Below are 288,358 nucleotides of genomic sequence, written 5' to 3' on the forward strand. Positions count from 1 at the left end.
GATCAGGCTTTGGGGGAAATTTCGCTCAGTGGGCAGGTCACGGAAAGGGAAATGCCAGAATAGGCTGAGCGTCAAGACAGACTCTTAGCTTCATTTTCTTTCTTTCTTTTTGTTTCCCCAGCCTGAGGACGCCTGGGCTTGTCTGTTTTTTGGAGCATGTGATGTGGGACGGAGAGGGGAGTGAATGGGAACATACGCAATTCCACCCGCCACCCCCGCCATCTCCCACCCCATTTTCTTCTGCCCTAGATAGAAGGGAGACTGGGGGAGGAGGGAAGAGGGGGGAAGATCCCAGAGACTGGCTGCATCAGTAGCCTGAGGGTGTTAATTCATCTCTCCTAGCAACGAGCATGGGGGGGGGGAGGGGAGGGAAGCCCCTCTTCCGGTAGGAGGGGAGGGGGAGGAGGGGGAGGAGCTGCGTGGGTGGAGAAGGGGACAGGTGGCTTGGGCATTTGGCTATTTCTGGAGGGAGACAGAGGCGCCATAGCAACAACACACACACACTCAAATTTAATGCACAAAATCCATACATGCAACCTCATATCCTCAGCTTTCTCATAGGACTTGGGTTATCACCCCCACCTCTTAGAATCATAGAATTGTAGAGTTGGAAGGGGAACCCCAACGGTCATCTAGTCCAACCCCTTGCAGTGTAGAAATCTCAACTAAAGCATCCATGACAGATGGCCATTGAACCTCTGCTGGAAAACCCCGAAGGAAGGAGAACCACACAGCTTCCGAGGGAGTCCTTGCCACTGACCAACAGCTCTGAATTCTTGTACCTTGAAGCCATGGGTTCGGATCCTACCCTCCAAAGCAGGAGAAAACAAGCTTACGTCATCCTCCGTGTGGCAGGCCTTGAAACATTTGATGATATCTTTTCTCAGTCTTCTCTTATACAGGATAATAATAATAATAATTATTATTATTATTATTATTATTATTATTATTATTATTATTATTATTATTATTATTATTTTATACCCCGCCCTCCCCAGCCAAGACCGGGCTCAGGGCGGCTAACACCAAGTATAAAAACAATTGATTAAAATACAACTTAAAAACAAGATTAAGATACAACATTAAAATTCAGCCTCATTTCAGCAGAAACTCAAATCAAAAACTTTTTGGGGGTGAAAACGTCCAATCTTCACCAAGGCCAACTATCCAGACTGGTCCTACGTGGGCCAGAAAAAAAGCCAGGTTGGTCCCCAAATAGGAGTTCCATCACAGAAGGAGAAAGGAGAAAGGAAAGACCCACTTCCCTCGACTATTCCTCCCAAGGCTTTGATCATCTTGGTCTCCCTCCTCTGCACTTGTTCCAGCTTGTCAATACACTTCTTAAATTGTGATGCCCAGAAATGGACATGGTATTCCAGGTGTGGTCTGATCAAGGCGGAATAGAGTGGTACCATTACTTCCTTTGAAGTAGACTTCTTTTGATGCAGCCTAGAATAGCATTCGCTTTTTTTGCTGCTGCGTCACACTGTGGACTCATGTCAAGCTTGTGGTCTACTAAGAGCTTTCTCACACGTACCTTGGACTCTAAGTACATTTCTGCCCTTAATCCTGCAAACCCGATTCCACCACAACCCCCCCCAATTGTGCTCACCTTCCTTCTACTAACCATTTCTTGCTGTTTGTTTTTTAAGTAAAGAGTGGATACTAATGCTTCTTGCTCCATAAAACAGTTAAGCAAAAATATTTGCCATATTGTGCATATGAGGAAGAAAATATGGACCCTGGGGTCTAAGATTGCAAACTGCTATTGGTTTATTGATATTCTAACATTAGGGACGCGGGTAGCGCTGTGGGTTAAAACAACAGAGCCTAGGGCTTGCTGATCTGAAGTTTGGCGGTTCAAATCCCTGCGATGGGGTGAGCTCCCATTGCTTGGTCCCTGCTCCTGCCAACCTAGTTCAAAAGAATGCCAAAAAGTGCAAGTAGATAAATAGGTACCACTCCAGTGGGAAGATAAACGGCGTTTCCGTGTGCTGCTCTGGTTCGCCAGAAGCGGCTTAGTGTATACATTTTATGAAATAAAATGAAATAAAAGTTGACCCAAAGATGAAAAACCAGATATGCCCTTGTGTCCTTGATGATATAGAAATCAGCTGGGGAAGCTCATCCCAACCCACCCCCAGCACAGGAGAGGTCAAGCATCTTCTGATGATATCGAACATGGGTAGGCAAACTAAGGCCCGCGGGCCGGATCTGGCCCAATCGCCTTCTAAATCCGGCTTGCGGACAGTCCGGGAATCAGCGTGTTTTTACGTGAGTAGAATGTGTGCTTTTATTTAAAATGCATCTCTGGGTTATTTGTGGGGCGTAGGAATTTGCTCATTCCCCCCCCAAAAAAAATAGTCCGGCCCCCCACAAGATCTGAGGGACAGTGGACCGGCCCCCTGCTGAAAAACTTTTCTGACCCCTGATACAGAATCATAGAGGGGAAAGGGAACTCCAGAGCACAGCTGTCAACTTTTCCCTTTTCTTGCGAGGAATCCTATTCGGAATAAGGGAATCTCCCTTAAAAAATGGGAAACATTGACAGCTATGCTCCCGAGGGTCATCTAGTCCAACCCCCTGCGATGCTGGAGTCTCAGCTAAAGCTTTCCTGACAGATGACCGTTGAAGGCACAGCTGCAGAGAGAGGCTGGCTGAAGGAGTTGCCAAACCCATCTAAGCGATGGGGAGACGATGCAAATGGAAGTCTAATTCTGAGTGCAAACTCTCCCTCCTCCTGTAAGGACACCATTAGATGGAGATATACCTCTTTCCCTTTCCTGCGAGGAAGCTCATAACTCCCGGGGCTCAACGTGCGGAAAGGGAGTGATTCCTAGTGGTTAGAGCACACAGAATATCCCCCCCCTCTCTCGCGAAGGAGCCTGGGCTTTTAGACCGAGACGCCCTTTCACCTTCCTCCCCGCCGTCTTTTCTCTGTCCTTCCCTACGCCTCTCTCTCTCCCCCCTCCCGGACAGCTGTCTCATCCGTTCCCGCACGTGTCCCGTCTTGTCCAGAGAGGAGGCTCCGGTTACATAAGCCTCATATCGGACGCCTCGCTTTTTCCATCTCATGCCAAGACCTGGGAGGGGGGGGGTTGGGGGCGGGGGGGGGGAGGAAGACGCAGACAGACAGGCAGCTGGTATATGGGGAAGAGGCGGGGAGGGGCACACAGCTCCGACCTCCCGCCCCCCCCGCCCCCACCTCCTCCTGCTTCATTGTAAGATATACCATTACATCCTCTGCAATTTTAAACCATGTATTAATTGGCATGGGGGGGACGGAGATCACGCGCTCGGGGTGTGGTTTGCCGGGGAGGGAGGGGGAACGCATTGTGTCCCCCCTACCTCCAGCATCTCCACCACTTAACATCTGGGGCTCTTGGGTGGTGTGACTTGTGAATACTGTTAGAAATTTTTTTGGGGGGGATACCCCCTAAACCCTAGGAATTAATAAGGAATCCACCTGCAGCCTGGTGCAAAAATATTACACGAGGGGGGAGGTTGCGGCTTTCCTTACCCCTCTGGGGACTTTTTCCGGGTCTACAGCCCAAGTTTCTAGCCCCCTTTGTCCTTCCCTCTTCCCCTCCCGAGTCAGGAGCTCTGCATAGGGACGTTCAAATCCTGTGATTCAGCTAAAAGTAGCATAAATGCTGACTCCGACTGATAGATAAATAGATCAGCCCCTTCGCAGCAGCTCCCAAGCGATCTCGGCCCTGGACCACCCCCCCCCCCCCCAGGATCCACCAGCACGTCTGGCGCCCGCACCCATGATCTCCACGTGTCGGGGTGCTCGGCATCGCCCCCAAAACCAGAACACTCCGAATTAGGACCGTTGCTCCTCCGATCCCGTTAGCACTACCTCTTTCTCTCCCCCATCCTTCCGCAACTCCTCCCTTTGTGTGGGGCGAGGGAAGGCGATCCTGCTGCCTCGGTTCCCGCAGCAGAACTACTTTCCTTCTGCCCCGTTTGGTTGCATGAGATGGAAACCCCGCGATGGAAGCGCAGGAAAAAGAGGGCGCGCGCTTCGACTCGAGGTTGCCCCCGCGTGTTCGCCGTGAGGATTGCGTCGGCTCCTTCAAAGAGAGTTGCGGTTTCGTTATGGGGTCGTCTCCACTCCCACGCCTCTAAGGGATTATTAAATACAATGTCCGGGGAAGCGCTTCTCCTTCTCCGCACTAGTGCCACAGGTGTACCTAGGCTCCCTTGAACCTTTGGCAAGGAGCTGTAGCGGCGCCCTCCCCCGCCCAATCCCTTGCACCCTTGCAGTGGCAAGGAGTTCCGTCGGCGCACCCAGAGGAAGATGCACGCCTCCGCCCAGCAGAGAAATGGCCCAGGAATGTGCGGAAGGGCAGACTGGGCTCCTAGCCATTCCGTGTCAGGGTGGAGAGATGTGATTTAGATCGGTTCTGGGAGAAAGGCGGGGCATTAATTAGTATTCATAATATTTTCCAGAGAGGGGTAGTTGTGTTCCTCTCTTGCAGCAAAAACAGCAAAGCACCCCCCCCCCCCACACACACACACATCACAGGAATGTCATTTAAAAGTGTCTGAACATCTGCAAATATCAAGGATTTACCCCAAAGTTAACATGACCAACGATTTCTAACCAGAAAGAAAGCACCACAGCACAAGCCCCGTCGTCCATGTCCCCTCAAAAGCCATAATCAGCATTACATCAACATTTTATGCCTTTTATAAGTCTCATTTGGATATCTATTTGGATCAGGGCCGGCCCAGCTACTAGACAAGGTAAGGTGGTCGCCTCAGGCAGCAGGATCCACAGGGGCAGCAGATCCCAACAGTGGCATAGCGTGAGTTGCCAGGGCCCGGGGCAAGACAACTATTGCACTCTCTAACCTGTCACGGCACCTGCATGGCAACCGCAGCCAGCCCACCTCCTTGATTGCTCCCCCCCCATTTCCTCCTTTCCACCTTCAGTTCAATGCAGATGACAGCCACCGGCAGAATATAAAATAAAAACAAATGATATAAACAGCCCAACAAAATATGTGCCTTTCACCCAGTGGAATAAGTGAAGGCTTTGGGAGGAGAATGAGAGCATGGGAGCGCAATTGTGGGACCCGAGTGGGTGGGATTTGCCTCTTGAGAGACGCCCTGACTGAGGAAGAGAGCGTGCTATTTATTTTCTTTGGAAATTTTGTGCCCCTGATAATTTTGTGCTGCTCCTGTGCCCCCACCACATTGCACCACTGGATCCCAATGCAAAATTTTATTCCCCACTTCCTCCTGATGAAGATTTCCCCTCACCTCTTCTTCCCTGGCGAGGGGGCGGGGGCAGGGATGCCATTTTTGCGGTTGACTGCAGGTGCCAATTTTTCTTGGGCTGGCCCTGATTTGGACAAATGAACTGCTTCTATTAATATATATAAGTCAGGACTGATGGATTTTAAAAATTGCTAATGTGAGCTGATGCTGTTCCTTTCTTTTGGTTGTATTTGCATTATGCAAACAGGACTGAAAAGAAAGCGGCCTTTTGAGATCGATCCTGAAATTCCTATAGCCATCAGAACATTTGAATGACAAAGTCACAAGAGGGGGGGGGACCCATGGCCAATGTTTATCAGTAATAACAACAATTAGGGAACCAACCTCGGATTTTTCCTGGGGGATAAAAAAATTAATAGGCATTGCCATTCAAATGGTCTGTGCGCACTGTGTCATGTGATCGACTATGCTGAACGGGGCTTACCTGCCCCCTTCCACCCCCAAAATGTTATTCAAGTTGGCATACCTGTATGAAACTCAACATGAACATTTCCCTCATTCTCTTAGAATGGCCATGGCGCCCACCTGATGGGTACCAGAACTGAGTTCTGGAGAGTTCCAGCTGGGGGAAAAGCCCTGGTTCAGCAGAAAGTGGAGATGATGGATGTCAGCATGTTTTAAATACCGTATTTTTCGCTCTATAAGACGCACCAGACCACAAGACGCACCTAGTTTTTGGAGGAGGAAAACAAGAAAAAAAATATTCTGAATCTCAGAAGCTAGAACAGCAAGAGGGATCACTGCGCGGTGAAAGCAGCAATCCCTCTTGCTGTTCTGGCTTCTGGGATAGCTGTGCAGCCTGCATTCGTTCCATAAGCCGCACACACATTTCCCCTTACTTTTTAGGAGGGAAAAAGTGAGTCTTATAGAGCAAAAAATATGGCAATTGTTTTTTTAATGTAACCGGCAGATGGGAAATTTATTTTCTTTTTGTATCTTTCTCTAATGTTTATTTTTCTTTTGTCTTTTTTATTTTTCTCTTTTCTCTGTTCTTATTGTCTCTTTCCTTCCACCCTCTTTCTTTGGTGTCCTACATCCAGGGCCTTTCTTAAGGTCCAGAGATTATATACTTATGAAGGTGGTTGATGGGTAAGAGCCAGAGGAACATCTGTCTCACAGGGTGAGAGGCTGAGAAATGAATAGAAAGATCTCAGGTGAGAGCAGGGGAGAGCTGCTGTCCTCTGTGGATGTGTTAAGGCAGAGGTCAGCAAACTTTTTCAGCAGGGGGCCGGTCCACTATCCCTCAGACCTTGTGGGGGGCCAGACTATATTTTGAAGGGGGGAAACAAATTCCCAGAGATGCATTTTAAATCAAAGCACACATTCTATACTCATGTAAAAACATGCTGATTCCTGGACCGTCTGTGAGCCGGATTTAGACGGTGATTGGGCCGGATCCAGCCCCTGGGCCTTAGCTTGCCTACCCATGCATTAAGGGCTAAGAATTACTTTTAAGAGAGGACTCCGTATTCTACTAGTTCGATTTGTATTTTTCTGCAGCTGCTATTTTGCTGTATTATGGGGGAGAATTGATAAAAATCTCATTTAAAAAAGAAGAAGGTTTGAACAATGATGTTTGCATTAGTCTGCACGCATATTAACATGATGGAAAATGCATGCCAGGAAAGGCTGGCCATAGCATGAGGCAGAATGAGTCAGCACCCGCTGAGGAGGCACAGAGAGGACAAGGCCATGTTTGCCACCATGTGGTCTAGCCTACCGGCTCCTGGGTACAATTTTTCGTCAAAATTAAAATTCAGTTGACAATCTGGCACGATTTAGTACACAGACTGGGGCCAGGGAAAGGCAGCACCTATATAAGCACCATGCAGTAAAAGTGCTTTTAAAAGCAGCACCGGCCCAGTCATTAGGCATGGTAAGGTCGCTGCCTCAGGTGGCAGAAGCCAACCGGCGACACCCTCACTGCCTGCCCCGTCACCTCCTCTGCTGGTGGAGAGGTGCCACCACCACCACCACCAGCGTCGATTTCAGGCAAAATCGCACGAGATCTCGCCGCGTAATCTCTGCCTGCCTGAAATGTGTGCCGCCCAGCGGCAGAGCATGGGGTGGCTGTGGGGGTATGAGCAGGAAAGTGGCGGCAGGTGCGGTGGCAGCAGCGGTAGTGGCAGGGCCACACGCAGCATTTCCCCTCAAGCAGCGGAAAAGGACACACCACTGAAGGGGTGAAGGTCAGGATGACCAATGGAGAGCCAGGCTAAGGACCTCTAAAGCCATTTAAGAACCTCTGACACCATTTTAGAGAGCAAACTAGAAGCTAAAAGCACAAAGCCATTTTAGAAAGCTAAAGACTATTTCTCTTTCTCCTGTTTGCCACCTTTTGCAGAGGCAGCTAGCTTGCAAGGATATGGTTAGGGTTTGCCAGTTGAGGTTAAGCCATTTCTGAGAAACGACCCCTGACAAAGGCAAGTAGCAGGATGTTTGCTGACCGCCAGGCTCCAGATATAACGCTTAGGTGTGAAGTTGCTAAACCACAAGGACATTTCTGGGAAGCAGGGGGTTCAGGGGTATTTCCTGGAATTAGTAAAGAGGTTAAGTAGTTTATAAGCCAGTAGCGCCACCTAGTGGAATGGGCAACTTGGAACCGAAAGGCCACCACCAAATGTATTCATTGGTTGAGCTTTAATGAATATGCATCAATGACCATAGGAAATTGTCAATCATTGGCTAAAGGGATGCCAAGGGGCTGAACTGTGCTTTGCAAAAAAGGTATATAAGTTAACTGCCCCAAGGAGAGGTGGGCATTTTCTCATTTTCCTAAATGCACCCACATTTGCTTTTGTCTGACAAAACCAAATAAAAAACTTTTTCTTTAAGAAACTTTGCTGCTTGGTTTTTACATTCCTGGTCTGTATTTCTGCAGTCCCTTTCATTTCTGGTGCCAAGGTGACTCGGATCAGAAGGACTTTAAGTGTCCTCAGAGACCAGGAGGCAGCTCCCTTGCCCTCTGGGCAGAGACGGCGGAGGGCCAACGGACCTCCTGGCTTCCAAGTGCACACCGAACCTTTTCTTCGGAGGGGGACAGAAGGCAACTTGACCCTCTTGCTGTATCCTGGGACAGAGGATAACGGATTTGAAGAGCCGAGGTTGGGAGGACAGGGCAGAGAACAGCCGGCTGGGGTGAGTACATGGCAACAAGCCCTGAGGGGATAGGAAATCCTCCTTTTAATTAAGGAGAAGGGAGATACTGATCACATCTCCAGCGTGGATAGTGGCATTAAGTAGAAGGGTTGACCCCTGACAACCACCCACGCTTTGGTATTAGGAAGGAGAGAAAGGGGGGGCACAGGGTGGTTAGCGTATGGTACAACGTCTGGCGAGAGAGGCATTTTGTGCATGTATGTGTGTTACCCCGGGGCATTCCCCTGGGGTCGTAGTAATAAGTACTCCTTGCGAAGTGAATGTGTGAGTGTTTGGTGTGGGGACGCTGTACAGGGCCATACTGAAAATGGGAGGGGGAGGCTCGAAAGCCTTGAAAGGTCCAGTAATTCCCCTTCAATGCATGTTAAACAACTTCAAGAAAGGATTCAGCGGAGACTATGGCATAGACCAGGGGGGACATTCTGACCAGATCCCCTATATAGACAGCTGACTGAAGGTGGTAGATGACACCCCCCCCCTGGCTGAAGAAATAGGGCAGGCAGGAAGATGTCTCAAGAAGCCCATTTATCAGGGACCCGAGGCAGAAGTCCTGGCCCCAGCCCCATATGTTTCACAGGCCGTGGTGGCCCCCCCTTGGGAGGACAGGGACAGCTCCCTCATGTCAGCTTTTGGCGTACAGTGTTTATGGAGAAGAGTGTACAGAACAGTAAGCAGTTATTACTGCATTAACAGAGGAAAATAAAAGAAAAGAGCATGAAACAGGATGCTGCTATAGAATTAATGTAACAGGATCTTGAACAGACAAATGAAGGACTTAATAGATTAAACACAAGTCATTTAGAAGAGAGGTCTCAACTAATTCAAGACCTCCAGAGGTATGGAAGAGAATTTGACAACCTCAGAGAGGTTTTAGTTGAGAAAGACAAAGAAATTTCTGCTATTATTTCAAATATAAATGTGTATTCTGAGCAGATTAATATTCTGAAATGTCAGATCAAGTGGAAAGAGAAGAAGTGTTGTCTAAGGCTGAAAGGGAAGTCCAGTTGCTGAAAGATGTACAAACCAAAGGTGTGAACAGTGGAGGCAGAAAGCTTTCAGAACTTTCTGAGCAGTTAAATGCAATAAAATCAGAACTGGCTGAGGGAAAAATTGAAAACGCTAGTAAAACAAAAGAGAATGAAATATTTGTTAGGCAAATCAAAGAGACTAGCCAAACAGTTAAAGATCTTCATTCTGCAATTAAGACTTGTGATGTTACTTACAACAACAAACTCATGGAGTGTGACTCACAAATTAAATTGCTTAAAGAACAAATAAGTAAATCAGCTAAAAATTGCAAGAAACAGAAATAGAATGTAAGGAGGAACAGACCATCTTAAATCCCAGGTCGATGAACATATCTCTGTAAAGGAGAAATTGAACAAGTTACTAAAATTAAAAGAAAAACAAAGAACAAAGTTTTGTGAATGAACTGAAATCAGTGAAAGATTCACACAACCAGCTCACTTTACAAAATGCAAAAAAAAAGATGAAGATTTAGCTAATTTATCCAGACAACTTGCTGAACATACTGACCATCTAGAAATTGTCAAAAGGTCACTGCAAGAAAAGGCAGAGATTGTGATATCCCTAAAAGACAAGTTTAAAGTTGTGGAGAATCGGAATCCCAGGCTTCAGTATTTTAGCAAAACCTCTAAATTAAGTTACCAGAGGAAGGGAAAGAGACCCCTTTGAGTGGGGACCGGCCCAACAAGAAGCCTTTGAGACTATCAAGCAATTAGATTCCACAGCGAAAGGCTGGCCACCCTGTCTGCGGGCTGTCACTGCCACCGTCACACTAGTGGAAGAAGCAGGCAAGTTCATGTTTGGCCAGGAAATGCATGTGAATGTGCCCCATTCGGTTCTCACCCTTATGGAATATAAGGGGTACACAGGCTGAAACAGGCTTTGCCCAACCCATTGAGAAGTCTGCAGGCGCAGTGGAAGCTTGTGAAGCAGACGTGCCTGATGCTCTAGAGAGACCAAAGGGTCCTAGCCATTTTAAGGGCCAGCCTTGATTCTTGGCTGTTGCCAATACTCCAAGGGAGGAAGCCCTGGGTCGCGTGGCAGGAACTGAAGACAGCATGTCAGGCCACAGTGGCAGCCAGACCAGAGGGGGCTGGGCTGTAGGACGCCCAGAAAGCCCAGAGGGGACTAGAGGATGCCCAGAAAAAGTACCAAGCCCAGAGGGGGCTGAGGCTGTTTTGAGAAGCTGTTTCTACGCTTCAATAAATCTGTATGATGGACTGTGGGCTGGAGAGAGGCTGAGAACTGGGAAGAGGAAGGCAGTTACAAGTTGTTCCTCAGGCAGCAGAGCACCCAGAAGTGGGGGTGCAAGCCAGGCAAGCCAGGCAGGCCGTTCCAAGAGCTCTAAGAAAGCCAAAGTCTCCAAGAGTTGTTTGTGCTCTGAGGCGAAGTCCAACAGCAAAAGGCATTGCCCTGCAATTGGCAGCTGGATGCAAGGCTAATGTCCAGAAGTTGAGACGTTACTGGAAGCAGTATGGGGTCCCGAAGAGATTGCCGTGATGCACTGCAAAGGCCATGGGAGAGGCCAGGACATGGTCACTAGGGGCAACCGGAAGGCAGACAACGCAGCTCGTGAAGCAGCTTTGAAACCTCCACCAGCACTCAACGCAGCCCTCATCCCACAACTCACTCCAGACGATGTGGAACCACGCTACACACCGGAGGAGCAACAGTGGGCACGCCAGGAAGGAGCAACACTCCAGGAGGGATGGTTCCGTCTACCAGAAAACCGTGTTTTTGTGCCCCAACATCTGGCTACCGTGATTGTGAAGAACTACCACGAGTCTACTCACATAGGAAGCCCAGCTGCTAAAGCACACCTTGGGAGAATACTCTACATCCCCAACCTATCCCAACTAATTGCTGCTATCTCCCAAAAGTGTGTCCTGTGCGCCAAGAGCAACCCTAGGCAAGGCCACCTCCCTCCACCGGGCGTACAACACGTGGGCTTCACCCCTATGGAGAGCCTGATTGTGGACTTCACTGAATTGCCTCCAGCTAGGGGTATCAAATACCTGCTTGTGTTTGTCTTCACGCTGACGGGCTGGACAGAGGCGTACCCCACTAGGATAGAGAAGGCTTGTGAGGTGGCCAAGAAACTGCTGAATGAAGTCATACCCAACTGGAGGCTACACGCAGCCTACAGACCCCAGAGTTCGGGAAAACCTGAGCGTATGAATCGCACCTTGAAGACCCACTTGGCCAAGCTGACCCAGGAGTCGGGACTACACTGGATAGATGTCCTGCCCATTGCCTTGTTTCGGATTCGGAGCGCTCCAACCAAGAGACTGAGACTATCACCCTTTGAACTTTTGTATGGCAGGCCACCCCTTTCGTCCGAGACATCCCCGCCAGTTTGGGGCGGGTGGGAGATCACATCACTCAGGAACAAGTGCAATTCCTGTCCCCGTGTGTGTTTGCTTCCCTTTCCAGGTACTACCTCGAGCCTACACCATGCAGTCTCGCTGAGCCGGTCCACCAGTTCCAGCCGGGTGACAGTGTGGAAGCGCAACCCCCTCATCCCTAAGTGGCGAGGCCCATATACCGTCCTCCTCTCCATCCCAACTGCGGTGAGAGTAGCCGACGTGATTCCCTGGGTGCATCACACGCGTCTGATCATCACCTTGTGTCTGACGCTACCGGAAACGCGTTGGGCCACGGGCAACGAGATCCTGCGACTGATCATCACAAGGACTTTCACAAGGACTTTCCCCTTTTCTCTATTATGTTCTGTATTGATTTGCTCTATGTCCTACTGCCCTTTTTGCTCTATGTCCTATTGCCCTGACCCCACCGAGCCATACCGACCCTATTGGCCTGCGGACCTCTGCTACGACTGGTTCGTCTTGCCAGTGGTAAGAAACGGCGTGCTCATTGGCTATTGGGAACAGGTCTTTGATGAGGTTGCCGTATTGAAACATCCCACTACCCCACTGTGGCTTCTCTTCCACACCACTGTCCAGCGCACATGGGTACTGCTCCTACGGGAAGTTGCAGAGACAGTCGAAATCTATCGAGTTCTGGACCGCTCTTGCTGTTGTGTGTGGGGGGGTAACCAACTGTCACTCGGGGGGTAGAGCACTGTACCAACCCCATCTGGTAGACCAGGTCCTAATCTTAATCCAGGTGTTGCATGGGACGGAGCCTATCTTAATGCAAATATTGCAGGGGAGGGAGCCTGAACCAGGTGCACATTGAAATTGCTGAACAAGTGCCAGTAAATCCTGCAGCCCCACCTGTGGTTGTCGTGGTGGCTCGAGCCTCCCAAAATCCCAGAATACTGCCTGAACTACTGGGCCTGGTAACTCCACACCTAATACCCTTGAATGTGGTAGGGTATTCTTGTGGCTGCATAAGGGTTGCCACCCCAGGCTTCAGCTTCCATAGGCCCTGGTCAGAGACCACGCAGGTGACCTCCACCCAGTAGGACCAGCCTTTGAACTTTACAGTGTCTATTGCCATCCCTATAGCTCCCGAGGCCTAACAGTGTATCAGTGCCAGGCGGCCACTTTTCCCTGTGTAGAGTGGGAACGTTTTGTGTGTAGACGCTGTTCACGCCTCAGTAGGGCCAGGAGTTAGAGGCCCACATGACCTGGCCTTCGTGGGCCCCCATCCCTTTGGCCTGCGGTATTACCCTTTTTGTGGTATTTCTGTGTTGGTGGTACAGTTCTTTGTTCTGGGGCACCAAACATTCCTCGAATCAGGATGTGGATCATACCCTGCCTCCGGATGGTTCTCACCTCTCAGATGGCCACCGGGTGGAGGGAGAACACCTTCCTGAACATGACCACGGCTGTGGCCAAGAGCCTGAACAGGTCTGAGTGCTGGGTATGCGTGCGAGGTCAAGATTCTGAACACCACCTACGTGGTTCCCCAGCACCATATTTGAAGACTTGACAGGGTCATAGAGGGAGGCCCGTGTATCCACAGGAGTGTACATTTCCTGGCTCTCTATGATATTGTACCTATAGGTCCATCAAGCGAAAATGGAGAACCGTGACCGGTCAGCATTTTCGTGATGGAAAGGGGGGAATGAAGGGGTGAAGGTCAGGATGACCAATGGAGAGCCAGGCTAAGGACCTCTAAAGCCATTTAAGAACCTCTGACACCATTTTAGAGAGCAAACTAGAAGCTAAAAGCACAAAGCCATTTTAGAAAGCTAAAGACTATTTCTCTTTCTCCTGTTTGCCACCTTTTGCAGAGGCAGCTAGCTTGCAAGGATATGGTTAGGGTTTGCCAGTTGAGGTTAAGCCATTTCTGAGAAACGACCCCTGACAAAGGCAAGTAGCAGGATGTTTGCTGACCGCCAGGCTCCAGATATAACGCTTAGGTGTGAAGTTGCTAAACCACAAGGACATTTCTGGGAAGCAGGGGGTTCAGGGGTATTTCCTGGAATTAGTAAAGAGGTTAAGTAGTTTATAAGCCAGTAGCGCCACCTAGTGGAATGGGCAACTTGGAACCGAAAGGCCACCACCAAATGTATTCATTGGTTGAGCTTTAATGAATATGCATCAATGACCATAGGAAATTGTCAATCATTGGCTAAAGGGATGCCAAGGGGCTGAACTGTGCTTTGCAAAAAAGGTATATAAGTTAACTGCCCCAAGGAGAGGTGGGCATTTTCTCATTTTCCTAAATGCACCCACATTTGCTTTTGTCTGACAAAACCAAATAAAAAACTTTTTCTTTAAGAAACTTTGCTGCTTGGTTTTTACATTCCTGGTCTGTATTTCTGCAGTCCCTTTCACCAATAATAATAATAATAATAATAATAATAATAATAATAATAATAATAATAATAATAATAATAATTTATTATTTATACCCCGCCCATCTGGCTGAGTTTCCCCAGCCACTCTGGGCGGCTCCCAATCAAGTGTTAAAAACAATACAGCATTAAATATTAAAAACTTCCCTGAACAGGGCTGCCTTCAGATGTCTTTTAAAGATAGGATAGCTGCTTATTTCCTTCACATCTGAAGGGAGGGCGTTCCACAGGGCTGGCACCACTGAGAAGGCCCTCTGCCTGGTTCCCTGTAACCTCACTTCTCGCAATGAGGGAACGCCAGAAGGCCCTTGGAGCTGGACCTCAGTGTCCGGGCAGAACAATGGGGGTGGCGATGCTCCTTCAGGTATACAGGACCGAGGCCCCATGTTTGAAGCACATTGTCGTCGCCCCCCCCCCAAACTGTAAATTAGTCTCTCTAACACAGGGCAAACCCTTTCCAGCATGTGCTACAGCTCTCGGGATCAAAGTCATGTGCTCCAAGCAGAGGCGTAGAAGGGGGTTGCAGGGGTGCAGTCCGCCCCGGGTGTCATCCTTGAGGGGGGAGACAAAATGACACACCACGGGGAGCAGCACTAACCGCAGGGCCTGGCCTGCAGCGTGCCCAAGCCACACGTCTCTCCTGGGAGTGACGCGGTGACTTGAGGCCCCACGCTGCCCGAAACGGCAGCGTGGGGCTTGCGTCCACCAGGCGGATTCCATGGGCGGCTCACCCCAACCCTGCCGCCCTGGGTGCCAGAGCAGCTAGCTACATGCCTGGCTCCAAATCTGCTTTAAATGCACGGTGTGTGGACACAGCCACCATCGTGCCCCCCTACAGGCAGCAAAGGGTGTGTGCAGAACATACATTTAAAGCGCTCCCCACTCCACAGAATCCTGGGAGTTGTAGCTCTGTGAACTACAACTCCCAGGATTTGCTGCAGGTGGAGATGTGCTTTAAACATGCGATGTGCACGCAGCCAAAATCTCTTGAGCCAGCCCTGATCACAAATATCATGGCCATCTGGGAACCTATGAACCAGATCCTCTCTGCAAAAGCAATTTTACCTGAACTGCAGGCAGTTATAAAACCACACAGGGCAATGCATGTTCCTTCTGTGTTTTGTATTTTGTATGCAATGTGTTCCTGCGCAGAGCCAGCTTCTGGCACGACTCCTGATCACTTGCTTTTCATACGGTTTACCTGTGAGACCGCATCACCTCATACATATGTCCATGCAACTGCTCCAGTCTGTGGAATTGGTTAAAGGGGCTATAGATTCCTCAAACCACTTCTGGTGCAATGGGACATCATGACAAGTGCCAGAGCACACGGAAACGCTGTTTACCTTCCCACTGCAGCGGTACCTATTTATCTACTTGCGCTGGTGTGATTTTGAACTGCTAGGTTGGCAGGAACTGGGAGAGAGCAACAGGAGCTCACCCCGACGCCGGGATTTGAACTGCTGACCTTACGATCAGCAAGTTCAAGAGGCTCAGCGGTTAGACCATAGCATCAAGCCATAACTAGATTAAAGAAGGGGATGCCACCTGGTGTTTAAAAGTGGGCACTGCAAGGCATTCCTCTAATGAAGGGTAATTACATGTCTGCTTGAGAAATTCCAGTGTGCAAAACATTGCAGAAATACAAGCAATGCTTTACCTTTTTTTTTTTTTTACAGTTTTCCTTTTTCTCTCCCCCCCTTCTTTCTCTTTGCTCCTGTTTCCTTTTAAGTTAGATTTTTTAAAAAATTCTTTTATTCTGGTGTATTAGAAAAATATATACTTTGTATTGGGTATACATGTTTATATAGCTTTTGAGAAGTATTGATAAAAATTCAAAATGTTAAAATAAAAATGCATTTTCCTTAAAAATAAATAACAGTAAGCTGCTGATATACCCCCACACTCAAGCATGCCTGAGAAGACAGAATGGATTATATGCAGTTTGGAACAATCTAGATTTTTAAAAGCTGAGGTCAACCATATAGCAGGGATTAGTTTTAGACCCCAGCCCAATTGTTAGGTTCCAAATACCATAAGACCTAGAGAAAGAGGGACCTAGCTTTAAAATTATTATTATTAATAATTCCCCACCCAACAGCCCCAAAGCCCAGGAAGAGACCTTGGGCCAGCTGTTATTTCTCAGTATAGTCCAACTGATCTCACAGGGTTGTTGTGATGCTAAAAGCTCACAGACCAGATCCAGGTGGTCTTGGAGGAAATAGATTTTCTGGATCCATTTCCACTGGGGTTTCGGTGCAGTTTTGGCGAGAGGTGAGGAAATGTGCCCCTGTTAATTCTCCTCGACCTCTCAACAGCTTTTGATACCATCGACCATGGTACCCTTCTGGAGCGGCTGTCCAAGTTAGGGGGGGGTGGCACCACTTTGCGGTGGTTCCGGTCCCACCTGGCTGGACATTTCCAGAGGTTAATGCTGGGGGGGGGGGCGTTGTTGGCCCTGTGGAGCCTTCAATGTGGGGTTCCTCAAAGTTCAATTTTATCCCCTATGCTGTGTAACATCTGCATGAAGCCGCTGAACGGGGTCATTTTGTGTGTTTTTTTAAAAAAATAATATTTATTAAATTTCCAACAAATTAAACACAACACTACAAAAAAGCCAAAAAAGAAAAAAAAACATACAATACAAAAAAGAAAAAAAACAAACATAATGAAAGAAACAAACAGGACAAAACAAAATAAAACAAAAACCATTTAAAGTTTCAATTTCAACATCTTATCTTTCTTTCCCTTATTTCCTCGACCTCCTCACACCTCCCTTTTTGTATTCCACTTCTGTTAATTGTTTCAGCAATTCCTTTCCATCTTCCTCTGTTTTCTATCCTATAATTGTCTTAACACATTCTAACCATATTTTTCCCTTTAAAGCTCAATTAATCTATTTATACTTAATTCCAATTCCTATCCATCTTCCCCCGTTTTCTATCCTATAGCTATCTTAACACATTTTAACCTTATTTTCCTTTAAAACTCTATTAATCTATTTATACTTAATTCCTTATAACATTTCTACTGAAGCCATATAACTTCATTCCAACGTTCTTCTAACATTCATTAATTTTACAATATTTCTATAAATAATCTTTAAACTTTTCCCAATCTTCTTCCACCGACTCTTCTCCCTGGTCTCGGATCTTGCCAGTCTTTTCGGCCAATTCTATCTAGTCCATCAACTTCATCTGCCATTATCCAACACTTCTGTGCTTCCAGGAGACAACCATTCTCTCAGCCAACAAAGAGCAGATGATTCACAACAAAGTTTAGGGGTCTGGCAGGGCAGGTCCACCTCCTTCTTTAGCATCCGTCAATATCTTAAGTTTTACTCGAGGCTTCCTGCCCTGCCAAACAACTCCAAAAACATCCCTCTGCCACCTCCTGATACAATCCATCCCATCCAAAACTTGCACTATTTGAAACAAAAGCAACATCCCCGGCATCACAGCAACCCTCATCCCCACCACAACGACTTGGCCCAACAATAGCAACTTCAGATTTGTCCATATTTCCCAATCCCCCTTCTCTTCAATCCAACGTCCTTCACAGTTACCCTTAAATAAATTCACATTTTTGGCGGTCATACTGGCCCCCAAAAGCCTCTCTTTCTCAACCAATGTTAGTCCAGTCTCCTCCTGAAGCTCTGTCAGGCTTTCCTTTCCCAATTCAGGTAGGGCTCTGGTCCTCAAATTCTTCTGTTTTCCTTTAAGTTCCATTATAACAGATGTCACATCAAATTGCCTTTGAATGGATGGGGCTCTTTCACACTCCAGTTGTATTGTTTTACATTCAGCAGCAAGGGATTTCTCCCTAACTTCATCCGCAGTTTGCCGTGTTCGACGTAAATTCCTGTATCGATCTCTGAATGGTTTCTGTGTTGGTGTTCACCTTTTGTCCCAGATTGTCTATTTTCCTGTGAAGCTGTTCCAACAAATCATTTATTTTCACTAAAGCGACCACTAAGGCCTCTTCTGTCAACATTTCACCCATTTTTTTCCTTTCCATTTACCATACAGTGGTGCCCCGCAAGACGAATGCCTCGCAAGACGGAAAACCTGCTAGACGAAAGGGTTTTCCGTTTTTCGATGCGCTTCGCAAGACGAATTTCCCTATGGGCTTGCTTCGCAAGACGAAAATGTCTTGCAAGTCTTGCAATTTTTTTCGCTTCCCCCCTTTTTCTAAGCCGCTAAGCCGCTAATAGCCTTTTAGCCGCTAATCCGCTAAGCCTTTAATAGCCGCTAATAGCCTTTTAGCCGCTAATCCGCTAAGCCTTTAATAGCCGCTAAGCCTTTAATAGCCGCTAAGCCTTTAATAGCCGCTAAACCGCTAATAGCGCTAATCCGCTAAGCCGCTAATAGGGTTGCTTCACAAGACGAAAAAACCGCTAGACGAAGAGACTCGTGGAACGGATTAATTTCGTCTTGCGAGGCACCACTGTAACACTTGAGAAATTCAAGGTCAATCTCAAAGTCTCACAGTTCTTATCTTGCAGCTGGAAGTCCCCCTAGCCCAGCTCTTATAAAGTAACCAATTTCAGAGATTTCCACTAGAGGGAAACAATGTCCTCTTTAAACACAACTCATACAATCCAAAGTTAATTTCAGATTTCAGTTACTTTTTACTCCTTTTTAGAAGCAGCCAGAGACAATAGAAACAATGTATTTCTCTTCCTTTGCTAGCTGTCAAGGGACGTTCTAAGTGCTGTCAATGAACTTTCCAAAACGTCAGTCCTCCTGGCAGCCCGTTTCCAGGGTCAGAGCGGCTTTATTTTAACTCCCTTCACTCTTTCCTGCAGGCATACTCAGTCCACAACTCCCCCCCCCTCTTCTCCTGCCTCCAAGGGGGGTTTTGTGCTCTTTACCGATGGAAATTTAGGCTTTTACAAAAGGCTTTCCAAGACTTCAGCCTACAGCCTCCTTGCCTCAGTCTGTTTACAAGTAGGGAAGGCGGACTTCCTGTTTTGAACCTCCCCATTTCGATGCCAAATTAAACTTTTAAAATCCGATTCTCCCGTCTCAGCTCTACTCACGGGTAATTACTTTGGAGTCAAATTGTCCACAGGAAAAAGTCAATGCTCTCCGGCAACAGCTATGCGGCTTCGCTCCGTGGAAGAAGCAGACGATTCGAAGCACCGCGCCGCTCACCCCACGTCGCTCCGGATCCCCGAAACCGAAAGTAGGGGAGGCGCAAAAGGTGCCCGCCGAATCCCACGTTCACAGGATTCTCCCGCCTGTGATTTTTACGGGTCTCCGCCTTCGCTGCGGCGGTACAGACCCAAATTCCCACGGGGCAAGTTCCTCCCGATCAGAGGAACTCCGCCATTGCCGGAGGCACCAACCCGGAAGTCCCCCCTGAACGGGGTCATTTTGGAGTACATTGTCATCAATATGCTGATGACACACAGTTCTACGTCTCCTTTACATCTGCAGCTGAGGCAGTGGATGCGGTGGACCATTGCCTTGCCTCGATAATGGGCTGGATTATAGCCAATAAACTGAAGCTCAATCCAGATAAGACTCAGGCACTGTTAGTGGCTAGTTCCCTAGACCTGATGGCTGGGAGGTTGCCTACTCTTGATAGGGTTACACATCCTCTGAAGGAGCAGGTTCATAGCTTGGGGTACCCTTGGATCCTTTGCTGCTGCTTGAGGCTCAGATGGCCTCAGTGGCCCAGATCGCCTTCCATCAGCTTCAGCTGGTAGCCCAGCTACGCCCCTATCTGGACAGGGAAAGCCTAACTACTGTTGTCTATGCTCTGGTAACCTCGAGGTTAGATCACTGCAATGCGTTATACGTAGGGCTGCCTCTGAAGTTGGTTCAGAAACGGCGGCAGGTGCAGAATTCAGCGTCCAGGTTGCTCACCGGGGCAAGACGGTTTGTGCATATGACACTGATCCTGGCTCTGGAAACTAAGCCTCCTGGCATTGTCTGAGAGAAAATGATTTCCCTAAGCTTTGTTGAGATGAAACCAAGCTGAGATCTAAAGCCAGTCTGCCAGCGCCACAGCTCAAGCCTTTCATACTAGCCTATGTGAATCCACAAGCCACTTCATGTTTACCTTTAAAGTGTGAGTTAAACCCTACATTTTGTGTACAAGGGAAGAAAACGAAGACACCACCAAATATTGCATCCTGCATACGTTTCCTCATGGAAAGAAATCATATATTTATTTACGTTCTCTCCAATGTAAGACAGGAGATTGTCTTGTGTAGAAGCCTTTTAAAACTGCAGAACAACATGGTTAATGGCTGTGCCAATCAATAATAAGTGTCAATCCATAAAAATGTCCCTCTCCGTTGTAAAAAGAAGAAAGAAATGGGAGCTGGCATGCTGACTAAAATCAATGGTTTGAAATGGAGGCTTTCGTCTTGTTGATTAAAATTACCTTGGACAGGATGTTTTGTTCGAAAGCCCTCCGAAATGCTGAGGTTTCCCTGTAATCAGATTTTGGACATTCTCCCATGACACAATCCTAAGCCACACAGATCATTTCATGGCAGACTGCGTATGTGTTGCATCGAGTCCTGGCTAGCAGCGAGGTTTTAACAGGCCGCTTTTATATCGTCCTGGACTTGCAGCAGTGAAGTCTCCGGACACCGACTAACTGAGCCCAAGCGCTGGCACTGAATATCCACAAACACTCCAGCTGCTCAAAGAACAAAGCTCTAGGAATGTTTTCCATTTCTGTGGGAGAAGGAAAAATATGTTTGGCAAGGTCCCTACTGACAAAAACAACTTCCTGAGGCTAGCCAAAGGCTAAGGAAAGAACCTTGGGAAGAGATGTGCGACAGAGTGGCCAGAGGAAAGATGTTGAGTAAGTCTGGAAATTAGGATTTTGAGGGATGGATGCCTGGAAGAAGAAGTGAACTGGAAGGAGGGGCAGGGAGGACAAGGAGCTGAGGCAAAGAGGAAATAACGGGAGGGGAATCTGTAGAAATATTCCTGTGCTAAAGGTCAGAGAAATTTATGTCACAGGGTTAAAGGGGGAAACAGGAGCGTGAAGGAACTGGGCAAATGGGTTCAAGAACAAGGGCTGATGAACAGAGTACTGAAGAAAGAAAAGACTGTAACTCCCATCAGCACCAGCTGGTTTGGCCTATGGTCAGGGATGATGGGAGTTGAAGTCCAAAATGTCTGGGAGTCACCATTCAGGGAAATGCTGGTATATTTTATGTTGAGCGTATCGTCCGGCCACTACACACAGAACAGAAGCTTGAAAATCACCACTATATTTGAATCTGTTTTGCCTTCATCAGAAAAACCAAAACATCATCAATTTATCTCAATACACTTTGTATGAGAACTTTCATCGTGTGTGTGTGTGTGTGTGTGTGTGTGTGTGTGTGTGTGTGTACTTACAGGTTTCCTGCACAGGGATGTAATTAGTATTACTCAAAGCTCAACCTTCTAATTATTTCTGGAATCTAATGTACGAATGGGGGTAAAAAAAAATACCCAGCAATGCATTAAAATTGAACATTTGCTGTCCTTTAGCGGTACCTTGAAATCAGCTGCCCGAGGTGGCATCCTTTCTCCGGCCTGCCTAACAGCAGGGCCGGCACCAACTGAAATGCCTGTAATGTGTTCGTACCGATTTCCTCTCCCTTTCTTCTTATTTTTAAACACATTTTGTTACAATTGTTCTATGGATCAGAGAAAAGGGGTACACTCTGCAGTTAATTTCTGTGAGTATGATGAAACGATTCAGATTTTCAGTGATTGTGCCCTAGGAAGATGTTTGAAACGCCTTTAAAAAATCCAAAAGGCCATTTTGTCAACAAGGTTTTGTGCATCCTTTGACTTTGCTTTCTTGGCTTCATTTCACAAGCTGCTGTTTCAAGCAAGCAGGGCTTAAAGGTAAAGGACCTCTGACAGTAAAGTCCAGTCGCAGACGACTCTGGGGTTGTGGCGCTCATCTTGCTTTAGAGGTCGAGGGAGCTGGCGTTTGTCCGCAGTTTTTCTGGGTCATGTGGCTAGCATGACTAAGCCGCTTCTGGCACAACGGAACACCGAAACCAGAGCAGCGCACGGAAACGCCATTTACCTTCCCACTGAAGCAGTACCTATTTATCTACTTGCACTTTTTGGCGTGCTTTCGAACTGCTAGGTTGGCAGGAGCTGGGACTGAGCAATGGGAGCTCACTCCGTCGCGGGGATTCGAACCGCATACCTTCTGATCGGCAAGCCCAAGAGGCTCAGTGGTTTAGACCACAGCACCACCCGCGTCCCAAGCAGGGCTTAGGGAAGGAAAAATGATGGATTATGTGTGCTGATGTTTGCAGGTGTCCACACATGGGGTTCCCCCGCCCCGCCACGGACGTGTACCAAGCTGCCCCCACCATTAGCACGAAGTAATAATTCTCTCCCATCACTCACATAAAAGAATCAAGTATTTTCACGTTTATTTGTCTTTTGGGGTTGCCACTAAAGTCTCCAGTTTTTGGCTTCTATAGAAATTTCTCCAAAAAGAAAAAGAAAAAACCTTTTCTTAAAGAATGAAACAAAAATTAAAAAAAGACAGACAAGACGTCATGGGGAGGGGCCCCCACAGACCAAATCCTCGCTCCCCACTCTCTTCTGCTTCCAGGGTCCTGTGCGGTTCACTTCCCCCCACCCCCACCCCAAAAGCTGGGTTGGTCCGTTACCTCTGTTGGGGTCTTTATCTTCCCACTTGCCCCCTTTTTTTAGTTCTTGGTCCTGTATTACTTCAGGTTGGTTTGTTAAAAGCGTGGGACCCGGCAGGCCCCACGACTCCTCAGAAGGCGGCTTAGTTGACCCTGAGTTCAGTCTCCATCGCCAGTGTACAGTTTGCTTGCACGCAACCCACCTCCTTGCCCACCTTGCGGCAGGTTTAGGTTTCTACGCCGCTAACTGGACCTTCCGGCCAGGGGTTCCGGCCTTCCCCCCACCCCCACCCCGAAAAAAGAAGGCGAACTGTCCCTTTGCCCCGCAAATAGCTGGAGGTATTCATTTCCCAGCAGGCACGTGGCGGGGGCAGTGTGGGATCCCCAACCCCTTTTGGCAACTCTGCTTAAGCAAACTCCCTCCACGGGGCGAAGGAATGGGGGGGACAGCACAAAAAGGGGGGCTGTGGTTGCAGCTGCACTGTGGAAGGGGTAGGAGGAGCTGGAGGGGGGCAAGGCCGACAGGGGTGGGGTGGGGTCTGTGTCTGCGGATATTGGTTTTCATATCCCTTTCCCTCATAGTAAGAGGCTCAGGAAACTGTCTTTCTGCAGCGTCAGAAACAAGCTGCCACAGATCTAATCACCACAATGGCGAGGTTCAACTGGGGCTGGGTGGGGGGCATGTATGTCTCTTTCCCACGAGAAGTGGGGATTAGAAAAGGACTCTCTCTCTCCCCCTTGGATTTCGAGAAGAGCTGTGGCCTTCTTTTTTGGCGGGGAGGCAGGAGGGCCGCAAAGATATCCACACACTACCCCTAGGGCAAGGGATTATGCGCCAGGGTGTGCGCGGGGAATTCCCCTCAGGCCTGGGTCCCCCAAATCAGGGCATACGCATAGCGTACATGTCTTAAGAGCAGGCGCCTCCGCACGAGAGCGAAGGCAGGGCCGAGGTGGGGCAGGGGGCCAGTAAGCACGTGGGGCGGGCGTCACTCCTGCCCGCTGAGTTCGCGGGGGGCTCCCCGGCGCGGAGTGCCCTCCTCAGAAGGCGGGGGCCCCCGAGGCGGCGGGGGAGCACCCCGAAGAGTCTGGATGCGCCGGCACTCGTGGCAGATGCGGACGTGGGTGCAAGGCCGGGGGGTCTCCTCCAGGAGGCGCTGTGGCCCCGGCTCAGACACCAGAGTCCCCGAGTAGAGCTTGCCGTTGCTGAGGCGCATCTCTCGGACGGAGCGCAGCGACAGGGCGCCTCGGGTGGTGTAGTGGCGCCGGCGCCGGCGGGAGCGGGTCGGCTTGCGGCAAGAAACAGCGTGGCGCAGCTCTCGCAGCATCTCCTGGCACACCGAGATCTGTCACGAAGGAAGGAGCAAGCAGTGAGGAGGTGGGCGCCACCCTAAGCATACCTTCCAACATTCCTCGTGTGAAAATAAGGACCCCTCCCATTTTTCTGCATGCCCTTGTTTCCCCGGCTATATATACTGGTGTGGTGGCAGTGGCCGAGACTGAGAAGCCATGTTAAACTTTGCACAATACCACAGAGAGCACCCAGTGTAATGTTGCTACATTAGGCGGCTTGGGGCATTGTGGGTAATTTAACACAGCGCGCAGCATTTCAGGACCAGCCCCTGCCCACTTGTGGGGCACCAATGGAGGAAGGCATGCTTCTTTGGCCCTTCTGGCGTCTCATTTCACGGCTTCCCTGCCCCTCTATTTGCACCCTGACCAGGGTTTCCAAGCAGCAAGTATTTTACTGATCCATCCCATCAGTAAACAGAGCCTAAAAAGTTGATAAACTTTGTATTTTGCCCTAGGAGATTCTACCTCAACCCTATTCCTCAGTTTTCAGATGCTTGCAGGTTCCGCTGCGACTTGACCGTGCTACGCTTACCCAGAAAAAACAGTATTTTTTGAAATGAAAGTGTTGCTGGCAAACCCAGCCTCCAAATCACTGAGGTACAATCCTCTTGGATTCTCACGACACAAACAAGAATATGAGCACAGACTACCTTAAAATCACAAGAGGTTTTTTTAATTTAAAAAGTCAATGCTCAAAGAGAGAAACAAGATCCACCTTTGCACTTAAAATGCCCCAGACAACTTACAGGGCATGGTATTGACCTCTGACCCCTGTGGGATCCTCCAGCATCTAGTAACCATAGATAGACTGCCTCTGAACACGGGGGTTTGTCTTTGAACTATGATGAATAGAGATGTGGGGAAATTTCAGCGGGAACAGAAATGGCCACAGTTCATTTACTTGTCTTGTGTTTAGAACGAAACTCAATCCATCAAATAGATCAGTATTCACTTGTTGCTGCTGCTTTCAGTCTGAAAATGATACCTAATTCATTGTCCACCGCCACTTCCTTTGCAGTGAAATGGGATGGAAAAATGAAGCGACAACATAATTTACGTAATTAATTACCCAAGTTATGTAGTTCCATCACAGCAGACAGAGAGACAAATAACATAGTTTTCAAAGTGAACTGCAGCGGAATGGATGCAGTGTTTATGCAAGGAACAGAGGGCAATACAGTGGTGCCCCGCAAGACGAATGCCTCGCAAGACGAAAAACCCGCTAGACGAAAGGGTTTTCCGTTTTTCGATGCGCTTTGCAAGACGAATTTCCCTATGGGCTTGCTTCGCAAGACGAAAACGTCTTGCAAGTCTTGCGATTTTTTTCGCTCCCCCCTTTTTCTAAGCCGCTAAGCCGCTAATAGCCTTTTAGCCGCTAAGCCTTTAATAGCCGCTAAACCGCTAATAGCGCTAATCCGCTAATAGGGTTGCTTCACAAGACGAAAAAACCGCTAAACGAAGAGACTCGCGGAACGGATTATTTTCGTCTTGCGAGGCACCACTGTACAGAAAATTATGCCTTCTTATTAATAACGTTTGATAGACCTAGTCTGGGTTCATTTAATCATTTGAAAATATAATTTCTTCAGAAACTGGGTAGTGTTTTCCCTAAGTACTGCTGCTTGAATAAATCCAACCTGTCCTGATGGAATAAATTCTTCTGAGCCTACTGCCAGTTGGTTTCAATGAAACATAATCACTTAGTGCCATTCCAGACATAGCAGCCATCTTGTGATGTTACAACACGGCAGCCATTTTGGAGATGGTCCTTACTTGGGCAAAATGTGGGGGAAATTCTCAAAAGGCGGAGCAACAGAGAAGTCTTTAAAACAAAACAAAAAATGCAGGCTAGCATACTAAATACTTCTGAAGGGTCCTCGCCTTCCCCTGTTGCTGACCCAGAGGGAAAAGAGGGATACAGAGGGAGGGAGTTTCTGTAAGAAAAGGCCTTGGTAGCTGAGGTTGGGGGGAGTTGGGTTTGCTTAGCCTGGATAAGAGGAGACTGAGAGGAGATATGATAACCATCTTCAAGTATCTGTCACACGGAAGATGGAGCAAGCTTGTTTTCTCCTCCTCCGGAGGGTAGGACTTGAGCCAATGGCTTCAAATTTCAAGACAGGAGATTCTGACTAAACATCAGGAAGAACTTTCTGACATTAAGAGCTGTTTGATAGTGGAAGAGACGCTCCCAGAAGTTGGCAGACTCTCTCCTTCTTGGGGAGTTTTTAGGTAGAGGTCGGGTGGCCATCTGCCATGGCTGCTTTAGCTCAGATTCCTGCATTGCAGGGGATTGGACTAGATGACCCTTGGGGTCCCTTCAGACTCTACAATTCTAGGAGTCAAGGACACTAGAGGACCTTGTTCCAGTCTGTCACACACACTCTCTGGGCCAAAACTACCCCACTGCCCTGAATGTCTTAGAAGATGAGCAATTAATAGAATTGATAATGATAACTGAATGATTAGTGGTGTATTTAAAGCAGAGTGGATTTGTGACCTTCCAGAAAGTCCTGGGCTGAAGCTCCCATCATTCCAGGTCATGCTGGCTGGAGCTGAAGGGAACTGAGCACTGACAATAATCAAGAGGACCACAGGTTTCCCCTCCCTAATTTAAGAAGTATTAGTATGGGGAAACAAGAATCAAGGACATGTAAGGTGAGAATAACCCTTCAGCTCTTGTTAGAAACAAGAGGGTTTCCCCCCCATGTATGGAAAAAAAAACTTCCAACAGCTGATGAACAAAATAATAAAACAATTCATTTTGAACAGTAGGGCAGCATCCTCTGTGATCTTCATTGTTTATGTGACTACAAAGCTTCCTGCGGCTGTTAGGGCGGTTGTTTTGTTCTGTTTTACGGCAGAATATATTTAAATTTATGTTCTAAATATGTTGCAAGTTGCTTGGAGACCTTTGGGTAGCAGGCAACAAACAAGTCAAAACAAACAAGCAAGCAAATAAATAATATGTGCTCGCAACCGATAAATTACCGCAAAATGAAGCCAATGTCAGCTCATGAACAATAGGGAAATTATGCTTTTCTGTTACAGGGCAACCTCAAACAGAAAGCCCCCAGAAGAGGATGTAGCTCAGCGGTAAAACGCCTGCTTTGCATGCAGAAGGTCCCTGGTTCAATGCCCGGCGTCCTCAGGTAAAGAGAGACACCCACCTTCCTGAAATCCAGGAGAACTGTTGCCAGGAGAACTGGGCAGCATTAATACTGAAGAAGGAGCAGGTAAGGCCCAGCCACCAGCCACAAACAAGCAGGACAATATCATCGCTCCTGCTCTGAAAACAACAGCAGATTTCTGCCCGCTCTCTGCACACACGCACACCGTACTTGTAAAGCAGTGTCACACCACTTTGAATAGTTGTTGCTTCACCCAAAGAATTATGGAAGCTGTAGTTCGATACGGATGCTGAGAGTTGTCAGGAGACCCCTCACATAGCTACAATTCCCAGAGGTCCCTGTGAAGAGGGATTGGTTCTTAAATCACTCTGAGAATTGCATCCCTGGGAGGGAAATGGGGCATCCGAACACAGCCAGTGTGGTGTAGTGGTTAAGAGCGGTGGACTCGTAATCTGGGGAACCAGGTTCGCATCTCCGCTCCTCCACATGCAGCTGCTGGGTGACCTTGGGCCAGTCACACTTCTTTGAAGTCGCTCAGCCCCACTCACCTCACAGAGTGTTTGTTGTGGGGGAGGAAGGGAAAGGAGATTGTTAGCTGCTTTGAGACACTTTCGGGTAGTGATAAAGCGGGATATCAAATCCAAACTCTTCTTCTTCTTCTTAACAGACTATAGTTCCCAGAATTCTTTGGGAAAGCCAGGACTGTCTAAAGTGGCATGGTACTTTAAAATGTATGGTGTAAACGTGAACTTCTCCTCTCTTCGACCCTCCCAGTGTCCCTATTTTCCAGGGACAGTCCCGGATTTACTGGGACTAATTTCTAGGTTTCTAATTTGATCCCAGAATGTCCCGCTTTTCCTTAGGAAAATATATGTTGTAAGCAGCCCAGAGTGGCTGGGGCAATACATAAAAAATTGGGGAGGGGTATAACTAATAAAATCAGATGGGCAGGGTATAATAAAATAAGAACAACAACAACAGAATAGGATGATCCTGTCTTTATTGGAGAAATGTTGGAGGGTCTGCACTGTCTGTCTGTCTCTCTCACAAACACACACACATCTGCAATTCTGCCTCTAGTCTGCACCCTCTGATTCACTCCTCAATCTTCTTGTGGCTCCTTGACCAGTTTAACGCCCTTCTTAAAACCACCCACTCATACTTCCTGAGGGGCTGGTGGCAACAGTCTTCCCTTTAGACCCAGCCACTGTCCTTCTTTCCTTCCTCCATGCAACCAGAGAACCAGCCCCACCCCACCTCACCTCTTCATGTTCAGCCGAGCGACGCGTGGCCCATACAAATTCCATGACAGCGACGAAGACTGCAATGATGAGCCCGCAGATGAGCACCACAAAGATGCCTCCAATGTTCTCCATGCCCAGCCCTGGGGGGGGGGGGGGGAGAGAGAGAGAGAGAGAGAGAGAGAGAGAGAGAGAGAGAGAGAGAGGAAGAAAAAATAATAATGGGAGCCAGCAAGGACAGAATGGACACAGCTTTAAGCTGCCTCACCCTGGCCACTTTCAGGAAGTCAGAGAGCATTCCTAACACCTTGGATTTCACATCTCTCTCATACACACACCTATAATGTTGTCTCCTTGCCCAGTGTGCCTAGAGCAGCTCTGAATGTTCACTTCCAAATATTTTCAGTGCAATTTTCAGCACTTTGGAAGATCCCCAAATCCCACCCAAGAAAAACTTTAATGTATGCTTTTGAAAGTTAGGGTGTTTGCAGACACCATGTTTCCCTTTCCCTGCTGTTCCCTCACTACTATTTTTCAGCTTTTCCTTCCCCAGAATCCAGCCAATCCGGAATCCCTTAGTAAATGGGCTGACACATTTCGCTGATTTTTCGATAAGTGGGATCTTTAAAAATCAATAGAACACAGGCTGAAAATGAACCCTTTGCGTCCAAACCAACAGAAGCTACTGGCTACTGTTAGTTGGACACAATACTGGATCTGTTTCTGCTATGGTGAGGCATGTATTCCTGCGTCTACAGCTGCAGCTCTTTGGATTTTCCTCCACCAACCCATCTTTTTCGACCGGCAGTCTTCTTTCTTGCCACCAGAGGTTGCTCTACACAGCCTATTAGCAATCTCCACAAAACTTACATCTGATTTCAGCAGGTGGGCATGCCTGTGAGCCACACATGAAATCTAAGTTACAAAAACTGACGTCAAAACAGCCCCAAAGACAGGGCCTCACAACCATATACTGTGGGCCTTCATTTAGGCAGAGAACCATGCTCAGTGCCAAGGTTTCACCTGGTGGCTTCTTCCTCCAGGTTTTATTCCCCCCCCCCCAGCTTGCCATATTTAATTGTTTGTATGGAAGAGAGGTCTGAGGAACATTGTGCCATACGTTCAAAGCACATTTCTTTCCACGGGGCCTATAAGACAGAGTTGTTCCGCTTGGCCTTTGGCTTGTATTCAACTTGATCCCCTTCCCCTCTTTCCTTTTTCCTTTCTCCTTCTGTGATGGAACTCCTATTTGGGGACCAACCTGGCTTTTTTCTGGGCCACATAGGACCAGTCCGGATAGTTTTGAAGATTTGATGTTTTCATCCCCCAAAAGTTTTTGATTTGCGTTTCTACTGAAATGAGTCTGTATTTTAATCTTGTTTTTAAGTTGTATTTTAATCCATTGTTTTTATACCAGGTGTTAGCCGCCCTGAGCCCGGGCTTGGCTGGGGAGGGCCGGTTATAAATAAAATTTATTATTATTATTACTATTTAGATCACATGCCTCCGTCCCCAATTAATCCTGAGAACTGCAGTTTGTTGGGAACTGGGAATCTGTGAAGGGTAAATGGCAGTTCCCAGAATCCTTTGGGGGAAGAAGTTATGTACAGTGGTACCTCTGGTTACGTACTTAATTCGTTCCGGAGGTCCGTTCTTAACCTGAAACTGTTCTTAACCTGAAGCACCACTTTAGCTAATGGGGCCTCCTGCTGCCGCTGCACCGCCAGAGCACGATTTCTGTTCTTATTCTGAAGCAAAGTTCTTAACCTGAAGCACTATTTCTGGGTTAGCAGAGTCTGTAACCTGAAGCGTATGTAACCTGAAGCGTATGTAACCTGAAGCGTATATAACCTGAGGTAACACTGTACTTGAAGTGCCTGGTGTAGGTTTAACCCATATTTATCAAAGACCTTGGGCTGAAATTCCAGTTGGGTTCTACTCAGTGTTTACCCAACCATGGCGTCCATTGGCAACCTCAGGTTGGCGGCGGCCATCATACGCACCCCTCTAACCCTCAGAACCTCACCTTTGGCCCGGTGGTCCTCTTCTTTGGGACACTTGCTTCCCTCCCACCACTTCCGTTTCAAGATCTCCAGGCGGTTGTTCTCCTGAAGCTGCAAGATGGCGAGGGTGATCTCATCCCGGAACGGGGAGCCTGCAGGATTGTCAAGGAGGCAGATATGACACAGGGCTGTCAACGATGATTAATCCACCCCTTCTCAGGCCATCACTCAGTCGAGCTTCAGAGCAGGGGCCGGCATGTCGGCTCCAGCATTATGAAAGTCGTCTAATATAGCTCCCTGCTGACTTTGAATCTTATTTACCAGTTGGCTTATTGGTCACACAAGGCTTGTCAGCGTTTAAGGTAAGTGGGGGGGAAAGGCAAGCGGAGCCCCAGCTGCCGCAATCAGCTGCAGCTCCTTGCAAGAGCAAGCCTATATCACTTTTTTGAAAATCTCCCTCAGTATTGATCTCTGGGTGATTGGCTGACCTTAATGCCGAAGTTCATCCAAAGTGAAAGGGGAATCTAAAAGATCCATGTTGATGACACCACTGTTTCGAACATCCCCAATGACAGGCTATACCTGCCTATGTAGGGGTGTGTGTGTGTGGGCACATGCGCGTGAAAAAGAGAAGGAAAAAGAGAAGGAGCTGGTACAGTGGTGCCTCGCAAGACGAAAATAATCCATTCCGTGAGTCTCTTCGTCTAGCGGTTTTTTCGTCTTGCGAAGCAACCCTATTAGCGGATTAGCGCTATTAGCGGTTTAGCGGCTATTAAAGGCGTAGCGGCTTTGCGGCTAAAAGGCTATTAGCGGCTTAGCGGCTTAGAAAAGGTGGGGAGCGAAAAAAATCGCAAGACTCGCAAGACGTTTTCGTCTTGCGAAGCACATCGAAAAACGGAAAACCCTTTCGTCTAGCGGGTTTTTCGTCTTGCGAGGCATTCATCTTGCGGGGCACCACTGTATAAGCAAGCACGTCTGCATGAGAAATCAATGTGTTTTTTTGAAAGGTTCATGCAAGGTGTTTTGTTGTTGTAGCGTTCACCAGTGCTTTTTTTTCTTTAAAAAAATGCTTAGGGGTACTCTCACTTTGACTCCATAAAATCACCCTTTTATAGTTCAAATCAGAGGGAATAAATACAGTAAATGGACAAAAGTACAAAGATTCACAAAATGTTTAGGGGTATGCGTACCCCTGCATCCCCCCAGAAACAAAAGCACTGGCGTTCACAAAATGTCATTGCCAGCAGAACACTAACCTGTATACCTCCCCCCCCCCCAAAGTTTATTCTGGATTTACCCTTTCCAAGGGATATTTTATGTAAAATAAAAAATAAAAAATTGTCAACAACCCATTTGCAATATCTCAAATTACGCCCTCTCCACAAAGCACACCTTCTACCTTTCTGGTAGAAAAAAAATTAAACGGTCAATTTTGGCCTTCGAAAAGAATTCCTTCTGATTAGTTCAGAGTGTCCTGAACTCCAAATGCATTTGACAACCTGCCACCTGGCGGAACCCCCAGTTATTTGCCTTTATCTGTTTCCAATACCCATTCCAACCTCAGGCTGAGCCAATTAACAGGCTGCCTGGCTCAACCTCACAAAGGTTTTCTGTGGTGGGACTTCTCCAAGAACCCCCACTGCACCCCCATGCTGACTACTTTGAGATTATAAATCTACAAAATAGGGCCTTGTCTTGATATTTTCGGACAATAAAGAGGCTCACGTATGTATAAACAGTATCTATTTCATACCAATATAGAAGATCAACAATACAGACATCACACAAACACATACAGAATCTTGAGGGCAGCCCTGTATAGGTGAGTTTTTAAAATTTGACGTTTTATAATGTTTTTCTATTTTGCTGGAAGCCGCTCAGAGTGGCTGGGGCAACCCAGTTAGATGGGAGGCCTCTAAATAATATATTATTATTAGCAGTAGTAGCAGTAGCAGTAGTATTAATTAAACAGTGTAGACTATGAACTACTAACAACGGATTGCTAGTAAAGAGTTGATGATTCATAGCATTCCTGGTTATTTAGGATTTTTTTATGTGCCTGTAAAATGTTTGTACTGTTGATCTTTCATGTTAATATAATATAGACACGATTCATAACTTCTTCTTTTTTTTTTTTGTGTGCAACATCTAGCACCAGGAATTCCTAGTGCCAGGTGCAGTACAGAAGAATCAAGGTAGGAGTCTTACAGCAACCTCCACAATAAGTAGAAGTGACTCAGGTATATATAAATAGCATCTATTATTATCAGCATTGTAATTATTATTCGGCCCACGCTTCTGTGTCCCTGTGCCTTTGATATTTTCCATTGTTCTGCTCTTGGCACCAATGCCAGCTGATGATTGGCTCCAGCTACTGCCACTCACCCAGTGGCATTCCAATGCCATAGCCCTTGGTATCCAACAGCCCCCCAATTTGCGTGAGGTTGCAGTTGAGCCTCCGGTGATACTCGTTCATCGTGCTCTCGAGCAAGAAGGCATACTTCGAATTCAGCACCCGGGCGATCCCCTCCTCTGTGCTCTTGACAAAGACACTAGGTTGCTTTGAATGCATGTAGTTCCACATCCGCTGGTACGTCTGGTACCGAGAATTCTGGTTGGAGAAAAAAATAGGGAGAGAATGAATGAGGGAGAGGGTGCTGAGACTTTGCAAGGCGATCATATACTCGTGGCTTGCTCTGAGAGGTTAGTTTCTTCCACAAATGAAATTTTATCGTGATAAGCATCGTCATAATGCGAAGGAAGGACCTGTATGTTGGTTTATTACATTTTTTATCCAAAAGATATCAGGGCAGCCTGCAAGTTTCTCTCACCCTCCCCATTTTATCTTCCCAACAACCCTGTTGGGTAGGCTAGGCTGAAAGATAGTGATTGACCCAAGGTCACTCAGAAAGCTTTGTGGCTGAGTGGGAATTTTAAGTTTAGGCCTCACTTGTATTAAGTTCAACATTCCAGCCACACAGTTCATTGACATGATGCAGAGCTTGTCTGAGGCCCAGGGTGGAAGTCTTGCTAGAATGAAATCATAAACTCAAACAAAAAAGCAGCCAGTCCCTGGTGGGGGCCCAACCCAGCTTATTTTATATATATATATATATATATATTCAAATTACTGCTTTCAGCAACAAGTAGTGGAACTGGGCTTGCTCTGTCCTCTCCCTGTGGCTGGTGGAAATAAAAAGACTAGGTTGTTCTCAGGCGACAAGCAGACAGAACCATGCGGTGTGGCGAGAGAGGGCGGGGCACATAAAAAAATAAATAAATCAGAAACTGCCCCGGCAATGCACTTGTGCAAGTCACAATTTTATGTTGAATTATTGGATGCTTTGCTTCCAAACTGATAACGCAGTGGGCTGCCCAAGTTTAGCACTAGAGAGGGAATTATCAGGGTAACCTGTCATTTTTGTGTTTTCTGTCTGTTGTTGTTATTATTGTTATTAATGATACAGCCCTTGCACACCTAGTAGATTATTGTGGTCAGGTTTCTCGTGAAAGTTGCAAAGATCTCAGAAGCCTCTTTTGCAGTAACTTAGAGAAGGGCTGTCCCTGTTCTGCGGAACAGCATTCCTGCCAAGATGATAGGCGGTCACTTATCTGCACTTTCTGGAAACAGTTGAAGACATTTTTGTTCTAACAGGCTCTCTTAGATGAATCAATGGGCCTTTGCCACGAGTGTGCACTTGTTAGGGTTTTAGCCTTGCTTTAAATGCGTTATTCTTTGTCGCCAGCTATCGCCAGTACAAATCGCCACGAGAGATGGTGTTTTTAGAAGGCGATTAACGAATCAACTTCAACTATAAGAAAAACCCGAGGTCTTAGAAACAGATGAAGGCAGAACTGGACTCCACACTAAAAACTATTTTGCCGGGCGATTGTGAAGTGGCAGGATGCAGTGAGCTGGTCCTCAGACCTGACAAGGGCAACACATCAGGAGGAGACAGCTTTGGGACTCAGGAAGGAAAGGAATTTGCAGGGCCCTGGCAGAAAGGGAAAACTGTAGGTTTTCCTTTCCGCCATCCGGCCTGCCACCTTGTTTGTTGATTGATTTCCCTTCATTAATGTCTCCCAGAGCAGAGACTGCTGTTACTGTGGAGACAGGTTGCCAGAGCAACCAAGAGAAGGATAGAATTAGACCCCCCCCCCAAAAAATGACAATAGACTGGTCACTGCCGCCTTGGCTACTGTTGCCATGGGAACCTCCAGCCTTGACCTTCTCTCTCTCCCCCTTCCAATACCCCAATACTATGATTAGTAGTGAGGGGGGCACTTGGACTGATATGTCAGATCTTGTGCCCCCACTGGCCCTGAGGGACATCAGCTTTGAATATATTTTCAGAGGGAACAGTTCTTCAGCCCAGCGCAATATCAGAGAAAAAGCTAGCCAGGGCTAGGACACTCCCCAAGTCCCAAGAGACAGAAGCCTCGGCTTGATGTGGGGCGTTTATATGTATGAGAACATTTGGGATAGTTAAAGAGACAGCTGAAGGTCGTCTCAGCTATCCACCCAGTAATTAAAGTGGTTTTGTGGAGATCTCTTCCACCCCACCACTCGGGAGAATTTCAAGAAGGTATTTTAAAAGGTACTCAGGAAGTCGGGAGAATGAAAAGAAATGAAGGCCACTCTTCACATAATGTTTTTCAGATGCGAGAGAGAACAGGGCCCTATATTGGTTCAGAAAGGGGTATTTTGAAAGGGAACAGCTTGTGTTGTGTTGCAAGGGGAAGCTGCACTAGTAGACAAAACAAAAAAAAAACATTTTACACAAATTTATCATTATTATTACTACTACTACTACTACTATTAATTACCCGCCCTTCACCAGAAGGTTTCAGGCTTGCAACAATTTGAAATTCAGAATTAAAAACAGTTTGCAGCCGCAGGAATAGGGGAGTCCTGAAAGGACCTGTTCTCCTTTGCCCCTTGTTATATTTGCAAAATATATGTATTTTGTGCTGTGAACAAAAGCTTCTGCCCTGGAAGCCCAACCCACAGAGCTTGTGCAGAGGTTGGAGCACTTTCCAGAACTGCACTCCTTTTGAGTACTGGTTCAGATTTACAGTGCAATCTTAATACATGTCTTTGTTTAACTGCTGAGTGAAATGGGAACTACACGCAAGGAATTGTCCATGGGAATTCTTTTTTTTCCTTTTCCTTTTGGACTGATTCCTATTAAGCCTGGAGAATGTCGTGTTAGGCCTGGATTCCACCATAAGCCGAAGGGAAAGCCAGCAGGATTCTATTATCCTGCTTCTAAGGATGCACAGATTGTCTCTCTGATTCACAGAAAAGGAGCATGTAATCCAACCAGGGCCAAGCAGGTCATCCCAAAAAGTTCACAGAGAGGTCATAGTGGGGATTGCCACCCTTGAAAACAGGCATTTAGGAGTTTTCCCGTCTCTGAATAAAGAGGTTCTGGGCTTTAACTATCAAGGCGAACAAGAGCAAAACTTGGGACAGAGTAGCTAAGCAGACACGATCAAAAGACAGCTACGCTATTTCCCCCAATTCAGATCAAAGACCCGTATCTGCCAACTTCAGGGCTGGGTGCCAATGCCTTTTGCAGCTAAAACAGCACCACCCACCCGTGAGAGGAAGGCAGCAGCAAGCTCAGGAAAACCCCCGCGGTTTACAGAAGCTGTGAGGGTTTGATTAGCTGCTTGTGCGTGAAAACGTGCTCCCTCAGAGTTTGTGCGCCCCCACAAACCTCCGTGTGTGACGGAGCTCCTCAGACATGTCTGCTCTAGTCACTAGTAGAGTCCGACAGTGGCTGTCTGCGGAAGCGTTTCCAACAAAGAAGTTCCTTAACGGAAACGCGTCTCCTGGACTCACGGCGTGACAGTTTCCTGCGAGGTATGGGTCTCCCTATGGGAGACTCCGATACCTCCCCACTGTTTTCGCTGGAAGCCTCCCTGAGCCCTCCCTCCTGCTCGCATTCCCTCAGAGACCCACTCCTCCCCCTGCTGGTCCCTGCTTCAGCAGTTGAGTCTCTTTCATCCTGCCTGAGTCCCTCCACCACCTGATGCTCTGATGGCAGTTCCCTGACATCCACCTCCCCTCCAGGGCCCCCCTCACCCCCTCCCAATTCCTCCCCCCTGGGAGGTGAAGGGCTAAAACCCCGAAACGAATCTTCCTCATCTTCTGACGTCTCGAACAATTCTCTCCATCGATCGTCGTCCTGGCCAGCTGAATCCTCCTCCTCTTCAGAATCTGGGAACCCCTCCAACTCCTCTTCCTCGTCGGTGGTGGCAAAGTATTCCCTTCGGAACCTCGCTACAGGCTGAGGTTTACGTGGGAACCTCTGATGAAAAGTCTCTATTAAAACCTCGTCATTGACATCCTCTGCCCTAACCCAGGTGTTTTCCGACTCCGGTTCCCCTTCCCACATTACCAAATACTCTACTTGATCTCCCTTCCACCTGGAATCGAGGATCTCCGCTACATGGTAGCTGTGTTCCTTCTCCTCCATTGCTGGTCCCCTAGTGACCCTCCCCTCACTGTCTCCTCTATACGGTGACAGCAACGACCTGTGAAAAACTGGGTGCAGCTTCATGTGGTTCGGTAACCGGAGCCTGAAAGCCACTGGATTGACCTGCTGTATGACTTCAAACGGACCCAGCCTTTTGGGTCTTAATTTCTTACAACCTCCTTTGAATGGCAACCCTTGGGTTGACAGCCACACCTGGTCCCCCACCCTGATGCTTTCACCTTCCCTTCTGTTTTTGTCTGCTTGCCTCTTATATTCCTCCTTAGCCCTGTTTAAGTTGAGTTGGAGCTGGCGATGGATCGCTTCCATTTCTTCCACGAACTGTTCTGCAGCTGGAACGCTCCAGTTCTCCCCCTCCCCCCCTGGGAAGGCTCTGGGATGGCACCCGTGATTAGCCAAAAAGGGGCTCATCCCCGTGGACACGTTCTCTGCATTGTTGTAGGCAAATTCTGCCAACGCCAGCTTCTCCACCCAATCATTCTCTCTGTCATTAACATAACACCTCAAATATTGTTGGAGAACCCCATTTGCTCTTTCCGCCTGCCCGTTGGTTTCAGGATGACGGGCCGTCGAGAAATTAACCTCTACATGCAGTAAGCTCATGAGCTTCCTCCAGAACCTGGAAGTAAATTGTTTCCCTCGGTCTGAAACCACCCTCAAGGGGGCGCCATGCAACCTAAACACATTATCTACAAACAATTTGGCGGTTTCTTCTGCTGTAACCGCATGTGAGCAGGCTATGAAGTGGGCCATTTTAGTTAACAGGTCTACTACAACCATGATGGCTGTTTTCCCTCTAGACCTTGGCAGATCAGTCATGAAATCTATTGCCACTGCTTCCCACGGTCTCTCAGGTGTGGGCAGTGGTTCTAATAAACCAGCCGGCGCCTGCCTCTCCCCCTTGGCTCTTTGGCATTGTTCACACCCTCTCACATACTCCCGCACATCTTCCCTGACCTTGGGCCACCAAAATTCCCTGGTAACCAGCCACATGGTTTTGTGTTGCCCAAAGTGCCCTGCTGTGGGGCTATCGTGCAGCTGCTTGAGTACTTTCTCCCTCAATTCCCCTTCAGGTATATATAACGCTCCCTTATAATACAATGCCCCATTTCTCTCCTCAAAACCACCGGGTTTGTCTTCCTCCCCTCTGAGATCCCTGAGTTTCCCCTGGGCGTATGCATCCTGCACCGTACCCTCTACCAATTCCCTTTGCCCCACCAAAGTCGCCCCACACACCCAGCGGTCCTCTGGAATGATATGGGTTTCTTCGGGTGCTCCCTCCCCCTCCAAATATTCAGGCTTGCGTGAGAGAGCGTCCGCCCTAACATTCTCTGGGCCTGGCACATAACAAATCTCAAAGTTAAATTTGGAGAACTCTTGGGCCCATCTCAACTGCCTTTGGTTGAGCACTCGCGCCGTTCTCCAGTACTCTAGATTTTTATGGTCCGTGCACACTTGCACTTTATGTTGTGCACCAACTAGCAGATGCCTCCATCTCCGGAACGCCTCATGAATAGCAAGCAGTTCTCGGTCGTACACCGTGTAGTTCCTCTCGGATTTGTTCAGCTTCCGCGAGAAGAAGGCACACGGACGCCACTCCGACTCCTCCTTCCCCGGCTGCAGAAGAAGCACCGCCCCTATGGCTCTGTCAGATGCGTCTGTTTCAACCCTTAGCTTCTTTCGTAAATCCACATGCAGAAGTTGTTCTTCAGAGGCGAAGGCCCTTTTCAGTTCCTCAAACGCTCGCCCCGCCTCCGCCGTCCATACAAACTTCTTCTTACTGCTGAGACAGTCAGTGATGGGCGCCGTCAGATGGGCGAAGTTGCGGATGAACTTACGATAAAAGTTTCCAAACCCTAGGAACCTCTGCACATCCTTCTTGGTTTTGGGTGTTTTCCATTCCAGCACTGCCTGTACCTTGCCGGGATCCATGGCCAATCCCTTGTCTGACAGGCGGTACCCCAGGAATTCCACCTCCTTGGTATGGAACCGACACTTCTCCAGTTTGACCCACAGCCTGTTGGCTTGCAGTCTGCTCAACACTTCTCTGACGTCTCTCACATGTTGCTCCTCATTCTCAGAATACACCAACACATCATCTAGAAAGGCAACGCAATTCTTGTAGAGCAAAGGGCCCAGCACGTGGTTCATAAAAAATTGAAAACACGCGGAGCCTGCTTGTAATCCAAATGGCATAACGAGGTATTCAAACGCCCCCAAAGGGGTAAACATGGTGGTTTTCCATTCATCCCCTTTCCTTATGCGTATCAGGTTGTACGCCCCCCTTAGATCCAGCTTTGTGAAAATCTTTCCCTTCCTCACCATGGTCAAAATATCATCAATTCTGGGCATAGGGAACGCCACCGGTTCAGTCACTGCATTCAGCCGCCTAAAATCACATACAAGTCTCGGCTTGTCCGCATTTTTTTTGTCCACAAAGAACACTGGGCTCCCCCCTGCTGCTTTGGACTCTCTGATGAAGCCTCTCTTCAGGTTCTTGTCAATGAACCCTCGCAACTCCTGCATTTCCCTGTCTGACATGGCATACAACTTGCCCACGGGAAGCTGTGCTCCAGGGAGTAAATTGATCTGACAATCAAAGGGTCTATGAGGTGGTAGTTGGTCAGCTTCCTTCTCGCTGAACACGTCGCTGAGATCTGCATACTGTGGTGGTACCTTCACCTTTCCCATTACTTCAGTCCCTGCTAGGGTGGCTTGGGCCCCTACTGAACCCTTCTCCCCTTTGCAGTGTTCTAGGCAATGTGCTGAACCAAAGGACACCACTCTTTGATGCCAGCCAACCAGCGGATCATGTAGAGCTAGCCAGCTCATTCCCAAAATAATGGGAGCGCCTCCCAGGGTGGCCACATTAAACGCTATCAGTTCTGTGTGCCTTGCCACCCTCATTATCATTGGGACAGTCTGCAAGCGGACTCCTCCTCCCAACAACTCCCTGCCATCAATCGTGGTCACCTGCAGGGGGTTGCTTAAAGGGATGGTCTGTATCTGGTGTTCAGCAACAAACTCCTTGCTCATAAAATTGCAGGAGCTGCCTGAGTCCAATAGCGCCTTTATTTTTAGGGGGTGCCCATTCTGCAGCTCTAGCGACACTTCAATCACTAGAGCAGGTCGAGGAGCTTCTGGCACGGGCACTTTCACTGCTCTTTGGCCTGGCTGCAGTGCCCCAATTGTGGCAACCAGGCGTTGGCTTTTACCTGCTCCGCTCCCCCTTCTTCTCCCCCCTCAACAGCTCCCACCATCCCTTGCCATTCCTTCCTCTGGGGGCAGACTCTGGCAAAGTGGCCTGGCTGTTGGCAGAGATAGCATTTCCGGGGGCCCTTTCCCTCCTTCTTAGCTCCCTCGCTGGTTTTTGAAAATGCGCGCGCGCGCGCTGTTCCGATTTCCATCGGCTCTGCCGGCGGGAAAGCTGGCTCAGGAATGTCTGGAATGCGGAACTCCTTCCAACGTTCCCCTCTCCCTTCCCGCCTCTCCAAGGCTCTTGCCTCCTGCCGCGCTCCTATGGTCAGCGCAGATTTGGTCAGCTGATCCATAGACTCCGCCCTGGGGCTCCGTGCCAGCTCGTCTTTCACCCCCGAAGAAAGACCTTCTTCAAATAGCATTTGAACGGGTGCCGCCGATAAATCCCAACTCAGTCTGTGAATCAGCATGGTAAACTCAGTCCAATATTCACGGACAGATCGACTCCCCTGCTTACAAGCCATTAGCTGTCTGCGCACCACCCCTTCCTCAATATCGCTGGAAAACATGATATCCATTGCACGAAAGAACTTCATTGTGTCCTTTAGTATGTCATTGTGCGTTGCCATTAGGGGTCGCACCCAGTCTCTAGCCCCTTTCTCAAGATGCCCAATTACAAAAGCAACTCGCGATTCCTCATCAGGGAACTCATCGAACTGCACATTAAGGGCATATTGCATCTCTGTCCTAAAAGCATGGTAGTCCTTGGGGTCCCCCCCAAATTTCTGCACCAATCCTGGTACCTTTCTGGGGAATTGAGTGGCTCTCCCCTTCTTGTCTGCATCCTGAGCCCTTCTCTCCTCCAGCCTCGCCGTCTGCAGGGCCAGTTGAACCTCCAACGCTCGGTATCTATCTTCCAAGCTTGGACCAGCTCCAGCCCCTGCTCCTCCGGTTCCGGTTGGTTCGCTCATGATGCCTTCTCTTGCACAGGCAGCGTACAAAGACTGTCGGACTGCTGTGAGGGTTTGATTAGCTGCTTGTGCGTGAAAACGTGCTCCCTCAGAGTTTGTGCGCCCCCACAAACCTCCGTGTGTGACGGAGCTCCTCAGACATGTCTGCTCTAGTCACTAGTAGAGTCCGACAGTGGCTGTCTGCGGAAGCGTTTCCAACAAAGAAGTTCCTTAACGGAAACGCGTCTCCTGGACTCACGGCGTGACAGTTTCCTGCGAGGTATGGGTCTCCCTATGGGAGACTCCGATACCTCCCCACTGTTTTCGCTGGAAGCCTCCCTGAGCCCTCCCTCCTGCTCGCATTCCCTCAGAGACCCACTCCTCCCCCTGCTGGTCCCTGCTTCAGCAGTTGAGTCTCTTTCATCCTGCCTGAGTCCCTCCACCACCTGATGCTCTGATGGCAGTTCCCTGACAGAAGCGCATAAACATTGTTAGAAGGGGGGGAACTTAAAAACAGCCCGAAGATGACTGAGCATGCTCGGTGACCGTGGACGGATGAATGACAGCTGCGGGAGGGAACTGGGTGTCAGCCCAGCCATAGAGTTGATGAGCGCATCTCTCTCACTTGGAAGAAGGTCATTGTGGAGCCCGCGTGGATGGTGCCATATTCAATGTTGGTCTGGTCAGCCAAGTCGTCCGCCGACTCAATGGGCACCTCCATCCTCTGCACGGTGAGGAAGGCAGCAAGGTTGGCCGTGTAAGAGGAGATGATGATCAAGGTGAATGCCCACCTGCAGCAACAAGAACAAAATTCACACACAATTTTCAGTACCCAAAAAAAAGCCATTTAAGGAGGGTAATGTATGCATTTCTATGCATTTAATTTATAGCTCATTTCCCCCCCCCCCCAAAAAAAACCAGCTTCTATTTTATCCTCACAACAGCCCTGTGGAGTAGGTTGGGCTAAGAGAAAGCCACTTCCGAGCTGGAGAGGAGGTCGGGTTGCGGGCTCACAGCCCCCGCGAGACTGAGGGAATCCTCGGCCGCATCATCTCCCTTGCCAGCCAATCGGCTGACCCGGGAGGCGTGGCCTGCGCTATTTAGGGCCGGCGCGGCAGAGGATTTTCCTCTTTCGTCGCTCCAGCTGCTCCAGTTTCCCAACCCTCCCACCCTTTAGGTTCGGCTCTCTGACATTGCTATGGACGTCGGTTGGTCGCCGTCAAGGGGCCTGGTAGGAATTTTTTCCACTTGGCAAATTGGCTCTAGCCATTTGGATTTTCACCTACCTTGTAGCAAATCATCACAACTTCTTCGGCATTGGGCATTCTTAGGCATTGGTAAGGGTATTGTTATGTAGATGGGGGGGGGGAGTGCCATCACCTTCCCCCATATTGAAGGGTAGTCCAGTAAAGGATTGGGGGGGGGCATAGCCCTGTCCAAAGCCTATGGAGGTGTGGGCCTAAGGCACGCCCCCGAGCGGTGACCCCGGGGGAGCTCCTAGTTGATGTGCATCAGTAGGACTCCCCCTACTGGCGGTTAACCCTTCCTGGACTTCAAGCAATCAGGCTGAAGCCGGATAGTCGGTAGGACCAATGCCTAAGCCAATCCAGTGGTGCCTCACAAGACGAAAAGAATCCGTTCTGTGATTCTCTTCGTCTAGCGGTTTTTTCATCTTGCGAAGCGAGCCCATTGACGGATTAGCGCTATTAGCGGCTTTTAGCGACTTATCGGCTGATCGGATCAGCTGATAAGCGGCTTAGCGGCTTAGGAAAGGGGGGGAGGGGAAAAAACCACAGGAACTCGCAAGACATTGTCGTCTTGCGAAGCAAGCCCATAGGAAATTCGTTTTGCGAAGCACCTCCAAAACGGAAAACTCTTTCGTCTAGCGAGTTTTCCGTCTTGCGAGGCATTCGTCTTGCGGGGCACCACTGTACCGCTCAATTCCTGTAACCAGAAAAGTTGTGGCCTATTTTCGCCCAGTAACCTAAAATGCTGGTGTCATGTGTCTTTATTTCCTATGGGGGAGACGGGAACTCGCCACGCAAAGTGAGAGGCCCAATGTCACCCAGTGAGCTTGGTGGCTGAGTGGATTAGAACCTTGCCCTCCCAGGTCATAGTGCTGCCATCGAACCACTACGCCACACTGGCTCTCAGGGAAGGGCATTCTGGGCATGCATAAAAGTGCCTCTCCACTTCTCCTGCAGAAGCAGAGGAAAACTTCCTAGCTAATGAGATCCCTTCGGGTTTCAAGATCTAATGCCGCGACGCTTCCAGGCTGCAGCTATTTTGGGATGGCATCTAATCACAGGCAAACTCAGGTTGCATATTTATGCAGCAGATTGGGAGGGCTTCCCTGAAAGATTGGACTTCTTTGGAATAAGGAAAGCGATAGGGTGTTGCTTTGGTGTAACATCGCCTAGCCTCCTTACCAGCAAATCAGAATTCACATTGCCACAATTTCTCAGTCGGAAGCTCACAGGTCCTAAATCCTTCTGAGGAGAGGGTGGTGGCAACCCTTTGAGATAGCAGTTAACTTTACAAATATCCAGGTTGAGAACAAAGGAGCAAGCAAACTCCCAAATGGGTAAAGCTACCCTTTAAAGGGAAAAAAAAGCCACTTCTTGCCTGCCAGACAGTTTTTTTTAAAAAAAACCTTGATCGTCTTTCTCCTTCTATGGCTGCATGCCAACTGCTAAAATATTTCTCCCCAGCCCTCAGCAAAGCAGATGGAAGTATCCCTAGTAGCTAGCAGATACCAGCCATTAAAATTCATCTACACTCACCTAAGCATTGATGCTTATTTAAGTCCTCAACAATACCCACTGAAGATATGCTGTTAGCCTTTAGCCTAGAGAGAAGGTTGTGTCCTCATTTGACACAAACCAACATTATCCTTCTTAATTTAACATGTCCTAGTCACATACACTTAGGTGAAGAGGTCTGTTCCATTACGTTGCTCAGATTAAGACTTACTAGTAAATTCTATTTTGTTATATTTGTAGAATAGGCTAAGCAACATTTGGGTAAGGTGCTGAAAAGGGTTGAGTGGGCCCAAACATTGATTTAGATTACAAATCCACGCTGCCAATTGGCTAAAGAATTTCTAGAATTCTAGAACCTGCTTTTTAAACCATTAATCAATGGATCAATTAACATTAGATATCACCCAAACTCTGATGTAAGACACTGAACAAAGTATGACAGCCTACAATTTGGTAAACACAAACGGCAGTTTCCCTTTCAGAAGAAATTGCCCTCTTTTTTTTTATTCTCTGTTGCAGTAACATGCAAAAACCAAATCAGCCTTCACAGATAAAGAGATGTGCCCTTCAAATGTTGTCGTCACCAAAAATACCCCCCCCCCGATTAATCAACTAAAACTTTAGTAGATTAATCAATACTTAACCACTATCCCATTTTTAAAAATCCAAATTCCTAGGAGCCACCACCAAATGTTTAAGAGGCACCTGGAAAAAAAATATTTAATATATTTCAGTTGTTTAAATGGAAGCAGAATGCTACTAGGCAGCTGAGGGATGAGGTGGTGTCTGGAATTTTCCAGATTTGAATATATCCCCATAGCTGGTCATCCCAACTCCACAGAGGCCCCTTTCTCCAAACCTGTCAGGCACATGCCCCACAGATGCTCACCAGACCCCACTGACACAGCGGGTAGAGAGGGCCCGAGGCATGATCTCTGACCCCTGTTGCATGAAGCCGCCAACTGGGAACCAGAGGCTGTTGCCAAGCGTGTACTGGTTTTCCAGTATGTTGTGCCGCTCGCGCAGGCAAGGATGGGGGTTGTACCATTCATATGGGCTCAGCCTGTGAAAAGAAAAGAAAATAAGAGAGAAAAGAAAAGAAAGAGAGGAGAGGAGAGGAGCTGCCTTACTTCTATGTAAACATATTTAGGCTCAGGGTCTTAGGGGGCAGTCTCCAAACCTTCACTAAACTACCAATTTAATTACAGGAAGGCATGAAAGATGAACCAGTTTCAAAGTGACATTTCAGATCTCGCCCTAAATGGCTGCAGCCACGAACATCCATCACAGGATTTGAGCAGTGACATTTCCCACAATCTGCTGCAGCAAAGAACACAAGAGCTGCCTTAAAGATGGCACACGACTTTTAGTCCGTTTAGCCCAGTGCAACCTGCTCTGGCTTGCAGCAGGCCTCTGGGCTAGAGATCTTTGACATCGTCAGCTACCTGATCCCTTTTTTGACCTGAAGTTGCTGCCAGGGACTGAACCTGGAGTCTACTGCATGCAGATTAGGCATTCTTCCACTGAACTATGGTCCTTTCCCCAAGTGTAACATGTGGAAGAAACCTAGGCTGGGATGGCTAACAGGCAGCCTCTGAATCAGATGCAGCACTCAAAGCAATTTCATCCGGTCCCTGGAAGCCCTCCCCAATTTTATCTGGAATATGGTGGAAGGAATGTTGTAAGAAACTGAAATATTACATACTTCAAGGTGACTCCTCTGCCTTGCCCCTTCTGTGCAATGTGTATGTGTGAATGTACATATCTGCACATACCATTATGTCTGAGTACCTACTGACAGGCGGTCGTGACTTTATGCAGAGCTCAGTTTTTCTGACTAAATCTACCTCCCCCGAGAAAGAATACAGACGCCTGACCACCTCTGCTTCAGGGTGCATTGCAACACACAATGCAGCAAGGACGTTTGGTTAGGTGCTTAAAAGATCTGGGGCACAAGCCCATAAGCAAAAATGGGCAGACGCTAATTTATATGTGTGGATGCAGTTTCAGAATTTTAATGCAACAGAATGCAAGCCGACTAATTTCCCAACCCAAACCCCACTTCCAAAAAATACTCAGTTAATTTGTACCACATCCCAGATCACCCAAAACTTCTTTCCCTCAGTTACCCCCGTTAATCTCCTGCTCCAACCCAATTCACTTTCCCTTCAGTTACACAATTCACCACCCCCAAACAGACTCTTTAGAAAGTAATTTCAAGTTGTTCTCTCAAATTAATATCCCAGTAACACGGAGAACACACAGAAGCACAGACTTCTGCTGGATTCATTACCCACCTAGAAACACTAGGGGCACTTAGAATTTTTTTTGTGGGGGAGGCCACAGCAGCGGAGCTGGGAGAGGGGGCACACTGGGCGCCACTCACCCAGGGGGTGGCACTTACCACAGGGCCTGCAACGTGCCCAAGCCATACACCTCTCCTTTTAGGGTGACGTGGGGCTCACGTCTGCCAGGTGCCCACCCCCCCTCAGTCCCCCTGCAGCTGAGGGGGAGGCAAAGGGTGGATTCCATGCAGGCTCCACCCAGAGTGACCTGCCCAGCTTGCCCCGCCCCCATGGATGGCTCAGCCCGGGCGCCCAAGCAGCCAGCTACACCACTGGGAGGCCATGCCCATAGGCCCATCCCTAGTAATGCCTCAGTATGGCTCCAGGGTAGGGGGCACTAACCTGGCAGCTAGGAAGAGGACGCAGCTGACAGCGAGGTAAGCCAGGAGCATGAAAAGCCAAACAGCCGGGGAGAAAGGATCCAGGAAGGAGAAATACCCTGGTTTGCGTCCCTGTAAAAAAAAGAAGTAGCAGGATCACTGAATCACCATTATTATTATTATTATTATTATTATTATTATTATTATTATTATTTAATTATTATTACAAATAAAATTATTATTAATATTAATAATTTATTTTATTTGTACCCCGCGCATCTGACTGGATTGCCCCAGCCCATGGGCAATTCTAGCCCAATCACCTTCTAAATCTGGCCTGCGGACGGTCCAGGAATCAGCATGTTTTTACATGAGTAAAATGTGTCTTTTTATTTAAAATGCATCTCTGGGTTATTTGTGGGGCCTGCCTGGTGTTTTTACATAAGTAGAATGTGTGCTTTTATTTAAAAGGCATCTCTGGGAATTTGTTCATTTTCCCCCTTCAAAATATAGTCTGGCCCCCCACAAGGTCTGAGGGACAAACTGAAAAAGTTTGCTGAGCCCTGCGGGCCTAGCCACTCTGAGTGGCTTCCAACAAATATTCCCTATATCACTCTTCAGCCCAGCCTAAACCTTGCCTATCCCCAGTGGCGGCTGGTGTGCATTGCGACTGATAGGGCAGAACACAGGGAGACCAACAGCAGGTGGCGCCAGAGCCAATGACAGAGCCATTTCTAGTTTTGTCCCCATCTTCCTCCCTGCTGCTGCTGCTGCTGTGTTCTACAGGGGCAATGCTGAGACTAAGGGGAAGGAAGCTGACAACCAGCACCATCTCTGACTGGTTGCAAGAAAAGAGGCAGGTAGGTCAGGGCTGGCTGGCTGGCTGGAGGCAGACGAAGGTTGCTGTGTCAATGTGCCCCAATGGACCAGCCTAAACATTGCCTATCCCTAAGGTAGGAAGACTGGGCTGTTTCACGTGGGCCAGCAAACTGCCGTGGTGCATTCCAATTAAAAGCTGCCTCCACGGAAGCAGAGCCAGCATTGCTTCTTGCAGTGCTCCTGAAAGCAGACTTAACGGGTCAACTCTGCTAACTGCAGAGATAACGGAGCTACGCAATTAGCTTTAATGCCGTTCTCTTCGCTCTAATGCGCCTTGAAGGAAACCGGCTTGTTGTTGTCATTATATCGGGGATTCTGGAGGCTGTTTCAGAGGTTGTTGTCTCAGGGCTGGTACCTTGGTTTCTGCTGATTCATGACAAACCCGGGGCAATTGCAGCTACGCTCCCTTGCTCCATTTAAAGGTCTTTCGCAAATAACAGGGTATTTGTTAGGATAATGTTCCTCTAATGAGCTCAAGGCAGAGGACGTGGCTTCGTTCCTCACTCCCCATTTTATTCTGACAACGGCCTTGTGAGGCCGAGAGATACTGACCAACCTGAAATCACTCAATGAATTTCGAGGCTGAAACGGGGGATTGGAACAAGGGTATCGTTGGTGCAATTCCAGCACTGTTGCTTATATTAGCCCCGCTGCACACTTTGCGATCCATCAAGCTGAATGCAGCCAAGGAGACCTTGTTTTGACAACCTTGCAATGTGATAAAAGTTGCTGTTTTTGCTGCCTTCCCAAACTGAAGACAGGAGAGAAGAGTCGTGGGATGGTGTGAACCCACAGCACAACTTTTCACCGTTATCAGAATGGAGGAGAAGATGGAGCGTTCCTTTAACCAGAGTTTCCCATGATAAAGAACTGCTTTAAGAAGGCTGAAGCACCCGCAGGGGTCACAACTCCCACATATTATTGTGAGGCTGTCTAAAGTCTCAGAATAGGTACAGTGGTACCTTGGTTCTCAAGCTTAATCCGTGTGGGAAGTCCATTCCAAAACCAAAGCGTTCTAAAACCAAGGCGTGCTTTCCCAGATAAAGTAATGCAAAACAGATAAATCTGTTCCAGACTTTTAAGCACAACCCCTAAAACAGCAATTTAACATGAATTTTACTCTCTAACGAGACCACTGATCCATAAAATGAAAGCAATAAACTATGTACTGCAGTCACACCATCAATCAATCAGTAGCTGAACTGAGTTCCGTAAAGTCACAAAAACAAAAACAAAAAGAGCTGCAGAAACAAAAACACAATATAAATAGCAAAAACAGACAGACCTAGCGTAACACTCTAACAGAAGCGTAACACTCAAAACAGAGCACATCCGACTTCCGAAAAATCTTTGCAAACCGGAACGCTTACTTCCAGGTTTGCAGTGTTTGGGTTCCAAGTTGTTTGAGTACCAAGGCGTTTGACAACCAAGGTACCACTGCACTGGGTTGTATGTGAAATGAGACTCAACAGCCACGCTGTTCTGCCCTTAGGTTTACCGGCCCATTTACCAACCTCTCAGCCGTGGCCCCCCTCTTCCCAGTCCCACAAGACAAAAGCGCACATACCATGTGAACCCGGTACAAGATGCTGATCCCCAGGGTCATAAAAGGCTTGGAGAAGTCGATGACCTTCTCCCGCTCAGCCGTGATGGTGAATGCAGCCACGGCCAGGTCAGCTTTCTGCGGAGCAAAGCACAGTGACCCCTGCCTGTCACTCGGGGAATCGCACGGCCCAACCCACCACCATGCGCCCTCTTCTGGGTGGGAGCAGGAGCGAAGGAGCGGTGCCTTCTCTTCCTCTTCCCCCTCCACCCGCCAGCCATTCTAACTGCTCAGAGCAAGGGAAAGATCACTTTGGCAACGACATTTTGCAAGCAGGAAAGGAGGTGACAGGGAAGAGGGTGTCAGAGATCCAGAAAAGCCAAGCTGGTGGTCAGGGAGGATGGGCAGAGAGAGGCACTGAATTTCACAGGCTGATTTGTGGCAGCAAGCTTCCAGCAACTTTATAGAGTTGCTTGCTCATGCAGCAGAAAATCAGGGTGATTTTGCACATTTATTGCATACCGAGGTTTCCAACCACGTGGTTAGAAAAAAAATTCCCACGCTGAATGCACATTTAATGTATAAATATGTCCCCCAGTAATTGGTTTCTCCAACATGGCGTTTTTGGACTACAGTCCCCATCATCCCTGACCACTGGTCCTGCTAGTTAGGGATGATGGGAATCGTGGTCCAAAAACAGCTACAGAGCCAAGTTTGGAGAAACACTGCCCTCGTATATGGGGGGCCAATGTGATGCTCTCTAAATGTTGCCAGACTACAACTCCCATCAGCCCAGACCTTCGACCATGCCGGCTGAAGCTGATGGGCCCTGGAGTCTAGCAACAACTGGGAGGACCCACATTAGCTATCCCTGCCCTTGTGGACTGGTGGTAGCAAACACTCAACTAGCAGCCAAAGGTCTCAGAATCACCCTCTGGTTGGAGACTCCAGAACCACAACTGATAGCAGTTCTTTCCATAGTGCATTATTGTCCATTTTAATCGCACTATCTTTTGTAGCCCCGGAAAAAGAATGAAGTACCCGTTGCTCATTCATTATCTCCACAAATAAGACTGTGCCTGTGCCTGGGGGCTTGTCCACACTTCTGCTTGTCATGTGCTTTGAAAGCACTGAGAGGTTCCTGCCACCCCCGTCTCACTCCTTTCCCAGGGATAAACCCGCTCTTTAGCTGTAAATCGGAACAAACGGCAATCCCCAGAAAACCCGGTTGCAGTTTGCTCCAATTCAGCGCTAAAGAGTGGTTTTCCCTGAAGGAAAGCTGTGGGAAAGCCCTTGGTCAACTCATGCAGCAAAGTGGGGTGACAGAGTGGTTTTACAACTTCAGACTTAAGTTGCAGGGATGTCATTCCTAAGCACTCTTCCGTGTAAACAAACAGAACAAAGCCTCCCTGCAAGAAAAAAGCTAGGAAAATATTTTAGCCGAGCCCAGTTCCTGTGATGCTAGCTTTCTACTTGCAGGGAGCAAGTACAAGAATGCAGGTGCATTAAAAAATCTGATCCCCTGTCACCTATCACATTTTGCTCTGTGTCTAGACAGGGCCTTCATCTGAGGGCAAAGAACCAAAAAGACAGTGATAGGGCAGTCATGGTGCCCTGCAGAAGAAGCATGCTGTACATGCTCACATGCGCTTGTCCTCTTTCACCAGCCCATACTTTTGTGCTTTTGGTTCTGACAGAAGATTCCCTGTCAGATGATATACTACCGAAAGATAAGGGGGTTGTGGGTCTTCAGGAAAAGGTCTGGGAGAAGGAGACCCCACTGGGTTCCACCCCAAGGAGACGTACCCTATTAATGAGCTCTCCCACCATGCCAGTCCAAGATCCATTTGGCTCGGGAGCTCCATAGAGCCCGTCTTCCACCAGCTTAATCTGGAAGCGAAATTTAAGGATGTCGGCAAGTTCGTGGAGCATGTCTACGCAGAAGCCCTCGTACTGCTCTGTGCCGGACAGCTCCTGGAAGTTTGCACGGCGCATCACGTAGGGGTTTTCCTGTAAGAGGGGACAGGGAGACAGTGAGTAACAGCCCCTTGTGTTAGGGAATAAGTTCTAGAAGAAAGTTTGCAAGGAAGTTTCACCAAGGCCTCGTTCCGTTTCATACCCTCCGACATTCCTCAGATGAAAATAAGGACATTTCTCACTCCTCGCAACTGACTCAACTGATGGCAGGCTGTGTCACCCAGGAGGGGGTGGAGGGCTGGGTGAGGGCAGACCGAGGTTGTGGGCAATGCCCCTTTTCGCCCTCCACTGTGGGCCACCAGCACATCTTGTGGCAGTGAATTCCTCAGGTTAATCATGTGGCGTATTCCGAAACTTTTGTCAGTCTACATCTACAGCTAAGTCAGAATAGCCCTCTACAGAGGAGAGAAATTTTGGCTTATTTCTTTTCAGGAGGAGGAGGGGGGGAAACTACCCAGGTTGGTGAATCAGTCGCCTTTCCCTGCCTTCTTCAAATGAAACAAAACAAAGCCCCACTCTCACATTCTCCACAAAGCACTTTATTCTCCTCCCACAAGGCACTGGGGCTGCACTACGTGTTGACCGCAGCCATAGCTCTGTCTCAGCGCCTTCTGTGAGGAGGAGAATGGCAGCCAGACACCCTGAGGAGCTCTACACAGCAAGGAAGCGCTTGTTAAAAAACGAAAAGAAAGACAGACAGAAGATAATAAAAGGGAGGCATTCACCTCCCCCACCCCACAAAAAAACCTCTACTCAGCACCAAACTGCACTAGTTCAGATCACACCAATCCTGAACCACTCAGCTTACGCTGAATTATTATGAGTTCTAGTGTAATAATGTTTTGATCATGTCTTCTCCTTTAGACCAAGGGCAGCCAATGCTGCTGGACTCCATCAGCCCTGACCACAGGCCATAGTGGCTGGGGCTGATGGGAGTTGTAGTCCAATGGCATCTGGAAGGTGCCCCATGGGCTCCTCTTGCCGGAGACCAGGTGTACAGGAGAACAGGTCCTTTAGACCTTTAATCCCAACCTTGCAAGAATTGGGACCAATCAAGCCAAAATGGTGCTCAACGGAGCTGGCCAATGCACAGTGCCTTCCCAGTCTTGCTGGACTACAACTCCCACCAGTTCCTGCTAGCATGCGGAATAGTCATGGATGATGGGAGCTGGAGTCCAGCAGAGGACCACACTGGCAGTGCACCATGAGCCGTGTACGGTAGCCCACAAGGGACTCCATACTCCTCCTGTTTTGCTTCCGGCTTGAGACTGCTGCACCGAAGGGGTGTATTATGTGTAAAAGGTAAAGGTAAAGGGACCCCTGACCATTAGGTCCAGTCATGGCCGACTCTGGGGTTGCGGCGCTCATCTCACTTTATTGGCCGAGGGAGCCGGCGTACAGCTTCCGGGTCATGTGGCCAGCATGACTAAGCCGCTTCTGGCGAACCAGAGCAGCGCACGGAAACGCCGTTTACCTTCCCGCCGGAGTGGTACCTATTTATCTACTTGCACTTTGACGTGCTTTTGAACTGCTAGGTTGGCAGGAGCAGGGACTGAGCAGCGGGAGCTCACCCCGCCGCGGGGATTCGAACCGCTGACCTTCTGATCGGCAAGTCCTAGGCTCTGTGGTTTAACCCACAGCGCCACCCGTGTCCCGTATTATGTGTGTGACTACAATATATGGCATGCAGGGTTGCTGGGATCAAAGCTGGAGCAGACCGACAGATCATTAGGCTCCCTGTCATCAGGCTGCTCTATGCTTTCTGATCAGTGAGCTGTGCCAGGGCAGCTATGATAGCCGTGCCAAAGTGGAAGAATCTCAGCAGGGGTTGCGCTCCTCCCCCTTGCGTGACAAAGCGAGTTTGCGAAAATTCACTCCCTGACACAAGTTGAGGAGCTCAGCACTCTGGATCTGGTCGCTTGCGGCCCACATACAAACTCACCGTCTGTCAAGCGCAGAAGACTCTCAACCTGAATTTGATATTAAAGGCCAAGGGAACCCACACTCCCCTCCCTTAACAAAGCCCAGCAAAGGCGGGCAGCGAGCTTACTAATATGGTGGTGACTGTCAGATTCTTGTTGGCAAGGCTCTCTGAGATGTTGATGTCCAGCGTTGTGGCGTTCATGGCAAGAGTCCTGTTGGAATACCACACCCCGATCTGCAAATAAGGAAAAGCGTGTTAGAGGGTCTCACTAGAAGAGGCAAGGGGAACCTTTTACAACTCAAGGCTGCATTCCCTTCTGTGCTGGGCCCGGGGGTAAACCCAAGTAACGTGGTCCGGGTCTGGTCCCAAATCCAAGGATTCCGCGAGGAGTCAGTCCAACATGGCCAAGGCAAGTCACAAGGCAGGAAACCTGGCTAGGTCAGGCACAGGGTCTCAGGCAGGCTCCAGCAGCAATGTTGGTCCCGCAACCTGGGGCGGGGTCCAACAGCCTTTTATCTCTGTCGGGGTAACGGCCGGTCCTGATACCCCAGTGACTCACCTCCCTGTCTCGCCCAAAGGCGAGCACTCCTCCTGCAAGTACTCAGGTCTCTCCTTCGCTCAGACCTGAGTCTCTGCAGCTCGGGAGATGTCGGTGGGTTACTAGACCCAGAGGCTGCCTCAGCCTCTCCTGACCCAACTGGTACTGGGGCAGCTGTAAGTGATTGCCCAGCAGAGGGTAACGAGGTAATCCCCGCATCTGGAGCCAGGGCAGGCTCAGGCCCCTGACTCGGCCCAGCTGGTGCTTGTTGCAGGGGAACCTGCGCAGACTGGGGCTCTTCAGAATCAGGCCCCAGACTCGGTTCAGATGCCGCCTGAGGCAGAGGATCCGGTGCGGACTGAGACTCCTCCGGTTCCGAGTCTGAGCCCAAGTCCCAGGCCATCACACCTTCAGGGAAACTTCCCAGAGATGCCAGGGTGGGCGAGGCTAGAAGGACAGGTGGGTGGAGCAATGAATGCACAGCCATACTTCCCTTGTCCTCAGTTCAGGTGCATAAGAAGCATTACCGGGGTTTCATCACACATTCCAGCCAGGCAAAAATCAACCAAGGAGGCTGTGGCCTGAGGAAAGGGGTGTCACCTGAGGAGTCAGACCAAGTGACCTGGAAGGCTGCATTTGGCCCCCAACCCATCCCTGAGCTGGACTGTTTTATCAGCAGTGTTTGAAATTAGCTAGGTGCCAGGCGCGTTTTGTGACTGGCACAAGTTTGATCGCAACCGTGTGGAGATCTCTGGGTGCTGGCTGGCGACTGGGAGAAGCAAAACGTCACTTTGAGAAGGATCTGAAATATCTCCCTTGAAGCTTGAATTAGTTTTATTCCAGATTGTTCTATTTGATGTTTTAATGTGTTGTGAACCGCTTTGAGGTTTGTTCTTTAAAGCATAGAGCAGTATAGAAACGGTGTCAGGGACTGGCTGGACACTGAGGAGCGGATACTGAGGAGTCGTCAGGGGGAGAAGCAGGGTTGGAGACAGACTTGGTAGAAGGGAAGCAGTGATCTGGAGGCGTCTGTGACAGCCAGGAGACAGAGTCAGAGGCATGAGAAGCTGCAGGACTGGAGAGTGAAGAACAGTTGCAGGAGGAGGAAGAGAAGAGGCCTTAGAATTCTGCACGTAGAAACTTGAGAAAAAACTGGGCTCCTATCTGGAAACCTGGCCCGATTCATTTCGCTTTCTTGCAAGATGAGCACACAGCGGACTTCAACCTGTAGCCCCTCAAGGCTACAGGAAATGACCAAACAGGAGTAGATGATTTGCAGTTGAGGAACTACAAATGCATATTCTGAACTGCATGATTCGGGTTGCCTTTGCTCAGAACCTGGACTCGGAAGGGAAGGCCAGTTTTAAGGATAACCCCCCACTTACCTCCCGGTGCCCATGGCGGGCTTTTTCCAGGATGCGCAAGGTATAATTGGTTCTCTGGCCCTTGCTGTTGAACTCTACACGCCCTGTCAGCCCGTCATACTCTACCTGGCCAGGGATGGAGAGACAGAAATGGGGGTTGGGAGGGAGAAAAGACAGAGAGGGAAACAGGAAAAGAAGGGAAGACAGTGAGATATGACCAGCCTGTGGTGAAGGTCACAACCAGCTTGAGTTAGCCAGCACCGGATTTTTACACCCCCCTAGATTCATCAATATATGTGAACTGTGGGTTCCTCTCTGCGCATCATTTTAAGGCAGTGTGTGCACATACGGAGGTTATCAAAGATGCAATGTGCAGATTTACTTTTTGAAATTAAATTACTTCCCCCCGTCCCAGGTGAAACTGAGCCTGCTCCAGATTGGCTGAGGAGGTGTGATGTAGGGAAACCTGGAGAATGAAGTTGCCAGAGCTCTGGCTTTCAATCGACTGAAATGTGCCCTTCCTCCCCATCCATTGGCCGGGGCTGCAGTGACATCATGGAATGTTTGTGAACATTCCAAATTGCTTGGGGGGGGGGATTTTGTAAAACAAAGGGCCTACTTACAGAAGGAAGTGTTTAATGATAGCAGGAATAGTTACAGGGAGGCAAGGCCTCGGAGATCTGACTGCTACGCACAGGTAGCAGAAAAGGAAGGAGGGCACAGAGTGATGGGAGGAGGAGATAAAAGCATGTGGTAGGCCATTTTGAGAGACCAGGCTATTAAACCTCAGCTACCCACCAAGGAGCAGTTTGGGAAGTTGAGCAGTATCTATCATTATCTCTGCAGCTGCATTATAATACCCAAGCATGCTCATCCAAGAATATTTATAAAAGGATGAATCCGACCCACCCCACTAAAGGGCCAGAAAACTCACTACCCTCCCAATTAACCATCAAACGCCTAGGTACCGTATTTTTCGCTCTATAAGACACACATTCCCGCTCCTAAAAAGTAAGGGGAAATGTGTGTGCGTCTTATGGAGCGAATGCAGGCTGCACAGCTTTCCCTGAAGCCAGGAGAGTAAGAGGGATTGGTGCGCACCGATCCCTCTTGCTCTCCTGGCTTCAGGGATAGCCACGCAAAGCCTCTTGAGCGCAGCCGGAGCGCTCCTGCCTCTTCGCTCAAGAGGCTTTGCATTGCTTTCTTGTTTCTTGTTTTCCTCCTCTAAAAACTAGGTGCGTCTTATGGTCGGGTGCGTCTTATGGAGCGAAAACTACGGTAAATGGAAATGTTTTACCCAGGCAATTAGAAGTAAACCATGTCGGCACCAGGCGTACTTCCCTGGGGAGAACATTTCGCAAACAAGGAGCCACCACCGAGAAGGCCCACTCTCGCACTGCCCTCTTTTGCACCCCCTCAGAGGAAGCAGACAAAGAAGCATCTCCGATGGCGAGCGCAGTGTCAAAGAAAAGAAAAGAATAAAGACAAGAAAAGAGGAGAAACCCACCACAGGGCCACAATTTCTGTCGGAAAACTTGGATCCCATTCTTATTTTTGGCTCAAACCTAGGCAAACGTTTGTGTCTGGGGCAAATATAATCTGCACAAGGCCTTAATCACAGTCAGGACCCTCCTTATACTGTGTAGGTGCCTCGATATTATAGGAAACACAGCCTGGACACTGCAAGCACAGCCACATCTCACCATGCGCAGGTAGTTCATGAGGCTGGTCCCATGCTGCCAGATGTTAGATGAGGTGCAGGCCAGGGGTTTGACCCCGATCTCCTGGCTGCGGTTCAGCTCTCGCACAGCACTCACCACCACGTGCACTGCATCGAACATCAGTGCCGCCGACAGCTGAAGGGGAACAAACAGTTCAGCCAGCGTTTAATTATCAAGCAGCTCGGAGGGTGAGGGTACCTGTTGTTATTATTAAAGGTAAAGGGGCCCCTGGCCATTAGGTCCAGTCGTGGCAGACTCTGGGGTTGCGGCGCTCATCTTGCTTTATTGGCTGAGGGAGCCGGCGTACAGCTTCTGGGTCATGTGGCCAGCATGACTAAGCCGCTTCTGGCGAACCAGAGCAGCGCACCGAAACGCCGTTTACCTTCCCGCCGGAGCGGTACCTATTTATCTATTTGCACTTTGACATGCTTTCGAACTGCTAGATTGGCAGGAGCAGGGACCGAGCAACGGGAGCTCACCCCGTCACGAGGATTCGAACTGCCAACCTTCTGACCGGCAAGTCCAAGGCTCTGTGGTTTAACCCACGGCGCCACCCACGTCCCATTATTATTATTAGTTTATTATTTAAAGCATTCCCCCCCCCCCACTCTTCAGGTGAAAAAACTTCAGTAAGATAATCCACACCCTCTAAAAGACATGGCACAAAAGGAAAAGGGGCTGATGAGGAGGAGGGGGAAAGCAAACTTAGACTCCGGTTCTCAGTTATGAAGTTCTTATATGTGTTCTTCCAAGCATGCCAGGGCAATGAAATCTCCTGCAATTGTTTCTTCCCTGGCTGACAGATGGGAGCCAGGTTGCGCTTCCAGCTGTCAAAACGTTCTTTCTGGGCCTCTAGCCTATCATCTCCGTTATACTCTTACTTCTGTAACTAGGCTCAAACATCTCTGCCTCTGCAAAGCTGGAGGTGGATGAAATGAGTCATAGTTACTGAGCAAGGCTGGAATTAATGTGTTTCTCAAATGGACAGCCATGTATCTTAACATCAGAATTTAACATTCTGCATTAGGGATGGGCAAAACCCCCACCAAGAAACCTAATTAACCTAAATTGAAATTATTTTCACTTTCTTAGAAATCACTCAGAAGTTTCGTCAGAGGAGGCATCTCCAAACTCTTCTCAGAGTTCACCTGAGGGGGAAAGCCTGTGAAAATGCAAACTAAATCTTTAAATGCAAACTAAAATCTTATTTCATGGGGGAGAAATTTTACTCACTCCACATTTAAAGCTGAATCTATCAAATCTGAAACAACAGGAGAACCGAAACCCAGCCATCCTTTGAAATTAGCACTGATTTGGATTTTGAGAGGCCGCCAACAGACGGACAATTATTTTAAAAAAATGCATTGGTTAGGTAAAAGTGAGCCTTTAAAAAATGAACATATCCATGAAAATAACATGCAGAAATGCATTATATCAGGAGAAGTTGCTTGCAAGAAAATGTGCAAAGGAGTCAAAACAGCATTCACAAATGTGTATTGCAGTAGGAGAAATTTGCACCAACGTTCTGAAGAATTTTCGTGAGGCTCTAAATAAATAAATGCGTCACAAATTAGCTGCAGAAACATGGAGAACCCAATTTAAGATTGGGAAAACGAAAAGCCAGAAGAAATGAAACTGACATGTTCTTCCATCCCTAGTGGCCGGTCATTCTAGTAGAGTCACTTCACAAAATTCGGTAGGATTTCTCCTATGCACAACATTACCCTTGTACTCTGAGTTGCCAGACTTACCGCAGGCCCCGGGTAAGGGCTGAGCTCACAGTTCTCCCGCCATGACATGTTCAGGCTGCGGACAAACTCCATGTAGAAAGGATGGCTGGTGTTAAACATGGAGAAGCCCAGGATGTTGGAGTGCTCATCCACAATCTCATCCAGGTGCAAGATTGGGAAATCCTGTAAGGAACAAGTCGGGAGGTGAAGAGAAGAAGAAGGAGGGGAGATGGTGAGCAGCAGTTTCACAAATCACCGTATTTTTCCATGTATAAGACTCCAAATTTGGGGGACTCCAAATTGGCGCTGTGGGTTAAACCACAGAGCCTAGGACTTGCCAATCAGAAGGTCGGCGGTTTGAATCCCTGTGACGGGGTGAGATCCCGTTGCTCGGTCTCTGCTCCTGCCAGCCTAGCAGTTCGAAAGCACGTCAAAGTGCAAGTAGATAAATAGGTACCGCTCCGGCGGGAAGGTAAACGGCGTTTCTGTGCGCTGCTCTGGTTCGCCAGAAGTGGCTCAGTCATGCTGGCCACATGACCCGGAAGCTGTACGCCGGCTCCCTCGGCCAGTAAAGTGAGATGAGTGTCGCAACCGCAGAGTCGTTCGTGACTGGACCTAATGGTCAGAGGTCCCTTTACCTTTACCAAATTAGGAAAGTGGGGGGAGATTGCCCAGAGTTATTGAGCTTTTTGGGGTGGCCTGCACTTGTTCAGCATTTTTTAGGGGGGACTGCCGGAAATCGCTCACCCGCCTGACCTACACTGCCACTCACACATGTCCCAAAAGAAGAAGACTTTGGATTTGATATCCCACTTTATCACTACCCGAAGGAGTCTCAAAGCGGCTAACATTCGCCTTTCCCTTCCTCCGCCACAACAAACATTCTGTGAGGTGAGTGGGGCTGAGAGACTTCAGAGAAGTGGGACTAGCCCAAGGTCACCCAGCAGCTGCATGTGGAGGAGCAGGGAATCGAACCCGGTTCACCAGATTACAAGTCCGCCGCTCTTAACCACTACACCACACTGGCTCTCTCTTGTCTGTCCCCTCACCGGCAGAAGCCACCAATCGCCCACGCGATTGCGACAGCGACAGCAAATCAACACCAGCCATTGCCACAGCCACCAATAACATGCCAAATAGCTGCTGACAATCTCCGGGTCATGGCAGCAACCAATCCCACGTCGCCCCTATGTAAGATGACCCCCAATTTCTAACATTTTTTTTTAAAAAAAACAAAACCTCGTCTTATGCACAGGAAAGTACCGCATGCAGTCAAGTGTCCTGTGTTTGGGGAAATTGCAGGGGGCAGGGTTTCAGCACACCTGGAGTGCAATGGACTAACCTCACATTGGAGAAACCTTCCTGATCAAGAGACAGGAAAAGCAACAATGGTCTTCCTCATGCCATTTTTATTGGATTTTAAGATTACTTTAATCAGGTTATAATATTCTGAATTACTATATTTGCAGACGATGCTCTTTTGTGATTTGCTCATCTAACCTCTAGTTTATAATCTACTGAGTTACAATTATTATTATTATTATTATTATTATTATTATTATTATTATTATTGCTGCCCAGTTGCTTTAATGAGACCACCGAGGGAAATCAAGAGCTGAAACGCATTTGGGTTTGGTTGCAGCTTGTTATTTTAATGGCTCGGTTTTACTGATTTTTTTTTTGTGTGCTCTGTGATACTTTATGAGCCATATGCATTCGGTTTTTAAACATCAGGTTTATTTATACTATTCCTGCTTGGAAATTATTACTATTATTAATATCATTTTGCTCTGGATACAAAGAGAAATTCACATTGTTCATTTTAATTGGTGCTATATTTCACGAAAACATTGCTTTGCGGTTTATGCATTACATTAGCTTGCGTGCGTGTCTGTGTGTCTCCCAGTTTTTTCCATCTGTCCCTCATGCCAGTTCAGCTAGGTCTAATTCTTCAACCTGAGAGGTTATTTCTGTATCTCCCCATCATACTTCTTTATATTTCCAACCCATTCGTATCCCATCCTTTAAAAAGCTCACATCACTATAAATGGATTTTTGTCATTTTAGCTTCACAACAACCCTGTGAGGTAGGATAAGCTGAGAGAGAGCAGGTTAGCCAAGGCTAATATCCAGTGAGCCCCATGGCAGAGAAAGGAATGAACCAAGGTCTTATTGGTTCAAATGCAACACACTATCCATTAAGCTCCCTAGATACCCAAGATCTTCTTATGCATACAAAGTGGGCACTCTCTTGCAGCCTCTGACTCCAGAGCCTTGGGGTTAAGACAATGGCTAAAAGAAAACATTCACCTTATCTGAGCTGATTTGGCAATGGAAAAGAGAACCAGAGTATTTGCCCAACACCAAGTCACACTACTTTGGGAGAAAATTATGACAAACCTAGACAGTGTCTTAAAAAGCAGAGACATCACTTTGCCGACAAAGGTCTGTATAAGTTAAAGCTTTGGTTTTCCCAGTAGTGATGTATGGAAGTGAGAGCTGGACCATAAAGAAGGCTGATCGCCGAAGAATTGATGCTTTTGAATTATGGTGCTGGAGGAGACTCTTGAGAGTCCCATGGACTGCAAGAAGATCAAACCTCTCCATTCTGAAGGAAATCAGCCCTGAGTCCTCACTGGAAGGATAGATCCTGAAGCTGAGGCTCCAATACTTTGGCCACCTCATGAGAAGAGAAGACTCCCTGGAAAAGACCCTGATATTGGGAAAGATGGAGGGCACAAGGAGAAGGGGACGACAGAGGACGAGATGGCTGGACAGTGTTCTCGAAGCTACCAGCATGAGTTTGACCAAACTGTGGGAGGCAGTGGAAGACAGGAGTGCCTGGCATGCTCTGGTCCATGGGGTCACAAAGAGTCGGACACGGCTAAACGACTAAACAACAACATTATTATTACAGTCACTGGCAGTGACTCTTGAATGCAGGTGGGGGTCTCTCTCCTACCCCCACCCAGTGACACCAGGATTTAACCTGGGACCTTCTGCACGAGAAGCATGTGCTCAGAGCCACCGTCTTCCATCAAGAGTTCTCAGGGATGTGCAGAGACGGAGCTAGCTGCTCTGGCACCCGGAGCAGCGAACATGCTGTGCAACCAGGGGAGGGCTAGCTGCCCGCGGGGGCGTGGCGAGTGTCCCGGGGGGCACCACCCACAGCAAGCGGCCGCACCCACCGTACCCCCCTTCCTCCATCAGTGGGGTTGTGTGGAACATGGTTGCAATGAAAATATGATCTAGTTGAGATTCTTGCAATAAAGGGGGTTGGACTAGATGACTCTTGGGGGTCCCTTTGAACTCTACGGTTCTATGACTCAGTGAAACACTTTGAAACAAACAAAAATACACCCATGTTACTTCAGTCACACACCCACACCCAATAAAATTCAATTGTTTTACGGTCGATCACTAATCAGTGCAGGCAAAACTGCACGGAGTCTATTTGCATATGTTTTGGGAATGTGTGAGAAAATTAAAATCTATTGATGCTCTCCATGTTATTGTAGTTTGAACAAGCCACGGGGTATGAATTCACAGATGGCGCTTTGAGGATTCCGTTAAAGGATTCGGAATGATCTTGATGTGCAGATAATGAGGTAGAAATGGTCATTAATCTGCTCACAGCTGCTAAAATACATTTATAGGGTGGGGAGAGACTCTCTCTCTCTCTCTTTCTCTGGTTTTATTTATTTATTTACTTTTCAAATCTGGGATGCAGCCACAGCAGTGAAACGTGCTTATCACATAGATGCCGCAGAAAATGAAATGTATAACGCTAACAACTTTGTAAAGACAATGGATGGTATTCATAATGTTCTGGAAGGCTACGCTTCCTGATTTTTGTGCAACCACATTTGTTGTTTGCTTTGCTCGAAAGATTAATTTGTATGGAGGCATTTCTCTCCCTCCTTTTTTCCCTTTGGAATGCTGCTGTTCGTTCAAATAACACTAACCTGATCTTCAATTACAACCCTATATCCACTCTGCTGGGAGGAAGCCCCACATAATTCAATGGGACTTGCTTCTGAGACAGAGTTATGCTGCTATATGTTAAAATAATTCTGGATTTCTTTTCCTTCTGTCACTGTTCTTGTGTTTGTGAGCTGTCGGTGGGCTTGTTACAAACTAGTGTGCGTCTATGACTATGGATAAATACGCCTGGGATATTTTAATGTTCTGATATAAATATTACTAATGCTACGGATGTTTTTTAATGAATCAGTTTAATGACTATTAAGAGGGAAAGAGATTGATAGGTATCCCAGGAGTATCTGCTTAGCTTAATGCATCATTGCACTTAGTTTAAAATTAACTTTGCAAATTCTTGCTGCCCAGTAATGCTGGATATTGTTGCCTGTGATCTCATAGAAATATTGAAAAAAAGAAAGAAACATGACATATTCAATCTCCTGTTTAGCTAGATATAGCTAACCTTTCACCCTATGTTCTTCACCTAGCTTCACCTCTTAGCTCTGTGTTTTCTAACCAGTTTTTGCCAACAAGATCGGATATTTCATCTGCTTTGCTCCTACTTCCAGGAGTGCAAAGGAAGATTTTTAAGAGGAAGCAATTTGGTTATAAGTACACACTGCTAATATTTCTTGCTAGCATGACAAGACAAACACAGAATGAAAATAGTTTTGGAACTTCAGCACTTAAGGCCAGCAGCATGACCTAAAACCATGTTTTGCTGTGAACCTTCGTAGAAATTCATTGTTTAATAAATTCTGGGATCGGTAGGTGAAACATCTATGTATATTTTTCTCCCATGCCCCGCACTGTTTGCAAATGTGATAATAAGCCTGCAAAAATAAGGTACAGTGGAGTTTTGGGGAGAGTACATACAGTATCAAGCTCCTGGAAAAAAATCCTTTTACACACACACACACACACACACACCCAAAAAAATTCACAACCGAATCTTCAGCGCAGAAAAGCAAAAAGTGTACGGACTGCCTCTGCCGCTTACAATTTTCCCCTTCCCTTCGAGAGAAACTGGAATACACCTTTTTGAATAAAAAAATTGGAGGAGTTACTGTACAGGGAGAGAGGGATCTGACTTTTGGGCCATTAACGCTTGGGCAGAATTGCTCATTTCCTAAAATCTGCTGGCAGATTGCTGTCAATTCAGGGCAAGGGGAGCTGGTGAAGGTCCATCGCTCGGTTTCTCAGCAAGCGTTCCAGCGATGCTCCTTCATCAGAACTCATCACAGCCAAGATCCGTAATGGCAGCGCTGTCTGCAGGGGAACAGCAGACTCAGCCAGTTGCTCACACCGAGCACGGCTGAGTTACGTTGGGAACATCTGGCGAGCCGTATGCCTCCGGCTGGGATCCCGTCAAGTCTGATACAGCAAACGCAGGGTCAGCCCCGGTCAGGACCGGAATGGGTGAACAAGTTAATCAGCGTTCTTCCCGGCAGCGGCTTTGAGCCACCACCAGGTGGGGCGATTCCAGCTAAACCACCATCACAAACACCACCACAACAGCTGGCAAAAGGACAGCTGTCCGTCATACTACGGGGCAGGTAGGGAGAAGTAGACACAGCCTAAAATGAGCTAGGTTTAGTTCCCCATAAGTTAGGAGAAAGCAGTAAGAAAGCAATACAAAGAACGGTATTGCATTTCTATGGTTTGCCCCAAAGTAGGAGAACATCCCAGCTCTTAACTTGCAATTCCATACACTCCTGCTCTGCAAAGGTAGGTGGTTTATCCAACCCATAGGAGGGCTAGATTTCTGTTCCATATTCCTGATCAGGTCCTATGGGTTGGCCCTAACACTAGGGACTGATTTTATTAAGCTTTTATTTATTTCATAAGATGTAGCCAAGGTTGCATGTAGCCCAAGTCTAGACCTTCCAGGTTCAGGATCAGAATTGTGTGCCCTGAGTAGCTCAGCTTTCATTTTCTGTTTGTTTGTTTTAAAAAAGCAGGTTTCTAGTCCTCAACGCTGTAAAGATAGGTTTGAAAGAATTAGGGCGATCACTACCAAAATCTCAGGAGCTGAGAAGAAGAGAGCCACTGGGCAAGGATTTTAAGCAGTCATGGAGTGAGGGGCTCAGTGCTCTACACACCTGTTTGCATCTCCCCTTTAATTTGAATGATGGCATCTAAGCAAAGTGGTGCACTTTTGCAAAAGTTGTGCATTTTGCAAAATTCAAGTGGGTTAGGCTGGACGCTACGGCAAAGTACATTATGAAGAGAGACTTTGTTTGTGTGGGCAGCCCTGTGTAGAGGACCTGTGCCGCTATTTATTGCAGTGCCCATTATATATAGACCCAAGAGACCAATTCATAAAACCCCTGTTTCCAAATGGAACTCACTTGAATAGGGTGGAAAGGGTGAAATGGCTGCTGAGCAATACCGATGACTTTGTAACTTATAAAGTAGCACTCTGTGCATTGGCAGCTAAGAAGATCAGGAGGAAAGAACTAGATAAAATAGCAGTCAACTGCATAGGGGATTCAGATATTTAATTTGGAACATTTTACTAGAGAATCTTCTGCTATTCTATTTTATGCAACAAAAAGTCTTAGTAGTTGTGACCATGGTTTATATTGTATGTGTGGTGCCTGATGATTTTTATGGTTATTGCTGTTTTTCTTTTTGTTATTTTCCTGAATGATGCCATGGCCTATGGCTACAGCAATAACAGTCGATGATGATGATGATGATGATGATGATGATGATGATGATGATGATAATAATAATAATAATAATAATAATAATAATAATAATAATAATAATATTTTTTTATTTATACCCCGCCCTCCCCAGCCAAGGCCGGGCTCAGAGCGGCTTACAAGCAATAATAAAAACAAGATGAATGATTACAACTTAAAAACAAAAATAAAATACATTAAAATAATGGAACATTAAAATATTAAAATGTAGCCTCATCGTAGGAGGAGATGGAAAAGAAAAAAGAAAGAGAGGGAGGGAGGGAATCAAATTGGCTCCAAGCCAAAGGCCAGGTGGAACAACTCTGTCTTACAGGTCCTGCAGAAAGAAATCAGATCCTGCAGGGCCCTGGTCTCATGAGGCAGAGCGTTCCACCAGGCCGGAGCCAGAGTTGAAAAGGCCCTGGCTCTGGTTGAAGCCAATCTAACTTCCTTAGGGCCTGGGACCACTAGGGTGTTGTTATTTATGGACCTTGAGGCTCTCCGTGGGGCATACGAGGAGAGGCGGTCCCATAGGTACGAGGGTCCTAGGACATGAAGGGCTTTAAAGGTCAAAAGCAGCACCTTAAATCTGACCCTGTACTCCACCGGGAGCCAGTGCAGCTTGAAAAGCACTGGGTGAATATGCTCCCATGGCAGAGACCCCGTGAGGAGCCTCGCTGCAGCATTCTGTACCCGCTGGAGTTTCTGGGACAGCTTCAAGGGCAGCACCGCGAAGAGTGAATTACAGTAGTCAAGCCTGGAGATGACCGTCGCATGGATCACTGTGGCCAGGTTGGGGCGGGAAAGGTAAGGGACCAACTGCTTGATGCGGCGAAGGTGGAAAAATGTCGCCTTGGCTGTTGCTGTAACTTGCGCCTCCATGGAAAGGGAGGCGTCAAGGATTACACCCAAACTCTTAACAGAAGGCAATGGCACTAATTGGGCCCCCGCAAGAGAAGGGAGTTGGTCCCTCATCCCCATGCCATCCCGACCTAGCCATAGGACCTCTGTCTTCGAAGGATTTAGTTTCAATCGGCTCCCACGAAACCATCCAGCCACAGCTTCCAAGCATCTGGTCAGTGTGTTTGGGGCCGAGTCGGTGTGGCCATCCATCAGCAGATAGAGCTGAGTGTCATCGGCATATTGGTGACAGCCCAGCCCAAAGCTCCAGATAATCTGGGCAAGGGGGCACATAAAGATGTTAAAAAGCATTGGGGAGAGAATTGCGCCCTGCGGCACTCCACACACCAAGGAGTGGCGCGACGACATTTCCCTCCCTAGTGCCAGCCTCTGTCCCCGACCAGAGATAAAAGAGCACAACCAGTTACGGGCTATCCCCACGTCTGCGAGGCGGTGGTCCAGAAGATCATGATCGACCATGTCAAAAGCTGCTGACAAATCTAAAAGGATCAGCAGTCCTGACCCGCCTCGATCCAGTTGTCTACGGAGATCATCTGTTAGGGCAACCAAGAGCCGTCTCCGTCCCAAAACCAGGACGGAAACCGGACTGAAATGGATCTAATGCCGATGATGATGATGATGAAGTGGGTTAGGCAGATAATTGGCATTACCTCGGTGAAAAATCTTGACCTTTCCCTCCTCTTTCTTCTTGTAGTATAAGCAACCACAAGCACATTTGTGCCCCCATCTTTGAAGGTCAGGTGGATGGCAGGAGGGGACAAGGCTTCACCCCCCTCTCAGAAATGCAGGGGCGACTCCTGCTTTCGAACATACCACGTGGTTTTGTTTTCCTGAGACTTTCCCAAGAGATAGCAGGATTGATTGTCATTTTTTTACTGCTTCTGGCTGTAGCTGTTTCATTTCTGCTGTTTTCAGGTTAATTGGCACTTTATGTTTCATGCTGATTCTTACTGTCATCGTGCATTTAACGCAGTAGCGTGGCTGGACCTCTACAAAGCACGAAGGGGTAGGTTCTTGCCCTGATGAGCTTGCAGCCTACCGTATGTTCCGGAGTACAAGATGACTTTTTATCCCTCGAAAATCACCCCAAAAGTCGGGGGTCGTCTTATACACCGGGTATACGCGTTGGGAAGGAAGAGAGGGAGACAGTGAGCAGAGGCGCCCTTTCTGCCGTCGCTCCTCCTCTCTCCCCACAGAAGGGGACACGGAAAGTCCTTCCAAGCACGCGCTTGCTCGCTCGCCAAACACCTCACCTCGGGCTGCTGCTGCGACAGCAGAGGCAGCAGAGGGGTGCGCGCTCTGCCCCTGGCGGTGCTCAAACTCTATAACTCTATAACTCTAAAACTCTAAAATTGAACAGCAAAAGTTGGGGGTCGTCTTATACGCCCAGTCGCCTAATACGCCAGAATCTACGGTACATTCCAACACAAGAGGGGCAACAGAGCTGGACTCGTTGAGAGCGCAGGACTCCCCGCAAGGAATCTTGGGAACTGCAGTTCCTCCCCCACAGAACTACCACTTCCAGCACCCTTAACGAACAACATTTCCCAAGATTCTTTAGGAGGTGAAGTCCTGTGGTTTAAGTATGTGGTGCATAAAGGTAAAGGGACCCCTGACCATTAGGTCCAGTCGTGGCTGACTCTGGGGTTGCGGCACTCATCTCGCTTTATTGGCCGAGGGAGCTGGCGTACAACTTCCGGGCCATGTGGCCAGCATGACTCTGGCAAACCAGAGCAGCACACGGAAATGCCGTTTACCTTCCCGCCGGAGCGGTACCTATTTATCTACTTGCACTTCGTGCTTTCGAACTGCTAGGTTGGCAGGAGCAGGGACCGAACAACGGGAGCTCACCCCGTCGCAGGGATTCGAACCACCGACCTTCTGATCGGCAAGTCCTAGGCTCTGTGGTTTAACCCACAGCGCCACCTGCGTCCCTGCGTATGTGGTGCATACCCAGCCCCAGATTTACATTTGGCAAAGGGGTTGACAGAAGCTGGCTTGCAAAATGATTCTGTCTGGATCATTGTACTGCCCCGCTCTAAATCTCCAATCTTTTCACCTTCCAACAAAAAAGGGACAAAAACCCAAAAAACTGAGACTGAGCATCCCTTCACTGTGAGAAGCAGCATATATATAAAAAAACACCAACATACCCTCCAGCTGAATTTCTGTGGCAGGGTCACCCTTCGTCAATGCTAAAACAATTGCTGAACCAGATCCAATGTTTCGCTACAGCAGGGGACAAGGACTCCCTTTTCTGAAGCAGGGGTCAGTTGAGGGAGGAATGAGATGCAAGCTGCAGCCCCAACACAGATTTGCAGCTGGAAAAAAGCTGCCCTCAGATCCAATTACCCCCTTCTCTTACGCAAACCCCACAAAAAATGTTCAATTTCTGAAATGAAGAGAGGAAACTGGGCACAGGAAGATGTACACACTCTAGGTGGGAGATAGAAGTAACTTGATAGATCTCCCCCCCCCCCCGTTTCTTACAGGAGGGTTAATTGGTGCGTTCCTAATGTATAGCTAGCGTGATTTACAGGTACGTTGTAATTTCGCTGTTTTATCTTGCTTTGATTGATTCATTGCACTGTGATTGTATATTTACTTTGCATTGTATTTTATAGTTGCTGCTTGGGGAGCCTTTGAGCCAAAAAGCGATAATTAAAATAAACCACGACCATAACGTTTTTGGCAGCATCACATCTATAGCTCTGCTCCTGCTCTCCTGTATTTTATACCAGACAGGTCTGGGTTTTATGGGGAGGGGAGAGGGGCTCTCTGCAAGTACTGACTGGACAAGAGGGTGCCTGCAAGCATGTGCAGAGGTGAAACAGGAAAGGTGGCCGAGAGGGTTGGGGCATGACGATCGCAAGCACTCTAGGATGAAACAAATGATCTTAACCCGTTTCAATCTGGGTTTAGATCTGTTTATAGGAATGAACCAGCTTTGGTCTTCCTGACGGATGACGACTTTTATTGGGAGAAGGACACAGGGAAAAATGTGAACCTATTGTTTTTATTTGAACTCTCAATGGCTTTTGATCCCATTGGCCAGTTAGAAAGCACGGGTCCGAGGGGTTTGCAGTTTGCCCCGGAAAACCTGCTCTTTAGCACTGAACGCGAGCAAATGTCCATCTGCACAAAACCTGATTCACAGTTGCTCCAATTCAGCGGTAAAAAACAGGGGTTGGAGGGTGAGAACAGGCAAGACAAGCAGAAGTTTGAATGAGCTATATGTGGAATGGGTATTGGAAGTAGAGTTTTACCATATTCCTTGGACTGATTTCTGTTCCGGACATGGAATGGGTGAGAGAATAGTGGCAATTTCCACCCCATTATCCTTTTCAGCAGAACTCTCTGACATCCCTACAAACCACCCAGGCTGAAAATATAGAATTGTAGAATTCTAGAGTTGGAAGGGAGACCCCCAAGGTTCATCTAGCCTAACCCCACACAGTGCAGGAATCTCAGCTGATGTGACACTGGTTTATGCTATTGTTCCACTGTCCAGCTCTGCGTTTTCTAAACTAGCAGGAAGCTCTTCCAGGGCGAGAGATCTGCGTCACAACACACGTTTAACTGCTGTCGAGCTACGGCTCCTCTCCAGTGCACAAACCAGGGTGGGATTTGAACATGCGCAAAGATACACAGACACACACAAGGGGCTCCATTGCCTGCATAGCATGGTCTCAGCACTAACCATAGTGGTCAGGATGTACTTGTAGAACGCGGTCGTCATCCCAAGCTCTGAAGCCTAGAAAAGGAGAAGGAGGAGAATCAGTTTCCAGGAAGGATCCTCGGGTCTCTGAGCTCCCCCACCAATAGCAGACCTTCCATATTCACCAGCTCTGGTTTCGCTGCAGCGCTGGATGAGGCCCCTCCTGTTGTTTCCAGCAGCTGGTATTCAGAAGCATCGCTGCCCCTGACCGTGGAGGCAGATCTCAGCCATCATGGCTAGTAGATTCCCAGAGCCTTATCTCCCATGAATTTTTCTAAACCCCCCTTTCTTTTATTAACGTAATTATTAGAAAATGTGAACCGGTTTACACAAACCATAAAACAGACACAGAGATTTTTCAGTAGGAGTCAAAAACAAGTTGCCCCCCCAAAAACCCCAAACTCAAGCATACATAAAATCAGTTCAAAATATACATTTGTTTTTAAAAGGAAAATTGCCCCTTAAAATGCATGTGCATCTTATTTTTAAAAATCTGTTTGGTTTTTTTTTAAAAAATTGTATACTGCTGCCTCTTTTTTGGTCAAACCCTCTAAGCAATTCTTACGGGTCCTAATAAAATCACAAACATTTGTCATGCTATTTAAGCGAAATCTCATTTCGTCATACTATACAGAGGAATCTCATTTTGTAGCAAAATCTCGTTTAAAGCAAAATCTCCTTTCAACCCCCTTTTAAAGACACCCAGGTGGGCGGACATGCCTGACTCCTCTGAGAGAACATTCTGTAGTTTAACTACGCTCTGCTAGAAGAAGCGCTTCCAACTTGCAACTAAAAGAACTACCCCCTTTCTCCAAATGCTGAACTACAACTCCCATCAACCCCAGCAAGCATGGCTGATGGCCAGGGATGGTGGGAGTTGTAGTCCAGTAACCTCTGAAGAGCCAAACATTCCCTGCACTTGCTCTAACCAGTGCTGGGCATCTTTTCCCTACAAGAAACGGGCTCTGTTGTGTTTAAACCTTCCTGTCATTAAACACCCCACTCCATGTCAATGTAACTGGAGTTTATATGATCCCAGCAATAGTTGTGTTTCCACTTCTGCCATTTTAATTTGGCTGTGGCTGCCTTGCATTCTTATTTCAAAATCTGGTGTTGCTTAAATCCTAACTAAGATGGCTGAACATCCCACCACCCCTTCTCCCGGTTCACCTTACAAACTACAAGCCTTACGGGCTTTTGCAAACCGCTTTAAAGGAATATTTTAAAAACTCGATCGTTTCCACCGCCACCGTCCACACTTCGAGGCAAAAAGCCACCCTGCTACAGGGGCTTCTCTTTACCTCAAGGGTCTCCCGCATGCGGCAGACTTTTGCCCATAGCAACCGTTTTCCCACGAGCAGCTCTTCAAAGCGGGGTGGGAAAAGGGGGGGCGCTGATCGGGACGGGGGTGTTTCGAGGATTCTTTTCAAGTATCTGCAAAAGCCCTCGAGCAACTTAGAGGCAACGCTTGCAAAAACCCGACAGAAGCTGAGGCGACCCGTGGGATGCTGAGTGGAGGCCTGCCGCTGCCTTCCGGTTTTGTGGCAGCCTCCTGAACCCCAGAGCCCACACCCATGCCTGCCGCTGCCTTTCCTCACCTTCTTGAGGATGAGATAAGAGATGGAAGCATTGGCGTCGATGATGATGGTGGAGATTTTGTCGTCCCGGATCTCCTTGAGCAGCGGCGTCGGGTCGTTGGTGTCATCGAGCATCCGGATCGACAGCGTCTCCTTGGAGATGAGGAACTGACGCACGAGCTCCTCCAATCGCAGCAGGCCTGGTGGATGCGAAAGGAACAAGGGGTTGCGCCAACATTTCGCCCAAGCCAGAGCCCAACCCAACCCGCCTGGCTTCAGAGCTTAGGACTTGGCCCGGGAACCATCCGATCAGGACATAAAAGCATTCAAACACCTCTGCTTTTATATATATATTCTTGTGCCCAGAACTGTAGTATAGGAAGCCCTGCTTTGCATACTAATTTCGAAGGAGGCTAGGGCTTCAGGTAATCCAAGCAGGGTCTTCTCTGTGGTGGTGCCAAAACTATGCAGTGGGATCCCTGACCAAGTCTGCCAGCATTCAGCTTTGAAGGAAGTGAAGGAGCTCCGTTTTCTTCACCTCTAGTCACTGGGGCCAAACTAGGCATGGCACTAAACAAGTACAGTGGTACCTCAGGTTACAAACGCTTCGGGTTACAAACTCCACTAACCCGGAAGTAGTACCTCGGGTTGAGAACTTTGCCCCAGGATGAGAACGGAAATCGCGCGCCGGTGGCGAAGTGGCAGCGGGAGGCCCCATTAGCAAAAGTGCGCCTCAGGTTAAGAACCATTTTGGGTTAAGAACGGACCTCCGGAACGAATTAAGTTTGTAACCCGAAGTACCACTTTTTAATTTAAAAACACTTATTTTTTAAAAAGATCCCCAATAAAGCCAGAGGTATGATGTTTGAGAACCACTTCCATCCCCACGGCTCACATCTCTGTGAAATCTGATTGGCCACCCACTGGCCCCGCCCCACAAGTACGGCATTTGGCCCCTCCCACTTCTCCCTCTCCGTTCCCCGCCAAAGAGCTCAGCCACAATTTCTCACACTCAGCCTTGGCGCAGATGAGGCTAGCCGAGGGGTAGTTGAAGGACTTGAGAATACGGGATACGGCCAGGCTGACGTCCTCATTGCTGGGGTAGAGGCTGACGGAGGCGAAGCGCAAGTACTGCAGCTTGGGGGTCTCCTCAGGACCCACCTTCACGTGGGGGATCTAGGGCAGAGAAAGAAACCGTTTGTTTACAGGGCTGACACAAGCCTCACCATGTCCTCCTCTGCAGCCGAGAAGTCAGCACAGAGGCTGTCCTCATCTAGATCAGCTTCTGCAGAACAGAAAACTCTTGTGACAAGTGTTACATGCAGCAAATTAATTACAGTTCCATAGACTGCTTAAAGCAATCAAAGCCTTTTGGGAAGTCTATTATATACTGGGTGGGCTACCAAACCAGATTTCCTCCCCTTTCTGTCACCGACTGCAGAAAGAGGTTGAGAAAAATTTAAAAAGCAGCCAGAGCTTCAAGTAGGAGTTAGGACAGAGATGAAGAGAAGGATGGGGTCTGTAATAAGAACCCCGAAAGTTTTAAGCAGGCTTTCCTAGGCAACCATTAATTCAGAACAGTTGAATTAATTTGAATTAATGAATTAATTCGTTTGCTGTAACCTGCCTTGGGAGCCGTCGGTGAAGGGCAGGTAATGATTTTAACAGTAATAATAATGTCATTAGAGTATATGTGATTGGTAGCTGAGCTGTGGACCAGGAACATTTCTTTGGCATAAGTTTACTAGGTGGCTGTAGGTAAGCCACTGCCTTTCAGCCTCCGAAGCTGCGATATAATAGTGACCAACCTTACAGGGTTGCTTTATGGCTCATGAAGGTGATGAAGATGATGGAGGTGACATTACCTCTTTCTCCCCGCAGATGTGGCTAACAATGGAAGCAGAAGCCGGACTGGAGGCTGGGCCCAGGACAGAAACTACGCCTTTGGGCAGGATCTGACACACTGTAGTGCAGGGGCAAAGAGAACAGGAGAAAGAGGTTATACAGATTTATTATTATTGTACTCTTCAGCTTGTTCTCACACTTGTGCCCAGACCACCTGAGCAAAGCCACATGGCCTTGCACACTTAACCTCAGGGAAATTGCCTTTTTGCTTCCTCCTGGTCACATGCACACAAACGTCCCCACCCGCTGGCTCTCACAGATGGCCATGTGGGTGATTAAGTTGCCTTGGCTGTAATTCTGTCCACCTACCCTGCTGCCCCAGACCTCTGACCAAACCATCTGCATCACCTTTCAAAGTCTGCAGCTCTTCCCACCTGGTCAGGGAATGGAAGAAGGTGCTGTCCCATCCCGTCCCCCACTCTGCTCTGTATTCACAACCTACATACAGCGCTGTTTCTGTTGGGCTGCAGTTCATCTTCTACCAAAAGCTATCCTCCCCTATGGTGAAATGTGACAGCATCTGGGATTTTCTAGTTTGGAGGAAAAGGAGACACAGGGCAAGTTTATAAAATGATTCGGGACGTAGAGGATGTGACTTAGAAAAAGCTATTCTCCCTTTTATCCAAACGCCAGAACTCGTGGATCTCCAGTGAAGCTGAATGGGCCAGACTGAAGAGAGTATTTCTTGGCACAGCACATAGTTAAACTATAGAACTTTCTCCCAGAGGAGGAAGTGACGGCCACTGACTTAGATGGCTTTAAAAGACAAGTTCATGGAGCAGAAAGCTATTGATGGCTACTAAACATGATGGCTATGCTCTTCCAGCCGGAGGGCCTTCTCGGTAGTGGCACCCTCCCTGTGGAACGCCCTCCCATCAGAGGTCAAGGAAATAAACAACTACAGTCATACGTCAGGTTACAGACACTTCAGGTTGGGTTTTTTCGGGTTGCGGACCGCCAAAACCCGGAAGTACCGGAACGGGTTACTTCCGGGTTTCGGTGGTCTCGCATGCGCAGAAGCACTAAATCGCGCTTTGCACATACGCAGACGTGCCGCTGCAGGTTGCAGACGCTGCGGGTTGCAAACGTGCATCCTGCACAGATCACGTTCACAACCCGAGCATCCACTGTATCTGACTTTTAAAAGACATCTGAAGGCAGCCTTGTTTAGGGAAGTTTTTAATGTTTGATGTTTTATCGGGTTTTTCATATTCTGTTGGGAGCCACCCAGAGTGGCTGGGGAAACCCAGCCAGATGGGCAGGGTATAAATAATAAATCATTTTTTATTATTATTATTATTATTATTATTATTATTATTATTATTATTATTATTATTCCTCCACAATTGGAGGCAGTAATGCTTCTGAATACTGGAAACCACAGTAGGGGAGAGTTATGAAGGAGGGAGAAACACTTTTCTCTGTCCACTTATCTCATGCCATACATAAGTGGACAAACTTCTATCATGGCCCCTCTTACTAGCCTTTTCTCTAAACTAAAAACTCCCAAACGCTGCGAACTTTCCTCATGGGGGTCTCTCCATCCTGTTGATCATCTCAGTTGCCATTTTGGGAACCCTCTCCCAACTCTACAATATTCTTTGTGAGGTAAGCCCCTCCCCTGCCCCTCATGAGCTTCGTAGATCCTTTCACACTCCAGTATCGCGCACACGCGCTCACACACACAACCTACTGGTGTCGGTGGTCTCGTACTGGCTGTCCCGCTGCAGTTCGAAGATCTCCACCTCGACTCGGGCTTTGGCAGGCACCTCGATGATGCTGTTGATGTGCTCACGTGCTAAGGCTAAGGCCAGTCGCTCCCCCCGGCCACACACTGTCTGGTCGTCCAAAATGGCGGCTAGTCATGGGGGACAGCAAGGCAGGGGTGAAGAAAAGCAAGACGTCAGTCACTGCGGCCCGGCCTGCTCATGGCGGAAATTCTTTCCTCTGCAAACATCACTCATGAGCACCCAAGGGGTCCCTAAACAGGGGTGCCTTCTGCCCATTGGGACCGGGAGGGTAAAACGTAGGTGGCCAATGGCACGCTTTCACACCCATCAGGCCTGATGGGATTGGAGGAGCTTAGGGTGTCAGTTTCTCATCTCCAAGGAGACGCTATCGACCTGGATGACGGATCGCACCAAGGATCCGATACCATTGCTCAGGGAGATTCAAGGGATGGTAAGATTTCAGCCATCATCCTTGTTGCCAGTGCTTCCATCTCTCATCTCATCCTCAAGAAAGTGAGGAACAGTGGTGGTTGATGCCCATTGGGTCTGGTAGGGTTGAAAACAGGGAGGCCGAGGGGAGGTGGACCCAACCAACCAGTCAATAATTCTATTTGTAGGCTGCCTTTCCAGAGTCAAAGCCATGCTCAAGGTGGCTTGCAGCATATAAAAAAATCGCATAATTACAAGCATACCAAAAGTTGTCATAAACAACAAATAAGCAAGTACACAACGAAACTGAACAATTTCCACATAAATCATAAGATCTAAAATAAGGATACATAAAATAATAATAATGTCAATAACCACAGCAAAAACAAAAACCCCTAAACAACGTTCCAGCCAGAGCTGATGACAGGCAGAGTCATCTGATTCTGGGTTTGTCCCCATTTTTCCTCCCTGCTCAATTCTACAAGGGCAAATCTGAAACTACAGTGGAAGAACAGGCAACTGGGCATGTTGTAAGTGAGATGGCAGGCAATGGCTTGCTGAGTGCAGAAGGAGATTGGTGGGGCAGTTTTCCAGTAGCCCCAAAGGACCAGCCCCTGCAACGTCAAAGGCATGCCTGGCTCGAACCTGATTTTTAAAGCTGCCCTCCTTTAATGCCCTTGTATTGACTCTGAATCTCACCATGCAATATTTGGTCCTCCATTTGTATTTATTATCGATAAAAATTTGGTGTGGTGCAAGCGAATTATTCTTCTGAAAGTGTGGCACAGAGGAAAAAGTTTGAGAACCTTTGGGCTAGAGTGACGGGCTTTGACCAGGAATGGAACTCTTGCGGACTTCCAGATGTTGCTGAACTCCAACTCCCATCAACCCTAGTCATGGGCCATACCGGCAGGGGCTGATGGGCCTTGGAGTCCAACAATATCTCTGGCGTAATGGTTGGCTTAAGCCTGCCAACTAAAACCGCAAAGTCTTTTTAAACTATGCCAGCCTTCCTAAGGAGCACAGAGTGTCAGGAAACTACTCCGTATCCCAAAACATTCCTTTCCCCCAGAATCAACATCACTAGCTCCACAGAGAGCAATGACAGCAGATGACACGTTTTGCCAGGACTCCTGTAATGAAGGGGGAGAGCTCTGTCAATGACCATTAACCGTGACAGCCAAGTGGAAGCTCTGGGAGTGCAGGCAGTGTACTTACAACTACAAAGGAAGGGAAGAAGGAAGGGAAAGCACCTTCACACCTTCCTTGAGAGCATCCTGATGCACCTGTAGCTACTACGGTGCCTCCATTATGGCACTTAGGGTAGCCAGATGCAAAAGGGCACAGGGCTCCTGTACCTTTAGTTGTGTCATGCCTGCTACCCCTGCTGAAATTTCCCATGTTTGCACCACTATTAAAGGTGCAAAAGCCCTGCCCTATTTTTGCATCTAGCCACTGTACAGTACTGCATGGACATGATATGTGCTTCCCGCAACACAGGGGTAGGGGAATCTCAGAGGCCAAACGGGACTCTCTATCCAGCCCTCAAAAATAGGTTCAGGCCACACACTGGCCCTATTTCACACCCTGAATTATTATTAATTTTTTGCCTGGTTAGAATGCGTCATTAAATTCTAATAACATCTCTCGCTTGTCTGGGTGGATAGAAAGACACATGCCAGCGTGTGTAGAAGCTCACTTACTGTACGGTTACAGTTTAATGCCTTGCTCTGCCTATTTTAATCCTTGGCCCCACCTGACACTGACATAGAATCATATCATAGAATTTTTAAAGTTGGAAGGGACCACAAGGGTCATCTAGTCCAACCCCCTGCAGTGCAGGAATCTTTTGCCCAATGTGAGGTTCTTTTGCCAGAATGCACACTGCCAGTGATACCTTTTCAATGGCAGATTTGGAGGCGCCATTAAATTGGTTTGGTGAGAAACTGCCATGGGGGCCTCGCGTTCATTTGTCCATTTGTTTCACTTGTCATGGATGCTTTCAGCTGAGATTCCTTGCATTGCAGGGGGGTCCTCAGATCTCCCACTGACACGCTGACCAGACCCAGACCAGCTTAGCTTTCAGAGCATGCCGCCTGCACCCTGTGCCAACTTCCCCATGGCATCTCAACCCTGCCTCCACCATAGTAGAGTTGCCAGCTGACCAGAAAATAACAGCTATCATGCAGCAGCAGCAACAACAACAAAAAGCAAGAAGCGTGTGGCTTTTTGATGGTGCAATCTTAAGCACTGTCGCCTCCTAACATCTGCACATGATGCGCTTCAGGAGTGCCTGAAGCCAGTAGGAACGGCTGCTGCTACACAGAAACCAGCCCCACCAGATGTGCTCGCGTTGGAGAAGGCAGCTGATGCCAGGGAACCAGGATCTGTAACTGACAAGCAGCAGGAAAGCGGAGGGTCATGGGCTGCTACTCAGAGGAACATCGGAAGCTGCCTGGTGCCAATCCAGACCGTTCGGTCCATCTAGCTCAGGATTGTCTACACTGGGCCGGCAGTGGCTTGGCATCGTTTCAGGCAGGAATCTCTTCCAGCCATACCAGGAGATGTCTGGGATTGAACCCAGGGCCTTCTGCTTGAAAGACGGGACTGAGCCATGGCCCTTCGCCTCCCTCCAGGCAGCGGCAGCTGGTGCCTGCTGGAATTGGCAGGGCGGAAGGCAGAGAGGACCACGGCCGCTGGAGCCACAGCCAACAGATTTTGGGTTTGTCCCCCACCTTCCTCCCTGATTAGCTCTGCATGGGCAGCACAGAGTGAGGAGGAGGTAGATGGCAGGCAGGACCACTCCCATTCCCAGAGCCCACTGGTCCTTTCTCAGATCACAGAGGCAGCCCCCTCCCCACTTTTCTGGCAGAGGATGGAAAACCCAACCATTCCCTCCAGCTTCGGGAGACGAACGTACAGCAGCCACACAGTCAGCAATCCCTAGCTGAGGTTTGTCTGTTATGGATGGATCCTGCCCTCTCTAATCCTGCCCGAAGGGGCCATTACCCTTTCAACTCTCACCGGAGAAGAACTGCTGGGGAACAGTGATAGGGTGGGCCTTGCTGCCAATTTGCCGGGCATAGATAGATCACTGCCTCTGTTGTTTTATGTTTGGGGGGTGTTGAATGGTGGTGCAGTGTGGGGTCTCGAGGGAAAGGGTCTTGAAATATACTCAGTCGAGAGTGGATTTCATGCTCTTTATTCAGCTCATAGTGGTGAGGAGGAATGGAAATTCCCCCAGAATGTCTGCTTTATATACATTATTTACACAGTGGGCCCCAGGTGATTGGCCAATTCCAGGATTCTCCTGTAGGCAAGTCAGGTTGCAGATTCACTTCCACCTGGAGCTGGATTGGGTGGCTCCTGTGGACCAATCAGACTGCTGCATTCTGGGTCCTATTGTTCTAGGACCAATCAGACTGCTGCATTTTGGATCCTATTCAACTCAGTACATAACGGGTCTGGAGTTTATCTCAATCCCTCAGTGAGAGCGAGAGTTGGGGGTGCAGCAGCCTGAGTGAGGGTAGGGCTTTTGCCCATGGGACACACATTTATATGTTGGTCATGGGTTGTATAATAATAATAATAATAAATTTTATTTATATCCCGCCCTCCCCAGCCGAAGCCGGGCTCAGGGCGGCTAACAACACTAAAATAGTGCAACATTATAAAAACATCATAAGAATTAATTAAAATCAAAATTGATGGCATCCCACAGAATGCTAAGTATGTAAGCATCCAACCAGCACAAGGATTTCTGCTTCTACAATAGGCTTCCCCTCCACACACACTGCCTTCCCTCACATCTTTCCCAAAATCTGCTCCAGGGGGTTGGGCGAACCATTGATGAACCGCTTCCCTTTAAAGATCTCGAAGCAATTTTGCAACAGAATCATCAGCAACTGGGGGGGGGGGGGACTTCACACAACTTCATACGCAAAAACTATTGTGATGAAGAATCAAACAATGCTTTCGTATGTAAAAACAATTTTGAATCCAATACATGAGCAAATCAGGACGGTGATCCCTACTGAAAAGGATTGTTGAAAAGGGAAGAACTTCAATAAATGCCCCAAAGAAAATAGAGGTGGCACTCATCTGACGTGTAGTGGGAGGGAGTTCCAAAGGGTAGGAGCCACCACACTAAAGGCCCAGTTCCTGCATCGTATGGAAGGGACCTCCTGATTAGATGGTATCTGCAGAAGGTGCTCACCTGCAAATCACATTGATCAATCCTATTGCACCCTTGGTGCGTAGGAGACAGGGTGCTTGTTACAGTGTGGTTCTGCTGTGGGTGTTTGGTCCTCTTGTATGCTAGGTGTGTATTTTATGAAGGGCTGTCACATGGGAGGTGGAGCAAGCTTGTTTTCTCCTGCTCCAGAGGGTAGGAACTGAACCAATGGGTTCAGGTTACAGAGAAGGAGACTCCAACTAAATATACGGAAGAACTTTCTGATGGTAAGAGCTGTTCAGCAGTGGTACAGACTCCCTCAGAAGGTGGTTGACTCTCCTTTCTTGGAGATTTTAAAGCAGAGGTCAGTTGGCCATCTCTTATGCATGGTCTGCTTGGGATTTCTGCATTGCAAGGGGTTGGACTGGATGACCCTTGAGGTCCCTTCCACCTCTACAATTCTATGACTCTGTGATTTAATGGATTGTGTAGAGCGAAAGACGATTGAGCTGGGGGTGGCAGCAGTGGCAGCCGTTCTGAATGTAATGGTCTTTGGCGTACTTGTTACAGTTTTGTTGTGTAATTGTTTTTATTGATTATCTGCTAATTATATTTTCTGAGTTGTGCTGTAACTATATAATGTTCTGTCGGTGCTGCTTCTGTTTATTGCTTGTAAGCCACTTTGGGGTTCATTTGAATGGAAAGCAGAGCAGAAAGGCAATCAAATGGGATCAATAGCGGCTTTCGCGCAACCCCACGAAATGTCTTTCCATTCCCCACATTTTCCCTGTTCTGATTTATTCCCCCTGCAGCCACCTGGACTCAAGGATGGAGAATGGAGCTGTCAAACGGCTGTCGGATATTTAAAGTGCACTCAAACCAACAAGTGATGTTTTGCTAGAAAGGCACATGATAGGAGCTGGAGCTCACAGAGTTTTCCTGTAAGTTTGCTAGAGAGACCTCTGTGAGAGACATTCCCACTGTGCCCTGAAAGGGGTTTGTGAGTAGCCATATAACTTCTCCTACCTGCCTGGGCTCATCCTCTTTTCTCTATTGCTCTGACTCTTCCACCTTCATCACCAAGCAGAAATGTGAGAACATTGGCTGAGTCTGACTCCAATGCTCAGACTCCATCTTAAGCTAGACTAAAGTTACCGTATTTTTCCGTGTATAAGACTAGGTTATTTTGTAATAAAAAATATATGCAAAAAATTGTGGGTCGTCTTATACATAGATAGTGGGGAGGTAGGACGGGCGATTGGTGGTTGTCGCGAGCAGGAGATTGTTAGTGGTGTTTTTGTTGGTGATTGGTGGGTGCTGCAAGGTCCGCTGGCTATTGGCTGCTGTGGCAGTTGGCTGGGCAATTGACTGTGTTGGTCCTGTGATTTTTGGCAATCCCCCCCCCCAAAAAAAATGCTCAACAACTCTGGGCAATCTCCCTCCATTTTCTCAATTTAGAGTCCCAAAAAAGACCCTGTCTTATACACAGGGGCGTGTTATACACGGAAAAATATGCTATGTCTTTGTAGCTGGATTACCATTTTAAGCCTGCCTGAACAAAGCTGCTGTATCTACTTACAGGTAGGTAGCCATGTTGGTCTGCTGTAGTCGAAACAAAATTTAAAAAAAATCCTTCTGGATTGGATTGGGTTGGATTGGATTCTTATCTCATTATACATGATAAAGCTATTTTTAGCCATTTCACCCCTTGCTTTTTCCTGTAAGACCATTTGCAGTCCTTAACAGTCGTCAACAGATTTACCACACCTATCAGCCCATTCCCACCACCCTTCTGAGCAATATTCCTCCCCACCCTCTCACTATCTATAAGAGTCTGGTGACTTCTGTTTCAGTGTATCTGAAGAAGTGTGCATGCACACGAAAGCTCATACCAATAACAAACTTAGTTGGTCTCTAAGGTGCTACTGGAAGGAATTTTTTAATTTTGTTTCGGCCGCTGTATCTGTTACTCTTCAAAAAAGAATGAAGGGTGAGTAAATGCTATTTTTAACTTTTACAAGACTGATTATTGTTTTAAGGGGGAAAGACCAGGAAAACCCAGTCTTCCTTAAAGCATCCTGAGTTACTTAAACCAAAAGGCTAAAACTGGTTTATCTAAGCGTCCCCTTTAAGCTGCAAAAGGATGGCACTCACAAATATATACCTAACAAATATATCCTTTCCAAGTGTCTATCCACATCCCAGCACCAACCCGACCCAGTCAGGTTGCCCTCTACCACTGTTGCCTCACCCCTAGGATCCAGCCACCCACAGCATCAGCCTGGTAGATCAGCCCCCCACCCCACCCCGTGGGCGTCCCCCACTTACCCATGCGCAGAGACGACAGCACCTCTAGGCTCTTGTGGGCGAAGCCGAGAATCAGCAGCAGCAGCAGCACGGGCAAAGCCGGCATCTTCTACCCCTCCTCATGGAGAAAGTTCGGCCGTGGCCTCTGCGCTGCCACCTGCAGGAGGGGCAGGAGAAACACACCCCGTGAGGCACATGGATTAGGGCACACAGAGTTTGGCACAGCAACTCTTTCTGGGCACAACCATAATGATCCCTTGCAGTATAGCTTGGGCAGAGGGGGCTCGCCAACCTGGGAAGGTAGCCCGTCTGGGAGAAAGAAAAATCTGGTCCTTGCGAAATATCGCCAGGAGAAGAAAAGTCTAAGTAAACCCTGCACAGATCTGGAGTGGAGTCCCTAAGGCGGTTGGGTGGCTCTTTGTACGCCTCCCTCCAGAAACTCCTGCAACCCAGCTGGTACCAAACGCCTTGCTCTGCTTTCCTCTGGACCATATCAGCAAGGCCAAGAGGGGGTCTTTTTGTCTGGGCAGCCCTGGAACTCCATCCACACTGCCCAGGCTTGCACCCCGGGGTGCTGACTTCGGTACTGCTAATGTAGCAGCTTGACTTCACCCCCAGAGGCACACTCCACTGTCTCCCGAGACACACGGATGCCAAAAACAGCAGCATAACACCTGCTGTTGAAGAGGCTTTTGAGGGTCCAAACAGAGGCACCACATCCTCCCAGTTGAAAGCACATCCTCCCAGTTAAAAGGAGGACCCTAAAATACTCTTGGTGCTGAGCCTCCTGCCCTATTCCTCCACCGACCCCCTGTCCTCTTCCGCCCACTGCCTGCTGGAGCCAGCAAATCTCCTTTTGCTCCAGAACTGGGAAGGAGAAGGGTGGACCAAAGGTACAGCGGAGGATCGGGGCGGCTGCACATCTGTGCCTTGGTGCGTTTAAAAAGGTGAAGGCAGTTGCAAAAACTTTGCAAGCGTAACTGATACATTTGAGCAGAAAAGACTGGACGTGATATTGTTGCAAGCACCTCCTGTGAAATTTTGCTGAACTTTAAAAGGTGCTTTGGGGAATTCTGAGTCTTTGAAGGGACTGTTGGATTATTGAATTTACTGAGTTGAAATAATTTGGAACTTTAATGGCGGATTACTTCCTTCTTTGTCTTTGAAACCTGGTGGCACTCCCCCTACAGGGCTTTCGGATTATAAAATCCTGGGAACTGACTTTTGTTTTGAATTCCACTTCACTGGTTGTTTATAACTGAATTTGTCTCTCCCATGGAACAATAGACAATCTGACCTTGAACACTGACAGATGTGTAATGAGTGGTGCAGGGAGAACAAGAGCATCTAAAGCTAAGGAATCTAAAGAGGCCAAGGAAAAAGAAAAGGAAAGAAAACCAGCACAATTTGTACAAACAACACTGACCCAAGGACGCCGATCGTCGGTTCCAGCTGTACTGGTGACCCAAAGGGAACAAGGGGAAATAACTGAGAAGGCCACTGAGGAAGATATGGCAGCAGGTGGGTCAGATACACTATTAAAACAAATATTGGAGCAATTATCAAGTTTAAACCAGAAGGTGGACGACCAGTCTCTGAAGATAGATAAAGCGACTTCCTCGATTCAAAAATTGACTGATCAAGTTTCCCAGCACACGCAAGCCATAGAGAATTTGCAAGGAGCAACAGCGGAAAATCGGGAATTAGCTGGAGAAGCAATCCAGAAAGTGGGAGCTTTACAAAAAGAAGTTGAAGAAATAAAGGGAGAAGTTAAGCCCCTGCACAAACAGGTGGGTGAACAACAAGTTTATCTGTCAATGGTGGAATTGAAAAATCGCGAGAATAACATCAAATTGAGAGGCATCCCGGAACTTGAACAAGGAGACTTGATTGGATACTTGACACAGGAATTCTCGAAGTTCTGGGGTTTAAAGGAAGATACAGATTTCAGGATTGTCTCGGCATATAGACTGGGAAGATTGGTAAGGAAAGACAGATCCAGAGACTGTTTGATAATTTTAAGATCAAAGGAAGAGAGAGACAAGATCCTAGGTCTTCACTTCAAAAAAGCAATTGAAATACAAGACAAAAGGGTGGAAATTTATAGAGATATTCCGAGACAGTTGCTGGACCTCAGAGCCACCTATACAGAACTAGCAAAATTGTTGAGACACAACGCAATTCCCTATAGGTGGGAGTTTCCACAAGGATTATCCTTCACCTACAAAGAAAGGAAGGTTAAAATTAGAACACCTGAAGATAACCAAAAGTTCCTTCACGACCACGGAGAAGATCTCCAAAAAGGAGTGGATTGGCTTCCAGTTTTACCAGCACCAATACTGCCTGGAAGCGGGCCAACGCCTGCACCCTCGGGACCTGAGCAAAAGGAAGACACCTCATCCTAAGAACATCTTAATTAGAACAGGATGTCTCTGCAGCTACTTAGTTGGAACATAAATGGCGGGAATTCTCCGGAAAAAAGAAGGAGGATATTTCATATCCTAAAAAAAGAACAATTGGATGTAACATGCCTTCAAGAAACACATGTGACTAGGCTCCATAGGAAAGTATTAATCAATAAAAGACTTGGCCAAGAATTTATCTCATCAGACAAAGTTAAAAAAAGAGGCGTTGTAATTTATGCAAAGGAGAACCTGTCACCAAAATTTCTATTCAAAGATGATCATGGAAGAATTCTCGCAATTGAAATCCAAACACAAGAGGAAAAGATTTTGATATTAGGAGTTTATGCGCCAAATGATGGAAAATCAGAATTCTATAAGAAGCTGCATGAGACAATGATGGACTATTTGGACTATTCTAACATTATTGTGATGGGAGATATGAATGGGGTGGTGTCTACAAATATGGACAAATCCCAAAATCAAAACTTAACAACAGACGGCAGACTCCCTAAAACCTTTTTTGAAATGACAGACAATATGGACTTGATTGACATTTGGAGGACAAGGAACCCCTTGGGTAAAGAAGGAACCTTCTTCTCTGAGGCCCACTTGTCATGGACACGAATTGACCAAATTTGGATATCTAGAGGGCTGGCCCCGAAAACAAGAAAAGTGGAAATCTGCCCAAAAACCTGCTCCGACCATAATGCCTTAAAAATGGAATTGAGACTTTTCCCAACTGGATCCTTCAGATGGAGAATGAATGACACCTTGCTAAGAGATCAAGAGATTGTTAAGAAGGCCCAAAAAACGCTAAAGGACTACTTTGAAATAAATTTGAATACTACGGTGGAGAAAAGAACAATCTGGGATGCAAGTAAAGCTGTAATGAGAGGGTTTCTGATACAACAGAATACAATAAAGAGAAAATTTTGGAATGGAAAAAAGGAAAAAATTCTAGAGAAAATAAGTGAAGGAGAGAAAAAGTTGAGAACCAAACCGAAGTCAAAAGAGGTGCTAAGAGAGATCAAATTCCATCAAGCACAATATTCGAAACTGATTAATCAAGAGATTGAGTGGAAAATTAAACAAATGAAGCAGAGATCGTTTGAATCAGCAAATAAATGTGGAAAGTTGCTAGCTTGGCAGTTGAAAAAAAGACAAAAGTTAAATACGGTTACAAACTTGGAGATTCAAGGAAAAATAGTCCAGAAACCAGAAGAAATAAGAAAGTGCTTCCACAGATACTTCAAAGAGCTTTACGCACAGGGGCCTCAGAAAGAACCGGAAATAGATCAATTTTTGAGGAAAAATGGACTACCTAAAATAAGCCAAGATAAAAGATCAATTCTTAACAGCAAGATAACTCAACAAGAAATTGAAGGTGCCATCCAGAACATGCAGCTGGGCAAATCTCCAGGCCCGGATGGACTTACCTCCAAATACTATAAGACTTTGAAGGACTTCTTGATACAACCGTTGTTGGAGGTTTGTAACCAGATCATGGAGGGGAGAAGGGCACCGGAAACGTGGAAAGAAGCATTCATCACATTGATTCCCAAGTCAGAAAGGGAAAAGACTCAGCTTAAGAACTACCGTCCCATCTCACTCCTGAATGTGGATTACAAAATATTTGCGAACATTTTAGCAAATAGACTTAAAAATGTACTAAATGAAGTAATTCACAAGGACCAAGCAGGCTTTCTCCCTGGTAGACATATGTCTGACAACACCAGGAACATTATTGATATATTGGAGTTGTTGTGAATTAGAAACACAAGGGCCGCCTTAATCTTTATTGATGCGGAGAAAGCATTTGACAACATTTCTTGGATGTTTATGAAGAAAAACTTGAAAGGGATGGGAGTGGGACGGGGGTTTGAAAATGGATTAGAAGCAATCTACTCAGAACAAAAAGCTAAACTGATAGTGAACAATGTGGTATCGGAGGAACTCCAAATTGAAAAAGGGACACGACAGGGGTGCCCTTTATCCCCTCTGCTATTTATTTCTGTTCTGGAGGTATTGCTGAATATGATCAGGGAGGACCAGTTGGTGCAGGGTATAGTGGTCGGAGCGAAACAATACAAATTGAAAGCTTTTGCAGATGACCTAGTCATTACAGTACAGGAGCCAGAATCTAGCACAAAAAGAGTTCTTGAACTTATTTTGGAGTTTGGTCGGGTGGCGGGATTCAAGCTAAACAAACAAAAAACTAAGGTTTTGGCCAAAAATTTGACGCCTACAGAGATAGAGGGGTACCAGAAAGAGACAGAGCTAAGTGTGGTTAAAAAAGTGAAATACCTGGGGGTATCTTTGTCCACCAAAAACCTAAATCTATTCAAAGATAATTATGAAAAATGTTGGTCGGAAATTAAAAAAGACTTGGATATTTGGTCAAGATTGAAACTTACCTTGTCAGGCCGAATCGCAGCTATAAAGATGTGTGTTTTGCCAAAAATGTTATTTTTATTTCAAACCCTCCAGGTCGTGGACAGAATGGAATGTTTTGGAAAATGGCAGAAGGATATCTCTAAGTTTGTCTGGCAGGGCAAAAAGCCCCGAATTAAATTCAAAATACTAACTGACTCAAAAGAAAGAGGGGGGTTTGCCCTGCCGGATTTAAGGTTGTACTATGAGGCTGCAGCCTTCTGCTGGCTGAAGGATTGGTTTCTGTTGGAAAACACCGATGTCCTAGATCTGGAAGGGTTTGACAATGTTTATGGTTGGCATGCATACTTGTGGTATGACAAGGCGAAGGTTCATAAACTGTTTAAAAACCATATTGTCAGAAAATCAATTTTTGCCGTCTGGATGAAGTATAAGGACTTATTAGAAAGCAAAACCCCGAGGTGGTTATCACCAGTGGAAGCCAAGATTTCTAAAAAAAGGCCCAATATGGAGGCCTACTGGCCAAAATATTGGGAATTGATTGAAAGAGTTGGAGATAATTGGAAGCTCCAAAGCCAGGACAAACTGAAAAATAAGGTGCGAGATTGGTTACATTATGCTCAAATTCAAGAGGTATTTAAAATGGATAAAAAAGTGGGTTTCCAGTTGGAGAAATCGAAACTGGAGACGGAGTTACTAGAACCAAAGACTAAGGTACTTTCGAGGATGTATGACTTGCTGCTTAAATGGAACACACAGGATGAGACAGTTAAATCTGCTATGATAAAATGGGCACAGGATGTAGGACACAACATTATGTCTGAGGACTGGGAAAGGTTATGGAACACCGGTATGAAATTCACGGCATGTAGTGCCTTGAAAGAGAACATTATGAAAATGGTATACCGGTGGTACATGACCCCAGTCAAGTTGGCTAAAATATATCATCTTTCTGATAATAAGTGTTGGAAATGCAAGGAGGCAGAAGGGACATTCTTTCACCTCTGGTGGACCTGCCCGAAAGTAAAGGCCTTTTGGGAAATGATACATAACGAGCTGAAAAAGGTATTCAGATATACCTTTTCTAAGAAACCAGAGGCCTTTCTTCTGGGCATGGTGGACCGGAAGGTGCCAAAGAAGGACAGAACCTTGTTTATGTATGCAACCACAGCAGCTAGGATTCTTATCGCAAAGTTCTGGAAGACACCAGATTTACCCACACTGGAGGACTGGCAGACGCAGCTGATGGACTACATGGAGTTGGCAGAAATGACTGGCAGAATTCGAGATCTGAGCGAAGAAACAATGGAGGAGGACTGGAAAAAATTTAAGGACTATTTGCAAAAATATTATAAGTTGTTTGAATGTTAAGATTGCGCACGATTAAGAAACCTTACGCTTCTGCAATTTATTTAAGTAAATGATAAAGTAAGTATTGATGGAAAAAAACGAGACAAATTAGAAACAAAATATTATGTTTATTAAGAGTGTTAAAACTAAATTACAAATTTTCGAAATTGGTAACATAATAAATATAAAGGTATAATAAGAAGGGAAACAAGATAACAAATTGCTGAACTGGCTAGAGTAATGAATGCAATGCCGAGAGGATGCGAGGAAGTCCAAAAGCGAACTCTCAAAGGACGTTATGAAAGTTTCTTAACCTTTTCTTCTTTTTCTTTACTTTTCTTTATATGTAAAAAATGTTTCTTGCATGTTGCTATGTGGACAAATCTGTTAACCTATGGAAAGAAACGCAATAAAAAATTTTATAAAAAAAAATATAAAAAGGTGAAGGCAGAAGACCTGCAGACAGTGCCAGCATGCAGCAAACTCCACCAGCTACCTGGGGCTTGGGGATGTTGTTGAAGGTCTCACACTGAGCTGCTGAAGCAACGCCATCCCTAATCCACTCTCCCAGCTGCTCTTGCAGAGCTCAGGAGACCAGCAAGGAGGACAACTAAAAAGAGGTTCCATAAGCGAAGGAACCAGGAAGTTGGCATATACCACACCAGACCATTGGTCTATCCAGCTTGGAACTGTCTACACCAGCCTTCTCCGACTTGGTGCCCGCTGGAAGTTTCGGACTTCACCTCCAGAGGATACCAGACTGGAGAAAGCTGGTCTACAACCACTGGCAGAAGTTCTCACCGTTACCATTGGGAGATACCCAAACCTACTTGGAGATGAAAATAAAGATGCCCCCTAAAACATCTCTCCGATGAAGATAGGGACGTCCTATTCCATAGCCTCCAACATTTCTCCAATGAAAATAGGGACATCTTAAGGAAAAACCAACAAAGGTCCGTATAGTTAAAGCTATGGTTTTCCCAGTAGTGATGTATGGAAGTGAGAGCTGGACCATAAAGAAGGCTGATCGCCGAAGAATTGATGCTTTTGAATTCTGGTGCTGGAGGAGACTCTTGAGAGTCCCATGGACTGCAAGAAGATCAAACACATCCATTCTCTTAAGGAAATCAGCCCTGAGTGCTCACTGGAAGGACAGGTCCTGAAGCTGAGACTCCAATACTTTGTCCACCTCATGAGAAGAGAAGACTCCCTGGAAAAGACCCTGATGTTGGGAAAGATGGAGGGCACAAGGAGAAGGGGATGACAGAGGACAAGATGGTTGGATAGTGTTCTCAAAGCTACCAGCATGAGTCTGACCAAACTGCGGGAGGCAGTGGAAGACAGGAGTGCCTGGCGTGCTCTGGTCCATGGGGTCACGAGGAGTCGGACACGACTAAACAACTAAACAACAACAAAGGAAAAGTGGGACATTCCGGGATCAAATCAGAAACTGGGATGGCTTCTGTAAACCCAGGACTGTCCTTGGAAAAGAGGGAGACTCGAAGAGTATTTTGGCCCCTCCGACTGCCAAACCTCCTCTCTGCAGCCCACCACCCCCTTGTGGCCACCAGGTCCAGCACTCCCCAAGCTCTGGGCATCCATCCAAGGCCTGGTGCTGCAGCAGGACCAGCACATCCTCCTCCCCCTTTGCACTTGACGCTGGTCCTGCTATGAGCTGAGTCAGCAACACTCCCCACCCGACGTCCTCGCACTGCGTTCACCTTGAGCATTAATATTTATTTTCGCTCAGCCTCGGCCGGGCAAACGGCACAGCTGAGGTTCGCCGAAGGGGAGACGCGTCAGACTACGCTGCCCCTCTCCTTTCCCCCAGGGTGGGGCAGGGAGAGTGCTGTAAGTGGGGGGCTGAGGCGAGGAGGGCGGGGAGAAGGGTCAGTAGCTGGCAAAGGGGTGCTGCACTTCGCAAGCTGATTTTGATAGCGGGGAGGAAGATTCCTGAAGATAAGAGCCAGGAGGAGAGGGAAAAATACACCTCCAGCTGAAACAGCAGATTATTTCTAAAACGAGAGGCATGCGTGATCAGTGCTCACAGGCACCGTTTCTCTCAGTACCAGTTGCTGGAGGGCAAACAACAGAAATAAGGGCTCTGGCCTTCAGGCCTCCTCCTGGGCTTCCCGGAGGCAACTGGCCGATTGCTGCTGGAAGCAAAGCTCTCGTTGCATTCACATGGAAGCGCCCAAGCCCGTGTTGCTGGTTAGCAGAAGAGGGAACATCCCTCACCGCAACAGGACTCAGCTGCCATTTCCCCAGTCGCTGCATACCCTCCAACATTTCTCCGATGAAAATAGGGGCGTCCTATTTCATCTTAATTTTTATTGCTTATACGCCGCCCATCTAACCGGGTTGCCCTAGCCACTCTGGGCGGCTTCCAACATATATTAAATCATATAATCAAACATTAAACATTAAAAAAACCACTTCCCTATACAGTGGTACCTCAGGTTACATACGCTTCAGGTTACAGACTCCGCTAACCCAGAAATAGTGCTTCAGGTTAAGAACTTTGCTTCAGGATGAGAACAGAAATCGGGCTCCGGCAGCATGGCAGCAGCAGGAGGCCCCATTAGCTAAAGTGGTGCTTCAAATTAAGAACAGTTTCAGGTTAAGTGCGGACCTCCGGAACAAATTAAGTACTTAACCTGAGGTACCACTGTATAGGGCTGCCTTCAGATATCTTCTAAAGGTTGTATGCAGTGGTACCTCTGGTTGCGAACGGGATCCGTTCCAGAGGCCTGTTTGCAACACGAAAGGAGCGCAACCCGCAGCGGCGCATCTGCGCACACACGGGTTGCAATTCACCACTTCTACGCATGCACGTGATGTCATTTTGCGCATCTGCACATGTGTGAGCGGTGAAACCCAGAAGTAACCCTTTCCGGTACTTCCGGGTTGCTGCGGGACGTAACCTGAAAGAACGTAACATGAAGCCGACGTAACATGAGGTATGACTGTAGTTACTTATCTCCTTGGCTCAGGGGGCGGGGTCATATAACTCCATACCCTCCAACATTTCTCTGGTGAAAATAGAAACGTCCTAAGGGGAAACAGGTCAAATCAGAAGCCAGGACGGCTTCTGTAAGTCCGGGACTGTCCCTGGAAAAGAGGGACACTTGGAGGGTCTGCCACTGTGGTGCCAGGGCAGAAGAAGCAGGATCCAATGGAATTCTCCCTTCTCTGCCCCCCTCCAAGTTGCACCAGCCTCTGCAGCAAAACTAGCCAGTAGCAAAGGTGGATTTGGGTATCTCTGCATCATATCTTAAGGTTAAACTTTGTAAAGATGCCATTCAGGGGCGGGGAACCTCCAACACACAGGTCACTCTCAGTGTGTCAGGGTGTCCGATTTGGCCCACAATGCCACTTGCCCCAAAGTACAGCCACCTGTCAATCGGCTGGCGTTACTGGGTTCAGTCCTGCAGGGTGCTGCTGCTTTGCCAGCACGTTCCTTGAAGCAAAAGGACAAGATGGTTTGCATGCTTCCTCATCCCTTCACTCAGGGCTGGAGTTTGGGTTTTGTTTTGTTTTGTTTTTGTTTTTTTGCTTGTTTAACGGCAAACAGAAATGGAAGAGGGAAGCAAGGAAATGGCAGCCCTTCCGGGAACCTGTTGCTCAAAGCTAGAGTGTCATCTTGCCCCTGGCAAACTCCAACTCAAATGAAGGCCTGAGCATTACGCTAGGCCTTTTACACTGCAAGGGAAGATACTATCTTTTCCTTACTCCAAATTAATTAGGGATTAATTTTAGCAAAGGGCTCTGAGCTGAGCCCCAGGACCAACTTTCAGCTGCAGGGTCTTTCTGCATTCAATTTTGTTTTGGTTTTTTAAATGCCCTACATACTTATTGGTATTCCGGAGCCGGCTAGAGAGAAGAGTGCCTGCTTCTAAGGCAAGCCCACATAGCCAGAGGGGTGAAGAGGCTTAGCAGGGATGTGGGAAGCTGGAAGGGCACCTTAGAGATCATCCAGATCAGCCCACTGCTGATGCAGGAAATTAACAATTGCAGCAACCTCAAGAGGTGCCCTGTACAGCCTCCATGTCGGAACCTTCAACGATGGAGAGCCTGCCACCTTCTGAGGCAGCCTTTTTCACTGCTGAACTTTCTGCCTCATTTTTAGTTTTTAAAATCTGCATTCTTATCATCTGAACACACTGGTTTCAGGTTGTACCCTCCGAAACAACAGAATACAAAATTGCTCCATTATCTCTGTGACAGCCCTTCAAATACAGTGGTACCCCGCAAGACGAATGCCTCGCAAGACGGAAAACCCGCAAGACGAAAGGGTTTTCTGTTTTGGAGGCGCTTCGCAAGACGAAAGCCCATAGGGAAATCTCCGGGGACCTGTTTTAAATTGCTGGCGGTCGGGAGCAAAGACTTTCGCCCACAGCCGGCCTTCAGAAGAGGTTCTGGACCTCTTCTGAAGGCCGGCGGGGGGCAAATGTCTTTGCTCCCCCCCCCCGCCTGCCTTCCCGGGACAGCGGAGACTTCTCCGCTGCCCCGGGCGATCTTAAAATGCTGGGGGTCGGCAGCGAAAGCTTCGCTCCCGACCCCCAGCATTTTAAAATCTCCCCGGGACAGCAGAGACTTCTCTGCTGTCCCGGGCGATCTTAAAATGCTGGCGGGCGGGAGCGAAGCGTTCGCTGCCGACCCCCAGCATTTTAAAATCTCCCCGGGACAGCGGAGGCTTCGCTCCCGCCCGCCAGCATTTTAAAATCGCCCCGGGACAGCAGGGGCTTTTAAAATGCTGGCGGTCGGCAGCAAAGCCCTCCTGTCCCCGGAGCTTGCGGGGCGGGAGGTGGGAAGAAGGGCTTTTCTTCCCACCGCCAGCCTTCAGAACAGCCTTCTGAAGGCTGGGGGTGGGAAGAAAAGCCCTTGTTCCCCCCCCCCAGCCTTCAGAAGAGGTCGGGGGACAGACTGTCCCCGGACCTGGTCTGAAGGCGGTTTCCCTAGGAACGCATTAATTGATTTTCAATGCATTCCTATGGGAAACCGTGCTTCGCAAGACGAAAAACTCGCAAGAAGAAAAAACTTGCGGAACGAATTAATTTCGTCTTGCGAGGCACCACTGTAGTTGAAGATGTGGATCATCTCGGAAGAGCCTGAGTGTAAATTTATGTAAGAGACGCGGGTGGCACTGTGGGTTAAACCACAGAGCCTAGGGCTTGCCGATCAGAAGGTTGGCAGTTCGAATCCCCGCAATGGAGTGAGCTCCCGTTGCTCGGTCCCAGCTCCTGCCAACCTAGCAGTTCAAAAGCACAAGCAGTTCAAAGTGCAAGTAGATAAATAGGTACCGCTCTGGCGAGAAGGTAAACAGCATTTCCGTGCGCTGCTCTGGTTCGCCAGAAGCGGCTTTGTCATGCTGGCCACATGACCTGGAAGCTTTACGCCGGCTCCCTCGGCCAATAAAGCGAGATGAGCGCCGCAACCCCAGAGTCGTCTGCGACTGGACCTAACGTTGAGGGGTCCCTTTACCTTTAATCTGTTTAAAGTTGTTTAATTTTATTATTTCTCAGTGAGCTATTGGGTCGTTTTTGGGGTTTTTTAAGGCTGCATATACACTTTCTACTCCCTCTTCAAAACCTAAAGGTCTAGGTTAGAGCAAAGGGGAAGTAAACATGGTGTCCTCCAGGTGCTGCTGCACTACAACTCCCATCACCCTTGACCAGGGGCAATTCTGGCTGAGGCTGATGGGAGTTGTAGTCCAACAACACCTTGGCTTTTTTAAAAAAATGAGTTTGATTTATTCTTTTTAAAATGAAAGATAGGCATTCAGGGGACACCTGTGGAGGAAGCGGAACCCCAGCAGCCAAGGGTGCAAAGGTGCCAGAAGGGCATGGCAGATGGGTTGCCTTAACATAGTCAGGAACCGGCAGCAGCGACACCCCTCGACATCACAGCACCCTGCTAGGAAGTGCTGTGGGGGTACTCGCAGCCGCCGCCGAGTTTGGCTAAGAGGGCTCTCTCGTGCACCACGTGGCAACGGTTGCCAGGAAACAGGAAGCTGCTAAAAGGATGTTGCGGTTGCTAGGCAGAGTCACCTGCAGCTTGGATGCCCTCTCTCACCTCCTTGCCCCTCCAAGCAAAGGAGGGAAGTGCGTGCCCACCCAAAGGTGGCCTGGGGGCATGGCAGCGCCTCTCCTACAAGGCATGCCCTGTGCTTTCTTCCCAATCTGGTGCACTGCATATTGACGCTTTCTAAGAGATGAAAGTCAGCGACGGGCCGGGAGGTGGGGAAAGGGGCGATTTGTTGTGCAATAAATTCTCCTCATTTGTCACGCACGGTCCTTACATTGGTGCAGCTAGGGAGGAGGGGTGATTTTGCTAATGCAGGGGGGAACTCTGTGGTCCTGAGAGGGTTGGACAAATTCAGGGAGCTATTGATGGCTACAAGCCGTGATGGCTGTGCTCTGGTGCCAGTTGCTGGAAACCACAGAGTGCTCTTGAACCCGGGTCCTGCTTGAGGCTTCCCACAAGCATCCACTGTAAGAATAGAAAGCCGGACAAAGATGAGCCGTTGGCCTGATCCTTCTGCCCTAAACATGCCCATTTTACATCACCAGGCCCTCTTCTGTGGACAATGCCAAGGGACTTCCTTCAAATTAAGAAAGAAAACAGGCAGAGATCCGTAAAACAGTGTCAGGGGTTCAGAAGCAGAGACGCAGAGAAGGGAGGAGACAGAGAGCGAGGGGGAGGAATACGAAGGAAAGATGAGTGGGGATGACGAACCGAGATCGCCGAGCTTATCCAGTGAGTCCGAGGATTCCCAGAAGGGAGCGCCAGCAGTCAGAGCAAGGGGGGAAAGCAGGGGGACACCCCAGGAAGAAGGGTCCAGAGAGGAATCAGAGAGCAGCAGTTGGAGATCGGGACCCACGTACCCAGACGGGAACAGCGGGGAGAAAGGGGACCAGATATCGGGTTCCGGAGGCTTTCAGAAGGAGGGAGGGCATGAGTCAGGAGTAGTCACGCCCACCTCGGGGAGCGACGAAACGATCAAGAGGAAGGTTGAGAGTTGGGCGCGCGCGCCAAGTTCAAATGTAGCGGAAGCTGGCGCAGTAAGCAGCCCAGAGAGTGAACCAGGTCCCAAAGCCCGCCGCAAGGAGGCGGAAGGGTCAGGGGGGTCCGCGTCAGAAGAGAGTAGGAAAAAGGAGACCCCGGGGGGCAGAAGGACCCAGAGACGGAGGGAAAGGCGCAGGAGGTGGAGCAAGGCTAGGGTATTAAGCTGGTGTGCTAGAGGCGGAGACTCAGACGGGTCTTCGCCGATCTGACCTAGAAGAAGTAGGGCTGCACGTTGCAGTTTGGAAATGGAACCTGTAATCCAATAAAGACTCTTTTAACCTGAACGCTGGCTAACGTGGTCCTATGTGAGCTGGGACTGAGTGGCAGCCCTGACAGTAAGACCCGTCTCGTTAAAGCTTCGGACACCTGATACCTCGCAGCGGAGGCAGAAGCAGCGAGAGGAGGAAATTGGTGTTTGGGAGCGAGCTCACAACGGTTGGCAGAGATGACGGAAGCAGAGAAAATTTCAGCGCTGCAACAGGCAGTGACCCAATTGAACGCGGAGGTACAGGCATCCAAGAAAAGGGAGGAGGATGCGGCAGCCGCCTACAGAGATCTCCACGCCAGGTTTGAAGCATTGGTTAAGCATGGGCAGCCAGGACCCAGACCGGAGGGGGTTGGGTTGGCACGGAGAGCAGGAGGGCTTGTGGCTCACTTCGATGGGAATTTACAACAGTACCCCAATTTTCGAGCAGACGTAATGTGCGCACTGCAACTGCTGGCGAAAGACTTTAGGGATGAGGAAGAGAAAGTGGGGTTTATACTATCCCATTTGCATGGGGATGCTAAAGCGTGGCTACGCAATTTGTGGAGGGATAAAGATCCGGCGCTTCAGAATGCAGATGCCTTTATCAAAGCGATGGATGCGTGCTTTTTATCTACCATTGACGTGGATCTTGCCCGACGGGAGATTCATGGACTGAAACAAGGGAGGGCGAGCGTACGCCAGTATCACGCCCGCTTTTTTGCGCTGGTCAGTGCCTTGGAATGGGACCGGGATTCGCCCCCAGTCAGAGACCTCTTCTGGGAGGGATTAAGCAGTGCTGTTAAAGACGAAATTGCGAGGGGGGAGAGGCCCCGGAGCACGCAGGAGGTGGTCCAAAGGGCGCTGACTGTGGGGGTGAGGCTGGAAGAACGTCCGTGGTGCAGAGACGAAGGACGTGGAGGGCGCGAAGCAGCGAGAAGTTTCTCTTTCGTTCCCGGGGACGCTACGCGTGCGCAATCTACACCTCCGCCAGGAGGGGGAGTGGAACCTATGGAGGTGGGAGGAGCCAGGGCTCAGTCAGCTACCAGAGCCCCTGCACCGGCGGCAGTCAAGACTAAACCTCCTAGAGGGACCAGGAAGTGTTATATATGCGACAGCTCTCAACACTTGGCGAAAGAGTGTCCCCAGAGGAGCTCCAAGCACACTGCAGCCTCCGCAACGGTGAAAGCGGCCACGCAACACAGCGAACACCAGCAGGGAAACGACGATGTCTGGCTGGAGACAGAGGCACTGGGGCCCAGCCAGACGCATCACTGAAGCAGTCCCCAGCGATCTTGCAACCCACAGACCCCCTCCCACCCAAACCAGTAGTGCAACTCACAGCATCTCTCCAGCTGCCCGATGGCGTCACTATCGAAGTCCCGCTTTCTGTGGATTCTGGAAGCAACGCAGACTTTATAGCACAGGATTTTGTGGAGCAGCACGCTATACAGCTATTGCCGGCCACTCTGCCCCTGCAAGTCGTCACAGTGGATGGCAGAGAGTTGCTGGGGGGGCAGGTGGTGAAGCAAACGCCGCCAATGGTGATGCGCCTTGGCAACCACAGGGAAGTCATCAGTTTTAACGTCACACGACTGTCGGACACACCCATTGTGTTGGGCATGAGTTGGCTGGACAGGCACAGTCCGACACTGGCTTGGTACCAGCGACAGCTGATCTTCGGCTCCTCTTACTGCGCAGAACACTGCATCCTGCCCGGACAGGAGGGAGAGGAGGAGGAATCACAACTGCAGTTGGGAACGTTGCAAGCAGTCCCCCACAAATACGCAGACTTTCTGGAGGTCTTCTGCGAGAAGGAGGCAGACAAGTTACCACCGCACAGGCAATATGACTGCAAGATTGACCTCCTACCAGGGGCGACGCTACCGAAGGGGAGGCTGTATTCCATGTCTGAGGATGAACTACAGGAACTCAAACAGTTCATAGATCACAATTTGGAGCGCGGTTTCATCCGGGAGTCCAGGGCAGTAGGGGGCAGTCCTGTTTTCTTTGTGAAGAAGAAGGACACGCCCCAAAAGAGGCTGGTGGTGGATTTTCGCCTCTTGAACAAGATGACCAAGCCCTCTGATTTCCCCATGCCCAGGATTGACGACCTACTGGCGACGGTGCGCAAGGGACGCGTGTTTACCAAGTTGGACCTGCGAGGGGCGTACAATCTCATCCGCATGAGGGAGGGCGATGAGTGGAAGACAGCCATGTTCACGCCTCTGGGCACCTACGAGTACAGAGTGATGCCGTTTGGATTGCAAAACGGTTCTCACTGTTTTCAAGCTTTCATGCATCATGTGTTGGCGGGACTCCTCTACAAGAAGTGCGTCTGCTTTCTGGATGACATCCTGATATTCTCCGAGTCGCAGCAAGCGCATGACCAAGACGTTCGGGAGGTGCTGGAGAGGTTGCAGCAGCATAGACTGTACGCCAAACTGGAGAAGTGCCAGTTCGACACGACGGAGGTGGATTTCTTGGGTTACAAGTTGTCGGACAAGGGGCTAGCCATGGACAGCGCCAAGGTGCGAGCGGTGTTGGATTGGAAGAGCCCGCGCAACCGGAAGGAGGTCCAGCGGTTTGTCGGCTTCGCCAACTTCTATCGCAAGTTTATCAAAGGGTTCGCGATGCAGACGGCGGCTATTACGGACACGCTAAGCTCCAAGAAAAAGAAATTCATCTGGACGGAGCAGGCAGAGCAGTCCTTTCAGGCACTCAAGCGTCTCTTCGCGTCGGAAGAGCAACTGCTGCATATCGACCCCAGCAGACCGATGCGGGTAGAGACAGACGCGTCCGATAGAGCAGTGGGAGCTGTCCTGCTGCAGAGGGACCCACAGGGGGTCTGGAGACCGGGAGCGTTCTACTCCAGAAAGCTCAGCAAGTCGGAGCAGAACTACACCATCTGGGACAGGGAGTTGCTTGCCATTCATGCAGCATTCAAAGCATGGAGGCACTTCCTGATCGGCGCCAAGCACACGGTGCAGGTCTGCACGGACCACAAGAATCTGGAGCACTGGCGCACGGCGAAGTTCCTGAACCAGAGGCAGATACGTTGGGCGGAGTTCTTTGCTGACTTCGATTTCCGAATAGAGTACGTCCCAGGCGACACCAACATCATGGCGGATGCACTGTCCCGAAAACCGCAATACCTCGAAGAGGCGACGCCAGCGGCAGCCATGCACATCTTCGCGCCAACAGCGTGGGCGTGCGCTTCAGCCACAGTAGACCTGGAGGCGGTGCGGCGGGCGTTGCAGGACGACTCATTCGCGCAGGCGAAGATGGCCGAGGTGCACAAGGGCACGGCGAAGAGCGACGAGTTCCAGATACGGGACGGCTTGCTCTTACGTAAAGGGGCCATCTACGTGCCTGGAGATGAACTTCGCGCCAAGGTACTGCAGCAGTTGCACGACGCACCCACGGCCGGGCACTTTGGCACGGAAAAAACGGTGGAATTAGTCGCAAGGGACTTTTGGTGGCCCAGACTGAGAGGGGAAGTCGCGGACTACGTCGCGAGGTGCGACACCTGCCAGAGGGCCAAGCCGGTGCACAAACCACCGGCGGGACTGCTCGAACCGCTGCAAACGCCGTTTGAACCGTGGGAGAGGGTGGCCCTGGACTTTGTCACGGATCTACCCAGCTCGAGAGGCAAGACGGCTGTACTAGTGGTGGTGGACTTGTTCACCAAGATGGCACACTTCATACCATGTGCGAAGGTGGCCACGGCAGAACAAACAGCCAAACTGTTCATAGATCACGTGTTCAAAGTGCACGGGCTGCCGCGGTCTATACTGTCCGACCGCGGTCGCCAGTTCATCTCGAATTTCTGGCAGAAGCTGATGGGCTTCCTGAACGTCAAAATCAACCTGACATCAGCGAGACACCCGCAGACCAACGGGCAAGCGGAGAGGGTCAATGCCATCATGCAGCAGTACCTGAGATGCTATGCCAATCAACAGCCTGCGACGTGGGTGGATTACCTGCCGCTCGCCGAGTTCGCCTACAACAACACGAAGCACGTGTCCACAGGGGTGACACCGTTCTTCGCCAACAATGGGAGGAATCCCAGAACCTTCCCGGGACTGGACAGAGTGGGGGAAGGGGAACCGCAGACGGCGGACGCTTTCGCGTCTGAGTTGCAGGAGGTCCACGATCAACTCCGACGGCAGCTGGAGCTAGCGAAGCACGCATACAAGGTGCAAGCGGACAAGCACAGGCGGGTTGGCGAAGAGATCCGAGTGGGAGACTGGGTCTGGTTGGCAGCCCACGCAGTGCCGACCAGATCGTTAGCCAAAAAGAAGTTGGGGCACAAGCAACTCGGTCCATACCAAGTCGAAGCGCAGATCAACCCAGTAGCTTTCAGGCTGGTGCTCCCGGAGGGTTCCAGGATGCATCCGGTGTTCCACAGGTCGGTGCTCACTCCCTACAGGACACCTCACAGGTTCCAGGAACCAGGAACAGCACCGAGTCCGTCTCAGGAGCGGTCGGAGGCGGGAAGATTGCCACAGCAGGACCCCATCAACGAAGTCACGGAGATTTTGGACTCCAGATGGGGGGAAGACGGAGTGGAATACCTCCTAGCCAGAGAGGGCACCCGGGCTAGTGCTAATAGCTGGGTGCCAGACTACGCTTTGGAGGAACCCCTGCTCAAGGACGAGTTTCATGCCCTTTTCCCACACAGACCCATGCCAGCAGGCTTCTTCGACGACTGGTTGTTCACGCCCACACTTTCCTCCAGCACGTTCCATGGCTTCGACTCGGACGGGGAGCCCGCACAGCGCACACATTCCCCAGAGGGGTCACCGGAGGGTTCGGCGTCCGACACCTCGTATTGGTGGGACGATCGGCCAGAGGAGCAGTGGCGCCGGAGGTGGCTGGAGATGCCAGGTCAAGCGACCGACGCAGAGACTGACATGGACGTGTGCGGGGAGGATCTCGGTTTCGAGCACGGCGGCACTGAAATGGAGGCGGAGCAGCTCACCGTTGACAAACGCGAGGAGGAAGACTCGGAGGTCTTCAGTTGGCGGCCAGCAACGAGGAGCGAACTGTATCCGGCATTCACTACTGTGATGATGGAGCACCCTGCAACCACCCTTGAAAGTGGGGAGGGGGGAAGGGGGGGCTTCGAGGGGGGGATGGATGTCAGGGGTTCAGAAGCAGAGACGCAGAGAAGGGAGGAGACAGAGAGCGAGGGGGAGGAATACGAAGGAAAGATGAGTGGGGATGACGAACCGAGATCGCCGAGCTTATCCAGTGAGTCCGAGGATTCCCAGAAGGGAGCGCCAGCAGTCAGAGCAAGAGGGGAAAGCAGGGGGACACCCCAGGAAGAAGGGTCCAGAGAGGAATCAGAGAGCAGCAGTTGGAGATCGGGACCCACGTACCCAGACGGGAACAGCGGGGAGAAAGGGGACCAGATATCGGGTTCCGGAGGCTTTCAGAAGGAGGGAGGGCATGAGTCAGGAGTAGTCACGCCCACCTCGGGGAGCGACGAAACGATCAAGAGGAAGGTTGAGAGTTGGGCGCGCGCGCCAAGTTCAAATGTAGCGGAAGCTGGCGCAGTAAGCAGCCCAGAGAGTGAACCAGGTCCCAAAGCCCGCCGCAAGGAGGCGGAAGGGTCAGGGGGGTCCGCGTCAGAAGAGAGTAGGAAAAAGGAGACCCCGGGGGGCAGAAGGACCCAGAGACGGAGGGAAAGGCGCAGGAGGTGGAGCAAGGCTAGGGTATTAAGCTGGTGTGCTAGAGGCGGAGACTCAGACGGGTCTTCGCCGATCTGACCTAGAAGAAGTAGGGCTGCACGTTGCAGTTTGGAAATGGAACCTGTAATCCAATAAAGACTCTTTTAACCTGAACGCTGGCTAACGTGGTCCTATGTGAGCTGGGACTGAGTGGCAGCCCTGACAAACAGTAACAGATTTGCTACAGAAAACGTCTTTCACATTGGATGTAACAGACTGATGTGGCTACGCAGCCCTCCTTCTGGAATAATAAACAGACGTCTCCCTCCCTGAGTAGCAACAGCCAGCCACTTCCCACGCACTAAGAATTAAGGGCCAACGGCAGGTGCGTGGGACCTTTGACCCGCCAGAGGCTGCTGAACTACAACTCCCATCAGCCCCAGCATGTACGGTCAATGGTCAGGGATGATGGGAGTTATGGCTCACCAATCTCTAGAGCAGTGTTTCCCAACCGGTGTTCCCCGGCACACGAGTGTGCCGTGAGACACCGGCTGGTGTGCCGCGAGATGCCTGGAGGGAGGCGGGCGAGTCGGGCGGCGAGAGGCGGGGCGGGGGCGGCGAGGAGAGGCCGCGCCTCCTGCTGCTGCCTGGCGCTCCTCCTCGCAGCCGGCAGCGCTGCCTGGGCGCCTCCGCGCGACTCTGTCTCGCTGGGTTTGGTCTCCCAGCAGAGACGGGTCACACGCGCCCCTCCCTCCCTCCCTCAGCCTGCGCGGAGGCGGATTGAGCGCAGCTGAGAGGAGCTGCCGAGGGAAAAAACGTTCACTTTTGTGCGTCCCTCCCGGCGTGACGCTGCGCGCTGACGTCACGGGGCGGGGCTTTAATGGTGGTGTGCCGCGAGATATTTTTTTAGTACACAGGTGTGCCGTTGCCCAAAAACGTTTGGGAAACACTGCTCTAGAGATAGGTTTTCTCACCTGGGGTCCCCAGATGTTGTTGGACTACAACTCCCATCATCCCTAGCTAGCAGGATCAGTGGTCAGGCAACCCAAGGTGTGTCTAAACAAGCCCATTATTATTATTATTATTATTATTATTATTATTATTATTATTATTATTAACATTAGTATACCAACCTATACCTGTAGGTCTCAGGGTGCTTCACAACACAAAGTTACAGTATACAAAGCACAAACTGTTAAGTTGTGGGTGAACATATCAGACAACACAGCGATTCTTCAAACAGCTCTTGTTTATTCAGAGGCCAGAACAGAACTGAGCTGAAGGGTTCAGTCAGCCAGCTTATATAGAGATCCAGTACAACGTAACTGTAACAATTTTCTAAAACTATCCAATCACTGAATGTCACTTTCGATCCCTTATTTGCATAACTATCTACAGTATCCCCCTGCTGGCCCAGGGTGAGAACTTCAGTACATAACACAAACTACATAATAAAAATAAACAAAGCACAAAATACTTAATAAAAAAGATCAAAACATAAAGGCAGCAAAATGTGGCTTTTCACTCAATGAGCTAACTCCTTCTCCCAAGCCCATTGCAAGTCATCCCCCAGAGAACTCCATATGTCTTTTCGCTGCTGATTCTTGCACTGCTGACATCAATTGTCCGTTCTGTGAAAGGATCTCGTCTCGCGAGTGAACCTTCCCACATTTCCCTACTGGGCTATATTTCTCTAAGTCAGTGACCCAGATGCTTCCAACATCCAGCACAGGACCTTTATGCCCCTTCCTCTTATTCTCCACTCTCCTCTTTTCAACATAGTCTTCCAGAGCAGGGAGGTTCGCAAAACTTAGGCCGAGCGCCTCTGTCTTTCCTGGATCTTTGCAGATCAGCCTCCTGTACAGAGGTAACATTCGTATTCATTGCCCTGCCTGCCGCTGGCATGAAGCCCCTGCTAGGCTGGCCAGAAGGGAATCTGGCCTTCTAACTGTAAAAGGTTCCCTATAGTAGCTGTGGAAAGGGGACTTTCCAACAGGTGTAGTTTGTCATGCAAGCTACACCTGCTGAATTAAGTCTTCTACACAACTACTATGGGTGCTGTCTGTTTTGCATCAGGATCTACTTCAGGCTCTGTTGTTGTTGTTATTGTTATTGTTATTGTTATTGTTATTATTATTATCAATAATAATAATAATAATAATAATAATAATAATAATAATAATCATTTATACCCCCCTCCATCTGGCTGGGCTTCCCCAGCCACTCTGGACAGCTCCCAACAGAATTTTAAAAACACAATAAAACATCAAATATTAAAAACTTCCTGATGCATGGTTGCCTTCAGATGTCTTCTAAAAATCAGATAGTTGTTTATTTCCTTGACATCTGACGGGAGGGCATTACACAGGGCAGGCGCCACCACTGAGAAGGCCCTCTGCCTGGTTCCCTGTAACCTTACTTCTTGCAGAGAGGGAACTGCCAGAAGGCCCTCAGAGCTGGATCTCAGTGTCCGGGCTGAACAGTGGGAGTGGAGACGCTCCTTCAGGTAGACTGGGCTGAGGCTGTTTAGGGCTTTGAAGGTCACTACCAACACTTTGAATTGTGCTTGGAAACATACTGGGAGCCAATGTAGGTCCTTCAGGACTGGTATTATATGGTCTCTGCGGTCACTTCCAGTCACTCACAGTTAGGGCCAAGGTATTTCCCTGCCCTGCTTAATCCACATTTCATGAACACCATCCCCATTTTTATTTATTTAAACTTTTAAAGCTTATTGCTTCCAGTAGTATTCCTGCACCACAGCTAAACTTCCACCCCAGACGGGAGTCTCTCACTCCCAATTCAACTTTTAAAAGGGACAGAAATGCCAGCCTGTCCTCTGTATATTGCCTCTGGCCAACCCTTCTTCGCAGACCCAAATTCTTGGATTCTGCACTCAGGTGCTGCTTAAGAGAATATTTAATGCCAAGTTCATCCTCATTGACTTGCATGAGTGTCATTCATATTCACAGCACATTTGGAAAAGCAATATTTGCATCAAAGTTCAAACGGCAACAGACACACTCTTTTCTCCACCCCACGATACATACAGGCGCTCGGCAGTCGGGAAAATGGAGAGTCTTCACTCATGTGTAAAAGCAGTGGCTCCCAAAAGATTTCTTATGGGGCAAATAGGAAACGCCCTGTTTCTGAATTCTGACACCCCTGGACCTTTCTCGGCCAGCCAGATCATAAAGACGGAACCTGCGCTTGTCTCCCAGGTCAGAATCTCAGGTCCAATCCCTACTCTAAAAAGCTAAACATGACCCATACCCCCAATAGCTTTCACAATGTGGTATAGGAACTCTGGGGTTCCTCAATAAGAAATTCAGTAACAGCAGTATAAATTCCCCGGAAGTCAGCTTGCCAACCATGATGCAAAACTGCAGTCACAGGGGAGTGTTGCCCTTACATTAAAGGACACTTTCAGCGCCTGTGGGGTAACCCAAGAGAGGCACCCATTGCCTCATTGGAACTGAGAACGCTCCCAGACTTCTCTGCAACATCGTACATCAAATTCTCTGCAACATCAACCATGACAGACACACAGGGGCTCCTGGAAGCCGCCCAGAGTGGCTGGGACAACCCAGTCAGATGGGCAGGGTACAAATGAATTATTATTATTATTATTATTATTATTATTATTATTATTATTATTATTATTAAATTTATCTAGGAGGAGTTTCTTGAGGGTAAGAGTTTTGACAACAAATGATGCCACCCAGTGGCATGTGGTGAAATTTTTCGTTGGGGAAGAGTTAGGGCCAGAAGTGCCAGTTTGCGAGGGTGATGGTGGGGGACCGACGTCGTGAGCATGGCATTGTGACGTCCCGATGTGAGCATCACACCTCCCTCTCTAAGCTAGACAGAAGCTTCCTGGGCTTTAGGAAGGAGGTGTCAGGGCTCTGAAAGGACACTGAAGCCCTCTTGCCTCCTTTCTAAAGCTGGACAGACTTTGGGAAGGTGGTGGGAGGGCTCATGGACCCATTAGAGCATTTTGCTTCCCTCCCTAAGCCAGGCAGAAGTTTCCAAGGCTTTGAGAAGGAGGCACAAAGGGAACATTTAGGGGACTGGCCTAGTCTCCCTAGTCCATTGTCCGCACACCGCTGGTGCCAACACTATGCGTTGCCTCCAACTAAATCCTACTCAGAGAAAGCCCATTGAAACGAATGATTCCAAGTGACATCCTGCCAGCCAGGTCTGATATTCCCACATAAATTCAGTGGGCAACGCTTTCTTCATGCAAGGGAGGCATGCTAACGTCACTGAAAGAAAATGGAGGCGCAATCCACCAGCTCCACTCCTCAGCGCTTAATCTTTAGCTAATCACATGCTAAATGAGGACTTCTCTGAAATCCGGACAAATATTTACACAGAGTATACGCAACAAGAAACAAGTAGTTGGAGTGAAACCTGAGAGAGTGTTTTGAGCCCAAAGTCCTGTCAGATAGCAAAGAAGAAGGCCTGCTATGGCGGCCAAGGATCTGAAACTGACAAAGAAGGACAAAGTGGTCACAGACTTCTTCCTGTCAGAAATGTCAGCTCAGCTTGACAGACTCTGAACTAATCTAACCACTGGTTGGAAAGATGTTTTAAAGCCTCTGGAAGATGGAGTTACTATAGTCAAAGGCAGCCTTACCAAGGTGGTTCAGACAGCCATTGAAGCTGTGATTCCAGCTGTCAAACAGGTGGGAAAACTGAAATTGCTAGCGCATAATACTCTCAGCCCGCAATTACACTTAGAGGAGGTGGGAAATGACCGCTACCGCTTGAACCTAAAAGTGAGCAGATTAGCCAAGGGTTCTGGGCGTGAAGCTGTAATACCCTTCATGGCAAAATGGCTGACTAAAGTGCCATGTTCAGAGGGAATTGCAGAATTCAACACAGATGCGTTGTATAGAATTGGCCCAAAAGGATCGTTGGCCTAGAGATCTAGTGATCTGCTTCAGGAGTCTTGAAACTACAAGAAATCTCCATTTGCAAGCGAGTATACAGCCTGGAAAAAGTTATACGGCAAGGCAAACCGCTGTTATTTCTTTACAACTGGTCCCGATACATTAAGGCACATTGGTGAATTTCACCCCTACACAGAAAAAATGCAAAAGGCAGACATGAGATATTGGTGGGGTGATCACCACTACAGGTAGTGTCATGCATTGGGCAATCCACTCATAAGGAGATGAGGAACTTGTTCTATTTACTTAACTCGAACTCCTCATCTCCTCTCCTTCAAGAATGCAGATCCCATGATGAAGAATCAGACATGGAAGAAGACTTCCGGAGCGGGGCGGGTGGGCAGGAATTAGGCATCAAAAAGCACATGTTAAAAAACCTAAGGAATGTTTACTGAAACATAAGAGATTTCTCCTCCAAATATTTCACCAGGTACATTCAAAGCATAAGGGGTAGCAATACTATTTGCTAATTTACGGTAACTTTTCTCCAGTGGCATAGCGTGGGTTGTCAGCACCCGGGGCAAGGCAAGTAATTTGCGCCCCCTAACCCGTGAATTTGCGCCCCATAACCCTAACCCCCAGATGTTGCCCCCGGTGCAGCCGGGCCCCCCTGCACCCCCACGCTACGCCACTGCTTTTCTCCTTTAGCATAGCTCGAAGATACGGAGGGATGTTATATTTTTGTCGCGGGCTATCAAGGTGGTAAAGACATAGCATTGTCCCGGCTCCCCTTCTTGGATAAACATTTTAAAGCATTGAAAACATTACAGGGGAGGTGATTTGAATCCAGCGAGGCATTTACAGCACAATAAAAAGGGAAGACTGATCCAAACAAATGGGAATGCTCAGCAAAACCCTAGAAAGAACTTTGAAAAGACTTCATCCTAATGTGTGAAATTGCACCTGTTGTTCCCCCCCCCCAAGCTAAAATGTATACACATGAACAGCTTACATCCTATCATCCCCTGGATGAGTTGAAAAATTAGGCAAAAACTGCCTGCCTGGAAGTGTCAGATTGCATCCCTGTATGGGTTACTGTCAAACGCCAATCCTGCCCTGCTTGCCTGCTGTTCTGGAGCTTCCTTTCACTACTCCTGCAAAATCAGCTGGTGGTGAGAAGACTGGGTTCATCAATCACAGGGTATTTTGTAGTGAACTCCTGCTGCAACCTTTCATCGGCGACCACTTGGGATGCCATGAAATTGGCCATCAGAGGAGTCTGTATCAGTGGAACGTCAGCCATCAAAATAATCCACAGAAGCAGAACAAGAATATCTGGTGAAGGAAATTGGAGGACTGGAGCTTAAACATGAAAAAGAACACTTCTTTAAAAACAGGCAGAATTAAGGCTGCAAAAACTCCCACATAACTAATGTATGTTAATCAGAAATATGAATTTGGTAGAATATCTGCAGCTAGGAAAGACGACAGGAAGAATAAGAGGCCAAACGAAACAAAAAGTCTATAAGGATTGGAATTTTTTTTAAAGAATACTTTAAAAACTATGGTATAAAAGGAAACCTCTTGGCAGAATTAGACTGAACCTTGCACGGTATAAATATAGTTTATAGGGAAGTTAGCAGAAACTAGATATGAAATATGTAACTGTGCGGTACAAGATAATCAACAGATAAAGTACAGTGAGACTAATTGGAAGTCATTTTTTATTTCTTGTTTTATAAGTTCTATAATTGTTCACATCATTGGGAGTATAAATGATGTCAGTTATAATAATTGTGTTGTTTCATCTATTGTTATTGTTTGTTTGTTAATTTATTGTTTGTCTATTTGATTGTATGTTTGTTGGTTGGTTGGTTTCTTTGCTTTCATTGCATAAATGTATCTATTTTAAAACAATAAAGATATATAACTGAAAAAAGAGGGGGGGAAATATGAATTTGGCAGAAAATTTCTAAATTACTTGCAAACCAAATTGAAAAGAAACCAAGATCTTCTCATACCAACCGCTCAATATTCTCAGTAGAGAGGTCACATTAAGTAATATGTCTGAATGCTGAATGTGTAGGTCTAGAGACAAGGGATAAAACAAACACAATTAGCTGTACTGCTGGACAACTGCTGCTTATTGTATATTAGTATTTGTTTAAAAACCAATAAAAATTGTGTGTTTTTTAAATAAAAACAAACAAAATAGTAGAAAATTTGGTTCTGTACAGAACCAGAAGAGGAAGCTTTGCTTTGCCCATAGTGAAATGAGCAACATTTCTATACAACTCTATGTTCACCCAAAGAACAAATGGTGGAGCTATAAAGATATTTTACTACAAACCGCTGGTATTCCACCATTGGCTAAAAAGCATAAAGTATATCTAAACCAAAATATCTCAAGCAAAGAAGTGATTGAAAACAACAAGAAATTAAAGAATCATAAATCTCCAGGCACTGGTGGCTTTAGAGCTAACTTTTATAAAAGAAATTGGCGGGGGGGGGGGACGACCAGCCCCTCCTCATCTTGCCAACTTATTTACTGACCTCATGTAACAAGGTTCTATACCTCCTTCACGGTTCTATTCTAAGATTGTGTTACTCTCCAAACCAAGGAAGAACGCCAAATTGCAGAATCATATCAGTCCATCCAGTAGCAGCCAATGAGGTGGCCAATTCAACACACCCATCGTCACACTCTCACTGGGACAATCTCCTCGAGCCTTGCTCCTTGTCCTCTTTGTAAGCTCCTGTTGTCCACACTAGAATCAGTTGATTCAATTACAAAACATATTCTACCAGACCAAGTAGGCTTTATGCGAGGGTGGCAAATACCTCACAGTATTCGCAGGCTCCTTAAATGCACTTTAGCAAGCAATCACAAAACTCCCGGCTATTCTTTCTTTAGACTGCTGCAAAGGCTTTGAGAAGACCAGCTGCGATTTCCTGAAGACACTAATGACCAAAATAAACATGGGTGATTCCTTCATAAGGGCTGCAATGCTCATTCTGTGGCCAGGATCAGAGTAAATTCTTTTGTTCTTAATCAAGTTTCATCACTGGATCACTGAAGTGTGGGTGCTTGCTGACCTCAGCATCTTAGCATTCGCCGTGGAATCCCAAGAGCACTTGGGATCCACGCCACTGCAAATTTAGGACTATTTGGGGATCAGTATGTTACTCTATCAGAGAGACTGGGAGCATGGGCTGCCTTTGCACTCTGGGTAAATTTCAAGGGATTGGCTGATGGTGCATCCTTCCGGGGTCCCAGGATCTACTTGATAATTGGACAGCCCCAAATCCTTCCTTCCTTGTCTGGGGGAAATAGGCCAGAGTCTCACAAGGAGGTGGCAGCAGTAGCTGGCTCCCTACAGCAGTGTTGGACAGCTGGACATGAGGAAGAGGTGCAAGAGGTTTTCCTGAGCCCCCCTTCTCTACGAAAAAGTCTTAATATTTGGCAAAACATGCTTCTTTCCTTTATACATAGGATGTGTGGAAATTAGGATTAGAAACAAGATCCAGTATGTGGAGGTCTGGAAATCCCTCACCTACAATTTATTTTGAAGCATTTCAATTTAAGCACCTTATAATCCACAACCGAATGGATAAGCTGGGATGGTGCTGCTACTTCCCTCCCATTCCTCCTGAAAGACACACGTCTCTAACCCTTAACTCAAGATCAGGGAGGTCCTGGTTTAAGAAACCATCACCACATCCATCCCCATTGCTACTGCTTGCTAATAAAAAAAAGGTACAAGGTAAAGGACCCCTGGATGGTTTAAGTCCAGTCAAAGGTGACTATGGGGTGTGGCGCTCATCTCGCTTCAGGCCGAGGGGGCCGGCGTTTGCCCACAGTTTTCTGGGTCATGTGGCCAGCATGACTAAGCCACTTCTGGTGCAAAGGGACACCATGACGAGGGCCAGAGCACATGGAAACGCCGTTTACCTTCCCGCTGGAGCAGTACCTATTTATCTACTCGCACTGGTGTGCTTTCGAACTGCTAGGTTGGCAGAAGCTGGAACAGAGCAGTGGAAGCTCAGCTCATCACACAGATTTGACCTGCCGACCTTCTGATCAGCAAGCCCAAGAGGCTCAGTGGTTATCATCCCCATTTAAAATATAAGGATTAGGAAGCAAGCTCCCACTTTGGGGCAATTAAATAAGTGAACGGGCACCAAGTGTGACTTTACTTGCACTGTGCTGCACAAGTGACCTAAAATTTTACTGCTTTTGAGACATACGCTAAATGCTGTCAATGACAACCTCCGCAAAAAAAAATGGTTTCTAAAACATGCAAGTTTGAACTTGTATAACGTTTGGGTTTGTTAACGAGGCACCAAAATAATGTGGAACCGTGAATTAATTTTTGTCACAACTGGTGAGAAATGGTCTGCCACAGGAATGAAAAGGCCACAATGCTAGAATCACAAATAGCACAAAACCTGAATGTTGGAGACTGGGTAGAGAAATTGGCACCTACCTTCACATGAGGTAGCACTGCCCAATAGTACAGGTATCCTAGGTAATTGTATTTGATGAAATAATGTGGTAATTTGCCAGTCCTTCACTATGCCAGCAGCACTGGCATAATGTGGTAATTGGCCAGTCCTTCACTATGCCAGCAGCATTGGAATTATTAAACTTATTGGAGAACATAAGCCATGATATTTTGTTTAAAGACCTAATATTACTTCTCTTAGCAGCTTGTTGATTGCAAATAGCACATAAATGGCAGGTCCTAGAAAGACTTTCAATGAATTATTGGTACAGTGAGGTTAGGGCATACAAAAAATGATGTATTTTCTATAACTTGGTACCCTTTAGCTATTACCTAAATTTATTACCCGTCCACTGCCAGCAGGTTCCGGGGCAGGTTACAGCAATTTAAAATTCAGAATTAAAAACAGTTAAATCAGATGGCAGTCATGGGAACAGGGTGAAAACACACACCTCAGGCGTCGAAAACCGTGGGTCAAAAGCAGTGCGTCTTTTGCATTACCCGAAAACTTTAGGAAGCCTAATGAACCTCTGAGGTCCACAACTTAGGGGCTGCTACAAAGAATGCCTTTTCATCCACCGCCTACAAACTTCTGAGGAAGAGTGAACAACCAAGAGGATGCCCTCTGCTGATTTTGGCACTGGGCACGGTCTGGAGACAAGGAAGCAGTCCTTTTCAGGCTCCTGTTAAAAAGGTGCAGGAGCAGAGAGCCTGGTACAAACGATGGCGTCCCAACGAATCTGGAGCACAGGCATCCAAATTTGCAATCTGGGGACTGCTTCTCTCTTTAGAGCTGCCAACACAAATGGTGAGGCTTGGGCCCGAGGCGTCTTCAGCCGCCGCCGCCACTGAGCAGCAACAAGGGGGAGAGCTGGAGAAGCACGTCCTTGCCTGAGGGAGATGTGAAGCAGCCGCCAAGGAAGGAGGCAGTGCTGTCAGTGCTGTCGTATGGACACATAGCTGCCCACTGCTCAGCTTTGCCCTATGCTGCCCGGTGGTATCCATGACCCCTGCGTTTGTCAGCGAAGGACACAGCTTACCAACCGAACCAGCAGCTACCCATCTCCATGGCACAGACAGAACCTGGCCTGTTCGTGTCCACCTTGTGCCGAGGAGAAATTAAGTTCAGTTCTGTTATGTACTGAGTTGAATAGGATCCAAAATGCAGCAGTCTGATTGATCCTAGAACAATAGGATCCAAAACGCAGCAGTCTGATTGGTTCTAGAACAATAGGATTCAGAATGCAGCAGCCTGATTGGTCCTAGAACAATGCAGCAGTATGATTGGTCCACAGGAGCCACCCAATCCAGCTCCAGGTGGAAGTGAATCCACAACCTGATTGGCCTACAGGAGAATCCCAGAATTAGCCAATCACGTACAGACCATTGTGAAAATAATGCATATAAAGCAGATATTGTGGGGGAACTTCCATTCCTCCTCACCACTATGAGCTGAATAAAGAGCATGATATCCACTCTCGACTCCGAGCATATTTCAAGTTCACATTGAAAAGGCGAGGCTTCCTCGTTCACCCTTTCCAAAATGGCTTCCCCCCAATGAATTCTGGGATCTGTCGTTTGCCGAGAGCTGCTCAGAGATCCTGGTTCTGCTCATAGAGTCACAATTTCCAGAGTTCCCTGTGAAGAGTGATTGACTGCTAAGCCACTCTGGGAACTGTAGTTCTCTGAGGCCTCTTAACAACTCTCAGCACCCTTAACAAACTACAGCTCCCAGAATTCTTTGGGGGAAGCCATGCCTGTTTAAAATGCTCTAATGTATAATATGAATGTAGCCTTAGTTAGATGGTGCCGCTACAGGCGGGTTGGTTGGCTGATAAACGGATAACCCCAGCGGAGCCAGTAAAAAGATTAATATGGGATGGCGGTGGAGGCAGAATCAGGTCTGCTGTTGTTGTATTAATCATATCACTGCCTTTGTGTTCCTTCACAGCAAGGTTGGCCTAGTGGGAAAGGCTGGATTGTTTGTTTTCTTGACCTAGGCAGCTTTCATTGTGATGTAAATTGATACGCCAGCCTTAAAGGGCTTTAAATTACCACATTTCATCCCTTTTTATAAAAAAACAAAACAAACAAGCTACAGTTTAAAGTGCTGTTAGAAAATCTAGCAAGAAGGCTCCCCGAGAGACATTCAAGCCGAGGCTGTGAAGACGGACGAGGAGTATAGGTTTGCTGGGTTCATTGCAGGACACTAGGACAGTACTGAAGGGAGAGCAGGTGGGCCTGCAAGGTTGCCAACTTTACTTCTGGCAGGGCTCCTGCGACTTTGGCAGCTGTGGGACGAACAAAACATTCAACAAGTGAAGACGACGACGACGACGACGACGACGACGAAGAAGAAGAAGAAGAAGAAGAAGAAGAAGAAGAGGAGGAGGAGGAGTTTGGATTTGATATCCCGCCTTTCACTCCCTTTAAGGAGTCTCAAAGCGGCTAACATTCTCCTTTCCCTTCCTCCCCCACAACAAACACTCTGTGAGGTGAGTGGGGCTGAGAGACTTCAAAGAAGTGTGACTGGCCCAAGGTCACCCAGCAGCTGCATGTGGAGGAGCGGAGACGCGAACCCGGTTCCCCAGATTACGAGACTACCGCTCTTAACCACTACACCACACTGGCTTCGACTGGCAGGGAAAGGCCGCAGCGAGAAAAGCCTTCATGCTTAAATCTTTGCTGGTTATACAGGTGTTGAAATGCACAAGAGCTCTGCCAGAATGTCGTCCACAGGAAGGAAATAGTCCAGACTCAGGGCCAGACCCAGGATATTTTGTCACCTGATGCAAAGAGCAAGATGGCTTCCTTCCCCATTCTACGTACAGAAGTCAAATCTTATTCAGGACTGGTGATAGGATGGCATCCTTTGCCACACCTGAGGTGGCCGGCTAGTTTCGTGCCTCAGGGCATAGGCAAACTCGGCCCTCCAGATGTTTTGGGACTACAACTCCCATCATCCCTGGCCACTGGTCCTGTTAGCTAGGGATGATGGGAGTTGTAGTCCCAAAACATCTGGAGGGCCGAGTTTGCCTATGCCTGCTGTAAGATACACCTTTATTACTGTTTCTTTACTCAATTTCTATCCCGCCTTTCTTCCTGAAAGAACCCAGGGCAGCCAAAACATCAATAACAATTTTAAAACTAAATAAAGATAAAAACCTGGTTTAGCTAAAGACAGCTAAAAACAGTCAGTGTTCTCTAGTAGCCAGGAACAGGGTCTTTTGGCCACAGAATACCTAGGTAAACAATGTTTTTAGGTTTCTATTGAAAGTCAATAGCAAGGAGACAGAAGCACATCGCCAGGCAGGTCATTCCATGAATGGGGAAGCGCCATTGAAAAAGCCCTGTCACATATCCTCCAACAGTTCTCTGATGAAAAAACGACTGTCCTAACACAACCCTTCTGCCCAGTCTGTTGCCTTCTGGAAAAGGTGGGAGATAGAGGGGGATAAGCTGGGTTTATGCCCACTGAGCAGCCACCCCCCCCAAAAAAAAAACCCCAAAAAAGATTACGCTGTTCCTTCCCCCTGGCTCTCCCCCGAGGGAACCAGCACAACTTTCGGCATCTCGTTGATTAAAGTTTTACACAGCACTTTTAACGCGCAAATCGCTTTCCGCAATATTTAATTTGTCCTCCCACAACCCCGTGAATTTTCTATATTTGTTCCCACTTAAGCAGGTAACTGAGGTTGAAGAACTCCATGCCTAAATATAGGGATTTAGTTATGTAGGGACTGAGCGTTCGATTGCTCAGGTTCAGGGTGTAAATTCAGAAAGCCCCAAGTGGTCCAATTTATCCCAGGACAAAGCGGCAGGTCAGGGATATTACAATACTCCATTCCCCCCCTTTAAAAAATAAAAACAAAAGTCTCTACGTATATGCAAAACGAGCGTGTTAGGCAGAAAGGTTAGATTTAGCTTCTCCGTGACCTGCTAGGGAGAATTTTTCCTGCCCATGAGGGATTTTTAAAAAATGGACCCCCACCTCAAACATAACAGCACACTTGCAGCCCAAAATAGTACAGTCCAAAGGAAGCTTTAGCTCTTGATTACTGTATTTTTCGTCCCATAGGATGCACCTAGTTTTTTGGGGGGGAAATAAAGGGGAAAAAAATTCCCTTTATTTCCCCCCCAAAAGCAGGTCGGGGAAACAGAACTAGGTCGAGGAACAGCGGGATGGCGGCGCTGCGCCTCCCTGCTGTCCCCCGAGCTTGTGGGGCTGGCCGATGTCTGCCCCGCGCGAGGGGCGCTCTGCTTCAGGGTGCACCTTGCGCTGGGCGGCAGGCTGCTATCCGCAGCGTGGGGAGCCTTGCCGGGAACTCCTGCAAGGCTCCCCACGCTGCGGATGTCTGCCTGGCGCGGGGGGCGCTCTGCTTCAGAGCGCCCCGCCCGCCGAGCGGCAGGCTGCTATCTGCAGCCTAGACATCCCTGCCGGACCTCCCGTAGGGCTGCCTAGGCTGCGGATGTGTTCCTGAAGCCTGGAGAGCGAGAGGGGTCGGTGCGCACCGACCTCTCTCGCTCTCCAGGCTTCAGCAAAAGCCTGCATTCGCCCCATAGGACGCACCCAGATTTCCCCTTCATTTTTGTGCGTCCTATAGGGCGAAAAATACGGTATATTAAATGGCCCTCAGGAGGGCAGAGCAAATATACACATACACAGAGAGATAAATATGTGGTACATAAAGATTTTGTTGCCCACAAGGAGGTTTTTGTAGGAGACAAGATAACAGACCTTCAGCTTACGAACGAGATAAAGGAGGGGAGATAGAGCAATAAATAAAGCGAGAAACTGCTGTTTAATGTGAGTAGGTGGGGATGAATTAGGGTTCTCTGACATTTTTTTTCTATTTATAATACACGGCTTAAATTCTCCTTCTATTGTTCACCCACATTCCTCTCTGCCTGCCCCCCCCCCATATCAACTCTTTCTATGTCTTTCTATCTATTTCTGCCTTGGATGCCCAGGTCTTCCCAAGGCAGGTCACAAAAAAAGGGGGAAACCATACAAGACGTCCCTGCATAATTAACAAACAGGAAAATAAAGCAACAACAAAGAGATGACAAAAAAACCAAAACCAAACCCACAGCTGACAGAGAACTTCTAAAGCTGCTTAAAAAGGTTAACAAACAACAGTGGCGTAGCGTGGGTTGTCAGCACCCGGGGCAAGGCAAGTAATTTGCGCCCCCTAACCCGTGGATTTGCGCCCCCTAACCCTAACCCCCAGATGCTGCGCCCGGTGCGGCCGGCCCCCCCTGCACCCCCCACGCTACGCTACTGACAAACAAACAGAAACCCTGGAAGAATTAGAAAGCTCTCTGCCTGGAAACAAAATAATTTCAGCATAAACAACAGGCTAGCAAAACTCCAGGAGCACAGTGTTCCAAAAAGGTGTAAAAATAGGATTTTACTCCACAGATTCTTTGGATAAAGGCCGTATATCAACAATTTATAATATTTTGGTCCAGAACCTTTCTACATTCAGCCCCCCGCCCCCCGGATGTTCATGAGTTCTAGAGCTATAAGAGAAGAAGAATTCCTTCCCTCTATTTTTCGACTTCCTCTGTTTCACGAATAATTTTTATAAACTTTCTGTCATGTGTCTATTATTGCACCCAGGTCGTAAAACCCAAACCTAATGGAAACTTGGTTTCTCTGCAATTATTGGACCGGGTGCTCATGGAAAAATTAACCCACAAACCATAAGAACAAAGAAATATTGTAATTACGACAAGTTTTATGCTGTTTGGCTCAGTTTCATTAGATATGCCTTGACAAAACATGCCAGCATCTCACAGCTATCTATGGAAAGTCACTTAAATGTGATGGACGTTTTGATTGGAGTTGCTTTCAATACAGACATGATATATTGCACTCATCTGTGGGGGTGGGAGTTGTTTATGTTGCTTATACTTGAAATTTAATAATAAAAAAGCTCTCTTTTTTTAAACCATCCTGAAGATGCACCCCAACCAAAAATACATTATGCACAATTTGAGAGAGCCTTCGGAGACTTAGGATGTACACACGATACCTTTAAAGTACATTCAAAGCACATTATTTCCCTCACAGATTTCTGAACATTATGGTTTGCTAAGGGTTGCTGGGAATTCTAACTCTGTGAGGGGGGAAACTACATTGTCCAGAATTCTTTGAGGGAATGAACGTCCTTTGAATGTGCTTTAAATGAATAGTGCATACACGGCCTGGAATATGCCTCTCTCCTTTGGTAGAATACTGGTTTTTCAGAATATCCACTTTCATGGAAGTTTTTCCACATTGATCCGTCTGCTGAAGAAACTTTGCACTATTGAGGATTCTGTGACCCATTCTGAGGCCCAAGACATTCTGCTACCTGAGACAAAATATAAAATGGTGCACCCCCTCGTTCCCCCATACAACTCTTAAGAGTGCAGGAACCCCATCCTTTTCTTTTCTTTTTTCACATCTGACTACTCTAACAACCACCCAGCGAAGTAGGTCAAACTGAAAGAAAGCCCCAAACTGCCCAGTGAGCTTCATGGCAAAGTATAGATTTGAACTCAGGTTCCCATCTGACAAGAAGCAGCTGTATGTGGAAGGTGACTGTTATGTACTGAAGTTCTCACCCTGGGCCAGCAGGGGGATACTGTAGATAGTTTTCACTCAGGTCCACATATGCAAATAAGGAATTGAAAGTTACGTTCAGTAATTGGATAGTTACAGAAAGTTGTTACTGTTGCGTTGTAGTGGAGCTCTACATAAGCAGGCTGGCTGAACCCTTCAGTTCAGTTCTGTTTTGGCCTGTGAATAAACAAGAGCTGTTTGAAGAATCGCTGTGTCATCTGATATGTTCACCCTCAACTTAACAGTGACACTATTAGAAAGGGAAATGGTGCTGAGGAAACTGGGGAAGAGGGGAGGCAAACCTGTAGGGAACAAAAAAAGGGGGGTTCTGGGATCTGTTTTTTTTAAAAAAAGAATAATTGTTTTAAAAATAATTTTAAGTTAATCTGAGTGTATCTGCACCCACACCCACACAAACACACATTTATGTCCCACCTTTTCTCCAAAGAGATCACTGTGGCTTACACACTTCTCCCCCAGTCCCCCCCCCAGTTTGTGCTCACAACAACCCTGTGAGGTAGGTCAGGCTGGGAGACGGTGACTGGCCCAAAGTCACACAGTGGGATTCAGGGCTGGGTGGGAATTTGAACCCTGGTCTCCCAGGTCCTAGTTCAGTAGTCCCGCACTCGAACCTCTACTCCACACTGATATACATATATTTCATACTCACACATACAGTGGTGCCTCGCAAGACGAAAAGAATCCGTTCTGTGATTCTCTTCGTCTAGCGGTTTTTTCGTCTTGCGAAGCAAGCCCATTGAAGGATTAGCGGATTAGCGCTATTAGCGCTATTAGCGCTATTAGCGGCTTTTAGCGGCTTATCTGCTGATCGGATCAGCTGATAAGCGGCTTAGCGGCTTAGAAAAAGGGGGGGAGGAAAAAAACCCAGCAGGAACTCGCAAAACATTGTCGTCTTGCGAAGCAAGCCCATAGGAAATTCGTTTTGCGAAGCACCTCCAAAACGGAAAACTCTTTCGTCTAGTGAGTTTTCCGTCTTGCGAGGCATTCGTCTTGCGGGGCACCACTGTACATATACACACGCACACACATATTTAAATAGTTAATCTAACCAATTAATCAGCCTGCTTCCCTAGGCTGATCTGGCTTCACACAGAGCTTGCATGCAGGTAGGGCTGCCAAAAGACCAGGTTTTCCCGGACACATCCGGGAATCGGGCTGCAAAATGGCACCCGGGAGGATTTCTGCTGAATTGGCAAAAAATGTCCAGGAAAACCCTGACGTATGGCAAGTAGGGTGATTTTTCTTTATGGCAACCCTTCATGCAGAGGGAGATTAGTTAATGGGGGACAGTAAAACTTGTCTGCCATTACTGATCTTGTCCCTGAGGAACCCCCAGTATGAACCCAGGGATTTCCCCAAACTCCATTTGAGAAAACCACTGGGGTGGAGCGTCTTATTACCTAAACTGTGCCCACGAAACAAGACAAGGCATAAATCTGGGAGTCTGCTCTTTATGGGTGCCCATAGAGCACATAATTCAGACACAAGCTAGAGGGCATCTTATTTGTGGCTATAGCTGTGCTGTTGTGACCAGCTTGGGGCTTCAGCACTCGGTCATCGTGTTTGTGAGATAATCCTCATGTGTGCCCAGAACCGTTTTTCAGAGACATAGAGGCAGCATGATAGAAGAATTGCTGCCTGCGGATGCACAAATTCATTTTCCTCCCGGTCCCACTGCGATCCCCGGTCAAAGGAGCTTCAAATATCTCTTCCCTTACTTTCTATAATTCATTCTGCTTCTAGACACAGCACAGCAAGACACGGAAGCTCTGCTCAAGTCTTCCTCTGTTGGAAACCCTACCAAATTCCTTTTTGGCTTTACAAATGCCACACAATATATTGCTCACAAGCTTTCGAACCAACTTTCATAACCATGAGGCAAATGTGGGGAACCTGTGGGGAACGTCCTGAAGTAGCTGGACTACAATTCCCATCAGCTCCAGCAAGCATGGTCAGGGGTGATGGGAGTTGTAGTCCAACAGCGTCCAAAGGGCTTAGGTTCTCCATCTGTGGGCTAGAGACTAGAACTGGGCGATATAGTGATATATCATCCAAAACCGGTTTTAAGTCCATATTGTGATATCGGTTTCATAATTTTTGACCTGGCAATAGATTGTGAATCATGGTGTGTGTGTGTGTGTGTGTGTGTGTGTGTGTGTGCTATGCAAAAATCATAAAGCGAGAAAAACCTTGAAGCTTGCCAATGCCTCTATGTAAAAGGTAAAGGTACCCCTGCCCGTACAGGCCAGTCGTGTCCGACTCTGGGGTTGCGCGCCCATCTCGCTTAAGAGGCCGGGAGCCAGCGCTGTCCGGAGACACTTCCAGGTCACGTGGCCAGCGTGACGAAGCTGCTCTGGCGAGCCAGCACCAGCGCAGCACACAGAAATGCCGTTTACCCTCCCGCTATAAAGCGGTACCTATTTATCTACTTGCACTTAGGGGTGCTTTCGAACTGCTAGGTGGGCAGGAGCTGGGACCAAAAGACGGGAGCTCACCCCGCCGCGGGGATTCGAACCGCCGAACCTTCCGATCGGCAAGTCCTAGGCGCTGAGGTTTTGCCCACAGCGCCACCCGCGTCCCTACGTGTAGCTCTATCCTTATTTCAGATATTGTGATATATCGGTATACAATGGAACCTCAGTTGTCGAACACTTCGGAAGTCGAAAGTTTTGGCTTTCGAACACCAATAACCCAGAATTGGATGCTTCCGTTTTCAAACGTGCCTCGGAAGTCAAACGGCTTCCGAGGTGCATTTCTCCATTTTCTCAATTGCAATTGGCGACTGTCAATTGCGCCTCAGTTGCCAAACGTTTCGGAGGTCAAACGGTCCTCTGGAACGGATTACGTTTGACAACCGAGGTTCCACTGTATCGTGATGTTTAGCCGGTGATATATCACAATGTCGAAAACCACCTATCGCTCAGCCCTACTAGAGACCTAATCTTTTTAAAAGAAAAAAATCCAAAGTAAAAATATCTAAAAACTTATTTATGAAATTGCAACTTTTGTACAGTCCTAGCCACCCTGACTGGTGTATTTACACTGGGGGGGCAGGCTATGAATGCTCCAGTTAATCCATAGGTAAAGGTAAAGGGACCCCTGACCGTTAGGTCCAGTCATGGACGACTCTGGGGTTAAGGCGCTCATCTCGCTTTACTGGCCGAGGGAACCAGGGTTGTCCGCAGACAGCTTCCGGGTCATGTGGCCAGCATGACTAAGCCGCTTCTGGTGAACCACAGCAGTGCACGGAAACACCGTTTACCTTCCCGCCGGAGCGGTACCTATTTATCTACTTGCACTTTGACGTGCTTTCGAACTGCTAGGTTGGAAGGAACAGGGACAGAGCAACAGGAGCTCACCCCGTCGAGAGGATTCAAACCACCGACCTTCTGATCAGCAAGCCCTAGGTTCTGTGGTTTAGACCACAGCGCCACCCACGTCCCAAGCAGGGAACCAGGCAAAGGGCCTTCTTGGTAGTGGCGCCCGCCCTGTGGAACGCCCTCCCACCAGATGTCAAAGAGAACAACAACTACCAGACTTTTAGAAGACACCTGAAGGCAGCCCTGTTTACGGGAGCTTTTAATGTTTGATGCATTACTGTATTTTAATATTTTGTTGGAAGCCACCCAGAGTGGCTGGGGAAGCCCAGCAAGATGGGCGGAGTAATAATAATAATAATAATAATAATAATTATTATTATTATTATTATTATTATTATTATTATTATTAATGCTGGGCGGGGAGGACAGCCACCTGTCATCACCCTCTCTCTGGCTCTGTCTATCGCTCAGTCGATTTGCCAGTTGCATCGCTAGAATGCAGCGCAACACCACCCAAGAGATCTCCATGAGCATTTCAATTTCAAATATTCTTTCTACTTTTAGTGAAGTATTTGTATTTATTTACTTGGTTTACAGGGGGGGGCTGCTGCCCAACTATGCCCATGCACCAAGGAGAAGGTTCAAGTACCCTTTACCTATATCACACTTGGGGGGGCAGGAAGTAAGTGATGTGCATAAAAAGCATGGGTGGGGTTATACTGTTACGGGGAACTGGACTGAGCCCCTGGAACATTGCCAATTCCTTATGCTACTCAGCGGAGGGATCGTTTCACCCCAGTGGAGAAAAAGAGACCCTGAACCTGGCTCGTTTCCTCCGTCAAATGTTCGGAGGTATGTTGCATTACAGCGGTTCTTAGCAGGAAGTCCCCGATTAGCTGTGGGCAAAGCCCTGGTAAGAGTTTAATGGGATCAAAGGCCTCCTGCGCTCCCAGCTGCAATCCTAGCAAGGAGAAGGCTGCAGAGATAATCAGCTTACGGAGATGCTGGTAGTGGCTTCGTCCCCTTGCGCAGATTCATTCCCTAGACCTGTGGCCTTTACCCTTCCCAGACCCAACAAGCATCTTTAACCTTCACCCTGCAACGTAGGGGCTTTACTTATGTACAGGCTCAACAGACAGATCATTGAACTCAGCATGCGTATATCTACATATAATTGTTTATAAAGATTTCCCAGTCCTAGGAGTTCAGCTATCAAGGGACAACCGAGACCACTTTGCTCATGCTGCTCTCCTCAGCTCCTGCACTTACAGAAGGGCTGAAGTCTTGCAAATGATCAAAGCAGACTAACTCCTGTAAAACATGCTTTCCTTGAAGACATCACCTCACCCTTTACCACTTCAGTTTGGAAACGGGGGGTTCACAAGCTACAGAAGCTGCCTTATATTAAGTCAGATAAAGTGTTGGCAGCCATCTGTCTTGAGAGACAATGGAGGAGGAGGAGGAGGAGGAGGAGGAGGAGAGGAGGAGGAGGAGGAGGAGGAGGAGGAGTTTGGATTTGATATCCCGCTTTATCACTACCCTAAGAAGTCTCAAAGCGGCTAACAATCTCCTTTCCCTTCCTCCCCCACAGCAAACACTCTGTGAGGTGAGTGGGGCTGAGAGACTTCAGAGAAGTGTGACTGGCCCAAGGTCACCCAGCAGCTGTATGTGGAGGAGCGGAGACGCGAACCCGGTTCCCCAGATTACGAGACTACCGCTCTTAACCACTACACCACACTGGCCTCCGGGGGTGAAATTGAACCTCTGCGTTAGCAATGCCAAAGTGACCTCCTCGGGGTGCAAGCTTGGACCGTGTGCATGGAGGTCCGGGGTTGCCCACATGACAAGACCCCCCCCCCTCTCAGCCTCACTGAAGTGGAGTTGCGGAAGGAGGTGTACAAGGTGCCATCCAACCGTCTTAGGGACTAAGGGTTTATTCCTTGGGCATTTATTCTCCTGAAGATATCCTGCAAGGCAGCAGAGGTTTAGGACCAGCTTTCCTTCTCCTGGCGTGAACCTGGGCCTGGAAAGAACAGGGCAAAAGACAAGTGTGGGTAAGGCACTTCCATTCCAACTGAGACACAGGTATGCCACCTCAATGTCAATGAAACTCCTGTTGTAAACAACAGCGGTTTCTACCCAGTCACTGGATCAGGGAGCCTGAAAACCAAATCCTTGAGGTCAGCACTGCATATACAACGTGGGCCTAGGCTACCTGAAAGATCATATCTCCTTTTATGAACCTGCCCTGGTGCTAAGATGCCCAGATGAGCACCTCCTCTCGGTCCCATCAACATCAGAAGCCCGGTTGGTGATGATATGAGAAGGAGCCTTTTCGGTGGCTGTTCCCATATTGCGGCATTCGCTCCCAAGAGAGGCTAGACTGGCTCCCTCTTTGTTATCCTTCCTGTTCAGGCAGACCTTTGGAAACTAAGGATCAGGGCTGCTCTAGAGGCAAGCTGGATTTCAATTGCTGGTTCTAAATGCGCTCTGATGTGTTTTAACTTTTGTTTCTAACCAGTTTGCATTTTTCTAATTTATATATGCATTTTTAAATGTTGTAAGCCGCCTGGAATCCCAGCTCGGAAGAAAGGCAAGACATAAATATATTACACAAATGAATGAATGAAGCACTCTAGCCTAGTAGCCACATGCATGCAAGCTCACAGAGGAGGGACAGAGCATTCCTATCGACTGATATGTTGGGCACAGAGGACAAAGTGGCAAAAGCAGGGAAAATTTGAAAGTGCAGATGTGCTTTGACTGTGGCCAGTTTGCAGTGAGAGGCCATTCTGCACATGCTCTGAAGCTCTCTCTTTAAAAAATATTCCAGTCCAAGCACGGATGCCTGGTATTACAAAACTAGCCCTGTTGCAAGTCAAGTTGGCACCCTAAAAATGCCAGTACTGGAGAAATGCAATCTGATTTCCTCTGCCACAGATACAGTATTTGAAAAGGAAACCCAGAGCTCTCTATGACAACTCCCTTCTCCGGGAGCTTCGCAGCATCAAGGCGGCAGCACCCATCAATTCCACTACATCCAGCCACTGCCCCCGAGGGGGAAAAAATGTTAGAAACCAAGAAATCACACGCAAGTCTTCAAGCAAGCATCAACGCATGATCTGCTCCAGTCTGCATGCCCAGCTCAATATGTCATCTGAGCACAATCCTGTTCTACAGTCTGCATCTTGGCAAATCAAGCAGGAAGAACTATCCCAAAATGACCAGCCGGCCCTCTCGTTTTCCATGATATACCGCAAGCCACCACTGCAGGAAGTAAACATGTCCCTTAAACCCTCCACTATTTCCAGTCCACCGTCTCATAGCTAATGGGGGGGGGGGAGAGACATGAAGTTTGACAGGGATTTCACCTCCCTAGTGATAAAGAACTTACTTTCTTTCCCTTCCTTCCGTTATATTTTATTATGTTTCAACATTTTTAGCATATACAGCCAAAACACAATTTCATCTTTTCTTTTATTTTTGTTGACTTCCCACCCCTTTTCCCATGGCGTTGTTGTTTCTCCCCTTCTGCTGCACCCTGTTTATCCAATCATAACCACGATTTTATAGAAAGAAAATACTTTCCGTGCCCTTCCGTTCTGTATTTTCTGTGCTGGAGTTCAGCAGCATACATTATATTCATTATATTACTTGCTTATTTACTTATTGCATTTTTATCTCACACTTTTCTTCAAGGAAGCTCAAAGTGGCATACATGGTACTCCCCTTTAGTTAATTAATTAACTGATTGCTTAATCAATCAATGGATGGATGGATGGGCCTTTTGCTGACCAAACTACCAGGAAGGTCAGTTCAACTGTATGTTAAATATCTAATGGAGGATAAAATCCCAACAGTTATCACTGGCAGAGGTGTTGCTTACTATCTGTAGCAGTGAGAAGAAGTAAGCAAATCCATGCCTGAACCTGGAAGAACAATCTTCAGGGCCTCACTCAACATTATTGAAGCTTTATACAGTGGTACCTCGGGTTAAGAACTTAATTCGTTCTGGAGGTCCGTTCTTAACCTGAAACTGTTCTTAACCTGAGGTACCACTTTAGCTAATGGGGCCTCCCGCTGCCGCCACACGATTTCTGTTCTCATCCTGAAGCAAAGTTCTTAACCCAAGGTACTATTTCTGGGTTAGCGGAGTCTGTAACCTGCAGCGTCTGTAACCCCAGGTACCACTGTACAACTGTTTTCAACCTGCTGTGAGATTTCCCTTGCACAGCATGCTTTTTAAATAAATTGATGGATTGTTCTGTTCAGCATCAGAGATCTTCCACCAGTGGCTCAGGACCCACAGGGAGGAAGTGAAGCCATCCCAGATGGGTCACGACAATGCTGATGCTGCCATGTTGGACTCCAAGCTAAGGCTGACCAAACCAAAGGAGCATTTCATACAGTTTCTGGGCTAGAGCGTCTTCTTCAGACAAGGCATTCATTTTCATGATGGGTCAAGTGATAGTCAAGAGCCTTTTTTCCCAATAAGAACAGCATTTCTGACCAGCCACGTGGGCCACCTTCCTAGAGCTCCGTCTTTAGTGAGGAAGCTTTTCAGTGGAACAAGGGACACTCTGCTTGCTTTCCAGTCTGTCTCGATGGCTTTCTAGACTTCTCCCAGAATGGAAGGACTTTGGAGATTGTAATGCCAAAATGTCTCCTTCTGCAGGTAGCTTGGTTGCCCAGCAGCTGACATCATGGCAGTAACAAGGGGACCCAGGAAGTGACGGCAGAAGTCTGGCTACAGGATATGAGAGTTTACAGACCCTCCAAGTGCCCCTATTTTCCAGGGACGGACCCGGATTTACAGAAGCCATCCGGTTTTCCGATTTGATCCCAGAACGTCCCGCTTTTCTTTAGGACATCCCTATTTTCATCAGAGAAATGTTGGAGGGCATGGAGTTATGCAACCTCCAGGCCAAGGAGATACAACCTGTAGAAGACATCTGAAGGCAGTCCAACAACAACAACAGAACAGGATGTCCCTATTTTCATCAGAGAAATGTTGGAGGGTAGAAAAAGCAGGGATAAAAACATCAGCCTCACTCCACTTCCTGCAGTAGGGTTGGAATCAGGGGGAAGTTAATTTCTTGCTGGTTTTCATTTAGTACTAATGCTAAGATACCACTGTGTCCATTGCTCTGTGAATTGCCATTTCAAGATTCAATAATATGCCTCATTAGCATATTATAGTAAGTATAGATCAAAAGAGAATGTGGGAAAGCGGGTCCCACATTGCAGGTTAGGAATCAGAGGTGGGCTTCCAGTCTGGAGAAGCTGAAGATCACCGCTCTAGATTTTCCACTTGTTAAGTCTGAATTTTTTATCAGTGCATAGAAATGTTACATTTCTGAACTCCTACTCAGCCTTCCCCAGCTTCTGGGAGTTTTGGGCTACAACCTTCAGCTACGCCGGCAGGGAACGATGGGAGTTCTGGTCCAAAATCTTTGGAAGACACCAGGTTGGGGAAAACGTATCTTATGTCTTTTGAACTGTTAAGGCTTATTATGAACAATCTGATGTTTTGCTTTAGGTGGTTTTTTTTTGGGGGGGGGTGATAGGGATTTCCCCATCATTTAGGGAAGCAATTGCTACCTGCAGCCTGAGAAGTGGTACAGTCCTCTCCCATTCAAGGACTCTACCACCTCATTCCCAACACATTTTACTGCATGTATAGAAGAAAAGGAGTTGGGCTTATTCTCATTAGGGCAAAACTAGAGTACAACTGCATGCCTCAAACTCTTTCAAGTTAAGGGGAACATTCCTCTCTAGAACCATCAATGTACTTGACGACAGCAGGCAGATAAGTCTGTGCCCCAAGCAACTTACAGTCTAAACGTTGGCTGTCGGAGACAAAACAAAAGGAGAAGGACAAGAATAACAAGGGATAAATAGAGCCCCATGCAGATGTCAGTGCTGGGACTTTGGTATTTTTGCAATGGGGGCTGAGGAGGTGGTCGAGAAAGAAATGGACACCGCGTAGCGTTCCAGGGAGATGTTCTGGGTCGTTTTCCCAGCACAGCGCACATGTTGATCTCCTATTGTGGTGGGCCCTAAAATCGCCACCAGTGTCCAAAGTCACAAGCATCCCTGTGCCCACCAGCTGTGCCTGCTGAACACGACCCATCAAGCTGAATTGCAGCCCCCATCCCTGATTTATTGCAGCCGCAAAATGCTCAACAACACTGCCCCATCTTTGCCATCTCGGGCAAAGCAAAGCAGAGATGTTTCTCCGCTGCTGGTGAACTGTAGAGTCACAAAACCCGCAGGCCCAGCCTAGACCCACAGAGAAGATTGGGGAATGCTGTGGCCTCGCAGATGGCATTGGCCATGACGGCTGGGATGATGGGAGTTGTAGTCCAGCAGCATCTCTGGAGGGCCAGACTTTCTACACTCCAGTCCTACACTGGGGGAAAGACTTATCTCCATTAAGAATTCCAACTCTTGAACCATGGTCACACCAAACATTTTAACCACCGTGATACCACTTTAAACAGTTTTGGCTCCCCCTCCCAATGAATTCTGGGAGCTGTAGTTTGTTAAGGGTGCTGAGAGTTGTCAGGAGACCGCACTACCCCGCTAACAGAGCTACAATCCCCAGAATTCCCTGGGAAGAGGGAATGGTCATTATTCCACTCTGGGACCTGCAGTTCCCAGAATTCTTTGGGGGAAGCCACGACAGTTTATAGTGCTTCAAATGGAGCATGTGAATGCAGTCATGGAGACAAGCCAGGCCACGAAACATGCACATTTCCTAAGCAGGCGCCACAACAGACTGCAAGCAAACAGCCAAGTTGTTGCTGAGGACCCAGAGCTCAACGCTGGCACCCTCCAGCCTCAGATGCTTGATACTTCCCATCCCTTCTTCCCCAGGAAAAACTCCCCCTGAATAAAACAGCTCCTTTTCTTTCCAGCAAACTGAGCAAGGAAAGCTTGGATAAGGAAATAAGACCTTTTTGATCTCCCTGGCACCCAGAAACGCCACTGTCCTTTCCCTTTCCCTTTCTGTGTAGCACCCGAGCCACACAGAGAGACGTTAAACACAGAGAGAGACACAAACCCGTGCACCTCCCTGGCCCCCCACCCCATTTCCTCCCCCCCCCCACCACACTCCACCAAAGCCCCAGGAAGGCTGCGACACCCAGGCCTCGGCAAATCTGCTGTGGCTGTCACAGCAATTGGGTCCCTGTCTGGGATCCGTTTCCGTCTCTTGCCACGGAGCTTGGTGAAGCTGCCAGGGGGATGGGGAGATGCTAACTGGGGCTGGCAGGGGCAGAGCTCTACCCCTCTCCTCACCAACCGCCACCCGCGGCCTCAACAGCTGCTCGGCAAGGCTGCTGCGCACCCAAGACAGAAAGGGGCAGGGAGGAAACGGGGTGGAAATAGGGCACAGGGGTTCCAAAATTCCCAGCTGGTCAGGAGAGGAGAAGGAGGTGGGCACTGGAGAGAAGGAAAAGAGGGAAGCAAGTGGGCACAGGGCACCGTGTGGAAGCCGCATGATATCCGAATAAGAAAGCCTCCTCGGTTGACTTTTAGGGCCCACCATGGTGGGCGCCAACTAAGGCGTAAACAATTTGCTGCTCTTCCCGCCAACCTCCACCAAATAAATTTGCTACCTGAGTTGGGCCGCTTCACCCTGCTAAGCAATGGTAGAGCCGGCTCCTAATGGAAAGCAAAGGGTGTTGGGTGTGAGATTCAAAGGAAGGGATTCAGGCGAGCGAGAGAGGTCACATCATCACACACACAGAGAGAGAGGCAAGGGTTACATCCAAGGAGCAAACAAGGAGGATGGAAGTATGTTGGGGGGAGAGCAAAGGGTACCACAGGAGGAGGAGATAGTGGCTTGCCTAGGGGCAGATTGGGAGAATGGAGGCAGGCTGGGATGACAACAAAGAACCAACCAAGCAAGTTGGGTTAGGAGCAAGGAGGTGGATCCTGGATAAAGGAAACACGGCCATGGATGGAGGAGGAAGCAGGGAGCTTATGCAGGAGGTTGCAATAGCAGGAATGCAAGGTAACTGATGGCAGGAGAGGTCACAGGGGGTGCTTCATAATGGTTCGGTTTGGGGAGAGGTGTAGGTGGGAGACTGGGAAGAAAGGGGGTCCCTATTAGGATGGACAGAGGAAGAGAAGGTTCCCAACTGTACCTACAGCAGTTGTGCAAGAGAGAGAATTTCAGCTCGCAGAAAAGTTGCTGAATTTCCCTCTTCCACACAGTCGTTAATGATGCCCCATCCTTGGTCATTGCTGCTTCCAGACATGTAGGTGGGTTTGTAAGGAACAATGCAAGAATATCCCTGCAGGATCAGGCATCCTGTCCTCCCCGTGGCCAACCAGGTGTCCCAGTAGGAAGCCTGCATTAAGAGACCCAATGTGGGGTCAGTGTGGGATGGGAGCTTGAGGGTGGGACCATAACTCATTGCTCTACAGGAACAAGGTCCAGGGGTTCAATCCCCTGCATCTCTAGTTAGAAAGGGATCAGGCAGCCCACGGTGGGAAAGACCTCTGCCTGAGATGCAAGAGTGCGACTGCCAGTCTGAGCAGGCAGCACTGGGTTATGTGAACAAATAGTCTGGCTGATGGCAGGCCGCTTCCTAAGTCTCAAAAGCCTTCCTCTGTTCTGCATGGGGAAGATTCGGAGAAGAAGGTGGGGTTGTGGGAGTCTGGGGAGGGGGAGCTGGAGATACCAGGGAGAATATCCGGTGTTATGGAACGGGGGGGGGGAGGGGGTTGAACCCGAGAGTTGCCCAAGCAGGTGTCCTGGGCAGAAAGATTGGGACTGTGGCGAAGAGGCTTGAGAGGATGCAAAAGAAGACGTCAGAAGATGGAGAGACCTCAGGAGACCTTCTGAAGGAGGAAGGAAACAAAGAGTGAACGGCATTGTGGGATGAAGGAGCTGGAAACAGAGCAGGGAATGTCTGTGGGCCTAAAGTATAACTTGAGAAGAATGGACCTTGAAATTATAGCAACAGAGGCCTACCTTCCAGGGCTGTTGTGAGGATTACCAGAGCAATGCATGGTGGGCGAAGCTGGGAAGCTTCTGATGGTTCTGTTCTGACACACAGACAGAGATTTGCAGAAGAGCCAGGAAAGGGGACAGAACGAGAGAAGTGTTTCTTAAAAATTATACAGGGAGTGAAGGAGACTTGTGCAGGCATGCAGACTTTGTGCAGCCCGTGGCAACTAAGAATGGCCTAGAGGCAACGGAGCCTTTGTATCCTGAAACAGAGTTGGCCCTTTCTTTCTTTCCGCCCCTTAGACCACCAATATGCCACAAAAGACTGGTGTAGCAGCCAGTTGTGAGCAAGTACACTAATGAATACACACACAATGTGGGCTAGAAACTTGTGCAGGCTTAAACCCATCTCCGACACATGTATTCCTAAGCTATCCCCAGATCTCTGCTCTCCAACTGAGGGTCTGTCGGCCTTGCCTACAGGGCTGGAAAAGCCCCTGGATTTGTCCGATGCCACCCACCTGCACCATCCCCTCCATTAACAAGGAGAAGGGAGGGCTCTGGCCTCAGCTGATGGGCCTGGCTAACAGAAACAACCTAGGCCAACTGGGAGACCAAGAGAGCTCTCTGGCCTAGATTGAGGGAGCCAGAAAGCCTAGGAAGGCGAGGGAGAGGCAGTGGGGAGGGGGAAGCCCTGGGGTGTTCGGCTGCTGTAAATAAGTCTTTTTCTAAAGCAGCAGTGAGCGTGCGGCTCAAATGTAATAATTCATTGGGGGGGTTTTTGGTGGGGAGATGGGATGCGAGGCGAGATTAGGAGAGGAAAGACATGATCTATTGCAAGCGGTGGATGGTGCAGGAGGGTGGGCAGATGGGAAGATAAACTGCATCTTCGTGTGGCATCTCCCCACCCTCTCCACGACCCCCACCCACTCACCCCAAAAACCCATTTCACCCAGTTCCGCCACCTTCTAGGGCGTACGTCTCCATCGAGCCACCCAACCACTCAGCCCAAACACAGCAATCTGAAAGGCAACCCACCCACCCTCCAGCCTCAAATCCAAACACCCCCTTCTGATCCCTGCCCCCCAAGACCCACCAATTCCCCCCCATCACCCTCACATATGCCTGTAGGGCCCTTGGACGGAGGCCACATCCGAGGGAGCGAGGAAAGGGGGACAACAAACACAGAGGCACCCTCTTTTGCCCCACATCCCCCCCCGAAGAAATGTAAGAGCGAAGTGCTCCCCACTTACGGAATCCGTGAACTGCGCCCCCCGGCCTCTGTCTCCTTGCAGCTCCCCCTCTTCGAGAGGGGGGAGGCCCACTTCCCTCTGTGGTCTTCCTTGGGGAGAGGCCGTTCTCCCCCACCCCTTTCTTTAATTTATATATATGTATATTTCTCTGGAAAATAAAAGCGTAGACTCTCCAGATCTCGGCTCCCTCAGAATCTCCCTTCCACGGAGTATCCTTGGAGAACTCTCAGATCACCTCTCCATCCAGAAAACAGCCCCAGTACCGCAAGGCTCAAGAGAAGAAAATGGTTGGGGGGGGAAGAGAGTGAGACAAGAGGGGTCCTTTGCTCCCAGGGGGCCTGCCCCCCCCAGCCCCTTGCAGCCAAACCGTGGTGCACAGCAAGTTCAGGGTCGTGTGGGGTTGTTGGAGGAAGGGGGGGCTAATCAGATGTCTCAGGAGTCAAAGCCTCGCAGGCCCCCTCCTGTCCAGGGGGGGAGAACTGCCCATAAAATAGGAAACTCCCCATGTCCGTCTCTCCAGGATGCAGCACCCCCCTTTTCGGGGGGTGGGGGGGTAGGACCCCCTTCCCGGCCCCCCTCCTCTGTAATCGAACGCTGTCTTCTGGCTCACCCCCCCAATTCCGGATTCTGGGAGCAAACGTCGAGCCTCCTTCTGCAAATTGGGTGGGAGAGACGCAGCGCCCCCCCCCCCCTTCTCTCTCTCTCTCTTTCTACGATTCTTCAATCATTCGGCGGCGGCGGCAAGCGAAGTGGAGGGGCGAAGATCCGCGGTCCACGTCTGGATGGTCCTCTTGAGTGGTGGTGATGGGGAGGAACGAGATCTCTCCGGTTGGCCCCCTCCTCCCCCCCCCCGTTACCACCCACCCCCCAAAGCCAGGCGGGGGAGGCCAGAGGCTGCGATCTGTTGGCTGCCAAAGCCGCAGCAGCCGAAACGCTCCTTCCTTCTTCTTCCGCCCTCCCGTTATCCTGCTACACCCCCGTGGAGAGAGGGGGTGGGCGATGCGCGGAAGCGGAGGTGGCTAGGCTGGGGGGGGTGTCCCTTTGGGGGTGTCGAGGCTGGGAGGGGCGTTGGCCGGCGGCAGCACTGCCTTTTTCTCTCCCTCTCATCAAGCTCCCACTGCTGGGAGGGGGTGGTTGACTTGGGGAGGGGAGCGCGGCGTCGGCGTCGGAGGAGGGAGAGGAGAGAGGCGCATTGGCATGCGCTGCATCGCTTCGCCGGCGCGCACAGAATCTTGATGAGGCTCGCTGCAATCCGGACTCACTCCGGCGGCCCGCGAGGAGCGGGATTGCGCGCGCGCATCTGTGAACCTAAGCTTCGATGTGTACCCAGACACCTGTTCCCCCCCCCCACCACACACACACCGACGCACAGCTTTAGGAGGTAAGGATTGCACATAGCAAGAGTGCCTCTGAGCATGTGCAAACTGCCTCTCCTTTTACCACCGCCTTCCATCATCATCTTTTTTTTTTTTTACTAGGTTGGGAGTTACCGGCACTAAACAACTATGTTTAGAAACCAAATAAGGTTGCGAGGTTTTTTTAATGGATAGCGTTTATCGTTTTAGTTTGGATTCCTCGCGCCAAAGATTGTGTAAAGTCACGCGCAAGTCACATTCTGGTCCGCCATCTTGGTTCAAAATGGCAGCTGGCACCCAACGTTGATGAGTTCCGCTGCCCCCACCGCAGGAACCCTGGTGCCATGTTTGGCGGCGATATCTCCAGAAGCGGCTGGAACCTATAGGGAAAAATGGACAGACCCTTTTCCAAACTAGATAGGTTTTTATTTTTCATTAGATGTCCTGAACAGACCGTTGCCAAGAGAGTCCCACGCAAATCGCTTTTGACTTCAAAAAGAGGAAAGTCAAGAGGATCACATCTCTCCAGAATGCTTGGCATGATTCAAAACCACAATAAGAGAAGCTCTGCTAGAAGGTATCCAAATGGGCCAAGAGGATGCCAGTGTGGTTAAGCAGCAGAGTCAAGGAAGCTACTAAAGGCAAGAAAACAGAAGTCTTATCCAAAAGAGGAGACAGAAAACACAACTTGGTAAAAGGAATGCAGGCAGACACTGGTTGGCACATCATGGTCACACACACCCAACTATGTCATAGCATGGTGAGGAATCTTCGTCAGCTTGAGGGCCACAATCCTTTATGGGCAACTTTCCAGGGGCCATGTGCCAGTGGTGGGCCAGGCCAGAGGCAACTGGGGGTTAGAGCTACGAATGCAAATACTACCTTTGCACAGGAAGCTGCTTTCTTCGCATTCTCGCACCTGTATCCTCCATCCTAGGTCACATCCGCCCCATACATTTAAAGCTTGTGGCTTCCCTCCAAGTAGTTTGTTAAGGACGCTGGGAACTGTAGCTCCGTGAGGGATAAACTGCAGCCTGCCATTCCAGATGTGGTCGGGCCACACCACTTACCATTCCTGCCCACTGGCTGTTCCAGCTGGGATTTGTTGGGAATTGGGATGCCAACAGGACCGAGAGGCTCACCGCTCACAGCTTCCTCATCCTTGGCAATAAAGCCTTTCTCCCATTGTGTACTGTCATAAACTTAAACGTTTCCATTTAGCCATTATGCCTTATGGCCACTGACTGGCAAACAGATTGTTCGCCATGAATCTGTGCAACTGAAAGGCATTTGCCATTGCAGTACTTTGTGACAGAGTGGTCCATAAGTCAACAGGTCTCTCCAGGGTCCAGCTATGATGCTTCTGGCTGCTGAGAGTAGGTGGGTTATAAGCTCTTTATAGTGTGAGTGAGCATTCCCGTCTTGGAAAATATTCAGTAGGGCCAGTACATTTTTCATGTTCACATTTTACAAAGATTTTAAGCAAAAATCCCAACAAAGTTAGTCTACATTTCTTTCAACTTCCCTCCCCTCCTTTCTCCATTTACTTAGTTTATATCTTTTTTACTACAGCTTTTCCAGTTCAAACCTGTTTATGAATTTTCCCTTATGTTCTCATTTTATTATTTCTTACTGCATGAGTCTGGGTTTTCCTGGACACATCCAGGAATTGGGCAGCTGAAGAAACTGGGAAAACCCAAACGTACATAGAGTGATTTGTTTTTTTAATGGTTAAAAAATAAAGAAAGAAAAGCCCAAAAACATATTTTGGGGGTGAGATGTTCCCCCAAAAAACTCAATACCTTTGTCTGGATTTTCACTTTTGAGAATATGTCAACCCTAATGTCAGCCCTGCTAATATTTTAAGTTGTTTACAATGTATTTTCAATTAATCAATAAATTTTCCCATTCTGTTTTAAAACGTCTATCTTCTTGGTTTCTTATTCTTCCCATAAGCTTCCTCATCTCTGCGTATTCCATCAATTTTGTTTGCCAGTCCTCCTTTGTCAGAACTGTTTCTTCTTTCCATCTTTGGGCATAAATCATTCGGGCATCTGTAGTTGAATACATAAATAATTTTTTCTGTTCTTTAGGTACCTCTCCACTAAGTATTCATAAAAGAAATGCTTCTGGGGGTTTTTTAAAACAAAAGTTATCTTCAAGATTTTTTCCCCAATTCCTTATAAATCATTTTCCAGAAAGCTTTTGCTACTTTACATGACCACCACATATGGAATAAAAATTACCCTCCTTCTCTTTACATTTCCAACAGGTATCCGATTCCGACTTATATATTTTTGCTAATTTACTAGGAGTCAGATACCATCTATACACCATTTTCATATAATTTTCTTTTATCACATTACACGGTGTAAATTCCAAATCAACGTTCCATAACCTTTCCCATGCTGCCAATTCAATATTATGTCCTGTATCCATTGCCGAATGTATCACTAATGATTTCACCTGTTAGTTCTGGAGTGGCTTCCAATACCTGCGTAGTTATTTTGCATATTTCTTGTAGGACTGCCGTCCAAAAGGGTTGGAGTTTTGTAGGTCCTCCCTGCCCCTGCCTGGAATTCCTATGAGACACCTGTAAATTTAAACAAGCAAGGAGGGGGCTTGCAAAGCCATCAGTTCAGTTAGGAGAAAGAGGAGGGTGGAAAGTGAGATAAATGGGAGGAAGAAAGAGGGAAAGAAAGGGGTCGTGCCCATAGTTGGCATGTGGCCTCCAACAGATTGTCCCCCATGGCAAAGTGGTCCTCAACAGGGGGGAAAGTTTCCCCACTCTCACTGTAGGGTATATAAGAATGGAATAGGATGAATCAAAATTGCAAAAACATCAGTCGCAGCAAGAGAGAATTTCTGTAACTGGCAGACTTACATATCTGAAGATGCTTATCCCACCGTCTTAATCTCCCCCCCCCCCACTAAATGTACCTCTCTCTTTTTCCCTTCACTCTCTTCTAGCCTGCTCTGCATTCCAAACCCTTTATCATCTTTGCTTCTACTGGTCTCTCCCCATTTCCTTCTACATACACGCGTCACTTTCACGAGGGACCAGAAATGAAATCAGCGATTCCTCAATGGAGCGTCCGCCTCCTTCGATAAATTCTGTACTGAAATGTTCAACCAGAATTGCTTGCAGCTTGAAAGCTTGATTCTGGTCTGGTGGTCTCTCGTGTGTGTGTGTGTGTGTGTGTGTGTGTGTGTGAGAGAGAGAGAGAGAGAGAGAGAGAGAGAGGCTTTAATTTTTTTATTTTGTGCTGCCTTTCTACAAATTGCACTCAAGGTGGCTTGACAAACAGTAGCACATCATAAAAATATAATGCGATATGAAAATGCAAGTGACAAAACGTATAGCAGCAGCCAAACTCAGGCTAGCAGAATGAAAGAACAAGAGCCGTAAAAGCTATAATTCAGACACTGCAGGGCTAGATCTGAAACATAAAATACGAAACAAAGTTAACGAACTGGCAAACGTGACCAAGTTAAAGCACAAATGCCAGTTGAAACAGGGTAGGCTTTGCCTAGCTCCCCAAATGCCTACTGGATCAGACCAAAGGCCCAAATATTTGAGTACTGTATCCTGTTCTTACAGTGGGCAAGTAGATGTCTATGGGAGGCACATGAGCGCAGGACCAGCAGTTCCCACAAACTGGTACTAAGAGGCACATTGCCTCTGACAGTGGGAGGTAAACCATAGCTGCAATGGAGGGTATCATAGCTATCATTAATTTCTCCCATCTCCTCTTAAAGCCATGCAAGCTGGTAGCCGGCACTCTATTGTGTGGGAGCAAATCCCCCAGTTTTTAACTATGTGCTGTATGAGTTAAGTCCTTTTCCTTGTGTAAGCTGAATTTCATGAGATGGCCCTCAGTTCTTATAACAGACTTCTCTCAACCCATTCTCTCTGCACCTTCCGCATCTTACTTGCTGTTTTCCTCAATCAAAAAATAAAATAAAATAATCCCCAGTATTGTAAGCGAGTTGATCCACGTCCCTGATCACTCTGGTTACCGTTTTCCGAGCCAATGTCGTTTTTGAGGCATGGCAACCAAAACCGTTCACGGGATTCCAAGTGCAGCTGCACCATAAATTTTGTATAATATAGGCAATTTTATTTTCAATCCTTTTCCTAATGAGCCCTACAATAGAATTTACTCTCTTCGCAGCTGCTGCACACTGGGTCGACGCCTTCAACGTGCTCCCACTGCAACCCTGAGAGCTCTCCGCCGATTGCTCACCACCAGTTCAGATCCTACAAGCAAATCTGCAAAGTTAGGTTTCTTATTGCCCTAATGTGCATCACTTACACTTGCTTACCCCCAGCTGCATCTGGGATTTTAATGCCCATTACTGAGTTTGGAGATTTTTTTTGGAGTTCTTCCCCAACCTCATTTTGTTTTAGCCATACAGCTCACCCCAGAACCCTCTTGACTTTCCCTTCCAGTTTCCTTCTTCTCTGTCTCCTTAGTGTTTGTTGTTGTTGTTGTTGTTTTTAAAAACCACCTTTCTTCTTTTGAAGTCAAATGTGACTGGTTTGGACTTTCTTATGTAATTGCAGTTCTATGCCACCTTTCCTCCAAAATTCCCTGGACGGCATAAAAGATATTTTTCATTGTACCCTCACAACAACTACCTTATTAGATAGGCAGGGAAAGATGACTGGGAATTGCTCAATGCCTGCGTGGAGATTTTTAGATAAGTCTCTCTCCCCATCCCCCAACCTGGTCTTTGTCTGATGCTCTAATTCAGAGCTTTCCTAACTGTGTGTCGCGACACATCAGTGTGTCGTCTGCAGTTTGTGTGTCGCTCCCCATGCTCCTCTTGGGGCTGGAAAGGGGTTAACCTCCCGTTTGCTAGTACAGTAATACCTTGGTTTACAACCATAATCCGTTCCAGAGGTCCATTTGTAAACCAAAACAGGTTGTAACCCAAGGTGCGCTTTTGCCAATGGGGCCTCCAAATCCCCCCCCCCCCCCCGTAATAATAAAAGAGGGGTTGTAATCCGAAAAAAGGTTGCAAACCGGGACACACACTTCCAAGTTTGACGTGTTTGTAATAAAAAAATATGCAAACAAAGACGTATGCAAACCAAGGTACCATTGTTCTGTAAAACCGAATTACTGTGTTGCGAAATGATGCATGTCTAAAAAGTGTGTCACCAACCCGAAACGTTTGGAAAGCACTGCTCTAATCGAAGCCTGGTCATCTATGCTAACTGCTGGGGTAGATTATTTTGAAGTACCTAAAGTGTGCAGTAGCATTCAAGCTTTATGTTGGTACTTTGTACCTAACAACAGCTAGCTACACATCAGCTGCAGATCTTTTAACACGTACACCTGAAACTGCAAGGTATGAATGCAGCAAACACCTGTATAACACAGGAGCATCGATCCAAGGATCAAGATTAATCATGACACCTTGCTAAGCAGACAAATCAAGGGCCACATCTTGGTTTCAGCTGTTTAATATGCAAGCTGGCCCTACAATTGGCATAGGCAGCTTTGGGTAGAAAGGGATTAAGTGCAAGGTGCAGGGGGACCCAAGAACTTCGCGTACCCATTGGCAGTCTTATTTAGGCATAGTGGGTTGCTGGTTGCTTATTGTGCATCATAGCAGCAAAAGGTTGGCAGATCCACACCATACCTCAGTTGTTCCGTTCCTTATTATCTTGCTTTCTCTTCCTACTTTCCTGTCCTCCCTTGTGTGTTTTGAAATCTACTTGGGGAGGGCTCCAGGAGACACACAACGCACACACAGTGCACATTTAAAGCACGTGAATCCTGGGAAGTGTAGTTTGTTAAGCATGCTGGTTAATTGTAGCTCTGTGAAGGGAAAACTACAGTTCCCATGCCTCCTGTTTTAATCTCCTCTACCTCTCTCTCTAAAGGGATGCTGTGGGTTAAACCACAGAGCCTAGGACTTGCTGATCAGAAGGTCGCAGTTCGAATCCCCACGACGGGGTGAGCTCCCATCGCTCAGTCCCTGCTCCTGCCAACCTAGCAGTTTGAAAGCACATCAAAGTGCAAGTAGATAAATAGGCACCGCTCTGGCGGGAAGGTAAATGGCGTTTCCGTGTGCTGCTCTGGTTCGCCAGAAGCGGCTTAGTCATGCTGGCTACATGACCCGGAAGCTGTACGCCGGCTCCCTCGGCCAATAAAGCGAGTTGAGCGCCGCAACCCCAGAGTCAGCCACGACTGGACCTAATGGTCAGGGGTCCCTTTACCTCTCTCTACCTGGAGCTAGGGGAAGAATCCTGCAACCCTCCTGGCTCTAATGAGCTCTGTTTGAGTGCAGATCCATCTCCCTTACCCTTGTGTACAGTGGTACCTTGGTTCTCAAACTTCATCCGTTCCGGGAGTCCATTCGACTCCTGAAACGGTTTGAAAACCAAGGCGTTGCTTCCAATTGGCTGCAGGAGCTTCCTGCACTCAATTGGAAGCCAGGCCGGATGTTTGGCTTCCAAAAAAAGGTTCACAAACTGGAACACTCACTTCCGGGTTTGCAGCTGTCAGGAGCCAAGCCATTCTGAGAACCAAGGTACCACTGTATCTTGGATACACATTCCTTGTATCTACTCCTTAGCTTCCCATGCATTCAAAGGACTTCACAGGGAAGACTGAAAAATAGTTTCAACTCATTCCCATTCCTTTCTTCTTGCTTGCCATCCTCGCTGCCAGCTTCCCTCCCCATCATCCTCAGCACTGCCCGGTCTTCCTGTTGCAACTTGTCTGGGTTGAGTTCCAAAGCAGGCTTGGAAGCTGCCATCTCCAATTCCAGGCACAGACAGCCCTGGAGCAGAAATGGGAGGGTTGGCGGTCCCTGCCCCACGTGTGCAAATATGTATGGGTTTTTTTATTTAAGTTTCTGGCCTGTTTGGTGCAGTTTTGAAAGAGGAAACCAGCGATGTAAGTCAGGGAGGGAGAGGACCGTCTCTGAGAGGTGTTGATCTATGGTGCAACCACATTTGGAATAAGATTGTGTACCGTTCTGGTCGTCTCACATCCAAAAGGATATTGAAGAGCTGGAAAAGGTTCAGAAAAGAGCGACAAAAAGGATAAAAGTGATGGATCTACATTAAAACCTCCCACCCGAGAAAAAAGCCATAGGCAGATAAAAGCCAAAGGCCTGATTAAAAAGGAATGTTTTTGACTGGCACCTAAGATATGCAATGATGGTGCCAAGCGAACGTCCCCTGGGACAGCATTCTATAAGCAAGGAGGCACCATTGGAAAGGCCTGCTCTTGTGTTGCCGCAGATCTTTGGAGACAAGGGGAAAAGAGCTAAACCAAATATGCTGAGCCACGCAGAGAGAAAGGGCATAAAGGTCAGAAACAAAGCCCAGTCGCTTGTTGCCAGTTGAAGTTAAAGGTAGGTCATATGTGAAAAGGTTGAAGACCGCCACCATATTGCCTCTGTAACCATTGGGGTGGGGAGAAGAGGGGCCACCCATGGACACTTTATTAAATCCAGAGTTACCATTTTTGTGGACTATCAAGAGCTGTTTTCACAACTTGTGCCTCAAGGGAAAAAATTAATTAATCCAGAGAATTTATCCATAGCAATCCGTTGCCTGTTGACTCCCTTCATGATATGGTGACCTTGTGACAACTCTGGCTTTTCCCATTAGCTTTCATTCATGGTGAGCCTCCTGCCCTGTCATGCTTCAGGTGCAAATGGGCCATTCAGTTACTCCCACTGGAGATGCACCACAGTCACTCAGGAGGGTACCCAGTGCATCTCTGTGTGAAAAGCACTGCTCTAGGTTTTCTTCCTTCCAAGGATGATTTGCTTGTAGAGTGTATAACTGTGATGTATAACTGTGGAGAACAGTATAATCAGCTAACAGGTTTTGGGGGGAAACTACAAAAAACATTTGCTAGAAATTTCACAGTGATGTGGTTTTTCACAGAAAAATCTCCATCTCAGAAGTTCATTAGTAACGATAAATGGGTGTCAACTGCCAAAAAAGTATCAGGAAATTTCAAAGATTTTAGCTTTGTTTACTAAATACAAGTAAAATAAACGTGCTAAATTAGATCACTCTCTAGGGTGTTGGAAAATGTTCTAAGGCAAGCTGAACACTTTCTGATGCAAATTACCTGTATCTGCATAGGAAAATGTTCTGATTCAACAATGGAATGTCACCTTGCTTTAACCTGCCCCCTCCTGCTCCTGCAACCCTGCAACATCCCCTCCAATAAAAAAGGCATGCAAGGAAGAAAAAAATACAAGAAAATAAGATTACTCTGAAGTTCAACAGACCATTTCTTTCAGTGCCCCTGCCATGAGTCTTCACTCCTGAAAAGATGTTCCTGCTCAGTAACTTGGGGAGCTTCACAAAAGCTGATGGAGAAGTTATTTCCACAGGAGCGCCATGTATAAATTGGAAGCTTTTACTCTGGGAAAACGCAGACACACCTAGCCATTAAAACAACAACAGACCACAACTCCCATTATCTTGAATCACAGAATAACGCCTCCTCCCTCCGTGCTTAATATTGCATTAGCACATCTTCAATGTACCGGAAGGTGCCTTAACGTGCCAGAGGTAGAAACGGAGAGGTATTAAGGACACAGCCATGCCTAGGGAATAGCAGCCGCGTTGCAGCCAGGCGGAAAGAGAGAAATGACCAGAACGGGATCCTTCCTCAAGCTGTCGTGACACCACGGAAAGCGCCTCATCAAAACGCACAGGAGAAGCCGCTCTGCGGCCCTGGGAGAATGGAAAGCGTGTCCATGAGAGCACAAAGGCAAATGTCCTCTCATCTGATGTGCATTTCAGTGACTGAGCCCTCGCAGCTGGTGTCCTCAGCACCAAGGCCAGCTCCTTGGCCAGCGAGGAACAGGAGATAAGGCGCAAACTAAGAGAGAAGATGCTGAGGGAAGCCCAGCGGCATAAAACACCCCGCCAGAGTCGGGAACTCTTTCCCTTCCATCTGCACAGACTCCATGTGTGATTATGTGGGTATAAGGGAGAGAAAAGCCACCTGCTCCAAGGTCCCCCGGGCAGCCTGAAAAAGGAGCAGCAGCTAGGAATCGCTTGCGTCAATTGTTAGGAGGGCGAGAAGTTGCCTTTTGCCAAGTCAAACCACCGATCCGTCAAGCTCGGCACTGTCTGTGCTGAGAGGCGTTGGTTTCTGCAGGCTTTGAGGCATGGGCCTCTCCCAGCCCTACCTGGAGAGGAGGAGGATCCAAGCAGATGCTCTACTTGGGCTGCAAGGGCGAAGGCAGCAGAGGGAAGCACAGCAAGGAGGGAAGAAGAAACCCTTAGCTTGGCTTTACCTGCAGTGCAGAAAGCCCACAAACTTGAGCGATACAACCTGCAGCAAGCTGTCCCCCAACTGGATCCTGAAAATGCCCATCGCTTACATTTTAAGGGAGCTGGTGCTTCTGTTTGTCCAGGGATGGAATTTTAGGTAGCTCTTCTCAGTTGTCATTTATTGGGACCCAAATCATTTATCTTCTAATCAAAATGTTCTTCTTGCTTCCACTTGGGTAAGTGACCACCTCTGTCCAAATCCAGCTAGGTCTCTCTACCTCCACGGCACCGCACCCTGACTTTGTGACTCAGATATATTTTTTTGGGTTTCGGCAGCTTCCTTTCCAAGCAATCAAGCCTTCCAAGTATCAAGGGGCTGCTGGTATGTATTGAAGGCTTAAACTGAAGCCTTCACATTCAGAGATGCTATAATTCCCCGGATTGTCACCTCTGTTGCGCCCTGCTTGCATCTGTGGCATCTGGCTGTCTGCTCTGGGAGACAGATTGCTGGGCCAAACCATACCTTTGGTAAAATTCAGCAAGGCAATTCTTAAAAACTGTCCCACCTAGTGGACATGATGCAAAATTGCAGCCTCTGACCAAAAAAGGTCTGATAGGGGATCTCTCACTCTCATATCCATCCACCAATAGAATCATAGAATTGTAGAGTTGGAAAGGACCACATGGATCATCTAGTTCAGCCCCCTGTAATGCAGAAATCTTTTGCCCAGTATGGGACTGGAACCCACGACCCTGAAATTAAGAGTCCCTGGGAAGAAGAAACACTTCGCACTATCCTCTAGACTCGTCATAACTTTTTACTCTGCTACTGCTGCAACTTTTAAATGACAGATAATCCAAGTAATGCTTTAGATCGAAGGTGGGGAACATTTGGCTCTCTGCAAGCTGCCAGACTACAACTCCCAGAAGACCCAGCCAGCATGGCCTCTAGGAAATGGCACCCAGCATGATCAGGAAGGCAACAGGCTAGCTATTCCTGCTTTAGTTAATTAGTGGGGGACAACTGTATGTGGTGGCACCAAGATTTAATTGCACAGGTTGTTTATTTAGTGTATTTCAGTGATCTCGTGTTACTACAACAGCAAATGAAAGCAGAAAACGGTACAGATACTCCTTTCTTTCGACAACGACCAGCAGTTTCTGCTTATTAAATTTTTGTCAAAGCACCTTACAGTGAGGATTACATGAAAACTTTAGGGCTTGTCTGCTTTAAAAACCGTTATCAGGGGATTAATTGTGTTAAGTTTCAGTCAAACAATTAAATCTGCATAGATTTCCATATAAATAAAGAACACTTTGAAGAAAGGGTTATTTCCCTTTTCAGATAACGAAGTAACATGTTGCAACAGGCACAATATTAGAAACAGCCACCTTGTTAAATTGCTTCAAGATGTTTTATGGGAAGCGATTCATAAATGGAATGAAATAAATTCCCTCCTGTGAGAGAAAGAGGGAAGAATGCCTGTTTTAAGAAGGCATTAAGTATTAATATAACAAATAATGAACATTGCAGGTGATTAGAAATTAACCCACTGACAGCCTTACGCTGCACCCAGCTCTACTCAAAACCACCATAATACAAAAGAACACACTTCAAAAAACCATGAGCGCTTTGATTCCTGTTTAATTTTCATACGAAATAACAAAATGCTCCTGCAGCCATGGGGAAGAATCCAGTTAGCAAGAAACCAAATAAAAGCAGCTGTCAGGGGTCACAAGGGGAATATGTGTGGGTGATAGGGGAGCAACAGCAAACAGTGAGAGAAGCTCCCACAGCGAAGAGGGAAACCAGTCAAGAGGTATTTACAAGTCAGACTGAACCCCAGCAGGGAAGCTATTCCCTGGAGCACTCTATGAAACAAACAAAACCATTTAGCATTCAAGGGGCTCAGCCATGGGGGGAGGCTGTGGTTGGGCATTCTCAAGTCTGGAGGGGTCGCCTGTGTCATAAAAAAATAAAATAAAAGCCACGTTCCACACAACTGAGTGGGAAAGAACCCAACTCCAAAGGAAATGGGAGGGTCAGACCCCACAGTGGCATTGAGTGCACAAGCCAACCCCAATGTCGTCCTGGTGTTTGTGCAGACGGGGAGGAAATCCAGTTCACCTTCAGAACCGGAGAAGTCAAGATGACGCAGCCATGTTGCAGAAATGGCCAAAACCTGGACAGCAGAGGGAGCATGGATAAAAAAGCTAGGGAGCAGAAGTTGTTGCAGCTACACTAGAGCCCCAGCAAGGGGGAGCCAGAGAGCAGCAGCTCCCGGTCCACAGAGCGTGGCCAGCTGCATCTCCTTGCTCCCCCCAGCCCAACTCAAACTCCCCCTATCTGGACATTCTCCACCTGGATGTTCTCGAAGTGAACCCCGGCATCTGTAGGGTAGATTTCAATGGTCTCCACCACGGGGATGGTCTCCATAATGGTAACAGTGTTGCCATAGACCTGGTCGCTAGGCGTGGACGAGGCCGACGGCGTTGCGGCTGCAGCAGCAGCCGCAGCCGCAGCGGCGGCAACAGCCTCTGCCATGGCCTCTTGCTCATTCTGCAGCCGCTGCTGCTGATGCATCTTGCGGTGCTTCCAGAGGTTGGAGAAGGAGCGGTAAGCCTTGTTGCAAGCGTCGCAGTGGTACGGGCGTTCCCCCGTGTGGATGCGCTTGTGCTCGGCCAGCCGCACGGCGATGGTGAAGGCCTTCCCGCACTCGTCGCATTTGAAGGGCTTTTCGCCGGTATGCAGCCGCCGGTGATCTTTGAGGTGCGTGGACTGCCGGAAGGCCTTGCCGCAATCCGGGCACGGGTAGGGGCGCTCGCCTGTGTGGATGCGGCGGTGGACCTGCAGCGACGTCTCGGTGCTGAACAGTTTCTTGCAGTCGCTGCACTCGAAAACCTTTGGGCCGGTGGGGCGGCGCGGCCGGGGCGGGGGCGGCTCCAAAGCGGGGGGCTCTTCCTCCGCCCCTTCGGGAACTTGGATGTCCCCGTGCAGCCGCTCGTGGGCTCTCAACTGCGCCGTCGAGCCAACCTTCTTACCGCAGACAGAGCACTCAAAGTGGCGGCTCATCTTGCCGCACTTGTGCTCCTTCAGCTGCTCGGCTGTGACGAAGGCGGCGCCGCAGCCGGACGTGCAGCGGTGGGGCTGCTGCCCCGTGTGACTCAGCTGGTGGACCTCCAGCAGGCGGCGGAGCAGGAAGGAGCGGCCACAGGTCTGGCACTTGTAGGGGTACTCGCCCGTGTGGTGGTAGCGGTGCATGAGCAGGCGGTAGGGCCGGTGGAAGACGCTGTTGCACTCCTGGCACTTGTAGGGGTAGTGGCGCTTGTGGACCAGGAGGTGCTGCTGCAGGGTGGACGACTGCGTGAAGCACTTCTGGCAGATCTCGCAGCGGTAAGGGCGCTCGCCCGTGTGCGTCAGGCGGTGGCGCTGCAGGTTGGCCTGCGAGTTGAAGCTCTTGCCGCACTCCTTGCAGTGGTACGGCCTCTCGCCAGTGTGCGTCAGGAGGTGGTTGCGCATGTGTGACTTCTTCTTGAACATCTTGCCGCAAGTCAGACACTTGTGGCGGCGCTCCATGTTGTGGACAAAGCGCTGGTGGCGCAGCAGCAGCGTCAACTTGGGGAAGGTCTTGTTGCACAGCAGGCACTGGAACTCCGAGGGTTTTTGCTCCTGCACGTTGCTTTCGGCTGGGGCAGAGGTCTTGTCCACAGAGCAGATGATGGCGAGTGGAAACACCTCTTGTTCTTGCTGTTGTTGTTGTTGTTGCTGCTGCTGCTGCTGCTGCTGCTGCGGAGGAGGAGGTGGTTGTGGAGGTGGTGGCGGCGGCTGCTCCGGTTGTTGCAAGGCTTCAGGTGGCTCCTCCTCAGGAGGATGTTCCTCAGGAGGAGATGCAGGCAACTCGTGGGTCTGCGCTGAATTGGCACTGTGGGATCGTCGGTGGTAAAGGAACTTGGTCATGTTGATGAAGGTCTTCCCGCAAGCGCAGCGGTAGAGGGGGTTGGAGGAGTGCGTGCGCCGGTGGGACAAGAGCACCGCCTCCGTGCCGAAGCCCAGGCCACAGTCCATGCACAGAAAGCGTGACTCGCCACTGTGCTCCTCCCGGTGCTTCTCAAGGGCGGCTGGGGACGGCAGCACCTTGCTGCAGAGCGGGCACTTGAAGGCGCCCTGCCGGTGGCTCCTCATGTGAAGCTGGAGCTTGTGGGCCGAAGGAAAGGGCTGGTCACACTCGGCACACATGTGCTCCTTGGCGGCCTGCTTCGCTTTCCGGGGAAGCTGCTCCCCGGGGTTGTTTTTCAGCTCATAGCTATGATCGGTGGCCGTGACACTGGTGGGGGCTGGTGGCGGCACAGCCCCGTTGTGCACAGCCACTAAACTTGGAGGTGGTGGTGGTGGCAGCGGCGGCGGCGCCTTCGGTTCCGTGGGGCAGGATGCAGGCAGCTCCCTCGCTCGTGTCCCTGGGGAGGCTTGGATCACTTGGTGTGTGGTCTGGTGCTCCAGCAAGTCTGCCGTCGACTGAAACAGCTGGAAACACTCACCACATTCATAAAGCAGCAGTTGCACAGTCTCTACCCCGTCCTGCGGCTTGCGGTAGGAGTGCTCCAGGTTGACCAGTGCCCGGCTCTGAGGAGGGGGAGCCGGTGGCTCAGGTGGCTTCCGGTGGGTCTGCCGGTGAGCGAGCCACACATCCTGGCTGGTGAACAGGGCCTTGCATTCTGTGCACTCATAATGGATCTGGCTGGAGCTCAGCAGTTTCACCAAGGGTTCCGGCTCCTGGATCACCATCTTGAGGTGCATCTCCTGGTGTTCCAGCAACTGACTGGGAGACAGGAGGATTTGTCCGCACTCCAGACATTGGTACTGGCTTTCCTGCACAGTCACGGTCTGGTAGAGGCCGGCCTCACCACCTGCCACCAGCCCAGCTTCTGCCAGCCCCACCACTTGATACTGCTGCTCCTGGGAGCACAGGTGGCTCTGCTGATGAACCAGGGCTTCCTCCAAGGAGTTGAACTGCTGGCTGCACTCCGAGCAGACAAAGCGATGCTCCACATATAGCAGCGTCTCCTCGGTTGACTCTGCCATCATGAAAGCCTGCTGGGGTGTATAAGAAAGAGAAAGGAAAAATTAGGGAGCCTGGTGTTCTAGACTAGGGTCGCAACGTTTGGGTGATTAATCTGGATCGCGGACTGAAAAATACTTTGATCATTGCCTGCAAATTTTTTGCATCTGAGATGCTGTTTACTGTGACACATTAATAAATAATAATAATAATAATAGTAATAATAATAATAACAACAACAACAATAACAATAATATTCCTTATCCACCCTTCACCATAAGGTTCCAGGACAGGTTACAATATAAAAATACAAAATTAAAATCAGATAAAGTATGCAGACATCTAAATACAAAGTAAAATGCTATTTATTAATTCGACCAATTAATCAAATGACAACCCTGGTATAAAATACATCCTATGATGAAACATGTAAGATACGGGTCTTTCACAGGTTCCCACAGCAAGGAGCAGGAATTGCAAGAATTAAATGTATAAGCGCCACAGCCCAATACAGGCCTACCTAGAAGGATGCCCCATTGAGTTCAACGACACTTACTCCTAGATAAGAGTGTATAAGATTGCAGCATCAATCAGTACGTCAGTCAACTACTGCTTTTTTAAACTACCGTATTTTTCGCTCCATAAGACGCACTTTTTTCCTCCTAAAAAGGGGAAATGTTGAGTGCGTCTTCTGGAGCAAATGGCGCTGCGCAAAGAGGGAGAGCTGCGCAGCGCCCCTTCAGAGAAGTGGGAGGATCCCCTTCTGTTCCTCCTCCCGCTTTGCTGAAGGGGCGCTGCGCAGCTCTCGCTCTCTGTACAGCGCCTCTCCTGGCTTCTGTCTTAGCCGCGTGCAGCCTCTTCTGGGCAGGGGGAGCCTTCATCCCGCTGCCCGGAAGAGGCTTGGCGGGGCTATCCCAGAAGCCAGAACAGCCAGATGCTACCCCAGAAGCCAGATCCCGCTTGCTGTTCTGGCTTCTGGGATTCAGAATATTTTTTTTCTTGTTTTCCACCTCCAAAATCTAGGTGCTGCTTATGGTCTGGTGCGTCTTATAGAGCGAAAAAGGCGGTATTTATTCAGCTGAGGGCAAAAACCTTAATTGGTGGGGCTGAGAGTTAAGCAGACTTGTGTTACATTGCAAGGCTTAGGTTTTCATGCATTACTACAACAGGGAATGGAAAAACAAAACATTAAAGACCCTCTTCCCTTGTAACAATTAAGTTATTTCACAAAAACACCTATACGGAAGTTGTGGCAGTAAATCACACAGGGATTTACGCAGTTTAGTCCAGTGTTGTCTACCTCTGGCAGTGGTTTTCCAGGACCTCAGGCAGGGATCACTGTCATCATCTGCTACCTGAACCTTTTAAATGGAGATGGCAGGTTTTGAGCCGATGACCTTCTGTGTGCCATGCATGTGCTCTACCACTGAGCTATAGCCCTTCTGCTGTACAATTGCCAGATACTATGGACAGATTTCAAAGTGGCTGAAACATGTAGCATATAAACACGTTTACATCTTCATTAGTGTGGTTTTGCAACAAATATTCTCATTTCTTTCGGTACGAAGCAGAAGTAAAGGCACTCCTCCTTGTCATGCCACCTGTGTCCTGATTTCAGTGCTGTTTTGTTAGCACACAGTACAGTAGTGCCCCGCAAGATGAATGCCTCACAAGACGGAAAACTCGCTAGACGAAAGAGTTTTCCGTTTTGGAGGTGCTTCGCAAAACAAATTTCCTATGGGCTTGCTTCGCAAGACGACAATGTCTTGCGAGTTCCTGCTGGGTTTTTTTCCTCCCCCCCCCTTTTCTAAGCTGCTAAGCAGCTTATCAGCTGATCCGATCAGCAGATAAACCGCTAAAAGCGCTAATCCGCTAATCCTTCAATGGGCTTGCTTCGCAAGACGAAAAAACCGCTAGACGAAGAGAATCACAGAACGGATTCTTTTCGTCTTGCGAGGCACCACTGTATAACTGTTTCTTTTTGCCCAATTCTAGAGTCCAACAGCAGCGAGTGGACTGATGTGGCAGAGTAATCCCAACTATAGAGAACTGGTGAAACTTATGCTGGCACATGTTACCCATTTCCAAACTCCATTCAGGAGCCCCTGGCAAGGGGAGGGAGGGAGGAGACTAAGTGCTGGCCAAGCCAGAAGCTGGGTGGGTGCCTATATTTTGAGGATTGGGACCTAGGACACACAACCAAGCTGAATGGGGTTTGAAACAGGTGTAAGCCTCTCCTTTCACTCTACCCGCTTCCTCAAAACACCTCTTTTGGGGGACTACACTGGTGTAAGTTCTGCCAGCTGAGCTGGGGATGAAATACTTACACTCTTAGATCTTTGGCTCAGTCAGAATGAGGGTCTTAAGCCGGTACAGCCCTAGCTGAACCGGAAAAGTCCAAGATCTGCCAAATCCAAACTCATATCAGCAGTTCTGGGATTTGGATTGCACTGTAAATCACAGAGTTCTGTGATTTCATGATTTTAAATTGCCAAGGAAAAGGCTGAATATAAATGATTTAAATCACATCTAAGAGCAGGATCCAAACAATCACCATGGCTTCTGCATGGGAAGATAGGTGGATTGGAAAACGGTTTAAAAAAGAAGCAAAAGGAGGATTGTTTTCAAAACAGATGGAAACAAGTATTGGGATATCCCATGAGCTTCCCATGAGAGTCGTCAAGAGGCTCTCTCAGCTATCTGCCTATCTCCCATTCCCACCACCCTTCTGAGTAACACCCCTCTCCACCTTCTCACTATATAGAAGGATCTGGCAACTTCTGTTTCAGTGTATCTGAAGAAGTGTGCATGCACACGAAAGCTCATACCAAGAACTAACTTAGTTGGTCTTTAAGGTGCTACTGGAAGGAATTTTTTTATTTTGACTATGGCAGACCAACACGGCTACCTATCTACTACTGGAACCATGAGCTTCTGTTTCATTAGACACCTGGAGCTGGGGTAAACGATGAGACAGCTAAGTTTGAGGACAGAATTGGGCAGCTGACTCGTCAGAAAGGATCAACTCAATTTTGGACAAATGTTGTCAAATAATGATTAACTATTTGTAAAATAGTAGGCTTATTTAAGCAAGAAATATTTTTGACCACCAACAGGCTTGATACTTACACTAATTACAAAAAAAACCAAAGAACCAGGGAATGGCCAAATTAACTAAAGCCAAACTGCTATGTTAGCAACACCCAAGTGATCACCCCAAGGCGCAAGCCTATGTATGGAGCTCCTGGGCTGCCCAGATGACAAGACCCCCCCCCCCCTCAGCCTCACTGATGTGGTCCAAAGGAAAGCAGAGTGATACATTTGGCACCAGCTTGGCTGTTGGAGTTGTTAGGAGGCAGCTTACAAGGTACCATCCAACTGCCTTGGGGACTCCAGTCCAGAGTTGTGTAGGGTTTACTCCTTATCTTCCTCTTCTCCCAAAGATAGCCCGCAAAGCATCAGAAGTTTAGGATCAGAGCTTTCATTCTCCTAGATGGGCCACCTTCCCGGGTAGATGAGCCCCATCTGCCCCTTACTTCCCTCTTCAGCACCTGCAGAAACCACCTTGACTGTTGGGACTCACTATTGGTCTTGTCTGCTCAATCTGCGGGAGCCTGTCTTTGAATGCAGGGGAAGTCGCTAACTCACAGAGGGTTTGAGATCCACCTGCCACCCTCACCTGGTTTAGCTGGCCAATTGAAGCCATTTCCTGAGGTGTGGCTTCTGTCACATGCTGACAGCTTCTAGGAGCCACAACCTGTCCCCCCACCCACCACCAGAGGTACTAACCTCCCCCTAACACCCCTATGTTAAGTAATGTTTTTCTAAATGTGCATGTTTAGTAAACAGACTTTTAAAAGAATTTATCCTGAAACACCAGGGTCAGCCAATAGTTACAATTAAAATCAAGAAATAAAAGTAAAGGTAATTATTTAAACACACACACACACACAACTCAATTGTGCTAAGTTGAAAGTAGGTCAATTTTCAATCATTTAGGAAGAGCTTTGCTAGGTCCAACCAAAGGCCCACCTTGTCTAGCACTCTGTATCCCCATGGTGGCTCATCTGACTAGGTCAACTGACAATATTGATTAGGATTATAGCCCATTAGCTACTCAAAGATCTCAAGCTCGCTTATAATGCATTTAAAGAGCAAGGAAACATTTAATTGGAATATTATTAGTCCGTCATAGGGCAGGGCTTCCTCTGCCAGGTTCTCGCGGCTGCTGATGTTTCTTGCAGATCTTGGCAGCAAATGTAAGAGGCACTGACATGCAAATGTCCTCCAGTGTACAGCAGCCTTCCCTAGTTCTCAGCAATTCCAACTGCCACATTGCAGCTGAATTTCTGGTGCACTGCATGTTTCAGAGAAAATAACCAGTCAATGGATCTGTATGCAAACGCTATTTGAGGAGGACACTACATTATTAAGGATGGGGATCCAAAAGGATCTCTCCTTAATGGATGAACAGGCAACAAAGACAAACAATATTTGATTTAAGTGCAAAATGATGCAAGGGGGAGGGGGGGAGCATAGCTTTGATACTGTGGATATTTCAAAAGTAGTTGTGCTCTAGCATGGGAGTCACTTCAGAGAAAATAAGTCAACAATATTACTAGGACGGTCCATATAATCTGCAGGTTTTTAAGCTGTTCTTTAGATCCCAGTCAGGAATGTCCAACACATTCCAGAAGCAAGGCTATTACTAGTCACAATCATGTTTTTCCATGAGATGGAATGTAAATGTCTGTGCAGCGTAATAAATATTCATCATTTTTCTCAGTGACCTATTACCACCTTTACAAGTCTTGACCTGAGAACAGATTAACATAAACATGTCTTTTACATAGAAAATGAGGTTTTATCTCAATGTGTTTGATAGAAGACCACTAGTCCAGTTGTATAAGATTATAATATATACATTTTATCTGCACTTAATTACTGTAAGTTGCCATATTAAACAATCTTATTTCAAAGGGGGGGAGACTCTTAAAAAACACCAATTTAAATTCATCTTTGAAAAAATGAAAATCTGATTTTTATCCCACCAGCTGTTTCTGAGGCTTGAGCTGTATTTCACCTGGCTTCAGGGTGCATCTCCCACATACCTTCGAGGTCTAAAGCCACGGACCAGCCCCAGAAGGGCCTGTGGCTCTAGAAAGAGGTCCAATCTTGCCTGCTCCAGCACACACCAAGACTGAGAAAGCCGGTCCTCTGAAAACTTGAGTTCAAAAGAAGACTGTAAATAAGTAGACAGCAAGCAAAGGTGCAGATCAGCCCCTCATCCCCACTGCAAGGCTGAACAGACCCCTCAGTGATTTGACATCCAACCCCTCATCAGGGGACTGCAGCCTTCCCTTCAGTTTTTTGTTTGCTTACACAGGAGAGGATCAGAGCCTCCAGTTCACACTTTCTTCCAATCCTGCCCTTGAAAGCAGCTCTCACTCCTCTTTCTCTCCACCTCACTTCGGAAAAGAGGAACCCCTCTCCTCTCTCTCTGCCCACCCCGCCCCCCATCAGCAACAAAGAGCCTTATGATACCTTGGCAAGACTAGCGCATCAACCGCAGCACGATTTCACGGGCCACAACCTACTTCCTCAGGTAGTTCTCCAGGTCTCCCTGTGCATCCCCTTCGCCCATCCTCCTCTGCACATGGGCGCCTGCCCCGCTCCTCCTCCGCCCCAGCCCCCTTCACAGGGGTCTGATTTCCCAGTCTGTGCATGGGGGCTCCCATTCCCCACCACCCTCATTTTCATGGGGGGGGGGGTCAAATCCACCAGGCACTCGCCCTCTTTGCACGGGGCGTGCTGTGCTCCCCTCCCCCACCCTTGCGGGAGGGGCCACTTCCCCTCCCTCCCCCACAACCCTGCAAAGTGGGGGGGGCCGGTGGCTCCGCTCTGGGCTTCCTTACCTTCCCCACCCCCACCCCACCCCCCGTCCCGCCTTGGGCTCCCCCCTGCACTAGGGGCGCTCTCCCCGAGTCCCCCTCCTCCCCTCACCTTTTCCTCCCTTCTGTCCCCCACAGCCCAGCCTTCTCTCTCACCCTCCTCCCAGAACAAACCGCCTGCCGATTGGATCGCGGCGGGCGGCCAATCGGGAGGCCGCTTGCTGAAGCGCGCGCCCAATCGGGGCCGTCGTTCCTACCCAACGCGCGAGCCCTTGCCCGAACCCGTCGGGATCCGTATAGGCGATCTGAACAGTGACGTCATCCGGAGGCCGAAGCGAGGCTGCGCCTGTCGCGTCGAGGAAGTGGGCGGGGCTGGAAGGGAAAGCGAGGGAACCCGCTGGCCGGAAAGGAGAGAGAGAGAGAGAGAATGGGGGGAAATGGCAGTTGGGTTGTACCAAAAAAGCAGCGGAGGAGGGGGGTGTCTGAGAAGACCCGAAACGTCTAAACGGCGGTTTAAGTGATTACAAGGAGACGTAAACCGATATTTATGAACGTAGAAGCAGTTGTTCTGCTTTTTTATGACGTTTATATATTGCCCTTTTTTTTTTTGCCAAGGCACCCTTCCTCCTCGCTTCTGCTCCCCTAACAAGGGAACATGGACCCTTCTCAAGCTGCCCCTAGGAAAAGCTCTCCTCAGACCGTTGATGGTTCTCTCGGGTGCCGAGGGTCACGTGCTTCCTGGCCTGGGTTTCCTGCGGAGTACTTGTAAAGCGCCCTCTCAAGGGCGGAGAAACCTGCGGCCGCCAGATCGAGGTCCCTGCGTTGCTGGACTACAACTCCCATGAGCCATTGGGCCAGCGCTTGCAAGGCCTGATGGGAGTTGGAGTCCACCTGTGAATAACGCTGGGTCTTCTCAGTTGCTTGGATTCCTGAAGCACAGTTCCATGCTTGCCAATGCCGGATTTACGTATAAGCTAAACAAGCTATAGCTTAGGGTCTCACTCTCTTGGGGCCTCACAAAAATTTTAAAGGAAAAAAAAACACTTCATGTACATTTCCAAAATATAAGTTAAAAAACAAATAAAACCTACACACGGTGTTATGTACTGAAGTTCTCACCCTGGGCCAGCAGGGTTACTGTAGATAGTTTTCACTCAGGTCCACATGTGCAAATAAGGAATTGAAAGTGACGTTCAGTGATTGGATAATTACAGAAAGTTGTTACTGTTGCGTTGTAGTGGAGCTCTATATAAGCAGGTTGGCTGAACCCTTCAGTTCAGTTCTGTTCTGTTCTGGCCTGTGAATAAACAAGCTGTCTAAAAAATCGCTGTGTCAACTGATATGTTCACCCACAACTTAACACACAGCAATAGTGTTTTGTGTTGCGTAGGTTCCTATGATGTAGCTAATGGGTCCCGCCTGCTAGCCTGCTCCCTAAAATATCACTGGTTTGCTCATTTCTATATATAGGGTGCCTACATTATGGTGCTGGAGGAGACTCTTGAGAGTCCCATGGATTGCAAGAAGATCAAACCTATCCATTCTTAAGGAAATCAGCCCTGAGTGCTCACTGGAAGGACAGATCGTGAAGCTGAGGCTCCAATACTTTGGCCACCTCATGAGAAGAGAAGACTCCCTGGAAAAGACACTGATGTTGGGAAAGATTGAGGGCACAAGGAGAAGGGGACGACAGGGGACGAGATGGTTGGACAGTGTTCTCGAAGCTACCAGCATGAGTTTGACCAAACTGCGGGAGGCAGTGGAAGACAGAAGTGCCTGGTGTGCTCTGGTCCATGGGGTCACGAAGAGTCGGACATGACTAAACGACTAAACAACAACATTTCTGCATGGACTGGTTGCATAGCAACATATGCAAATTGCTTTAGATACCGATTAGGTCCATAAATTACCATATAGCATGTATTCAACACAAAAAAACAGTGGCAATTTGTTGCTGACAAAGGACAGCTGGACATACAAAGGGCCCCATTACCTTCAGTAGCTGAGGGCCTCATCAAACCTAAATCCAGCCCTGATGCTTCCTGTCGCCCAACCACCCTGTGTGCGGGCTCTCAAGGGTCATCTAGTCCAACCCCCTGTAATGAAGCCACACTGACAAGTTACATCACATTTGCAATGCAGGACCCCCACCCCCAAAGAATTCTGGGTATTGGAGTTTGTTAAAGTTGCTGGGAGTTGTAGCTTGTGGGGGGAGAACTACAGTTCCCAAGAGTCTTTGGGGGAAGCCAAGACCGTTCAGGGATATGACTATTGTTAGTGTTAGATTGTACTCCAATTTATTCTGCATCTTGAGTGCTTCCGCTGCTGGTTTGGGAAGTGGTGTGCACATGGCTTTAGCCACAATCCATGTGTGTAGCATATATAAAGAAAGGAGAAATCATTGGATGCCAAGATCCAAATTTCGCTCAAGTACATACCTCTTTGGTGAGAGAACCCCAGCAGAATCATAGAATTGTAGGATGGTAAGTGATCCCAGGGGTCATCTAGTCCAACCCCCTGCAATGCAGGAATCTTTTTGCCTATGGTGTGGCTTGAATCCACCACCCTGAGATTAGGAGTCTCATGCTCGACTGGTTGAGCTATTGAGGTATGCTAAAGGCACAAAATATGCAACAAAGTAAAGTGTGCAAACATAAGCTGTTAGGCCTTTAAAATATGCCCTTTCAAGCGAGTTCCAAAATTTCCCTCTCCCCCCCCCCACATAGGGAAAAAACCCGTTTGATAAGTTAAAAATTGGTTTACTTACAAACTCTTCAAAGGTCTGGTTCATGCTCTTTTCCATATATCAATAAGAAAAACTGGCAGCAAAACCTATCTTGATTACTAAGTGGTAAAAGTTCTTAGACTACAGTATTGGTATAGAAACTCTAGAGTGGCTGGTGAAAGCCATGTGGTTGAGCTGGAGGACACTGAGCTTCTCAGATAAATGGGGAGTGAACAAGGGCTTGATTACCTATTTCCTCCCAAGGTAAAGGGAAGTGGCATAGCTAAGCCTGGCAGGACACCATACTCTATGGTATTAACTCCTTCATGTATTAATTAGACTTAAGCATGTTGGTTATATGAGGCTGGGCCGTATTTTAAGCTGTTAATGTGAGCACAGCCTTTTGTGTCTTCAGCTGTTTCTCCCTCTTGGAAACTCAAATCACCACTCAACTGCTGGGCAAGTCACTGTCTTGTTCGACTGACGAACAGAATTGTCAAGAGGCTTCAGCGTACAGCTGCGAGAATTAAACAAAGCAGGCCAGTTCCAGATTGAATTAACCACATTTTACTAGTTAAATGTTTGCATGCTTCAAAGCTATTTATTCTTAAAATGGTACTAAAACTGGCAAAAAGTATACATAGCATTGTTCTATAATTTTGTTTCTCCTGGTGTTTGAAATGCATCAGGTATTGATAAAAATGCAGGAGTCTGCTGGTGTAAAGTACAACTTAATTCATTTGAATAGCACTAGACTGCAGAAAACCTAGATAATTGCATATCTGGCTAAAAGAGCATGCTATTTATGTAGAATTATGCTGAGAGCTATTAATTCAGAAATGAAGTTTGCCATGCTTGGATTTGGAATGTGACGTGGCAGCTAAAAAAGCCAATGCAATTCTGGGCTGCATCAATAGGAGTATAGCATCTAGATCAAGGGAAGTAATAGTGCCACTGTATTCTGCTCTGGTCAGACCTTACCTGGAGTACTGTGTCCAGTTCTGGGCACCACAGTTCAAGAAGGACACTGACAAACTGGAACGTGTCCAGAGGAGGGCAACCAAAATGGTCAAAGGCCTGGAAACGATGCCTTATGAGGGACGGCTAAGGGAGCTGGGCATGTTTAGCCTGGAGAAGAGGAGGTTAAGGGGTGATATGATAGCCATGTTCAAATATATAAAAGGATGTCACATAGAGGAGGGAGAAAGGTTGTTTTCTGCTGCTCCAGAGAAGCGGACACGGAGCAATGGATCCAAACTACAAGAAAGAAGATTCCACCTAAACATTAGGAAGAACTTCCTGACAGTAAGAGCTGTTCGACAGTGGAATTTGCTGCCAAGGAGTGTGGTGGAGTCTCCTACTTTGGAGGTCTTTAAGCAGAGGCTTGACAACCATAGTCAGGAGTGCTCTGATGGTGTTTCCTGCTTGGCAGGGGGTTGGACTCGATGGCCCTTGTGGTCTCTTCCAACTCTATGATTCTATGATTCTAAATCCCATAACATTTTCAAAAATTATGAAATATCTGGTACCACCACTACCTCGCAGCCCCCCAGCAGAACAAAAGACCAGATGAGTCATTCTTTGGTGAGTTTTGTCTGCTGGTAATAGAATGGGCATAACCCTTGAATTCTTATCATTCCCTTTATCATTAGAGAGCCAGTGTGGTGTAGTGGTTAAGAGTGGTGGACTCGTAATCTGGTGAACCGGGTTCGCTTCCCCGCTCCTCCACATGCAGCTGCTGGGTGACCTTGGGCTAGTCACACTTCTCTGAAGTCTCTCAGCCCCACTCACCTCACAGAGTGTTTGTTGTGGGGGAGGAAGGGAAAGGAGAATGTTAGCCGCTTTGAGACTCCTTATGGTAGTGATAAAGCGGGGTATCAAATCCAAACTCTTCTTCTTCAAACTCTTCATTAGTTTATTGGGCCAACTAACATTCAAACTGCTGAAAGGGTGACAGCAAGCATTGATTGTGTGGTTCGTCACATACATAAGCACATTTATACCACTATAAAAGGTGTTGCTTTCCCCAAAGAACCCTAGCTGTTATACTTTAGCCCCTGCAGAGCTACAATTTCAAGCACATTTAGCAAACTAGTTTCCAGAATTCTTTGGGAGAAGCCATGTGGCTGTTTCTTTCCGCCTGCTTGCCCAAGTGTAAAGAAAGAATACAGGGCCTGCTGTTAAAAAATAAAATCTCGCTGGCCCTAGCATCTCCATGGCAAGGAAGCTGTCAAATCAGTGGGGCCAGCCCAATACATCTGCTACCTTAGATGAAGGACGCAATAGCACCCCCTATTTGTCTGCAGAAGTCAACCAAACCAGCTGAATCTTACTTCAAACTAGTGATGGGGACATTATCCTCAACCCACCTGAGAACAACAGGTCAGTTTAGGAGAAACAGGCCAAATGCACAGCACACACAGCTCTGTTCATCCTCTACTGTTGGAGACAGTATGTCTCTAAACACCAGTTGCTGGGAATCATAAGTGACAAGAATCCTGTTGTACACAGGTCCTGCTTTTGGGCTTCCACTTAGAACAGGATCTGGATGCTGGAATAGACAGGCCCTAGGCCCTAGGCTCTTGGCCCTTGGCCTGTTCCAGAAAACTCCTCTTATCTTCTCCAGCACCTAAGTGCTCTTCCCTGCCTTTCACAAGCTGCCACCTGAGGCAGCAATCTCAATCTACCTAATATTAGGGCCAGCCCTGCAAGTCATTTAGTAGTCAAGTCTACCAGATGAGTCTTTCTTTGGTGAGTTTTGTCTGCTGGTAATAGAATGGGCGTAACCCTTGAATTCTTATCATTCCCTCAGATCTCAAATACTGTATGTGATTTTGCTGGTGGATCACAGGAACGAGAGGTAGTTACTCCAATAAGTCTCGCTCAAGTCACCTAGCCAGCCTGGTATTTTTGCCCGTTGTGAAATCAGATGCCGCCTTTCAAAAGCTCTCATGTTTCTGGCTCAAATGGCACTTTCCGCAACAGCAATGCAGTTTTGCTCTCTTGCCCCAAGCAAGGACAGCATGCCCTCCAGAATGCTGTTTCAGGAATTTATGCAACAAGGCCGTTTCTGAGATCACCATTTTGAGATCAAATAGTGACTGGGGCGGGGGGCACGGGCTCCATCAAAATCCATCTGTCCCAGTGAGCGTGGGGCCGTGACTATTGTAAAACCCAAAATACTGGAAATAAATTTCTCCATTCCGATCACTTCAGTCATAAAGAACTTTGAAAAACTTCAGTCTGTGAAGGAAACCCAAGTTTCCTGGGAGATTCGAGAGGACACAAATATATTGTGTCTCTACCTCTCTTTCAAATCAGAACCAGTGAAGGCAGTGAAGGTCCTATGTGAGTGCCTGGAGGCGGTTGGAGGATGGATGGCGGCTAATGGATTGAGGTTGAATCCTGACAAGACAGAAGTACTGTTCTTGGGGGACAGGAGGCGGGCTGGTGTGGAGGACTCATTGATCCTGAATGGGGTAACTGTGCCCCTGAAGGACCAGGTGCGCAGCCTGGGAGTCATTTTGGACTCACAGCTGTCCATGGAGGCGCAGGTCAATTCTGTATCCAGGGCAACTGTCTACCAGCTCCACCTGGTACGCAGGCTGAGACCCTACCTTCCTGCAGACTGTCTCGCCAGAGTGGTGCATGCTCTAGTTATCCCCCGCTTGGACTACTGTAATGCGCTCTATGTGGGGCTACCTTTGAAGGTGACCCGGAAACTACAACTAATCCAGAATGCGGCAGCTAGACTGGTGATTGGGGGCGGCCGCCAAGACCACATAACACCGGTCTTGAAAGACCTACATTGTCTCCCAGTACGTTTCTGAGCACAATTCAAAGTGTTGGTGTTGACCTTTAAAGCCCTAAACGGCCTCAGCCCAGTATACCTGAAGGAGCGTCTCCACCCCCATCATTCTGCCCAGACGCTGAGGTCCAGCGCTGTGGGCCTTCTGACGGTCATTGCGAGAAGCAAAGCTACAGGGAACCAGGCAGAGGGCCTTCTCGGTAGTGGCGCCCGCCCTGTGGAACGCCCTTCCAGCAGATGTCAAAGAGATAAACAACTACCTAACATTTAGAAGACATCCGAAGGCAGCCCTGTTCAGGGAAGTTTTTAATGTGTGACATTTTAGTGTATTTTTTGTCTTTGTTGGAAGCTGCCAAGAGTGGCTGGGGAAACCCAGCCAGATGGGCAGGGTACAAATAATAAATTATTATAATATTATTATATTGTAAATCAACCAGAACTCAAGTGATCTGAAGACTACGGTGTTGGCTTAGGGACTGAATAGGAATAAGTCTGAAAGGCATCTGCTACGCATACGATATGGAGAATTTAGCCTTGGTTGATTAACATTGAGAAACTCCAGCAAAAGTCCCGGAACTTGAGGGGCTTCTGCCTTCTACGAGGAAAAGGCTAAAATTGATCATGAAAAAAGGGAACCGGGAGCAGTCATGGAAAACCTTAACAAAATGTCGTTTGGAAGCAACAGCATGCCATTGAGATCTGCTGTATTTAGCAGACCCACCAAATGTCCCCATTTTCCAGGGACAGCCCCAGATTTACGGAAGCCGCCCCCTATTTTCATCAGAGAAATATTGGGAGGGTATGGAGCTTCCCTGGAACCAAATAACACTGAAAAAGCACCAGCACTATATTCTGCTGTTTCCAGAAGTGGCATTTACGTTATGTGAAAGCTCAGATATAATGCAGAAATTAGCAGTTAGGGAAAAGTCTGGGAAAAGGAATGAGCTGCCACATGAATGGAGTCTATGTTTGCAACCTCTTTGTAGGTTCTGCCCTTTTTATCGCTTCCTGAACAACATAGCAGAAGGGTTAATGATGAACTGCACCCTAATTAGTCACCTTTTGTTCTCCCTATGCGGGAGGGCAAGTTCAATTACTGGTTTACATTACTTTTCTTTCTTTTACTGTGAAAAACTGCTATTTTGTTATATTGTAGAATAAGCAAAAGGGCAGAGAAAGGAAAAGAAACCTCTATTTAATTCATTTTCCTTTCCCCTTAAAAAAAACCCCACTATGCCAGGAGTTGACTTTACAAGTCTTTAATCTTCAGAGGCAGACTGAATAGGGGGCAGAGCCTGCAACGAAAATACTTTTAATTAAAGTCACAGTACAGTGGTATCAGCGGGATGTGAACAGGATCCGTTCCGGAGCCCCGTTCGCATCTTGAACATAACGTAAGACGCGTCAGAGCATGCACGTACGTCATTTTGACCATCTGCGCATGTGCGAGCGGCGAAACCCGGAAGTAACGTGCTCCGTTACTTCCAGGTCGCCACGAAGCGCAACCCGAACATGCTCAACCTGAAGCGTATTTATCCCAAGGTATGACTGTAGTTCTTAGATGCCTTAATGGCACTTGCCTCTCCCCTGGAAAGGCTGGCACTGTAACAGCAGTTTTTTTTTTTGGGGGGGGATCACCAGAAAGTGAGTCTAAACATAAACATGGAAGAAAGTGCAGAGAACAGTCAAATGCAACCATTTGGTACTGTCATCCAGATTCTCCATATAAAAGTGTGTGACCAGATCTGTCAAGTCTAGATAAAGCTAGTTTTAGACCCAGTAATATGTCTGTTGGTTTATATTAAAGACAGTGAAAAACAAGTACAAATACAGTTACAAGAAAGGAGATTCCGAGGGAACATCAGGAAGAACTTTCTGGCTGCAAGAGCTGTTTGACAGCGGAACGGTCTCCCCTGGGAGGTTGTGGACTCGCCTTCCTTGAAGGTTTTAAAGCAGAGATTCGATGGCCATCTGTCATGTATGATTTAGCTGAGATTCTAGCATTGCAGGACATTGGACTAGATGACCCCCAGGGTCCTTTCCAACTCTACAATTTTATGATTCTGAAAACTCTCATTGCGACAAGTGTTTTTATATGCAAAAAAGTGGGGAAATCCTCAAAAGGGGACCTATTGCAAAAATATTTAAATGATTAAATTGACAGCTATGCTGAAGGACACTATAATTTATTTTTATTAAAAAAAACAGCAACCCACATCCTTGCAGAACTGGATTGCTGCAACTTAACATAGTAGATGGGAGTTATATTTTGAAGAACAGAGGTAGAATCTATATCCCTATGAATTATATGAATAGGTGGCATAAAAAATAATGATAATGCACAGGTAAAAACTAGATTTTGAATTAACATGTGACTTGTGTATTTTGTATCTGTTTACCCCAAGTCAATCAGTGAGATCACCTTGGGGAACATCAGAAGCAGGATTTATGTCAAGAACATGTCTTCAGTTTTGTTGGTCCAAATCTTTAGATCTCCATCCCATTAGAAGTCACAAGTGCTTATCTGATGTTTTATAATTCTTTCATGTTCTTGGTAAAAATTTCTGAGATTTTAAATTTATGGGGTTTTATATATATATATATATATCTACGAAAGCATATATATATATATATGTGTGTGTGTTTAAATTTATGTTTGTAATTTTGCATATTGTATATTGACACGGGTGGCGCTGTGGGTTAAACCACAGAGCCTAGGACTTGCCGATCAGGTCAGTGGTTCGAATCCTCGTGACGGGGTGAGCTCCCGTTGCTCAGTCCCTGCTCCTGTCAACCTAGCAGTTCAAAAGCACGTCAAAGTGCAAGTAGATAAATAGGTACCGCTCTGGCGGGAAGGTAAACGGCGTTTCTGTGCACTGCTCTGGTTCGCCAGAAGCGGCTTAGTCATGCTGGCCACATGACCCGGAAGCTGTATGCTGGCTCCCTCGGCCAATAAAGCGAGATGAGCGCCGCAACCCCAGAGTCGGTCACAACTGGACCTAATGGTCAGGGGTCCCTTTACCTTTATATTGATATTGCAGGAAACCACTCTGAGATCTAAATCATGAAAAGGGATGTGGTTTTAAAATATGTTGCAATAATTTACAAATAATCATGTGAGGGATAGAAGCATGGTGGTTCTGAGAGATAAAGTTGACGTTGAAACAACTGCTGTGCTTCAAGGGTCACCTATAAATCTCCAGCCTTTGATAACATGGACATCCCAATGTAACTTAGAAAATCCAAAATCTCGTGTGACACTTAGAAAGATGGCCAGCCTCTTGGGGTCTCCTCCATTCTTACGCAAGGGCTGGAAGTATATCTTGCCACAACAGCCAAACACCTCGCCATGAGTCAAGCTGTAGAATCATAGAGTTGTAGAGTTGGAAGGGATCCCAGGGGTCCTCTAGTCCAAACCTGTCAATAATAAATTGATGCCATCTAACATTAGCAAACTGGGGACATGGGTGGCGCTGTGGTCTAAACCACTGAGCCTCTTGGGCTTGCCGATCAGAAGGTCGGCGGTTCGAATCCCCACGACGGGGTGAGCTCCCATTGCTCGGTCCCAGCTCCTGTCAACCTAGCAGTTCGAAAGCACGAAGTGCAAGTAGATAAATAGGTACCACTCCGGCGGGAAGGTAAATGGCGTTTCCGTGCGCTGCTCTAGTTCACCAGAAGCGGCTTAGTCATGCTGGCCACATGACCTGGAAAAACTGTCTGCAGACAAACGTCGGCTCCCTCGGCCAGTAAAGTGAGATGAGCGCCGCAACCCCAGAGTCGTCTGCGACTGGACTTAATTGTCGGGGTCCTTTACCTTTTTTTAGCATTAGCAGATTCACAATAATGGAGCACAGTCGCTGAGACAGTGTCACCGCATCACATCTGAAATCAAAGATTGAAACATGGAGCCTCTCTTTTTTCTTACAACTTGGAAAAAAAAGGTTCATTTTCCATAAAAATGGAACCGGGAGGAACCTTTAAAAAAAAAAAAGAAGAAGAAGCACATCTCGATTTAAATTTGGTTGGGTCACCAGCCAGGGGCTGGATAAAACTGCTTCAGGAGCAGCGCTGGCCGGCTATCCGTTATCAGATGTTTTAATCTGCACATCCCTTTTACACTGCAAAGCAAGTAGCATGTTGAATGTCAGCAGACAATTTGGACCCCCCCCCCACACCAGGTAGCGCATACTCAGGGCTCCATGCTGTTTTTCTCTCTTGTTCCCCAGGACCAAAGCAGCTTCTGTTCCTTCTCAACTGCGGACAAGGAAGGAAAGCAGCCTGCGGAGTCATTTCCTGTCTGGAAAGACCTGGCCTAGTAGTGGGAGATCAATCCTTGCTTGGAAACAAGAGGCAAAGTAAAGGATGCTTTCTGACAGGCGTGTATATGAAAGCGGCTGTTGGAGCCAGTGGTCGATACAGACAAGAACATCCCCTTTGATAAGGTAACCAGCACTTTGTAACGGTAAAGCCAGAATTAATGACCAGCGCTCCATGAGGATCTGATTGGAAGTGCTTGGAGATTCCTTACTGTTCCTCGTTAGTCAGATGGAGATTTTGCCCCCACCCCCCAAAATTTGATCCCACAGAAGCAAGAGAGTTTCCGATTCATCACATTCCCCACAGGACTGTCAACGCCATTCAGCCACCATGACAGACTTCCAATTCCTTTTCAACTCATCTTTGGTTGCAAGATTTTTATTTTGTTTTTGTTTTTTTAATTTAAAAAAAGACAGGGAAGAAAAAAACACAAACCACGACAGAACCAAATAAAATAACAAATAAAAAAAATCACTCAGAATATTTGTTACATTATCATCATCATCATCATCATCATCATTATTAATTTTTTTTCAAGTCACTTCTAAGCCCCACAGTTACAAATAAATTAACGAGACAGGATCAGACCCCGGAAGATTTAAAAATTAAAATAAAAATAAAAATTGAATACTAGGAACTAACTACCTTTGGCAAAGTTATCACACGATTTTTCCACTGCTCCCGGGTTGGCTACAGCAACAGGCCAGTCTTGTTGGGGTGGTGGTGGTAAGGGAGTCGGGGGCTGGAGCAGCATCCCTCATGCAAAGGTCAGCCCATTTGACCCACTCTTCCAGGGCTATCAAAATGTGACAGACACCCTCCCTGGTGTAGAAGCGCCTCATGAGGTTCCCTTCTCTCGTGACCCAGATACGGGCCACCGAGGACCTAACAAGCACCCAGGAGAAGAAGTCAGGAGGACAGGATGGGAGAGATGCTCTATGGAGCCTTCAGTGGGATCTGCGGTCAAGAATTTGCGTTGGATGTCAGACGGCGCCCGAGTGGAGGTTCTGGCACCAGAGCTGTCCTGCAATTAACCCCGTTATATTAGGGCAGAACCCGCTTTATGTAAACAAGACCCACTGAGATTCATCTAGCCCCTACAACGATTCCGACACCTCTTCTACCCAAGCGGCCGAGCCTCCTCTTCCAACACAGTGGGAAAAGAGTCTCTGTAAAAGGACACCAAGGTTTTAAGGGAATGGATCGCCTTTTGGGGGGCCTGGCCGTCCTCCTGATTTCTCTCCTGGGGGTGGGAGTGGATGCTGCACCTGATCCCCACCGCCCCAAACAGACCCGTCCGGCACACACCCTTAATAAAGCTTTTCTATTTGGTTTATCATTAAAGTATATGAGGTATATGGCGGGCTATCTCCAAAGAGCCTTATGGTGGGTGTCTTGGCACTATGAGGGGAGGGAGGGGGTCTAGCCTGCCCCCCTCCCTTGTGCCCCCCCAACCCTGGGTCGGGCACCGGCACGGAGGCGTGTGAGCAAATATTTGGTTTTACAGCTGTACTTTAAAGCTTGTTTCCTTCCTCGTTCTGAAACTCCTAGGAGCGCGGGAGGTTGGCGGAACAGAGAGATGTGGCGGCTTTTCATAGAGGGCAGCCTGGCATCTCACGCCTGTTTTCTCTTACCAGCCATTGGGGGGGGGGGAGTATGTGGACTAGAGAGGCAAGGATGGCTACAGAGACAGCGAAGCATCCTGCCCCACAAGACCAGTGGCCAAATCTGAAATGAGTGCCAGGTAGTTCTGCTCTGGACCAACCGAAACAAAATTTTCCTCCCCAAGCTAGCGATAACTCTGCCTCGTTTACAGTCTCCAATTTGGGGGTGAGGGAGAGAGGGAAGAAGTGGGGGTACCCCTCTGGCTTGAGTCCGCAGTTGCAAAATTCACAACCTCCCATATATCCAACTCCTAAAACTGGAGAGAGCCGGTCGTTGTTTTTTAAAAAAGAGTTGAAAGTGATTTGAGACAGGCAACATCACTCACTCTGTTTCTCTTGCCCCACTATTGCCTCTGGTCAAACAGCCGGCTGGTTTTTGAAGACAGAGAGAGGGAAGAATGCCCACATCACCACTCGTCATTCCCCTTTCAGCTCTCTGAAAAAGGAAACGCCTCTCTCCAGGTTCTAAGCAACCTTTCCAACTTTCCATCACCCTTTGCTTGCCCTATATATCTTGGCTGTTTCCCCTCCATGCCATTCACCCACCGCTCAGCTCCGCACATGGAGATAGGGTCATTTTTGGTCTAGAATCAATTTTTTTAAAAAAACACGTTTTGGTTTTTGTTTCTTTTTTTGTTGATTTTTTGTTTAGTTTTTTTCCCTTTTTTATCTTTTTTTGTTGCAAACCTTTAGCGTTTGTTTGTTTTTTTGTCTTTTTTTTAATACAGTAAGAAGCGATAAAGCGGAACATAGAATTTTCTCTATAAAAAAAAAAATAGAAGATACCCCCCAAAAGAATTTTTTCCCCAAAAAAGAAAAAAAGAAAGAAAAAGAGTAACAAATATCACTAAAACAGTTACATTCCACCTAGTAACACGTTCAGTAGCACATGAGAGAGAGAGAGAGAAATTGGACTCCCCAAATGTTTTTCCTTCTTTTTTCCCCAGATGTCCACCATAATAGCATGATTGGAATCTTAAAAGAGACAGATAAATACTCGCTGGTTCTCTCTCACTCACGCACATATTGGGATGAAAAACCTTTTTTTCAAGTCTTTTAAAACTAGGTGTTTCCTGTTTTTTGTTTGTTTGTTTCATTTTTGGAAAGTTTCACAGTATTTTTTTTCTTTTGTTATCTCAAACCCACCTGAACGCTATAACACAGCAAAAGCAGGAGATAAAATGAGGTCGAGGGTTTTTTTTCCCTTTAAGAAAGGTTTCAAAGTTCTTTTTTTGTTTGTTTGTTTGCTTGTTTATCTTTTTTCCACTCTGTCCTTTTGTTTGGTTTTTTATTTTCTACCAGATCGCAGTATGCCATGGCTAACTTCCTTCTCTGCAACAGCAAGACTTTGGTTCGCAGGAGTTGAAAGTAAAAGACGAACATTCAAAGAGCCCCAAAACATTGACTAAAAAAAAAACACCCCTCAAACACATTTAGAAATAAAATCCCATACCAACCAGTTTTTTTAAAAATAAAATAAAGGAAGCCAACAAAAAATGTACAAAATAAAAGTTTAAAAACAAAAAAATAAAAAGAGCGTTTTGAGAAGCCATTTTTAAAGCTTTCTAGACTTCTGGGAGGAAGTTTCAGGATCCTCTGATCTCACCCTCCCAACTTCCATTGATTTGGTTCGTTTTACTTTTATTTATTTTGTCTCTTTGCCACTTATAAAATCTTGGCTTCTCAACGCACCTTTCCATGAGGTATTTTTTTTTTCAGGACAGAGAAAGACGGTTGAGCCATTTGTCTAACCAGAGAAAGTAAAGATTTCCCATTTATTCCCACGTATTTTTTTCATCCTTTCTTCTTCAATTAAAAGTTTTTTGTGTGGTGGGGTGTTTTTTTTTTGTTGTACGCTTCCTTTGTTCACTTGGTTGGTTCTTTTTGGTTAAAAGTTTTGTCTCTCGCCTCCGAGTCTCTGTGAGCCACATAAAAGGGGGGGATTTTTATCCCTCTTCTGTGGTTTCATTTTTATTCCCCAGTGGTCTTCATCTTGTTGTTTTCTGTAGTGATGTCTATCAATTTTTGGTTTTTTTCTGGAAAATGTAAAGAATGCTGAAATTCCCGTTTTTTTTGTTTTGTTTTGGTTTTTGTCAGGCACTGGAATATGAATATTATTATTTTTTTCAGAACACAGATATAAAAATAAAAAGAATAAGAATAAAAATTACACATCCCGTTTTCAGAAAAATAACCCCTGATACTAACCCCAGGCAAAAATCAATTTAGAAAAGAAAAGCTACAGAAAAATTGAACACTGGCGAAAGAAAGAAAAAGCCGATAAAACAAAACGTACACGTTTAGTGCTGCCCATCCTGAAACAGTTGAAGGCTGAGACTTTCAAGAAGGCTTCCTGTCTTGCAAAGACATGAGTATTTACATTTTGTACCCTGTGAGTAACCCAGATGTTACTAATAAGCTTACTCCTGAATGGATGCAATTAATTCCGTCCTCAGTGGGGTAACAGGGAGAGGGCAATGTCTAGGCTCCTCCATCTGCATTCGATACACTAGATCAGGATGGGGAAACTGTGGCCTTCCAAATGTTCCTGGACTCCAGCTCCCATCAGCTCCAGCAAGCATGGCCGATGCTCAGGGATGATGGGAGATGTAGTACAGCAACCTCTGAAGGGGCACAGAGTTCTCACCCAGGCACTAGATACTCTGGCCTTATGATGAATCAAAATCAGAGGTAAGGAACTAGACAGGGAGCAGTTTCCCCACCACCACCAGCTCTCCTTTCAAGCCAGAAATGGCTATATATACAGGAATGCATTGGCAAGCAAGCTGGTCCAAGGATGCTGTGGTCTAGATGTTCTTGGGTGTGTTTTTTAGTTCATTGCAAGGCTGAGTCAGGTAGAAGCAGAGATGCAAAATAATAATAATCATTGCAGGACATCAGTTAGGAAACCATCATGGGAAGTTGGTACCTAATTCTCATTATTGCCTTTTGAAAATCCTAGCCTTCGTATCTCATGAGAATCCCTCTAAACTATAAAGTTTATTCCGAAAAACACAGCAGAAAAGGATATTATTTTAGCATTTTAAAAAGGAAAAGGAAAATATTTCTAGCAAGATCCTGAAATTAAACCAATATACCCCCACCCTGTCCAACCCTTTCTGGATCCCAAAGAAAAGTAAAAGAATAAATAAGAATAAATAAGAGTTTTGAAAGACATTCGACCAGACACAGAAGTTAGAAAAGTCTGTAAAAAGCTTTGGGTGAAGCTAGGACTGGTGATTTTTGGTGTGAGATTTTCCCCTTAAGGATTTTAAATGTGTTTTTTCTTTTTTTCTTTTTCTTAAAAAAAAAAAAGAACAACCGATCCCCATTTATTTGTTTCCTTTCTGAAACTGTCCAGGAAACTAGCAAATGAGAAATCAATGAAAATAATTCAAGCAAACAATTGACAAAGTCACCTTTTGCAAGGCATTTTGTCCTGAACATCGGAGGGGAAAAAGAAAAAAGGAAAAAAAATAAATGCTAAAAGTTTGGGGAATTCTTTTTGGTTTCTTCCTTTGTCCCTTTTTGCTTTGCTTGTTTGGTTGCTTTGGGTTATTTTTTGGTTGGTTTTTCGTTTGGCTGTTGCTGACAATTCTTTGTTTGGTTTTTTTTTTTTTGGTTTCACTCGTCGGTTTGTACGTCCGCTCCTTACTACCCCCACGTGTCGAGAAGGCGGGGAGGATGCTCCCCCCTCAGCCCTCATTCCGTCTTGGCATCCGGCTCGGTGGATCCGGGACCAGCCTGCCCCAGAGTCTGCGCCACTTCGCTGGAGGAGCTGCATGAGGAACATGAGGAGGAGGAAGAGGAGGAAGAAGAGGAGGAGGTCAGGGTGGGCGACTTGCTGGGCATGGAGGCAGCCACAGCAGCAGCCGCCGCCGACACCAGCCCCACGCCTCCCGGGGCAGCACTCAGCAAGGGCAGGCCTGCATGGTTGAGGAAGAGCGACGAAGTCACGATGCTCTGGCTTCCAGTCGTGCCTCCGCTGGTACTGAAGACCAAGTTACCACTGGCATCAAGGCTGGTAATTGGCAGGCTTCCACCACTGGCCAATGCTGCAAAGGAGGAGGGGGAAAAGAACAGCAGTTAGGGCGCATGGGCGCCAGCATGATGTCAGTAGCTTCTGGTCACAGAATCGTCGAAACGTAGAAGCGTAGAGTTGGAAGGGACCACGGGGGTCATCTAGTCCAACCCCCTTGAAATATACTCGGAGGTTGCGGATTCACTTCCACCTGGAGCTGTATTGGGTGCCTCCTGTGGACCAATCAGACTGCTGCATTCTGAATCCTATTGTTCTAGGACCAGTCCGACTGCTGCATTCTGAATCCTATTGTTCTAGGACCAATCAGACTGCTGCATTCTGAATCCTATTGTTCTAGGACCAATCAGACTGCTGCATTCTGAACCCTATTGTTCTAGGAGCAATCAGACTGCTGCATTCTGAATCCTATTGTTCTAGGACCAATCAGACTGCTGCCTTTTGGATCCTATTCAACTCAGTACATAACACCCCTGCAATGCAAGACTCTTTTGCCCAACGTGGGGCTCGAACCCACGACCCTGAGACTAAGGGTCTCCTGTTCTTCTGACTGAGCTATCCCAGCCTCCAGCATGCAATGGGCCCAGAGGAACTGCATTAGCGCTGTGGCTCTCCTCTTGATGTGTTGATGCGGGGGTCATCTTTTCACAGGAGCCTCCAAGGCCCCCTACCATGACAAAATGGCAGCAGCACATTTCAGCACAGCCGCAATTCAAATGACACCTGCTCCCAACCACAGCTCCACATCGCTGTCTCCCTCCCCCAGCACGTTTCACATAGAAAAGGACACATGGTGTGTGGCGAGAAGGGTGAGCGCAGATGATTAGCAGGTGCAATGTTACAAACGGATGTTATGGAGTAGGATGCTTTCTACCATAGGTAATCTAAGGGATGGGATGGAGAAGAGACCTCAACAGGAATGAGAGGAGGTTCTGAGGGACTCCACTGACCTGTTGCACTCATGCATCCGTACGACATTTGCACAGCAGCATCTCACATACACTTTCACCTAGACTCAAATGTTTCATGCTTGAAATCATAGAGGGGGAGGTGTTTTTAAAGACAGGCCTGCACATGGGGATGGTCCCTAACTCAGTGGTAGAACTCATGCCTTGCCTACAGAAGGACACAGTTTCAATGCCCTGCATCTCCATCGAAAAGGATCTCAGGGCTGAAAGAACCCTGTTTGAATCCCATAGGAGCTGCTGTTGAATAGACAACCCTGGGCTAGACAGACCAGGGGTTTGATTCAGGGCAAGACAGCTTTACCTGCTCAATCTGTAACCCATCAAGGCAAAACACAGGCACACAAGTGATGCACCATGGGCTTGACAATCGCATTTTTGTAGTTCTAAGCAGGTATTAAAAACTGGTTTCAATGAGTCTCTGATAAGCCATCGTGCATGACTGCATTGGGCATGGTGGGTAACCAGTTTTACAGGCTGGTTTTAGGCACTTCTACAAGTGTGATTTCTGGCTGGTCACTGTGGGGAACAGGATGTTGGACTTCAGCCTTGGACACAGAGTTTTACATCACAGACCCTGTGTCATATGATGACCTCAGTGAGCAGACAACACGGGTAAACTGAAAGAAGTGGGCAGAGAAATTCATGGTTGGCTCAATGCTGCCATCTGTTGAGAATAGGAATGAGTGAATATGCCAATTTCATTTTCATTGTCTCTCATTTTCCCAATCTTAAATTCAGCTTTCCACATTAGTTTGTGATTTATTTATTTTTAAATCCTCATGAAAATTCACCAATGTTTTAGTGTGAATTTCTCCTAATACGTAATCAGTTTTGAAGAATGGCTGTGTGTCGGGTTTATGTATTCCTTCTGTGTGTATTTGTTCACATACACACACTTTTTCTTCTCTCTCTCTCTCACCCACACCCACACAGTCTTGTACAGACAGGCCAGTGGAGCAAATGGCAGTGATGACATCATGTCTGATCTTCTTTTTCACAAACCTTGTATGGTGGCCAGCGGGTTGGTGGCCATTAGCGCTGGGTTTAACCCTGCATTCACCCCTAGCACTGTGCTTCTGAAATCAAACCAGAGGCAGCAGGTTAAAGTTGGGGATCTACAGTGCTAACACTAGAGTGCCACCCACCCACCCCCACAATCACCTGTTCGAAATGGGTCCAGAAGGTAGCTTAAAATGATGTGTGAGACATTGTTTTATGGAGAGTCTATTATTTCAGGTGAGTTCTAATTCCCGTACTGTTTGGGTTCTGTCCCCCAAGGCCCCCTCCCTCTAATGGTGTGAGCCTAGCCAGGATCAAACCTCTTTTCCCACAGTCCAACCATTGAGGAAGCTGAACCCCCCCCCCAAATACCTTTCTCTCCCACACCACTTACCCCGTACTGGGATTCAGGCCTTGCAAGCTGATAGCTGGGTGACTGCTGCTCTGGGGGCTGGGGTTTGTGCTGTTGCTTGGGGGTGGCGTGACCGAGTTGAGGGTGGTGCCCCCTGCTCCCACCGCTGTCCGACTGGGGGTCAGGGAGCAGACTGTGGGGGACAAGGTAGTAACTGTCCAAAAGAAGAGCAAAGAAAGTGAAGGAGAGTTGCCAAGGCTGGTGGTCAGAAGCAGGAGCCCACAGGCATGGTAGCCAGCCATTATTGGGAGCTGCACCAACTCTGCCTCTCCCCCCAGAGAGGGCATCCTCCCAACAGCATGCTAAACTTCAGAGGCACACAGAAGTGAAAGATCTCTACATGTTTCCAAGTTCCTCTGAAGCTCAGTGTGACATCTCATCCCCTGAATGTTCAGAGTCAAGACAAAACTAAGTACATCTTTGCAGAGCACGTAATTAAAATCTAGATCTTGCTACTACTGGATATCTCCTGCCAACTTAACAGTTCAAAAGCACGTCAGAGTGCAAGTAGATAAATAGGTACTGCTCCGGCGGGAAGCTAAACGGTGTTTCCGTGAGCTGCTCTGGTTCGCCAGAAGTGGTTTAGTCATGCTGGCCACATGACCCGGAAGTTGTACGCCGGCTCCCTTGGCCAATAAAGCGAGATGAGTGCCACAACCCCAGAGTTGGTCACGACTGGACCTAATGGTCAGGGGTCCCTTTACCCTTTACCTTACTACTGGATACAGTGAGGTGTGGGGTGAAACTGCCGCAGCTCTCACCATGAGAGCAGAGACGGTTTCACCCCAGTGCCTCGCAAGCCGTGACAACTTTTTTGTGAGGCTTTTTTGCGAGGCTCAGCTGGGGGGTGGGAAAGCTCCCCCTCCCCAGCTGAGCATTAAACTGCTCCTGCCCCACCCCCAGCTGAGCAAGCCCTATGCTTCTAGCATCGGGGCTTGCTCAGCTGGGGACAAGTTTAAAGAAGCCAAAGGAGGAACAAGCTGTATTGGCCTGGTAATACAGCTCACTCCTCCCTCTGTGGTATGAAAGGCGGAGTGATAGCAGCTTCACCTGACAGTATATTGCAGGTGAAACCGCCACTGATCCTGAGTCCCTCTGCTACCAGTGGCCCAATGTTGAAAGTGGCACTGGTAGCAGAGGAATTCAGGAGTGGCATCAGTTTCACCTGCGATATACCACCAGGTGAAGCCACCATCGTGGTCTGCCTCTCATACCAGTCCTGGGTGATGTATTGATATTTCACCCAGGCCTAATGATGATCACATACTAACTCCAGTACTGAAGCCAGTATACCTCTGAATCACAAGTGGGGAGTAGCGCTGTTGCACTCAGGTCCTGCCCTAAGCCAACAACTCCATAGATTGTTTCCCACTGGAGGAAGAGAAGAGCAAAGCAGGAGTGTTCAAGCTGTGTGTAATTTGTATAACCATGGTTTGTGGCTTAGGGCTTATCCACACTCCGCACTTTAAAACTCTGTGTCCAAGCAAGCGCACACAACCTTCTTTTTGCTGCAAAGCTTTTTCTGCAAAAACCTGCTCTTTAACGCTCAATTGGAGTAAATGTAAATCTGCAGAAAACCCAAATTGGTGTTTGCTTTAGAAAAGTGCTAAAGAGCAGGTTTTCGCAGGGAAAGATCCAGAGGCACTGACCTTTTAAGCATAAACCTGTGTCTGCAAAGAGCGGGGCAAAAAGGAAGTGTGAATAAGCCCTCTGTGTTTCATTCAAATAGTTGGACAGTTTCTCCAAAACAGCTTTTCCCTCTACAGAATGCCAGATGAGAATTTGCAGGGGTAAACACATTGGGAGCGCTATGGAGAGCTAAGCCAGCTAAGCGCATATGCTTTTGAACATTAAAAAAAAACCCATCACACAAATAGTTAAGATCCTTCTTGTCACATGTCATTTGTCTGCCCAAAATTGCAGCCTCCTAAGAATGTTTTTCATTAAAAGAAAAAAAAATGTTATTGTTGGATGTTGTTAAACATATTCCTGCGCTAACATGTCATTGAATATATCAGCACTAGGTCAGGTTGGATGGCTTCGCATTGGTTTTATGCTGTGGTGTAACCAGACAATACAACTGCCATCACCTGCTGCTGAAACATTGGCTGAGCATCACCCCAGATTCCAGCCTGCAGATCTCACCAAGTTCAAAACAATTCCTATGTCTGCATCTGCCATAGCATTGCCAGCTGCGTTACAAATGCCAGGTCATCACAATTCAGAGGAAATTTCCCAGTGTGTGGGGTATGTGGTAGCAGCAGAGGGAGCAAAGCACAACTTTCTTGTGCTCTTTTTGGCCTCACTAGCACTCCAAGTCTTGCTTCCAAGTCCCCTTAAGCATGTAGCAAGAAGTTACCGGTAAGTTTTGCAGAGCTAAATGGAGAGCACAAGAGTGTTGCACTGTTTCCACACCAGGTATGGGACTGGGACAACTAGCCCCATCATCTCAAGTGAATAATATGTGCATAGCAGCATTTTCTTACCTGGTAGTCCCAGTCCTTCCCTGGCATGGAAACATGCTCTCCTGGGGCCTCTGGAGCACCTGCTGCCTTCTCTGCCACTGCCACCTCTTGCTGTGCCAAGGTAAGATATACAGGTCAGGGCTGGGGAAGGAGGTGGCAATGGAGGCAGCAGGTGCTTTGAATGACTGTAAGCATTTTGCAAGTGCCGAGAGTGGGTCCTCAAAAGCGCTTGGGCCTTTGGAAGTCTTAACATCAGGATGCATTCTCACTCATAACCCAACAGACTGCTCTTGTGTCATTTCCACAACCTCAACACCTTGAGCTCTCAGCAGCCCACCACTGGACAGCTGTGCTAGAAGGAGGCAAAGGAAAGGGGAAAGGGGGTCCCAGGGAGAAGGGAATGTGTCACCAAAAGACAACTACCTGTTGTGCTCAGACTACTGGAAGCCTGGGAGAGGGGCAGACTTGTGCCGGTGCCTGGGCTGGTCACCTGGAGGAGATGCAGCAGAGAAACGGACTGTCAGAGACACAATGGATAAAATCCACATAAAGACCTTTCTCCCCTGACTGGGGATCATATCTAAGATGCAACTAGCAGACTAGGCTGGGGCGACACTCATGAACGATTTAAGTATGTTAGACATAAATTCTGTAATGTGAGCAATAGGAATGTACCTTATTTGAGGAAGTTAAGGTAAGAAGCCCAGGGACCTGGAAAGTTTGTACCATGTATCAAATGGGGTGGTAAGTGGATTGGTAAATGCAAGCTCAGTGAAGTTGCAGTGAAAGATCAGGTAGGTAGGCAGAGTTTTGTATGAGCACAATATATGCATCATGTAAAAGGATATATCAAGGAAGGAAGCTTTGTATCATATGGGGGGCAAGTAATGTAGGCATTGTCCATTGGGGGAAGTAGTGGAGGTGGGGTTCACACTCCAAACTGTGAAGCTAAGTGTATGATTAAAGATGCAGTGCAGAGGAAAATAATACATGTATGTATTAAATTTTATTCATTTTTATTTATTAAATGTCTATTCTCTGAAAGGAGCCCAGGGCAGCAAATTCAGAAAAAGTAGCACTATTAAGGCATCTTAGAAATAATCCTGACACATATGCAGACTTGGATAAAGGCCACTAATTAAAAGACTTGCTGGAAGAGGAAAGTCTTCAGCAGGTGCCAAAAAGACAAACAGAGCTAGCACCTGTCCAATATTTAACAGGTAGGCACCACAACACCTGTTACTATTATTTTAGCACATCACTGGTTTAAATTTTTTGAAAGTTTTAAACAGTTGCTTTTATCTTTTTTTAAAAGCGATAAACTTTATTGCTTTTTTGTAAAGTGCTTTGAGGGGTACAAAAAAAACAAACAAAAAAACCTAGCATATAATTTTTCTGAAATAAATAAGCTCTAAAGGCCAAATTCAACTATTGTGCAGAATGGACACCCTGATAAGATGGTATCTACAAGAGGCCCTCACCTGCACAGCACAGAAGGCATGTTCCATACAGGTATATTCCATGGAGTTTTGTGCCGGGGGGGGAGCGGGGGGGAGTGAACGTGTGTAGGAACGTACCATGTGAGGGCTGTAGCCAGGAGGCTTGCCCTGGGCAGGCAACATGGGAGCAGAGCTGCAAGGGTTAATCCGCTTCTCTTTCTGGCGGCGGTTGCAGAACCAGACGCGAATCACCTCCTTCTCCATGTTCAGTTGCTCGGCAATAAGTAGGATCTCCTCTGAGGTAGGCTTCTGGTTCTGCAGTTTGGGGGAAGGTGTTGGAAGTAGGGGGGAAACAGGATGGTGTGACATTGGGGCAAGTCATGGCATAGAGTCCCAACAGGAACACAAAACAAAACAAATAATAGAAACATGTAGGGGGCTGTTCTACTCATTCTAAAGAACGTTAGATCTGCTGCCAAACTATCACGTGAACCTGAAATATAGGCAGTGGATGAAACTAGAAAGGATGAGGCACAGAACTGCTGCTGCTCTGCTCTTTCTCTGCTCTTTCTGGTACACAGCACATAACAAAACGTCATCCTGCTGAGAATTTCCCTGCCTTTGCTTCTGACAACCAATAATGTGAGGCTTAAGCTGACCTATCAGTTAAATGCAAGAGAGTTACGGTAAATGAACTTAAAAAACAACCCAGAACACACACCTAGGCTGTGCACACACCTTGCATTTAAATACACATTTAAAGCACATGGTTTTTCAAGAATCCTCGGAACTGTAGTGCTGTGAAGGGTGAACTGTGGCTGCCAGGATTCTCTGGGGGAAGTAATGTGCTTAAAATGTATGGTGTGTACACACTTCTATCAGCTGGAATCAAATGAGAAGAGAGTCAGCCATTCATTTGGGAGACCTGGGTTCGAGTGGTAGCTCAGCCAAAGACTAGCATAGACTTTGGGAAAGTCATATTCTCTCAGCCTTGTTTTCCCATTTGTTGTAAAATAGGAGTGTCATTAATTACCTGGACTAAAATCAGAAGCCCTTGGCTCTGTGTGAGCCACCAGAGCAGCAGTTTGGAGCACCTTCTAGGTAGGGCAATGAAATCTTCTCAAGCTCTTCCTAGGATGGCCATTGGGCCTTCCTAAATAGGAAGAGCTATAGAGGGCTTCCTGTTTGGGTCAGGAGTTTGCCAGAGCAAAGTGGATTTCCTGGCTCTTGTGTTTTCTTTGATTCTGACTCATGCCTGGTCCAGGGATGAGAAACTTCAGGATCAAGTGCCGAATGTGAGTCTCCATGCCACTCTCTCTGGCTATGCCTCCTTTCTCCAGGCCCCATGCATAGCTGGCCTCGATTCTCACAAGTGTATTTTGCCCAGCAGGAATGAGTCACTGAATACAGATAATGCCTCTTGCTTGTCTGGGTTGAGATTAGAGAGGTGTGCATAGAAACTTGCATACTGTGCAAAGGTTTACTATGTACATTGATTGCCTCACTCACTTTTGCCTCTGGCCCCACCCACCACTAACATGAAAAAGGTTCCCCACCCTTGCCTTGGTTCCTCAGATTCCCATTCCCTGGCATAACCCCTGGTTTTCTTGCAATTGCTGCCAAGGGCAGTAAGATTGGCCTTTTCCCCCAACAGCTTTTCCCCATGAAGAACTAGAGATAAGGAAAAGTTGCTGAAAGCCTTGGAAAGTGATATACAATCTAAATTGAACACATTGTAAAATTGCTTAATTTTGTTTTTATTCATTTCCTTATATGTCACACACTTCCTGAGAATAAAACAGGGGTGGCCCATGCATGGCCTTATCTGCTTCTGTCCTTACAGCAGCCTTGAGATGTGGGTTCGGTGAGGAACCCTACTAGCCGAGGTCAGAGTTTCGCAGGAGAACAGGAATTTGAAACCTGGTTTTTCCATATCATACTTTAGGTACGTGGGGGGCTGGACAATGGGAAATGCCTCACCGCGAGAAAGCTTTTTTCCAATGCGAAGCGGACATTGGTCTCAATGCTGGTCCGTTTCTTGCGGCGCCGGCCTGGCAGCCCATCAAAGCCCATGTTGGGACTGCTCAGCTGGTTGGGGCTGGGAAGTGTGGAGTCCACAGACATTGTCTCTGAAACATGAGGTGTGGGGGAGCCATTTAGTCACCTTGCAAACATCATCACCCAGTGCACAGCACCCCACCTGGTGTGTTAACTCCTTCCTATGGCTTGATCCAGTTTCACTATCTTCATCTTTCCCTCTACTGGGTCTAGTTTCCACTTGCTCGCCTTGAGAAGTGACACCAGTCCCTTGCCTCTCTGCCATCTCCTTGTGACTTTAGAGATGGTGCCCTCCAGATGTTGTTGAGACTACAACTCCCACAATCTGTGGCCACTGTTCATGCTGGCTGGGGCTGATGGGAATTTAGCAACATCTGGAGGGAGCTATGTTGGAGTCCTGCTTTAGAGAGTTCACACTGGATTGGCTTTTAAGCAGCCTGTGTAACAGCAGCTTCTCAGCTCAAAAAACGAAACCTTTGAAGATCTATCTTAGTAGCAGTCAAGGGGCAATTTTAAAGTTGAATGTATATGCTGAGGAAATATTTTCCCATGTTCTGCCTTACTGGGAAGTAATCTGCAGAACTTTGAGCCCATAAAGTGAATTTTCCTAAAGGCCTGAAGTTAGCATTCTCTCCCTCTGTCCTTGGAGGCTTGGGCCAGGCCCCCTGTCCACCCACTGGCTCCCCAAAGGCCTGTTCAGGCCTATCTGACACCTGCATTAGGCCAGACATGTGGGGACCATTCTTAGATAATGAAGTCATTCTTTTCTATTCCATTATGTTCTCCCCAGCCCTGACAATGATTTCCCTCACACCTGCTCATTTCCACATCTTTCCTCTCCACCAACTCAATCAGGGCTTAGCTTCCTCAGCAGAAAATATCTCAGATCTTGAGATCCACCTTCCTTTTAATCACTTGTTCCCACCCACCCCCAAAAGCTCTTTCATTTTTGCCTCTAAGAGGCCTTAACCCTCCTCCAGCAGACCTCAGCTTCTTCCTGCTCGCTTCCTCCTCTCCACTTACCAGCGTCATTGAGCCATTTCTCCAGTAGAGGTTTGAGTTTGCACATGTTCTTAAAGCTGAGATTGAGTGCCTCAAAGCGCGAGATGGTTGTCTGGCTGAAGTCATTCCCATAAAGCTTCCCCATGGCCAGCCCCACATCACCCTGTGGAGGAGAAAGACAGAGGTGGGGAGAGAAGCTGTTACCGAGAGCATACAACCTGCCGGGGCATTAAGATCATCAGAGGAGGCCCATCTCTAGCAGAAATACACCATGTATTTCACATGGTGAAATATTTCACATGTATGTCACACTTCTCTGAAGTCTCTCAGCCCCACTCACCTCACAGAGTGTTTGTTGTGGGGGAGGAAGGGAAAGGAGAATGTTAGCCGCTTTGAGACTCCTTAAAGGGAGTGAAAGGCGGGATATCAAATCCAAACTCCTCCATGTATAAACACCAGAGGGTGCCTCAACTGTAGAATACTCCCCTCAGGGAGGTACAGGTGACACCAACATTTTCTTCTCTTCGGTACATGCTTAAAACCTTTTTCATTTGCCCAGGTGTTTATATTATGGAATTTTTAGTTGGTTGACTGATTTTATTCCTCTTCAATTTTATTGCATTACTGACAATGGGTTGCATCATACTCTGAATAGACCCACTGAAATACAAGACTAACTAAAGTCCACTGATTTCAGTGGGTCTAAGTGCTGAATACAACCCACTGTTTTATAATGTATTTCTACTGTTAAAAATTCTTGAAAATATTACTGGTTTTGTACTGTGGATGCTTATAAACTGCTTAGTTTACTACTTTTGGCTAAAAGTAGTAAAAAAGCCTGTGTATAAAACAAAAGCAACAACAACAACAAAACACAAAAAACCACAAAAAAATACTTAAGGCTGTGCATTCAAACTGGCGTGATCTCTGCCTCACTCCTCAGGTTGATCCCAAAGAGAAGGTTGTGCTTATGCAACCAACATGGGGAATGTACTTTCTAGAGCTGCTCCTAGTTCTATGTACAGTGGTGCCTCGCAAGACGAAAAGAATCCGTTCTGTGATTCTCTTCGTCTAGCGGTTTTTTCATCTTGCGAAGCAAGCCCATTGACGGATTAGCAGATTAGCGCTATTAGCGGCTTATCGGATCAGCTGATAAGCGGCTTAGCGGCTTAGAAAAAGGGGGGGGGAGGAAAAAAACCCCGCAGGAAGTCGCAAGACATTTTCGTCTTGCGAAGCAAGCCCATAGGAGATTCGTTTTGCGAAGCACCTCCAAAACGGAAAACTCTTTCGTCTAGCGAGTTTTCCGTCTTGTGAGGCATTCGTCTTGCGGGGCACCACTGTATGTTTGGGGCACTTCCAGGATGTCACTATTTTCGATTCCATCACATTCAGGCAAGTTTAGGTTGCACAATTAAATGTGATTTGGAGATACATGACCACCTCATCAAAAGATCAACATGATCTAGGCTCCCTGTGAACAATTAAGAATGAATGCTAAATCACTGAATCATAGAACTGTAGAGTTGGAAGGGACTCACAAGGATCCTCTAGTCTAAAGCCTCTAATGTCCAACAATGTCTAACCACCCCACAAACTTTGGGCAAACAAATTGGAATGAATGTTCAATAAACAGGTCATCTGGAAGTGACCTTAGTCTCCCCCCCCCCCACCCCGGGGAACATTGCCGCCTCAATCTCTGATGCTTCTTTCATATGAACCAACCTGGACCCTGCGATCACCATCCGAGGCTCTTCTTTCCTGCATTGCAGGTGGCTGGACTAGATGACCCTTGGGATCCCTTCTAACTCTACAATTCTATGATTCTTTGTGTGCCTCCTCCACAATAGCTCCAGAGGGTGACAACAGGAGAACAGGCCTTATCTGCATTGGCTCCCCGCTTGTGGAATGCTGTCTCCAGAGAGGCTTGCTTGGCACCTTCATTACATATCTTTAGATGCCAGGCAAAAGCATTCCTCTTCTCCCAGGCCTTGGCTAATTAAACAATTGAAGGCCTTTTAAACTGAGGGGAGAGTCATTCTTGTTTTTGTTTGTTACTATGTTATGTGTTCTTGTGTTTTTATGTTGTAAACTGTCCTGTGGTCCTTGGATGGAGGACGATATAGAAATTTAATAAACGGAACAGTAATTTCACAGCGAAAATGTTTGTAAATTAAGTGAAGAAGAAGAAGAAGTGTTTGGATTTGATATCCTGCTTTATCATTACCCAAAGGAGTCTCAAAGCGGCTAACATTCTCCTTTCTCTTCCTCCCCCACAACAAACACTCTGTGAGGTGAGTGGGGCTGAGAGACTTCAAAGAAGTGTGACTGGCCCAAGGTCACCCAGCAGCTGCATGTGGAGGAGCGGAGACATGAACCCGGTTCCCCAGATTACGAGTCCACCACTCTTAACCACTACACCACACTGGCTTTCAGTGTGAGTATACAGAATTGGCAAAATTAACTTCAATTATAAGATACCAATCAAATCAAAAGTTAAGAATGGAGTGGAAGTATTTCGAAGATTCTATGTCAAAATATTGTTCTAAAAATGACATGCTAATAAGCTTAGAATGAAAAATGTAAGCAATAACAAAATCAATAAAGAAGGAAAAATCAGAATGTAACAAAAATAATTTATTATAGAATGCAAGGAAAAAAGGTAGAAAGAAATATAAAGAAGTCGAATTGCTGTGGAGGGAAGTAGAGGGTGGGTGGTGGGTTTTATAATTATGTATATAATTAAGTAGCTGTTGTAATTTAGATATTATATTTTATGTGAGGGAATCATTGGGAATTTTGGTTATTATGTATATATGTTAAGTTTCAATAAAGATCTTGGGGTGGGGGAGAAAATAATAATAATAATTTCACAGTGAAAATGTTCACAGTGCCACATCTGGCACAGCCGCCTAAAGGAAACCAACGACATCCCACTCTTCCATCGTGGACTAGCCTAAGCCAGACACCTTGGCCAGTACCTGTGTGAAGCCCAGCTTGATACGCCGCTGCTTGAAGGTGCGGGCAAACTGCTCCAGCTCCTCCAAGTCGCTGGGCTCCTCAGGGTGTGAAGGGGTCTCCAGGCATTTGGGCGGCTGTGAGTGAGTGAGGTGGGACTCGGGGAGGCCAGGCCGAGTCACTTGCTGGGGAGCAGAAAGAAGACACAGAAACGCTGAACCAAGTTGCACAAAAGCACCGAACAGAAGGCAAAGAATAATGTATGAACAAGACCTCAGTGAAACAGCTTAGGGCTCGTCCACACTTCCACCACTCCCGTGCCTAGAAAGCACAGGGCCAAGCGGTCTTCTGCCTGACCCACTCCTTTCCCAGGGAAACCCTGCACTCTAGCTCCAAACTGGAGCAAATCTGGAGAAAACCCAACTTGTTGTGCGCTTCAGTTGAACTCTAAAGAGTGATTTCCCCCTCCCTGCCTCCCGGGCCAAGCAGTGGGACAAAAGGACACTGCTTCCCAGGTGGTGTCAATATCACCATATTACTTATATCCCATTGTTGGCTCTGGTCAGACATTTCTGCAAGTCTTTGAAACAATACCTGGGAAACTGTTTAAGCAGAGGCAAAGGTGAGATGAGTGATCACAATCCTCATAGTCCCAGGGCACAGGATACAGAGCCACCATGCTGAAGCTAAGCAGGTCTAGAGGTCTGATCAGTGCCTGGTTGGAAGACTGACTGGGAAAGGATCCCCCCTCCATCCACACCACGTGAAGTTCCATAATGGAAGGGGTGTAAATGTACTAAACAAATAAACAAATTCCTGATCGCCACTGCCTTCAAGGGTCTGACAAAATGATCATTGCATTGCGTTAACTGTGGTGAAACAGTCTTTTCTTCAAAGCAAGATATACTGGAGTAGACAAGAGTACAGCATTAAAAGATGAAGAATGAGACTGCCAGGCCAAGGCTGGTAATATCTCTGCGTTCCCACTGAGTATTTTACGCACTCACCTGTGCTGGGAGTCCTGCACGAGGCTGGTTCGGCAGGAGGCTCCCTGGGTTTTGCTGAGGTAGCTGAAAGAGATTTGGTGTCGAGAGCAGCCCTGTGAGGGAAAAGATGTAGTGAACAGCTCAGCTTCGCAAAATCAAGCACCACCTTATTCCACCGTGTGAAAAGTTACTGATCAAACCCGGAATAAAAATCTCCCAATTTGGTGCCATTCTTCAGACCCCTAAAAACCTCCACTGTTGTTATTTAGGAGAAGTAAAATCCTTCATTGGCTGAAGAGAAAATAAAAATTCACAATGGCAGCTACTGCTGAAAATGTGCAGACAAGAAAAAAGCTTAGCTGGACACTGCAGCGTTTAGAAAATGTGGTTTTTCTATTCTTCACAGTTGTTTGTCTTTTCTTGCAGACTGGGGAGGAATTTGAAGGTGAGCCTATTTAATTCACACTTTCTGAAACAAAGTGTAAACTGAAACACAGCCATTTGTTGAAATTCATATTTCTCCAAATTCTGCAACGCAGTTCTCCAGCTAGGTTATTTTGCACTAAGATTCATAAATGAGTAAAGACTGCATATAAAATCATATATTTGTGAAAATAACATAGAAATGTAGTGTTATATTAAGAAAATTGCTCTGCAAAAATATATTTATTAGGATAAATTCGTACAAAAATGTTGATGGAATTTTCACGAGGACTTTCTTTTTTTTAATTGCAAACTGGTATGGAAACTTAAGATTGGAAAAATGAAAAAGTAAGAGGAAGCAAAATTGGAAAATTGTCTCACCCCTACCATCCAGCACATGATTCTAATTTGAGAGAATAAAATGCTTTATGCTGAGGCAGATTTCTCCAGTTCCCTAATCTGCCTCTTCATCCCAGAATGGGGGGGAACAAACGGGGAATTCTGTGGTGAGGGAACAGTACTTTGAAAATATTCAGACACATGATTTTATCACCTTTCAGGACTGAACATAATTTCTGGTAGACCTGGGCTTGGTGAGGGTGGGGCAAGAAGATGTAGGCTGACAGTGAACTCTGTGTTTTGGTTTTTTTTGTCCAAGGCTTACAGCAGGGATGAGGAATGTGTGGCCCTTCAGATGTTGCTGGACTACAACTCCACCATTCCTGACCATTGGCCACATTGGCTGTAGTTTGGTAGATCGAAGAGCATCTGGAGGGGGGAGGGCACAGATTCCCCAACCCTGCCTTACAGTGCTTCCACACTAGGTGCTTACTATCCTCACACTTGGTTCACTCACTTTTTATAGGGCATCTACCAGCATCTACCGGTACATGACATCATCAACTCATTATCTCCCCCCTGTGTCTTCTCTGTGCTGCTTCTTCTGGTTTTCAACAGACCACAAAAAATCCCAAGTTGTTGTTGTTATTAATATTATTATTATTAATAATAATAATAAACACTAGTGGAATCTTTACAGGTGTAAATCACCGTAGTATTGTTGCTCTTCCATTTTCTTTTCCATCTGGTTTTGGCAGGGATGCCTAAAGCAGCCGAACCTATTGCCATTTCACCTTCACTATTATTATTTTCCAGTCAGCGTCATTTCATGACATTGTTGTTGTTGTTTTAAAAAATGTTTTAATTAACACTGAAAATGCTTTTAGAACCATTTTTAAATATTACAGTATTCATGCCATGGCACTTCTATGGAAGAGTATTATAGTGCTGATTTTCAAATGCTGCTGTTTTTTCATCCTGTGCCAATGTTTTATTTTTCAGACTTTTCACAACATTTTAGAACGTTTTTCTTATACATCTCAAAAGTTGTTGGGAAAGAGCACTTCACTGAGCTTTCCCCCCATCAGGGCATAAAGTCAATGGCAATTTCATTTGCAGCTTACAGCGGAAAAACAACGGCTCGTTGCACTAGGAACTGCTTGCCTGCAAATACCCTTTTGCCAGGAGAAGCGGAGTGTGGCCTATGCAGTCTCTTTTTCACACACAAGCCATTCTTACCTTGCTGTCCCTGCTGGGCCTGTGGCAGCAGGAACTGTGCAGGCGGCTGGAGGTGGTGCCCTGGGACGAGGACTAACTGCTGGAGCTGGAGCAGCTGCTGGATGTCCTAGAACAGAGAAGCGAGGGGGAGGAAGAGTGTGGGTATATCTACCATGCAAATTTATGCCAGTTTAATGCTGGGGACTGCAGTCCGGTGAAAGTGTTGAGGATTCTGCTACAGTTGACCAGGGTCTGTTGTGGCGAGTGGCAATGTGTGTTTGCTAGAAAGGCACACACAGAGGAAGTTGGATCTCACAGGGTCTACAGAAAATCCTCCCTGTGAGAGCCACTTCCACTGTATACAGCCAGGTAAAGGGGCACAGCCTATATAAGCCGGTCACGTTCCCAGCCTGGTCTCTCTCTGATTCCTGATCTCCGATCTCTCTCTCCTCTTCTCTTCGATGCCTCATCAGTGACTAGGGATGAAGGACAAGTGCTGAATCTGAGTCACAGCTCAAACTCCATTTTGATCTAAACTACTGTATATGTCTGCAACTACATTTTCAGCCTGCCTCAAGAATGCTACTGTGAAACTGAGCGAGTAAATCTATCTTAACTTATAAGAAGACTGTTTGGCGTGTCTATTGTTTTTAAGGGAGAAAAGGGGGAAATAACAGGAAATCCAGTCTGCAATAAAGGATCCTGGATTACTAAAACTAAAGGTTAAAGCTAACCTATCAACAGGTTCCTTATTTTTGCCCGACAAAGGGACGTACCCTGCTGAACTGAAGGATAATATCTAACAAACACATCCTCTCCTAGTTTCTATACACATCCCTACATAAGAGAAGAAATGCCGCAGTGCCTTCACCTGTCCCAGCTGCAACAAAACATGTCTCTCCCGCATCAGTCTCTAGAGCCACAGCAGGCACTGCAACTTTCCAACAGTTTGACCTCGCCCAGAAAGGCGCACCCCTCCACTGTCTCCTGAGACAGATGGATGCCAACCATGGATCAGGCCACGTCTGCATGAGCAGCCTGTCATAGGCTTTGACTTCTGCCTTGTTCTCTGTGTGGTGGTGTGTAATGCTGGGCAACCCATTCTGGCCAGACCCCCGGCAAGCTGAGCCTCCCGTGCACAAGCCCTTACCTGTGCAGTGAGCTGGATTGGCTGCGACAGGGCAAGCTGTGGCGTCTGGGGCTGGTTCTGTGGCGCCGTCAGCTCAGCCCCAGGCTGCTGAGAGGAGGCTGCGGCAGCTGCGGCATTGGACTGCTGCACGGCGGCTGCCAGGAGCTGCGCTTGGGCCTGCTGCAGAAGCAGCTGCTGTTGGGCAGGCATCAGGGCCGTAAGCTGGGTTGGTGGAAGGCAGAGAAGAGGTGTACCAAGGGCAGCATAGCAAATGGCAGGCCAGGAGGGGGTGATCAGGCAAAAGGGGAGTAGAGGCGAAAAAGGGGAGGAGGAGAAATCAACCAGGCAGAGAGAAGGAAGAAGCTGGTTAGTTGGGTCCTTCTCCCACCCAGCGCATCAGCAAGAGCCCCAGCAAGCAGAGAGCCAAGCAATATATCCCTCTTGGTTGCCAACTCCTTTCCTGACAGCAGTGCCTGTGCTTATAATTCAACACAATAGGACAATTTCACTAAGCAGATGAGGGCTGTTGTTCTTTCACGTTATGTTCAGGGACAGGAAATCCTGTGTGTGTTGAATTTCTCCTGGGAAAGGCACAGGAGGAGGAACGGAGTGGGCAAACCTAAGCTTCTCACATTACTGAGAAATGCTGACGAACACACGCCATCCTGGGTCCCTTACTGCTTATATGAGGAAGGTATAAGCAGCATTTTGCTAGGGCAATGCAGAATGAGAATTTAGTTTCAATCTAAGCCCCTCCACAAGCCACACCTGCACAGGAGAAATGTCCACTTCCCCAGGCCTCTACCTACCACATTCAGAGGAGAGGAGAGGGGTGAGATTTCAAAATCATCATTTCCTTCTCATCATCCTTCAGTGTCCACCCCAGAGTGCCAGGGAGCCATGCCTCCCCAGCTACCATCTTCCTATCAACCCTCTATTTCCCTTAAACTATTCTGAATCATTAACTGATACCACAGGCCTTTTAGTACATGATTTCTTTAACTATTTTTGCCAAGTGCACACCTAAATAATAAACACATACAGTGTGCTTGTCAGAAGACACACACCCTCTCTCTCTCTAATCTGTATACTTACAAACCTGGATTTGTTACTACATAATCGATGAAACAACTTTATGGAAAGAGAGAAGCTTCCCATCAAATAATAACCATGCTTTTTACATAATGAACGTTGGCTCAATGCTTCTTGAGTTCAGGACTTTCAATTGTTAGAAAACTGGTCATGGAAACAGCCCTTTGTTTGTCTCCACCTCCCTGCCACCCCCTGGGCCACTTAAGCCAAACTCCGTAATCTATGTCTGGCCACAGGACCTTCCACTTACCCCAGCCAGCTGGCTGCCAGCTAACATAAGCTGGGCCTGGGGCAGGTGTGGCTGCTGAGCTGGGGGAGCCGGGACTGGGGCTGGAGCTGGAGGAATTTCTGTTGGGTCTTCAGCTTTGATCTGGAGGGAGAAAACAAGATGAAAGAGAATCACTACGACTCTCTCTCCAGCTGTGTGCGACAGACATCCTTCCGCTCCTGTTGCAGCTCAACATTGCTTGTTTGAGACATAAATTTGATGCTGTCCTCCTTCTCCTTCCATGCTTCCTGACCCCCTCTCCTCTGCCCCTAATCTCCCCTTCCCTAACATCCGAGCTACCAGCCTGGAAGAAGCGCTTAAGCAGAGCTATGGCAATGGGTAGCTCTCACAGGGCAGCACAAAAGGATCAGGTTTTAAGGCTACCATTGAAAATACGGAGTCCTATCTGTGTCACTGCAGGGAGAGGATGGTGGCCCAATGGAACTGAGGAACATTGTCCAAGGTGCTGGGTGCTGCTAAGCAACACCAAGGAAAACAAAAAAAATCTGCAACTTGAATACATTATGCTAAGCAAGCAGCTCTGCACGTGTTTAATTCACTCTGCTGCTGCAAGCGACTTGCTAAAGGGACAAAGAGCGACACAAGCACCAAAATCCCAACAACTGGAAGTTGATGCTATCTCTCTGACTCATTGCTAGGTTGGCTTCCTGTTTTGCTGCTGGGCCTGAGGCACAGGGAATTCCCCCGCAAAACCAAACTTGATTCATGAGTCTCTACCACACTGATTACAAAAGTACAAAGCTGCCCACGGTTCTGACCCACCCAACCTTCCACTCAGCTATATATTATACCAGAAAAATAAAAAATAAGTTTCTTCAGTTACTCAGAAATCAATCAACTGGGGGGGGTATTGAATTACTTCATGATTCCAGTCCTGGGACAAAATGGGTTTTGCAGGTTTCTGTTGTGCTTCAAAACACAGCAACATATGTTTAACCAGAAAATATAGAGGGGCTGTAAAAAAAACAGAGTTTTAAAGCTAAGTAGGTACCGGTAGGTTAGTGACCTGATGGGAGGACTATCCTGAGGGATCTGTAAGTTGCTTTCCAAATGAAGACAGGAATAGAAATGTAGTAAATAATACTCCATGGCACTGCAGAAATGCTACTTTTCCTTAGAATTCACTCATCTACAGCCACCATAGCTGGTTCTGGGGTAGGGATAGGGAACCTGTGGCCCACAGATGTCTTTGGACTCCAACTCCCATTAGCATGGAATGATGGGAGTTGCAGTACAGCATTTAGAGAACCACAGGAGATCTGGAGGAAACAGTGGTCAACTAAGACAGATAAACACACTGATAAACAGAGGTGGAGAACATTTTCTGGCGAGTGGGGCGGATCCTTGTCTCTCCAACCCTGCTGGGCAAAATTTGACGGATGGGTGGCAGGTCATGTTACCCTTTGCAGCCCCACTTATTGGGATTTCAAAGCACAGCATAGGCCATTCGAAAATCCTTTTTGTAAAAAGGCATTTAAACAGCCCTCTGGACCACTTGTCTTCAGAGAATCAAGGAGGAGCATTGAGAAGGAGAATGGAATGTAAACTTGGCTTCCTGTCCTTTCCAAATTCTTTTCACTCTAATAAATCTAATGCCTAAACTTATCAGCGTATTCAACATGAAAGGCTCTCGCCGGCCGGAGCACACCCCCCCCCCAAGACTCGTTGGCACTCCTGGTGGCTAGCCCTGCCCCTGCAGGCGGCTAGCCTCGCCCAGCATATGCCCTGCTCCAGGTGCCGGAGCAGCTAGCTCCACCACTGCTGATAGCCTTATCCTCTATGAATCTGTCTAATCCCATTTTCAAGCCAGCTAAGTTTGAAGCCTTCACAACATCTTTGGTAGTGAATTGCATGGTTTAAATGCGTGCTGGGTGAAAAAAGTACTTTCTTTTGTCTGTTCTGAAACTTCCAAGATGTAGCTTTATTGGATGTCCCTAGGTCCTAGTATTATGATGGGGGTGGGGGGAGTCTCTTATACACTCTTTTCATACCATGCATAATTTTATACCCCTCTATCATAATAAACAGGGATACTTCAGGAATTTGTTCTGGCTTGATTTGCACCTCCCAAACCACTGTGAAGATTAGAATTCAGCTACCCGCTTCACGAAGGGCACTGCAAATTGATACAGTGCTCCCTCTGGTGGCAGCTGCTAGTGAACATAGCTAGATACCTCAACCTCCTTTTTCACCCAAATGCTCCCACTGACCCATGTTATTATTATTATTTAACATGTGATATGATAAAGCATTGGGACGCGGGTGGCACTGTGGGTTAAACCACAGAGCCTAGGACTTGCCGATCAGAAGGTTGGCAGTTCGAATCCCCGCGACAGGATGAGCTCCCGTTGCTCGGTCCCTGCTCCTGCCAACCTAGCAGTTCGAAAGCACGTCAAAGTGCAAGTAGATAAATAGGTACTGCTCCGGCAGGAAGGTAAATGTCATTTTCGTGCGCTGCTCTGGTTTGCCAGAAGCGGCTTAGTCATGCTGGCTACATGACCCGGAATCTGTAGGCTGGCTCCCTCGGCCAGCAAAGCAAGATGAGTGCCGCAACCCCAGAGTCGGTCACGACTGGACCTAACGGTCAGGGGTCCCTTTACCTTTACTTATGATAAAGCATTATTGCAGGACACAGAGCCAAGGTCCACTTTACCTCCATTAGAAGCTGCTGGAATCCACATTCCAGAACATACACACATACAACTATTAACACACCTATTAACTATTAACATATTTTACCTTTATTTTTACCTATTAACATATACACACACATTTATTTATTCATACACACACACACATCCATTCACAAAACAAGCAAATCTCTCCTCCTTGTGGAGGGGTAGTGTGGCTTGGGTGCCAAAGTTCAGAGGTTCCCCAGTCAGAGGCACTGCAAAATTGGATTCCTATTTCCTCATTAATATTATAACCTGCAACCTGATTTCTTCCCTCTCTGATCTCCATTCTCCTAGACTTGGCTATGGTAGTTGCAGATAAGAGGTGACATTTTTATTCCCCATAGATGGTACCTAAAAGGTAAAGGTAAAGGGACCCCTGACCATTAGGTCCAGTCGCGGACAACTCTGGGGTTGCGGCGCTCATCTCGCTTTATTAGCCGAGGGAGCCAGCATACAGCTTCCGGGGCATGTGGCCAGCATGACTAAGCCGCTTCTGGCGAACCAGAGCAGCGCACAGAAATGCCGTTTACCTTCCCACCAGAGTGGTACCTATTTATCTACTTGCACTTTGACGTGCTTTTGAACTGCTAGGTTGGCAGGAGCTGGGACTGAGCAACAGGAACTCACCCCCACCACGGGGATTTGAACTTAACCTTGTTCCCCATATAGGGGAGCACAAAGAAGCACAAAAAAGCAGCCCTGCAAACTGCTGGAAGATGGTCCCTAGTGGCGGAGACCACTGTTATTACAAGCATGTATGGGAAACTGTCTTCTCTTTTGAGTATGGTGAGAACTGGCAGAGAAACAATGTCCTCTGCAGTGGTGCTAGTGGAAGCTAGAGGATGCCACTTACCTTGGTGCCGGTGCTGGTTGGGGATGGGGAGAACGGGGAAGGTTTGCTCTGCTGGGTCTGCAAGGGACAAAGAGAGAAAAAGGAAGTCAGCATCAACAGACTAAGAGCATGCCCCTTGTCTGCCACAACAACATTTGTGCCACTACTATAAACCTCCAGCTTCTGGCCAACCTTTCTCACCTGGTGGTTTGTGTCAGGTCCATTTCTTTCTGTATCTGAAACCAAGGAGATAATTGTCATAAAGCTTCCATACAAAGCCATCTCTTCAATAATCCCCATCCCTTGAACCCTCCTCCCAAGGCCTACATTCTCAAATAAGAGTCCCAAAGGCCACATCAAGCCTGCCATGCCTGTTTCTTCTCCTCCTCTCCCCACAGGTCCTGCGCCTTTCTCTGTCACTTGCAGGATTTCAGTCATGGCTATGAGGTTTCTTATGGTACTGTACGTGCATGAACACACATGCCCAAGTGTAGGATCACTCTAAAATCAAGATATATATGCAAACCATACTATAATTCTGGCGTTTTGGACAATGCTGGTATGGTTTTAAAGAAAGGGACTTAATTACATTTTTGAAATGAATTGTTATAATATAAAGGCTAGGTGGTTATGTATGTAATATTTGCATTCATTTCTACATTACAGTAAATTCTAAAGACACAAGCTTTTTTCTGAATGTTTAATGCATTGTACATGTAGCATGTTTATAGAGGTAGGCAAACCTCTGAGGTCTCCCCGCTTTTTGTCTGATATTTGGTGCTTTCCCTTCTTTCTACCAAGGGGTAATCTGGCCCACTAAACAGTTACGGTAAGTGGCATGGCCATGTACCAAACATTGGCTGCTTCTTTCCACCCAGCCTTCCTTCTAACATTTATTCTCTGCTTCATTCCTTCTGCTCCCCTAAAACAATCACTTTCAGGACTTCTCACTGCTTCTCTTCTCAGCCCCCAGACACCCCACATGACCATTTTTCATCACGCCTAACTTTGCCCCTCTCCCCCAAATTTGCTTCACTAAGACTCATTCAAAAACTTGCTAGTGCAAATCGTATGTTATCTTAGTTGCATTTTTATTGCTTAGTCTAATTTATTGGGTCTGAAAAACTTATTAAAATGCAGAACATTGGGAGGATTTATTTTACAATAACAGTAAGGAGGAGGAGGAGGAGGAGGAGGAGGAGGAGGAGGAGGAGGAGGAGGAGGAGGAGGAGGAGGAGATGATCACCCCAGGGCAGTTTACAAAATAAACAAGAAGTGTACATATCACAAAACATGTGTTTCATATATTACAATATATGAAGGCTAGTTCCTAAGCTAGTCGGTTTGTCACATTCCAGTAGGACCAAAGAATGGAACTCAGGACAGAGCAATGCAAATGAAAGCTGAGGCATGGTCTCCCTGCAACTGTGGGGTTATGGGACAAAGGAAAATGGCTTTTGGGCACCGTTGTTGGGTGACGGGGGAGCACAGAAGTCTGTACTGAGGTGAGATCACTCTAGAGATCACTGTGCACATCACAGCAGTCTCCCATCCCTCACCCACTTTTCAAAACTCATAATGACAGATATTTTGCTAGTTCATAAAAATTATAATGAACGACCAAATCCCCATCCCTTCCCTCCAGGCACTGCTACCTGTGTGCTCCTCTTGCAGCTCCAGCCGCGCCTTCTCCAGCTCCAGGGGCTTAGACATTCTTACTTCTATGAGAGAAAGAAAAGAGGGTGGAAAGAAAATGGGGGTGAGCGCTACATCAGATTGTGACGGTACACTAAGCAGCAGTGGGGGGAATCAGAGCAGAACACCCAGAACCTAAATACTAATCTAAAGTATTTAAATATCAATACAGCAACATTTACAGTACATAGAATTTGAAAATATATGCCTAGTTGGATCAGGGATGGGCAATCTGTGGCTCTCCTGCGTTATTGGACTCCATCTCCCATCATCCCTGACCATTAAAGGCCAGCCCAGGTCGTTTTGCTGCTTGAGACAAAAGCCCTGGAGCTATCCCCCCTCCTCTGCCCACTCCTGATCTTCATCAGCGCTGGGCATCTACTGCCCAGTGCTCGGCACCTGCTCCTGCTCCTCCGCCGCAGCCCCCCATCTATCCCCACCTCTCCACAGCTTACACAGCAGACCACCTGCCAGCCAAGCAAACCACAGCTTTGCCAGGCTGCCTCCAGGCAGTGTAAGAGGAGACGCAACAGTGGGGAGGACACAGTCACAGTGGCAGAGGAACAGGAGGAGGAAGAGGTCACCCAGCAGCAGTTTGTGCCCTGTGGGCAACTGGAGGTGGCATGCAGTGGGTGCACAGTGGCAGTAGTGCCACCCTCTGGAGCCTCCGGCCCTGCTGGCCATTGGCCCTGCTGGCTAAGGCTGATGGAAAATGGAGTCTAATAACTTCTGGCAGATTCCCATCTCTGTCTTACTATATCTTGACCAATATAATGGAAAGACATTTCAGTGGCCAACACTGAAAAGCAGTTTACTTTTTGGTGAGCAATAGCTTGCATGTTTTTCCTAGTTACCTCCTGCAAGTAAAAACAATATTTTCTTTCTATTTTTAATGGAAGCGAAAAATTCAGAGGAGGAATATCCATTAGAGGACCAGGCCTCTAAAGGCCACTTATCCTCCCTTCCAGTGCTCACTGCAGGAGGTGGTCCCCCCATCATTCAGCCCGGACACTGAGGTCCAGCTCCGAGGGTCTTCTGACAGTTCCCTCCCACAAGAAGTGAAGCTACAGGGAACCAGGCAGAGGGCCTTCTCAGCAGTGGCACCCGCCCTGTGGAACGCCCTCCCATCAGATGTCAAGGAGATAAAGAACTACACAACTTCTAGAAGACATCTGAAGGCAGCCCGGTATTGGGAAGTTTTTAATGCTTGACATTTTATTATGTTTTTATCTTTTGCTGGAAGCTGCTCAGAGTGGTTGGGGAAACCTAGCCAGATGGGCAGGGTATCATCATCATCATCATCATCATCATCTCATTTTGCAATCTTACTGCCATCATGTTTTTCATTTAGTTCTGTTGAATTTTTTGATTCTCCTAAATAATTTGGCATCAACAACAAACTTGACTCCTTCCCCGCTTTCCCATACCCCTATTTATACATAACTGGATCCAAATAGCATGGCATGGCAGAAGGTGCAAAGATGAGAGCTAAAGGTTGCTTTTTTTCTAACATGGATCATGTGCACAAAATAAATAAAAAGAGGCATACTTTTGCTTTCCAACATACGCTACATCCTCTCCTTCCCACCACCTCCCAAGCTACACTGCAAAGGAGTAAGATATTGCACTACAGATGCTAGACCCTAGTTTGTGTGACTTTAGCACTACGAAAATCTATTCTATAGAACACTCTTTGGAAAGGCCCAATATGTTTGGGGAGACCCCAGCAGCTCAGATCAGAAAGTGAAACCTTGCAAGAGAAGGGCCTAGGCAACCACTCGCCCAGCTTCACGAAGTTGAGAAACGGGGAATAGAAATAACAAAACGAAACGAAACTTCCACAGATTGCTAAAACCACAAAGTCATCCATATCAGTTCCTGGCCCCCAAGATCCCCACAAATCAAATTACCTAATCCTGCCCTTAGTGAACGTGCTGCCAGTAGATGCAGCCAAGCAAGGCACGCACAACACTGAGAGGTACCTGGGAGGGGAAGGTGTGATTTGGATGCAACTGGGGAGAGTCAGAGGGTGGACTTCCCCGCTCTGGGTACTTTTGGTCCCGTGCTAGAACTGCACGTATCTTAGCTTGAAGTGGGGGAAATTTCTTTCTTAATAACAACCAGCCCCAGCTGAGGAACACAACTGTAACCATTTCGGGCATGGCTGGGCCTACATACTATGATAACTGAAAGTGATCAAAGTCAACTCTCCCTCCACCCCCACCATTCACAATGGAAAGCTTTAGTGAGCAGGTTTTACACTGCTTTTCTCGCTCCAGTCTGGCCTAAAAGCTGCCTCACCCAAAGCAATTTTAAAAAAGGAACGCCCTCCTTGCTTCCAGGGTCTCTTTTGCCCTCTCCTGGCCCTCTAGCTCCTACCTGGACCAGCCCTGTAGTGCAGGACAGGGATAGGGGGGTAGAGAGTTGCCTTCCTCTTAAGATGTCTTTTCTGTTTCCCACCCCCAAGACTGGAGCCTTATCACTGGCTGTTCTTGTCTGATTTGCATATGCTTAATGAGTCACACTCTAATAAGGAAGCCCTGTTGAGCTAGGCTAGACCTCAGCATGCGATGTGGGGGGCAGTTGACGGGTGGAGAGTCCAAGAAAAAGTGGGGCCACCCCCTGAGTTGGGTCCTCTCATTAAATGAATAACATCCAACGAATTGTAGCTGAAGTGCATGTGTAACAGTGGTAGCTGCACATTAAGTCCATCACAGGCAACCATTTTGCTAACTTCCGTGTGGCAAAAATTCTCCTGACAAGACGATATACAAACGGTTATACGTTTCCCAGGGTGCAATTTGGTCATCTGTATCGGTGCCCTGCATCATCCTGTCAAAGGCTGAGGAGAATTTTACCACGCTTATTTATTTTTAGTTATATTAGTCACCTCATAAAACACATCCTCTAGGCAACGTGTAGCACCGTATTCTGTACCTGATCAGAAATCTGGGGGGAGCAGCTGTGGGGATGGTAGAGGAGGGCAAGGATTCCACTTGCAGCCAGGCAGTGTGGCACAGAGAGTTCCTGACAACGGGCAAACTACTCTGAGGTGAGCTCTCTCTCACCTGGGTTAGTTTGATCACCTAACTCCACCAAAAAGGAGAATTTTTGCCATGCATGCGTTGGAAAACATGAAATCTCACTGGAAGCTGCCACTGCAGCTGCCATGCAACCTTGTGGGAGTGCCACCCCACAGTATTCTGCCACCCGAGGCTGTTGCTTCACTCTGCCTCATGAGTGGGCTGGCCTGAGCACTCATGTGTGTAGGGCTGGGGGCTCTGTGGCCCTCCAGATGTTGGCTGCTGAGTCGCACCAGCCACAGGCATCTGTCACATTCACACCATACGGTTTAAGCACTTTAAGCGGTCATGGCTTCCCCCTAAGAATTCTGGCAAAAGTAGTTTGTTAAGGGTACAGTGGTACCTCGCAAGACAAATGCCTTGCAAGACAAAAAACTCGCTAGACGAAAGGGTTTTTTGTTTTTTGAGCTGCTTCGCAAGACGATTTCCCCTATGGGCTTGCTTCGCAAGACGGAAACGTTTTGCAAGTTTGTTTCCTTTTTCTTAACACCGTTAATACAGTTGCGACTTGACTTCGAGGAGCAACTCATAGAACGCGGTGTGGTAGCCTTTTTTGAGGTTTTTAAAGACTTTGGTGATTTTTGAAGCTTTTCCAAAACTTTCCCGACACCGTGCTTCGCAAGACGAAAAAAATCGCAAGGCGACAAAACTCACGGAACGAATTAATTTCGTCTTGCGAGGCACCACTGTACTGAGAGTTGTTAGGAAACCCTCATTTCCCTCATGGAATGACAGTTCCCAGAATTCCCTGTGAGAAGGGGGTAGACTGTTAAACCACTCTGGAAATTGTAGCACTGCGAGGGGAATAACAGACAGACTCCTATTCCTCTCACAGAGATACCATTCCCAGAGTGGTTCAACAATCAATCCCTGTTCCCAGGGAAATCTGGAGACTGTAGCTCTGTGAGTACAATAGAGGTCTCCTAACAATTCTTAGCACTATGGTTCCCAGGGTTCTTTGGGGGAAGCCATGATTGTTTAAAGTGGTATGATACTCCTTTAAATGTACAGTGCGGATGGGGTCAAATACACACCAAGATTCCCCAAACTCTCCTTCCTGCTCTGCCTTCCAGCACCCTTCAATTAGCCACATGCTGAGAGAAATAAACAAAACATTCTGGGTAATAAGTGGGACATGCAATAAAATGTTGCAGAGCAAAATGCTCTTGGTTCAGGGTTCCAGCCAGTCATGCCATTTCCCCAGATACTTGATTTCATCCCCACTCCAGTGGACATTCAAAATTCTGTAACTACCAAGTGTGCTGTTCTGGGGTCTCCCCCCCAAAAAAACTAGTTTTGCAATGCACAAGATGCCTCCAAGCTGGCCAATACCTCCCTTATTGCTATTTTGGCTTCCTAGGGAATGGCACTCATGAGTTCACTATTAGTAGGTATGATAAGAATGTTATTGGTCGCTTCCAGGCAACCTTTTAAATGAGCATCTAGGCTGCTTTGTTTGCAGAAAGATTGGCCATGTTGGCTATTTAATAAGTACTCATCATGATTTGGTTGTGGGGAGATCAGATGACGTTTCATCAAGTGAGCGTTATCCCACATATTCCAGTGCATTTTCCTCATTTCTTCCATTTGGAGCAGGTCTGCTTGGGAGGGGTCAGTTTCTGAGAATCGTATGCGCACAGAACCAACTCCTTCTCCTTGGTTGGCCTACAATAACACTACCCCAATAGGCACATCAGAGGCATTGTTTTCAACCATGAAAACCCTCTTGAGCCTTCTCGGTCCACTGAAAGGATTTCCCACCTTTGAGGCAGTTGGTCAATGGCACAGTGAGGCAAGAGAAGGAGACAATGAACTTCCAGGAGTAATTTGTGAACCCCATGTGGCTGCTTGGTCAAACCACACTATGCCTGGGTCCATCTCAGTGGCGATGGGGATGCTGCGGTACCATAGACACAGTGTAGGGACAAGTGTGGTGGTAGCTTGCCAGCCTCTTTCTTGCAGGACACATCCTGAAAGATGTCATACTTGGCTGGGAGTTTGTCCTTGTTTGCTGTGAAAGGGGGCAAGGTGTTTTCAGGGGAAGAAAGTGCAGTGGCTGCAGCAAACACATCCTCTGTTTTCTTGTAGTATTGCTGATAGAAGTGAAAATGCCAGGGACCGCTGCCCCCACGAGATGCACAAGTTGTGCTGAGTGCACCAGGGCAGCCCCCAGCATAATGGGAAAGCATGGTGGGGTTGCCAGGTAATATGTCAGCTCTTCTTGGGGGTCCAGCAACTTCAGGAGTAGCAGGTGCAGTCACCCGCATGATTGTGCCAGGCACCATTGCTCTACTGTCAATGGCATCCATGAAGAGTGACTCACTGAGCTCCCATGAACCAATGCCCGGCTGATTGGCAATGTCCCAATCCAGGAAATTGCTAGAGGGTCCTGAGTCTATCATGACTCAAGTCAAGTAGGCACCCCTTTCCCCAAAGGGGTGTGCAAGACAGTAGGCAAGGTGATGGCTGATTTGAGTGGTGGTGGAGCTTCAGGGGCCTTCTGGGAAGATCCACACTCCTTCTTTGGTCCCAGCTCCCAGACCTCTACCAAAGTTAGGATTTTGAGTTTTCTAGTACCAGAGTCTTGACAACCACCTTGGCTGAACATACCATGGCACAGTGCCTCACCTTCCCACAACAGAGGCACACACACTTCTTTCACCTTCCTGTCTTCTCATCCTCCATCAACCGGGGACATGCTAATCCGATCTGCAATAGGTTCCTCCCCTGAAACTGACGATGTTCGCACACTACAATGGGAAATGTGTGCCGGAGCGTGGTACTGGAACTCCAGGCAACCTTCAGGTCTACCGCCTATTTTCAGGCACAGCTGAATGAGGGCTGATCAGATGCCAGGCCGAGCTGTTTGCCCCAATTCATCAAGGATCTCATCATTTAGCATCAACTGGTACTGCAGCATATACACCTTTTCATTTCAATTCCAGTCCTGGGCCTACAGTCTAAATGAACTGGTGTAATCACCCACTGATTCTCTCCCATGCCTCTGATTTTTAAAGCCAGCGTGTGGGTGTCTTCTTCTTGTAAGGGTGCTGGAAGGACTTGACCATGGTTACAATGAAGTTGTCCTAGTTGTTGCCATGCAATTATTGGTCACCAGTCTTGATGTGAGGTCTGGGCTTGTAGGGGTTCGACCAAACTGTCCTGGTCCTCACTGCAAGCAAATTGGCTGGTTCACACTGGCTTGATCTGACTAGGAGTGTCTGATGTCATGCGGTGAAACAGCCCTCTGCCAACCCTGCCCTGGATCCAGCTCTCCACTCCCTAGACTTCTGGCCTACTCAGGCACATCTCAGGGTCCCAATGTCACATTCCCCTTTTCACTAGCACGCTGCCCAAGGTCATCCATTTCCAACTCCCCGAGCTCCACCCATTCATCCTCAGAATCCAACCATTCCCCTCCATGATATCTCCATGGGATTCATGGCAATCAAGATCTAGAAGGGGGTGATGTAGATGTGAAGCAACATCAGAAGTTAAAGAAGGTTCAAAACGATACTGAGGAATATTCACAATTAGCTTGCCTCCTTTTAAAATGACAATGACAAGCAAAAATAAAACAGCTGAAGCTTTTTTTCCTGCTGTGTTGATGAAATGATGGGCAAAAGTTCACCTACTCCATTTCTGAGTGTCAAACTGCTGTTAGAGGCAGGAGTAGCTGCAGGAGGAACAGGTGGCAGCACTGTACACAGAATGATCAGTATAGGTGGAACTCATTGCTGCAAGCAACCTACAGTAAGGTGACTGATAGTGAGAATGATAAAAATCAGCAGTTTCTATAACCTCTGATCAAAGATAATGGGGAGGCAGTAGGTATGTATGAGTAAGAGGCAAGCAAGTTGGTTTTGAGAAAGAATAATAAGCTAAAGGGTTACGCCCCCCCTCCCCGCCCACAAGATGCACAAACATGACATCCAAACTCACCTTCTTTGAATGTTGTTAATTTTCAGATTAAATGCACCTTCCCATCAATGGGCTCGTTCATTCAATTTACAAATACAAGGAATTAAGATACCATTCTTAAACCCAAAAGGATTAGATTTTGTTGATCAAACCCTATGAGGAATTGGTATGTGCACACACACACACCAAACTCCTAGCAAGACTTCTGTGACAAACAGAAAATTTAAATGGCAACACGTTTTCTAATGTGGATAGGAAAACCCTTCTGTATTGAATTTCTGCCTGTCAGGGAGTTCCGGGATCAAATATTACAAAGGACTAACAAATACTAAAGATGCAGGAGCCCAGCAAGATGAAAATGTGGCAGCCCTAAAATATTTTGACAGTGGGTAAGAATTATGTCAGTTTCTCTGTTATTTATTTACAATTTACAATTACTTATTCAGCTTATGAATTACTTCCCATGAAATCATTTCAAAATAATTAACAATAAAAAACATAAACAATTAATAGAAATTCAAATCAGGTATATCTGCTATCTAAAAATCTTTGCTTAAAAGGCTTGTGAAAAAAGGAAGGCGCTGAAAAATTAGGTGCCAAAAAGACAAGAGAAATGACACTTGTGTGGCATGTACAAGAAAGTAGTTCTGCAGAGGTCTTTCTCACTGGGGAAGTACAGTCTGAGTGCATAATACCAATCCTGGCCCAACTGCACTGGCTGCCAATTAGTTTCCTGGCCCAATTCAAAGTGTTTGTTTGACAGATAAAGTCTCATGTGGCTCAGGACCCCAATACCTCAAGGACTGCCTCTCCCCATATGAACCAACCCATGAAATTGTCCTCTGAGGCCATTCATGGGAGGACCAGAGGGCAGCAACAGGAGAACGGGCCCTGTCAGTGGTGGCTCCCTGTTTGTCGAATGCTCTCCCTGGTGAGGCTCGCCTGGCACCATCAATACATTACATTACATTACTTTTTCCCCCAGGCCTTTGGCTTTTAATTTTTTGTAGCTTTGAGTGGGTGGCATAGGAGCCAACTCCTGAGGGTTGTGGGGGCATTGGCCCCCACAATAAAATATTTTAGGGGGACGGGCCTCCACAAAGTTGACGGACATTCCCATTCAAATGGTGTGTGCGGACTGCATCATGTTATCAATTTTGTGGGGCGGGGCTTACCTGGGCCCCCACAATATTTTATTCAAGTTGGCACCCCTGGTGGGTGGGGTGTTTTAATCTAGATTTTTTTAAAAAACAGATCTGCCGTTTAGATTTTTCTTTGTCTTTTTATGCCAGTTTTCATAGATGTGTTTGTTTATATACTGTAGGTTGCTTTGGCTTGCCTTGGTTAAAAAGCGACCAATATATTCAGTAAACAAGAAATATAAAAATAATATATGGATCGCAGGAAAAATGTGTTGTGATCTGCAAACAACAACAACAAAAACTCTGTCCTACTGCAAAGGCTTCGCTTACTGAATTTTTACTTTTCTTGCAAATTCTGAACAGGGCCTAGCACACCGCTGACACTCAGCCAAACTGAAACAGCAGCACTAAAAGTGGTAATGTGTGCACGTGCAAGATGCTTGGGGTGTTATGCATGGCTGTGTGCATCTATGTGCACAAAGTGAGTAACAGGTGTGTGTGAAAACATATTGTTTATGAACAGGATTGTTTGTATCTGAGATATATTTTTACACTATGGCTATCAGGTTACAACCCAGAGATTCTACCTTTTACTTTTTAACCACACAAAAGCAGTGAAAGCGTGTCCAGCTGCATCTCCTGTCCCAGTCAGTCCTCTGTTTGCCCTCCATCCTCCTTTCTCATTCTTTCAGCAGCAAGATGTGGGAAAGGTTAGGGTAGGAGGCCCAGAAGCAGCAACTTCTTCTGCTATGTGAGTATGGTTTAAAGCAGAAGTAAATTCTCTAGGTTACAATCTGGCAATTCTGTTCTTTACAGTCTTCTCAGACTTATCTGAAGGCAGCTAGTGTCTCCAATACCTGTAGCATCCATAGAATCCTAGAACTGTAACGTTGGAAGGGGCCACAAGGGTCATGTAATCCAACCCCCTGCAATGCAGGAATCCTTTTGCCCAATGTGGGGCTCCAACCTGTGACCCTGAAATTAAGAGTCTCATGCTCTACCAACTGAGCCATCCCACATTCAAAGATGCTTCAGCGCTGGTCGTCAACCGGTGGGGTTGGTACCCACAAGTGAGTTACTGCACCCTCACCTAAAGTTGGTGAGACCACAGGCACCAAAACTCTTTTGCTTACTGTCTTTTTTTAAAAGGAAAAGAAACACACAGAGAAACAGACAATTGGAGAAGATAAGGGGAGAGAGGCAGAGAGATGTTGCTTCCAAACAATCTATTTCTTGAGCAATCATCTTGATCTGTTTGCAAGGAGGTTAGACTATGCTGGCTTTTTATTGAGAATTTATTCTGATTTGTTTGCAGGAGACACTGATTCAAAGAGAGATTGGGTGGGGGGTGGGATCCTATTCAGTCCTTATTTAAAGATGAATTTACATACTTTACGTACTTTCCAAAACAATACACAAACCAAAACACAGGCATTCTTCAAAATTCAGTTCTCTGAGTTAGGTAAAATTGCACACAAACAGACATGTGTGCATATATTAGGGAAAATTCACACTAAAATGCTGGTGAGTTTTTGTGAGAACTTTTTCTTCTTCTTTAAGTTGCAAGCTCATGTGGAAATGTGGAGAATTGCATTTAAGACTGGAAAAATAAGAAACTCCGAGAAACCCGAATGGGTAGATTTTGTCATCCTTATTGTCAAGAGGATGTCATCATACGGTTTCCACTTTGCTTACCACAGAAAGTCTGCTTCTTTGGGGAAGCAGGTTTGCTGAGCAAGAACTCCAAATTGTGCAGCCTGAATGTGTCACTATGCGATGGAATCCCATCTGAAGATGTTGACACTAAGGAAGAGCCCAGAAATGGCGAAAAACAGAGGGAGAAGAAAAACGTACAAATGGCAGAAAATTGAAGAGTGGGTCTGAAGTTGCAAAGCAGCGTGAAAAAGCGTGTCCTGAATCTGAAAAGGCCCAAGACTGCTGCTTTAGGGAAGTAAGACGTTTTCAGGGGTCCTGCCCCTCTGCCTTTAACAGCAGCCAGACATACAAGAATTTCTTCAGAAATCTGTTGGGGAAAGTTTTATCTCCACATCCAGAAAAGCTTCACCAGCTGAATGTCTTAATCTCGAATTACTGCTATAGAGATACAGGAGCAGGGCCTATTTTTTTAAAGTGGCAATTTTACCAATTGTCACGTCACTCATGAAATAATTTCAGGAGTTTCCTCCTCACTATGGCTCTTAAATTTGCACAAGTTCTCTCTCAGGGGAACCTGGCAGCTACAGCTGGACCTGAGAGATGATGCTTCTCCAGCCTCTCCCCTCCTCCACCGCAGTCCTCCAAACTGCCGGCCACCCTTTGCTGGCTTTCACTTCTGCTTCCCTTTCACATTTTTAGATGTTTTAAAAACAGACTCCAATTTACTGAAACCCCAGCTAAAAACAGAAGCCCAGAAACCAGCCTCCGGGCAGCGCTCCTCCTACCCCTAGCAGCCGGTCCTCATTCTCCTGCCTTGGCTCTCTACAGCACCCTCTGCAGGAAAACACTGGGATGGAAACAGCTAAGGTAGCCAGATACAAAGGAAGGCAGAGCTCTGAGCCGTTTTAATCATTTTGCAGGAATGGGAATCTGTTTTTGCTCCTGCACAACAAGCTGCACCTGCAAAAATAGTACCGTGCAAGCAGCTATGACAGATACAGGGACAGTGTCTTCTTTTGCATGGGACAGCCTGCTGTCTCCTTGGATTTCAGGAAGCCTTGCAGGAATTTGGAAGCCTGAGGGGAACAGGGAGAGTAAACTGGTTTGTTTGCTTCAATCTACAGTTATGTAGCAATGGTGGGGAAGCAGTGACTCTAGAGATGTCGTTGGACTCAAGCTCTTGTCAACCCCAGCCAGCTCGTTCAATGGACAGGGTTAAAGGGAACTGTGGCCCAGCAACATCACAAGGGCCACAGGTTCTTCATCAGTACGCTGCAGGATAGAAATAAGTTTGGGACTACCCTCGCAGCCAGCTCGGTTTGCATAGTGACCAGAGCCTGTGCTTTTAACAGTACCTCGCTCTGCAGAAATCAGCAAGTGAAACTTTTCGCAGCAAGGAGATAAGCATCACTTGCTAATGGCTGTACATCAAGTTGTTGCTGAAGGCACAGCTACTGTGGTTGCTTGCAAAGTTGGAAATCTTGGCCTGTGCTCTTAGTCAGGTTGCCACCTTTTTCCCAGCAGGGCTCCTGTGACTTTAACAGCAGAAATTAGGTGTGGCGCTTCCCACCATCCCACCCCCAAGCCCACATCTCTATGCAGGGACAAAAACATTCCAGCTGGCTTTCTGCCTGGCAGGGAGCTCTTGGGCACAGGAGCCCCACTAGAGAAAAGCTAGAATGCTCCCCTCTGTTTCAAATACTTTTCATCCGTAAGTCCCAGTGTGCTTTTGCCGCTTATCCCCAACTCCATGCTCCAGCCCTGACCTCAGGCCTACTGGAGTTTCTTTCCCCTAACCCTATCCTCTCCCTTCACCTTTGCACTGAGCTGCAGAGAAGACAGGGCTGGCAATAGACAATAGTTTTCAAAAAGTGCTGAAAGTGGGGTGTGACAGGGGCAGTTTTGTTTGTGGCCCATGCACTCAGTTTGGCACCAGTATATCCTCTGGCACTTACCTGCCGCCCACAGCCCTGAGTTCACCATGGCAACGATGCTTCTGGTGCAGGAGAGAGAGCATTGGAGAGCCCTGCCTGCCGCTGACAGCCGGTACCTCTTCCAGAGAGGGGAAGAGCGGATGGCGGGACAAGGAAGGGCCTCTGAGCTTGGGGCAGAGCCGGGGGAGTCCCCTGGTGCTTCAGAAGCAAGAACAGTGAATGTGGCAGGAAGCAGCTGGGAGGAAGAAGCCATAGCGGTATGTTGGGGGGTGGGAGCAAAGAACACTGCAAGGACTGGCACACAACAAACACATGTGCGTGGGCATGTGTGTTACCTGCCAATTACCCTTGTTGCCCACAGGTGCTGCCCTCCCCTTTGTGCTTGCCATACCAGGGCTCTGATGCATACACTCCTGGACACCCAACAGAGATGTGGTGTGAAGGGTTATGCAAAATGCACTCACCACGCCACCACATTCTCTCACACATGCTGTACTACATACCTGGGCATGAGCACAGACAATTTTTCTCTTGAATCTGGAATAATGCCCAGCCCCAAACCCTAATGTGGGTGGGACCATTTATAATCCTTTTGGCATGCTAGCTGAAAGATTAAAACAGCAACACAGTTCCTCTCCCCAAAACACACACACAAACTAGATCCTGCAACTCCAGTCCTACATCCCACCTCAAATACTGCTTATAGCCAATAGCTTGTCAAGAGCCTTAGGACCTCCCTTGGATGTACAACACATTTCCCATCGACCTCCAGCTTGCCACTGCCCCTGACACCTCTCAGTGGACTTTAGTTCTCTTGGGTCAAGGACTTGTTCATCCAGACAATCCTTAAAACCTGGCTCCCAGGCCTACTAGGTACTCCTTCTGCAGCTGCTGTCACAATCCCTATCTATTGGTTGGCATGTCCTTAGCAGCGGAAGCATGTGTGCTAATGTGGGACTGGGGAAAAAGGAAACTGAACCCCTTTGGTGGTGGCTGGAGAAGTGCTGTCCAGGGCTGTGTACACACAATCCTGTTTGCACTGCATCCTGTGTGCCCTCACCACTGCTTTGGGAAGCAGCGTTCGCACCAGGTTGGTCACAATCCATAGATATTCTGTATCTGCCTTGTCATTTCTTAGGAAAAACTACATTCTTATGCATTCCCCCAACCAGAACCAGCTTCGATCTGATTTTAGGGGGGGGGGCAAGCAGCCTAACTGTGTTTTAAGCCAGTAATGTGTACACGGCCCTAGGCAAGTGCCTCGGGTCCCCAGGTGGTATAGCAGGACTCAGACTGTCTGGATGATAAGACAGAGAAACAGCCCTGAAACGGTAAATGCAATCTCTGAGGGTCTGGACCTAGCAATCCTAATCCCATCCTACCTCTTACAGGAAATCTCATAATGATGGTCTTCTTAACTGAATATCCTGACAGCTCATTGCGGACAACTCAATGTAGCGCTTATTATGTTAAGATGGTGAGGCATCTACTCAACCAGGTTTAGTTATCCCTGAAGGGACAAGAACCACCTTTCTGTCTTCACAATTGGGGTGACTCCAGACTGATGAACCCTGGAAACCCGCCCCAAACATCAGAAATGTGGGGCCTGGCTGTGGTTAACTGGTGATGAGAGAAAACCACTCTGTTTATACTCAGAGGCAGTCTTCTTATTGCATCATATGCTCTAGGGCTGACCTCTGGCATTCGAAACAGATTCTGGGGCTCAGGGTTTATCCACACTTACCTTTCCTCTGCTCTTTCCAGACACGGTCCACACTTTAAAGCTCTGAGTCCGAGCGCCCCTTTTTTTGTCCCAGAGCTTTCCCTGCAAAAGCCCGCTCTTTAGCATTCAATCAGACACAGTGCTTGAAAGCATGGACCTATGCCTGGAATGAGTGGGGCAAAAGGTAAATGTGGATAAGCTCTAAGCCCCATAAAAGCCAAGTAAGTAAGACAACAGATAGCTGCTGCTCGATGCTAGCAGTTGGTTCTGCATTTTCGCCAACTCACCACTGGGGGGAAGCAGCATGCCACCAGTTCTCACACTCACCTGTGGCGATGTGGCCTGTTCCAGTCTGAGAGACAGCACGGTCCCACCCAACGGCTCTCCCTTGCACATGATGACCATCACATTCGCTCTCGGCAATGTGACACATGCACAAACACACACACACACACACACACACACAAAAGCATCAGTGCACCCACCAAACACTACTACTCACAGTCTCACACATTTGGACAGCCAGGAGTACCCTGAGTTTTGCTTTTTTCAGAGGGGTAGCTGTGCGAGTCTCTTGCAGCAAAAGCAATGAAGAGTCTTGCGGCTCCTTAAAGACTAGTACATTTATTATGACCGAGCCCACAGCCCACTTCATCAGATGTATGAAATAATTATCTGGAGCTGCAGGTAAAGATATACATGGCTTGGGATGGGGTGGGGGTGGGGGAGTTGTTAAAAGTGAGAAGGAAGGAAAGAAAAAACAGAGAAATACAGACAGTGATAATTATGGATTTATCATTGGTTAGAGGTTTTCGTAATGCAAGTAGTCTGACCTGAGATCATTTATTTACTATATGCAAGATAAGAACGTAAGAAGAGCCTGCTGGATCAGGCCAATGACCCCTCTAGTCCAGTATCCTGTTCTCACAGTGGTCAACCAGATGCGATCAGATGCTTCTGGGACGATTGCAAGCAGGACCTGAGCACAAGAGAGCACTCTCGCTTCCAGCAACTGGTATTCAGAAGCATTACTGCCACTGACAATGGAGAAAGAGCGCAGGCATCATGGCTAGTAGCCATTGATAGTTTTATTCTCCATGAACCCCTTATATGCAATGTCTACGTGGGAGCAAGCCATTTGTATTCACAGCTCAGATCAGCAGCTAGTTCTGCCAGAGAGCCACTCTGGAGTGAGGGCTGAAGCGCAAAGGCCCCAATTCATGCTCACCAGCTGCCAAGTCTCATTGCCACATGTTCTGCTTATCCACATCCCACTTTTGCCTTCAGGATTGGCAACTGAGAGGCCAGACTTTGCCCAGGGGCAAAGCCCCTAAAATACATGAGAAAGCAATTGTGCGCACACATATCCAGGAACACTGTGACACATGGCCACCCAGACACACCTACAATCTATGCCCCTAACAAACCCATGAATAACAATTTCCCAAGACAGAAAATTGCTTACATCCCATCTTGTACACCTTTGCTCTAACCCATTTCAAGTAAAACTTGTGCCGTCCAGAAAATCACACACATGCCTCTACTAATTTAGGCTTAGACTAATTGGGTGTATGGGAGTTAAAAGCACATATCCACAGCTGCTTATGTAAGTTTAGAGAGCCCAGGGGCTGGAATAAGAGGGTTATGAGCCCCAGAGTAACAGAAACTTCACACACACCACACATAGTACCAGAACTAACAGAACAGCCTTCTCCAACCTAGTGCCCTCCAGATGTTTTAGACTCCAGCCTGGTGTCTTCACTTTAAAAGTCTCAACATTGCAAAGAAGCGAAAGAACTCTGTTTGAGTCCTTGGAGAGACACCATCAGTCAAAGTAGGCAATAACTGGACTAGAAGAACTCTTTATATAAGGACAGCTCTATATACACGTTCACTTAAAAGGGCCCAGCAGCTTGTGAACAAAAGCAGGAAAGCATGGATTAAAACAAGTTATTCGTTAAGAGGCCTTAAGCCAGTGATCCAATGTCAGTCCCTGTAAAATGGGAACAGTATGTATGTAAAATACATACAACAGTATGTATGTAAAATGGGAACAGTGCCCTGCCTCACAGAGTCATTGCAAACAACAACGAAAAACTGCGAAAACAGTTTTGCAACTTTGAAAGTACTGTACAGCTCTTGCCCTGCAAAATAGGAACACTGCAGTTGTGATTTTGAGAGAGGGGATCTATCACTAAAACTAAACTAAACTTCAGCAGCCCAATCCTAAACATGCTTACTTGGAATTATGTCCGATTGAATTTAATGGGAGTTATTGCTTGGTTAGGAGGCTTGGGACTGCAGTCTAAGCAACCAAGGCTGTTTGACTCTACTGTGACAAAAGAACAATGGACCGGTGTTTAATTCTTGGAGTAGGAGTTCCCGAATTAGACTGGCAGCAAAAAGTCCTCATGCTCCATTCTCACTGCATCCTTCACTGTGAGTTAGGTCAGCAGCAGTTGCTAGACAGTGGGATGCCGATGCATTGATGCAGGGTACAAGAAGAAGGCTGAAGTTTGCCCTCAAACTAGGGTATCAAAGTTGTGAGATGTGAACCAGTTTGGGAATGTGATCGCAGGCAGGCTTTCCTTTGACCTAAGGTTCAGCTCAGAGGGCCTCTGAACATGTACAGAGCAACCTCACCACATCTCTGGGATTAGATCCTCAGACTTTCAGGTCAGAAGAGATGCCCGCTCCCAGGCCACCTTGAGTATTAGGACCTCTTTCTGCTGGAGTGGAGAGCTACAGGTTGCGACTGCGACACACCAGCCGAGCTGTTCAGGGGGGCAAAGAGATTCATTAAGGAGCCAGTCATGCTCCCTACCCCCCCCCCCAGCTCACAACCCATGCCGTCTATGAGGAACCTGTGGCTGGAATAGCAATAGGCCTGTGGGTCAGCATTGAGGGGCAAGAGCAGAGTCGCCCTGCCCGGTCCCTGTCTCCCTGTCCCCGCGGCTGGCTGAGGCGGGCGGTAATGAGAGGAGACGGCCGGTGTCGCGGGCGCTCCCCCGGGGCTGTGGTTATTGTATGTGACGCGCCGGCTCCATCGCGCTGCTCATATTTCTCCCCCGATCAATACTTTTGACTCCCTACAAGACAATAATCGCTTGTCCGCGGCCGCCAGTCGATCAAATACATTATTAGAGTGCGCTCCCGGGGGAGCAGGGCGGGGGAGGGGAGCAGCAGGCGGGGGGAAAGTACAGGGAATGGGGCAGGTTTTGGGGGGGTGAGGTGGCAGAAGGCACAACAAGTTATGGGGTGGAGTGCAGGGAGAGAAGGAGGGGGTCTGTGGCTCACTATCTCTCCCCTTGCCTGTATAGGCAGCTGGCAATTTCCACACCAATATTTGCAGGTGCACTCCGCTAAAGAAGCCTGGGTCCATGGCACAGGGGTACTCAAACCTCTGCTGTAGATTGTTATCTATATTATTTTGCTGGTTGTGTCGAAACTTCTAGCTTTCCTGAGATTTTCCCCCAGGCGTTTCGCCTGAGGAGAAACCCCGGAATTTCCAAGCTCCAAATTTCACTTGGAGTGAAATGTGGTGGCAAAAGATCACCGTGAAACGTTGTTCGTCTCATCAGTGCCCTTCTGAGTTCCCTTGGGTGTTTCGCCTCTGGAGGAACACAACGCATGTTTGCCTCGAATTTTGCTTCAGGTGAAATTTCAGTGGCAACCCTAGCCCTAGGTCTAGGCCTGAGGCCTTCTTGGCTGCTCTGTCCAACAGAGAGGTCTTTCCCCTCCTTAAGCGCCTTCTCTTGGGACACAGCTTCATGTTTCTTAGACCAGAGGGTGTTGACAAGAGGACATTAACGCAAGCGAGCGGCCCTGCTTGTCCCCAGTCTGTTCACAGTATCCGCATTAACATCTTTGCTCAATTGGCAGGTTTGTTTTTTGACAGACCACAAGGCAGGGGCAAAGAAATTGCCTGTGAGCATGTGCAGAGTGTGTGTCTTACAAGGCCAAGTATACACAAACCATGGCTTCACGTTGAAGATAAAGGCAAAGAAGGGGTAAACGATATTGTTGGACTCCCATCAGCCCCAGCCAACACGGCCCAGTCAGGAATGATGGAAGTTGCTGGAATACAACAACATCAAGAGTGCCACAGAATCTGCATTCTTGGATTAAGGCTAAGGTAACCAGATGCGAAGTAGGAAAGAGAGCTTATGTACCTTTGAGACAGGGCTAGGGAACCACTTCCGGGTCAAATTGTGCCTGAAACCATTAGCCACGTTTGACAGATGGGTGGGGCTGATCCATGGTGCATGGGCAAATCACCCAACCCCAGCTGAAGTAGTGTGGCTTGCATCAGGCACCAAATTTAACTGGCACACACTGGCAAAGGAATAATCAGGAGCCTTACTGCATCCTCCCAATTATCCCTTTGTGAGTGTGGTTCACATCTGGCACTCTTTGAAAAGGGGAGCTGGTGGGACTACTGCACCTTGAAAGAGTTGATCAGAAGGGAGGGGAAATATTTAGAACTTACCCTCAGAGAGCTTCAGCACTAAAACATTCCATGGACAAATTTGAAGAGTCATTGTCACAAGCGATGTACACAACATTTAGGCCCATTGCTTGCTATAGGCCAAAACCTGCAACCTGGGGGTGTCCGGGTGAAGGAGGCAGTGGAAATATCAAGCTCTAAGTTACTGTAAAAGGACCACAAAAACTGGAAGAACACGTCGTGCAGCAGGACCAGGGTGTGACTTGAGTCCTGCCCCACTGTGCCACACAGGTACATGGTCTCCATCACTTTGGAACGGCCACAGCCCAGTTAAAGTAAAACTGAAACAGAATTCACAAGGGCAGGTAATGCTCTACTACGGCCCCTTTGCAGAGGCTACTGGAGCAACTCTGAGAGGATTTACTGGCTTTTTGGGCTGAGGTATAAAAAGGGGTGTTGGCATTGCAAAGTGTGTCGATGTTAAATTTGGATGTGAAGTCACTGGTATTCTTTCCTTGAGCTGTATGCTCCCTTAAATGTTGATGTAGAAATTACTGGGTTGTTGTTGTTTTTAGCAATGTAGCTAAATTATACTTTTCATTATGTTATTGTATTACTTATTTAGACTTTGCTTTTATGTTAACTGTTTTTGAATGTTTTTACACGAAGCACTTTCAGCATTGAGGTAGTTGTGGAAAATGTGGCGTGTAAATAACCTGACTATGACTTCTTTTGGCAAATGAACTTTTCCCCACCCCCTGCATGACAACCGGCTCCTTGGTTAAAGATAGAGAAGTCCAATCCTTCAATGCATTCAGGCCCCTTAGTACTGGAAAGGCACTTTCCAAGGCATGTGTGCAATAGAAAAGGCAAAGGAAGCCAATGTGTACTTTAATATTTGTGGAGAACAGGGATTTTTCACAGGTCATGCAAGGAGTCACCCTAGTTCAAAAATGAGAAGCTTGAGTTCTGGCATTCCCTGATGGATCTTCCCAGTCTTGGAGGAAACAGTTTGGCCTCTGGGCTTGAGAAGGAGCCATTTAAGGCAAGGGTGCAGATGTTGCTGAACTAAAACTCCCATCAGCCCCCATCAGCATGGCCAAGGGACAGGGTTGATGAGAGTTGCTAGGGATTCAATCTGGGACCCTTTGAGTCACAGTCCCTCCCTCAATGCATTCATACAACCACTTGATATAAGGCAGGTACCGCTTTTAATCCTGAGGTAACCTTTCTTTCTTCACCAATTTCTTCAGACCTTTTCACGTGACGCCTTCACAAACTAGGTGGTTGTCATTCATCACACACCTGCATGACCGTGTGAATGCATTGGCAGATACAAAAAACAGATTCTAGCCAATGTTATGTTCTTGATGAGGTGTGGGTTTCACCCTCGGCATTTCCCAAATACAGCAATATGGCTGTGTGATACTTCAATGAGCAGTATAGGTTAGGACGGCCATTCTGGATTATAACATACCTAAATCACACTGTTTAATGTGACCCTTTCTGGATTATTTTTCAATGTGAAATCAATCCAGATCTCATTTTTGGACCATGGTCACCAAATTTCAACAGGTGTCTGAATTACAATCCAACATATCCTAGCCTTGCCAACTTTGAGCAACATTGTGTGGTTCATGTTAGGGTTTCACTGTGTAAAACCAAACCAGAAATGGCTGTGTGAACTAGCTATAAACCTTGAAGCACTGTAGGCAGGAACGTATGTGCCCCCCTGTTCTGCAGCCACATAGGACATCTGCAGAAATTGTGGGCACAGATTTTGGCATTCAGATAATCTTAACATTCATCTGTTTTAAAAAATGCAACTTTCTGGACCGTTTTGCTGCAAAGACAGAATTGAAAGTACTTGATGAAATCTCAGAAGCTCCGAAGCTCTATAGATAGCATAGAAGGGAATGCTTTCAGGTTGTGAGGCATACATGAAAAAGACTTGGTTACAGAATAACAGAACTGTAAAGTTGAAAGGGACCCAAGGGTCATCTAGTCCAACCCCCTGCAATGCACTATATGTGAGCGAAACTGGAAGGATACCTCTATTCCACCTTGCTTGTGCGTTTATAGCTCTCTGCATTTACACTCCTCTTCTGGCTGTCCACATTTCTGTCCTCATCTTTTTTCATACTCATCTGCTTCTTCACATACACACAGAGTCCTTGTTGTCAGCACATTTTTACTATTTGCACTTTCACACTTGTCTCTCCTTTTGCAACAGCAAACACTGTTTGTTCTCCTTAAATTCTGCCTTAAACACACATGTGTCATACATGCCTTAAGTCAAATAAACCTTCCTCAACACACTAGTGCTAGTTTCCAGTTTCCCAAAGCACTCAGATCTTCACCAGCTCCAGCCTCCCTACACATGCAGAACCATGTGTGCAGAGAAATCAGCAGCCGTGGGGATGGTCTTTAAAAATGTGTGTAGCTGGGACAGAAGGGAATGTTTTGATTTTGCTATCATCTTTTTTTCCCGTTTGCTCTACTCCGAGTGCGCTCCCACTGCTGGTTTGGGAAATGGTTGTACACACAACATTAGCCAAAATCCATATCTCTCCTGTCGTTTCTTATGAAATACTGCGTTTTGATGTGTTTTCCCCCCAAAGCAGCTTCAATCTGAATAGAGAAAAAGAACCACTTAGCGGAATTTTTAACTGGTAATGTGTACACAGCCTGGGATAGCTCTTTCCTATGTGGTCTTATTTGGTTGTTGTTTTCCTTTTAAAATACTCCTCCTCTTGCTTTTTTCGTCCTTTGATATCTCTTTTGTTTTTATAAATCTTAAAAAATAAATAAGGGAGAAAGCAAATCACCACATTTGTATGAATGCCTTTTTAAAAAGAATATTCTTGTCTCCCTCCCATCTGTGCCTTGCCAACAATTACAGCAGAAGCATTTGGACCATTTTTAATTTCTGTGTGGCACTTCATTTATTTTATGCACTATAAATAACTGATTGCAAGGAAATGAACTCTGTGAGCGTATTTGCAGCTGTAGTTGTGGGATGCGTGTGGAGGGGTAATTTTAAAAAGGGCTTGTCCACACAGGACCAAAATGTGGATTTGCACCTGCCTCTCTCCCCATTAATGTTGGGGCATCCACATGACATCCTTCCCATCCCAGTGCTGTCCTGGACATTTCCCTTTTAAATTGTTGGGTCCCCCCCCATTCTTCAAAATTCCAAAAAGCCCAGAACTGAAAGACCCTGCACTTAAAGGAGGAAAGGTCCAGGACAACAAGACAGGATCCACATTTTCCTTCGGTGTGGATAATCCCCTGGTCTAATCAGAGCCAAAGCTCAGCACTCTTGTTTCAATGCCTAGGCTCAGTAATGTAGCTTGATTCTGATCATGTGCAAAGTGCCTGTTCTAGCACCGCTAAAAAAGCCCGAAGCTCCCTCTAAATATCTGAATTTAGAGGGCAGGGATTCAATAAATCAGACACACCAAGCAAATCCCATGCCCATGGTAACAACATGCCAAAGGCCCAGGTAGTCCACAGTGGGTCAGGGAGAAATCATGGACTCAGGGCAGGAAGCAAAGTCCATGCAGCAGAATCCTGTGCAAACCCTCTTGCTCCGTAATCCTGCTTTCTTCCTTTCATTGCTTCACATGCTTTCAGTTATGTGCCAATGCTGTGCCCTTGTCTAAACAAGGTCCTTCATGGCTTAGTTGGTTAGAGCAGTGTTTCCCAACCTTGGGCCTCCAGCTGTTTTTGGACTACAACTCCCATCATCCGTAGCTAGCAAGACCAGTGGTCAGGGATGATGGGAATTGTAGTTCAAAAACAGCTGGAGGCCCAAGGTTGGGAAACACTGGGTTAGAGCATGGTGCCGATAATGCCAAGGTTGCAGATTGATCCCCATATGGGATAGCTGCATATTTCTGCATTGCAGGGGGTTGGATTAGATGATCCTCAGGGTCCCTTCCAACTCTACCATTTTAAATGCTCAGTATCTAACATCACTTTTTTCAAAAGGGGGAAAGGATCCTGCTTACTCATTCAGGCATACATTTGTGCTGATGTTTGTAATGGAAGCTTGGGGTGCTTACTTTTGATTAGCTCTGCTAGCAGGTTTGAAAATGCAGGAAACTCCCTTATGAAGATGTGCTACAAACATGATGAAACTTTATTTAGATGCAGGCAGAAATGGGCCATGAAAGACAATTTAAACTGAATGTTTGTGCGAGCGTGTGTAGGAAAGGGGGGGGGGACACAAGCCTTTTCAGCTTGTGAAGTTCATTTTGATTATTTATACTTTCTCCTGCAATTAAAAAGTATCATCAAGCTGAACTGAAGCGTCTGTGAAATAGAGAGACATACACACAGAGAGAGAATGTTTGCCAGTTAGTATTCAAGTGTAAAAGTGTGTTTTGAGCAGATTTATGGGGAGAAAAACTAGGGTGAAAAAGCCCAGAAATAAAATTATAAGGCACAAGCATGTGAGATGAAGCATTGATTCATGTTCAGGATGACGTGTACACAAACGAGTAGGTGCACATGATGGTGGAGTTAAACATGAAAGAATATAAGATAATGAATAGGGAGTGTGGCTTAATAAATATGCCTGCATGTGAAAGTAGAAGCACGCATCAGAACTGATTCACGCAACTGCTTTATTGCTCATTTGCGATGTGGGAAGCCAAAGCGAGCTCCCTTTGCTACATGACGGAGCGTGCTTATGGGAATCTTTCAACACCCATTTCAACAACTCAGTCTCTGGATCACTTGGAACTTTTCTAAGGATGAAGGAGAGGTGATCTGGAGATGGGGTTGCAATAATCACACAATCCTCTCGTCCTGCTGAGAAGTCAGATGGGCTTCTAATCACAAATTAGCCAAAAATGGTTGCATCGGCCCACGTTATGTATCCGGGATTGTGAGAGAGTAGCTACCACAGAACACCTCCTCTGTATGTGCATGGTGTACAACTGCACACTTGAGTATTTCCCTTCACCTTCCACTCACATCTCCAGATTTCTCCTTATGAAATATTTCAGAAACTGTTCTAAGTGCCCACAAAGCTTCTGTTCCCTTTTGTCACCCCCAGTCTGGGACACAAGTCGTGATCCAGCACCTGAATCCCAATACATGGTCCAGCACGATAAACCATCAGTTAAACTATATATAATTCTCACTCGGACTGCGATCAGGACAGAACAACGCCTGGCAATACATGGTGGGGGGAGGTGGTACATATACTGGGACTTTTCCTCAATTTTGATATGGGTTTTGTACACTGGGAATTATTCCCAGACACCAAACCCATGCTCACGCCACCCCCAATATCACTGAGAATCACATTTAACCCATAAGCGTACATCGAAAGGGTGAAAAAGAAATCCTGTCCTCTTTGCCTCTCTTTAACGGTCCTGGCTGCAAGAAAGGAGGGATATCTAATCTGTGTTAAGGGGTAACTAATCCATGTTAAGGGGTCTGGAGTATGCCCCCTATGATAAGGGAAATTTGAGAAACGGGTGTGTACAGGGGGGGAGCTTCCGATGAACAATGGTCCCCTTCAACAAACTACAAAGAAAAGAAAGGGTGGGGGACAGGGGGCAGAAAGGGAGAGGAATAGGGGACACTGGAATTTGCAGTGAGATATTATTTTGGAGGGATAAAACTGAAGCAGGGATGATAAATAGGATTAATATGATGGGGTGTGGGGAACCAGCCCCCAAGCTGCAGCATCCCTTCCCATCCCCCAGCGGCTGCGCTTTGTTGGGGGGGGGCATCCGTCAGCCCAAGCGCCTGACAATGAAAATGGTTTCGAGCCACGGCTGCCGATCGATACTGTGCAGGGGGAGAGAGGGGGGCTGGAGCTACGGCAGGGCCAGGCCTCTCGCTCACTCGCTGGCTCTCTCGCCCTCCCCCCCACCTTTTCCACCCGACGATTTCTCCCTTCTCCTCGCTTCAGACGCATTTCATTTTCTTTCCTATTCCATTCCCTGGTTTCTGCGTTGCAGCAGACTGGGGGGTGGTGGAATGGTGGGGGGGGGCAGGTGACATCCCCACCCTGTCTAGTCTCTCTCTCTTTCTCCTCTCCCTCTCTCTGTGTCACGATTTCGCAGTTCTCAGCATGCCTTGGCAAAGCTATAATAGTAATAATAATTTTTTTCAACAAAAAAAAGCAATAACAGCAGCAAAACCTGGGGGAACAGCTGGACTTATTTCCTTCTCCCCCCCCCCCACCCTACACCATTAAACTAAAACCTGGACCAAGAACCAAGAAGTGACCAAAATCCCTTCTCTCTGGCCTCCAGAAGCCACTTACAAAGAGGCAGGTACCTCCACCGCCATCCTCAGTGGTGCAGGTGGGAGGAAGACTCCCTGCCAAGGTCACACAAATACAATGGCTGAGCTGGAAGCAGCGGCACAAGTCCTAATTCCCACCCCTCTCTCTAGCCCCACACTGTGCCACAAACCCATGGGTTTAGCTAGTCCACTGAAGACCCCATTCGCTCTCCTAGAGGTGGGAACAGCCCCCAAAGGTCAAGAGCTGAATCCCTGTCTTAGACAGGGACTAGGCCAAGTTCTGCTTCCTTAGCAAACCCACCCGGCTTACCACAGTGTTCTCCACCAGTCGTATTTGCCCAGGAGTCTGATGCTGTCTCTTCTTCCCTAAATCCCCTTTTCCATCTTCCTACGTATCTGATCTTGGGCACCTTTATCTCCTTCTCCATCTCCCATTCCCCTAATGCCTAGTGCTACATGTATTCCTCTGCCTTCAACTACACACCTCCTCTCTCTATATAAACCCACTCTTTCTTTCTTTCTTTCTTTCTTTCTTTCTTTCTTTCTTTCTTCCCTCCACATTCCACCTTCTGCCTCCCTTTGTCTTCAAAGCATTTCCCTAAGTCCATGTCTTTCCACTTGAGTCTTCCCTATACCCCGTCCTCACAAGACATCAGCCAGCCCTCAAACTCACCTCCTGCCCTTCCCAACTAGTGTGGCTGTGTGTACACATTACATGCTTGAAAGGCTGCTCTTTGTCTCAATTCGGATCAAAGCCGGATTGGGAGGAAACGCATCAAAATGCAGTCTTTCATGAGAATCGGCAGAATAAATATGGATTGTGTCTAACATTGCGCATATACCACTTCCCAAACCAGCGGGGGGGGGGGAGGTGTCACTGGATGAAGAGTAAATAGGAGGGTATGCACAGACTGTATTGGTGCACACAGTATTCCCATCCTCACCAACAACCTTGTGAGGCAGCTTAAGCTCAGAGAGAGGGCTTGTCCACACCGCAACGATATGTGAATTTGTGACTGTCTCCCCATTAATGCAAGGGCGCAGTCACATGACATTCTCCCCATGCCAGTGTTTCTCACACCTTTCCCTTTTAAATTGCTGGGTGTTCTTTTGCAATCCTTAGAAAGTCTAAAATACCCAAGAACAACAAAAAAAAACCAAACCTGAATTTAAAGGGGTGGGGGAAGGTCCTGCACAACATTAGGGTGGGGAGGACATAATGTTGGACACCCGCCAACATTAATAAGGAGACAGGTAGGTGCAAATGCACATTCCACTCTTGTGTAGTATGGACAAGCCCATAGAATCTTGCCCCCTTCCAAAGAGTTTTGTGGCCGAGTAGGCATTTGAGCTTGGGTTTCCCACATCCAAATCCACTACACCACATTGGTTTACTCTACAGTAGGTTGAAAGCTCTGTACTGTGCAGCAAGAGTGAGCAGAAGATAAATTGGGATCTACTGACAGGCTTTTCGCAGTAGAGCAGCAAGTGTTTCTGGCTCCCAGTTATTTAACAAGAGCAACAACAAAATGAGCCCCCCTTCCCACAGTTGAACTGCTGAAATGAACAAAGCTTGGGGTCACTAGGAACAGATTTTTGTGTGGAGGGACTGTGAGTTCAGCTCAGTTCTGAAACTCAAAACGAATCCATTAGCTCGGCCGTTGTTCAGAGGCACCATGTTCTTTAATTCTACATCTTCTGCACCTGGTTGCAAAAGGTGGGTTTGCGGCTGCTAGTAAAACGCAAAGTAGATCCCATACTGTAAGTCTAAGGCCTGCCCTTCCCTGTTGTCCAGCACCCAGGACATACTGCAGCAGAATTAATATTAATGTCAGCTGCCCACCTTCTGCTTTTGCCCACCCACCCTGGGCCTCAAACCTCTCCCCGAAAGAATTTTGCAATCACAATGGCAGGCTGTTCACAACACTGGAGCCAGAAGACAGAATGTGTCGTTTGGGGAAAAGGTGGCTTCCTCTCTGTTGCCTATTGTGGGTTCAGGTGTTACCCCTAAAACAGGCTCACAACAACATGATCTCAAGCAAGCACCTCTTCTCTCAATTTCGTTTCCCAGCTGTAAAATGGGAAGAGCGGCAACCCATCTTGCAGGGTTGTTGATGTGCAGATCACAAAGGCTGCAAAGTACTTTACAAATCGTATCACAGCCACCAGTCACTTCCTTCTTTTCAGCCCGGGACAAAACACAGCAGAAAAGGAAAGATGGAGACACAGGAACCATGGGAAACCGAGGTGGGTCCAGTAGCGCCATCAGAGGCAGAAGTGCACAGGAGTACCTACAGATGCAGCAGGGTCTGCTTGCCACGTATCAAAGTAAGTGAAGCATTACCAGCTTAAGAAATCCCCCCGCCATTATAGAAGAAGACCACAAAGTCCAAAGTCTAAAAATCCAAGCTGTAGCTCAGTGGCATCTACTTGGCCTACAGAAGGTCCCAGCCTCAATCTCTGGTGTCTCCAAATAGGGCTGAGATTGCCCCCTGCTTGAAACCCTGGAGAGCTGCTGCCAGTCAATGTAGACAATACTGAAGTCAGTGGGCCAATGACACCCATGGGACACCCATGGATTAGCATGGGGCCCGCAACCCATTGGGGCGTTCTCCAGCACAGCCTCATTTAAAGGAACAGGAGCTGTGTAAGAGGACTACTCACATTTTATTTCAGTTGGACCTAGGTGAGATAGCTTGCCAGAAGATTTCCCTGTCACTCTGCCACCTTTGGTGACTTCCCACATCTACCACCCAAGACAGCCACTTAATAGGGTTGTCCTCCCCTGAAGCCTGGGCCCGTTCCCCAAATTCTCCCCATGACCAGTCTCATCTGTAGGCACTCGTCACACAATGCACTCAAGAGGAGACACACCCTTGCACTGAAATGCATCTGTGCCCTGTTTTGCAAAGGACATAGAGACCTGGAGGGTGGGTGGCCATGCCAGCCAACGCATAAGTGTTTCTGCCAGTGGAGCATGTGCACCAAATTCCCTGTGTACATGTGATAGTGTGGTTTCTCTGTGCCAAGACGAGGACCTGCAAGGCGCTGGCCCTTGCTGGCTTTCGGCGACTGGGCCTCATGCTCCACCTCCTCCACACAATTTGCCCGATTGCCAGACCTGTCCGTCAGGCCCGCGTCGGCCGCTAGGAGCCATGCTGCGAGGTGGGGACGCTGCACCCTCAGGGGGTCGAGAGTAGGGTCGGGGGGGTCAAGGCAAACCCCCTCCTAAAACAAAGGGGGTAGTCCTATCTCTCCCCCCACCCCCCGTGCCAGAACAGGGAGATTTCCAATGTCTCTGTCTTGGGGTGGAAGGGGGGAAACACCACACCTGCTCTAACCACTAGGAGAACAACCCTCCACACAAAACCATATAAAGTGAACTCTAACTCATGTCAGACAGAACCTGGATACAACTCAGACCTTATATATGTGTGAGGAACAGATGCAGCAGGAAACAAACTTTCTGTCCTTGACTAGGGGGGAAGGCACACAACTCTCTGGGCTTATGGTTGCCATCTCCTCCTCACCCCTTGTCCTGGGTCTGCTCCCATGCCACTAAAAGCAGGCTGACACACAACACCCGCAGCTCTACCTAACACTCATCTCTATACCAAATGGAGCTTCACCTGATATATTTCAATGTATCAGGTTGCCATGAAATGCACAGGAGTAGCAACCAGAAGAAAAGGTGGCAACCCTGCTCAGATCCACTTCCCATCCCAATGAACCAGCAGTTTCCCTTTGACTTTGGGCTGCGAGCAAAGCCCACCTGCCTAAACCTGCTAATTCCCATTCTCTGGATTTTCCAAGGCAAGCGCTGAACACCAGGTGCTCGGTGCTGACAGAAACTGACCCCCAACTGACAATATGTGGGGAGAAAAGGGGGATATGAAAGCAGAGCTTTCAGGGAAAGCAGAGCAATAGCCTCCCAGCCATAGAGTCACTGCTGCTTAATGGGAGGGGGAAGCAAGAAGCAAAGTTGGGGCTCCCCCAGTGCTTCCACCTCCCTCCCCCCCCCCTCCCGCTGCCGGCTGCCCAAGATCCAGCCTTTTTTCTGAGGCTGGCAAGGAAGCAGCACCCCCCATCACTCCTGCTGGCGGCCAGGCCTGTCCTAGTAGAGCAGGCTCTGAGTTGCCAGTAATTAAAACCCTGTTAAACTTCATTAAGCAGCTCCACTTCCAACCTCATTAAATGATGATGAGGGGAGAGAGAGAGAGAGCGAGCAGGAAAGAGCGTGCGTAAATGTGATCACTCTCTAAACCTCAGCTTGATCAATCGCTTATCTGCTCTTTCTTTCTTTCTTTCTTCTTTCTTTCGTTCTTTCCATTTCATACCTGGGTCCTTTATTTTGTCCCCCTCTTAATACAGAAGCTAGGAACCCACATGATCTAGCCTCATTGTGTAATGTAAAGAGGATTAAAGCTTCACACAATAACTGAGTATAGGGTGTGTGTTTAAATAACATGCTGTAGTCTAGAACAGGCATGGGCAGGATTGATTTTGGGGTTGGGGGGTTGCCTAGACCCCCGCCCCTAGTGTCGACCAAGCAAAGCCACCTGTGTGGTGGCAGCTCAGCGTCAGAGCCTCTTAATGATCCACATCACCCCTTACATCTCGTGCCTACAGAAGCAAAAACCTACATCTGAGCTACTAAAAAACAGAGATTTTAACAGCCTGTTGGGTTTTGTTTTTTTAAGTATTTCTTCATTGTTTCTGAGTCATAAAGTGTTCCCAAATTACATCAGATAAGCCAATGATTTACCATTAATGTCTGTAAGGGAGCATTTCAAAACTCCACAGTTCTTCACAGTGGCCCTCCCACCCACCACTCCCAACATACCAGCATGAAAACGTTCCAGCTCCAAGATTCTTAACCACAAAACTTCCCAAAGTGTCAGATTCCAAAGTTCTAAACTAGGAGTAGACAACCGGTGGGCCAGGAACTTAATCTGACCCCCTGAAGCTTTCCATCTGGCCCCCTTTGCCAACACAAAAGAGTGAGTCAGTAGCCCTCTTCAACCTGTTCAAAGGACACTGTGGGAATAAACTATGGAGGTCCTGGGCACTGGCCCTGCCCTCAGTACTGCAAGGGTGGTGTGGCTTTGGCAGACCAGCACCAGGTTCATTTGCAGCAGACAACTGTAAAAGCAACTGGACCAGTCTTCCCTGTTTCTACCCCCATCCCCACTTACTACATACCCACCCACCCACCATGGGATTAGTTGCATGTTTGGCTGAATACACGAAGAAACCTTCTGGCAATCAGGAATCCTCTGTGGAGGATTCCCTGGTCCTGAATGGGGTAACTGTGCCCCTGAAGGACCAGGTGCGCAGCCTGGGAGTCATTTTGGACTCACAGCTGTCCATGGAGGCACAGGTCAAATCTGTGTCCAGGGCAGCTGTTTACCAGCTCCATCTGGTACGTAGGCTGAGACCCTATCTGCCTGCAGACTGTCTCGCCAGAGTGGTGCATGCTCTGGTTATCTCCCGCTTGGACTACTGCAATGCGCTCTACGTGGGGCTACCTTTGAAGGTGACGCGGAAACTACAACTAATCCAGAATGCGGCAGCTAGACTGGTGACTGGGAGCGGCCGCCGAGACCATATAACACCGGTCTTGAAAGACCTGCATTGGCTCCCAGTACGTTTCCGAGCACAATTCAAAGTGTTGGTGCTGACCTTTAAAGCCCTAAACGGCCTCGGTCCAGTATACCTGAAGGAGCGTCTCCACCCCCATCAGTCTGCCCGGACGCTGAGGTCCAGCGCCGAGGGCCTTCTGGCGGTTCCCTCACTGCGAGAAGCAAAGCTACAGGGAACCAGGCAGAGGGCCTTCTCGGTAGTGGCGCCCGCCCTGTGGAACGCCCTTCCAGCAGATGTCAAAGCGATAAACAACTATCTGACATTCAGGAGACATCTTAAGGCAGCCCTGTTCAGGGAAGTTTTTAACGTGTGACATTTTATTGTATTTTTGGTTTTTATGGAAGCCGCCCAGAGTGGCTGGGGAGGCCCAGCCAGATGGGCGGGGTATAAATAATAAATTATTATTATTATTATTATTATCTGCATGCAGGGTTCCCAAATCACAATCCTCACAAGAACAATTCTAAGCATATTCAGAAAAATGCATGAAGACTCTGGTGAGAGTAGAGCTGGAGAGCATAGCCCTACACACACCTTCCGTGGCTGATGCCCACATACACTCTTGCATGACTCAAGAATGCTACAAGATAGAGCCAGTGTGGTTGACCTTCAGCTTCCACGCCTTAATTCAAAATATATCCCCCTATTCAAAAAATAAACAAAAATAAGCCACTGAACATGTTTTTTAGACACAAAAATGTTCAAATCCAGCATTTCCAACTTCCAGGCCTTACATCCAAGGAGCTGTGGCTTAAGTTTACCCTTTCTTCACTAAGACCTTTTCAGCCTGAACTTTCCAGTGACACTCTGCCAATGTTCTATCCCAGGGATCAGCAAACATTTTCAGCAGGAGGCTGGTCCACTGTCCCTCAGAACTTGGGGGGCGTCAGACTATATTTTTGGGGGGGGGAATGGACAAATTCCTATGCCCCACAAATAACCCAGAGATGCATTTTAAATAAAAGTACACATTCTACTCATGTAAAAACACGCCGATTCCCAGACCGTCCGTGGGCTGGATTGGGAAGGCGATTGGGCCGGATCCGCCCCCCGGGCCTTAGTTTGCCTACCCATGTTCTATCCTTTCTATATATTACATTGGTTTTCTGTCCATCCTCCAAGGAGCACAGGGTGGTTTGCAAAAGAAACCATGAGCTGCAACCAAAGTTTGTTTTTGGCTTACTGCTCAGAGTTTGTTTAGAGGAAGCAAACCATGAGTCCAGGCTCTGGTGTAATGCTGTGCCAAACCATGGCTTAGCACCTAGCAGTGTGGCAGCAGCAGAAACAGGTGAGTAGTGAAGAGGACACTGTTTTCTTCCTGTGCATGAGCATGCTTGGTTTTTCATGGTAAGTCATTGTTTTGCTTATTGTGACGTGCCAACAGAGCCGATGGCGAGCCCAAGGTCACCCAGTGTGGTTCATGGCTGAGAAGGCTTTAGACCTGGAACTAACAAAGCCAATTGTATATCCATCACACCACTCTCACTATTTCTGCACTCCCCTTTCCTTGACCTGTAGAGTGAGTTACAGCCACGCCTGTACTAATTCGCCCTCCCTGAGTAAAAAATTAACTACCTCCAGAAGAACCACCTGATTTGTTGCACCATGGAGTTGGGAACTTGAGTCCCTCATATTACCAGTTGGGCTTTCATAGTCCCTGGCCATCAACCATGCTGATAGAGCTGGACCACAGGTTCCCCAACCTAGCATGAGCCTGCAATACTAGGTACGTTTTACTTGGACGTTGCTGGAATTAAACCAGATTCACAAAGCGAACAAATTTCAAACAAAGGTATTCTAATATTTGATACTACGGAACAGCCTTCAACAACCTGGTGCCCTCTAGATAGTATGGATCAGGAGTTGTAGTCCAAAGCATTGGCAGGTGGGGAAACCAGGCTTGCAAGGGTCCTGTAGATATTTATATGCACCATTTTTGCTGTGGAACTTTCCCCTTCCTCCCTCCCTCCCTCCCATCCCCCACCCTGGATCTTGCTCATCACTGCAGCAATCTTGTTTCACACCTACACAGCTAGTCATTAGGCATCAATGGTAACCACACTTCAGGAAAAACAGAACCGTTGCCATAGGGGGCAAAGAAGTTGCGTCTGTGAATGAGACCCTTTGCTTCAATGATTTGGCCATAAAACCTGTCAACCTCACAAACCGTCTGCAAAACTTTCTAGCCTTCAAGCAAATCTCTAGCCACATTTTGAGCATTTGCCTCCCAGTTTCCCACTTTCTACACACACATCCCTGTCTTCTGTCCATAAGATGGTCTTTGAAAACCCTGCTCCAGGCACACCGGGATTAGGCAAGAGGTGATCTGGAGCGGAGCCTTCTCTGTGATGGCTTCCAGACTGTGGAATGCCTCCCTCAGAAACATTTATTTACCATCCTTTCTTCTGCCCTTTAACAGGAATTAAAAACAATTTTCTTTGCCTGGACTTTTTGACAAATGACGATGCTCTCTATTTTAGTTGTGGCTTTTATCAGATTATATTGGCAGAGTGTTTTGATTTTGGGAAGCTGCATTGAGGTTCTGATAGTAATGGAAAGGGCCAAGATATAAATGTTTTAAACAACTGATGCAATAAATCCTTGCTGTTTCTATCTAATGGGCAAGGTACAAAGTCCTAACATCCTCCACTGCAGCTTTCTTCCCTAACTTCCCTCCTTTACATGTCCCTGTAAGTGGTTACAACAGGGTTGGGATGTGTCAGAAGAATAATACCAACACAGGTGTGGTTTCACCTGAAGGCAAAACACACAGTACCAAAACTAAATTTGCTAAAGTAATACAAATGCAGGGAACACACTTATAAGGAAAATCAGTGGGTAAAAAAGGGGGTGCGTCTACTTTACTTTGTTGTTTTTCCTCTACCTGTTGATTTCCCTCTCTGCAAATGAGTCCATTTTCCCTCCAGGCTCCCAGAGGCCAAGTGGGAAGGGATGAAGGGATGGAAAAGGATGGAAGCAGCAGGAGATCTCTGCAGAAGAGAATCAACAGGCGCAAGAAGTGCTGAGCAGCCCCCATGCGTGGATTTCTCCTGCAAACATCCTTTCCCCCTTTGCCTTACCAGGCAAACACGAGAATGCTGTGTCTGCTTCATAACATGGAGATCCACCCAAAGGCAGCAACCCTACGCGTGCTTATTTGAGAGTACAGTTCCACTCTGCTAAGTGGGATTTGGCTCTGCATAGGATTGGGCGGAAAGTGTATATGAAGAAGAACAGGGGTTCTGGAACATAAAAGCTGTTCCTTTTTGCCCACCTGCAGAGCGACCCATTAGACTAAGTGCACCATTTACACTACTACTACATGCCTTACTACCTGAATTCCCCAAAGTGCTCCATTCCCATTTGGTCACAACGTTGCGATATAGGACAACTTGACATTATAGAAATTATATTCACTCATCGTTTATGCGTGACTTTTAACGAGCAAAGCCAATCTTCATCTATTCCACGTTCACAGCGCCACTCATGAGACAAGCTACTATGGCTCACAGTGCACAGATGCTCAAGCAAAAAAGGCGTTTGCGCATGATGTGAGAGTGGAGACAAAAGATGTGCAAAGAGGGACCATGCACACCTTTCCTCCACCATGTGTCCCCTGGAGGAAGAGAAGCATGCAGATATAAAAGCCAGTTGATGATCAAAAGAAGGGGAAATCAACCTTCTTTCCTCTCAAGGGCCACATTCCTTCAGGGGTAATCTGTCGGGGCCAACATGCTGGTGGTGGGTGGAGCCAGAGCCAATGGTGGAAGGAGCCAAAAACAAAAGTGATCTAACTAACCCAGGGTGGAGGTATGCCTATGGAGGCAAGCTTGGCTCCCTCCCAAGAGCAGGGAGCAGAATTAGCCCCTATCCCAGTTATTATGCCTTGATTCAACTCCTTGCTTTCTCCAGCACACATGAACAGTTGCCATTCACTCCCATAGGGGATAATAAAGTACTGTACCTGGGGACAGTTCTGTGTTGAGGGCAAAAAAGCCCTATCCCCTTGCTTCTGAGTGGCCTGGCCTTCAACAACAGGGAACCCATGGTGTGTACACATTACAAAGAGAAGCACTACTATCCCCCCATGAGTCCTTGCAATATGCAAGTCCTCTCTCCACACAAACACACATGCCACCTGTCATAATGACTTCCTAGTAAATAAACAATCACAATGTTATCTACTGGACCATACTGTCCCTGACTTGAAATCAAAACAGAAAACCCTTTAACTATTTGCTGCGGGAATTCTATTCTACTAAGCAGTCCATACGCGTTCCTACTCTCGGTGGTGATGTGCAAACCCACAGCAGGAATTGTGTTGCAAATTTCTCCCTTTGAGTTGCAAACCACCGATTTCTGAGAAAATCCATCTGCCTTCTTCTGTTCTGGCTGGTTCCATCTGTGCAACAACTATTCCTTCAGTTGCCCACTTCAATTAAAGCCTACATGTTTCTGCATATGCTGGCACTCACAGGCACAGCATATCTTGAACTTCATCATCTCAAGGCTGCTAAAATGTTCTGCTGTTCATACACAAAGGACTTCACTCTGACATAACAGGATTGGATAAGTTTGTGGAGGATGGTTTGGAACAAAACAAAACAAAGGTTCCAACACTGTGAGAATGCAAACACTCGCTAGCCACATCAATAAGGTAATCTGGAGGCACATTAAATAAAAACCGTGTATTTCCAAAAACTTGAATGCACAGTCACCCCACAACGATTCACACACACATGACCAACTCTACCATAAAGACCAGCACATGTAGCCATGCAATAATCCAACAGTTGTTCTGCAACTGTTCCACCAGAGCACCTTGTACATTCAATATGGTTTTCCAGCAGCAAGTGGCATCGGCAACCGGCTGTCCAATAGCCATTCGTGCACATACTCAACCCAAGAGACTCAGCCTACAGTGCACAGCCACCCTTCCACAATGCTCAAGGAGATATCCCACACATGCCACACGTGTTCTGCAAGAATCTGTACAAAGGATTGTATGTGTTTTTGTACTCACAGAATCCCATGCAATCTGTGGTCATGCAGTCACATATTCCTTCCATTTCCTCCAGAGCTGGAGTAGGCAGACCTCAGACTTGCTTGCTTGCTTTTTACCTGAAGTTCACCAACTAGAGCCTGGCGTAAAACTGAAGCGCAGGTAGGCAGACATACAGTAAGAACTGAGGAGCAGGGTGTCTCTGAGCATATGCTCAGTCCAGGAATTTGCAGTCAGTACCTGAACCAATCTGATAAGTCCACTCACATGAAAACCCACTGCTGGTCACACCCACCCACCTCTCGGTTTTTGTTTCAGCAACGTAATTAGGGTAAGGAGGTGGGAAGCTTTTTAGTTATTGCTATTCTTAAAACAACTGGGAGTCAGAAACTCTTGCTAATATACTGCAAATCACCAAAAGATCTACCAGAAGATCCTGAACTAATTTCTGCCCACCTTTGCTCTAGTCTGGAGCATAGTTAGATCCTTTCTTGTTTTAAAAAATCTATTGGATGTATGCACAGAGGACTCACTGTCCTCAAGTCACCCCCACAACATGCTATGAGCTTCATGGAAGTTCACAAAACTCATCTCACATGTGAGCAATTTGTAAATGATTCAAACAATATGCATCTACATGAATCCCACCATTAAGACACATGTGCATCAAGTTCTATAGGATAGACTATACAAGCAGCCATTCACTGCTATGGGGAAAAGGAAAGCACTGCATTTGGGTACAGTTTTGCAACTTTTCCTCAAAACACACTTATAAGATGGGCCACTATTTTTATCCCCTATAATACATTTCAGGGAGGGGAGTGAACCTAAGAGACAAAAGGCCCCTTAGGACACCATTCGGGCACATGATGGTATCAGGGCAGTTACACATGATTTCAATACTGTTTGCACCTGCAAGAGTTTTGTGATGGCCTTACTGCTTCGTTTCCAATCAGTGCATGTCCTGCTGTAATATACCACTGAAATCCTGTAACTTTTTAATAGCACAAATTTTCTAGGGTTTGGGGTGGGGGTTGTCCCACTTTTGTGCACTATAGCCCCTCCAGGTAGTAGCAATGCAGCAGCATTGAGGAAGTATCACAGAACACTCAATAAAGAGGAACAATGTGTGGATGGTCCTTTGTAAATCCACCACTAATGCACTGTTATTGCATCAACGACATGTTGCAGAATACGCTGGTTGAAAAACAAACCAACCACGAGTTTGTCTAAAACCAGGGTTTGGGTATCAGTCTCAAGCTGGCTAACCCAGTAGCTGCTCAATGTGCTTATCCATATGCTGCTCTCACTGCCACTAGTACACACACCAGCCTAGTGACAGCTCTCATGCCCACTGTTGTACAGCAGCCATTTTACCTTAGCTATCAGAATTAACATCCCCTGTGTCCAGCCTGTGACAGGGATGAAGAGAGAAAAAGAACAGAAAAAGGGGGCTACAGGGAGAGTTTTGGAACGTGAAAATTGCAAGAACTGGTGAAGGAGACCCACCAGGCTGAACAGAAAGGAGGACTGCAGAAAATTGGAAGAAGTAGCAGGATGGGAAATGCAAGCAGATGCAGAGATCAGAGAGGGTTCCTGACTCTGGGAAAGGTGTGCTGTCAGCAAGGCACAAGGTACCGTAATAGGGAAGATTCAAAGTAGGAGAAAGTATTGGTGCAGGCAAATATCTGCTCCTGGTGATTTCCTGGGTGAGCCATCACCCTGAAGCAACTTGCAGCCACTGTATTGTCGTCTCTCGCTTGCTCGGTCAACTTGGCAGCTTCCACACAAAATGTCAACAACCTGGCACACTTTGGGGCTAGGTGTGGGTGTTTTCTGTGGTGCTGCATCTGTTCTGAAATAGGTGTCACCCCAGAAACCTTTATTTGTAGCAGCACGGGAGTGAGGGGAAACAAGCTGAAACAATTCCAGGGTAAGGGGAGAGAAAAGCATGAAAGCCAAAATATTTGGAATGAAGAGGAAAGAACTCAAGAGATGAGAAACTGATGCAGCTGGCAGGGTTGCACGTTCGGGCAAAAAAGAACAAGGGAAAGATCTGGGGACAAGGAGAGTGGAAAGGCTTGTACAATAAGGAAGGCAGATGAAATGGGAAACATAGTGTGGAGGTGTTAGAGATGAGTAGGGCACTTTACACAGGCCAGGAGGGCAGGATATTACCAATAGGTAGTGAAAACTGTGTAAGGTGTGCATGGGGATTGTAGAAGTGGGGAAAACAGGTGCACCCTCTGCAACATTGGCTTACATCCCAAAGCCAACACAATTTTTAGTGACACCAGGTCGACACATATATGTGTGGGCGACTTCAAGGTGCACCCACCTCACGCAGAGATCTTCTCCAGGAGGAAAAGACAAAAAGAGATATGGATGGAGGAAGGTGGACAGAGACAGCAAGAGGAAGAGAGGAAAAGAAGCAGGCAGAGGCTAAGGGGTCGGGGACGGTGGAAAAGCTGTCTCTGCAAGAGAAGGTTTTTCACCCTGCCCTCATCTCCCCCCCCCCTTCATACACAGAGACACACACACATGAGCCTCAGCACTGACCCCCCCTCCCATCACCAATGGCCAGTCCCTTGGGAGGCCTGTCCTCCTCCCCCCCCCAATCCTGCTGACCCTGGCGCGTGGCTGTGCCCGGAGGCTCGGCTGGAACAAAGGGCCCAGAGCTCGGCCAATCAGGGTGTGCAGCTCTCCTGCCGCTGACCTTTTTATGATTATTATTTAAGGGAAAAAGCAGAGGCGAGGAGAGGAGAAAGGAGGGGAGGAGGCAGCAAAGGGAGGCGGGGGGGAGAGGGGAAGAGGACCGGAGCTTTGCAAAGACAAGCCGGCCCTCCTGCAGCCACTGTATAGAAATACCCCCACATGCACTAATCATCTCCCATCCCCCTTGCCCAGGCTCCTTATGAGTCCATATTGTCTGGGATCAGCTAGGGCACAACCCAGCAAGGGGCACATCCCTGTCTGCCCGTGCCATAAGAAGAAACCGCTCTGCCCAGGATCTGAGCACAACTGGATCGAGAGGTGTTGGAAATGACATGGCGATTCAGCCCCGGATACCATAGGAGAGCGAAGACACTATCAAGCCCAGTGCCATAGCCATCACTTGCCTGCATACATAACCCCACGCAGAATCCCCACCATACCACATCAGTTTGACTGTCCCATCTCACCAAATATCCCTCTTCTAAGAGAGGACCATTTGCAAGGGCTTCTAAGCACAGCTATCGAGCCTAGAGGGAAAGATCTGCCCACGCGGAGGAAGTAGGAGATTTAGGTATCGTATACAGCCATGCCTTTTTTTGACAAGTTTAAGCAGTTGCACCCCCTGAGTACGAACGTTAGTTTCTCCTCCATCTGTTTGCCTATCCTTTCTCTTTTAACCCAGTTATTTGGTGGCAGTCATTCATACACACATCATAAAGGCATGTACCATGAGCTATTACCATCAGTTGTGCATGGTTAAAAATAAAGCACTTGCAAACATACAATGTCCACGAGAACCAAACTGTGGGTATGGCAGACCTGAGTTTTGCACTCACCTCAACCACAGACTTCTTGGGGAAAATGGCATGTAAAAATCACCATGAGGAAGATGCCATGAAATTCCTGTGATGTGAATGGTCTACTCCAGGCACAGGCAAACTCCGGCCCTCCAGATGTTTGGGACTACAATTCCCATCATCCCTAGCTAACAGGACCAGTGGTCAGGGATGATGGAAACTGCAGTCCCAAATATCTGGAGGGCCGGAGTTTGCCTATGCCTGGTCTACTCAGCTGACCAGCTTCTGGTCAAACAAATAGCTATATATCTGGTTTGAACGGATACATATCAGAGCATTCATAAAAGGCCTCTCACCATGTCAAAAAAAGTCAAATGTTTGGTGGTTTCACAATGCACTCCTTACAATGAAAATGGCTACATGCATCGACTGCTACCGGCACATCCTAAACAAGCTATTGTCCATCCGCTTTGGTGTTTAGGTTCTCAATATATGAAATGGAAATAAGAGCAACCTCTAAAGTACTTAGGCAGTAAAGTAGAGATTGCATAGCACTTTATGATGTGCTATATTATAAAATAATAAATTTCAGTCCAAAATAATGCACATTCATGGAATTTTTCCTTCCTTTCAGAAACTTTGTCCTTGAAATCCACACTCATTGAGGGCCTAGTTTGCTATTAGCAAATGTATTACTTGCCAGTGTCAACTGGGTATATGGGAATTCAGTATATAACTTGTGCTCAGATTTTTTGACAGGTGCCTGCTTTGATTTTAATCAGCCCACAAAGCAAACTAAACGAGCTCCCAGCTACCAAAGCAATGTAGCCCAAATCAAAGTTTAGCCAAATGAAAGATTCAAAGCTGAAGTTCTCCATGGGTTTGAATCAAATCCCAAAAGCCATCAATAGGAATGGATGCTCAAGTCTGAAACGGAATCCGAAATACACTGTGGAGGCTCAGGGTCAGCTTGGGGGTGGCTTGCCTATTGAGTTACAGTGCCTTTCCGAATTCTGCCATCCTGCGCTGGGTGATATCCAAGTCATAGTCAAAGCAGAAATGATTGAAATGATTGGACTTGGCATTCAGGACAGACAAAAGGAAATATTTATCCACATTTATTCACATGGTTCAAAGATGGAGTTTCCTACTGTAACAGCCAACTTGCATGGTTTTTAAAAAAGTTTAGATGCATTCATGGAGAATAAGGCTATCAATGGCTACTAGTCATGGTGGCTGTGTACTACAACCAGAATCCGAAGTGGTATGCCTCTGAATACCAGTTGCTGGGGAGAATATTTGGAAAAAGTGCTGTTGGGCTTGCGGGCTTCCCATAGTCATCTGGCTGGCTACCATGTGAAAAGGATAATGGTTTATTTGGGTCTTTGGTCTGATCCAGAAAGACTCTTCTAATATACTTAAGTCCACTGATTTCACCGGGTCTACTCTGTGTATGACAAACACTGGATATCACCCAATACATCTGGGGAGTTTAAATAAAATCATAGCAACCTTCATCACTGCCAAATTCTTTCTCATCTTTCTGGCACTTAATATTACAAAGACGGGTGCCTACTGTCTGAAGAACAGCTCTGACCAGCTCAAAAGCTTGCAACCTTATGCCATCACCAAAACTGGTGAAATGAAGGTATTACCTACATGGATCTTTAAAGTTTCCAAAGACAACATTAAAAACTAGAAGCAACACACTAAAAAGGCATGTTCCTAAACCTTAAAAAAAATCTTTTTCAAAATGTATTATTTTTTTGAATAGAGACATCACAATTTGAAATGCATGTTCTATCTACCATGGGTTCTTTTATTTGACTTATGGAGCTAGGTAATGCTAAAAATGCAAAAGCAGCCTAGATCACAGCCTAAATCACAGGCAAAAACATGAACTGGATATACGTGTCACTGTAAACAGACCACAAGACACTAAGGAGGCAGAACCTTGTGTAGAGATACCAGTGGCAAACACTCCTGCAAAAAAACACATTCACACATTGCATGCAGGAGGGCATGGTGTAACTATCCTACAGCCACGGGATGCTTGTCCAACCATCTGGGCCTCTGCCTCCCACTCAGCTGACCAAGTACATATTATCACGCCCAGAAAAGAAAAGGAAAACTGATTCCCAATAACGTTAAGTTCCCCTGAATTGATCTTAGTACCTAAAACCTTGATGGCTGCCCCATGGAGTTTTACTTTATGGTTATTTTGCCAGTGCACAACACAAATGTAACATGCCAAGACAAGGTCCACAATGCGCATTTCCCCCTCGTGCACAGCCATCCAGGTTCCACACCCACCACGAAAAGAACTTTGGCTGGCTTTGTGCCATCCCACGACACCCCACATCCAGACCTAGATGTAGAAGGCGCCAAGGATGGAAGGATGGACACACACCAAACACACTGACTTCTCTGACCAGAGAGAGAGAGAGAGAGAGAGAAAGAGAGGGAAGGAAGGAGCATGAGAGGGTGGAGGTGGGGGCAGTTACTACAGGCTGGAAAATCGATTTCTGCCTCTGAACAAGCTTCGCTTCCCAGATCTCCGGGTTCATTAGCACGGACTGGGCTTGACACCAATACAATTTCCACACCGCGCTGGCTGCAGCAGAGCAGGGGGGGAGGGGTGTGCATGCAGGGCCAGCTCTGCAAAGCCACTTCTCTGAACCCCCACCACCCACCCGCCAGCCATAGAACGTGTCAGAAACAGATTATAAAACTGCCTCCTGTCGTTCCCCCCTCCCTTTGGGTCGCCCCGTTCTTGCCTTTACCCTTTCTCAGGGGTTGCTTCTCTTCCTACCCACTGATGCACCAATGCCCACATTTCTCTTCATGCCCTGACCCTTCCCTATCCCTGATACTCCTAAATCTCCAGCTGTCAGGTCTACCAAGGAAAGGAAGCTCTCCCAGAGTATAGTTGGTTAGAGTAGGGGAAATCAGTCATCAGGACGCCTGGGTTCTCTCCCATGAGGTGGGGAGCGGGAGGGGAAGGGGAAGAAGGAGATCTACCAGTCAGCGGTTATTGCTAAATTTTTCATTAATAAGCATCCACATCCCACCCCAAAAATATCACTGCCGTCCCAGTTCTTACCCAGATTCTTACCCAGCACATTCCATATAATCCACTGCCTCATAATTTTAGGAGGCAGAAGAGAATTTTCCCCCAAGGTCACCTAGAAAAGCCCTTCATAGACCTCGGGAGCCCCAGCTCTGGAGACAGCCCTCCCCTACCTCCCTTCTCTAACTACTAGACCCCCATGCACCCCCCTCTCCCCTGTTCTGAAGGCCCACCACTTCAAAGGAACACATCCCCACTTATCATTTGAGTTCACCGTCCATAGTCTAATGGTCGAGAGGTGCAATCCAAAAGTCTATTTTTAAGATGCGCCCAGACATAATAGTGAGGTGTGTAGATGGGGGGGAGCATAGCAGAATGAAATAGCTTGACACAGGGGGGCCAGAGGAACTATACATCTTACGCTGACAACAAACAGTAACTAGAATACAGAGGAAATGTCTAAAATCGGAAGAGGGGAGCAGTGAGCCACAAAGCAGACCCCAAATGCTGTGGGGTGTTAGGGGGGACATAAATCCCCCTTAAACACAAGGCAACGGTCCTGTTTCATTTCCCATCTGAAGCACCCCATCTCAAGGAAGACAGAGAATCTGAACTATTCACAATTCCAGAATTTAACTTGCAGAATTGGTGGGTGGAGGAGGGTGGGCATAAGCAGACACGGGGTGGGGGGAACTAGTCAAACTTCAACAGGAGCTTATTGTTAGAAGCATTTGACTAGATGTGGGGAAGATTTGGAGGGAGGATCTGAAGCATAAAACCAGAAAATATTGGTGGGGTGTTTGGCATGATTGCACTAGAGTAACCATTTACCAGGGTTGCACCTGAAACTCGAACAGGATATTATTGGGGGACAATTGATGAAAAGGGGTACTTATGGGAGGCTGTGAACAATTTGACAGAACTGGCTGGCATTGGAGAAGAGGCAGGTGGGGTTATTTGGGGGCACCTTCCCAGACTGGATCTCACAGGTGCTTTCTGCCCACCCCCACCCCCTAATTCTCTCTGGGCTAGAAAAATCCTCCCCCACCAGCCCACCACCTGCCTAGCCCTAAACCTTACTTGGTGTTTCCCATATACCGAACAGAGGAAGAACCTCATAGGGAAATAATAGCAATATTATAAAAATAACTTGATGATTGGGGTGGGAGCAAAGGCTTCACCGGTTCCCCCCACCCAGCAAAAGTGAAAGTGGGGGGTCTCTCTTTTCTTTTTTTCCTCCCCCTTTCTTTTTTCTCTTTTTTGCCCAGTCTTCTTCCACCGGCGTCTGCGTGCTGTTGGTTTCGGCGGCTGCCTTTGGCTTCTTTTCCCTGCTTACCACCCACCCCCACCGACCCCCACCCCCTCCGTCTATCGACCGCAGGATGCCGGCGCCGGAGGTTCGATACGGAGCAGTGACACTCCGGATCAATACCGCATGAATAAAAACCCCGCTCGCCCATCTCCGCTTTCTTCCTCTCCCTCTTTCCCCTTTTTCTCCCCTCCTTTCCCCCTCTTTCTCTCTCTCTCTCTTCTCGCCTGCAAGAGTTGGTGGCATCTCTCTCATTCTCTCTCTCTCGTCTTTTTCTTTCCCCCTTTCCCTTCCTTTTCCCCATTATGTTCCTTGCTGACTTGCCGGCTGCTTTCTTTCTCTTGCCGCCCCCTACACCCCCTTCTTCTTACCGTTTGCAGAGCGCAGGGCGAGCGGCGACTTGAGGCGCCATCCGTTCTCCGGGCCGGCGGATCTTTGGAAGACCAAGGGGACCGGCAGTGGGATGAACATGTCGGGGACCTGTGAGTGACACTCCGCATAACCCCACGGAGGGAAAAAAATATAAATATATATATAAAAGGGTGGGTGGGTGAGTGGAGAGAAAGGGGTGGCGGGTGGGCGAAGTGGGGGGGGACACATACACACACACGCTGGACAGGTGACGATCGACCGAGGATGACAATCAACCCAGGGTGGGGGGGGAGTGGAAATCTCTCTCTTCTCTCTCTCTCTCTCTCTCCCCCCCCCCTTCGACACACACTGCTCCGCTTTCTGCACTTACACACGTGCGTGCATGGGTGTGTGCACGGGCAAGTGCGTGTGTGTTTGTCCGTGCTGCAAGGACGTGTGAGGTTTGGGCACTACAGCCGGACAGTGTGCATCGTTTTAAGGCTTTTGCAGAAAAGGAAAAGGGGGTGCGAGTGCGTGCAAGTGTGTGTGTGTGTGTGTGTGTGTGTGTGTGTAAAACACTGCGTGCCCCCCCCGACAGTGCCTGTGTGTGTGTGTTGCCCCTTTTCACTAGATCAACGGGGGTCCCTGAGCTCCGTCCGAATCTTTCTCTCCCCCCCACTTCACCTCGCCCCCCTTTTCCATCACACACACACACACAGCCTACGATTCCCACTTTATTGTCTTCCCTGTTATCTCCCCCCCCCCTTGCTTCTACCTCCCCTCTCTCCTTCCAACCACCCCGCTTTGACAAATGACATCCGAGCCAGCGACTTGCCGTCCCTCGCAATCCCCCCCGCGGGGGGCTCCGCTACCAACATCTCCCCCCCCCCTTCCTTCTTCACTCTTTGCACAAATACAGTCCACCCAGACAAAAGCAATTATTCCTTAGGTACAAGCTTAGTGTGGGTGTTGAAAGGGGGGAGGGGAAAGAGAGTATGGATGAATTACTGACACCCCCCCCCCTCAAGCAAATAATCTTCCTTCGCTTGCCTTCTTTCTAAAAAAAAAAAATTAACACACACCCTACACCTGACACTTCCACTATCCCTCTTTTTCCAGGGCTAAAAATAAACCCCTTAATCAGCTTCATAAGGCTCCTCCATCCCCTTACTTAAATTAATGTGTGTGTGTGGCCCCAAACCAGGCACTCAGCGCTCACAGCCCCTTCCAGGTTTATTATTAGAAGAAGAGAGATTTACACAGATAATTACTACTAGGCACTGTAATAATAAAGGGGTGACCTTCCCCACCCCCAAAAAATAGCCCATGGGATATATAATGAGGCCAAGAGAGTTTCTGTAATAACTCTTTGACTTCTCTCCAGGAGACTCACTTTCTTTTACTTTCCTTCAAGGGGGAAAGCAGAGGCACCTGTCTGTTCATCCCCTCGTCTCTCTCTATAAGGCTTTGGGGAGGGACGTGTGTGAGAAAGCGACCTCTTCTGTGATCACTTTGGTTCCTGGCTCAGGATCACACCGTGCTTCTCTCCCCACCCAGGCCTTATCACCCATTGAAGGAATTGGCACATTTTTTAAAAAATGCACATGCATTCAGATGTTGCTTCTCTAGACGATATTGGTTTCCTTATTTTCCCCCAACCGCCTTCCCCCAACAGTGTCAGGTCTGTGTAAGCTGCAGTTGGGGTCTCAACCCCAGCCAGCGCTGCTTCCTCGGAACTGGCAGGGTGGCAAGATTTGAGACAGACAATAGTTTCAAAAGGGAGTTCACCAACATGGATCGCTAAAGGCTTCGTCGCCTGTCATCGACACACAAATTTCTCCTGCACCCACCCTGCTGCCACGCTCCAAAGGGGTTTGGTAGGATTTTGCAACAAGGCTGGGGGGGAAAGCCCTGCCAGCCCTGTCTAACTAGAGGACCGCTTTTCCGAAGTGACTTCAACCCTCTGGAGTGGAGGGATGCTACAGGCTAGTTGGTACCTCTTTCTCCTGCTACTACTAACCCTCACTGAACCCCATCCGCCATACTTCCAGTTTGGTGTTTCTGCATCAAATCAGCCCTTGGAGAAACTGTTGTGTGGATGAGCTGTGAGTCACAGCTAGAGCCAGCCAAACCCCAAAACTTGAGTCCTGCCCCAATATTGCAGGATATTTCTTTTTTCCCATTTACTCTCTGGGTGCAGTTGGATTCTTCTCCCCACCTCCATGCACATATCCCTTATTACTCTATTATGATCTTGCAAGTCCTGTTCAACTGCATTTCAAACAAGTGGTCCAAAAGGAGATCAACAGCAGATACCATTATCTGTGTCCCATTGAACTCTCTTTTCATGTATCATTTGATTCCCCCCCCCCCTTTTTTTTTTATTCCAACAGCCCTGGAAACATGGAGAGAAAGTAGATAGAGGATGGATGCAAAGATAGAAATGTGTGGGGAGAGAGCGCGGAGTGGAAGATAGACAGACAGACAATATATGAAAGGGAGGGGGAGAGAGAGACGGAGAAAGGGATGGACAGAGAATGGGATGGAAATATATTAGTGAGAGGCAGAAGGAGAGAGGAGAGGTGTATATATGGTGTAATATAGATAGATATCAGATTGATGGAGGGGCAAATAGATGAATATGCATGGGGCAGAGAGGGAAGGAGAGAGGGGGGGAGAGAGAGAAAGAAGAGGAAAAAATAAGAGTTGGTGGGATAGAAAGAGTGCAATTATTTGATTCAGTACCACAGTGCTGAGGTCAGAAATTAACTGCCGCTAGCCTTAAAGTGGGGGTGTTAATATGTTTTTTTTCTCTCTCTCCTTTTCTCCCTGTCTCTAGGTCACAGAAGATGGAATGTACACATACATACACACACACACACACACACACACACACACACACACGAACCAACCAACCAAGACTATTATAGTAGACATTTTCCAAAATAATAACAAAAGCCAAACTGGGGATGATGGCTGTTTTTGGATAGTGTTTGATCTCACCTGAAGAAATTCTCTTTCTGGAGTGAAGCTGGAACAGGGTACATGTGCACCCCATTTCAGCCTTCAAAGGGAAAAGGAAGGTCTGTAGATGCTAATAATAAACCACCGTAGGAAAGAGGAGCTGAGTTAATCACAAATCCACCCATCCAAAGAAACAAGGCAGTCACCTAACAGGAGGACTTGGTTCGTTTCCAGGAGAGCTGCTTCAGCCTGCATTGGAATTGCCCACCAAATGTAAATCCTGAACAGGCTACCTTGAAAATTACTCCTTTCCACGTTCTAATCTGCATTTAACAACGCTTAAAAGTATTGCTTTGTAGATGAAAGGGAGTTCTTAGCAGCACCTGCGAAAATGCCCTTATAACCGCTGGTCCAATGAGGTGTTGCCCCCTCTTCTATTTCATCCCAAACAAACTAAAAGAAACACACTGCTCTTTAAAAATGTGCAGCATGGATATGCCATTTCCAGTCTCCACCCTTTCTGCACCAGTATCTACTCTACTGGGCATCAGAAGGATTGTTTCAATGTGATTTATTTTTATATTGTAACTACTCTAAACCAATGGGAATTGGGTGGGGTGGAAATAAAAAATATTCATCCTAAATACATCGCTAATCTCAAATTTAATTGCTGGCAAAAGTATTTATTGTTTTGTTTATTTATTGTTTCCATTGTTTCCACCTTTCTACAACAGAACTGGTGCATGGAGTAAGAGGTTTAAACAAGGAGACGTGGAACAGAAAAGTGTATGGAATAATGAGTAAACAGAGGAAGGCTTTATCCCTATAAGCCAGCATCCGAAGAGTTGAGCTCAATGGCTTGTGGGTGGGTCCCTGCTTGGATTCTGGACTACAGTATTTATTTCTTGAAACAGCAAAATTTTCTCCTCCGTGTCATATTACAAACTATTTAGTTTCAAAAATGACTTCTTTCTAGCATGCCAAACTTCCTTGGGTAAGAGGATCCAGTTGTGCCGTTCTATGGATGTTGGCCTTAATTTCTCTCTGTAGACAGATCATATAGATGTGTGCATACACCTGTTTGCTTTTTCTTAAATAATCCAGCTTTTACATCGCTATTTGTGCATTCAAACTTCAAATATAATGGCACGCAATTAATTAGCATGCAGGTAATAGCTACGTGCAGACTCCAAGTAAGGGGTGGGCATTCTACGTTTCCATCTGCATCACACAAGATGGATGGGAAGGAATATCCTATCCACACCACACAGTGCTAATGCGGATCCAATCAGCAATGAAGCGCTGGGCACTGCATGCATGATTCCCAATCCAGTATCTGGAACTGTATGTATAGCTGGGTGCTGGCATCCAAACAAAAGATCTGCTCATGTAGCAATTTTGTAGCGTAAACAGATCCTGATCCAGAAGATGAACCTGCATTATGTATGGATACTTCTTGCTGGATTGGTTAAACTTGTATATCCTTTTTCTGTGAACTGATTAATCCAGAGCAAGTAGCACCAACAACTTAGATGGATAAGAATCATCACTAAACATGCATACACACTCTTTGGTCACTTCAACCATGCAGATTACGTGTACAAAAGGTTAATTGAAATGAGAGAGAGAGAGAGAGAGAGAAGCCATTCTCTATTAAATATTATTTAGAAAACATTATTGCTATCCTGCAATGTACAAGATGTTACTTTGCAGTTCTAGAGTTAGATACGGTATGTCTTTTGCATGTATTAAGATACTTCCTGTCTTCATTTAGAATTAAAAACTGGGAAACAAGAAATCTCTTTCTACCCCTACCGTATCATATTTGTTTACCATTTAAAAGTTTATTGTAAAAAGATGTGCAATTTCAGCCTTTCCTCCTGTACAACTTAGCATCCTTACTACAACCTGGGCCTACTTCAAAGAAATGGAAGGATCTAAAGGACTATGATGCCGTGGCTTACAAGCTCAATACAAAAGAAATAAAGATTTGGAAGAAAAATTCAATAAGTGATCTAATAGAGCAATTAATGGACCCTGTGAAAAATTACCAAGAAATCTGGAATGAACACTCTTTTCCAGTTTTTCATTCCAAATCTTATTAAGATTTGGTTGGTTCATTTTATCTTTTTAAAATGCAATTTGCTAATTTGGAGGCAATAGTGGGGAAATCTAGAAAGAGGTTTGGAGGAGGTGATAATTTAAAGAGAGAAAGAGAGATTGAGATTTAATCAGAAATAGTTCTCCTCCTACAGAAAGTAACATACAATTAAAAGAGGAAATAAAAGGAACAAAAAGAATGGAAGATGGGATTTCTTTGTTGCTGCGGAACTCTCGCTGGGATATCGTCAATGAATGGGGGGGGGCATCATTCTTTGGCTGTCTTCCACTCTATCTTCTTTTAGGGGATAGGGAGATACCTGCAAAGCGTTTTAGCCTCATTCCCCAGTTCCTAAAAAAGGGAAGGTAGGAAAGTGGATGTGATATTTGCAAAAAGATTGCTGTAGTGGGAAACTAGTAAATATACAGAGGAGTTTTCTCATGTAAGACATGAAAGAGAAAATATTTGGGGTAAGCTTTCATCAATAGGGGGCCGGGCCTCCATGTTCAACTTTGCTTTATCCCACACATGGGCAATGAGATCAGCTTGGTTTTTTTAGAGTGATCCTTTATGACTTTTGGGGAAAGGTGTCATCCTGAATTTTTCCACCGAAATTCCACTGCAGTAACCTGTGCCTTTTAACATGATCAGAAATTGTACAGTTTGATGCTTTACACATTAAAAAAATGTTCAACGAAACAATAAAGCCAATTTCAACCCACCCTGAAAAATAAGTAATCGGAGACTGTCACTTATTTCAAAGTACAGTATTGTGGATTCAGTGGGCCTTGTTAAGAAGATAAGACAACATGCACACCAGAATCACATTCATAGGTATGTTTCACCTAGTCCCTCCAGCCCTGGATTAGAAGAAAACAGAGGCCAAATCCATTTTCCTTGCCACTTTGTAGAAAATGTAGACATTTGGCCTGATTGTACAAAGATCTGTTCTTGCTCCCTGCTCCTCTAACTTGAACTATTAGCAGCAGGCAATAGTGAAAATGTATGAATAAAATCCCATGTCACAGAATCAAACATAGCAGTATTTTTTTTGTATGATGATGTATTTGGCACTTAGGTTCCTTACAGTTTCTGGCCAGCAAGCGAAGAAGGGGCAGGTATGTTCAGGAAGAGGGGAAATGCCAGCACTGCAGCAGCTCTCACCAGTGAAATATCAAGCCACCGTTCACTTTTTTAAAAGAGGCTTCTCCCATTGTCAGCAAAAACAGCAAGTAAAACTACCTGTGTGGGGGGTCCATCTCCTGCATGCATATATTTGGACCCTACCCCTTTAGCTCTTTCATCTTCCCGAGTTCATAACCCTGCAAGGTTAAGTATTATAATTCCCATTTTACAGACATAGCAACTTCTCCAGTGCCAGCCAAGGCACCCACAGATAGATACCGACAGCATCAAAATTTCACATGCCTGGCCAATCAAATAGCCAAGACTTCTCCAGACTTCATTGTATGTGCTTAAAATAATATAACGGTCCTGCCACCTACAATATGCTCTGCTCCTGACACAGGACACAGGTTAAGATCCCTTGGAAGAATGCAGGCAAGACTGCCAGATGTCACTAAGCATGTCCCCATCTTCAGCCAGAACTCACAGTGATGCCCATGAACCATCCCTGCCCATCAGCTTGCCCAGAAAGTGAGATGGAATCAAAAAAGAGACAGTGGGATTCCTCTAAGGGTCACACGAACAGTCGGTGAGCAGCAAGGACAGAGTCTACCCACAAGGCACTTAGTCAAGGCTTGCCCACCCATACATATTTTGGTTATTTTGGTTTCCTAGCTGTGTGCCCTAAAATCAAAGCATTAATTTCCCTCAGGAAATTTAGAAATCTGGGTGCTGAAGCTATCCCTGTCCTAAAAGCAAAATACCTCTGTCTGCTTATCTTGCTAATAGTTTAGACCCCAACTAGACATGATATTGGAGTGGCATTAATGCATCTCTCAGCACCTTTTTCCTTTCCAGGTAAGTAGCAGCTGTGGGAAAAGTCAGTTGGGGCTGCAGAACAGCGGGAAGGGAATTAACCCTCTGCATGCCAGGTGCTGATTTCACCAATGAAAACCTCATGCACACACCTACTGCTATTAGCTGCCGGGGGGGGGGAGGAAAGTACCTATATTATACCTCCTACATGGCTAATAGCTACTCTTGGGATAGGGGTAGGGGCAGGGGCAGGAATGCAATTTGAATCTGGGTAGAAGTGCAAGGAGAAAGGGTTAAAGGGCCATACTCCTGTAGTTCTACACTGAATCAAGACCCCCAAGTGGCTGCTCTTAGAAGAAGAAAATTATGTCAGGAAATCCAATCGCTGATCATCCAGTTAGGCTTTTGGGGTCAGGGTTAGCCTCAGAAAGTTGGAGCACGTGCCTCTGTATTTATTTCAATAGGATGGCCTCCTTCATTCACACTCCAGTGATATTTCCATACATAAAATGTCCGGTGTATCTACACTACAAATTTTGGTTTCGAAAAAGTCCCTTTGTTATGGCTACTCCCACAGAATCCTGGGAATTGTGATATGGTGATGGGGTTGGCAGTTCTTCCTTGGAATTTCCTAGTTCCCCTCACAGTACAGTTCCCAAGGGAGAAAGAAAGACCCTGGAACCAGCTTACGCTTAAATTGGTGCATACCTTGAAGAAAAGCCTACGTTGGCCATACGTGCTTTTCCTTCCGTATTCTACCCTGCATTAGTGATATTTACAGCGTAGATTCACACTGCATGCATACGTGGGTAACAAGAGTCTGACAACTAACTGTTTCGCCTAGGGAAAAGCCAACTTTTGGATGGCAATTTTTGAGCAGAGAAGTGGCAGGGGTGTGCTTAATCCCTTCCCTGCCTGTGGCTCCAAATCACACACACACCCTCAGCCCCTGCAGAGAGCATGCACGTTTTTGGCACCGGAGGTGCACAGGGCTGGCTTGGAGCGGAGCAATTTGGAGTGGAGAAGTAGCAGCCGAGAAAGGATTCGGCACACAAGGCACACTCAGCTGCTTCTCTGCTCGAAACCACCCCCTCCCCAGTGCTGCTTTTGCCCAAGAAAAGCAGCCATCTTTTGATAAAGGCCTGTGCATGTAACATGTAGTTCTGCCGCTGCATCTGTCACTAATACAATGAGAGAGTTCCAAACGTGGTTTTTAGTGACTTTTTCTCGTTGATTTTTCTTTACGGGTGGGGAGTCAATTGCCTCCCCCCCCCCCGCTCACACGCCCCAGAAACAAACTTTGCAGAACTACTGACCTTTCAGGCAGAAGTGGCAGCTGTAGTACATTCACTCCAGTCCAGTCCAGAACCTGAGGAGAGAACAGAGTGTCAGAAAAGGCCTGGGATGACAACACCACTCTCACGGGCACATGTCAAAGGAACAGCAATGTATGCACAAATACTGCACAACTTGCACACAAAGAAATGAGATTTCATTGAATGCTCAGTAGGGCCCACTGGAAGCAGACGTTTTTAAAAGCGTTATTAAAAAGTATCTTTACCTCAGTCGGGGACACACACTCACATTTATTTTGCCTCACTGTCATCTCCAGTCAAACAGACTTTGAAAGGTTTTCCAAAAACCTGCACAACCTGTTTGATCGGATATGCTAATAGCACAGGAAAAGCAAATCTCCATAACCAGAGAAAACAGTGGTTCTCTCCAGCAACCTTTAACCATCTGGGAACACATATATAATCTGTTTTTAAGCTAGGCAAAACATTAAAGGTGCCACCTTCTTTCCCCCGCAGAACAGAGCCTGCGTCTTACGAGACTGTGTGGTCTCTTTCTAGTCTGCCTCACCTTAGCTCTGTGTTATGGTTTGGGGATTTTCCTTGGTGTTTGTTTGTTTTTTTAACTCAGACCACTCTCCACAATGACTCAAGACAAAAATGGTTTGAACAGTGGTCTGTCCCAATCATGTATAAAGCAGGGGTGCAGCCATTTTCTAGAGCAAAGCGATATGTGGACGAGGGGAGCTGAATCCTTACCCGCCCCCAATCTGCCACATATCTCCTCATAGCATCTCGCCACAGACGCTTTTCTCTCTCCTGAGCTTACTTCCATGGTTGTTGCCCAGAAGTGGGGAGAAGTGACTTCAGGAAAGAGACTGTGAGAAGGGAAGATGCGTTCCTGAGGTAGAAGGTTTCTCAACAGCTTTGAAACGCACGCCCCCCCGACCTCATGCCTCAGAAAACCAACCCCCGCTCCCCCATTTCAAGGGTGACTAAATCAGGCCTAGATTTAAACACAGGCACTGTTCACATGGAGTTGAGCCTCAATAAAACTCAGGCCGCACTTTCACCCCACTAAGACACTACTGTAAACAGCAATGGCTTCCCCCAAAGAATTCTGGGAGTTGTCATTTGTGCTGAGAGCCGTTCCCCTCACAGAACTACAATTCCCAGATTTCCTCCTAAAGAGGGATTAAATGTTAAACCGCTCTGGGAATTGTAGCTCTGTGAGGGGAATAGGGTGTTTCCTAACAACCCTTGGCACCTGTGACAAGCTACAGTTCCCAGGATTTGGGAGGGGAGGGGAAGTCATGGCTGTTTAAATTGGTACCAAGGTGGTGTGCATTTGTGGCCTCCTTCTCTGACAGTTTCATTCCTGGATGCCTCACACTCTTCTCCCACAGAACCAATCCTGCACAATGGTGCTTAATGGTGGGGTCGGCCATGACAGGGCCTGTTACTAAAGCAATTTAACTTTGTAGGTATACCCCCCCTTTCTGGCAAGGGGGCCACATATCGAGAGATAGTATGCACCTTTCCCCAAACGCCTCAGAGTGGAGTTGCTTCCATCCTATGGAAATGCAAAGGGTGTAGGATCATAGTGTTGCAAAACAGCAAGGCAGAGAAAAGGCCCCGGCTAGCTCTATGCCAACCACAGCTGGGTCTTCCTGTTTTTTTATCTGCGAGTACCACAAACCTCTGGTGCCAGCACCATTGAGCACCTATGCCAACAGTAGCCTTTGTCAAACTATATGTGCACAAGGATAGAAAAACCCAGACTCTCCATACCTAAAATAGCAGACCTGCAGACGTCAGAAAGCAGGATACTCCTATAAAACTTTGATGGATCCTAAGATTCCCCAATGCCCTTCATTACACAGAACATAGAAAGGTAGGCGCACTCATAGTGAGCTACTGCAGCGGAGAGGCACACAAATTCTGCAATCCACAAACGGGCCTCTTCCAAAGTTGTGTTTATCCTCCCTTGTGGAGAAACAGGGGGAAGCTAAAGATCCACATTAATTTTTCGGAATCGGTACTTGAGAAGAATAAGCAGAAATGCAACGCTATGGATCTTTCTTCAAAAATACACACGGATGGTCAATTCAGATGAAACATTTTCCTCCGAGCATTTTTTAAAACAGGGCTCATAGTGAAGAATTCCTTTGTAGAGGAATAAACGCTGTTGTCAAAACAGGGACCACCAAAAAACGGCCTTGCATTTGCAAGAGCTCACTTGCAAACACCCAACCCATCTCATAAGGCCACACCCAAACTGTCCGACCACAACTGTCCTCTTAGGACCCCCCACACCTCTTCCAGAGTCCTGGCTCGTAGCTTGTGGCATTCCTGCTATGGCCCACTGAAGCCACTCCCCATTCCCAGTGCCGGAATCCAGGTGTCCTGGTTCTCCGTACCCTCCAGAATTGACATAAAACTCCCCCCTGCCCCTCACACCCCCCACCCCTGGCTACGCAGCGTACCCACAGTTGTTCCTGCTAATCAGCCGATGTCATCTGCGGAGTGAAGTCTTTGCTTAAAGAGATTTAGGGCAGGAATCAATAGGAAATTTAAAAATCAATGCGGTTAGTATGAGAAAATCAATGGCGTTTAATCGGCCTGCCGATCCCCAGTCACAACAATTAGAAGGCTGGGATGTTCTACATCCCGCTACACACCATTAGCGTCAATATTTGTGTAAGTGATGGCAGGGGGCAGTTGGGGAGGGGAAAGGGGGGGGAACCCCAGTCTGGCACGAAAGCACTTGAAAGCTAGAGGAAGCGTGTGCGGAAAAGGCGGGGGGGGGGATCCCGGCATCTTCTGCTCGCTGTTTCCCTTTGGGAAGGAGCTCCGCTTGTTGCGTTTCTTATTCCTGCTCGCTGAGTTCTTAGCATGAGCTTCCTCTCCGTGCCTTTCTGGGGTTGCAGATTTGGGGTTTGGGGGTTCTACGCCTACCTCCTGGTGTGTGGACTGGGAACATCCAGCATCACGACGGCTCGACTCTTTTCCTGCAGCCCTAGAAGGAGCTGCAGACGCCGTAGTTAGGTGGAGGAGATGAACTGGCCTTGCCAACAGCTGATCCGGAGGGTCGGCCACAAAGGCACTTTTTCAGCCCCCTTCCCCTGTGGCCGCTCGATGCATGGGCCTAGGAACAGCAGGGCTTAGGGTGTTGATTCCCATCTTCCACACCACTGTTCAAGGTGCAAGAACCATATCCTCTTTTGCATTTGCATCGCCCAAGATGGAAGGAAGGAGGTAAGGAGGGCCTTGGCAGATGTTGGAAAGGGTGTAAGCTGTAGCAAGCAGGGCATATGCAGCGCAGGTGGGAGAATGAAAGAGCAGAAACCCCACCATGGTTCAAATCCCTGCTCGGCCATGAAACTCACTGGGGGTGACCTGGAGCCAGTCACAGTCTCTCAGCCTAGCCTACCTCCCAGGGATGCTGTCTGGATAAAATGGGGTGGAAGAGTACCATGTATGCCACTGTGAGCTCCTTGGAGGAAAAGCGGGGTATAAATCTGATAAATAAGTAAAATGAATTTTCAGGGGCAGGGAGCCTCCACTGTCAACGACGCAGTTGTTGGCCGTATTATTTACTTCTGTGGGGGCACTGTTTAGAGTTTGGCCTCAGGCACCAAAACCTCTTGGGCCTTTGCTTAGGGAAGAGGTGAAGGAAACTCTGGGATGTCCTAGTCCTGGGATAGCTCAGTCAGTAGAGCATGAGATCTCAGGGTCATGGGTTTGAGCCCCACATGGGCAAAAGATTCCTACTGTGCCAGGGGTTGGACTAGTTGACCCTCAGGGTCCCTTCCAACTCTACGATTCTCTGATTCTATGTTAGGCACTCTGAGATGCCTGAGGCACTATGTTAGGCATTTCAATACTTTGCCTCAAACTGTGAAGTGGGGAGTCAGGTCCCTCTACTGTTGCCACTTGTGGGAGACATCTGTGGCCTAGCAGTTCAAGCAAGGGATCACAAATTGGGCATTTTTAATCCCAGCAAGTATAGCGACGACAAAACCTGGCACCTTTTATATATATATAGCTTCCCAGCCTGAGTTTGGCGCAGAGTGTGTGCGGCTGGGACAGGAAGGCAGGCCTGCAGCAAAGCGCTGACAGAGAGTTCGCTCCCGGGAGCCGGATCAATGTGTCAGCGCGGGGGTCGCTGGGAATCCCCCAAAAAATCAATGCGCTGGTGTTTCCGGGCTGTGGCCGCCTAGATTAGCCTGGTACAGAGCTGACAGGGGCACTAATCAGGCTGTCAATAACCCTGACCCTGGGCAATTAACCTATCGACAGGAACGGGGCAAGGGGAAATACATGGGCTGTGGGGTAAGAAGGTACAGGAAAAGACCCCTGTGCAGGGAAAGAGGGGGCAGGGGAAGTGAACATGTGAAAAAAGAGGCCACTTTCCCAACTCTTCGCCCTGTTGCCATATACTTGCTTAGTAATGAAGACCCCCACAAATGAGAGAGGGCCACAGCTATAATGTGCTTATTTCAATGGCACAAGTTGTTAATAATGCTTCCATACAAAACTTCCACAACTCTGGCACTGCTTCATCACAGCCATCGTGTACTTTCACCACATTTTCTTCTGGACCTGTTACTCTAAAACTTAGCGCAACTCATAAAATAGCACTTCACAGGAATACTTCTATCATAATATGCGAAGTGTGCTTCCTAATTTCCAGTGCTTTACCATGTCTGTCCAATTTTAAATCTGAATCTTATCTCTACCCTCCTGAGGTCTAGAAACTTGTTTGTTTGTTTCTGAACGAAACTTAGGATTCTGGAGCTTTAAGTATGCATCAATGTGCCGCACAGTAAGTCACTGAGGGGACAATCTGATGTTGCCCATTCTGGTTATATATCTGTATCAAGGCCAGAAAAATCTCTTTTTGCAGACAAAATGGGCCGGAGGAGCTTGACTGCATGAAATACAACTGGGGCGGGGTGGTAGGTGAAGGTTTCAGATTATGGCCTGTTTTTAAGCTACTTGCATCTTTATCCTTTATCAAAGATAGATAGATGATAGATAGATAGATAGATAGATAGATAGATAGATAGATAGATGATAGAGATAGATAGATAGATAGATAGATAGATAGATAGATAGATAGATAGATAGATAGATAGATGATAGATAGATAGTCAGACATATTGCCATGCACAACTGGATACCACAACACCTGGATTTAATAATAATAATAATAATAATAATAATAATAATAATAATAATAATAATAATAATAATAATAATTTATTTATACCCCGCCCATCTGGCTGAGTTTCCCCAGCCACTCTGGGCGGCTTTCAATCAAGTGTTAAAAACTATACAGCATTAACCAATTCTGCCTTTGGATAAAATCTGTAAAGAATTCCCAGCCGAGTGTTTGCCAGTCCATCTTCTCACACCTATCTATGCTTGCTGTTTGTAGCCCGTTGACAAAAAAGTACCCACTGCCATCCATTTTACAAAATCTTTATTGCTTGGTCACCCGCAGACAAAGCTTTAACTCGCCACAGGTAACCTTGCAAGTGCCTACTTGTAAGCCTGCTTTATCTCATCCTAAAATTCAGATAATCTGACTTCTGAGAGGCAATTAGCATGTACTCTGCATCCCATTCTGTGCAGCCGTGCTGGCCTCCGTGGTGTATTCCTTCGGAAGGGTAAACGCCACATGATGATTTGGTGCAAATATGCAGTAAGTCAAGCATCCCAAGTAACCGAGAACCCGCGTCAACCTGATGTGCCTTCGTCACTTAGAGTAATAGAATCGCAGAATTGTAGAGTTGGAAGGAACCTCCCGAAGGCTCACTTTCAGATGTGCCCAAATACTGGTCCCAAAAGACAGCTTGACCACATTCAAGTGCCTAGCTCAGTTGGTAGGGCATGAGACTCTTAATCTCAGGGCCGTGGGTTTGAGCCCCGTGTTAGGCAAAAGATTCCTGAACTGTAGGGGGTTGGACTAAATGATTGCCATGGTCCCTTTCAACTGCACAATTCTATGTTCAGTGCACAACTACTGTCTACAGATTACAGGGCTCTGGATGGGGAGAGTTGAGTGGGTGTTGCACAGCAAGCTGGAGAATGGAGATGGGTACTGGCTTTTGGGATATTGTCATCTGCAGACACCCCGGAGCCTGTTTTAATTAATTGTGTACATTGTGTGTGTCGTTCATGGTGCAGGACAGCATAGTCACACTCCAGTTTGAAGATATTAGCACATTTTATTTTTTAAAAAGTTTAACAGTGTGCTGTTGGCTTGTGCTGAAGCAGTGCATGTTCTGCTTTGGACTGGTTTGGATGCCCATATGGCTTGCAATGTAGAAGAGGGGTCATGTTTACCCTAGATCCCATTGTGTTGCCCTGCACGCCCCTCCTCCCCTCACCCCCACCTTGTGACCCCATAAATATGAATTCGAAACCATCCTGGTGAAGGTCACAAGGGCAACGAACGAATAATGGCTCGAGGACGTGACTGGTGATGGGGCTCTGGTGTTTCCACCGGCCGCAAAATATGCCAGGGCCGAAGAAGAGAGAGGAGGAAACTGGAACCAAAGCAGTGGCAAACAACCAAGGATGCCCAGACAGAAACAGCATCACAGCACGTAAAAGGAAAGATGTACTGTATTTTTTGCTCTATAAGACTCACTTTTTCCCTCCTAAAAAGTAAGGGGAAATGTGTGTGGGTCTTATGGGGCGAATGCAGGCTGCGCAGCTATCCCAGAAGCCAGAACAGCAAGAGGGATCACTGCTTTCACTGCACAGAGATCCCTCTTGTTGTTCTGGCTTCTGAGATTCAGAATATTTTTTTTCTTGTTTTCCTCCTTCAAAAACGAGGTGCGTCTTGTGGTCTGGTGCGTCTTATAGAGCGAAAAATACGGTACTTCTCCTGAGACATGCAGACACGCTGGAACTGATACAAAAGCAGAGGAATTCATCCATGTTGCAAAGCATACAATGGGAAGGTATAAAACCACTGGCCAAAGAGGGTGGGGGCTGCGTTCTAACCACTCCCAAATAGGGAATAATGTTTCTGCCCTGCTGGCTTTTTATATTTTTCTTAAGATGGATCTGGCAAATAGCTGCTTATTTTTGATAACTGAAAATGATTTGGGAGAGGCATCAGTTCCCGTCTTTTGCCTCGCTGATCAAACAGGTTTGGTAGGTTTTTGAAACAATACGAAAACCTGCCAAACCTGTTCGGCACTGGTGAAAATTCACATGACCACCAGCAGTAGCTCTTTTGAGGTGTCTCCAGCTATCTAGGAAATCACGCAAGAGACAATTGTCAGTCTCCAGATTTAGTGAACCAAGCAAGGGGAAGAATAAAGCAGAGCAAAACTTCATGCACTTCAGGGCTGAGTTGCATGATTTACATTTAAGAGTGCTTGAGATTTAAACGATGCTTGCTGGATAAGGCTGTGGAAACTGCCTTACTAGATCAGACAAAGGTCCATTAGATTCCAGATTCCATCCAGATTCCAGTGTTTGGCCATTGTTGGAAGCAAGATGCAGAGCTGGATGGGGTGTGCTCTGATGCAGCAGAGCTCTGTGTGCTTTCTTATGGTAGAGTCAGGTGCAGAGTACTTGGAAAGCCTTACGAGGTGCCACAAAACCTTTTCCCTTCGTTCATTAGGCACTGCAGGAATTCTTGGTGTGGGAAAAGCATAGCACTGAGCTTCATCACAGATGTAAATCCCCCATCCAGCAGGGCCCACCTTTTAAAACTGGATCTCCACACATCCAAAGAAACATTCACATGCACTCCCAAGTTGTTCTGTGGCAGGCTAAATGGCGCTCTTAGTGTCACGCATGCACACAATCATGTGGCTGTGTGCAGACTTTGTCCAAGCATGTCCGTAAGAATGGTTGAAGTATACGTAGGTTTCCTGTGAACTGTGACAGATTCTGTCAATTGTCTACAAATCTGCATTTACATATTCAGAGGTATCTTGCTTAGGAGCGCTCTCCGACGGTCTGGCCATGGAAGAGAGAACACAGCTCGTGCTAAGGCCATCAGGAAGCAAGACGAGAGGAGAAGAAACTGCCCCATCCTTGGACCCCATCATCCCCAAGCATCCTTAAGGTAAGAAAGGAGGTTAATCCATATACTTTCTTCCTACTCCCTTCTCTCTCTTCGCTTGCTGCCAAACTGCTGGACCTGAATAAACAGGGACGGGGCAACCGAAGAACGGCGCAGCCCACCATCCCCAGTCGGGAATTGCTGAACCTGTGAAAATCTGCTTCAGAAATCCGGTTAGTGGAATCCAGTTACATTCCAACTGCATCAGGAGACTGGAAGGGCTGGTCTGGGGGAGGGGGGAGCTGAGGCAAGAGGTTTCCATGTTCTGGGAAGGGTGGGGAGAAAGGAGGAGTAGTCAAAGCACAGATACAGGTATATAAATCTGGCGTTTCTGAACTCTTGTATGATCAAAAGTTGGGGGTATTTTGGTAAGCCAAATATTGGGGGTATTTTGGCAAGCCAGCTCAGCGGAAATAGTCCTGGAATATTAACCCCCCCCCCAATGGTTTTCTATCTGTCAAGTTTTTTACATACCTTTTCATTCTCACAGTCCTTGGGATTCCAAAAATCTGTGTTTGGGTATGTATTTATTAAGCCAACCAAAATGTCATAAAACACAATACAAGTTTTTTTTCCAGGTTTTCCAAGTTCTAATCAAGCTATACGGCAAACAAAGAAAAGAGGGCAGGGGGCAGTAACTTGGCTGACAATTAAGTTTTTCCACCAACACCCTGGATTTGTTTATCATTTAGCATGATGAAGAGTTCTAGATAACTCTAAACCTCACACACAATTTGCTCAAGTACAGACTCTTCTTCTGGGTCAACATGGCTAAATTTTTGGGATGCCTAGATTTTGCCCCTTTGGCAACCAATAATACGCTGGGATAATTTAGGTACAGAAATTAGACATTCGGCCACAGAACTGTTCACTCTCTTATGGCAAACGAGGACTTTGCATGGCTGTCTTTGCCTTCCATCAGCGACAGGGGTTGTGATCCTCTACATCAGAAGAGACGTGGTCCACTGGTTTGTCTCATTTGGGGGAGACTTGGGGAAAGAGTCTCTCTCTTTCTTAAGGGGGAAGGGGGGTGTTGTGAGTGGGTGGCTGGTTATTTTGCTGGCTCGTTTTAAACAAAAGCTGTCTGGATCAAAGAAGAAACTTGAAAAAGATTTTTTTAAAAAGAAGAAGTAGAAAGCTGGCCAAAGAAAAACGCAAGGATGTACGCAAATGAACAAGAAAGATGTACAACAGCGAACACAACAGGAAAGAAAAGACAGAAGGAAGAAGAATGGGAGAGAAAATGGGAAGAAAGAAACGCGTTTGCACCAGGTCCAATCTTGCAAGCATTGCTCTATTTCCTTTCTTACCAAACCCCTGAGGCTTTCAAAGCTATTTTTTTTTCCTGCATGGGAATCTTCTATCAGGGGCAGCAGGATGGGGGCTAATTATGAAATAAAACTAATTAATCACTGCAAACCACAAGGCTGGCCCAGCGGGGCACTAAAGAGATGGCTTTTCTTCCCCTCCTCGGGGCACAGAAATTATTTGCTGCCGATGAATTATTTAATGATGCGGTGTTCATTATGTATTATTGATCAGGAAGGATGGTTATTGTCGCCGAGATAGCCCAAGCTCTTACCTAGCCTCCGATTCACTGTCACGGATGAGGACCTGATCTTGTAAGCTCTTATTCCTCCCACTACATCTCCATTGTTTGGGGGAGACACACACACCCCTAAAATAAATCTGCGGTTAGCATCTGGTTTATCAGCCCACGCGGCAAACACTTCGGTCTTATTCTCACCCGATGGGGCTCAGGGTTGATCTTTACACAAAGCTGCTGCACCCATTCCAACTGCCTTTTTCATGGCCTTATCTTTACTTATTTTAAACATTTATATGCTGTTTTTCAGAGGCTCAAGACGGCTGACACCGAGACAAAACCTGGGATATAATTCCTTCTGGGGTGTGATGTTTTTTGGGTTGGCACTGTTACCAGCAGCTTCAAAGAAAACACAATATTTGAGTGCAAGCACACAGTTAATTTTATGCCATGCTTTTCCTGTCCCACAAACTCGCATGGGTTCTGCTATCTTTGAAAAGCTCCCCTCTTTCAAAAGCCTTCCCCTAAGGGGAACTCTCTTATACCAAGGGTGGGCTTGCCACCACCACTCCACATCAGTTTTCCTTCTTTATTATTGCTATTTAGTTACTGCATTTATATCCCATCCTTTTCTCCCGGGAGCTCAAATCAAGAGATTGGCTGATTTTGGCCAAGGTGCTGCTTTCAGGGGCCACAAATTGGCTGGGGAATGAAGCAAGTTGCTATTATTTTAAATCACTAGGTTTATTTCTGTTCAAGGCAAGAGGAGGAAAGGTTGCCTATTCCTACAGACCAGCGGTAGCCAACATGGTGCCCTCCAGAAGATATTGGATTCCAACTCCCATCGGCCCCGGCAGCTTGAAACCAACAGCATTTCAGGCAGTCCAGCAAAAACTGGCCAGTACGTCATCAGTGAACCATGCTTTGCCTTCTTCACTAACCCAGAGCATCACAGTCCCAGAGGGCATAAGCAGCATGTAAAAGATGTCCTTCATTTCAGACACCACCAGGGCGCAAGAGCATCCCATTATTAAATATTTGGCAGCACTGCTCAACAGTGTAGTATACCCATGGAAATAAAATGCAGGAGCAATAATACTGGGCATTACTGCAATACACGTGAAAGGGGTGTGTGCACTTGTTCATTTCACCAGTGTGCCTTTCGATTCTCACGCACACCCCACAACGGCCAGGATTTCCCAGCAATTTTGACATGCTGAAAACCAAAAGGCTGGGGAGAATTTGAGATCCCCCCACGTCTTGAACTCCATGTCTTTGTCAGGTTGCCAACTTTCCCACTGGCTTTTCTTCTTGCCATTAAAACAGCAGCCTCACACAGAGAAATTAAGCAAGACAGATTCATGACAGAGAAAAGATAGTAGTTCTTTTCACAGGGCATAATTAACTTACGGAATTGACTACCACAAGATATGGTGATCACCACTAATTCAACCGGCTTTTAAAAGGGGATCAGACAAATTCATGGAGGGCAGGTCTATCAGTGGCCATTAGTTTCGATTGCTAAGTGCAAACTTGATGTTTTCAGGCAGAATACTTCTGAACTGCCAGGTGCTGAGGACAAATAGATGACAGGGCGCTGTTGCCTTCCTGCCTTGCTTCTGAGCTTCCCAGATGCATCCGATGGGGAACAGAATGCTGGACTGCATGGAACTTATCTGGAAGAGCTGCTCTCATGTTCAGTGGCGCCATCGGGAAAGGATTTTGGGGTGGAAGTTGAGGGATTCCAGCCACAGAATGAGCAAGAGGCTCGCCCAAACACAGCAAGGCAGCTGACGTACCACATTTTTGAATGAAGGGTAGAAGTTTCCGGCCAGACAAAAGGAAGTCATTTTTGTTCTTCTTCACACAGCACTATACTGAAAACTACAAAATCCGCAAGATGCAGAAATGACTGCCAACCTGCACAATTTTTTTAAGGGGGGGTGGACAAATTCATGGACAGGAAAGCTAACAGCAGCTACCACTCATGATGGCTATATTACCACCAGTATTAAAGGCAGTGTATCTCTGTATACCAATTGCTAAGGATCCGGTGTGGAGATTATTGTGCTCACATCCCACTTGCAGGTTTTCCATGGGCATCTTGTTGGCCACCATGTGAAGCAGGACGTTGGACTTAGACCAAGCATAGGCAAACTCGGCCCTCCAGATGTTCTGGGACCACAACTCCCATCATCCCTGACCACTGGTCCTGTTAGATAGGGATGATGGGAGTTGTAGTCCCAGAACATCTGGAGGGCCGAGTTTGCCAATGCCTGACTTAGACAGAGCTTTGTCCTGATCCAGCAGGTCTCTTCTTTATGTTCTTGCACATTACCAAATAAAAAAAGGGAGGGTATTAGAGGCTAACATTATCTAACTGTGCCACTGGTAGGTGAAGCTTTCCCCCTCGCTATATCAACATGCCAGGAGAAAATTTCAACTGCTTAAAGCACAGGAGCAGGGCCGGTTAAAAAGCTGGCAACCCTTACACCTCTGAGGCATGCAGAGCCTCTGAATACATACTAGAGCTGGGCATTCTGCAAGCAGGTTTGCAGGCACTCAGGTGGACTTCCATAACAAAAGACAGCCAAGTGGCTAGCTGTCCATTGCATTCTGCCTTCATTTGCAAGGGTTCCCTTCGCATTCCAGCCTGGCAGGGGCTCCACTAGTGTGCCAAACAGAGGAAATACACCCTGAGAGTGATGTGCATAGATTGTGAATCCATCTCCACTGTGTGTTTTTGTCCAGGGGAACCTAATTCTGCAGAGGACATGCCATGCTGAAGTTATGAAAGCCCTACACATCAATTGTCGCGGACAGGGAAACAAGCAATTATATCAGGAAAATGTATGTGACAATGTGCTTTCGCCCCTGGTGAAAGTGGAATTACTCGCGACAAACTTAAGGAATGGACTTTTACCATTGATGGCGTTAGGCAACTACTTTCCCAATCTGCTGCTTCTGTTTTCTTCCCCTTTATTTGCTTGCTAAAAATCAAAAACCTCCCAGGGCCCTTGGCAGCTGCTGGCTCAATATGGCCTCAACCTTCCCCAGCATCAGAGAAATAAAATGGGGAAGGGGCAAGTCTGGGCCCCAGTTGCTAACCAAAGGCAAAAGAGGGGTGGGGAAGGAAGACTGGCTTCCAACCGGTGGTCTTCTGTTCTCAAATTAGCCCTCCAGCAAACTTTGCTACTGTCCGCATTAGATCAGTGATAATGCAATGATTTTAAAAACCCTGGATTTCCCTGGAAGCTTAGCAGGGGGTTCCTCAATGAAAAGATCAGAACTTGTGGGCAACAGTGCACTGGAAGTGGCTAGCCTGCCCCACCAGAACTTCCCCTACAATCCACCGTTGCAAGGGAGTGCTGATGTGCTCTCAGTTGATATGGGGCAATGGTAAGACCCAGTCGTGGAATATGTGTTCATCCTAGAACCACTGGTGGTCGGAGCCAGCCATCAGGGGTGGGAGGAAACTCATTCTAACTGTGTCTCCATCCATTTGCCGGCTGAGTTCTGCAATGGCAACATGGAGTTTACTGTGGAAGAAGCTGGCAGGCATCCTCTGGACTCATAAAGTAGGAAGGAAGAAAAGTGGGGGGTGGCTGAGGGCAGACTGAGATTGGTGAGGTTTCATTGCCAAAAACATTTACTAGGATCTTCCTCAGCAGGTAGCGAGTCCATGGCCAAAATTCTCCTGGGTTATCTCTGAAGATGGAGAACTTCCACAGCTATTTCCTTCCCTGGCAGGGCTTTGACTAGCCCTCGGTGGTGCAAGGAACAATAGTTTTGTCCCCTTGGTGGCATGTCCCCATGTCATTTCCAAAGAGAGAAGGAGAAAGGGGCTCCCTTTTTATTATTATGTATTAAATTTGTATACTGCCCTTCATCTGAAAATCCCAGGGCAGTTCACGAGAGAGTTAAGAGTCCCATCCTATGTGGACAGAGGTTCTTTGCTTTTCATAGCGGAGACCTGATAACGCTATCAAAGGGGGTATACCGAAAGATCAATATTACTATTTATCATTTCTACATTGCCTCTTAGCATTTTATTGCTCATGGCGCTCCTTAATTCTGAAATAATTATTCCAGACTGGCCATCAACCCCCTCTGATTCAATCTTCACGATATCCAGCATAGTTCACAATTGTCACTCAGTGCATAAGCATCCGCTGAGAAGGTGAAGGAAAGATCCATGTTTTAACAAGCTTGGCAGTGTGTACAAAAGCATAATTTAAAGTGCATTATGGTGTGTCTTATTAAAGTCCTTTCTCCTCCTAGGCAGAATCTGATGCAAAGGCTGAGTTTTTCCAAGTCCCTTACTCAATTTCCAGGGAATACAGAGCAGCCACCGCAGTTGAGATCAGCCACTAACTAAGCAACCGGTTTTGGAGGAGAGAAATGTGAACACACCCTTAGATACTTAATGATCTCCTGGCTACACAGCCAACTTTATTTTCAAAATGTGTTCTGGGCAGCACTGAGTTCCTCAGAAGCTTCTGATGGGTTCGTTGGTGAGATTACAGTGGTACCTCGGGTTAAGAACTTAATTCGTTCCGGAGGTCCGTTCTTAACCTGAAACTGTTCTTAACCTGAAGCACCACTTTAGGTAATGGGGCCTCCCGCTGCCGCCGCGCCGCCGGAGCACGATTTCTGTTCTCATCCTGAAGCAAAGTTCTTAACCCAAGGTACTATTTCTGGGTTAGCAGAGTCTGTAACCTGAAGCGTATCTAACCTGAAGTGTATGTAACCCGAGATACCACTGTATATCCTATACAGCACCCTTGCAAAACAGCACTGTTAAGACCTGGGTTTAGATCTTCACTCAGCCACAAAACTCAGTGGATGGCCCCGAGCTAGTCAATGTCTCTCAGACTAACCTACCTCTTAGGGTTGTTGTGCATTCTGCACTCTCTGGATGGAGGACACTATGAATTTCTAATAAATAAATAAATTCCAGTACCAATACAAATCTTATTTTGGACAACAACAAAAAGGAGAAATCCAGACGTATGGCTCAAAAACGTTTTCGGTGTTTGTTTGTTTTTATCTTGCCAAAGAAAAGCTCAACAACTTTTCTGTCCTGACTCTCACTGCCTGAAATATGGCAACCCTACATTTACACTTTAAATTCATTTTGTACATCTATAACAGCTTTAGCATTCGGTGAAGACCATAAATGAAAACTTTGCTGTATCAGGTATTAGGCTTCTCAGTTTCTCATTTTTCCATTTTAAGTTTGCCACATTTCCATAACAATCTGCATTTTTAAAAAGTAAAAAAGTAAAATAAAACCATCACAAAAATGCATCAGCATTTTTGTGTGCATTCATCCCAATATACAATTTTTTGTAATCAATTTTGCACGATATAATGCACTTTTGTGAGTTGTTTTCACCAATAAATTCATTTTCACGCACACTTTTCCATAACACGTACGTTTTTTCACACATTGTTTTGTTTTAGAGAACTGCATTGCTAAATTCAGAGAATACAAATTTTGAGGACGTAGCTATTCCCGTATTGTTTCGGGAAGGGCGAATTAGATAGGTTCCCATTAGAATGGGAACTGAATTTCTTCCCTATCCCTGACGGTGACAGACAGATAATACAGGAGCAATGAGCCCTGGTCTGAGAGGCAAATGTCTAGGTTAGTTCCTTTTCTCTGCTACAAGCTTCTTGAGTGACCTTGGGCAAGTCCCTTGGGACGCAACGCGGCAGGTGAATGTACAGCGTGGTTTTTTTTATAAATACGATAGCCAAGAGGTGTCAATTACATGCATTAATCAATCTCTGCATGTGGCAAGGTGTTTAAACGCTGTGTTTTGTTTCGCCAGCCCCTTCACAAAGAGCTGGGTGGGCTTCAGCTGACTTAGCTGACATGCTTAAAACATAACTCACCGGCCAACAAACCATATTTGAGACCTGCCTATCGGAGCCACTCCCTTTCTATAGACCTTCAAGAAGGCGATTATACATTCAGGGCCAGCCACATACATCTTCGCACCTGAAGCGCAAACCCAATACACTCTTGGCGAGGGGTGGGACTCCACTTTAAACACAGTGAGTGAAATTACGTAGTGTTGCATCCTTTGCTCTGCAGCTCTGGCAACACATACATCAACTAATCGCTTGGGTAAGGCACAGGGACTCTCCTCTTTATTTATTTAAATACTGCTTGTTACGCATACCTCTCCAGGCAGCGTGCAATAATATATAAAAAACACAACGCAAGCACCAAATATACAATATAGTTGAAACTGGAATACAGTACAATTAAGGAGCGACAAAATACCAAAAAAACTACAGTGTTTCTATTGCAAGCACTAAGAAGTAGTGTGAGCCTTTTCCCAATGTGAAATGATAGTGTGGTGATGGTGTGCTCGTGGTCACTGGTTGTGGCAATCAGGACGTCCCAATTTTCCTAGAAGGTGTGCCTATTTTCATATATGAGCCGTATGTTCAAGTGATTGTGGCGGTGTAAAAGGTTGTCTGACTGTAAGCACCCTGCGCATGGAGAGAGAGAGAAAGGACTTAAAAGAGCTGCCAGTTTTTCAGCCAAGCATGACCCAACAGGCACTTACGAAAACTATGAAAGTGCTGTTTCTTCCTTCTCTACCCCAAAAAAGGCACCATATTGCACACTTTTCAGGTGAGGTTACCACACTCCTTCCTCTGCCTGCAGCAACCCAGGTACACTAAGTTTACTCTTGTGGTGCGATACCTTAATTAGGGTCCGTTTAATTCCACAGCCTCCCTACTTTTAGCTCTTTGCAGGCTTCTAGTATATTTTCAAATCCCTCACAACTACAGACTTGGCTACCTTACCTAACAGCTATACAACAGGCAGCAATTCCAAGAGACGTGCTTTTTTTCTGACCTAAAAAAGCAGAGAGGGCCTGTCCCTATAGAACTTCTGTATAGAAGCCATTAAAAAATAGCCTCTATTAAGGGTAAAAAAAAGTGGCTATGGTACCTTAAGTATAGCCATTGACTTGCAATAAAGGAACAGCCCTCATGTTTCTGATCTGCAAGGTATTTCAAAAGAAGTGCAGGCGTGGAAAGACTTTGGACTTGTGGGGTCTATTGGTTTTTTTACTAGCACCCCATGTGGTCCACCTTGGAACCCAGTGGGGCAAAATGGTGGCTAAGGGGGATGATGCCAGATGCAAAATGGTGGTCAGGAAGACAGACAATTGCCTACTACTGCACCCCACAAGCCATACACTGCATCAGTTATTACAGGTCACGGATATACTAACAGCCTAACGTGTGTGTGTGTGTGTGTGTGTGTGTGTGTGTGTTGAGCAATTAGAAGTCCGAAACTGTTTCCAATCTTCTGCAAACGACCCAGAGATCTACTGACAGATCTCAATCTACTTTCTGACCACCACCCCAAATCAAAATATATACCCACAACAGAAAGGCTATAGTGAAAATACGAGCAGAAGACCCTTGTCTACAATGTACAGAATCACTAATACTTTTCCATAGACTTAAATATCCCCATCTACCAGAGGCTCTGGCCTTCTTGTAAACGCTAGGTTGCCGCTGCGAACCCTTTTCCCTATTGTACTCCTTACTATTGTCTATATTCCTCTGCCAATAACCAATTTCCTTCCTGCCCCAGTCACATTCCAATTGCTGGGATCTTAATCTGCAAATCCATTTAGGGTTGGGTTTTTTTTTTACTTTTTCCTTGAACACTGCCTCGTTCACGTTCTTCTCTGCTTTGCCTTTGCTCTTCCAGAGCGGTAGTTTTCAGAAATAAAGGACACCCATTATGACCAAAGAAGCAGTAATGTTCCAGAATAAGGAACAATCATTTAACGTAAGTAGTGCCCCTTCAAATAAGGGGCAAACAGGGGAGCAACCCCAGATTGTGGTGGCCCTGTTGTGCCTGTACAAAAGAGCACACCCCTTTACTGCAAATTAGCTAACTTGGAATAACTACCACCCCTGGTTCCACATTCAAAGTCTCTAGCACAGGTTTACCATCCCCAATACGCACTCCTAAAGAGGCACAGGGAAAGGTGGGAATTACAATTTCGGAGACTTGACTCCAAGCACCAAATGAGACTAAAGTGTACCAGCAGATAATGCTGTGTATTTGCCCATGGTACACACACACACGACCAGCACGGACACCACCCGTTTACAGTTTTGTCTGAGGAGAAGAGAACAAATGGAAGTTAGGAAAGCATCAATTGATCAACGTTATTATTATGAACTTTAATTAGAAAGGTCTCCTCTGAAATTAGTGCACCCTCAAACCCACTCAAATCCCAGTAAAAATTAAAAAAACAAACAATCAAGGGTGATTAAAAAGTGGGGAAATAAGATTTTTTTTTTATCCTCTCACACTGTATAGTTATGGGCAAAGTAGAATTCCAATCCACCACAGTGACTTCAAGCACACAGCAGAACTGTGATGGCTGGGTTAATTACCACAGAATACAATGGTTTGTACAAGCATGCAAGGATACTGTTTTCAACCACACAGACACACCCCCGTAAGAATCAGAGAAAACCAAAAAGCAACACAAAACTGCATCTTCTCACAAATCATTCAGAATACAAGCCTCCGTTCAAAAGGAATTATTTCTGCTTTAAATGTTAGAAATATCAGGTGCAAGATTGCAATCAGTTCTAGCTTATTTTTTGCTGTTTGTTCTTTTGAAAAGATAAGAAGAAAAAAGAAATTTAGAGGCAGAAAGTGGGGGAGAGGCAAATCCCGAAACAAAACAGCCAGTTACTTTTTTTAAAAAAAAAAGGTACACAAACATGAAATTTATGATTTGCAATTATTTTGTGGGGGTGGTGGAAACAAACATAAAATATTTTGCAACACACAAAATTCAACAAGGGTAAAAGGTGGGATTATTTCACTTCATAACAAATAAAAACATGTTGCAATATCCCAAGACGGCATCCGGGGCATTTTTTTCCTACACTATGCAGAATAAAATACCTATCAGCATTTACCTATTTCAGAGGCAGAAGGAAATTGTTTCGGTTTCAAAACCTACAGATGTACTGGCATCAATCTGGAGCGAGGGTCTTTACTCCATATTTAAAACAGGGAGTTGGGGAGGGGGCAGCATGTAGATTAGATTTTACACTGGGCTATAATTCACTGCTACTCACCCAATGATCTACATGATCAAATCTGGAAGGTAACATTTAATCCCAACTCTTTACAAAGACTACTGATCTAGCTAGATATACACTCAAAGGCCACCGAATGAAGCAAAACATGTTTCTTAGACTGATCCACAAAACCAATTAATTTGAAGTACTTAGATTTAAAGCGAGCTGGTCCTATTAACTACAATGCAACTAAACTGGCGATGCCCCCGATTTAGCGAGCTTGCTTTATGTGGCTAAGTTTAAAATGGGTCTTCTAAGGTACTTTTATTCCAACTTGTCAACAAGGTCGTCAGGAACACAGCCAAGTCACTGGATCAAAATGCATGACCCATTTTTATGTTTAGCCAGGGCTGTGGTTGGAATATGAATGGGGCATGTCATCGCAAACCTTCCGAAAGTGTTTTGCACAACGTTCTGCCCGGATGTGGCCGGGCCCACAGAGGAGGCTTCGCACAACCCCCATACGTTACGTGCAAACTGCAGTCTAGGAAGGGGTAAGAATTTGCCTTCGTTGAAAGCAAGGTGTCAATTGTATAGCTGTTAGGCTTCGGGATTGTAAAAAACTGTCTCACTTCTGGTCCAATATGCTTCCCAAAGCCTAAATTGTCGACAAAAAGGGCGAGAGGGAAAGTGTTTTACAGACCCGAATTCACCGTAGTTTTCAGCGTAGGGCCACTGTCGAATAGAACTCACGCCGTGGCGGCACAATTATTTTTCTCAACATAGCGTACAACAATCCCGTCTGCTTCCTGCGCTGGGTTCCATTAATGTTCATCATTGTTCAGAACATGGAGGCTCTTTCCTTCCTGCGCGGTGAGGTGGCAGTGGCTGTCTTCACAGCTGTGGGGAAATTTAACATACTGGTTGCCAGCCTAGCATGAGGAGCCGAATGACTCCATTCTCTCTAAAGTAGCAGGCTGAGGGGTAGACCGGGTGGGATTATTGGGACAGCGGGGGGTGATATCTGCCTCTTCACACATCCAAACAAAGACAAATGCAATGTCCAAAAGGTATGGACCCTCTGAATTTACTTAAAACATGTCAAAAGTCTAACAAGACCTCCACGCATCTAAATTTCACCACGGTCGCCCTTCCTCTAAACCAGGCTGCTGAGTTTCTGCACTCATTCCTCTCGTCCTCTCCACCTCCCATCCTGTTTTCCATTCGCACCAATCCTGTACCCCCTTTTCTCAGCCACGTACCAATAACACTGGACCCACCTCCAAAATCTTCAGAAGAACATTCCCTCTCGCACTAACAATTCATATCTGTGCAATAATTTACATATTAATCCTGACGCAGAATGTTCAGATTAGAAGAACTGTGGAGTTTTTAGGGAAGATTAAAATAATAATTTTGTTAACTGATGAAGCCATTTTTCAGTGTATAATTCTACAATGTAATTTTCTGAATATCTATATGATGTTTGCCCTCAATTTCCTTACACATCTGGTATTTAGCAGGTGCCCAGATTCCCAAATAAATCAGAATCATGCCAATAAAAGATAGAAAATAAAAGAGGCACATATAAATCTTTAATTGCAGTGAACTCTGTAGAAAGGAATAATCATTACACGTCAAGGCACCTAAAGGGTTCTCTTTAAAAAACTGTATGACATACGGCTTTTCTATATATTTATGCCTTTTTAAAAAAAATTGGATCTATTGTAGCTATATATTTAAAAACACATACAAGTTGATTATATATATATATATAATTTAGCCGATCCAATAGAATAGATCTCCCCCCCCCCCGGCCCCATTATTCTGTATCTATGATACCTTAAAGTATGATTTGGAACTGGGATAACTGATTATGGGTTGGACTTAATTTGGCTGTGACAGATGACAATAGATAAGAAGATAGACAGACACAGACAAGAAAGCCAAAATAAGAGAAAGTAAAAGGAAAGAGAGACACAGTTATTAATATTGCACCACAATTTGGCAGGGGACGGCAAATGTTTCTTAATTATGCAATTTGTTTGCATCTGAAAATGTCGATGCAAATCTATGCAAACATATTTAGAAACAGAGTTATTATTTATGGCCTACCACTTCATTCCTGTTAAGGCTCTTTTTAAAAACTGCAGGCAGCGGGCCCGATCGGCTGTTTCACAATAGTCCTTTTACACTGCATAAGTGCTTTGAAGTGCTCTTGGTGTAATGGAAAATGAAGGACGCAATGTAGTGATGTATATTATTTATAGGTTTGTAAATCGATCCCTTTATATTTATTGAACTGTATTCTGGAGATAGATACCGGATATTATTGATACGGATGAATGTATTTACTGACTGATCCTGTTATTGATAGATCCATTACAGACGCTCAAAACAAAAGACACTTTCAAATGTGGAATTATATGTAGAGTTAACTCGTTTTGTTTTCATTATTGGAGCACTGATCTTGTTTTTTACAGATGTGTTGATCTCGAGCAAGGCATCTGCTATTTAGGACAGGTGTATATATTTGCATAATACTGTACTGTACTGATAGGGAAAGGCAAACTGAGGGACTTTACATACAAATCTTCAATTGTTATATATATATATATATATATATATATATATATATATATATATATATATGAATAACTGCTATACCTACAATTCCAAAAGGTTCTGTTTTAAAGATACTGTACAGGCTGGATGTATCTTGATACATCCATTTACAAATCAATCTGCTGTTTACGGATTAACTGGATCTATATATTTACAAGCAAATCCATCTTTTTCTAGCTACATTTTAAAAACTTTTCAACAACTGTCATTTATAACTACCCTTATTGATTTGCAAAAAGATCGTTATATTTACATCTGGAAGATGCAGATTTAAAAATAAATTATCTAATGGGGAAATCAAGTTTTAGAAAGAGTGGTAATTAAATTGACTGCCTCCCAGTTAACATGCATCGATTTGTAAATGAATCTCTTGGTCACACAATTACACAGACTGCACAACAGATAAATTGTACACCAGGAACAAGAACGACGATGGGTTTTTACTAATTGTTATTGGGGCCTGCTCTTCGTTTTAAGATGTGCGGCTGCCTTTCTATCGCTCTCCTCTTCTATCTGTCTGTAATTTTTACTCTTTCTTTTAAAAATTCCAGCTGTTCAGGAGAGCCAAGGTGAACGACAGAACGAATCCTTTTATGCACCTCTTTCTATGATTTCTTCCTTTCCCGGATCCCTCTATTCTTCCAGGGCTAGAATGTGAGGCTGCTTTGCTTGTGATAAAGCAAACAGACCCCTGATTTCAGATACATTTTCCCTTTCTGCCTCCCCGATACGCCCTCACACCAACCACATCCCTGGCCTTCTGGCCACCACCACCCTAGAGAAAAATATGGTAAAGGTGTGTTTGGGGGGTGGGTGGGAAGCATCTAATTCCCACTGAAACTGACACCAAAGTGGTGCGAGGGTGGGGGGATGGAGTGTTTGATGGCTGAAGGGTATGACTGCTTTTTCTCTCTCTCCCTTCCCCTCCTCCCCAGGTGACATTCATGGAATAAATGACCTGGACTCTTTGTCGGGTGAGATGGAGCTGGCGGTCAGTTTCTTGACCAGGAAATGGCTGCTCTTATGTAGCAGTGGAGAACTAGGGATCGCTTTTTCCACTAACGCGTCATCTCTCACAATTGGGAGTAAAGCACCCCACTAAACCTAAATTAAGAGTCTGGGTTCGGATTAAATAAAAGAAAACTACTTATTTATTTTTAAAGGCTCTCTCTGTGCCACTGCATCTCACATTCTGGATTTTAGGAAAGCCAGGTCGAAAAGAGGCACCTTCCGTTCCCAGCAGAAATACGACTTCCAGCGCGGCCTAAGGGCGAAATATAGTTTGGACAAAGGGGACCAAGTCTGATGGTATAATAGGAACGGAATTTGGAGGGGTTTTGTCAGAGAGGTTGGGAAGGAGGTATAGCCAAAGGAAACATAAAAGGAGAGAAATGGGTGATAGAAAGGGGAGTGGATATGGGGGGTGAATAATGCAATGACAATTAGAGGGGAAAGTAGAGGAAATTAAAAGGGAAGGTGAGGAAAAAACAGCAAAAGAGCAAGAATAAAAGGTATGGCGCACAAAACACGGAACTGGCAAAATCGTGCAGAGGTTTCAAAGAATATACGGATCATATATAAGGATGGATGGAGGGATGTGGCAAAATATATACATATATACTTAAAAGTCCTGGTGCTCAGGACAGGGGAGAACGAGGACATTATAAGGGTGTCAACATCTTGTCAGGCTGCCACACAGTTCCAGACAGACAAGGGCAGGCACCGAGAAGCTCAGAGAGCAGCGTGTATTGGGACTGGAAATGTAGGGAAATGGGGCAGCAAAGGACACCCTGTTGCCAAGGGACCGGTAAACAGGTCGCTTGAGGAAATCGCAGGCCAGTCCCTGGAAGGGCTTCCGCACTGGACCTAACCAGTAGGGTGAGCTGTAGAGGAAGACAAGGGGCAGAGGCACTGCAGCGCTGAAAGGGTTACTGAGGCACCCGCACATACAAATGCACATACACATGCCAGGCAGCAATAAAAAAAAGGTCACTGCAGAGAAATGAGGTCTCACTTGACAACAGCAGATGCACACCCAACAGAAAAAGGCAGACACACACACAAGCAACCGCACCGACCCACAGAGCAACACACAACAACAGAACAGTGCGGCGCTTCTCCTCTGACCCTATGCGTAGCATCTAGCGGACACTGGGGGTAGGCAGGAGAAAGACAAGGCTGTACTAAATACATAAAGCAATACAATTACATCACGGGAGTCAGACACACAGACAACACACAGCAGATGTGGGTGCCATAAAATAAAATAAAAGGACACTGATTCAACACCACACTTCTATAGGGGACGTCTCCAAATATATATATTCAGCGTTACTGCCTGCCGATACTCGTCAGCACATTGTATTGCACACACGGGGATGGTGTCCTCTTTCAATTTATACTCGTGGGTTCTAATCCAGATTAGTGATTGCAAAAACTCCAGGGGAGATTCCGCAATCATTGCGGATCAACAATCATGCAGAGTAAAGGAGTGATCTTGTGTACATGGCTTCAAGCTTTAACCATTCTGCCTTCGCCACTAGGCCCAGCTCTCACAAAATCAGGGGCACTCCAATCCCCTCAGTCACTATGGCTCCTCATGAGAGAAATCCGACGCAGAAACGCAAATTCTAGCTCATAGCTCCCTCCTCAAACCCAGTCGGGGTTACCACCTGCAAGGAGCTGCAACTCTTCCAGATTTAAAAAAAAATCAACCCAGATTATTGGGATGTAATTTTGAAATACAGTGTTTCAGTGATAGGTCTATGAAAACAAGGCCTAGTAAACATATGTGGGGGGAGACCATGACCGGCCCTATCATGAGGTAGAGTGAAGCAGCCACCTGAGGCAGGTTTCGGATGCCAGGAAAAGGCAGCAAATTGTGAATCATTTGATTTTTTATTGTTTTATAGGAAGTGGGGGCTCTTGTGAAATATTCCAGTTAGGAGCCAATTAACTATGCACCTTGGCTTGAGAAGGGAGGGTGAGGGACATTTGCTCTTCTCCCTCCCGCAGCAAAATGTCAGGGGGCGAGCCCAACCTTTTGACAGGACCAGACCTGAAGGGGAGAATGAGACATTCTCTGCAGTTTAGGCAAAAGGAGCTCTTCCCGTGATTTGCACCCCAAACCCGAAAGGGAATAACCCTTTGCAGAATCCAAGGAAAAGGCAGTAATAGCAAAGAGATTTCGGAAGTGTCTGGTGACTAAAGGACTTGTTCCAAGAAGGACTCGCTCCATTATATCAACAGACGCACACACCACAAGGCCACGCACAAAACAAGAGGGCACGACAATGTATCGCCGCTACCGCTTGACACACTTCAACAACCCTTTCGTACACACACAGGGCACACACCCATTATCACTTAATGCAGATTAATTACCCCATAGTGAGCTTTAATCACACTGTACTCACAACCCAGTGATAAAAGGCTGGGAGGGGGGTGTTCACCCTTTCAATCCATGTTTATGGATGAAGTAAAAGATTCTAATCCACATTAGCGAACAAGGAGGTGTTAGTCCCCCCCCCCGATTAATTAATATGGAGCACAAGCGTTTGAACTTGAGTGCACAAGATTAGGGTAATGAAAGAATGATAGAAGGTTAGAGTTCTTTCCAGAGTTTGACTTAATCTTTATACGTGTGGTGGCAGTTCCAGTCTATTTTGTGAGGATTAATCTAGGAAAATACAGGTGTTTCCCCATAAATAATCTGAACCAAAACTGTGTGGTCTTTTTTATGCGTTCAAGGAAACTTACCAGCCCCACAACTGACATGCCAATTCAGACACACAAGGAACAGAAAGGGATGCAATCTATATAGGAAAATGTAAACTCCCATAGATGACAAATAGATGGATTATGCACACCCACGGGGGCAATTTGTACACTTGCAGGGACATAAGACACACACACACACACATCTCAAATTGCAGAGGCCTGAATGGGGATATTTAAGAAGAATTAAAAGCTGTTGTGTCACCCAACAATGCAACTGGCAGGGGAAAGGACTGTTACAAAACTCTTTGCGGCTTCTGCATTTATTAGGTTTTTGCAGAACCTACTCCAGAGTAATTTCCACTTCTCCCTGTCACAAAAGTAAGACCTGTGAATTATCTACCAGCGCTGCTTACGGGTAGACTTGCAACTGCTTAAAGAAAAATGCAACAGTGCTGTTGGTGCTTTAAGCAGCCAAGAGGTGAAAATTTGGTGTCTTAAATGAACCCACTGACAAAGCACAGGGGGGAGGTCAGTGGCAAGCAGCCTAGTATGTTGCAAGCTTCACTTACACCAGTGCCCACCTGTCAGGACTAAGGGGGTCTTTACAGCATATAACCACTGCTCCCAATTTCCCCATGGCAATGTCCTGTAAGTGCCCAGCCCATCTCACCCCACAAGAAAAGCCCAGTTAGTCATTTCTGAACTCCAAGTAACTATGGACAAGTTAGGGAATGCCAATGAAGAGAGAGAGAGAGAGAGAGAGAGAGAGAGAGAGACTCGCCAAGGATATGCCAGGCTCTGGGACAGCAGACCAGAAGGCATCCCTCAATTCGCTCACTCTCTAAAAACTCAAGAAACAGAAATAGCATCTGTTTTGGAAAACTGGGACGGTGTTCCAACTTGGCCTGGGAGACAGCTATCGCACCAAACCTGAATTTGGGGAGTAGGTGGCTCTGGATTTGGGGGTTCAGGACGGCTGAAGGTAACAGCCACACCCCTAGATCCATTAATCTTAACCCTATTCTTAGGAGATGTGTTCCCTCCTATCTCCCTTCCTCACATCCCACACACGCAATTTCGAAATTTTTGTCCATCGTTCTTTTGGCTCTATCTTTCTGTCTCTCTCTGCCCCACTGAATCCAGACCACTGAACCCCCTTCCTTTACCAGGAGCTCCCCTCTCTTCTATCCAGCGGTCTCCTTTCTTTCTTACCCAACTCTCCTCCCTGCCTCAGCCACACACCCTACCCCCCCATATCCACCTCCTCTCACCTTCCCCTCATATAGGTCCCCTTCTCATACACTCCCCCACCCCGAAAAAAACACAGCCCCGTCAGAATCTGACCTCTTCACCCATCCAGCCACTACCCCAGGTCTCCCCTGCGCCCCCCCCCACGCTCCCACCTCCTCCAGATCCTGGCAATATCTCTCCCTCCACACAATAGCTGCCATGGGCTGCTAATAATTATTAATAACATTCTTCCTTTCCTCCCTCTTCTCCACCCCCACCCCGTCCATGGACAAAAGAAGAGTCCAGTTCTCGTTGTATGTATCTGCCTCCCCCTCCTCGCTTCGGCCATTGCACCTTCTTCCCCCCCCTCCAACAACCTTCACTTTCTCCCCCCCCCCCACCGGTTCTTTGGACAATCCAAACCATTCCATCTTCGGTTCGCACACACACACCCCGCATTATGCAACTTGAGTTTATAATAGAGAGGGGTCTAATATACTCACTTATATCCCAATAAACACAGGACACCCCCCTTAGTGTATGAAAGCAATCGCTGCTAATGCACAGCACAACCCCCCCCCCTTTTCGGGGGCGGGCGGCGGGGGGGTTAGGAATCCAAATATTGCAACACATTTCCTAACAATATATGCCCGCTTTGCAAAACCGTAAACGCCGGAGCCACAACCCCCCATCTCCTCAGGTTCCTTCTGTCTATTCCTTCTTTTTTCCCCTCCCTTCTTTCTTCCATCGCCAGAGCATCAAAAGCCGAGCCACCGCCACCGAAAAGCAGAGAGACATTTACAGAAAATCCTCTACAGCGTTTTCTCTGTCTTCTGATTTTATTTTCATCCGTGCAAAAAAAACCTATATAGATATATATTTTTTAAACATTCGCTCAGTGCACAAAGCCATTTGCAAAAGGAAAGAACGGCCAGCAAATATCATTTTTTGCCATTGCAAAAAACGCCTCCCCTTTGCAATGAATAAAAATGCCCTTTAAAAACACGCCTGTATCATTTTTGCATTTTATTTGTTTTTGTAAAAAAATAAAAATAAAATGCATTTTTATATATGCATCTCTCCGTTATTATTTTTCCCTCTTTGCAATTTTTTTTGTCCGTTTCCTTAAAGGCTGAGCCACAGACACCAGCAAAAATAATATGCCAGGGAGAGGAAAAAAAGAAAGCTCTTGGAAGGAACAATTGCAGCTGCTGTGTTGAGAGACGAAGAGAGAGAAAGGAATAGACTGCCTTGTGTGTGTGTGTGTGCGTGTGTGTGTGTGTGCAATAGACCAGCTGCTGCATTAAGCATTTTGCAATCAATAAAGAGCGGGTGAGATTTATGCAAAGCGCAGATATTAATATGCAAAGTTTTAAAGATTTTTAAATGGGAGAGAGAGGGAAGGAGACAGGGAGGAGGAGGCGGGGTGGGGGGGATTGCATAGAGACTGCACCTACCTCTGCTTCCATCGGTGGGCGCAAGCTGACTCCTCCATGCGCGCATGGGTGCAGCCCAGATACACAGGGGCTGAGGGGGAAGCAGCAGCAATAGCAGAAGCGGCGGCGGCGGCGGCGGCAGCAGTCAGAGCGCGAGCCAGGGCGCGCGCCGGATTCTCTCCATCATTTCCCCCCTCCCCTCCCCATTCCCCGGCTACGGTTGCCCGGGCAACGAGAAAGATGCAGCAGCATCAGCACCAGGATGAAAGATGCTCAGGGCAGCAACAGCAGATGGGGATGGAGATGGGGCGCGCGTGAAAGGGAGCCCTGATTGGAGGGGGGAGCAGATGGGAGGGAAGAAATAAGAGGAGCTTCCGAATTTTAGAGTGGGGGGGGGGCTGTTTCCAAATTTGTTAAACTGAGGGACTGGGGGGGGAGCGGGTCTTTGGCAGAGGGAGAAAGAAAAATGCCCAGAGTGTTTTCAGCTGGGGCAGGGACGGGGGGAGGGTGGGGGGCGGGGGAGAAATGAAGGAAGGGGCAATACAGAAAGGTGAGGGTTATTTACGATCTGGAAATGAGGTGTAGGGAAGGAGGGCATCAAAGTCGGGGGCATGAGAAAGGTGCTTCTGAACTTTAAGACGGGTGGGGGGGCGGAATTATAAGATTCAGGACAGGGTTAGGGTAAAAAAGCCTTAGGAGTTGGGTGAGAGGGGAAAGCTCTCTTGAGTCCTAGAGCAGGATGAGCCCCCCCCCCCCCGCTTAAAATGGGAAGGAAAATAGGAGTGGGAAAACGGCAGGACTTCGGAGAGTAGGAGAGGCTAATGGCGAGGTTCTATTTGGGCATGCTTAGGATCCTGGGGTGTATTGTATGCAGTGTGTGTGTGTGTGTGTGGTCTGTAAACACCTTCCTTCCGCCCTCTCCTTATTTTTCACCTTCACACTATCACTAAATACAAAATTAGGAAGAGTTTTAATGCTCTATGCAACTATGCAAAAGTTTTCTTTCTACGTTGCTCCCGTCTGCATAGATCTGCCTTCTAGACAGAAATGGAGAGGAAATAATTCTGTGTAGTCTTTCACAAAGGGGCCATGAAAAAGACCTGGTGATAAAGAACGTAACCTTTTATAGAAACTGAAGGACTTGTATAGATAATCCTAATTCAGAATTTAACATTTTGTCACGCAGGGAAAACATGCTGCCCACTTTGGAGATTTGAAATATGTAATTAGTATTCTGGGGAATCAAAGGTAATATAATCTGGACAGGAACATTGCTGAAGGGGATTAGGTGTTCTTGTAGAATGTTATACTCAGGATTTCAAATTATTGTATCCTGACTAGCAAGCGCAAAAGATGCATATAAGAAGTTATTATAAAAGAAGGTAGAGTAAAAACAATAAAAACAATATATAGAACAGATGTTAAGGATTAAATGTAAAATTTGGTTTTAAAAACTGTTTGAAGTAGATGTTGGAGTTAAAAGCATTTTATGGAATAATAGTCTATAGTGGAAGTAACATGTACAAAGCCTTACATAACTAACCTGTTAATGAATTTAAATCTGACATTTTTGAAGTTAAAAGTCATATATGCTAAAATAATTAAGAGGTTTCCATGAAGTGCATATTAAGAAGTAGTAGTGCGACAATTTTAAAAAGAGAAAGTTATGTTTTTATGAATGCTTTTGAATAGCAAGATAGTCATACACTCTAAATAAGATTTTATTTAAATATGCAAAACAGTCTTTTAAAATGCATATTTATGATCCATAGTATTACCTTGAAATCAATGAAAAATGCAGCTAATATTAAATGCTTTATGTAATTGTTGACCCACAGCTGAAATTACATTTACTTAGATTATACAAGTTCCTGCATGCTACTTAGAATTTAAATGTAAATAATCATGTGGCAAAACTGAATAATCTGTGCATTTTATTATAGTACAATATATAGATTATTATGATTATATATATATATTTATATATATATATATATAGGCACACAACAAAATATTTAATTATTTCATTTGCAAGCAGAACAATATCAAATGACATTCATACAATCAGCACAAGGTGAATATTACTCATTGGAAAACAAAATTAGTGGGTACATTTAGGAATATTTTATTTTAAATAAAGGATTTTATGTTCAATATGCAAAAACATTTCATGTAAAATCTATTCAAGGTAAACAATATTATATGCAAAGCAAAAAATTGAAAAACCCAATGGTGTTAACTTCTAAGAATTGATCTGTAAAGAAAATGAAATTTATAAGATTACATATGTCACTCCAGATATTATAGTTATATGTAAATCCAAGTAAAGTTTTTGCATACAGTGAAAAAAGAAAAAGCATATCAAACTGCAGTAATTAAAAGCGGATTGCTGTTGATAAATGAACATAGGTATAAAATTGAGAACTTTATATTTAATACTCATTGATTAATTTTCAATTGATGTTATATGTAAAGGAATTAGCATAGATTAGATACAAAATGTTAAAACCTAACAAAGTTTAAACTACTGGAAATATATTTTCAATCACTTGATATGAAGAATTAATATGAAAATATGCAAAATATTATTCAGTTTCTTTCACCAAATCCAGAATTTTAAGAATAATTCCCAACACCGAAAATTAAGATGATCATATTAAATAATTCAAAGTATTGTATAAAATGGAAAAAGAAAAATCTTCAATTGACCTTTGAAATCTAAATTCTGGTCTGCATACATGAAGCCCAAATTTTACAACACTGGGTTTCTAATATTTAACTTTCAAATCCATTTAGTTACATGTATGTTAAGTAACTGAAATATAATGTAAGGCATCTAACTTTTAATTAACTTTCCAAGAAAATGCACCCAGAAATTCCTTGTTAAATGAAATATTTTTATTTTGCTCTCAGACAGTGTAAAAATATACAAAACTAAGAGAATTTGCTGTAATTAAGTTAGAGAAATAATTCCCTCCCCCTTTCTAATGTGTGTGAACAGAAGCAGTTGAAGCCAATGTAATTTAAGAATTAAACCTACAGCATGGGATGTGTGTCATTGGATTGCGATATTTTGTTTGTCCAAGGGCTTCGTTTCTCAGTTGGTCAGCTTCATTGCAAAAATAAAAATTGCCGGGGCTTTTTCCTGTAGTATGCTCTGGAAGACTCGGAATTAATTCTCATTAGCCAAATAGGTAATGTTAATAATATGCACAGCATCCACTATACATCCGTAATTCTCTGTCTGTTGTATGGGTATTCATTGGTTTGAAAACCAATCTTAGCAACTTGAACAGGATGAATTACTGCCTGCTCAAGTTGCTAAGATGACTATCATGCTAACATAAAAAAATTCCCACAAGTAATCCAAAAGTAACTCAATATACATTGGGCATTAGGTTTAGATACCACACCTAGAACTTTGCATGTCATAACGATTTTACAGAATCTGTACTGCTTTATATGTGTTCTTGACGTACAGTACACTGAAATCTAAATGTTATTTATCACATGCAGTCCTTATTTACATGCAACATGAATTCAGCATTCCACGCAAAACAAAAATTGGGGAAATCCTGTACAATAATTAAAGTTGTCTGAAGATGCACCTTCAGGATCAAAGGAATAACAATTGACAATATTGCCGAGAATGAAGCATTTTTGCAACAGAAAATCCAAATGGGAAAAAACTGTTGCTTTTATCTAATGGGAACCTGGAATGAGTTATTATTTCCTTACATCTCTGAAGAAATATATGTACATATTTGTTCCAAATCTACAGGTTGCTGTAAATGGCAATTAAAATATTTGCAAAGGATACACACTCAGGATTCTAGACATCGTACTGAGTGTGGTTAGTGTTACGTAGAACACTAGCAAGCGAAGGCCAACACACAGGGTCTTTTTAAGTGGAAAAATACAGATTCTATTAGTTTGTGGGGGGTTGGGGGGAACCATGTCATGTGCCACAACTCAGGCTCACAGCCTGGAAAAAATAAAGGCTCTTTGCACCGAATTTTACTGCAAAATGGACTTATTCTCTAACCCTTTTAACTGAGATATCAGAGTGGATTAATTATTACAGTTAATTTGAGATCCAAAACTCAGTGGCTTCAAAATGCATGGTTAGTTTCTCATGAAATGAATATTGCACACAGGCACACACACACAAACACACTGTTAATTCAGCCTCGCTCTCCCAGCCGGTGCTTCCAAACCACAGCTGACATGCCTGATGCTTTGTTTGCCATTTTCGTCCATGTGTCTGACCACCAAACCTCTATCCATGCTTGCAAAGAAATCAGGGTCGCGTGGCCAGATATACCAAGGGCCAACAGTGATTCTGCACACCATTGGCTTAAGACACGTGTAGGCAAACTAAGGCCCGGATCCGGCCCAATCGCCTTCTCAATCCAGCCCGCGGGCGATTAAGGAATCAGCATGTTTTTACATGATTTGAATGTGTGCTTTTATTTAAAATGCATCTCTGGGTTATTTGTGGGGCATAGGAATTCGTTCTTTTTTTTTCTCCTTTCAGAATGTAGTCCGGCCCCCCCACAAGGTCTGAGGGACAGTAAACCGGCCCCCTGCTGAAAAAGTTTGCTGACCCCTGGAGCCTTAAGACGTCTCAGGCAGCGTCATTTAAAACACCCCACTTTCCCTTTTATTAAACTTTGCACAAACATTGCATCTCCCATTTTGCGACGTGGCGAAGGCCCAAGGACTACTTAAGAGCTGCGGGGGAAAGCTAAGGAGACCCCTTCCCTCTCTAATTCATATATTTCATCAGAAAGCTAGTTGTTTCTTGGATTATACGTTGTCTGGCGTAGCACTGACAGGCACGCGTTTCCCGGAAGCAAATGCTTGCGGTGTGTGGAAACAGCAACGTGATGCCTTACCACTGACCAGATGCAGCAAACTGGAGTTGTGGTGATGGCAACGTGGGAGGGGGGGGGTCCCTAATGGAAAACCACCCCCAGGAAACCTAGAAGAAAGATTTCTGAGTTGCGAAAAAAAGATTGCTGCGCGATTGGTCTTGGCGACTGTCGGCAACAAAAGAGAGTGGGTTTTGTTTATATTCAATTCATGGTTTCCTTGAACTCGGTGCTGTGTCTGGAGTGGAAGCTGCCATTGTAGGGGCTTCAGAAGGGATCGTGTGGCAGCTGCGGGGGGGGCGCTGGGGGGGCTGAGCAGCAAAATCTTTTCGAAAGCGAATGCCGGGGGATCTCGAGTGGCCAAGAAAACATGGCGAGCCCTGGAAGGTTATTTTGTAGCACAAATAATGCCACGAGCGTTAAATTTACATCAATATGCGTAATAAATTGTGGCGGGGGCGGTTTTGGCAGCGCAGAGACCATACTTATGTCGCATCAAGTTTGGAGGCTTTCGCCTGTGGACATCCGTCCACTATCCTCGCTTCTAAGACATCTCTCATTTGCCAAAAATAAATAGAACTGAGAAATCTCAAAGCCTGTCTAGTTCTGTTTCAAATAAGCAATCAGTTCGAGCAATTGGTCATTGCCAAACAGCCACTTTTGGGTCTGGGTTAGGCAGGCCAGAGGTCCCACACACCTCAAAATGGCCTCCTACCAAATCTCATTGCCAGGGTGGCAACTTCCTTCAGCAAAATGGAGGCCCAAGTGACAGTGTCCAGGGAGCCCAGTTTGGTTCAAAGGCCACCAGTTGCTAAACTCAGCATCTGTCTCCCTCTTTCTTTCTTTCTTTCTTTCTTTCTCTCTCTCTCTCTCTCTCTCTCTCTCTCTCTCTCTCTCTCTCTGCCACCATTTCACGCAGGGAGTGGACAGGAGCACTAGCATTACTACATCAAGGTGGTCTTAGAATGGCAAGTGAGGAAGCGACTTTAATAAAGTATAGTGGCGCCCCCTACCAAATGATCTGGGAACGTCAGCTTCGAAAAATATTCGTCTCCTTGCAATCCAGGAAGCACCGAGGTTTGATCGTAGAACTGGTCATCTAGTGCCATGCAATATTCTTATAATTTCCATAAATGAATGAATTAAATTCCATTGTAAACATTGCTCTTTTCTTACAGTTGATGCTTAAATTGTGTGCTGCACAATGCACAGGCAAATATGCATGATGAAGTTGCCCTTAGGCAACAGAAATACTTGTCTTGGCCGTCACAATATATGTTAAAATGTTTGTTTGTTTGTTTGTTAAATTTATATACCGCCCTATACCCAGAGATCTAAGGGTGGTTCACATAAAAATACCACAGTATATAAAATAAAAATAAAAGCAATAACCCAATAATACCCCTCCCAAAAGAGCCACATTTTAAAAGGGTATGGGATGTTGATCAGGTCAACCAAAGGCCTGGTTAAAAAGGAACATTTTGGCCTGGTTTCCTACAGGTGTATAATGAAGGCGCCAGGCAAACTTCCCTGGAGAGAGCCATTGCAGAGAAGGTCCGCTCTTGTGTTGCCACCCTCCGGACCTCTCAAAATGTTCTAAAATGTTGCAAAGGTCAGTCTAAATTAGTGGAAGAAATGTGACTTGCCGCACCCTAGAAGGGTTCCAGGCCCTCTCTGCAGGGCCAGGCTGAAGACGGTGCAGTCAAACAGCAAGAGAAAATTATAGGTTGGGGACCCATAAACTTCCACGAGACAGCTCAGACTCTGGGGCTCAGATTCAAAAGAGGACCGGGACTCCTGCACCTTTAACAATAGTCCAGAAGAAGACATTCCAGAAAGCTAAGCTCGCATTACAAGCTACAAATGCTGCAAATCTCTCCTGTATGCAGCTATTAAGGTTGCAAGAGCCCCGGTCCCATACCCTACAACATTTCTCCAATGAAAATAGGTAAAGGTAAAGGGACCCCTGACCATTAGGTCGAGTCACAGATGACTCTGGGGTTGCGGCGCTCATCTCACTTTATTGGCCGAGGGAGCCGGCGTACAGCTTCCAGGTCATGTGCCCAGCATGACTAAGCCGCTTCTGGCGAACCAAAGCAGCGCACGGAAACAAGTTTACCTTCCCACCGGAGCGGTACCTATTTATCTACTGGCACTTTGACGTGCTTTCAAACTGCTAGGTTCGCAGGAGCAGGGACCGAGCAATGGGAGCTCACCCCGTTGTGGGGATTCGAACCAACAACCTTCTGATTGGCAAGCCCTAGGCTCTGTGGCTTAACCCACAGCGCCACCCGCTGAAAATAGTGACGTCCTATTCCATAACAATGATTTTATTATTTATACCTTGCTCACCTGGCTTGGTTGTCTCAGCCACTCTGGGGGGCTCCGAACATATTTAAAAAACATAATAAAACATTAAACTTTTTAAAAACAAAAGCTTCCCTATACCGGGCTGCCTTCAGATGTCTTCTAAAGGTTGTATAGTTACCTATCTCCTTGGTTTGAGGGGGGTGCATAACTCCATAGTCTCCAACATTTCTCCGATGAAAACAGGGACATCCTAAGGAAAAGCGGGTCATTCTGATATCAAATCAGAAACCGGGATTGCTTCTGTTCCTGGGAAACAGGGACACTTGGAGGGTTTGCTGTCCTCTGTCACGTCTGGTACATCCCTATCCCAGACAGGTTAAGGCAGGTGTGGAGAAGACAACAACTTGGGACATCCCACCCCAAAAAGGCCCACCACCTCAAGAAAGCATGAAAGAGCAAAGAAGGTTGGAGTCTGTAAGTGACATGGAGAGAGAGGTTTTATTGAACAAAGTCTGAGGACAGGAAGGGAGGTAATATAGGAACAGGAAAGGGCAAAGGAGTGGTGCAAAGGTGGGAGGCTCTAAATAGACTTGGTCCCAGTGAGACTGGTGTTTTTTTCCAATGCAATGCCAGGAGCTTAGCAGAGTTGCAACCCAGGTTTTGAAAGGCCTGCAGTTCAATGGGCGAAAACATGTTAATTTCAGTTTCTCATTTTTCTGAAATTCAGTTCTTCACATTTCCACATTGGTTTGCGAATATTTTGCTTGAAGGCCTCCTGAAAATTCACTATCATTCTAGTGCGAATTTATCCTAATATACCCTTTCTTTTTCGTATGCAGTTTTGCTGACTAGATTTTTGCAAGCATTTTTCTAAGGCATTTTCCCCAGGCATTTTGCCCTGGTAAATGCATTTTTGGGGGGGCAAATATTACTCAGCTGGGGAACTGCACCACCAAACCTGGAGAAGTGCAAATTTCGAAGGATGGCTCTGTTTTGATTCATACATTGTTGCACGTCAAATTAAGTCCACCTTTCAAATGTGAACTGAACTGGATTTCCCCCTCACCCCTACCTGCAGTTGATGAGACTTGCGCACATTTTGATACCTCATCTTGCTTCCTTTTGATCCTGTCTACGGCTGCAGCTGAAGCCACAGATCTTAACAAAGGTCTTTCCTGTGAACCAAACAAGGCTTGCCCTGATCCCAGGTTCAGGATCTGCACAAAATAGCATATTGCTAATAAAATCCTGCTAGCGTTCAAGGATTTTATAGTCGCAGGAGCAGCAAAGATTTTTACTCCGCTTTTCAACTAAAAGGGTCCACAAAACAAGATACAAAGAGAAATTAAAACATAAGAGGGAAACCCACAAAAGGACCTGGTCACATGAACACTCACCCCTACTGTGGCTTCCAGCCAGTGCCAGATTTATGTATAAGCTAAACGTATATGTATACAGTGGTACCTCAGGTTACATACGCTTCAGGTTACATACGCTTCAGGTTACAGACTCTGCTAACCCAGAAATAATGCTTCAGGTTAAGAACTTTGCTTCAGGATGAGAACAGAAATCGTGCTCTGGTGGCGCGACGGCAGCAGGAGGCCCCATTAGCTAAAGTGGTGCTTCAGGTTAAGTACAGTTTCAGGTTAAGTACGGACCTCCGGAACGAATTAAGTACTTAACCCGAGGTACCACTGTATAGCTTAGGGCCCCACTCTCTTGGCCCCCTCCAAAAAAAAACTAAAGGGGGAAAAACTGGATGTACATTTCCAAAATATAAGATAAAAAACAAATAAAATAAAACTGACATACAGCAATAGCGTTTTGTGTTGTGTAGGCTCCTGTGATGTAATTAATGGGCCCCACCTGCTAGCCTGCTCCCTAAAATAATAATAATAATAAATAAATAATATATATTTTTTATTTATACCCTGCCCTCCCCAGCCAGAACCAGGCTCATGGTGGCTAACACCAATAAAATTACAATAAAGCATAATAGAAAAAGAAAGAACAGTTAATTAAAATACGGGTTAAAATACAATTTAAAATGCAGCCCAGCCTCATTTTAGTAGTAGCCCATAAATCAAAACCATAAGGGGAGGGAAACATAAGGTTCAGACTGAGTCCAAACCAAAGGCCAGGCGGAACAGCTCTGTCTTGCAGGCCCTGAGGAAAGATATCAAATCCCACAGGGCCATGGTCTCTTGTGACAGAGTGTTCCACCAAGTCGGGGCCAGTACTGAAAAGGCCCTGACCCTAATTGAGACCAATCTAACCTCCTTGCGGCTCAGGACCTCCAAAGTGTTGTTATTTGTGGACCTTAAAGTCCTCATGGGGCATAAAAGGAGAGGCGGTTCCATAGGTACAAGGGTCCTAGGCCACATAGGGCTTTAAAGGTCAAAACCAGCACCTTAAACCTGACCCTGTTTAAGACCCTGTTTGCTGGTTTGCTCATTTCCATATATAGGGTGCCTACATTCTGCATGTGCAGATGGCTTTAGATACCTATTAGGTCCATAAATTACCATATAGCAAATATTCAACACAAAAAACAGTGGCAATTTGTTGCTGACAAAGGACAGCTGGACATATAAAGGGCCCTGTTGCCTTGAGTAGCTTAGGGCCTCATCAAACCTTCATCCAGCCCTGCTTCCAGCAACTGGTATACAGAATGATTTCTGCCTCTGACTCTGGAGGCAGAGCATTGACATCATAGCTTTTGGCCATTGATATAGCCTTCTCCTCCATGAGTTTGTCCAAACTGCTTTTGAAACCCTGATCTCAGACTTGCAATTAAAAAACCCCAACACCATTGGCCTGATCCAGCGGGCTCTTCTTCTGCTATTCCCCAAAAGGTGAGAAACTGCACTGTATGTTATGGTTTTTTTGGAGCAACGTCGCTGAACCTCCCAGCAGAAAATCACAATGGAGCAACTTCAGGCTGGTAACGTGCACTTCCTGAGATTTTTGTTTTTAAGTCTGCATGTACAGCTACAGAAATACCTGAGCTCTTGGGGTGTGGTCTACACACGGGGGGCGGGGCGGACACTATAAATAAGTCAGAAATTAAATCGTCATAACAAAAGAAAAAAAATTGCTACGTAAAAATCACAAAGAATATTTCTTTGCTCTCTGGCACCACCTGGTGTTGCATGTTTATAGTGCATTAGTGTTTTTTGTTTTGTTTTTTTTTTGTTTTTACTAACGTAGCTGATTCCTTGACCAGAGCAGAAGTCAGTGGAGGGCAGGCAAGGAATGATGGAGGGGAGGAATAACCCCCTGCCCCACAGATACATTCTGCCAAGTTTTGCCCAGAATAGCAATGAACGTCCATGAATCACACACAGAGGAATGTTTGGAAGCAAATGTACGAAATATGAAGAGGATGCAAATGACCTGTTTGTGTTTGGAGGTCTCCTCTTGGAAGCACCCAGAGCCTCTGATTTATTTTCCTTCTTACTTGCTTTTAACATCTGCTCGGGACTTTGGACTAAGAAGGAATATTTCATGCCACCACTTTTGCTCAAGTGTTGCAAGGAGCTGCCCAGAGGGCTTTGCACAATCAACATTGGAAGGGACAAGCGTGGGCTGTGGAGGGGAAGAGGTCAGAGGCTGGCAAATGAGCAGCAGCGATTGGGTCGGGAAGCAATGCTTCATTCCCAGGCAAAGCTGTCCAAGCCACTTGGACCCTTTCCGTCTGAGCTTGCGAGTTGCACGAGGTCTGCACGACAAAAGGCCCACAGGCTGACTGCAGGGCCCTCTGTTGATAGAGACTCCCCCCCCCACACACACATATCTGCTGCAACATGGCAAGCTGCCTCATGTTCACACCCTCCAACATTTCTCTGGCAAAAACAGGGACGTCCTCTTCCACAACAACAACTTTATTATTTATACCCCACCCATCTAACTGGATTGCCCCAGCCACTCTGAGCAACTTCCAACGTATGTAAAAACATAATAAAACATTTGAAAACTTCCCTAAACAGGGCTGCCTCCAGATGTCTTCTAAAGGTTGTATAGTCAGGGGCGTCGCAAGGGGGGTGGGGTGCAGTCTGCCCTGGGTGTCATGCCTAGGGGGGATGACAAAATCAGCTAGACTGGTGACTGGGAGTGGCCGCTGGGACCACATAACACCGGTCCTTAGAGATCTGCATTGGCTCCCAGTACGTTTCCGAGCACAATTCAAAGTGTTGGTGCTGACCTTTAAAACCCTAAACGGCTTCAGCCCAGTGTACCTGAAGGAGTGCCGAGGGCCTTCCTTCAGATGTGAAGGAAATAAGCAGCTATCTTATCTTTAAAAGACATCTGAAGGCAGCTCTGTTTAGGGAAGTTTTTAATATTGAATGCTGTATTGTTTTTAACACTCAGTTGGAAGCCGCCCAGAGCGGCTGGGGAAACTCAGCCAGATGGGCACGGTATAAATAATTATTTATTTATTTATTTATTATTATTATTATTATTATTATTATTATTATTATTATTATTATTATTGGTGTGGTGGTGCTCTCACCCATGGTGGGCGGATTTTCACGAGTGGTGTGAGATCGCCGTCATGAAAATCCGCCTGTTTTATGCAGTTGGTGCTCATATTTTAAGCTAAACAACTCTGGGCAATCTTCCCTTAAAAAAGCTCAACAACTGTGGGCAACATTCCCCAAAAGTGACAAAAAAAAAATCGCACCAGGTACTACCTGACCTTGCTACGCCTCTGTGTATCTCCTTGGCTCGGGGGTCACAAAACTCTGTGCCCTCCAACATTACTCCAATGAAAATAGGAATGTCCAAAGGAAAAGCGGGATATTTCTGGATCAAATCAGAAACCAGGATGGTTTCTGTGAATCTGGGACTGTCTCTGGAAAACAGGGACACTTGGAGGGCCTGCACTATACACAAGTAGCTCTTAAATTGATGTGAGATGCAGACCTTTTGCCACAGCCCCTGTTCCCAGCCTCCGCTAACCACTAGGCCACTCAAGAAACCACAGGCTTATGCTCTGATATCAGTGCCCTGCCTTTTAAAGCCTTAGGATTAATTTTGCAACTTGGGAGCAAGTTTGCAATGGGATCGGGGAGGGAATCTGCAACAATCCAAGATCCTGTCCTCCTCATTAATGAGCAGTGGTGCATTATTGATTCATCATTGGGGAAATCACAGTCATTTACGGGCCTGAGAAAAGAAACTCAACAAATATAGACAAAATATCCGAGTGGCAGGGAAGGACATATGTAGCTTAGTGGAGCCACCCAGTGGCAATTTTGACAAACAGCGACTGCTGTTAATTTGCGGCTGCTCCCTGATTCGCAAACACCTGTTTCAAAGATGATGTGGTGAAGTTTGTGTTTAGTCAGGGAAAGCAGTCCTGAGATTGCTGAAGTTGTGAGTTCGAATCCCACCCTTCCCAATCACAGGAGAGATGATAGTATCCTGCTACCATAGTTCGTGGGTGAAAGTCCAAGGTTCAATTTTCAATCAAAAGCATTTCAGGTTGCAGTATAATAATAATAATAATAATAATAATAATAATAATAATAATAATAATAATAATTTGTTATTTATACCCCGCCCATCTGGCTGGGCTTCCCCAGCCACTCTGGGCGGCTTCCAAAAAAATATTAAAATATTGTAATACATCAAACATTAAAAGCTTCCCTAAACAGGGCTGCCTTCAGATGTCTTCTAAAAGTCTGGTAGTTGTTGTTCTCTTTGACATCTGGTGGGAGGGCGTTCCACAGGGAGGGCGCCACTACCGAGAAGGCCCTCTGCCTGGTTCCCTGTAACTTGGCTTCTCGCAGTGAGGGAACCACCAGAAGGCCCTCGGTGCTGGACCTCAGTGTCCGGGTAGAACGATGGGGGTGGAGACGCTCCTTCAGGTATACAGGACTGAGGCCGTTTAGGGCTTTAAAGGTCAGCACCAACACTTTGAATTGTGCTCGGAAACGTACGTATGGGCTAGAAGCAGAGGCAACGCAATTTGTTGCCAGAAGTACACCACCAAATTCTGCCAGGGGCTGATGGGAACTGCAGTCAAAAACATCCCAAGGGTGGCAGATCAGGGAAGGCTAGAGTAGACAGTTCCAGGCTAGGTGAATGCCCGATCTGACTTGAACACAAATCAGCTACATCTGTACTTTACATATTGGTCTGGTGCCAAAGGATGGCAAGACTGAGCGTGTGTCAGGTCCCCAATCCTAGCAGTGGACTTGCCACTCTGAAAATGCAGTCGTTTGTTTCCACTCTTCATAGAGAGGATTAAAGAAGACCTAGAAATATCACTTAGGATAGATGAGAGGGCCCAATGTGGACAATGGATCTGGAGGGGAGAGGAAATTCCAGGGTCTTTTCCAAGGATTCTTCTCTTCTCATGAGGTGACCAAAGTATTGGAACCTCAGCTTCAGGATCTGTCCTTCCAGTGAGCAAGTAGAATCATAGAATCATAGAATCATAGAGTTGGAAGAGACCACAAGGGCCATCGAGTCCAACCCCCTGCCAAGCAGGAAACACCATCAGAGCACTCCTGACATATGGTTGTCAAGCCTCTGCTTAAAGACCTCCAAAGAAGGAGACTCCACCACACTCCTTGGCAGCAAATTCCACTGTCGAACAGCTCTTACTGTCAGGAAGTTCTTCCTAATGTTTAGGTGGAATCTTCTTTCTTGTAGTTTGGATCCATTGCTCCGTGTCCACTCTAGATGAAAAGATGGGATTCTCCATACTCAGGGGAACATCATTAGAATGGTTGTCACCTTCATTAAGGCGCTGGTACCAAGGACAGAGCAAATGGGAGAACCTAACATGGAACTGGCACTGTTCAGAGGTAAAATGATCTGGCAAGACCAGGATTTGAAGGTAGGCTTCTGATGAGAGGTCTTTCAAGACTTAGACAGCTCAGGGCTTGGAGAACTCCCAGGCTGCCATGGAAATGTCGTTGTCGTTGTCATCATCATCATCATCATCATTTAAGGTTATCGGAGCTGAGGACTACTCTCCAGTTCTCATATTTCTTCCAAACTGAGAAAGTAGTCAGGATCACTCTTGCAATTAAACTTATTTTGTCTAGTACTGTACAGTGGTTCTCAACCTGTGGGTCCCCAGATGTTGTTGGACTACAACTCCCATCATCCCTGAGCTCTGGCCTTGCTAGCTAGGGGTGATAGAAGTTGTAGTTCAACAACATCTGAGGACCCACAGGTTGAGAAAGGCTAACACCAACCGGTTCCTTCAGATGGAGGATGAATGACACCTTATTTAGAGACGAAGAAGTGTTTAAGTAGGCCCAAAAAACCTTGAGAGATTATTTTGAGATAAATATGAGCACCAATGTGGAAAAAAGAGTAATCTGGGACGCAAGTAAAGCTGTTATGAGAGGGTTCTTGATACAACAGAATGCATTAAAGAAGAGAATCCAAAATGAGAAGAAGGATAAAATTTTGGAGAAAATAAAGGAAAGTGAAAAGAAATTGAGAGCAAAACCAAAGTCGCAAGAGATTTTGAGAGAAATAAAGTTACATCAAGTGCAATACATGAAAATGATGAATCAGGAGATAGAATGGAAAATTAAACAAATGAGACAAAAAACATTTGAGTCGGCTAATAAATGTGGGAAATTGCTGGCTTGGCAAATGAAAAAAAGACAGAAATTAAATACAGTTACAAATTTAGAAGTGGAAGGAAGGAATATACAGAACCCAGCTGAGATTAGAAATTGCTTCCAGAGGTACTTTAAACAACTATATACACAAGGGCCACAGAAAGAAATTGACGTAGACCGATTTTTGAAAACAAATGGATTACAAAAAATCTCTCATGAAAATAAATTAATGTTGAACTATAAAATAACTGAACAGGAGATAGAAGGTGCCATTCAGAATATGCAATTGGGTAAATCTCCAGGACCGGATGGACTGACTTCTAGATACTACAGATCTTTAAAAGAATAGTTAGTACAACCTTTGAAAGAAGTCTGCAACGAAATAATGGAGGGGAAAAGGGCACCAGAGTCGTGGAAAGAAGCGTATATCACACTTGTACCGAAAACAGAGACTGAAAAGACGCAGCTTAAGAACTACCGTCCCATATCACTGCTCAATGTGGATTACAAAATTTTTCCAGACATCTTGGCTAAAAGACTAAAAAGAGTGTTAGTGGAAGAGATACATAAAGACCAAGCAGGCTTCCTCCCAGGTAGACATTTATCTGACAATGTGAGAAACATAATCAATATTTTAGAAAAATTACAAGTGAATATAAATACTAAGGCAGTTTTAATATTTGTGGACGCGGAGAAAGCTTTCGACAACATTTCTTGGAGTTTTATGAAGAAGAACTTACAGGGTATGGGGGTAGGCCAAGGCTTTGAAAACGGTATAAGTGCAATATATTCTGAACAAAAGGCTAAATTAATTGTAAATAATGTGGTGACGGAAGAATTTAAGATAGAAAAAGGGACACGACAAGGTTGCCCAATCTCCCCATTGCTTTTTATATCGGTCCTGGAGGTTTTGCTGAACATGATTAGAAGGGACCAGTTGGTTAAAGGTATACATGTCGGAGCTAAACAGTACAAATTGAGAGCATTTGCAGATGACTTAGTATTGACGTTACAGGAGCCAGAATCTAGTACCAAAAGGGTTTTAGAACTGATTCAAGAATTTGGTCAAGTTGCAGGATTTAAATTGAATAAGTTAAAAACCAAGGTTTTAGAGAAAAATTTAACACCAATGGAGAGAGAGAGGTTTCAGAATGAGGCAGGTTTAACAGTGGTTAAGAAAGTTAAATACCTGGGGATTAACATGACAGCAAAAAATGGGAATTTGTTTAAAGACAACTATGAGAAATGCTGGGCTGAAGTGAAAGAAGATTTAGAAATTTGGTCAAATTTGAAGCTTTCAGTGCTGGGTCGTATTGCTGCGGTAAAAATGAATGTATTGCCTAGAATGTTGTTTTTGTTTCAAACATTGCAAATTGTGGACAAAATGGACTGTTTCAAGAGGTGGCAGAGAGATATTTCTAGATTTGTCTGGCAGGGCAAGAAGCCTAGAATAAAATTTAAAATATTAACAGATGCAAAGGAAAGAGGTGGATTTGCCCTGCCAGACTTTAAACTTTACTATGAATCAGCAGCCTTTTGCTGGTGGAAAGAATGGCTGCTTCTTGAAAACACTGACATTTTGGATTTAGAAGGTTTTAACAATGTATTTGGATGGCATGCATATCTGTGGTATGATAAGGTCAAAGCACATAAAGCATTTAAAAATCATATTGTCAGGAAAGCATTGTTTAATGTTTGGATAAGATACAAGGACTTATTGGAAAATAAAACCCCAAGGTGGCTGTCACCGATGGAAGCGAAAGCTCGGAAAAAGCTCAATATGGAGGTCAAATGGCCGAAATATTGGGAAATTTTGGAACAAGATGGAGATAGACTGAAATTGCAGAGTTTTGAGAAACTAAAAAACAAAGTGCAAGACTGGCTTCATTATTATCAGATAATGGAGGCATATAATTTGGACAAGAAAATTGGCTTTCAGGTGGAAAAATCAAAATTGGAAACAGAACTGTTAGAACCCAAAACTAAGAATTTGTCAAGAATGTATAACTTGCTGTTGAAATGGAATACTCAGAATGAAACGGTGAAATCTGCTATGATTAAATGGGCACAAGATGTTGGACATAATATAATGATGGCTGACTGGGAACAGTTATGGAAGTTTACGGCATGTAATGCCTTAAGAGAGAATATTATGAAAATGATATACAGGTGGTACATGACACCAGTCAAGCTTGCAAAAATCTATCATCTGCCCGATAATAAATGTTGGAAATGTAAAGAAACTGAAGGTACATTCTTTCACCTTTGGTGGACGTGCCCAAGGATTAAGGCTTTCTGGAAGATGATCTATAATGAATTGAAAAAGGTATTTAAATATACCTTCTTGAAGAAACCAGAGGCCTTTCTCCTGAGCATAGTCGGCCAATTGGTGCTAAAGAAGGATAGAACTTTCTTTATGTATGCCACAGCAGCAGCAAGAATACTTATAGCAAAGTATTGGAAGACACAAGACCTACCCACTCTGGAAGAATGGCATATGAAGGTGATGGACTACATGGAATTGGCGGAAATGACTGGCAGAATCCGAGACCAGGGAGAAGAGTCGGTGGAAGAAGATTGGAAGAAATTTAAAGACTATTTACAGAAATATTGCAAAATTAATGAATGTTAGAATGATGTTGGAATGAAGCTAGGTGGTTTAAGCAGTAATGCTATAAAGGTGTATGTAAAAAAGGATTGATAACAGGTGAAAATTTAAAGTTACAGTATATTAAGTTAATGAATCATGAGAAAACAAAGAGGGAAAGAAATTGCTGACTTAAATAATTGAACTGGAATACAAAAAAGGGAGGTATGAGGAGGTCAGGGAAACAAGGATATGAATGTAAGCTTTAGAAAGATTGATTCATTTTCCTTTTCTTCTTTTTAAGTGTT

The 288,358-nt window shown here is 46.9% G+C and overlaps 3 protein-coding genes across 25 annotated transcripts; all 3 read right to left on the reverse strand.

Moving 5' to 3' along the window:
- Nucleotides 1-22,632: 22,632 nt before the first annotated feature.
- GRIK5 (glutamate ionotropic receptor kainate type subunit 5) lies at nucleotides 22,633-131,668 on the reverse strand. Of its 2 annotated transcripts, XM_081200206.1 has the most exons (20): nucleotides 130,485-131,662; nucleotides 81,807-81,942; nucleotides 74,839-75,003; nucleotides 73,106-73,203; nucleotides 72,251-72,416; nucleotides 71,262-71,440; nucleotides 69,646-69,699; nucleotides 58,375-58,536; nucleotides 56,606-56,758; nucleotides 54,924-55,028; nucleotides 53,127-53,234; nucleotides 50,906-51,109; nucleotides 49,124-49,237; nucleotides 46,700-46,809; nucleotides 44,902-45,075; nucleotides 41,876-42,041; nucleotides 32,985-33,210; nucleotides 30,623-30,751; nucleotides 28,618-28,739; nucleotides 22,633-24,220 (listed from the first exon to the last, which is right to left on the reverse strand). In XM_081200206.1, the coding sequence occupies exons 2-20, from the start codon at nucleotides 81,889-81,891 to the stop codon at nucleotides 23,864-23,866; spliced, it is 2,877 nt and encodes a 958-aa protein (XP_081056332.1). In that variant the 5' UTR covers nucleotides 81,892-81,942; nucleotides 130,485-131,662; the 3' UTR covers nucleotides 22,633-23,863. The 2 variants fall into 2 exon arrangements, with proteins under 2 accessions (XP_081056332.1, XP_081056333.1); XM_081200207.1 differs by lacking the exon at nucleotides 54,924-55,028 and having other exon boundaries at nucleotides 130,485-131,668.
- An 11,066-nt stretch (nucleotides 131,669-142,734) lies between these two features.
- Nucleotides 142,735-152,850, reverse strand: LOC308590290 (zinc finger protein 574-like). 11 transcript variants are annotated; one of them, XM_081200201.1, is made up of 3 exons: nucleotides 152,755-152,850; nucleotides 151,276-151,388; nucleotides 142,735-146,199 (listed from the first exon to the last, which is right to left on the reverse strand). In XM_081200201.1, the coding sequence occupies exon 3, from the start codon at nucleotides 146,188-146,190 to the stop codon at nucleotides 143,440-143,442; it is 2,751 nt and encodes a 916-aa protein (XP_081056327.1). In that variant the 5' UTR covers nucleotides 146,191-146,199; nucleotides 151,276-151,388; nucleotides 152,755-152,850; the 3' UTR covers nucleotides 142,735-143,439. The 11 variants fall into 11 exon arrangements, with proteins under 11 accessions (XP_081056327.1, XP_081056319.1, XP_081056322.1 ...); XM_081200193.1 differs by lacking the exon at nucleotides 152,755-152,850 and adding an exon at nucleotides 152,168-152,262 and having other exon boundaries at nucleotides 142,735-146,196; XM_081200196.1 differs by lacking the exon at nucleotides 152,755-152,850 and adding an exon at nucleotides 152,168-152,262.
- A 13,343-nt stretch (nucleotides 152,851-166,193) lies between these two features.
- Nucleotides 166,194-271,048, reverse strand: POU2F2 (POU class 2 homeobox 2). 12 transcript variants are annotated; one of them, XM_081200307.1, is made up of 18 exons: nucleotides 244,279-244,340; nucleotides 242,970-243,022; nucleotides 234,668-234,776; nucleotides 191,545-191,610; nucleotides 190,091-190,125; nucleotides 189,911-189,967; nucleotides 186,344-186,463; nucleotides 185,023-185,223; nucleotides 183,894-183,999; nucleotides 181,914-182,005; nucleotides 180,930-181,091; nucleotides 177,973-178,114; nucleotides 176,872-177,020; nucleotides 175,030-175,206; nucleotides 173,876-173,942; nucleotides 170,970-171,141; nucleotides 170,579-170,652; nucleotides 166,194-168,624 (listed from the first exon to the last, which is right to left on the reverse strand). In XM_081200307.1, exons 3-18 carry the CDS (start codon nucleotides 234,765-234,767, stop codon nucleotides 168,272-168,274), a joined length of 2,073 nt encoding a protein of 690 aa, XP_081056433.1. In that variant the 5' UTR covers nucleotides 234,768-234,776; nucleotides 242,970-243,022; nucleotides 244,279-244,340; the 3' UTR covers nucleotides 166,194-168,271. The 12 variants fall into 12 exon arrangements, with proteins under 12 accessions (XP_081056433.1, XP_081056434.1, XP_081056437.1 ...); XM_081200308.1 differs by lacking the exons at nucleotides 234,668-234,776; nucleotides 244,279-244,340 and adding an exon at nucleotides 270,709-271,048; XM_081200311.1 differs by lacking the exons at nucleotides 234,668-234,776; nucleotides 244,279-244,340 and adding an exon at nucleotides 245,262-245,297.
- Between the last annotated feature and the right edge of the window lie 17,310 nt (nucleotides 271,049-288,358).

The sequence above is a fragment of the Podarcis bocagei genome (assembly GCF_964188305.1).
Source record: "Podarcis bocagei genome assembly, chromosome: 7".
NCBI lineage: Eukaryota > Metazoa > Chordata > Lepidosauria > Squamata > Lacertidae > Podarcis > Podarcis bocagei.

What these genes read in the sequence shown, in the direction of transcription:
- GRIK5 (XM_081200206.1), bottom strand. Translation starts at nt 81,891, where the DNA reads ATGCCGGCTTTGCCCGTGCTGCTGCTGCTGCTGATTCTCGGCTTCGCC. An exon ending in TGACAGTCACCACCATATTA is followed by an intron (nt 51,110 to 53,126) that starts GTAAGCTCGCTG and finishes CCCCTCTTACAG; the next exon opens with GAAAACCCCTACGTGATGCG. An exon ending in GTCCTCTTCCTAGCTGCCAG is followed by an intron (nt 45,076 to 46,699) that starts GTTAGTGCCCCC and finishes TTCTTTTCACAG; the next exon opens with GCTGAGCCCATATGAATGGT.
- POU2F2 (XM_081200305.1), bottom strand. Translation starts at nt 234,896, where the DNA reads ATGTGTCCCCCCCCACTTCGCCCACCCGCCACCCCTTTCTCTCCACTC. An exon ending in GGCCCAGCAGGGACAGCAAG is followed by an intron (nt 182,006 to 183,893) that starts GTAAGAATGGCT and finishes TTTCCCTCACAG; the next exon opens with GGCTGCTCTCGACACCAAAT. An exon ending in GGCCTGAATCCCAGTACGGG is followed by an intron (nt 170,653 to 170,969) that starts GTAAGTGGTGTG and finishes GTTTGATTTCAG; the next exon opens with AAGCACAGTGCTAGGGGTGA.
- LOC308590290 (XM_081200192.1), bottom strand. Translation starts at nt 151,684, where the DNA reads ATGGGGGGCGGGGTGGGCAGAGAGAGAGGAGAGGGGTTCCTCTTTTCC. An exon ending in AGGCTCTGATCCTCTCCTGT is followed by an intron (nt 146,200 to 151,546) that starts GTAAGCAAACAA and finishes TATACACCCCAG; the next exon opens with CAGGCTTTCATGATGGCAGA.